Raw genomic sequence first — 288,358 nt, forward strand, 5'->3', positions numbered from 1 at the left:
TGAGGAAGGAGAAGGAGAAGAAGAAGAAAAGGAAGAAGCCATCTTTAATGGACTAAAAAGTTCGATTAAGAAAGAAAATGGGAAGAGAGGAAGGAAAAATGAGAATTTAAGATTTAATAAAACAACCAAGAAAAAGAAAAATAGGGTGAAAAGAAGGTACAATGTTAGAAAGCAATTGAAAAGAGAATTACAACAGAGAGGGGAAGTTTAAAAGAGGGAGGCTAGGGGGGGGGGGGGGCAAAAAGACAAGATTGGAGAAGAAAGGGAGGGAAAAAGAAAAAAAAAGCCACGGGCTAGAACAAGATTTCAAAAAGAAATTTTTTTTTTAGAGATGAAGGATAATGGATAGTGCATAATTAAAGAAGATTCTGCAAGAGTGCATAAGATAGTATTGTAGTATTTGCATTTGAAATAGTTTGTTGGAATATTTAATAAAATATTAATGTTTAATAATGATAGATGTTAATATTTAATAAAATATTAAGGAGAATGTGTAAAATGATTAATGCTTAGTTATAGTTTAATTTGTTATTGTCTTAATGTTATTATAACTTTAGTATTTTATTTTCTTATTCTAAAACAATGTACTTATCAGAATTAGAATTAGAATGGAAATTATACATTTAACTATACTATAAGTTTACTATTCTTTTATTTTAAGATTTAATATGTAGAATGTACTAAACAGAAACAGGATGGAAATTATGTATTATTTTAAGTTCTACTTTAGGGGAAGGCGTCATACTTTAAAAGTGATTACAGGGGAAATTTTTTGTTAAAGAGAAGAGATAAATAGATGATTGGTAAAGAATGGACAAAAGATATAAGCATAATGATTTTGAAATAAGATGAAATAAATAAAACATAATTAAAAGAGTGAAAAGATGGGAGAAGTTATATAGAAAATATAAAATGGTTAATAAGATATGAAGGGTATATAAGGTGAGCATGAATTTGATTTAGGTCTGTCAAAAAAGATGTAACCCGGGGCTAAGCCACTTTTCAAAAGAAGTTCTATGCTTTATGTTTTGTGTGTTGATTAGTTATGTTTGACTGTAAACTAATAAAACCTTGGAGGAATGAAACCAAAGGGAGAGAAATTGGGAAAAGACATATATAAATGACAACTAAGGAGTTTTTTTTTAAATGTTTTGCTTTAGGTTATGTATTTTGTGTGCTTATGACTGATTGAGAATTACTAAAACTTTGATAGAAAGAAATATAATTGAACAAAAGTGAAGGGAGAAATAATGAGAAATTTGGAAAAGATATATTTGTGTAAATGGAAATGTGATAATGTGGAACTATGTTTTAAAAAATAATGCTTTATTTGCCTGGTTAAAATTTATAAGTAATTCTTAGAAAGGAGGTTTTATACTTTTATGTGTTATGTTTTGTTTGTCTTCAAAAATCAATAAAACTTGTTCTTAAAAAAAAACCTAACTTCTCGCTAAAATCATTTTAAACACAAATCCCTTAGAAGTTATGATCTAAACTTAAAATATCCATGTACCTAGTATATACTCACCCATCCATTTTTCTAAATACCAGATTTATTGATATCAAGCACTAAGAAAGGCTTTAGGATTTATACTGGCCAACATCCCTCCATCAATCAGATTGGCAGCTTATTGTTCACTGACAATGTTCCCACTTGTCAATGAACTAATCCAATTCAGATTTATTGGGTTTTGTTAAAAATCAATAATCCAGTTTCAACAATCAGATGCTTAGATACATTTCAAAAAATTTAACTGACAGCTATCACTTCCATTTCCAAGCTTTTTCTTTCTGATATTCTTTCTAATCTTTTTAAAGGTCTTTAAAACCCCATCTATAATGCCAGAAATAATAATAAACAAATACTATCAAAAGAAACCCAAAAGGTCCCCTCAAAATATTTTGAAAAACAAGCTTCTTTTGGGATGTGGAAGAAATCAGAAGATACAGCACATTCACTTTTGAAAAAGATGTATAAAAAGATGGACCTCTCCCACAGGGTCCATCTTCATCTCTACTATAACCTGCTGAATTTACTGAATTTACTTTTTGACTAAAGCTAGTGAAGGACTAAAATAATAGGGTAGAATGGTTGCTTGAGGGTTTATTTTTCTTTTTAAAAAGGTCTTGATTGCTTTGCTTTTTCCTGTTCTAGTTTAGAATTGTGGTGGGACTGTTTTAACTGTTCCTTTCTTTTTTTAACTATTATGAGAATTTTCGTGAGGATGGAATATAAACAATGGTAAAAACAACTAAATGTGCTTTCAATCTATCTTTGCAACAAAAAAAAGAAGGGGCATTTTTGGGTGGAACAAATTTCATTCTATATTGTATCTTATATTTGTGAAAGAATACATTCTGATTTTAACATCTTTTTACTGAAGTAACTGATTTTACATTATTTTTAATGAACTTAACTTTCCAGAAAAGAGATTAATTCTATAGCTTCCACTTTATCCTGAAAGATACTGTACAGGGCTGTTCCTCATCACTGGGTTAATGTACATTCCTCTCATTCTTCAGCTGCCAAAAAGGTATGCTGGCATAATTTGTGTGGCCCCAGGGCCAAGTTTTATTCTGCCTCAGTAATAAGGCTGGTGGCTGGTTCTGTTCTTGTACTTTTCTTGAGACATACGTCAAAGACAAAGATTGGTGGATTCCCCTGGCTGTGTTCCCCCTGCCATGCAGTGTTACCTGAAGGCTAGAAAAACAGTCATCAATTGCTGTCATTAATGTATGGAAAGTCTAGTTTGAGTAAAAGAGACAGGTGCCTGGGACAGAAACTTTCAATCGCAGGGAAGCTGCCTAAATGACAGATTGCCAGCATGGAAATTATTCATGCCTATAACCTGTAACTCAGGCTATATATCTGAACAGAGATCCAGCAATTGTCTAAAAAACCAGCAAACCTGACTCCTGAATCCCAAACTAGGCCTGATTGACAAGGGACATACATAAGCACAGGGGGCATGCATAAACGCACCAACATGCCTTCTATCTCTGTCCTATTGTTAAATTTTTATTAAATTTTCTTCAACTTATCTATCCCAATAGACACAGCACAACTGATCCACAAACAACCCAATCAAATTTTAGCCTAGTGGGTTGTGCAAATGCAGCTGATGTGTTTACTTTTTACCTTCACAATGATCTCTAAACTCAGAACATTAGTTTTAAGTGTGAAAACCAAGCTTTTAAAAGAACCATGTTGTACTAACACAAGCCAAGACTTATATCTGAGATGAAATGCACCAGATCTCATAGCAGTGCTTTTAGGAGCAAGGAATCAGAAGTTGAAACCAATTTATCTGTAACCGAAAAGGAGGTTCTAAAAGTGATGGCAAGGCAGGAAAAAGGTCCTTTTCAGTTAGGTGCTCCTGCCCTATATGTATGTATGTATGTATGTATGTATGTATGTATGTATGTATTTATTTATTTATTTGATTTGTCAATCGCTTACAAGATAATAGGTATAAGTATAAACATAATTATGAATATATGAAATGGATACATATAAGAAAAATAAAAAAGAAACAATAGGGCAGGGACCGTAGGCAAGTTTGTGAGCTTATGCACACCCCCTACAGACCTCTTAGGAAAGGGGTGAGGTCAATAGTAGACAGTCTAAGGCTAGTTTTTGGGATTTGGGGAAGAAACCACAGAGTCAGGTAGAGTATTCCACTTTTGCAATCATCCTTTGAGAGCAAATTCTTTTTATTTTCTCAGGATTTTGGTTTTTTTTTTTAGCATTTTTATAACTTTTATTGGTATTTCAATTTTCTTGTTTATTATATTTTTATTGCCATTATTATAGCTGCTACTGCTTTTTCACTTATGCTCTTTAAAAATATTGCTTTGATAGCATGCAAACTTTATGTAGAGCAGGATACTAAGTAATAAATCATTTGCGTAATTGGTTTATTGGTATGCTGCCCAGCCATTTCTAGTGATATAGAAGGATAGATGATAAGATGATTGAGAGAGAGAGAGGCGGGGAAGCCAATGGATCTAAATGCTCTTTCTCCTTGTCTGTAAAATCCCAGGAGGTGGGCACCTCTCCACCCTAAAAACTGATCGGATTCAACCTTCGTGGTCTCGATCCCAACCGTTTGTTGACATCCTTAAAAAATGCAGACGAGCCAGCCTCGCTCGTCTAGTGAGCTCGTAAGGCGCCGCAGGAGGAGGCTCGCGGCCCCTTTTCTCCAGCCTGTCCCGTGAAGGGCCGGACCAGCCACACCCCGGGCAGAGAGACGCTGTTATTTTCTCTCCTGGAAATGAATCACCCTCGGCCAATTTGGCTCTGAATCCCCTCCGCTCGCCGGGGCTTCCTTGCAAAAGAGGAAGGCGGGAGGAGCGCTGCGCGATCAAGCTGCACCATGGCTGGGATTGCCGCTAAATTAGCAAAAGACAGGCAGATCGCGCAAGGGCTGGGCTCCAACTCCAAAGCCGTGAAGTACCTGAACCAGGACTTTCACGCGCTGAGGAACGAGTGTCTGGAGGCGGGCAAGCTCTTCCAAGACCCATCTTTTCCCGCCGCCGCGCCCTCTCTGGGCTATAAAGAACTAGGGCCAAACTCGCACAAAACAAAAGGCATCGTCTGGAAGAGGCCGACGGTAGGAGACCATCACGCAGATCTTGGAGGGAAAGAGAGGAGGGAGTCACCCGGAGAAGGGGGAGGGGAGGAAAGAAAAGGAAGGCCAATATGATTTTAACGTCGCGTTTCTCTCCTGTTCGGGAGGGCAGGAGGACGACAAAGGGGCCTGGATGACAAAGAGGGGTTTAATTTCTGGGAACGCCCCTTTTCTGTTCTTTCATCCAGACCCCCAAATGCGTGCACTAAGGTGTCTAAGGTCACCACTGAGCCCTAGCGGATCAGGTCAGGGCCGAATTTGCCGCGTGTCTGCATCGGGATTGCTTAGCTTCAGCCGGCGAGGAGGACAAACCGAGCAAAAAAAAAAAATCCCTCACCAGCCAAGACTGCCTTTGCAAATTCGACATTACTTTTTATTTATGAACAGTGCTCGTTTGGTGCCCGGTAATCAATCTCTTTGAGGGGCTTACAGCAATTCTACAAATATTTTAAAATGCCATCAAAACGAGCAAGAATATATGTGCCAATTTATCACGGATACAGAACGTTGAGGAATCTGCTAAAAGTTTTGTGTTTTTCAGTCGTTCCACTACTACTTGTGATGTAGGATTGTTACTATATTCCTGATTATTTGGATTGTGGGATGATCGTTACTCAGGTTTAAGTAAATTATAAGGAAGGATATCCAGCTGTTCTGGAGTTAAAACTATCTTTCCAGTGTCTGTCAGCACCTTTCAACTAATCAATTTTATTAAAAGGCATATGCTTTTAGTAAAATGTGTTAGTCAGAAACAGTGCTATTTATCAGATTTTTTGTTTTTGGCAGCACAAATACAATTCTCCTGTGACAAAATTCTTCCAGTATGACTCAGTCTGCCCCAAAACACATCAGAGTATGAAGCCCTTCTGCCCAGAAACATTTCTAACTCCTACAGCAAGAAACCAGCAGACCTTTACTGTATTATCTGAAAAAGCTATGTAAAACTAAAACTCAAAGTCCTGTTTATAGAATATTTGTGTAAGCCATTCCCAAATTTGTTAGAGACTATGCTAGGAGAGGATTATGAAAATCTTATGAGATCTGAGGATACTAGATTGGGGAAGAATGATTTGCATACGTGCTGTCATGATCTTCCATAGTCAGTAAAATGGGGACCTAGATTGTTGAGGGCAATATGCTGGCTCTTAAACCACTTAGAGAGGGCTGTAAAGCACTGTGAAACAGTATATAAGTCTAAGTGCTATTGCTTTTCTTCCCCAGTCTAGTATCCTCCAGATCTCAGATTCTCATAATTCACTTTCAGCATAGCTTCTAACAAATTTGGGAAAGGTTTACACAAAGTCTGCTCTAATCAAAATTTTGAGTTTTAGTTTTACATAACAGATAAGGCAGCAAAGGTCATCTATTCCAAATCATTTTAGGAATAACTATGCCCATATTGAGAGTTTCTGTGCCTTTACTGAATGCTTTCAAGCATTTAACCTTCCAATTCAGAGATTGTATTCATCATACATTGAATTTCACCCTACATTGATGCTTTCACCTATTCCTTGTTGGGCCTTCAGAAGTGAAGATATGTCATCATTTCTTAATCTGGTTCTCTCCAGATGTGCTAGACTGGAATTTTCATAGATCGCATGCTCCATGAAAATGTTAATTAAGTGGGTAATCCAATACACTTAAGAGTGCAGCCAATTAGACAAATTTCTCCTGATGTTCTGTACTGATGTTTCACATTCTACTTCTTTCCTTTTTTATTTATCAGAAAAATAGGAAACCCATCATGTTCTATTTATACATTGTGGTTATGAGAACTATAACCACAAACTATAATCCAAAAATATTCAAAGGGCTATACCTCACTGCACTTCTTCATTGCCTTGCATTGTTCTTTTTCGCCAGCCTTTATACCTTAATCTCCTGTAGATGAATTGATTGATGCATTTTCTTACATGAGTTAACTTTACATCAATTTATTTCGCAGAAGGAGCTGATTGCATGTTTGCATCCTTTACTTACTAAACAGAGGGAGCTTGTTTCCTTTGTGATATAAGTCTTTTTGAAATAAATGGAATATTTGGTTTAGAAATCTCAGTATGTTTCCCATTGCCAGGGATACATATTGGTATATGTAAATACATGTATACAGACCTGCATATATAAACATTCCTGAGTGGATGCTAGCCATAGCTCCAGAACTCACGCTTTGAGGATGAAGGGACAGTTGAAGAAAACAAACTGTTTATTCAAAGAGCTGAATTTACAGAGTCAGTACAAAGTTTTCTTTGCTGCAGGTTTACATCAGGTTATAGGTGTTCAAATTTCAGCTAATCCAGAATAATGTGGTTTTGTAAGAGCCAGCAAAATCAGAAGAAAACTACACAGATTATGTTAAATAATAAATTAAAATTGAGCCATGCCTGTCCATACTCCCTTCCAAAAACCTTGGGATCTCAAGATACTGGTTTTAATTACCCAAACCTTTAACAAACTCTCTCTTGTTACAAACCTGCTACATCTGCAGAAGAGACTCATCTGAGAACATTGATATTAACCAAAGCCACTTCTAGAATAACTTTTCAATGTATGTCACTTCCAAACTGGTATGCATATCTTTGCACAGTAGCCAATGGTCTCTATATCTTGTTTTTTTTTTGAAAAGGAGCATAAGGTGCATCTTTTTAATTTGGCAGTTACAACTGAATAACTGGAATACAAAATCAACAAACGAGAAAAAAGCCAAACAGTGCACCGCCAAAATTCAAGAATGGGCTGGAAAATGAGATCAGGATGCTTCTTGTCCTGCCTTCAGGTGTTTTGGATAATAGGTCAATCCCCTCTTATTTGTGACAGCCCCTCAAATATTGGAAGACTGCTATCCAGTTGCTCCTAGTCCTTATCCATAGACTAGACAAGCCCAGTTCCTGCAACCATTCATTATGTTTTAGCCTCCAATTCCCTAATCATTTTTGTTGCTCTTCTCTACAGTTTCTAGAGTCTCAACATCTTTTTTGTGTTGTCAAAATGACACAGTATTCCAAGTGTCTTACCAGTGCAGTATAAAGTAGTGCTAACACTTCACATGATGATAATATCTCTCTGTTGATGCAGCCTAGAACTGCATTGGCTTTTTTGGCAGTAGCAGCACACTGCTGGCTCATACATAAGTCATTGTCCACTAGGACTCTAAGATCCTTCTCACAATGATTGCTGTTGAGACAGGTATCACCTATTCTATACCTGTGATTTTTCTTTACCTATGTAAAATCTTAACTTTTCTCATCGCTAAATTGCATTTTGTTGGATAGGGCCTAGTGTTCCTTCTGTATTGTGAATATGGATATCTTCTAAAATGTTGGCAATTCTGCCTAGCTTGGTGTCATCTGCAAATTTCATGAGTTCCCCTTCTATCCCCTCATTTAAATTGTTTATGAAGATGTTAAAGAGTACTAGGCCTAAAACAAAATATTGTGGTACCCACTGCTTGCTTTCCTCCATGTAGATGTAGTTCAGATAACAGATAATCAGAATTGGAAGGGACCTTGTAGTTCATCTAGTCCAACACCCTGCCCAAGCAGAAGAGCCTACACCATTTCTGACAGATGAGAGCCCAATCTCATTTTGAAAGTCTCAAGTGATGGCGCTCCCACAAGTTCCAAGGGCAAGCTGTTCCATTGGTTGATGGTTCTCACTGTCAGAAAGTTTCTCCTTATTTCCAGGTTAAATCTCTCCTTGTTCAGTTTCCATACATTATTCCTTGTCTGGCCTACAGCTGCTTTAGAAAATAGCCTGACCTCTTCCTCTCTGTGGCAGCCCCTCAAATACTGGAACACTGCTATCATGTATCCCCTGGTCCTTCTCTTCACTAGACTAGCCATGCCCAGTTCCTGTAACCATTCTTCATATGTTTTAGTCTCAGTCCCCTAATCATCCTGGTTGCTCTTCTCTGTACTTTTTCTAGAGTCGCAACATCTTTTTTACAGTGTGGTGACCAAAACTGGATGTAGTACTCTAGGTGTGGTTTACTAAGGCTTTATAGATTGGTATTAGTACCTCACTTGATCTTGATTGTATCCCTCTGTTGATGCAACTTAGGATTGCATTCGCTTTTTTGGCTGCTGCTGCACACTGCTGGCTCATATTTAGCTGGTTGTCCACTAAGACTCCAAGATCCCTCTCACAGTTACTGCCATTGAGCCTGGTTTCACCCAGTCTATTATGTATACTTTTGGTTTTTTTAGTTATAATTGAGTTTGTAGTTCTCCATTGAGAACTACAAATGTATCTATACATTTAATATCATCAAACAACATTTCCCTATCCCGGGTCCTTGGGAAGAACTTAATAGGTGGATAAAAATGTTGAATCCTGTCTAAACATTTGACTGACTGTGCAGTGAATGTTAATAATAATGCCTTTCAGTAATGCTTGAATGGTCCTGTTTAGGTTACATAAACAATGGCAGCCATAGCCTAAACATTGAAAATAAAAGTGAATTATGTTTATCTCAATGGTTTGAAGAACTTCGCTTGCTGTTCAATTTCATTTGTTTAAACAGAGTACTTTGTCTTCTATGAGTTTTAGCTAAGTAAGCTGACTGAAACCTTTATGATTTATGTTGAGAAATATAATCTCAGCATCTCAGGGACATTGATTCCACAGCCGAGGAGGTTCATAAATAAAACACAAACTCACCTTTCAACCAAAGGCCGACTTCTGGTGATTGGATCCAAATAAGATTGTTGGCAATGTTGTGGAAGTTATGTCTTCTTTGAGATGTTTTTGTCAACTCTCCAGGCTAGCAATTGTTTGGAATTCCCAAACAATCCTCTATCTAATTATTAATCTTATCCTTAAAACATAGCTCTAAAAGTTTTCTTTTATTCTTTATTTTGCCAGGAATTGTGTTCCAAACCTCAGTTTATTATTGGAGGTGCCACCCGGACTGATATCTGCCAAGGGGCTTTAGGTGAGATGTGATTCTTACTTTCTTCTTCAAGTATCCTTAGCATTATGTCTGCATTGCTGAAAATGCCATTTCAGAACCTGATGTCTTCTTTTCTGTGCTGCATGCAATCCAAGTTCTTCAGTGCTTTTTTTAAAAAATAATTCTTATTAAAGTTTTACAAAATTAAAAAAAAAACACAAATCATGTTTATAATTTTTGCAATTTGTCGTAGCATCGGTTTTCCCCATCTTCCCTTATTCATATCTACATATCTACATTATTTATATTTATGGTATTCAGCTTTGTTCGGGTATTTTCCCACGTCATTATAGTTGTGCTTTTAAAGTTGTAGCAACGTTTTGGCAAAATCTCATCTGCCATCATCAGGCTTCTGTATAGTGTTCGTCAGACGAACACTATACTTTCTTTTTTTTCTTTCACTTGTAACTCCATTATAAGCATATTCTTTTCCACATAATCCATAATTTTTTTAATCAACATGGTATCCGTGGGATTATCCTCCAATTTCCAATTGTAATTTTTCTCTTCTTTCATACTTTCCCTAGCATTGTTTGCCAGTGTATGAATAATTTGTGTTATGTCTCACCTTTACAAAGGAGGTGAGAAGTCCAAACTCCAAACTGAATACAAACAGGCAAGCAAATCCAGTAATTATAGAGTTAATTCCTTGAGCCGATAATGTTCTTGGCAGTCTCACTCACGCTGTCTGCCAAGTCCGACAAGATAACAGGAATATAAATCACACAAGCTGTCACAACACAGAATACACCGGAGCTCCTCTGAATAAATCACACGTTGTCCCGAACGAAGTTCCTAGAGCAAACACACCCACTTTTATTCCCTGTGGGGCATGTCACTAATTCAACTCACTCTCTCATTCGTCCACGCCTCCTGCGCTGCAGCCTACACTTTTGCCTGCGACACTGCCTCACATCAAGCCAGCATTCATCTGCTTGATCCCCTGTCAAAGGCTGCTCCAACATGCCCTCCTCCTTCTCCTGATTAGCCTCAGGCTGTTCCTCTCGGTTATCTGCCGACACCTGAGGCACAATTAGGGAGGAAGGCATTGCCGAAGAGGAAGGTCCTGGGGAGGAAGGCATTCCCAATACCTCCTCATATTCCGAATCCTCTTCCTCTAAGAATGCAGGCTCAGGACTCGGAGCCACAACAGGTATGTATGTATGCGTAACATCTGCATAGTATTTAATTTGCAATTTAAAATATTCCCACAGGGCAGTTGCTGAGGGTAATATTTGTGAATGAGGAAAATTCAGTTAAGCCAACTTCTGGGATGACTGTTGCCTGATTTCCTCTTTTTGTTTTAGAAAGTTTTAACAAATATAGCAGGACTTCCACAACAAGCTGGATTGCAAACTATCCATCTTAGTTTAATTGAGGATATAAAAATCATATTATCCAATATGTTTACTTAAGAAATGTAAGATAAGGATTCTCTGTCTTAGAATCCATGAAAATTATAAGGATTTCCATATATATTTCTATATGTTAGAACTTAAAAAAATAATGATTTTAATCGCTGAAAACCTGCTTTGAGTATTCTGAATTAACAAATTCCTCAAAGATCCATCATCATCTCAATGGCTTCTTATTGAGGTGTGGAAATTCACTAGCTTCCTATTCCAGCCAAGTTTTCTAAGTTTGCAGTTGTGAGTCATCTGATGAAGTGAGCTGCAGTTCACAAAAGACTACCTTTTAATAAAACAGTCTATCTGAAAAAGGTGCTACCAGATTCCTTTTGATTTTTGAATAACATCAACTAATTGGACGTACTTCTATAAGAGGAAATTATGAAGATCAGTTCTGTCTTCAAGACCCAGGTGCTTAGGCACTATATAGGGATGCTGGATATGAAGCATTGTGCAGTATGCTACACAAACAAACATGCATATTATGCCAATCCTATCAAAGGCAATCTTTCTTTTTCTTATGGAAATGTCAAGATTGTGATGATGTAGGGTGCATCCACCGGTCCCAAGACAATGTGTTACCTGTCTTCTGTCCCCTTCCACACCATGATTTAGAGCGCAAGTGGCATACTCTAGATGTCAGAAGGGCTCTTAGAATTTACATCAAGCGCACTTCCCCTTTTAGAAAGACAGAAGCCATGTTTTTCTCCTTTTCACCTTCTCACTTGGGGAGCAAGGCTTCTTCCCCTACTATTAGCAGGTGGGTCAGGATGTGCATCGCACAAGCCTAGAAAGCGGTGGCTCTTCTGGTACCCCGTGGTCTAACGACACACTCTACCAGAAGTGCAGCCACTTCAGCCGCTTGGGTCACCCAGGCATCCTTGGAAGAGATTTGCAGAGTGGCCATGTGGACATCCCTGACTCCCTTCATCAGACACTATCGTCTGGATTCCTTTGCCTCGGCGACGGCGGCCTTCGGCAAATGGGTTTTTCAGTGAGTGGTTCCACCATCGGAGTGATTGGCCAGACAAGGACCCGCCTGTGGACATGCAAGCTTTGGTATGTCCCATCCTGGGCTCTTGCTGCAGCATGGAGGAGAATGGGCGTTGGTAAATTTACCTGTGAACGCCCTTTCTATCTTTGCTGCGAGAGAGCCCAGCTCCTCCCTTCGTTCGTCCAGAGATGGTAAGGCATGTTAATGTATTGGATTGTTTGCTTTCAGAAACACTTCTTCAGACTGTCAAATATCTTCGCCAAAGCTGGGGATTCTCCTGGGGGCTGGCTTTTTATATATACAAGTACAGACCCAACTTAATGATGTCATAAGAAGGAGTCTACCCATCCTGGGCTCTCTCGCAGCATAGATAGAAAGGGCGTTCACAGGTAAATTTACCAACGCCCATTCAACATCCAACCATAAGGTCTTTAGTCTTCCCCTTTCTCTCAACCAATTCACTCTTCTTATGTTTGTTTTGCAATTTGATTCTCATTTATTCTCTATATAATGAAATAGTCTTGATGTATTTGTTTTGTGCTATTTTTTAAAAAATTTTACTCAGTCCGCTTTCATTTAGCACACATTCATTCTTGATGTGATTTTTTCTTGGTTTACCACATATGTTTTTAGTACCTCATTTTCACTTGTATTTACACCCTCCACTTGTTCCATATAAGCATACTCAGCCATTTTTGCTTCTTCCAGCAGATTGTCCTGGCAACAAACCACATGCTCCTTACTGCCTGTCAGCATTTGCACATTGTGCACCAATTCCTCTATTTGCTGAAATTTTTTTTTACCATTTATATATAATTTGCAAACATTCACTCCATTTCCACTGTCAAACACCAGTTTTTGCGGATTAGATATATCAGTTTTCAGATACATGCTGCTTCTCATTACATCGTACAGTTGATCTGACAGTTGCTGCAAATCAGTGATAAATTCTCCTTTATTAATGATCTCCAAACCAATTCATCTGTCAGAGATGTTCTAATCACGGATCCTGTACTGCTCAAGAGGTTGGACTGTATGATCTCTGAGGTAACTCAGATATTTAACTTTATGATTCTAATATCTTTCATTATTTTTGCAGCAATACAGGTAATCCTCGACTTACGGCCCAAATTGAGTCAAACATTTCTGTTAAGTGAGAATTTGTTAAGTGAACTTTGCCCCATTTTATGACATTTCTTGTCACAGTTGTTAAGTGAGATACTGTAACTGATAAGTTAGTAACCTGGTTGTTAAGTGAATCTGGCTTCCTCATTGACTTTGTTTGGCAGAAGGGGGCAAAAGGTGATCACATGACCCTGGGGCACAGCAACTGTCATAAATATGATTCAGTTGCCAAGCATCTGAATTTTGATCACGTAATTGTGGGGATGCTGCAAAAGTTGTAACTGAAAAACAGTAAGATGTTACTTTTTTCATAGCACTTTTATAACTTTGAACAGTCACTAAATGGACTGTTATAAGTCAAGGACTTTTTCCCTCATCCACACTCTCTTTCAGTTCGTTATTCTGCCAAGCATCCTGTTTGATACATTCCATTAGCCTAACTGCATGCACTTCCGTAATATTTATTTGTTTGTTTGTTGTTTATTAAATTTGAATATTTAAATAATGGTGTGTGTTAGGCTGAGAGAAAGAGACTGTTCATCATGGTTTTAGTCAATTAAGGCTTCCACATGATGCTTTTAAGTAAGATGGAGAAAGGTTTATAGTCTGTAGATTAATAGTCTTAGTTGTTCCTATGTCCTGTGCAGCATTTCCTACTAATATTAAAGCCAGTTATTTTGGCAATAGAATAGATAAATCTGTGGAGACAGTTTAGAATATTTTTATTGCTTCAACTTGTTAAATTTCAAAGGCTATAGCAGAAAAAGAAAGAGAGAGAGGGAAAGAAACAGATACGTTCATTGCATACTATCATGATGCTATCAAATTGTCGTTTCCCCTCCCCGCCCCCACTAAAAATCCTACTCCCTCTACAGACAGTTTTAGTGAATAAAACAAAGAATCCTCACAGCATGGTGGCATGACACCATTACAGAAAAAAAATCTTTTTCTTATGCAAATATGCTTTTTAACGGAGGAGACACCTGCCCCCTCCCACTCAGAGGGAAACTATTTAAAGGTCATTGATGTGATGCCATGGCAACATCTTTTGAAAAATGTATAAATACTAAATATGGTTTCTCTATGAAAACACCATTAATTTCCTTCCTTTTTCTTCAGTGATTCATTATATCCAATGCACTAAACTTCATGATTATATGCAACTGTGCAGCAATAACATAGACATTTAGCTATATTATAGTTTTGAGACAAAACCCTTCTCAAATATACTAAGGAATAAATAGAGAATTCTTTAAAACCAAGCTGTATGAATCCTAAATCTTTACAGTGGGAGGAGACTAAGGTTTTGAGCAGTTCTCTTTGCAGACAGAGAGAGAGCGACTCTTTGGAAAGTGAAGGCCTACCACCAGTTTGCTCTGGTGGTATGGAACATCTGGAGTGTTCTGTGCACCTTTGGCGTATAGCCATTCTGGTCACATGACTACAAAAGATGTCTTCAGACAACACTGGTTTCCTTGGCAAAGAAATGGAGATGAGCACTTCAACCTAGAGTTTGACATGACTGGACAACGAAATCTTTACCAGTTTTCTAATGTCAAGAAGAGTTTAACGAAGCTGAATTGTAGGTGAGAAGATGCTTCTTCTACACTGACAAAGCTCAAAAGCTACTGGTTATTCTTACTGGGTTCTATCTCTCTCAGACCCATAAGGTTTTCTTTTGATTACCTACACTAGCTTACTTGGACATTCAACCTTGATTCCTATGATATTATAGCAGCCTGGGAGATACAAGCCATTGCTTCAGAGTGCTTGCTGCTAAAATAATGGTTGGAAAAAGAATCTTGTAGATGGACTAAAAGGCCTAGTTCTTTTTCATATAAATATCACCAAGAAAATGATGCTGAAATAAAAAAAATTCTTAGGCTAATTGACCTTTATCTTTTGGTTCTTTTCATTAGTACCAAAAGAAATATATGGACCTTGCAAAAAAAAATACAAACGTCATTTGATTGCAGCAGCAGAGGAGTCAAATAAATAAATAGTACCAATAATCTATATTATTGAGTTAAGGTATTCAAGTATTTCCCATTTCCCAAGTATCGCTGAATATTTTGTCCCAATTCCCTGTTATATCTTCCCAGAAAAATTGAATAGCTGACCAGAAGGCATGGCAAAGGAAGACAAAGCAGAAAGCACATCTAAGATAAATTGTGCTAATCTAGATCAAGTGCTTCCAGCCAAGAAATCAAATGAGAACACAAGGGAGTAGGGATAAACAGAAATATTGCACCAACAGCATACTGGCAGCAACATAGCCATTTATTTAGCTGCCCTTATTCTCCAAATGTTGCTGGAGTATCAGCAAGATCCTGAGCCAGAACACACGCTGATTCTTTTTTCCTTTTTTAAGGAGAGCTAAGCAATAGGAAGCTTGTGCTACTGTGAGAGACTATGGGAATTAGATGGAGGAGAATTTCAGTGGGTTCAGAAGGTAGGTCAGCGGGAAGGAAATGTTTCAAAGAGCCTCTGCCTTAATTGTCTTGTTTGCCTGGGAACTTACCAAGTCTTGAACAGTCTTTGAGGTTGTTTTTATCCCTAGTATTAAAGATATTAAAGCCAATCTCATTGTATACATGTTGTATGCTGACAATTAATGTAATAATAATACCTTTCTGAAATCTATATCATTCTTCGATTTTGAATTAGTCAGCTATTGGAGCTTGTCATCTAACAGTAGTGTGATACAACTTCTCTTTGGTCCTCATTTGGTCTCCCTACCAAAGAATTAGTGTTAAAAGGAAACTAGGCCATCAAAGAACACATGGGCTGACACTTTCAAAGCTGACATCAGGCAGAGCATAGAAAAAGGCAAAGAAATAGTGCAAGATCATAAGATATGGAGAGACTTGACCCATAGAATCACCAGGAGTCAAACTCAACTGAATGGATAACATCATCATCAAATGTGAGCAAGGAGATGAAACTTATACCAACAGTTTTTGAGAACAGAACCTATATTAAAGTACAGTTGATTAGTTATGTACCATCAAGTCAATGTTGACTCTTAGCAACCATTTAGATATACTTTCTCCAGGATGATCAGCCCCCAGCCCCTTTACATCATGGGTGTCAAACTCGCCGTGTCATGTTGCTGTCACTTGATGCAACATGACGTTTTTTCCCCTTCATGGAGTTGGGGTGGGCATGGCCTGTGCGTGATACATCCGGCCCAAAGGCCGCCAGTTTGACATCTGTGCTTTACATCTTCTAACAATGCATGTTGGTTAACCATTTGGCATAAAAGACATGACGTTCCAATTAAACTGATTTATTGCTCATGCAGGAATCTACTCACCGAACAATACTCTTTTGACTCCACCCCCAGGTTCTGCCACTCCTTTTCCTACGTTATCCTCTTTTTCTATTTACTTTTTCTGTTTGCACCTTTCTCAGGGTCTTTGCATAATATGTCCACATTTTAATTAGCACATTTGTGCTTGTGCAAAAACAATGAATTGATTTATTCTGTAATCCCAAAGTAATATTATATTCATTTTAACTCAATTGCTTACTGCCTGTACCCCAGGTGTGAGGCAAAATGTTATCCAAACTGGAACTTGAAAGTTGTTAGTTATTTCAGGCAAAATTGTTACGGTAGCTATTCTTAAAGATGTCTTTACCAGAGGAGAAAACAAATCAGTATTGTTACTTGTTTATTTCTGGATACAGACTATTCCAACCTCTGAAGCACAATCAACATTCAGTGCCTGCCATGATGATCAGCTTGCATTAAACATAAAATCAAAGACGTCTGTTATGTGTGACTGGTTGAACTGAAGAAGGCAAAGTGAACTGTCCAATCCCAAAAACATTTATGGGAAAGGAATGCATGTATAGGAGTAGCATGCTTATGATCAAAGCAGAATTGTATTGGGTGGGGTGGGGAACTAGAATGTTGCTGGTTTAGCTAGAAGGTTGTTGGTTTTCTTTGGGATTGTTGTTGCCTGCACAATCCCTATTAGGTAATTTTAGGAGTGAAGGGTGGGAGTGAGGTATCTGCTGTTTTCAGTAATTTGGGGAGATATTTCTGAAGCTTTTCCTATTCAGAGAGAGCATATTTGGATATAGTGTTTGTTCCCACACACATAGCAGTGGCAGTCTTTATCTAGCATTGGTAGAACAAGTCAGCTGGAAATCCCAATGTATTCCAATGGAGCCAAGGGCAAAAGACGTGGTACTGAAGCATTATTTGTTTTGACTACTGGAACTGAATGGGGCTCATTGTTCCTCTGAACAAAAATGTATTCAGAATCCTTTCAGACTTTGTGTAGTTCTGTTACACAATTTGGGCAGCTGATGTTGTCATACCCTGTTGATCTGCAAATCAATATATTCTATTTTGGTTTCTTCTTATTTTAAATGAAATGTTTAATCTGGATTGGCCCATGAGACTCAAATTTGCTAAAGTTTGTTCTCTGCCTTAAAGTAGCATTTGATTTGATTTTGTTTTTTTAGGAGACTGTTGGCTTCTAGCAGCCATTGCTTCTCTCACTTTGAATGAAGAAATTTTGGCCCGGGTGGTTCCCAGTGATCAAAGTTTCCAAGACAGTTATGCAGGAATCTTCCATTTCCAGGTATCAAGGAATCTTTTCTGCTGTCTCACTGGGGCAAAGTTTACTAGATATAATTTGTCCCCAGGAATGTCATGGTGCTTTCATAACACTTTCTCAGCAGTGCTTTTCAAGCAATTCCCCACTTACAAATACCAATGAAATATAAATTTTCTGGAAATGTTGAAGACATGAGGTGGAAGAAGAGGGTAAATTCTAAAAAAAAATGTTGTAAAAGTATACATCAATATAATGTTTTGCAAAATGTAGCCTAAATAGAACTAGCATGATAGATATGTATGTATAAATATTTAGTCAAGGCTTATGATACGAGCTGGAGCCATGATGTTGATCAGCAAAACTGGTTTGAAGTTTTGGAGTAGTATAACATAAATGAAATTAATTCAGATTTGATACAAAAATCACTATCTTAATATACACAACGAAATTATAGTAATAGCAAGCATAAAGAAAAACATACATGGTAGAATCTGTCAACAGTAGAATAATTATGAGAGAATGTGGGTTCTCCATCTAGAGGTTTTAAGAAAAGCATGGACAGCTACATCCCATGAATGACTTAACTAGATCATGCTTGTAGTTCTTTCCAGCTCCACAGTTCTATAATTATATATTCCAGTTGTTCTAGAGTAGAATAGAATAGAATTCTTTATTGGCCAAGTGTGGTTGGACACACAAGGAATTTGTCTTGGTGCAAATGCTCTCGGTATACATAAAAGAAAAGATACATTCATCAAGAATCATAAGGTACAACACTTAATGATAGTCACACCATGTTCCTTGCCAAAGGAATCTTCCCAGCCTCCAGAATTTCCAATCAGCATTGTTGATCTAGAGTATGGCTATAGCTCATGTCATTGGGCCTTGATTGGGTTGTTTTCTTTCCCCTTTCAGTTTTGGCAGTATGGAGAGTGGACAGATGTTGTTGTTGATGATCGATTGCCAACCAAAAATGGAGAACTACTTTTTGTTCACTCAGCAGAGAGAAATGAATTCTGGAGTGCCCTGCTGGAGAAGGCCTATGCTAAGTAAATGAAGATCAAGAACATTTTGCTGCTTTATGCAAACTTTAGAAGTCTTATTTTATACTGAGTTTGTTTCCCAAAAGTGAAACGCAAAGTTAGGGTATGATATGGTGGACAGGTGTATGACTCTGAAGAACTATTTAACAAGTTTGAACCCCATATCTAGTATCTTGAACCTAGCTGAAAATAACAAACTTAGAATGAAAAAATTCAGAGTCTAGAAATTTCTTCTAACAGAAATACTAAAAAGGGTTCATAATCCTTGCACACACAATTGTATTTCTAAACACTCCTCCCATATTTTTAATGTTTTGGTAGCTTTCTATTGTTTCTCCTAATAACATTTTGCAACTCTCCTATAGAATGATACTAATAACACATTTTAAGATAGTAATAAAAGCAATGTATCCATTCATCTTTTCCCTCGACTTATAGACGTATGTAAGTAAGAATGGCTGCATGAAAGAAAGAAAAAGAGAGAGAAAATTAAGTGCAGTATAGCAGCAATTCTTTTTCACAATGTGTTTTTCTGTTTTTTTTTTTTTTAATAATAGCTGCAAGAAGAGGATTAAGTTGGATAATTTTATTTATACAAAATTTATTTATTTTGTATGTTGCTTCTTTATATCTGTGACCTATCTAGCAAGCAAGCAAGAAAGAAAGGGAAGGAAGGAGTTAATTATCTCCCTGTTAATTTGTATTTTTTGGATTAATATATGAACCAAAATATGGTTCCCACTTCTCTATCATTTGTGCTACAATTATCAGCTCAGAAATTATTTGGAAGGGCTTATGTTTAGGAAAATTATAAAAAAGATATTTGCCCATATTCCTCATAAAACCTTCATTTCTAACTTTCACAAACCATGACATTTGTTTAGAGCCAAAACAAGAGTAATGTAAAGCCATAACCATAACATCAGGGCATAGTTTACATATGGATAGTTTACATAAGCATAAACTATATACATAGTTTAATATGGCATAATGATGGATAACAGGCCAAGGGAGAAATAACTCGTTGTGATAGAGTCATATGTTGATGTTTAATCTCTCTTGAATGAAAAAAGAGACAGTGTAGACATCTAAGAATGGAGTTCCATCTCTGTTAAGAATGGATTTCAAAGTTATTAAATATTAAAAGTTTGGGTTGTATCTTTCACAGGGTGAATGGCTCCTATGAAAGTCTTTCAGGGGGGAGCACTACTGAGGGCTTTGAAGACTTCACTGGTGGAATTGCAGAGTGGTATGAGCTCCAGAAAGCACCACCAAACCTGTTCAAAATAATCCAGAAAGCTCTCCAGAAAGGTTCTCTCCTTGGATGTTCTATTGATGTATGTTAATACTATATTCTTAAAGTTCTTGCAAAGGAATCATTTAGCTGATATAATTGATAATTGCATGATAGCGCAGAATTTTAAATTTCTTGCTAGAACAGAAATCATACTCAAAAGCTAGAAAATCCATAATTCTTCCTTTTTTTAAGAATGGAGGTACAGCTTTGAAGTGGACCAACTTTGTCTACTAAAAAGCAAGAAAAGGCCAAATGTGTTGGGCTAGAAGCATGAAAGTGCTGTATTTTCCCCTATCATTCCTATGCTGCTTAGCCTCTCTTGCAGCAAATACATATATGAGTTGATGAAGGTTACAGATGAGGAATTAGCTGCTGCTACTAGTGTCTAGCCATCTTTCTGCAGATCTGGAGATCCTCTTAAATAAACACTAAGCCTCAAACCTTCTAGTAGCTACAGTGATTGACCAGAACTAGGCAACATGCGTGGAAATCTTTACTGAAAAGTTTGAAAATAAAAAGTGTGAAATTTTAATTTCTAGGCAACCAGCTTAGCTGATAAGAAGCAGATAATACAGTAAAGTAAAGCAACCGACTCAGTAGCAGATTCTGAGCAAAGATTAAAATACTCCAAATAATCCCCTCCAAATAGGGAATATTGTTAGACTGTTCCTCTGCCAGTATTTAATCTTTCTGGTATGAACTTTCAGATTTTTTTTCCTCTTTTGAAAACACTCTGAATCCAAACAGATTAGAAAACCCTGATAGTGTGGCAGAAAATTATTTGAGGTAATGCAAAAGAGGTCTTTTGATGAGTTCCAAATATAACTGTGGTCTCTCCTGCCAATCCTGGCTCTTTGTAAGCTGTGAAGCATATATAGATATTCTCTGCAAGGTTTTCTTATATAGTAAAGTGGCAGTGATGACTCTTCATTTGGATTTCTCAGTATACAGTAATTGCCTCCAGAATCAGACCAAATGGTGAAGCTTCGACTACTAAGGAGACTTCCTCAATATTAAGGGCAAATTACCAAGGAATTATTTATTGTCTATGTATATTTCTCTAGTGTTGTCTCTAGTGTTATCCAATGAGCCTCTCACTACTCTCTAAATTTTATCTTAATTATAAAGTTATCTAAGAGAATCCATACAATTTGCTAAGCTCTAAATCATGGTTTACAAGCCACACTTGCTGGGTTCACCCAACATATTGCGATTATGTATGAACTCAGCCAGTGACTGCTTTAATTCAGCTGCCAACCTTTCCAGCTGTGATAATGTCAGATCTGAAAACCTGTCTCTAAATAGAGAGTTAGCCATCACAGGTAAATTCTACCAGAGTTTCATTTTAAAATGTAGGAGGAATACAAAAAATGAAAACAGTGCTGAATCCCCACCAACTCTGGGCCACATTTTCTACCCACATACTATTCGCAGCAGCTTTCCTACAAGGAAAGATAGTTTTTAGAACTGAAACCAAGTTTGGGAAAATAAACTAGGGTGTGAGCCAACTGTGACACAGGGAAAGAATTGGCTGGCTGATGAGAGCTTGTCTTTGCTGGATTGTTGTGGCCCTTCTGGCTGTCCATGTGATTAGAGCAGATATATATTAAAAACTTCTTGGAATAGAAATAGGAATAGAAACTGAGCTGGAAATTTCCCTTGCCCCAATTAAAACATCCTGTTCAGTATACTTTGTCTCAACAAATAGGAAAGAAAATAGGAATGTTGTTTTCTTGCTGCCAAAGTTAATGCTAATTGCATGAGTTTCAGCCTTGAACTTAATAGGCTGGCCCCTCTCCAATAAAGTTTTAATGAAATATACAGATGGCTCTAGTCCTGATAGGGTATTTTTTCAAACACATGACAAACATTCAGGGTGGCAGATGACAAAAAAGGCAGAGATGGGGGTGGGGAGGAAATAGATGGTGGGGGATAATGAATGGTTATTAAGACTACTTGTACCACCATGTCCAGTCTGATGCTGTGCTAAGCCATTTTAATTATGATTTACCAAATAAATCACAGCAGACTGAATATATATATGGCATGAATTTTCACCATGGTTTATAAAACTAAATAGTAAGTTCTGAGAGTATCTTAATCCAACTAACCAGTCAATCAAACTAACCATCCAACCAACAAACCACATTATGGATTAGCATGGTGTGGCAACCCATTTCTGCTTCTGACCCAGACATCTCCATCACTCATCAAGACTACTAGCTATTGTAAAGCTAAACCTTTTTCTAGTTGATTCTGTACCCATAGCATTACTCAGTTAAGATCTGTCCTATTGCTGTCTCAGTATTCAAGAGGTAAGCAAAACTTAATTTCTTCATGTTTCTAGATCACAAATGCTGCTGAGACTGAGGCAGTCACAACCCAGAAGCTGGTCAAAGGACATGCATACTCTGTCACAGGAGCTGAAGAGGTAACATCTTCATTTTGGAAAAGGGGAAAATGAGAGGTTGTATTACATACTTGATTCATACTTGAATCTCAGGAAGGGAACTATTCCAAATAATATGGTAGTTACAGAGGCCATGATATTATATTCCTAAGAACCAATTTTGTGCCTAGTTCTCTGATATTTCCTTCGTTGAAATTGTTGTTCTGTGAGATGGTTGAGTGTTCTTTTCTCTTGTCGCTACATCGTTTAACCTGAAGGTATTTTCGTATGATTTGTGTAATTTGCATCATGATGTCTCACACAGTCTTGTGTTATTTGTGTAATGACACTGATTCATGTATCATCCTTTCTTTCCTTGCCTATCCCCACGGATGCCTATACACACACTACCAATAAACAAGCCACTTCACATTTAGCTTCTTTGCCAATAATTGCATGAGAAATTATAATTGTCCCCTCTCCCACTAGAGAGCAATTTATTTCACTGTCATAAAAATATATATTGTATATAAATAAATTTATGTGCATGTATGTGGGTGTGTTTGTAGCCAAAAACATTTTAAGGTACATTGTTTCTTTTTTCAGTTACTCCATCTATTAGTAACCTGATTTTTTTCTTCTTCTGGCCCTACCAGGTGAATTTCCGAGGCAGCATTCAGAAACTGATCCGGATCCGAAATCCCTGGGGAGAAGTTGAATGGACTGGAAAATGGAATGATAAGTGAGTGTTAAACTTGAAGGCCAGAGCTATTTGCTGTCTAGTGTGAGCGAATGTTTCACATGACATTTTGCATCATGAATGATTAAACTTTAAATAGTTGGTTTCCTTGAAAGCATGTTGGAAACTAATGACCCAAATTCCTTGTGTTTTCTATAGCACTTTAATGAGATACCTTCTCTTTTGGTGAGGTACATAATCCTCATTCATAAAAAGTTGTGGGTTTCTTCAGCTTTTAATACCAGCCCCCTCCAGCTAGCTATGTGGGAAAGATGCTCTTTTACTTTCCTATCATAACTGCTGCTCCTACAGCTTTGGGCCTAAGCATGGTTGCATTATTTACTGCCTGTCTAGTTGCTCCTTCCATCACCTGCCAAAGTTATGGGAAATTTCTGTTGGCTTTAGTGAAGGGTGTGTGTGTGGGGGGGAATCTAGCAGGTACATTTGGTGCATCAGCACGTACATTAAATAAAGTATTGCACAGGTAGTTTTCGACATACGACCACAATTGAGCCCCAAATTTATGTTGCTAAGCAGGACATTTGTTAAGTGACTTTTGCCCCATTTTACAATATTTCTTCCCACAGTTGTTAAGTTAATCACTGCAGTTGTTAAATTAGCAACAGGGTTGTTAAGTGAATCTGGCTTCCCCATTCACTTTGCTTGTCCAAAGGTCACAAAAACTGAACACATGATCCCGGGACACTGCAACCGTCATAAATATGAGTTAAATATGAGTATATGATGAGTATATGAATATAAATATGAGTATAACATTGGTCACCTAACTAGTTTGGGTAAGATAATATATATATAAGCTATGATTCTTAGTTTAAAGTGTGTGTTACTTTAAATGCAAAGCATGTATTTTGGGTGTGGTGTAAAAACACCATAAGAGGGAGCAAGAGACGCTGATGAGATGCTGACGAGAAGCTGACGATTCCCTGACGCTTTGCTGGCAATTACTGGAGTTGCAGAAGGAAGAGAGGAGTTTCTGAGTTTGTTGCATATCTCTCTACTGCGAAGAGATAAATTACCGGACTGTTATTTTGTAAGTGTACTGACCTCTCATTTTGGACATTGGAATTTGCATATGAATACTCCCTGGACGGACTGAACTAAGTGTATGATATATGGACTGTTTTGACTATGCTTTAACTCTTGCTGGAATAAAACTACTTTAATTGGCACTGTGTCTGCTTTACTGAGTGTAAGCTACACAACACTTATCTCACATATTTTGCCTGCCTGCCTGACTGCCCTGCAGATCTTGCTAGGGTGTATCCCTATCACTGGTTATGGGCCCAGCTGCACAGTCAGTCTAACCAGGATATAACAGGCTTATATAAAGTGAGAGTTAGTGTAGTTACACAATACTGTAAACAGACAGCTGTGTTTAATTATAGTTTAATATCCAGAGAAAGATGGCAGAAGTCAATTTACCAAGTTTGTCTCTAATATCCAAACTGGATGGAACAAACTATGTTTCATAGTCTATGAAATGCAGCCTACTTCTACGCAGAGAAGGTTTGTGGAATATAATTCAAAACCCACCAGAGGTAGATGCTTGGGATCCAGAGGATGAAAATGATGCCCAGAAGTTACAAGAATGGAAACTGAAAAATGAACAAGCTCTCTGTATAATAGGACTGACACTCAGTGACCAGCAGCTTGTCCATATTCGTGGAGAAGAAACAGCTGCTAAGTGCTGGGAGAATTTAAAGAAGATTTATGTTCGAGACAGTGTAGGAGCTCATATAAATCTTACATGGAAGCTGTTCAGAACACATCTTCAAAAGAATGGAGACATGTTGACTCATATAAACACTATGAAGAGAATTTTTCAAGAGCTGCATGAAAAAGAGCTTATCTTCACTGAACTGCATCAGGTTTATATAATTTTGTCTTCATTGGATCAGAGTTATGACGATTATGTAACTTCATTGGAAGTGCTGCCAAAGGATAACCTCACATTAACTGACATTACTGGCAGATTAATTGAAGAAGCCAGGAGAAGGCTTGAAAGGGATCAACTCAGAAGGGAACAGCCACAAGAAGAGGAATTATCTTCGTCAGCCTACACAATTAGAAAATGTTTTAATTGTGGAAGAAAAGGACATTTGGCTAGATTCTGCAAGAAAGAAAAAAGCCAAAATGCCAGCAAGAATGCTAAAAGGCATCAAAAGGATAAAAAATGCTTAGAGTTAGCCATGTATAGCAACCAAACTGTGAACAATAATAATTTTTGGGTTGTAGATAGTGGAGCATCGCACTGCATAACAAAAGATAAGAAAAGATTTATTAAGATGTCCACGAGTTCACAGCAGATATCATTAGCGAATGGCTGGAGACTTAAAGCAAAAGCTGAAGGTACTGCATATTGTCCTTGCATAAAAGAAAATGTAAAAATGTTATATGTACCACAACTTAAGTTTAATTTGCTTTCAGTTAGAGTTTTGATTAAACTAGGTTATGTAGTTACCTTTAGGGGAGAAAACTGCATAATAGAAAAGGAAGGTAAAAAAGTGACTGCAACTTTAAAAGGTGAATTGTATGTGTTAAATGATAATCAATTAGAGGTGGCTAACACAGTGTATAATAACGTTAAGCCTCATGATGAATGCGTACATTTGTTACACAGACGTTTAGGGCATATAAATTTTAAAATGCTCAAGCAAACTGTTGAACTGTCTAAAGGTATAAAACTGAAGCCTTGCAGTAAGTATTTGCACTGCAATGCTTGCAGTCAAGAAAAAAGCAATGTAATACCAGCAAATAGAGTTAATGGATTTAAGACTAAGGAGCCTCTAGAGGTCGTATTTGCTGATATTATAGGTCCTAAAAAACCAAGTGTGGGAGGTGCTCGTTATATATTAAGTATAATGGATCATTATTCTAGATATGGTTTCTGTTATTTAATGAAGAGTAAAACGGAAACATATCAAAATTTCTTTAATTGGTTGAAGTTTGCAGAGAGAAAAACTAAAAGGAAACTAGTAACTCTTGTAACTGATAATGGTACGGAATTTATAAATAATAAATTCCAAAATAGACTGAAGATGGCAGGTGTAGAACATAAAAGGTCTGCACCATATAGGCCACAACATAATTCCTTTATAGAAAGGCGAGGCCAAACAATGCAGGCAATGGCTCGTACTATGTTGTCGGATTCAGGATTACCTGAGAATTTGTGGGGAGAAGCAACAATGTGTGGTAATCATATATTGAATAATGTTGTTAACTCAACAACAGGTGAATTACCATTCACACGGTGGCATGGTAGAAAACCTGACCTAAGTTATATGCACACATTTGGTGCACCAGCATGGGTGCATATTCCCACACAACTGAGACATAAGGGATAGCATAGGGCTAAACGATTATATTTTGTAGGTTACGAATCTAACCATAGATCTTACAGGTTCTGGGAAGAGGGCACAACTAAAATTTATTGTAGTGCTAGTGCTCAATTCCTGGAACATGTGGGATGGCACAAATTGGAACACGATTCGAATGGGAGTGTAATCATAGAAACCTACAAGGGCCTGAGCCACCATACTAGTGATGATAAAAGTCCAATTGAAGAGAAAGTAAAGGAAGTGAAAATAGAACCAATTAAAGAAGAAATAAGTGAAGAAGAAATAGATGACCAGGAACAGGTGATAGATAAGAGTCCACCTGTGAGTCCTGTTCTACCTAGAAGGTCAACACGAGTGAGTAGACCACCTGATAGGTATCAGGCAAGTGTGTGCCAGATTAGCAAAATTCCAACCACTGTGGAAGAATTGAAATTGTATCCTGCAAAGGATCAGGAGAACTGGCATACAGCAATTCAAAAGGAACTGAATTCATTAAAACAGATGGGAGTCTATGAGAATGCTAGATTACCTCCAGGTGAAAAGTCCATTGGCTGTAAATGGATATTTAAATTAAAAACAGGTACAAATGGGACTGTTACCCATAAGGCTAGGTTGGTAGCTCAAGGATTTAATCAAACTGCATGTGATTATGATGAAGTGTTTGCACCAAGTCTAAAAGCAACAACCTTGAGAGTAGCTTTAGTGTGGGCAGCTAAGAAAAACTATATCATAAATCATTTAGATGTAGAAACTGCCTATCTGCATGCACCATTGCAGCACACTATATACCTAAAGAAACCTGTAGGGATTAAGGATGATAAAACTAATAATGACTGTTGGAAACTTAAAAAGAGTCTCTATGGATTAAAACAATCTGGTTACGAATGGAACCAATATATTGTTAAGGAGTTAAACAATATAGGGTTTAAAGCAGGTTTAGCTGATCCATGTTTATTTAGAAGAGAGAAAAATGGAATAGTGTCATTATTATTGTTGTTTACAGATGATATTGCATTAATTACAAAAACTAATAATGAAGCAACTGAAATAATATCATTATTAGGTAAGAGGATAAAATTAAAGCAATTAGGAGAGATAAAACAGTATCTCGGATTGACAATTAATAAAACCAATAGTGGCTATAAGATATCTCAAGAGGATAAGATTTATCAATTACTAAAAACATATAAGATGGAACTTTGTAAACCAGCAAAAACTCCAATGAGTCAGGAATTTTGCCGGACTGATGCTCAGAGTTCAAAATTCGATAAGACTATCTATCAGTCGCTAATTGGTAGTCTATCATACATTAGTAATTGGTCAAGGCCAGATATTGCCTATAGCATTAATCAATTGGCTCGATTCAACACTGAACCCAATGAACGACACTGGCAAGCGGCAAAACATATCTTAAGATATCTTAAAAGGACAATGCACTATGCATTGTATTTGGAGCCAAAAGATGATTTGATTTTAAGTGCATATGCTGATGCAAGTTTTGCAACAGATATAAACACTAAGAAATCAACTTCAGGAATGGCTATACTATTAGGAAAAGCATTAATTGGTTGGAGGTCAATTAGACAGCAACACATAAGTATGTCCACAATGGAAGCAGAATTTTCATGTCTATCTTTATTATGTACTGATTTAATTCTGTATAAACAGTTGTTGTTGGATATGGGATTAACTGTTAATGATTCCATTGTTGTGTATGAGGACAATCAAGCAGCCATACAGATGGCTACAAATATTGCTGTAAAAACGAGATCTAAGCATACAGATCTTAGATATCTGAATGTAAGACAATCTGTAAAGGATGGTTTAATAAGATTGGAGTATTGTATGACTGAGCAAAATATTGCTGATCAATTCACAAAGGCCCAAGGTGCAGTGAAACACAAAGAGAGTTGTGATGACTATGGGTTAAGATTGTAAATAGCTATATATATTATTATATTACCCAAAAGGGGAGAATGTTAGGTATAACATTGGTCACCTAACTAGTTTGGGTAAGATAATATATATATAAGCTATGATTCTTAGTTTAAAGTGTGTGTTACTTTAAATGCAAAGCATGTATTTTGGGTGTGGTGTAAAAACACCATAAGAGGGAGCAAGAGAGGCTGATGAGATGCTGACGAGAAGCTGACGATTCCCTGACGCTTTGCTGGCAATTACTGGAGTTGCAGAAGGAAGAGAGGAGTTTCTGAGTTTGTTGCATATCTCTCTACTGCGAAGAGATAAATTACCGGACTGTTATTTTGTAAGTGTACTGACCTCTCATTTTGGACATTGGAATTTGCAAATGAATACTCCCTGGACGGACTGAACTAAGTGTATGATATATGGACTGTTTTGACTATGCTTTAACTCTTGCTGGAATAAAACTACTTTAATTGGCACTGTGTCTGCTTTACTGAGTGTAAGCTACACAACACTTATCTCACATATTTTGCCTGCCTGCCTGACTGCCCTGCAGATCTTGCTAGGGTGTATCCCTATCAGCCTGCTGTCTGAATTTTGATCACATGACCATGGGGAGACTGCAATGGTTATAAAATGGTCATAAGTTACTGTTTTTAGTAACGTTGTAACTTTGAACAGTCACTAAATGAACTGTTGTAAATCGAAGACTACCTGTATTGTGCAAAATGTGAATATTAAACTTTCTGAAGAGAGACAATGGCAAGACATCCCTTTGTCTTAGATGTCAAATAGGAGACACCTAGATGAGTTGAGTAAACTGGTCTTTACTAGATGTACTGTCTACAGTTCACTAGACTGAGGGAAACAGTATTCTTTAATAAATCCCTAGGTTGTTTTTACAGAAATAACCTCTGTCAGGTCAGTTTTCAAGCATGGTGTTTTTTCCATTTTCAGATTAATGTTATTCACTTTAAATAATCAGTTGAAATCTCAAGGCAAGATTGCCAAATAGAAGGACATCCCATCTAACTTTTCCATTGTGGACAAATTACTCTCTTACTGACTCAAAAACATTATTAAACAAAAGTTAAAAACTTTAATTTAACTTTTATTTTTAGCTTTTCTTGTTAGTGTTCCAAGATGGCCCTATGATAGCTTCCTATTTCTATTTCCCTATGTAGCTAAGGTTTTTTTTTCAAGCCATTGACATGTAATTTAAAATTCTCGTTTTCAGAAAAGTGGGTGAATTAAATGCTTCCTGTTCTCCTTTGGACAATATGCACCTTTTTTACTGCTAAATACACATCTTTTCTATAGCTTCCTTTTCTGTTTTATTTCTAAGCCTTTTATGTATTAGCTATTATATATAGCTTTTGTATTTTTCCAGATTGTGAATAATATACTTCTAGAACTGTACTACAGACATGTGCATTTTACTGCATGCATAATATTTCAGGTTTATTTGCACATGTCTTGTTACTGATCTCTAAGATTAATTTAACAAGTCAATTTTAGTTATATCTTTCAAAACAAAACAAAAAATATATAATGACCATTATGATCATCCAAAATTGTTCCTCTGATAAACCTAACTGGGCATATGTGGAGCTAATATGTCCTGAAAACCCAGTCAGCTGTTACTGAGAGCAATCTTTAAGTAAAGTATCCCTGAGTTATTTTGCATGAAATTAATCTCCCTCATCACCAATATCATCCAAAAATAGAAAGGTCTGGAAAATTCCTTTCTCTAATGATTTAATTTTTCATCCTCCTCTGACTGCATTGAGGACTGAAAAATATTAGATAAGTCTGTCTGTGGTGGCTTTTCTAAAGATAATAAAATAAGCACCATTGCTTCTTGTAAAAATGGCTGTTGTCTGAGGTATCCCTGGCCCAGGTCAACAACAACTCGCTGCAGTGAACTTGCCACAGCCAACTTGCCATGGCCAACTTGCTGCAGCCAACTCATCGTGGCCTACTCACTGTGGCCAACTTGCTTTAGGACAAGACCTACACTAATATCGAAGAAATAATCAAATAGAATCATTAAAGAAAGGATGCCAAAGGAGGGACAAAATAAAATGTGAATGACAAACATTAAAATAATTTTTAAATTATTTTAAAGAATTAAATTGTATTGTTGAATTGTCCCACAGTAGGTTGTCCTACAATGAGTTGAACATAGTGAGTTGTCCTGCAGTGAATTGGCCATGGTGAATTGGCCAGGACAAGTTGACACTCCACTCTGGCTACCTCTCACAGGTTGAAAGGGGTGAATATGTACCTTGGGGTAGAAACAGACTGTTCCAGCAAATGCAAACATTATGAGATTGGATTTTCTTGAGCCAAGTTGTTGAGGCCCTCCAAGATAATACCATCACTATCCATAATTCTGAGTCTAAAACTTCAAATAATGTTGGTTTCCTATATTTAGGTGTCCAAACTGGAATGGTATTGATCCAAAAGTGAGAGAGAGATTGACCCAACAGCAGGAAGATGGAGAATTTTGGTATGGCTGGTGACTTCCTGGGAATTGGGAAAGAAGGACAGTATATAATCTGTAATGCTTAAATTAGTTGTCATATTGCTAAATTTCATCAAACTGTAACAAGTATATATTAGACAGATGGAAATAAGCATATTAAGTTCTGGTCCATATCGCTATTTAGGGACCATAAAGGATCAGAATATATAGAAGAAATTTTGTGAAAGAAATACTACTAAACAGTAGTTTAGTTTTCCTCAATCTTTGGCCCTCTTGATAACTTTGGATTTCAGCTCTTAGAATTTGCAGTCAATGTGAATTAAAAGTAATATGAGAATCGAAATCTGACATATCCTGAGTCATGACGCTGTGACAAGTTAACTTGTCAAGGAGGCTTCTGTCACAGTGACCAATTATTGTTGAAGCTGCTATAGCAGAAGGGAAAAAGCTTGTCTGAAATGCCTTTTCTAAGTATGATATTTATGGCATTATTCCACAGGATGTCATTTAGTGATTTCTTGAGGCATTACTCTCGTCTTGAGATCTGTAATTTGACTCCAGACACTCTGGCCACTGACAAGTATAAAAAATGGAAGTTGAACTTGATGGATGGAAACTGGAGAAAAGGTTCCACGGCTGGTGGATGCCGAAATTATCCTGGTAAGTCATTTTTCAGCCTCTGCTTGCCTTCATATCCATATCTGTTCTGTAGTATCTTCCTAATAATCCATGAAGAATAGAATTGCCCACAGGTAATCTTTGACTTACAAGTGGTTGCCTAACTATTGTTTGAAATCATGACAGGCCCAGAATGAGTGCAATAAATCCCTCCCTAATTGTGAGTAGTTCTAATGTGATATCACATATGGGCACAGGTTGCTGAGATTGTTTTGTAAAAAAAGAAAACAAGTGCTGGGATTTACAGGAATTAGTGTATAATTACTTCTATTCAATCAGTCAATATTTATTTATAATCCACTACTAAACATGACTTCCATTTACAACTTCCATTGTAATTTAATGGTTTAAAAGAAGATACCACATCCCTGATTTGGGAGAAAATCATTCTAAAGCTTGCTTGTAGGTATACTTTTATAAACACTCTTAAAATGGGCACACCAATCTAAAATATGTAGAACTGCATCTTTCCAAGCCACAATTTCTTATGAAAATCAGTATAGCCTGGGCCTCCTTTCTTTTATTCAGATACATTTTGGATGAACCCACAATATTTGATTAAACTTGAGGAAGAAGATGAGGATCCAGATGACCCAGAAAGAGGTTGTACCTTCTTGGTTGGTTTGATTCAGAAACACCGTCGGAAGCAGAGGAAGATGGGAGAGGATATGCACACGATTGGCTTTGCAATCTATGAGGCAGGCTTTCTTTTTCTTTTTTCCTGTTAAACCAAATCTTGAAATAAAGATAATGGATCACTTCTTTCTAACTACAGAACTGACACATTCAGGAATATTTTATAAATGAATTGCAACAATAAAGATATGAAAGATACATGTAATCCTCACAAGTGAATTAAATGGCACCTCTTTTTTTTTTAACCATAAATGTTCATTAAACATGAAATGATGATTTATACAAGGGTGGAGAATCTTTTCTATTCTGAGAGCCAGATTGCTACTTGGGAAATCTCACAGGAGCTAACACAAATGAGATTAGGTGGGTTACTTTTTCTCTGAAACCTCATCTTGGGCCAGTTCCTTTCATTGAGCAGAGTATGGCTTAACTATGTCTGGCTTTTTCTGCTGATGGGGAGAATTATGGAGAGGAGGAAGAAGAAAATAGAGTGGAGTAATAAATCAAGGGTTGGAGGCTTGCATGCATGTGAGATACAGAGTAACAGAGATCTGGGAAACAGAAAGGGGAAAAATCTTATATGAGTTTGGACATTCTAGAATTTGGGATGAATCCATCTTTTCTTAGACTCAATCTTTTATATTTTTGCCTGTGTAAAATCAATGCATGTTATGCTTCATTAGATATTTTGGACTTACATCTCTCACAGTCATTTTTTATTTATTTTCTTCATTTTATTCTTTGCAATCAATCATAACTCTGCTTTTTATGATAGTATTTTTCAAAATTCCAAATGCATTTGTGGGCTCAAAGGATTTAGGGATCCCTATAGAATAGAACCCAGTAAGAAATAAATAAACTGTTCTAGTAAAATTTGAGTTTGAATTCCTTTCTTTATTCAAACTGTATGCCTCCAGATCAGTAAATAGACCAGTTTATTGTTATTTAGTAAAAAAAGACCTCACAACCAATAAAAATGTCTATGTTGAGTATAATTACAATCAAAATTGTAATCAGTATTAGACAATAAAAATACAACAGTTCAGTTGAAATTTAGAAATGGCGAGAAGTAATTAGTCACCAAATGCTGTGTGGAAGAGTTCTATCTGAAGTAACTTTTAGAGATTGAGAGCTATCTTAATTCTACAAGGAGGCTATTGCATAAGGTTAGAGAAGTGGCTAAGAAGCTATTTCCTGGGAAGGATCATTGTTCAGTATTATTAATAAAAAGTGTATGATTTGTTTTTCTTTTTGCTTTTCCACAGGTGCCTGAACAGGTATGTGATATATATTTTTTTTGTCAAACAGAAAAATTTACAAATATTTGCAGATATTTTTAACTAAACATTGTACTAAAAGGGGGATCCTTCAGTGTTCAAGCTATGGAATTGAATGTACTGTTTTAATTAAAAAATTGTTCTTCATAATCTTTTGTAAACAATTATCCATAACAGAAATTCAAACTGGACAAATGCCTATTGTTTGGGGGGGGGTGTTGTTGAGGCTTTTCATTTTTGAAAACCTGTGCATTGTTTTGAAAAGCTATCTGTGGTTAAAGTAAGAAGCAGGCATTTAAAACACTAGTTTTGCTTTGTAATGCACTTGTGGGAGTCTCTGTAAATTTACTGCCATCGCAATTTTTCCCACAGACAGAGCCATGGAGACTGCTATCTTGGCTTTTGAATTTTTATAGATGTAGATATTCTGGAGAACCTTCCTGTCACGCAAATTAACAGAACGTAGCTTTCATGCTACAGTAGCTTCATCTTCTGATGTGCTAATGTTACATTGCTCTACTAACACAGTCATCTGAATAGGAATCTGGTGGTTTAAGAATAATAATTTCTGTTTTGTCCTTTCCTTTCATGAAGTCATCTGCCCAAAAGAAGGTCCATCTGAACAAAAACTACTTTCTCACAAACCGAGCAAGGGAACGATCCAACACATTCATCAATCTTCGGGAGGTGTTAAATCGATTTAAGCTTCCCCCAGGAGAGTATATTATTGTGCCATCCACCTTTGAACCCAACAAGAGTGGGGACTTCTGCCTTAGGGTTTTCTCCGAAAAAAAAGCTGACTCACAGTACGTCATACTAATCTGTCTTTTATATCAGTGGAATCCATGAATATGAAAATACTGAGAAATAAGAGAACAGAGCAGACGTATTGAAAGCCATAGCTGAAGGTCTATAGGGGAAGCTAAAAGGAAAGATAACTATTCTTGAGGCCAGTGTCAGAAATGAACCATAGCCGTAAAGCTAACAATGAGCCTATATTTAACTTTACTTCCATAGGGCTCAGACTTTTTATAATTTCTTACGTTATCTTGTTTTTATATTGGTTGTGAATCGGAGACTAGGGGAATATCACCAGAGATCTCGAATGTAAAACTGATGAAGATTGCTGATAACGATGAGAAAAACAAAGTAAAAAAAAATGAATCAAGATCCACTATATCTTTGAAGTGAAATAACCCCTCTGCCTTTCTTCTCATTGAAATATATATATTTTTAAATGCTAAGCATTATTTTGTCCTTCCCCTTCATGAAAATCCCTGAATGAGTAAGAATGATATCACAAGTAGTAAAATATCATAAAATTAATTAAAGGCCTGTTAAGAGACAAAGAAATTAATCCACAAGCAACATCAGGTACAGCTATGTTCAATATAACAGACATTGAATACTCAATAATGCCTAGATATAAAAACAGGTGCCAAAATGCCAATGAAATGGGCACTTGATGCATTTCTGGAAGGAAGGTATTTCAAAATTAGAAAACATACCATCTTCTGCTGTCGTTTGATTATTTCTTTCATAACTAGAAATGTTGGACTTCCTTTTCTATTTTTAATAATATTTTCTATTTACTTGAAGCCTGGATCCCCATCAATGTTCACAATGCTCTTTGTTTTGCCAAATTTTATTTAACGTTATATTTTACATACATTTCCATATTTTAGTATGTTTTATTTTTTTAGCTTCAAAAGTATAGAAGCTACCATTCTTGAGAAAAAAATATTAGCATTGAGTTTGATCTGTATTCCAATGTTATTGGTCTAACAGAGATCCTAGAAGTAGTCAAATATGACATGGCGATAATTCAGTGATGCATTTTCTCAGGTCCACTTGCTCTGAAAAAGGCAAAAGTAATAGAAAGCATCCTGGGAAGCCAAGGAGGAGATGGGAAGGTGGTCAGTCTCACTAGTTCAACTTTTGGGACTTGGCATCCAACATTTGAGGGCACCTCTGGAGTATACTCTAGCCTTTTGAAGTAGACCAAGCCAAAAAACAGAGTCCATAAATTTGACTGGGTACAACATAGAGTCTTGAAGGCCTGACCGTTACACTGAACTTTTTTCTAGTGCTTTCTCTGTTCTCCAGGTTTAAGAGATGCTTTTGTTTTTGTAATCATTTCTGAACACTAGATTCTGTAACGTCTTCTGTATACAAATGCTTGTGTCCATGTTATGTGTGGCTACACATAACATGGCTGTGCATAAGAATATTCATCCATTCGTTTCTTTCTCTATTTTGTCATCTTATTTTTTTTAGTTGTTTTAGGATTTTTCTGTGTGATTGTTTAGATAACCAAAAATGTCAGTGTTACAAGTATGTGCCTTTTCTGTGGATAGTTTTCAAAATACTTTTCCACAGATGGCTTGGTGCATTCATAGCTTCATCCTGCCCCAGTTGTGTTCCTCTTCCTATCTGAAAGTGAATCATAATCTTTTTTGTGTTAACTTATCTAACTATGTTTATTTGTAGAGTTGTTGATGATGAAATTGAGGCCAATATTGAAGAGGTATGTTAGCTAATATGAATACTTGTTTTAACTGTAGTCAAGCTGCATAAGCCAGGATTCCCAGTTAGTCATACTGGCTGGGAATTCTGAAAGTTGTCTTACATCTCTTGTCTTGTCGACTTATATCTCAGTATATTTGGCATATCAGTATATCAGATGGGATGGGCAGCTTTGTGAACATTTTGTGTTCAAATTTGTTGTACCTCTAAACATTGGTCAAACTGCAGAAACACTTGCTTCTGATAGATGTTGATGGATTCAGAAAAACATTTGATTCATGGGGAAGAAGACCAAAAACACTCCACATTAGTCTCTGGCTTATAAAAGCTAATTCTGCAGTATTACACTGTGAAAGATTACTTATAAAACTTTCAACTTTCAAGAGGACATAGAAACCGCAATGTTAAAGGACAGGCATGCTCAGAGGCAAAATGAAAGATGTGCTAAATACATTTAGGGCACATTTTCTTCTTTATGAAATAGCAACTTCAATAAGCAGAAGCTTTTAAAATTTTCTTTCACTTTCCTTGGCAATTCTTTTCTCTCCTAGAAAGAACTTACTGAAGAAGAAATTGAACCCAATTTTAAGAAATTATTTAAACAATTAGCTGGAGAGGTAAGTAAATGAATGTTCCATTGGGAAAAATACACAGTTGTCTGGGCCATCTGGCTGAAGTAAGATTCTAAAATACCACTGCAGAATACAGCTTGATAAAAAAATAATTTAATTCATTTCAGAAACAATATTTAACTCACGTGTTCTTAATGCTATCTTTATCTCACCCTTTTCCAGGATGCTGAGATCTCAGCCTTTGAACTATGTAATATTCTGAAAAAAATCTTAGCAAAACGTAAGTAGTTTCTTCTTCCCTTCCTTGCTTTATTTTTTTCTGCCTGAGTGTTCTCCACAGAGTCTATGCTGTAATTCTTATTAACCCCTGTATTGGACTGAAACCCCAGAATTTGTTGGGGGGTGTGTGAATAAGCTGGAGAAAAATTAGTTTGTAAACATGCTGTTAGTGATCATGAACGGGTTCACAAGGTCAGAAACATTTTCTCCTTAGATACTTAAGAGCAAAGGAGATCCAGAGCATCCCAAAATGTGAACTGTGGGACTGATTAGATAATCCAATTCCTATGCCCTTGGATCAATTCTGTGAGAGGAAAAAAGGAGTCAATTATGAAGACATTTAATCTTCATAGGAAGCCAGCTAAATAAATTGGACAGGCTATGCATGGTTTTCCCAGTAATAATGTATGGCTGTGAGAGCTGGGCCATAAGGAAGGCTAAGTGCTGAATAATTGAAGCTTTCAAATTGTGGTGTTGAAGAGGACTCTTGAGAGTCCTTGGACTGCAAGGAGATCAAATCAGTCAATTTTAAGGAAATCAACCCTGACTGTTCTCTGGAAGGACAGTTACTGAAGCTGAAGCTCAAATACTTTGGCCACCAAATGAGAAGAGAGGACTCATTGGAAAAGACCCTGATGTTGGGAAATATTGAAGACAAAAAAAGAATGGGACTGCAGAGGATGAAATAGTTAGATAGTATCATCAACACAGTGGGCATGAATTTGGACAGACTCATGGAGAAAATGGAGGATGGGGGGCCTGGCATGCTATGCTCCATGGGGTCACTAAAAGTTGGGCATAACTTGGCTACTGAACAACAATGCCCCGTTGGTTCCTTCTGGATATACAAACTCAACATTTATTTGAAGCACTAAAGCATATCCAAAGTTCTGTATGTCCATGGGATTTGATTCAATAAATCAAAGCATTTCTTTTTCCCTTTGATTTTAATACTGGATGATTGTCAGACTTCCTGCTATTTGAGCCTCATATGTCTAATTGTCCTTTGTACAGCTTCACACAGAAGTAATTATAGCTGCGCCTGCCCTTTTTGCTGAGTATTTGACTTTTTTGGCTCATAGTTATAAGACATGAAAATCAGAAATGAGACTTCTTAGGTTTATCATATCTAAAAAGCAAACATCTGGATAATCATTAAATACAAGAGTAGAGTGCAAGATACTTTTTGCTGCCATCTTATCATTGTCCTCCCCGCCACCAGCCCAGATAATAGTAGACTTTAGAATTTCTCAGTCATGTTACTGATTATGAAGTACTCCTTAGAAGGAGATCATCTGACATTTTATGGTTGTTAGGCAAAAGCTTTTTTTCAGGCATTTTAAGTGATATTGTTAAAACATTCCTTCTCTTGGTGTGGCAACTTCATTAATTTTTTTCTTTGCTATTAATTGAATTGTTTACTCATATATTAAAAACCACCTTTCTGAGACCAAAGCCTTCAGTGGTAATGATACAAATATTAAAACGCTCCAGTAATAAAATATTGTAAGAAAAGATAAAATAATTCATTAAAGTTATAGCCTCATTAAAATGTAATTTAGCCAGTTTGAAAACAAAACATCACATGTAGACAAAAGCAATACAGTTAATAAAGTACAGCCATTAAACTTTATGAAAGAAAATCTTTTAAAATTTGCAAACAAAGGAGATGATTTGGGGCTTGAAAAAGCCTTATTTTTAATGGCTGTTAATTTATTAGTGCAATAAAAGACCAATAGAACCTGCCGTGTGGGTAAGGGAGGGAAGTTATCAGTGCTTAAAATTAGCTTTTAAAAAATGAAATAGAACTAGATGAATAGAATAATTGCAGGAGTAGCAAAAAAATTTAAAGGCTTAGGAAAATATTTCTATGTGTAACAAATGTGCTGTTTTTCTTTGCAGGTCAAGATATTAAATCCGACGGTTTTAGTATTGAAACTTGCAAAATCATGGTTGATCTATTAGATGTATCCTTCAGTGTATGCTGTACATTTTCTGTTTAAGATTCTAGTAGGGAAAAGTGGGGGCAGCAGAATTAAGGGTGGTCATTAAAGCACTTTGCTGAAGATGAACCTGGTAAGAGAATGGTCAACAGTTTATAGTGCGCCTTTTGAGTGTTTCAGTTAAGGAAATCCTTACAGAAGTTAAATTCTTCTGTATTTAATAGAAGTATGCTATATCTCATCTCTTGGGTAAATGGATGAGAACATGCTGATGAATGATGGGATTCAAAATTTTTTATTACCGGTTCTGTGGGCATGGCTTGGTGGGCGTGGCAGGAGAAGGATACTGCAAAATTTCCATTCCTTCCCCACCCCACTAACCTGTTTTCCAGCTCCCTTCTCCTGTGCAGGGCAACAAAAGAAGACCCAGCCGATCAGCTGGGACTCGGGAGGCAGAGAATAGATGGGGGCAGGGACGGTCAGAGGTGGCATTTGCCAGTTCTCCGAACTACACAAAATTTCCGCTACCGATTCTCCAGAACTGTTCAGAAACGGCTGAATACCACCTTTGGTGCCGATCATAGTTGCTTTATTTTACCAAATAGGGTCTGTCTGAAGAAGGCATACGCAGTAGCAGGATGTTCCATGTTTAATTGTCAAGATTCAGTTCAGTTTATGGCAGGATATAAATATAATAAGTATTTAAATTGAAGGGTGACATATCTATAGTTAGCATGTACATTTAAAAAAAACATTTGGTAGCAAGGCTGGAAGGGGATCTTAGGCTAAGAGCTTGGGGACTCACTTGCCAAACAAACAAAATAATAGTATTAAGCTATATGGAACAGGCATATGATCTTCATTCATTCTTTGTATGTTCATAAACAAAGAAGGCTGTAATTAGTTACTATACCTCTGCCTTTATTCACATGTGCAAACAATATTTTTGCCTATACCACATATAAAAGCTTAAATCATGCAAATTCTACCTAGGCTAAAAAGTGTATCACTAGATGGCAGTAACGAAATACAGAAATAGATGCCACCATCTATTAGTAGTCTGGACTTTTGAAGCCCAAATTTGGCATATCTAATAAAATCAAAGTTCTTTCTGGAATTCCATTATACTGTTCTCCCACACACCCCATCCTGCGGTTTTTAAGTCGTACAATTTTACCTCAGCTACCCAAAAACCTTTGATAACTCCACTTGCTTCATGACGTATTTGGAACATCTTCCCGAAACTAATGTATAAGCCTTCTTAACAACCAGGCTTATTTATTTATGCAGGATTTGGCTGTCCTTGTTGGAAATTCTTGAATTTGCAGTCTCAACAAATCTGGAAGTATCAAGTTAGGAAAAGCTGACTTAATTTTTCTTTTCTGAGTATAAATTCATACAAATTCTTTTTCTTGCATTTTTACCATATTATAATTGTCTTTTCTCCTCCCTGTTCTTCTACAATATGAAATGTTAGATTAATGCTCCTTGGAGAAGGATTTTTTAAATCATTGACATTTTGTAACATTATGAATATACATAGTGTTGGGTAAACATGCAGTGAAACAATAATATAAGACAACTAGATCATTTGCAACCTCCCACAGTTATATGATTGTAATTTACAATTTGTTGCAGGTTTCTGGCATTAACTTCCAGTTTCTGGTTAAAAAAAAAAGCCTATTGGGGAAAATGAATTTTCATAATGACTGTTGTAAAAAATAGTTCAAATCTTGATGCAAAAATACAATACAAAATTAAAAAATGCCAATGTACAAATACAAAAAGCACCCTAACTTATCCTTATCCACTTTGTACCGTCCACTCCTATCTCCTCCAAAGTTGCCCAACCCCTCAAATATAGAAAGTACCAAAAAGGTTACATAAAAAGAACAGGTGTCTATCCCATGTACAAGAATAGGTTTTTTTTCTACAAAACTAGCAAGAGTTTTGTAGAAGGTAGCAAAGGAACCTTGGAAGAACTAAGATTCTGCTCTGTAGATTGATGTGGGAGAAATATAGCCAAAGAAAGCTCCTACAGTGAGAGAAATTTGGATATATTTTTTTTCTGTTTAAATTGGAAATTTCTTTAACCAAAGCAGGCTGATGGAAGTGGTAAACTAGGGCTGAAAGAATTCCACATACTTTGGACAAAGATTCAGAAATACCAGGTAAAAGTGGACCTTTAAATAAATTAATATGGGTAATTTTGATTGCTTAAGATCTACTCTTGCAACTTAGACTGTGTAGCTTGGATGGGTTTCCTGGTACCAATAGTGTCATTGATATCAAGCAAGGTGCATTGTTGCTTTGAGACATGAAACTTAAGAAGCCTTGGCTTTTATAGGAGAAAGTGCAACTTGTTCATTTGTTCTTGTGTGCTGGGGAATTCTGGGAGTTGAAGTTCACACATCTTCAAACTGCCAGGGTTGAGAAATACTGACTTATTCCATCAAACTTATAAGGCCCAAGATTAATTCTCCAGAAGAAAAAGAATACTTATTTTAATTTTATCAAGAGAAGAAATGTGCATGAATAATGAAGAAATAAAAAGAACTGTCTGTATATGATTCTTTTCCATTAGATAATGCAGTATATTGAATAGGGAAAAAATGTCCTTTTTTCCTATATTTTGTAGAAAATTTATCGGGAAATGGATGTAGATCGTTCTGGCACCATGAACTCCTATGAGATGCGGAAAGCCTTGGAGGAAGCAGGTACTTTTTGATCAAAAGAAGAGATCACCAAAGACTAATGATTAAGGCCCAATACATTATAGGCTCCCTCATCATAGCTGCTTCCAGATGTGGTCCTGAAAAGTTGCAATACGTCATAGATAGAATAACGTAGCCCAGTTTTCCCCAACCGGATATCCTCCAGATTGTTCTTTTATCACTTCCACACCAGGGATGGGATCCGACTGGTATAACTACTGGTTCTGTTGCGAGTTGCGTGAGAGCAATTTACGACCTGCTGAGCTACCCGGACAGCTGAGCAGCGGTGCGTGTGGGTGCACAGTGGTTGGAAAAGCCCTTTTTTCCTGCTATTTCAACCACAGGTGTGCCCCACAAAGCAGCTGAGGTTGAAAAAGCAGGAAATAAAGGATAGGTAAGAGCCCGGGCGGGTGGGCCACAACAGTAGCAGACATAGAACCCGTTCTATGTCTGCTGCTCTTCAGAGCTACCGGTTCTACAGAGCTGGACAGAACCGGTAGAATCCCACCCGTTCCATACTTCCCACCAGGCCAGCGGGTGCCCTTTCTAAGAATGACAGGAAGCATAATCCACACAATTGGAGGACACCTAATTGGGTAAGGCTGGAAAAACCAATTCCAACACTTGGGTAAGGTTTGTAGCAATATCGAAGCTTCTCCTTATGTGATCAGAATGTTTATTTTAATATATTAAAATGTTTTAAAGCCTTTTACAAGCAGCTCCTTCTTGCTTTGTATTCAGCTGCACCAAGGATGCATCTGTAGCAATTAGACTTTTACTTGTATTTCAGGATTTAAGTTGGATTGCCAATTGCATCAAGTCATTGTGGCCCGTTTTGCTGATGAGCAGCTGATTATTGATTTTGATAACTTTGTTAGGTGCTTGATTCGACTGGAGACTTTGTTCAGTGAGTATCTTTAATTTAGGCTGGTGATCTTAAAATAATGCTTTTGTTTAGTTTTTAACTTTTACTGAATTCCAGATAGGCAATATGAACGGCTTCCTTGCAATAAGATTTGTAGCAATAAAGTGCTTGTGTGGATTATGCGCAATTCTTAAAATATAAAGGGCACTTTGTGAAAATAAATAAACTGACTTCCTAGCTTTAACTAAGAGGCTGTAATTATTTATGAAAGGGAACAATGCTTTACATTCCCATAATTACACGTCTTCATTTAAATTACAGACTTTTAGGGGCAGGTCTAATGGCTAAGGATAGTAATTTTCTCCCTTGTTTCTCTTGATGAAATAGCTTTTGCTGCTTTTTTCTTTCCTGGGAGAAACTGATGAACTTTATTAATTGAACTCGGGTTTTTTATCCCCTTGTAGAGATATTTAAGAAACTGGATACTGAGAAAACAGGAACAATACAGATGGATCTTGTCACTGTAAGTTAACAAGCCTGTCAAAATCTAATGGAACAAAGTCACTTTGGAGGAAAAGCTCCTTTTTGTGTTTGCTAGTTTAAAATGACCTTGTTTATATACCAGTCACTGGAAATCTTCTATTAACTAAACATCTAGTTGATAGATGTGCAGCCTTTCTTTATTTGCTCATTAAAGTTTCCAGAGACTAAAAACACAGAGCAGGAAAGATAGCAGTTTCCATGCAGCTGTGGCTGACATATGACAGGCTATGCCTCAGGAGAGCAGACTGCCATAATTAAGCCTTGTAGTAGGAGAAACTCGTTTTTTTCTGTGCTTGCCTACACAGACTCCATAAACAGATAATGCTTACAGCTTTTAATTAATTATATTAAGGAAATATTAATATACAACTCATTGTGTGTATAAAAATAATTCTGGACTACATAAATCCTCCATAAATCAAACTTGTTCATTAATATTTCACATAGTTGATAAAAAGAATGTTTTGGCAGATATAGAAGCCCCCCCAACCCCTCTGCAGCCCTAAAAGCGGAACCATGAATAAGTTTTAGTGGCTGCTATTTGTCTTGTTCATAAGTGCACCAGAGACAATGCAGCATTTTAGCAGACTTGGAGAAGGAAGGACAGCATTAGATAGCATGGATATATCTTGTGCAGTCTTAATTTAATTTGAAAATATGCATAACACAGCACATATCATTACCCTGAACACTGCAGATTTTTAAAAAATGCTATAATTCATTATGTAGCATCAAGATATGTATTCTATTTGAACACAAAAGAGTAATGACAAAGAATGAAACAGATAGTATAAATCAGCTGGAGAGCAACTTAATTGTGTAGCTATTAGCTGCATTCCTCAAACATTTTGTACCAGAAAGTTACTGCTCAGTCAAAAAATGTACTCAGGCTCCCTTCCAAGCCATGTTCAGAGTTTTCATAGATTAAGAAACTAACACTATGATGTTACTTAGCAAGGGATGCAACCTAGCATCCTCTTTATGTTTAAAACTTCAAGCCCATCTGTCGTTCTAGTCTAGCCAGGAAGAAAACATTATGAGATTGCTAACCTATGATATAAAATTAACAATCTGCAAAATATCAGCACTTGTAAGTATAAATCAGAGGAATTCATGTGTAGGATTTGGGGCGTTTATGAAACGTAGAGATTTTCTTACTGCTATATTGTCTATAAATCCAGGCAGAAAAGTACTTAATTCTTCCTGTAAAGCAGTGCTAATCAAATTTGTCCAGAATTTGTAAGCGTTAAATTTGCTTCGTTGACTCAAGCCTTTTTCTACAAAGAATTTTATTTTTGAAAAAAGACATAATTCAGATAAATTTTATCCGCTTGCCATAGATTTGTTTAAGGATGCTTATTGCTTATTGTTTAAGGATGCTTATTGCTTTTTTTTCCCTTCTCTTCCACAGTGGTTGTGCTTCACTACTATATGAGAAAGCAATGAAAAAAATGGTGAAAAGTTTTCTTGGGAATAAACATGGAACATGTTTTTAAAGGGCTTATTATACATTTTGTACTTATTGTGAAGCTGCTAAAGGAGAGACTATTGAAAAAAAACAAAGCAACTACCAAACAATTTCAATATATTAGCTGTAACTTTTTATGTAATACTATATTTGCTTTTCCATGTTTTTACTATTCAAACAAAAGATAGTTCATAAGCTCTCGGATCAAATTTTCTTTTTTCTTTTCTCTCTACTGTTCAAATAAATTCCTAATTTTGAGCTTTTTCAGGAAAAGGTTTTTTTTAAAAAAAAATCTAGCGGTGTAACTTGAATATAAGTTAGAAATGTTAACTTTATCATGTAACAAATCTGCAGTAAATCTTAGCTAATGCTTATTTGCAGTGCAATAAAACTTATGCAATCTGTTTCACTTATTTGCAGTGTAATGACATATTTATTTTCACTAATTACCTAATACCAATAGTTTCTCATCTTTTTTAAAAAAATGATTTTTGGTCTGTCATTTGAGCCAGTGACATTTTTAACCAATAAAATGGAATAATTGCTTGGAATTAAGAAATGCCAACTTCTCTGCCATTGTGTTATCCTGCCTCTACAGTATAGGTAGTCCTCAGTTAATGCCAGTAATTGGACTAGAATTTCAATTGCTAAGCAACATAGTTGTAAAATTGACATTATGTGACCATATCACTTAGCACCAGCAATCCTTTTGATATTAATTGAATTCCACTAGCTACCAATCACCCTGATCAAAGTCATTTCCAGGTCAGTCCCTCCCAGCCCTGAGCTTTGGTAAGGCAAAGGACTGCTTGCTCTTAAACTGCCCCACCCATCTCCCTACCATCTGTGCTGTTTTGACCACTCTGCACAGCAGCATTTCTTGTCAGCAGTGATGGGGCTGAAGTATGCCTGGGGCCTTCAGCAGTCCCAGCTAATCACCACTGCCCCACTCTACTTCATCCCCTGCTGTTGGGGGTGCTGCCTCAAGCTGTGGCCAGCCACCAGGGGCCAAAGTACAAAGCCCCAGCCATCCTGTGCCCTTGTGCTCTGCAGGCCCTGCTGACCTTTGGCCACCTTCCTCCTGCAGTTGATGAGGTATGTCTGGATTGACCCTATGCAAGAAAACTTCTGGGTGTGCTAGGCCTTTCTTTCTGGGCCTGTACACACTGTTCTGGAGGTGAATGGAACTGAAGCACCCCTGCTGTTGTAATAGGGGCAGGCTGCCAAGTGCCCAAATTTTGGTCATGTGACCATAGGGTGTTCCAAGTGCTGTAACTTCGGGTTCTGGACATCAATACCATTCACTCTTTGACGCTGTAACTTCAAATGACTGTGAAACGAGGACTACAACACACACTGTTTATTTAATTAACAGAATGATTAATCAGCAAGTGTAAGAATGCATTTTCTGGATCTGAATATTTCCATAAAGAGGCTTATCGTATGCATGTGTGTTTACACACGGTTGTCGTACAAACTTATCAGACTTCATCTTTGTCACTGTCAACACACATTTTTGTCTCTAAAGCTGAATGAAAAATTCAATGTCCAAAGGAGTGAGGGCCACAGGATGCTTGATACAGCTGGGAAGATTACCATAATTCAAGAAGGTATGATCTTGTCAATAATAGATATAAAGCAATTTTAAAACAAACCACTTCCTTTCAGATATCTTCCTTCTCTTATACCTCCACGTAACCCTCTATACAATCTAATTCATCAGGATAAAGTAATAGAACTTAAATGTCAAGAGCAATGTCATTTTTTAGTTTATGGGTCACAGAAAAATATCCCTGATAACCAAGAAATGCTGACAACATTGGGAGTCACAAATTTTAATCTTTATTGTGCTCACATCAGCACATGAGAACAGTTCAATGACAGGAACACTGTATTCAAAGAGTAAAAACAAACTGGTATTTTCTGAAGCAAAGGTTTAATCACAGTCAAGGAAAAGATAGTTGTAACAAAATTTGTGAGATGCAAAAACTGGCTTTTCTACATTTAATATTGTTTGTAAAGAAGAAAAAAACACCCCACATAAGCTACATCACATGTGACATATTTCAAATACTTTGGAATCCTAAAATGCTACTGCACTTAAAATTATTGCTCAAAGAACTGCTTTAGATTTCTTAATTCAACAGGTTTTAATTAAGATATTTCATCCCATTAGCTCTGCTACTAAGACATTTTAAAAGCACAATATTACTAGTTTCTATATGAAAAGGTTACCTGGCTTAACATTGCTCTGTTTCTACAGTATGGAATGAAAAAGGTTTAAGAGAGACTGTCTGGAGCAATCGTTGGGTTCTATCTTACTAGTAAGTTACAAAAGGGGGTGGAAAGAAAGCTACTGTAGAAGCAGAGAAGGCCTAATTTAGGCCTAATTTGCCTAAAGGGGAAACTAATTCATTGCTTGAGAAAATAGCATTGTAGAATTTCTTCTATAATTTTTATCCTTCATATGTTTTCAAGGTATATTCAGCCTTGCTTTTATATCACATTATTACCAAAGGAAGTCTCACAGATGCATTTCTGCAAATGAAAAGGAAAACATCCTGCAGTTAATACTTCATAAAATTGCTTCTCTTAACATTTTCATGCTAAGCTTCTTTGCCTTGGCTTGATCCTTGGGTATAGCTGGAAAAAGAGAAAAGAGGGGTTGTTATCTCAAGTACACAAGTCAAGACACACAGTAATTACTTTAAAAAATACCTAAGATGCTCTCCTTGAAGCTCTTTTTAAGAGGAGTATGTACTGCAAATACAGACACGCATAAAGGTAAATGTTTCCCCTATCTAGTTGTATCTGACTCTAGGAGGTAGTGCTCATTTCTGTTTCTTAGCCAAGGGAGCCAGCGTTGTCTAAAAATTTCCATGGTCCTGTGGCCAGTGTGCCTATACACCAAGGTGCACGGAATGCTGTTACCTTCCCACCTAGGTGGTACCTATTTTTCTACTTGCATTTGCATGCTTTGGAGTTGCTTTGTTGGCAGGAACTGAAACAAGTGACAGGAGCTCACCCCATTGTGCAGCACTCGGGTCTCAAACCTAGGCTGTCATCTTTACACTGACAAGCTCAGCATCTTTAATTCTTGAGCCATCATATAGACTACCAAAATCATGTGTGGAATTGCCATAAGTCAAGGCTAGAGGGGGAAGAGTGAACTAGAGAGACTCTACAATTATCTATTGGGTTTATTTTGAGGATTATTTAAGATCTCAGTGAATAGATTTGATTCAAGTCCTGCATTTCTGGATCAGGATTATTTTAAAAATACACTGTTTGTTCCTCTCATAGGGTCCCCAGTGCTTTAAAACACTATAGAGTAGTTCTGGAATCCATCCTACCTATATTCCAAGAAGCCAAATATACCATTAGCAAACTTCTTTATGAATGCTGACTTGAAATAGATCTTTATGAAATCAATTTCAGCTATAGAAGAGCAGCTTCATAAGGTAGAAATTGCTGGTTTTACAACATCGCTAAATATTGAACATCCATGACTTTAGACTAAATCATGCTTGCATTCTAATTTAACTTGCAGGAAACCCCAACAATTTAGAAAGTGAGGGAAGCCATTAACACATTCAAATCATTTGTGTAAAAGATATACTGATATCAACTTACACTAAGAAACAATTGCAACTATTTCAACCTACCCCAAGCAAGTTCCGTGGCACATAGCCTTCTCTGTCACTTAGCTGAGCCCACCACCATTCTATTTCTTCTTCATCTTCCCGGCGAAGGACTGTCATGCAATCCCCTCCTTTAATGGATAGCTCATCCTCATTCTGAGCCTCGTAATCCCAGAGAGCATAAACTACTCCTTTGTTCATTATACCCATTTTTTCTTGCACTCCTGCAATACACACACACAAAATCAGACCAAGTCATCATAAAAAAAATTTATTCTATCACATAAATTCTTAACAAAGTAAAAAAGCCAAAAGTCACAGAACTACAGCAAATATAGTTTGTGTAAGAATGTTCAAGCCATTATAGGAGCAGCATTAACATAAATTATGGAACTGTGGATGGATATAAAAGAGATATGAAGCAGATAAATCATTCTACCTGCAATGCACGTGAAGATGCTTTTTTTTTAAAAAAATGAGAATTTTAAAGTAAGCTAAAATCCAAAGAAAAACAAAACTAAAGTTATGAAATATAGCATGACTTTCAACCTTCTTTTCAACAGATTACCACCTTATAATCCTTCCTCTTATATTATACAATTCTCTTCAATCCCTTAGTCATCTTTTTCAATGCAATTTTCATAGCATTTTTTCTTTCAGCAAAAAATGTGTTCTTGTGTGCATGTGAAGATAATATCTGAAGCAATAACAAAACACAAATTGTGTTATTGCTTCTATCAAATATCCCCATCTTGTTATACATAAAAGTCCTACATATAATGCATAAGTATTTCAATGCTTTATGAAGTTCCCTTTATTCAAAAGAAAACTAGAAAAATAAAATGAATTTTCATATATAACAAAGCTACTAGAAATTACAGGATGACAAAATAGATAAGACTTTGTAAAGAGTTTAGAAAGCTAAATATTTCTGTGTGAATTATTCAAATTCAGTAAGATTTCCTGAAGAATGTGCAAAAGGTTTTGAATCAAGATAGTTTGAATTGTTTCAATCTCAAAACATTTCCAATTTGAAACACATACTCTTCCTATGTAAGCTCTTTGCAACCAAAATATTAGAAAATTATTGTCCAAGAGTATATTCTATTATTTCTCTGCTATCAAACAAAGTCTCTCTAGTTGTCTTTGTTTCTGTCAGATGTAAGTGAAAGTCAAGAAGGTCACTCCATTATTCAATTCATGAAGAAACAATAACAAATAGCATAAGCAACTGTAGACAGAAAAAAATCTAGTTCAATAATATGACAAAAGAATTACTCTGCAATTAATGAACACTCTCAATGAACATTAAAATCCAGGAGTAACTGAATCCAAGAACTGTATGATGCAGTAAATTAATCTCAGTTCAAGATTAAAAAAAGAAAATACTTTTCATGAAAAAAGGAGCAAGTGATCTCTACTACAAGAAAGGAAATTTCAGAGAAACATCAGCCTATAAGAGAGTCACCACTTCAAAGACGATGAGCATCAAGTCACCTATTAAGAACCCTAACCCTAACAGGTCTACAGTGAAATTTGGGATTGGGGAAGTAGAACCAAATAATGCTTCTCATTTAATGTCACAACATAAAACTTTCACAGAACTTCAGATGTAATGCTGTTTTCTAGAGCTTGAAAGGGTTTTCTAGACATAAAGGAAACTTGGGGGGAAAATACTACACTAAGGAACCCCATTTTGGGCACATACCATAAAGAAACTGGGAACACTGAGTATAGCCTTCTTCCATTTCTTCACACTTGTCTGCTGCAGTCTGCATGTCACTATATGTTGTGGCAAATACAGCAGCACCCGATTCCACTAGAAATTTGCATACCTGGACATTATTGCAAGATGCTGCACAATGCAGTGGAGTCCTGTACATCACAAAAGAAAAGAAAAAAGTAACATAATGTTTTGAATCACTTTCTACAAATACCCAGATTGATGGTTACTTGGTGCCTGCTCTTCGAAATGTTCTCTTCCTGGACATTAAAGCCACAATAATCTTTTGGATATGGCTATGCCCACTAGGTATGGAGATTGGAATATATGAGAATCCATGAGAAGGTTGTGTTGATGGCTGAGACTTTTTTTTTTTACACTGAATGCAAAGTGGTATTCATTGTGATTATTATTACTACTACTGTATGTTTTAATTGCTGTTCCCTTTTCATAAGTCACAAGGTTAAAATGAGTGCTATATAAATTTAAGTAAATCAGCTGATATGAAACATTAACATTAGCATTAAATGTTAATGGTTGTTATGGCTTCTGAAACCTGTATTACTAACAACTGCATTTTCCCAAAGTCGCTTTCTGAAAGCCATAGTTTCATCTCTACACCCAAATTTCTCTTTTACTGAAGACTGTACCGCTGTTGTTATCTTAACAAGTAGCTAAAATCTTTTGCTTTATATTTCAGAGAGGTTGAAATCACCAACTATTCTAATGAGCCAAGGGCAATTCCCACTCACCTATCCTCATTCCTAAGAAAGAGGAAGATAATTATTTCTTTTCTCAGGCAGAGATATTGAAATAGATATAGACTATCCATGTATTTACTAGATACCATAGCATGGTGGACAGTCCCACTAAGGTAACTTACTTATGCTAATTCAAAATGCCAAAGAGCATCCTTACCATCCATCACTATCTGCAGCATTTACGTTTACACCAAACTGTACCAAAAATTTCACAATCTCTGAGTGACCAGCACAGACAGCATTGTGAAGTGCTGTAATGCCTTCATCATTGGGCAAACTGGGATCTTCAACCTGTGCAGCAAAAAGAAAAGGTAATGCTAAATATGCTTTCCATTATGCCAAGTATCATATACAGTATTCTACAATTTCTTGGATTGAATAACATCTGAAACTCTTTAGGAGTACTGATTTCATATTCCATCCCTGAAAGTTGCTATAACACACTGCAGTACTAAATGTAGGTCAAGTCTAAGTTCTTAATAAGGGAACATGGAATTTGTACCTCATAAATAATCCGCTGTACAAGGTCAAATTCCCCCTCAAGGGATGAATCTAGAAGCAAAGCAAGTGGATTGAATTTTACTCGCATTCCGTGACCAATCCTGTCTGAGCCAATTTTGCGCAGGTTTGTCCGTTTACCCTAGAGAAAAGAAAACAATGGTACATAGGAGCTTTTTCACTAAAAATAAAAACAATTTTAGATAGAATAGAAGGGAAGGGAAGGGAAGGGAATTCTTCATTGGCAAAGTATGATTGGACACACAAGGAATTTGTCTTTGGTGCATATGCTCTCAATGTACATAAAGGAAAAAAAATACATTCATCAAGAATCATAAGATATAACACTTAGTGATAGTCATAGGTTACTAATAAGCAATCAAATCATACTAGGAAACAAATAAAACAATATAAATTGTAAAGATACAAGCAACACAGTTATAGTCATAAATGGGAAGAGATAGGTACGAGGAAGTGTTATTATAATCTAGTAGTAGAGAAATAATAATATTACAATCTTAGTAAATTAGTTAATTTCAATGTAATGGAAATTGAAAAAATGATTTAATGTGACCAATTATTGCATTATAATAAAAGTTACAATTTTTTAATTGATGTACTCAAATTAAAAAAAAACTGACTAGACTAAGCAATATATATTTCATTCTAGTAAGCCCTAAAAATAGATCATCTCAAAATCTGTCTCCTGTTGTCTTAAGACATGATTAATTTCAGGAAAGGATCAGGCGTTGCCTCCATAATATTTATTTAACCATTCAAACATTTTCCTGAGCCTATATGGCTACAAATGAGCCCAGGAACCACTGCAGCTTCTTTAAGGAACAGCTTAAGAGGAGTTAAAAAGAGGCTACTTCTTTGAAGCATGTTTGTAAATCATTAGAACTCAACAGTGCAGTCAGTGAAAAGTTTTTCAGGAAACTGCTTTGATTTTTAAATGCTACAATGGTAGCATTTAATGCTACAAATTGGCAGACTATAGACATATCAGTATTCTCAAGCCAACTTGTACAGTACTTCTTACTACATTTGTGTGCTTTCAAGACAGTGTTGACTCCTGGAGAAGTTCCTGTAGCATTCTTGGCAAGATTTCAGAAACAAGTTTGTCATTGCCTGCTTCCTAGGCTGAGAGAATGTGACTGGCCTGAAGTCACCAGCAGGTTTTATGCCTAAAGTGGGACTACAGTCTCCTCGTTTCTAGCCTGATGTCCTAACCACTATACCAAACTGGCTGTCCACTTCTTATTGTACAACATGAAGGCATATCATGTATATCATAAAGGCACCTGCTTATCACAAGCTTCATAAACATTTCAAAATGAGGTGTTGACCACATTACTTTTTACATCAGAGATATTTAACTGAAATCTATTCCACAGAATGCAGTACTGCAGACTACTTCTGCTGACTGCCAGCAGTTTGAATCTCACTAGGCTCAAGATTGACTCAGCCTTCCATCTTTCTGAGGTCTGTAAAAAGAGGACTCAGATTGTTGGGGGCAATAGGCTGACTCTGTAAACCACTTAGAGAGGGCTATAAAGCACTGTGAAGTATTATATAAGTCTAAGTGCTACTGCTATTGCAACTCTAGCATAATAGCCACTATCCACGACTTTACCAAAGACATTCATCTGTCATTTCAGTTTGAACAGGGCTTTCAATAAACGAAGTCTGAAGATATTGCACAGCAGCAAAGTATGTCTAGCAATCAATACAGCTGAATTACCTTAGAGTTATACACTGCAGAAGTGGCACAATAAATTATCTCACTTGATAAGTGTCAAAATTATTAAAGCAGTGTATTTTTACTTACAGGTGGTAAAGAAAATTGTCCCGTGATTTCAGGAGGTTGCATATTGAATGAATCCTCTCCCAAGTTCTCTGGTTCTCCTGAAGGATATGGGGGTGGTGGATAGGGAGGATACTCTTCCATGTATATGTCAATAGGCAAAGGCACATCTAAACTTGGTTCTTCCATTTCAGGCTGAATGAGAGTAGAGATGTCAGAGGTCCCCTCAAGAACACTATCTAGTCCTGATGAAGGCAGAGAATTCGTATTGGAATCAGAATTTGGACTTTCTGCTTCCTCTGAAATAGTTGGCTCAGGTGGAGTAGGAATCACTTCTTTAACCATTTCTGAGTTTAAGTAAGGATTTGGGATTTCTGTTGAGATTTCGGTAACTGTAGCTGAAGTTTGCTTTGGTGGATATGATGGGGCAGAAATGGTCTCCATAGCAGCCAGAGTTGTCCTCTGGTACAATAATTTCTGAATGTTGGGTCCATTAGGACCTTCTGGCTCAGTAATAGAACTACGTTTCTTCAGTGGCCTTGGTGCATTAGACAGCTTCTTCCGAAGGGCCTCCAGATCAGCATCACTTTGATTTCGGTACGGATTTGACAAGAAAGGCAAAAGCTTGGTTGGGCTGAGAGGGCGAGGAATACGTTCTGTTTCATTATTTTCATTGGCTGAAGTTGTAGATTCCATTTCAGGTTCTGGACTAGCTGACTTGCCTTGTGTATTTGAATAATTATTGTCTATCTGCTGCTGTTGGTTTGGGACACCAGCTGCAGCAATAACTGGCTTTCCATATACTAAGGAGCAATTCAGAAAGAAAACCATAAACACTTGGCAAAAGAACCCCAAACAAATGAACTATGCATACATTCAACCAATTCAATTTATATCAAAACTGCTAACATGACTGACTACTCCAATCAGCTATGCAGAGATCTCATTCATTATATCCTTAGGAAATATAATGGAGCATGAGGGATCTTTTTTTTACAGTTTATTTATTTTTAAGTTTAAGCACTGGCAGTGTAGAACACAACTGAAATAAAGGAAAAATGAGGTATGGAGATTTTTTTGACAATTCCACTACAACGTGACTTACAATTTAATACTGCCAATAAAAAACAATGTAAGCAGTGTAAGTACTTTCACTGGAAATGTCAACACATTGTGCGCATGGTTTAATTAGATAGTTGCCAAACAAAACCTGAAGCAACAGTCAGAATTAATAGTCTTCAATATTGGGCTTGGCCAAACTTATTTATGTTTAATGCAGCCCCACTGTAACTTCTGGAATGTAATTATGATTGATATAGCCTGCTGATTATAAGGGGTACTTAAGCACAATTAAATCCAGAGCCATAATATTTAATGTATTGCACTTAAGAAAATGTACATATTTCTCTAGAAAAAAGAGAAACTGCTGTAGCTTAAATTATACTATTCCAATTCAACATCTGAAGATCAAACTCAAAATCTGAATGAACTTCAATTAAAAATGTCAATATTGACGATTAACAAGCACATGTTCCACAAAAACACAGCTTAGACAGTTCTAGGTTAGAAGAGAATACATATTTTTCTAGTCTGCCTTAGTCCAGAAAAGGAGCAATTTAATAAAAGTTGCAGCTTCCTATTCCTTCATTGTCATTCTGAAGGAGTTTGAGGTTTGTGTATTTGATAGCACACCTAACTCTTCAGCCCTCCCCCTCCTCAGTTTGGGGTTAGTTATTTCTTCATACTTCATAGAGGTCACTGTATCTAAATAGAATCTATTTGGATTCAACTCGATATGTAAGTAATAATATATAAAAAGAGGTATCTTAAAATAGGGTAGATAAATTTGGAATTTGATCCCACAATTTCTTTTAATTACTGTGGCAGGCCCAAAATGATTGGAGGATTTTTTTACCTTCATATTCAAATATTTAAGGCAGCTGTTCTCAAACATAGAAATCATGAGCAGTTTGGAAGAGGGGAGTGTGGCTTATCGGTATTTTTTTTAAACTTAAGGTTACAAAAGCAAAGCAGAAGCATGGACAAAATCTACCCCAAATTTTGCCTATGCAAACTGCTGTGAGCAGCTGGGATACTGTCAAATCTGAGAATCTCTATGTAATATAGATGAACATGTAATTATTAAACGTAAGTGGCATTTTTATTTCTTGAGCAATCTTAATTCAAACAAAATAACTAGGCTTTTTTTTAATAACAGCTGACACAAATGTATTTGTAATTTTAGGGCTCATGTTACTACAAACCACTGACTTAATTTTTCTCTTTAAACGGCCTGCAAATAAAGGACCAGTCTTTTCAGCTCAAACTTCTCTAGGGAGAATGAGGTGACTGTAAGCAACTTGCACGTCATTAGCCCTTGCTTGAAACAGAGTAGCTCTTTGAATTCTCACCATAGTTCAACTGCTGTTCCCTTTAAAAACAGCCTTTAATAAAACAGAGCATGACATAGCAAAGCAAAAATATCTTTAAATGCTCACCACTTGGGAAATGAGGTCCTCTAGTTTGGGCTCTTGTCAGAGCACTCTGTACTGCCTGTTGAAAGTTCTTCCCAGGGGTTTGCTGCTTTGTATACATGCTGTAGATGGAACTTGTAGTCACAGTCTGTGGCTTTCGAAAAGGTGGTGGAGGGGCTTCTTTGGTTGGCTGAGGAGTGAAAGGCCTCACGGCTGCTGCAGGAGGACTCTCTTGTTTGGGAAGAGCTAGATCCAGACTAGGAGGAGGGCCACTTGGGGAAACGCATATTTTTTGCTGAGCATATTGAGATGCTGATGGTGTCAGTGTGGCTGGGGGCTTCTGCTTACTTCCTGCGCTGGCAATTGCCAGAGGCAGCTTCTGGACATTACATTCAGGCTTAGCATCTGATGAAGGAAGCTGACCAGTTTGGCCAAAATAAGGTAAGTTGATTTGTTTTGGCTTGGTAGGAACAGGTGGTGGTATTTTTGTGACACTTTTAGTGCCCATCTGTGAGTCAAAACAACCAAGAAAATAAGACATTCAAAAGAAATGTTATTTTACAAGTATAATAGCATAAGATAAATAGTACACAAGATAATGCTATTTATTTTACCTTGCTCATATACCGTATTAGGGTTGGGATTAGATGGTAGTCACCAATTTCCAAAACATAAAATACATAAATATTAAATCTCACAAGACAGTCAAATATTGCAAAATGCCGGTGTTCTCACAAGAATCCTCATATTTGGAACATGTTTAATCAAGAAGATAAACAAAAAAGAGTTCCTCTCCCATGTTTATACTTTTGGCATCTACAATATCTTGCAAAATCATGGCTCCCACTGCCTGAAAAATATTGCTGACCCCTTGCTTAGGAAATTACAGAGTATTATTATTCATTAGGTAGCATACAAAGAACTCCCGCCTTACAGAATTAATAGTTATGAAGTAACTTAGGCCAAGAGGAATTGTCTGACTCTAGGTAGTCCAAAATCTCAGAATATTATCTACTGAACTCTTTCAACAGAAGCTCAAACTTCTTTCCATCTGTGTAGTATTAAGCTGTCAAAAATCTCCAGGCTTTGGACAACTTAGTGATCCAATGGAAAGAGAATGGCTGAAAGGGACATCTGCACCAGGGAAAGGTGTATTGGTTATATAGGATAACAGAATACAACCAACAGAGTAAGAAAGGGCTATTTAAGCTACCAGGTTTCTGGGGAGGCCATAACAGGAACAAGAAGAAATAATTGTAAAACAGCGAGAAACCTTCAATTGACATACACAGTATTATAGAACATAGAATTAATAAGTAAATATACACTCCATAAAGAAACAAACAAAAGTTTGATCTTCAGAAATAAAAGAAATTGCATAGTATGTTGACTGGGACAGAAGACTGTTTATGAAGCTTTTAAAATTGACCACTTAATCTTGTAAGAATATATTGATAGAATATTTTGTTAAGTGCCTTGAACATCCTGCACAGAGCCAAGAAGATATGACAGGCAGAGCCCACTTGTCATCAAGGTGATGTGTTTGCACATTTGGATAAATTAATCCTAAACTTGGAATATTTATGTTCCAAGTTTAGGATTTATTTATCTAAATGTGCAAGCACGTCAAATAAGTATTTGTGAAGAAGAAAGTGAGGCTGCAAATCCACTGTCAAACTGAGACAATCAGCAACTGAAGCTTTCTTGACCACCACAGAATCACGAAAATATAAAGGTCCAACTATTACAAAGTTTTGCTTGGACCTGGTGATTCTCCATGACTTGAGATCATGGAGAAAGCAGAGAACCAAATTCCAAAGAACCCAAAGATGACCTCCACAACCTCCAAATTATGATATGTGACAATGCTGCTACAGCAGAGTTAACTGAGAGTTGGGCTGTTCACTGCCGTCTCTAGTTTTGCTTTTCCCTGGCAGTACACAGCCACTGAGAAGCAGTTGTAGAGGCATCAGTTCCAAATGTTTCATAGCAATGTGAAACATACTCCACAGACTCAAATCTAAATGCTTACTTCACTGGAAATAAGTTTCCAACTGTGAAAGTTGCAGAGTGCCTCTGGCATGACAGGTGGGAACAACATGGCAAAGAGACGCTGCAAGAGAAGAGACCCTTCCTAGTTTCTCAGGCTATAAAACGGGGAGGAGGACTGTACTTTCAGAATGTAAGAATCTGTCAATGTAAGTTTACAATAAAGTAGAATGAATTCATAGGGTTGTGGTTCCTATCTGGTTTATCCCACAAAGCTGATAACCACCTACCAGAGAACAAAATACACAATCAAATGAGAAAGAATATACCATTATGTAAAAGGTATTACAGCCATAATACCTTTAAATTGAGCAAATGCTGAATCTTTTCTGCCATAATTCCACCAGCATAAAAGAGGCAAGTGACAAATCCTATGCTAGTATCTGTGTGATCAGGAAAAATATGCATGTAGTCCTTGGCTTACGACCAGTCATTAAATGATTACTGGGAGTTAAGATGGCCTCGGAAATGCCCCCACTCCCACCCATATGACCGCATTTTAGGTATTGGGCAACCAGCTCACATTTACGACTGGTTGCAAAATTCTGGGGTCACGTGACTGCAATTTGCAATTTTTATCCCAGTTTCTGGTACTTTTAACTGCTCCTAGAGGTTCTCTTCCTCAACAGCATCTGATAGGACTATTCTTTATTATCCCTCCACCACTAAGAAATGTGATTAAAAAGAGAAGGAAAAACAAGATAAAGCATAGAATGTATATAAGAGCTCCTCTAGAGATGGAGAGTCCCTTTCTTCTGTGATGGTGAAAATCTGCCACTTGCATTTGGGCGCACACATCAGAGTAACCCCTGTTGTTTGCACAATTTTTCCAGGAATTGGAGCAATTTTCCTTTATGGTCATCTCAAATATTAATTAAAAGTCAATAGGATTTTTTTTATCAATGCCTATTGTATCAAATGGACTTGGATACTTCTCTTGGCATGTAGAGAAATCAAGATTTAAAAAAACAACTTAAAAATACCTGGCCATCACGCAGGAGGTCTTCACTACTCTGATTTTTTCTTAGTGTAGTTGTTGTAGGCACAGAAGTACTTCCATTTGATTCAACAGACTCAAACATGGAAAGGGGGCGCACTTTCTTTTCTCTTTCTCTAAAAGGAACATCTCCTTCACCAACTATAAAAAGACAGACGGAGTTAAATTAAATAGATATTTGATATCTACATTACAAACACAAACTAAGAAATTATCAGGATTTTTAGAGCTTTTAAACTAGATATAATATTCAGCTAAATTAATACAATTGGGCTTGTTTCATTTAAGAAAATCAGCATTAAACTTGTATTTCAAGGACAAACAAGACACAATGAAGTCATTCATTATTATCTGTAACATTTTTAGAAAACCCTTGCAAATATGAAATGTAGAACATACTTGTATTATAACACAGTCATAAGATCCTTTATGAAGAAATAAGCATTAGGTTTGAAAGAACAGAAGGGCTTCTTGCTGAAGAGGTTTGACAAATGTCAACAGTACCATGGAACATAAGCAGATATAAATAAAACATGCACTGTTAACCAAGAAAAATTATACTAGCTAAAACAGGACAATATTTGTAGCTCAGGGTTGAAATGCAGAGAGGGTGCTCTCTGAGTTTGGTTCTTTTCTTGCAGATGTTTCATTACCCAAACTAGGTAACATCATCAGTGCTAGTAGAAGTGTGCCTACAGGCAAATGTTTCCCATTTGCGTGCTTTCTGAAGCATTTGTCATCCATATGTGGTACCAATAAAGGAGGATTGAAATGCACTAATGATGTTGTCTAGTTTGGACAATGACATGTCTGCAAGAAAACAACCAAGCTCAAAAAGCACAAAGGGTCTCCCTTATACTGACCATTCCAGTATCTAAAGGAAGCTCAGTAAACATTTGTAGAAATGGGGCCTACCTAGTACTTTAGGAGTTTCTACATACATTAGTCTGTAAAAAAAATAATCACATATGTCTCATGACACTTGCTACATTTTTTTAAAAAATCACAATCTGGCACAAGTCTGAACATTTGTCTTTTATCCTTATTTTGGAAAGATTTGAAATACTAACTAAAAAAGTCTTAACAAACCATCAATGAAATAAATTACTGAAATCCCCACAGAGGTAATTTACCTTTCCCATCAATGTTGCTACTGACATTTATCACTGAGGAAGTTGAGCCTTGATTGATAAAGCTATCAGCACATAAGTTATTCCAATCACTGATAGCAAGTGGGGGTTTTGAAACAGCAGTTGTAGTTCCTGTAGTAGAGATGAAGAACAGAAAAATTAATGTTAAACTTGAAAAGCTTTCTTTTTATAGATGTATATATAAAAGTTTCCTGGGTAATGTATCAATTTTCACATACTACCTTGTTCATTAACCAATTTGTCCATTTTGGCCAAAACATTATCTTATTCTAATCAATATTAGTAGCTAATAAAAGAAAATATATATAATAATGGAATTAATGCTAGCTCCCAAATAGAAGATGCCCATTTATGGTCAACTCATATCTAAAAGGTAAGTTTGGCTGTTATAAATCAAGAAAATAAATTAGGCATATTCTTGTATTTATCAAATAGCTTGGTTTTTGTAGTATTTCCAATATGTGACTAGAAAAATGCAGAACACAAATTTCCTAACTATACATACCCCTGATTATAGGATTCATTTAGTATAGTACATGAATGTTAACCACAAATATCCTCGTAGAAATATTCAGACACAGCAAATTGAAATAAAACTGCTACCTGCTTTACATATTGACAATGGCAACAGACAGTTTATTTCAAAAAAACTGTACAAATAAAGATCATGAATGAATGCTGAACAAACCCTATAACAAATCTCTGTTCAATCTTTGTTTCTGAAGCAAAGATATAACTTTGTAAGACAATATTTTATATTCTTTACCTCCGTTGTAGCATCTGCAGAAAACATCTGTTTTTAATTTGCAGATTAAAATTCACTCACCCAGAGCTATTAGCTTAGTTCACATACAAACAAGGAGATGAATCAAACCTTTCTAACATTCACCCAGTTCCTTAAATAAGCTTTTACTTAATGATTTTTGACAATAAAATTTTCCAGATAAAGCAAATGTTAAATAAATTCACAAAACTATCAACAAAAATAAAGTATGAGCATTTTAAACTATGTTATAATAAGCACTTCTAAAGTGATATGGTATGAATTTTATAGTACATCTTTTTTCCACCCATATATTTTATCAGTAACAAAGCTGAAAGCACAATTAATTTTCCAATTATTAGGATCTTTTATGTTTCTAAATAAAACTATAGTTGTAATACTTTTACTTCCATGATTTTATGTCCACAATAATGTTAACATAACTTACAATATTTCCTAATAATGTTAATGGTATATAATTCAAGGGAAAAAAATAGATCATCAGGTTTTACACAATGAGAATTCTAAATAAATTACCTAGAAACAACTATCAATGTTTTGCATTTATATTATATAGTTATATATTATATGGATATATATATATAGTTGATATATTACTAATATATGGTTTGAAAATTCTAAATTTAGAAACAGAATTTCACCTAATTCAACTAATTGAACAAAACATATAGATATGTTATTCTTTAGACATCCTGTGGGATTAATTAGGCTAATTAGCAATCTGCATGACAAACTGATAGAACATAAGCTGAGAGGAGGAAATGTCAAAACATTTCATACAAGTAGAAAGCAAAGAGGGGGAAAATAGCATTTACCACTAGGAGCTTTTGTCTGTGAAAGAACAGCAGATCTCATGTTTGGCAATGTCTGAGTTTTTAATGGACCATCAGCAACTTGTAAGGTTGGAGTCCCATCTGGAAAGGCCGGTTTGACTAACAGTTCGTTCCTTGAGGCAATACGTGGCATGGTGGAAGACTGGATATAAGGACCAACAGCTGCCACTCGACTTGGAGCAGATACAACTGGTTGCGGCTGGTTCCCATCTGAAGATACCTAAACAAGATTAAAATTGCAGATTAAAAAAGAAATTAAATGCTGTATCTCAAAACTTGTCCAGGAAAAACTCAGTATAAAAAAACAAAGTATTCATTCTACAGAGAGCACGAAGGGGCCAAAGCATTCCTGATTTACCAACTAGGTAGATTAATGCCAACGTGTCATTTCAAATGTTTCCGTGATATAAGAAAAATGCTAGGAATACAGCAGAGAGACCCTCAACAAATGTCACATGCCCACTCATCCAGCTAAATAAGCTTCCATAGCAGAATGGGATTTTTGTTTTGTTTTTCTGGCACTCACTGGTACATTCTCTTTCTGCTGCAGCGCAGCTTTCTTTTTCCACAGCCGTTCCCTCAGCTCATTAACACGCTTATCCATAACTGCCACCTCCGAGTTGCGTTTGTTTAAAGAGTCCCTCTGTTGCTGCAGCTTGGCATTCTGCTCCTGGTTTAGCTTGTTCCTCAGCTGAATGCAAAAGAAACAACTTTTTCAGGATGATGCTAGAATGCAATTCTGACAATTAGCAGAACATTATGCAAAAGTTTTGGAGAAAGAAGTCTGGAAAAGTAGCTCTGACTTGATTTTATTTATTTCCACAAAATGGCCACTAATTATAATTATATACAAAAAATAATCTAGAAGATAACATAATTGTGTATATTTTTAGAGCTTATATAATTCTTGTTTACTAAGGTTTTTTTTCCCTGAGACAGTTGGAGATACATCTCATTTAGCCCTTCTTGCAGGTCTATAAGGTAGAATTCCAGTTACCTGAAGCTCTTTATACAGGCGGTCAAGTTCAGCCACAGCAGACTGGTTGTCATGGTAACCATCAACCCGGCCATTCTTCAGCATCTCCAATTGCCTAGTAAGTTCCTCTACCTTTGACACAGCCAGTACCAGTTCTCGTTGTTTTTGCTGGAACAAACTGTTCATCTGCTCAATCTCCTCCACTAAAGAGGAAAACAGAATACAATAGCAGTAGTGGAGAAATGACCAAATGTTGGCTGCTCCCAAGATAGCTATTAAAGGGACAGATACCCCGTATTGCTCTCCAACACAGAGCTGGGGGAAAAAAAAAACTAAGCATAAAGTTTTAAAGGAAAAATACATTTTTTATCAATCCTAAGCAAAACTGAAGTCAAGGAGTTATAAAATGAAAATGTACTGCCCTAAGAGGAATATAATTTGAAAATCTACAACATAGTAAGTAAATAAAGATGGTTTTACAGGATATTTTCCTAGAGGAAGCAGAAAACATTTTAATGAAATGTAACCCTGAAAAATATTCCAGCACAGCACTTATTATAAATATTTAAATATTAACTTTTCAACAAATCAGAATTTCAAAATTGAATTATAGCTCACCTAATTTCCCATTACTGAGCCGTTTCTGCTCTACATGGCCTTTAAGCGCTCTCACTTTTTTCAGCTTGGCTTCCTGATTCTCAGCAATTTCTTTTAATCTTTTGAGTTTCTCCTGCTCTGCAGCTTGTTGCTGCTGTCGTTGATCCTGCTGTTTCAGAAATTTTAAACGCTGCTCCTACAGGTATACAATGTAAGTATTAAGCCAACTTTAAATACATTACAGATAGTCTTTGACTTGACAACAATTTGTTTAGTGTCCATTCAAAGTTACAGTAGCCCTGAAAAAAGTAACTTATGCTTCCCTTGCACTTACAAATGTCACAGCATCCTAGCATCACATGATCACTATTTGTGACTTCTCAGCTGGCTTTTGACAAGCGAAGTTGATGTAGGAAAGCAGATTTGCTTAATGACCAAATGATTCACTTAAAAACTGCTGTGATTTGCTTAACAGCATGGCAAAAAAGATCGTAAAATTGGGCACAACTCACTTAACAACTCCCATTAATGGAAATTCTAGTCCCAATTGTGGGTGTAAGTCAAGGACTATTTGTAAACACTGATCTATTATTCTAAAATAAGCAAACTCTCTGCAGTACATCCAGCGAACATAATTCATTTGATTATTTCTGTTATTAAACACAAGCCAGCAGCAACATGTTACTCACCAAAGAAAGACAATCATATTAAATTAAACCTATAGTTTAGGTTACCCAAGGTCTCCCAATTATCAACATACCTGGAGAAGAGCTGTGTCAATTTTAATAATCAAAATTACATTCAAGGAAAGGGTTAAGTATACACAGGCACACTTTTGTAATTCTTACACACGTGGGGGAAGATTTCATTTCCTTATTAATGTTCCCAGCTGAAGAATCCTAGAGGATTCCAATACAACAGGACTGATTCTTGGATTATAAACATACTTTATCCATTGATATTCAATATCTTGTATATTGTCTGTTCAATTAATTTAAATGGATAGCATATTTGACATCAGTGGTGCCTGATTCTACATCCCAGCTTTGCTATCAACTTAATGGGTGTCCCTGTCGCAGTCTTAATTCACCTTAACATATTGTTTTATACACACAGTTTAGATTCTAAAGAATTCCAAACCACTTTTAAAGACATACATACATTACAATACTCAAAGAAAGTTACTTTGTTATGCTTTTTTAAAAAAGAAATTGTAAACTATACACACACACACAAAACAAAGATGCAAAACGTATTTCAACAAACCTTGTTCGCTAGCAATTGCTGCTGTGCTTCTATTTGCTGCTGTTGTCGCGCAGCCATTTCCTGCAGCTCTGCCAGCGTCATGTCCATCCGAGGAACAATGACCTTCATTTTTAAAAAATGATACGTAAATGATATTTTGTTGAAACTCACACAATAAATTTGCCACTAGGTTTCCAATGGAAAAGGCTGCTTTTATATTTGGGGTTTGTTGTAAAGAAGGAATTGAATGTGGAATGATAATTTCCTGATGAAAAAGACCATTAAGTTACTGATAGCTCTTTTATCCATGGACACAGAATAAAATAATGAAAGAGAAACTCTCCAGAAATTGCCATGTCTACTAGCATCCAGCTATCAACTATCTTGACTGACTGAATACCAGAAGCCCAGAGTAAATAAACCACCCAACATACAAATTATGGGAGAATCCAAGTGCACAGTGCAAACAGAGGCTCCTTGCCAATTTCACTAGAAGCTAAAAAATAATTATTCTCTCATCCCAAAGATAGCAAGTAGAAAACAAAACCAGGAAGAACATTTTACACACAGAGATTTATCCTCATCCTCAAAGATTAAAGAAGCCAGATTGCTGACACTTTTCTTAAAATTATTTTCCTCGGCTCTTCAAATTAAAGAAAAATAATGCCTATTTACTGTACTTCATCTTGCTATACTAATATTGGCATTTGTTCAGGGGTGTCAAACTCTGGCCAGTGGGCCAAATGCGTCATGCGCTGGCCATGCCCACCTCTGGTTTAGCGAAGGGAGAAAAAGTTATGATACGTCAGGTGACGACATGTCGTTGTGAGTTTGACACCCCTAATCTAGATCTAGTATGAAGGTATTTTTAGCATGAACTTAAACCTGCCAGTCTTTACAAAGATACTGAAGACCTAATTATCATTTTTCTTTATATTTGTAACCTTCATTTTATTTATTAAAGACTGCCTGATTCTGGGTGGCTTATACTTAAAAAAAGAAATATTAAAAGGAAAAAAACTAAAAAAAATCCAAAGAACTAAAAATCATGGGTGGACTAAAACATAAAAACAAAAAGTTTCAAAATATTGTTGTCCTAGAATCCCAAGCGCTGCACAGCACAACTTTCCTAAAGGTTATGGCACACTTGTCTGTAGAAGGAACTAATTACATAGTTATAATTGAAAGATCCATCTCTTTGTCTGCTGTAAGCAATTTTGGATTGCTTAATCTGGGTAAAATTAGACTCCTTTAAGGTAAGCAAAACTCCAAGGTGACAACATAGATACAGCCATGAAATTTTATTGGTAATAATATGGATATCATTTGCCATTATCTTTTTTTTTTCAAAATGCCAACCAATCTAGATTAAAAGTCCTAGGATTCTCTGTGAATTCCGTTCAACCTGCTTCAACAAAGTTGACCAGATGCTACCACCTGTTTGACTAATTGCCTTAAAATACTGTGTGAAATGTTCTGACAATAAGATATCTGTAAACTTACTAGAATGAATTATGTGCTTAGTTTTATTTGAGAGTGCTAACTGAAAATACTTACTCCATTTTCCATTCTCCTTTCACCTGGCATTTTAATGCCATTTCTCTTTAAACTTGGATCTTGCATCCATGACCCACTCCCTTTATTAGGTAAAACACAGAAAATATCACTTTTAAATAAGAAAATGTTTTTTATGAAAATTACAATATTCAAGCTACAGAATAAACAACCCAGCAATTATATATATAATAAAACAAAAGGACTGCTTATAAAAAATTGGGACACTCATGCCATTATAACATAACAATTTTGCAGCTGGGACAAGAATTCAAAGATATTTACTTATCAACCAAATTCCCCCCCCCCAAAAAAAACCTTCTCTGACTAATTCATTCATTTATTCAGTCAGTCAATTTAGAGGTCATTCAACTCCAAATGACTCAGTGCAGCTTACAATATTAAAACCAAGAAAACAATAAAGTAATGAGAATGAACAACCAGAAAAAAAAATACTTTATTGAGCCATATTCTAAACATTATTCTAGCTCTTTAATTTTATATATTCAATTACAGGTAGTCCTTGACTTACGACTACAATTGAGCCCAATTTTTTGTTGTTAAGTGAGACATTTGTTAAGTGAGTTTTGCCCCATTTTACCATCTTTCTTGCTATAGTTGTTAAGTGAATCTGGCTTCCCCATTGAATTTGCTTGTCAGAAGGTTGCAAAAGGGGATCACATGACACCCCCCTGCACACTGAAACTGCCATAAATATGAATCAGTTGCCAAACATCTGGATTTTGGTTACATGACCATGGGAATGCTGCAACAGTTGTAAGTTTGAAAAATGATCATAAGTCACTTTTCCCAGTATTGTAACTTTGAACAATCACTAAATGAACTGTTGTAAATCAAGGACTATCTGTAGTTGCTTGGTAAATAAAAGAATGAACATGAATTTTAAATTTTAACAACTGTAAATTCTGTTTATTTACTAATACGTTACTTCCCCTCCATTATATCTTTTCTTGTTTTCTTTTTGCTTGTGTAGTCATTTATTTTACTCTTTAAATATTTTAAAATAAATTTATTTTAAAGTAAATCACTTTATCCAAAGGCCTATGAGTATAAGCCAATGCACTTTTTGAAGATCATTAGGATGGGAAGCGGCATGGTTCTCTGGAGAATACTGCTCCAAAGGGCAGGCACTGTAACCAAGAAGTTATGCTTCCTAGCTCCAGACTGAAGGCACTGTTTGATCAAAAATATCTGGAGTGTACTCACTCTCTGTTCGATCTTTCAAGATAGGATAGTCTCCATCATTTTAGCTCTTACCTGTTTCTCGAGTAGGAGGTCGTTCATGGCGAAGAAAAAAGCGAACCTCATTTCTTTGGACTCCATAGCGCTGCAAAAGATCTAACATGCGCTCATTATCAGCTACAGGGCGTTCTGAAAAATAGAAATCAACTCTGACATATTTTCTCAATTCATGCTAAGCATGTATTTCCTGTTTCATCAACACATGTTCAGTCACCATTAATTATTTAACTGATTTATCAAAATGCATTCGCACATTGTCCATAACATTTTTATGTTTAAAATGTTCATCTGCAAAATGCTTCATCCTGCAAGTACAGATGCCAGAAGAATGTCCCTCAAAAGGATAGTAAAAAAGAATATGGGGAACAAACCTGAGCCATACACAGATCAAGTTCTACAGAAAGTTCTATAAAGCCCAACTGATGTTCCAAAGCCAAAGAAATAGGTAACATGGAGACATCTAACAGCTGTGACATATTTGTCAAATATAAACATTAACAGCATTATTATAAAAATCCAACATTTTATGAGTAATCTGTAAGTGAAAACATACTTCATTCCAGTCAGTCAAAGGCACAACAGAAGCCTTTCTATTACTGAAATTTAAGCAAGATATATCCCAATTAGAAAGACTAATGTAACTTTATAAGCATATCTATTAGGATCTACTATCTTCTTTTAATACTTTATTCTCTCCCCATTAACTCTTGTAAAATGCCAAAAATTGTCCCCAAAGCAATATTCATCATCAAATAATATTTTCTGGATTTATTTATTTATTTATTTATTTTGCGTGTGGCTATGGCATTTACAGAGGTCATACAATCACTAATATACATTTTTTTATTTAAATAAACATCAGCAAATATATATGTGTGTGTATGTTTGGACAATACAATATAAAAAATAAAATATTAAATTAAGATAAAACCATAATAAAATCATCATAATATGGAGCCATAAGAATTGAAATGGGGTGCTATAATTCAATATCTAAGGAATCTAACCATCTAAGTGCTCCTGGTGTGGGTGCAATGAAACCAGCCCAGCTGCCTTAAAATTTCCCGAGGACGCATTCTTGAATTATGTATGTTATAGTTTGTTCCAGAGTACCACAGTTGCATTGTGGGCTCTTGGCCATTCCCCACTTAAGGATGTAGAGAGTCTAATATTTTATGTATTGGAAGGATACAATGGCATGTTGACCTTATTTCACTCTTGGACTGTCTAGTTGATCAGAAGGGGCATTGTTAGAAAGAACATGGAACTATGAAAGTAGTGTGGATTTAAGGGTTTCAGATATTATTTTCATTGTGTCATTAAGTTGAACATCAATCTTGGTAGTATGACAACTTCTTCTCCATACAGGTGTGCCGTGTTCTGCAACAGAGTATACTAATGATTGTGCCACCATATACAATGCTTGTTTTTCCAATCTGTTCCCATGGTTTTCCTAATCAGGTTGTTCCTGGTTTTCAATTTTTGTCCGATTACTTTGAAGTGTTTTCCAAATGTAAGGAATTGGTCAAGGGTTATTCTGAAATATTTTAGATGGCAGTAGTGTTTTATCCTCTTTCTACAAAAAGATACATTTAACTCATTTTCTGCTTAGATAGAAAGTGCATTTTGCGGGGGGCTAGGGCATAGCCTCTATTTCTCATAATATTTGCTTAGTGACCTCAGCTTCTTAGTAAGAATGTATTCCACTTCCTCAAAATCCTTGGTTTGGATAGCTATTGCCATATCATAGCAAATTTTTTTCAAGAGTTGGTTTCACTAGTGTATAGATTAAATAGAACAGGACTAGAACTGATCCCTGAAGCATATTTTCTGAATGTAATATTTCTAGTAAACCAAAAAAGAAGAATAGAGTAGTAGAGTTAATTTTACTAGATAGATATTTAGAAATTTTAACTGGAAAGAAAAAAGTCTATTGTAAATCTTAAGACATAATGTTAGGTCTATAGCTCAAACAAGAATATATATTTCCATGGGGGCTTATAGTTCTTTGGTAAAGGGAAAGTTTAACTTATGGGACATTAAGTTTTAATATACTTTGTAAAATTAACTGAAGTTAAAGAATGCCTATATTCTAAAGATTCACTCTATATAACAGTCATGGTCACATCATGGCTTTCTACACTATCAAAAACCAATAGTCTAGCATGATTACAAATGACAATCAAGATACAAGGTTAGGCTTATTAAAGAACTGAATATTCTGCTGCTGATACTATTAATTTAAAATTTCATAACAACTAAGCCTGCTCCTATCGATTCTTGTACAATGAAATTGGTGTTTTGACAAGACAAACTAACCTGTTCTGCTGTGACAAGCTGAATAAGTCAGCATGCCCAGCACAACACTATGCTCAAATAGCCTTCATTCATTACCACACTACAATATAGTTTAAAAATTCTAGACTGGGAATGTACGCTAAATATTTTCTTCTGAGTTATTTTAAAGATTCGCGACAGATACAAAAAGTATGAAGTGATGTTTTCTCTACTTACTTCACATAAGATACATAGGTACTCCCCAAATTACGACCACAATTGAGCCCAGAATTGTGATTATAAATTGTTGAGGTCATTAAGTGATCACCTCGTTTGACAACCACAATCCCAGGACTTGAAATATTTGTTCACCATGCATTTGTCCAATCAATTTTTAAAGCTATCCAAATTAGTGGCCATCATTTTGCAGTTATTTCTGATTCCTGGTCCCAGCGTTTTGAAAGGTGGTGGGGGAAAAAAAATCTCTCTGCCCTTTTTCCATGTCATAGATGGTTGAATCCTTACCTTCCACCACCTGACTCTTTTTTTAAACTACAAACACCCAAATCTAATCTTTTCTCATAAAACAGGTGTTGAAGACCATTCTGGTTGTTCTCCTGTGCAATTTTTCCAGGTCTATTATAGCTTTTTCATATCTAGGACCAAAACTGTACATAGTATTCTACATATGGACATTATACAAGTAGTCCGAGACTTACAAGTCACTCATTTAGTGACTCTTCAGAATTGCAACAGCACTGAAAAGAGTGACATGACCATTTTTCGTGGTTATGACCTTTGCAGTATCCCCATCAACATGTGATCAAAGTTCAGATGCTTGGCAACTGGTTTATATTTATGACTGTTGCTGTGTCCCAAGGTCATGTGATCACCTTTGGTGACCTTTTAACAAGCAAAGTCAATGGGGAAGCCAGGTTCACCTAACAACTGTGGCAAGAAAGGTCGTAAAATGGGGCCAAACTCACTTAACAAATGTTTCACTTAACAACAGAAATGTGGGGCTCAATTGTGCTAGCAAGTAGAGGACTATCTGTAGATTTACATATATTACAAAAGTTTGCAATGTTTAGCAATAGCACTTAGACTTATATGCTACTTCACTGTGCTTTACAGCCTTCTCTAAGCAGTTTACAGAGTCAGCATACTGCCCCCCCAAAACTGGGTCCTCGTTTTACCCACCTCGGAAGGATGGGAGGCTGAGTCAACCTGGAGCCTGGTGAGATTTGAACTGCCAAATTGCAGGCAGCCGGCAATAAGCAGAAGTAGCCTGCAATACTGCACTCCAACCACTACACCACCACATTTATCTTTACTCTGAATCTTTCTTGCATCGTTTATGAACCTATCCATTGTCTACAGAAAACCTAGGCCCCATCAGCATATACTGTACAGTATATGAAATTAGAGGGGTGGATTTTTTGTCAAAATAGATATTACTCTGTACTTATCAATCAAATTGTATTTTCTATTTGATTTAGCATTCATCTGGATTAAAGGCAAGCTTTTCATCGTCACATTTGCATTGTAGCACCCTAATAATCTTTATTGGACATGAGCTTTATGGGTAGAGAAGGAAGTTTGTTTCGTAGTTATGGAATGATCTTCTTAGGGAGGTTGATGCATTTTACATCCATTTTGCTATCTTAAGATATATTAGGCAAAAAAACAACACCCTACCCTAGACATGTACCATTTATTTATTTCTAGAAAGAAAAAGTTCTCCAATATTACAAAACCTCAGAGTGAGGTGCTATGTGTACTGTAGTTTCTCTAGCTCTGTTTGTGAATAAGGATAAATGTTGCCAATGAGAAACAGAAAAACAGGAGAGAGTGCTTCATATTTGCATCAAAGATGCATAGAAACCTTATTAGGAGAAGAATGTAGAATGTAGGAGAAGAATGTAGAAGAATGTAGCTAAAATAGGATTTCAACTCAGACTGCTAATGGATCATCCAGACTACCATAATATGGAAACAGGCTATTCACAACCAAGAAAGCAATCTTTCTAAAAGTGTCACAAACATTGAACAGTTTATGATCCTATTTAATTAAAAGTGATTTCATAATAAAGATAATTCTATAAATGGCCACACAAATGAAAGCAACCATGATATACATACCTAACCCACACCATACTTCTGCCAGATGACATTCAGTCTCACCGGGCTCTTTGCATAAATCTACAACATCTTTGCAAGTAGTTTCTGGAGTGACTGGTACCTCTGTGAAGTGTTGTTCGTTGTTAGTGAGGTACACTGTAAGAAACATCTGGAAGAGAACAGTTGTGTTCAATGAGTAACATTTATAACCTAAATTATAGAAGTTCCAATGTTTTATTCATATATAAAACATTTCCCATTAAATATATATATTGCTGCACATTGATGATGTTGGAAAAATCAGTCACCTCATTTTACTAAATATTAATTTCTCTACCAAACTTTTAGAAAAAAATACAAATGTCATGTACACACAGCCCCTTGATTTCACTCCTCTTACTACCTTTTCAAGTGAGAGTACAAAACACAAATTCTATACAGTAATATTTTAAATATGTATTTTAAACTTTGAAATATATAGAAGATATCCTTTTGATATGCTGACCAAAGTTCTACAATATATATGGAGTATGGATACTGGTTCTAGTCTACAAAAATTCAGATAACCATTAGATTGTCAGCAAAGTGTTTGAATGCAAAATATGCCTCTTCAATCACCTAGTGTTCATTCAGTTTTATGCTGCCTATATCCAATAGCCCCGATCTACAAAGCACTAGGCTAGGGAAGATTACTCTAAGTAACACATGCATTCACAGTTTATTCCGTTAGAATCCATTAATTCAAGAAAGAGATAGAGAAAAAATGTTTCTTTTTAAACAAGCTACCATATTATTGGTAGCTAGACTAAGAGTCTTCTAAATAAATATGGGGAGTTCTTCACAGTAGCTTGTTTTTAACTGCAGCATGTTGAGTGAGTATATATCCATCTTATAATCATTTTCCTATCAACCATATCAGCATATCATGGGTTAGTTATAAAATCATGGATCTTTACAACTGCATCTCTCCATATAGTAATAATAATAACTATTCCTTAACTTATGCCAAGTCTTGTATCTTCTACTTTATTAGATTTGCCACTGATCAATAATATTTAGAGGGTAGGTGAACAGTAAATTTTTACATTTGAAAACAGCTAATTAATAGAAACTACATCTTGTTTTGATGTTTTAAAAAATTAAGACCAATTCTAGTCACAATGCTTAACTATTGACTTCAGTATCAGAGATAGCACACGTCAATAGTTGGGAATACACGATAGAGATGCTGTATTTATGTTCTGCTTGTAAGGTTCTATTAAATACATGCATCCACATTATGAAACCACTATTTTATTAGATTTGATCATATTCAGTGTGGCATTTATGTTCCTTCCCTAAATCTACATTATTGAAAATCCACTTTAAAAATGCTTGTTCTCACATTGCCTAAATACTTGCCTGTCCATGTGCCAATTGCATCACTGCTGAATACAGGTAGTCCTCAACTTACAATAGTTCACTTAGTGACTGATCAAAGGTACAACATTACTGAAAAAGTCACTTATGACTATTTTTCACATTTATGACCATTACAGCATCCCCATGGTCACGTGATTTACATGAAGATGCTTGGCAACTGACTCATATTTATGACAATTGCAAAGTCCCGGGGCAAAGTCAATGGGGAACCCAGATTCACTTAACCACCGTGCTACTAATTTAACAACTGCAGTGATTCACTTAACAAATGCTGCAAGAAAAGTCGTAAAATGAGACAAAATTCACTTAACAAATTTCTCATTTAGCAACATAAATTCTGGGCTAAATTGTGGCCATAAGTTGAAGACTACTTGTATAGACCTCAGTAAAGAGAAGTCTGTAGGACTTGAATAAAGAGTATAACAGGAAAAACAAGTGGCTATAGGAAAGTAGAAATTAAAATGGGAGACATCTACATTAAAGATATGTGAGCTAAAAAGGTAACTTTTCCTTCAAATCGAGGTCAAATCGAGGTCTTGCAGATTAATGTGATCTTCCTGCCAGCTGTAAAATTAGTTTGTAAGAGCTTTTTGCTGGGATATTTTTTTTTTCAGTTTTCTTGTTTACATTACAACTTTGATATTTGTTGGAAGTCTCGCTACTTCCATCTACTAACCAAGCTAACCCTGCTGAAGTTTCCAAATCAAGAAAAACACGCTAAGTGTTAACATATGTTGAGACTAAATATGCTATTCAATGCAAAAATTGTATTGCCAGTTTCCCTGACGTGTTATTTTGGTATATAATTTACTGCACTGTCCTAAAGAAATGAATGTCCTTCTAAATTCTTAAATTGAAACTCTTTAATTGAAGCTCTTCAACTCTGTGTAATTTTTTGCCTGAAACCTATTTAAAGTATTTCCTAATCGCAGCATAACCATAACTTTAATCCAATGTCAAATAATAGCAAAAAAAGTTCTCCCTGCTATCTTAAAAAATGCCACATGCATCCCTTGCTGAAGAGACCATCTCTTAGGTTTGTGGTCTTAGATAATTTTTGCCTATTCTCCAACCTCTCATTATTGGAAATGGAAAGCATGAGGCAGACAATCAAAATAGATCCACTTCACTGTTTGGTATAAGATGAGGCAGAGACAAACTCTGACAACTCTGTGTTGTGTTTCTTCACCAGGTTATACCAGGTTATATTATTATTGTAATTAATAATTATAATTTCAATCACATATAATTATAATTTAAATAATTATAATTTCAACTCATACGCTGCCCAACTTGAAGGACTGACATAACAATACTGTTTCTAATATGTGGAATAGGATCATAGTATTGTGTGTCATCACAAATAACATGTATAGATAAGCCCCAGGCTGAATTATAAGAGATTATGTCCCAAGAAGAATGGAACCTGCACCTGCCAATATCAAGATGACTCTCCATATAGGCATGCTCAGCCCATAAGTTGCAATGGCTTATGATTGCAATCATTACGTATACCAGGTAAAATATTATTTGGTGCCTCCCAGTAAAACTAATGTCACTTGTAGTCCATAACCTAGCAAATAAAAATAATGGTCACCCATAGGGAAAGCGCTCATTATGTTCCTACTGTGGTCTCTGTATTAATAACTGGTCATATCTCTCCCTTTCAGCAGTGGATTTAATAGCTTGTACGGGTAGTCCTACAACACTTCACTTAGTGACCATTTGAAGTTACAATGGCACCTGAAAAAAGTGACTTATGACACACTTACGACCACTGCAGAATCCCCATGGTCACATGACTTACATTCTGATGCTTAACAACAGACTCACATGTATGACAGTTGCAGTGTCATGTGATAACCTTTTGCAACCTTCTGATAATCAAAGTCAATTAGGAAACCAGATTCACTTAACAGCCATGTTACTAATTTAGTGACTTCAGTGATTCACTTAACAAATATGGCAAGAAAAGTCGTAAAATGGGGCAATACTCTCTTAACAAAGGTTGTTGGCATCAAAAATCCCACTGAATGCCTTTGCTATCCTTCTTTTCTTCTGGATCACTATGTTCTACAGAATTTAGATTAATCTTCTATGCATCTTTGATTTCTTAACACTATAGGAAGATATTGAAATCTGTAAAAGTGTTCTGACCCAAGCCTTGTTCAAATTAAACAAACACAAACTGTGTATAAAAACAAACCTTTTTTAAATTGGTGCTGGGAATTAGTGCATTCCCAGCCAAAAGACATTTAAACCTAATTGTCCGAGATAAAAGCAAGCCTTTTCAAGGTTGTGAAAGGCTACCAAGAACAGAAGTCTAATTGCTGATAAATATCCAACGATGGAAGTTTTAAAAACAAATCGGAGTAAGCAGGGCTTCAACGAGGACTCTGAATCTAAAGAACTTCTTTGATTCCTGCAAAGAACACATCCCCGAGGGCTGGTTTATATCCCTTATGGGAGTGGCCATTACCTTCCAGCCTTACTCGCGAGTCGCCCTTGCTGCTTCAGCTGCTCTGTCCTTCGAGCAGCCCTGCACACACGCGCACTGGGAACAGGCTCCCCGGGGCCCTCTGCATCACTGCTGCTAGATTCCAAAAGCTCTGAAGGCACCACCCCACTCCCACTCCTCATCTGAGTCCTCACCAGCCTCCCTGACTGGTTGCCTTTCGTCCTCGCTGTCAGAGACCTTTGCCATCCACACCTGCTGCCGGCAAACCACAACAAAAAGGTAGCTTGAACTACTTTATTCAAGTTTGTTATTAAGGTCCTGAGAGAATAGTCAGCATGGAAATCAATGATTGAGAATAGAAACAAACATTAAAACTAGGCAAGAGATATCCATACCTCAGCACCAAAAAAAGGCATCATGTTGTATCATTAACATTAAGGTCCAAACAGAAGCTTATTGTAACATTCTGGAGCCAATTTAGGACATAGCAAAAGATTCGATGGTAAATTTCTAGCAATATTATCAGTGTCCTTTAATATCTGCTCCAGTAGTAGTATCTGAAAAAATAGTAACTAATTCCATTGAGCCTGTTTGGTGAAAACATGTTGAGCGGAGATTACTCCCATGAATCAGACACTTGTGAAAAAGAACCAGAGAAGGGTCTCACAACTCAGAGAGATATTATCAAAGGAAAGGAAAACAAAATAAAATAAGATCAAGTCCTACTGAATCTGGTAAGTAAGAAAGAAATTTAAGGGATATAGGGCAGGGGTCTCCAACCTTGGCAACTTTAAGACTTGTGGACTTCAACTCCCAGAGTTCCTCAGCCAGCAAGTTGGCTGAGGAACTCTGGGAGTTGAAGTCCACAAGTCTTAAAGTTGCCAAGATTGGAGACCCCTGATATAGGGAATACTCCCAGGCAATGTTGCTGTCAAGGAACTCTATAGCAAGGGTCCCCAATCTCTGGGCTGTGATCCGTTACTGGGGCATGGCCCAGAAATTGGGGACCCTTACTATAGAGTGGCGGACAAGCACACAATTTGCTTGTAGATGATTTAGGTTGTGCAATGTGAAACCATTTCCCACTGCCACCAAAATAACCAAAGCTATCACTAGTCCACGGAACCAAAAAGGTTGAGATCCTTGTTTATAGGATGAGTAAATTTCTATACTTTAAAGACAGTGGGAACACACAAAGATTAAAATGCTTCTTAGTTCTACAAAGTTCTAAGTTCTTTGCAAACACAAAACCTACTCAAGATTCCAATTCAAAATAGACATTTCAGATACAAACAATAGCTAACTCTGAAATGCAGCATTACAATGACATCTCTGGTATCCTATATTTAAAATATCATAGAAACTAATATTTAGAAAAAGAAGATTTTGGGTTTTTTTCTTTTCGTGGCACAGAATATTAAAAAAAAACATGAACAGCAGAAGGTAATATAAAGAAAATATTTTCAAAAACATCTTTAATTAATGTCCATTTAACTATAAAAAGGCCTTATCACAAAATGTTTTTCTACTCCCTTCATAAGCTAAGGAAACATTGCCTTTTTGTCATGCACTCCCCTATATTAACATTTTTTTCTATGCAAAAAGGATATCAAAACAGTGCTTTTCAGGACTGCTATTAGGAACTAAAGAAATACCTGGATACTGTCACAACTGCTGTGGGCTATCTTGGAAGAATGGCCTAATTATATTATCAAATTCTATTTCAACATTATTCCTCTCATGAGTTACAGTACAGTACAGTACAGAACAGAACAGAATTCTTTATTGGCCCAGTGTGATTGGACAGACTGTTATAAATTGAGCTAGTGCTATATAAAATATCGAAAAATTTCAATGCTATAGAATACACTTTTTGATTAATATGTTTATAAAGTATATATAATAGCAATGTTTTGTAATAGTTCCTAAAGATTATCCTACTATACAAAATTTGCTTCTCTCATAGCAAGATATGTAAAACAGGGGTAATATCAGGGGTGGGATGCTACCGGTTCTGCCTGGCTCCATAGAACTGGTAGCTCTGAAGAACAGCAGACACGGAACCGGTTCTATGTCTGCTGCTGTTTGGCCCACCTGCCCGCCCTCTTACCTGATGTTTATTTCCTGGTTTTTCAACCTCAGCTGCTTTGTGCAGCACAGCTGAGGTTAAAAAAGCAGTAAAAAGGGGTTTTTTCAAACGCTACGCACCTGCGCACAGTGCTTATCAGCTGTCCAGGCGGCACAGCTTTAGCTGTATTACATGCACGCGTAGAAAAATGTAATCACCGAATTGGTAATAACACCAGTTGAATCCTACCCTTGGTTAATATTATACAAAACAACTATATGTTCTACATTACCATCAACATGTTTATAGCTGTTCTTCTTCATAGGATAACTATCAAGTGAGAAATGTTTTTATATATCTTTTAGTACTCCTTATTATTCAATGTTGGTAATTTGCTTAGATACCAAGGTATAGTACACAATATTAAAACTAACCTAAGCTACCAAAAGAAAAATGCATCTTCACATTCCGTAAGATTGCACAGGATTTTATTTCTCTGCATTTAAAGTAAACCTTAAGAGAATGACAAACTTAATATTTCTCTGTCAACATCTGTGGGTCTGTGTATATTTTTGTTTCCTCAGTTACTACAAAACAGTTGATGTTGATTTGGCATCTAGCCACAATTGTAAGAAAGGAAACTGATATAAATTAGGTGGAGCACCAGAGGAAATTCACTATAACTGTTTAAATTATTCTGTTACTGAGTAAGATGAGGGATTTTTCCCCTTTATTTCTTAAGTAAGCATAAAGCCCTTAACTCTTACCCTCTGCCATTCACAGTAATCTCCATGAGCGATAGAACTCACATACAAATTGTAATTAAAATTTTCTGCTGTTCAAGAACAGAAGGAATATTTTTGATATTCCATAGAGATTTATCAACACACTGATTTTTGTTTATAACATAATCCTGTCTGTGTCTTCTATAAAGAAGCAGAGTTCATTTCACAGTACACATGTTTAGGACTGCACTGAAAGATGCTCACCTCCGGAAAGTTTTTAAAAAGTGTTAATTTATCAAAGCACAAATTATATTTATATTATCTCCCCAGCAATCTCCATTCAAAGTGAGATGACAAAGCACCAACATTTATCACACTTCACAATCACAGCTTTCAGAACAAAAAATATCCTCAGATATCTTAAGGAATAGCTGTCCAATGTTCAAGCTGATATTTAAAAAGGCTGAAGAACAAGGGACTTTATATTCTAAATAAATGAAGAAGCTAATAGATGCCAAAAATAAATCAATATGTAATATTGATTATAGAAAGGCTTTCAATTGTGCCAATAATATAAGGCTGTGGAATGAGAATCCCAGAATTTCACTCTCCCACAGAATAAAGTAAAACAGGGAGGATCCAGGTCAGCAAAGTGAGGCAAGGGTATACCTTCCCTCTTATTTATTCAAACAATATACTGAAAATATATATTATGGAAAGCTGGATTATAAGATTATGAGTGTAGCTTTAAAACTGGAAGAAGAAACATCAATAATCTGCACTGTTCTGTGGACATTGCTCTGATATAGGTGAAAATGAAAATGACTTTTAAGCACTAGTGATAAAAATCAAGGAACACAATGAAAAAAAGCATAAGACTACAATTTAATATAAAGAATGACAACAACCATAAAACTGACAATGAAAACTCTGAAGTGGTAGTTAAATTTTGCCTCTCAGGACAAACTATCAACAATAAAGGAACCAGCAGTAAAGAAATACACCACAGATCAGCACTTGGTAGGGAAACAGTAAAGTCCAGGAACAAATATTGAGATACTTACAAAGGTCAGAATTATGCAAGCAATGATTTTTGCTGTGGAACTGAAAGCTGGACTTTGAAAAAGCAGGACAGGAAGAATAGTGACATTTTTAAACTTTGGTGTCAGAGATCACTCTTGAGAATACCATGAAAAGCCGGGGGGAATGAACACAGAACAAACTGATCTAGACTTCTCTAGACTGGTCTCATAAATGACCAGTTCAAACTGCCATATTTTATACATATTATGCAAAGACCCAGTCCCTTGGTAGAAGAAAATAAAAGGGGGCAATCAGCAACAAAGCAGATGAACTCAATTACAATTGAAGTGGGAGCACCATTGGGAGACCTCAAGACCCATAGTCATAACTGGACATCTTGAAAGAGGTCTACCTATATAACAGTAGCAACAGCATTTAGACTTGTATACTGCCCCATAGTGCTTAATGGCACTCAATGGATGGCTTTTTACGGATCTCAGAAGGATGGAAGGCTGAGTCAACCTTGAGCCTCATCAGGATTGAACTCCAGGCTGTGGGCAGCTTGCCTGCAATACTGCATTTAACCACTGCGCCACCAAGGCTCCTCCTCTATACGGTCATTAATGTTTAACACTAACTTGATGGCACATAATTAATCAATACTAATATTAATCAACATGAACATGCTTTTAGAAAGTGAGCATTAAGGAAGGATACTTCTATATCTTAATTTGCTATTTCCTATTGCTGCTTGCCTCCACCAACTATGCCTCAAATTCAACTGATTGCAAAGGGGGGATAAGGAAAAATAATTTCCATTGACAGAACAAAAGTATTGAATAAAACCAAGTGTCACTGTGATCAAATGTTAAGGTTATTAATTATTATTAACAGTAAATTATTACACTGCTCTTGATTAATTATAATTCATTTATTAACATGTCTCATGCTCCAGATCAAAGTTTGAAACAGAATTAATAGCACCTTTAAAAAGAGTTTTAAAATACGTAATTTTCAAGTACAGCCTGACACAACAATTGCATGTTTTAAGAGAGAAAATTGGTCATGAAGATGCCATTTCACATTTTCTGGTATAATCATGTTGTCGTCTTCAGAAGTTCCATATAAGGTAACTAAATTTCTTTTGCAGAAAATTTCAAAGAATTGTGTGGCAATTGGGTAAGTTTACCATCCCGAGAAAGAATAATTCTAAATTTCAATCCAAATGGCAATATAATTACATTAATGTCCTGTTCGCTGTAGCCACTGACCATAACCAGGAATTTTAAAGTGACTATAGCCAATATAAAATTACTCAAGCCTACAAATAAAGTTGTGCACATATATCCCAAACAAGTCTATATATTGTTTGCAAAAAAACATAAATCACCTTGGCCTTCATCTAGCCTAATATTGACTAATGATCTATTTGAAACATCCAGTTTCATGTGGGTTCAAAGAAAAGGAGAAAGCAAATGTATGACATCTTATGACAGATGTGCATATAACATCCCTCAAAAGACTCAACAATAGACTGCTGAACAGCATATGCAGAGCACATACACTGGAACTTGATTCTACCACATAAATGCCATAGAGTGAAATCTCATCTTTAGATCTATTTTTTGGAGAGGAAAAAAAGTAAGTAGCAGCAAGGGCCCTGGGAAGCAGTTTAATGCCCGAGAACTTCCAATCCAGTCTTTCATTTCCAGAGGCATCCAATATTCCATTTTATAGAAGCATCATATTTACCTTCTGAAAAATGCAATCTATAGCTCTGAGTACTGAATAATATATAGAACAGAATAGAATAAACTGGAAGGGACCTTGGAGGTCTTCTAGTCCAGCCCCCTGCTCAAGCAGGAGAACCTATACCATTTTAGATAAGTGACTGTCTAGATCAGGGGTTGCCAACTTTTGGACCTCAGGGACCACCAAACTCATAATTTTAAATCTCGGGGACCACTAACACGAATTTTGACTGATGGTGGCTTGATGACGTTGGTGATCTGATCTAACCTCTCTCTCTCCCTCTCTCTCTTTCACACACATACACAAACACACAGAGGCAGGGGTGGGATTCAAATTTCTTAACAACCAGTTCTGTGGGCGTGGCCTAATTTGTGGGTGTAGCTTGGTGGTCATGTGACTGGCTGGGCATGCCTTGTATGTAAATATTATAAATATTTATGTAAATATTTAATTTTTTATTAAAAAAGCAACTTTTACCCAAAATCAGGCAAAGCAGGCAGGCAGATTGAGTTGCTCACAGAATCATAGATTCACTCAGAAATCTATCATTCTGAAATTGGCTATCTGAGTCTGTACTAAATAGTAGAAGCTTCAGTCCTAAAGAAGGTTCAGTTCTGCTTAAAAGCAGAGCCAGAGATCTAAAGATTAGCTAGAAAACAAGAAATCCAATGGTTTTCTGCTTTCTAGCTAATCTAAATCTCCTGGCACAGCATAACAGCTGATGGTTGGGGGGGGGGGATGGAAAAATAGCAACTTACCAGGCAAGTTTGCCAGGTAAGGAGTGAGTGGGTGGGGAGGGTTCCCGCAGGCCATGTGGGTGGAACAGCCTTGTGTTCCCACGCAGCCTGGATTAATTGCTTAGAGGGGTGCTCTGGGGGGTGACATTTCTCTGCAGACTACCAAAATTTTCTTGCGGACCACCATTGGCCATGGCCCACCGGTTGGCAACCATTGGTCTAGACTCTTCTTAAAAACATCCAGTGATGGAGCACCCATGATTTCTGCAGGCAAGCTGTTTCACTGGTTAATTGTCCTCACTGTTAGGAAGTTTCTCTTAGAAGGTTGCTTGAAGAAAAATTCTGACTGAACAAGAAAAATGTATTTTCAATAAAACTATGTTTTTGGCTAGTAAAGATATTGCAATTTAATTCTTTAAATGGTTATCTTGTTCAATGATTTAAATAATTAAACTGATTTTATTTAAATGGGTGTTACATAAAAATTAAAATTGTCAGTAGAATGTGTATTATATAATTTACATCTCATTTCAAACTTAATATACCAGAATTAAAACTATACTTCAGATGGCTACCTTCATGTCTTATACTTAAAAACACAGTCAGCATTAAAAAAAAATCAATACTGTCAAATAGAATAAGGTCAAATAAGCAAAATTTTGCAATAAATACAAACTTCTGAGGAGTCATCAACATGGTGAAGGAGACATAAGTCACTCCACTACACTGGAGCGGGGATGCCTAAATTTAAACATGGTTTGTCAATCAAAATGATATTTTGATTATCAACCAGCGTTGTACTTTAAGTTTACTTTTAAAAGGTTCCATATTCCATTGCACTGCCCCTCGGAAAGCAGGACATGCTGGCTTTCTAGGCAAATGAATGACTTAACTAGTAAAACTATATTCATAGAGGGTTTAATGCATGCTATTAAGAGAACCTCAAATGTTCAATCCAAAAGAAGAAAAAATGGTGTTGGTTCAAATGTTATTATTCCAGCAGCTATTATCAAATCTGTATAAAGATGCTCACTATAGAAACCACTATTTGCAAATATCCTAAGTCACAGGTGTCAAACTTGTGGCATCATGTTGCTGTTTCATGATGTTTTTCCCCTTAGTGGAGCTGAGGTAGGCGTGGCCTGCATGTGACGCATCCAGCCCACAGGCTGCCCTGCCCTAAGTGTATGTGTCATGGTCATTCAATACTAGCACAGGTAGTCCTTCCTTAACAACCATTAATTCAGTGGCCTTTCAAAGTTATGGTGACACTGAATGAATTTTAGTTATGTCTGGTCCCTATAATTAAGACTACTGCAGCGCCTCCAGCGCCACATGATCAAAATGAGGGCACTTGACAGCTCACTTGCACTTACCATCATCGGGTACTTCAATTCCCCATACTCCTTAGCTCTCTCTCATCTCTGCCCTTTTGGCTTTCTTGCACTCCATTGTCCCTGCTGCCCTTCCAAAGCTGCACAAGAAAGCAGCACATAATTTGGACAAAGCTACATGTAGCCTTGGGAAGAAGGCCTGGCTCAGCAAGCAGCTGCCTTGCAAAGAGCCAGGCTGGTCCACCTCTGTGGCAGTAGAACTAAGGAGATGGCAAAGGTCAGCTGGGGGTTCAGGGCTGACAGGGCAAGCAGAGCCCATGATCTGCAGAGACAGCAGAGCGCAGGGCTACCAAAAGGACAGTGATGAGAGGAGACAGGCGGTGCAGAGGAGGTAGTCCCTTACTTTCACTGATGTTTGGGTTTAGGAGGGACCAAGCCAGGAATAGCTTGGATCGGAATGGGTCCTCCCCATAACAACCAGTAGGATTCAGTTAATGACCGCTTTAGGGAGTGCTGAGATTGCCATTGCTAAGCAAGGCAGGCACATGATGTCACAATTTTATTACTTTTCAATTTATTAGCCAGACTACTGAAAGGAGTATTGCTTCATTTTGAGGTCTTGGACATAATAAAACACATTTATTCTTTTCTCTCTGTAAAAGAGAGAAAAAGGCCATGTACTGTAATCCTATAGCACTTCCCTTTCTCTTTTTGTCAGGCAATGAAAAATCAAACTAGTTGTGTGGGTCATTGGGAGGAAAAGTACTTTTATATAAATATGTAATGTATTGCTAAACTAAAGTCACTGGTACAAAATCCATGATTTACAGAAAAGGGGCGTTGGTTCTTACCTGATACGCCTCTTCTCGTGGAGCTGCGTAGAGCATCCAGAGTGGGAGGTGCTCCAGTCTTGGCTCTCACAGGCTGAGCTTGAATTGAGGAACGCTCCTCCCCCATCACGTGGTCCACCGTAGCGTTCCCCAGTTTTGCGAAGACGAGAAGGAAAAGGCCTTGTTCTCATCCTAACTAATAACTAGTCCATTGGCCGAAACAAGATTCCCCACCAGACAGTGACAATAGGGTGGGGCTGGATGCTCTACGCAGCTCCACGAGAAGAGGCGTATCAGGTAAGAACCAATGCCCCTTCTCATAGAGCTGCTGCGAGCATCCAGAGTGGGACATACCAAAGCTTGGCCAGTCCTACGGGAGGGACTCCGTCTGGTTCGGAATCTCCTCTGGATCCTCAAGGACCCGCTGTAGGACCCGTCTACCAAAAGAGGCCTCCGCCGAGGCAAAAACATCGATTTTGTAATGCCTGATGAAGAGGGATGGGGATGCCCAGGTGGCAGCCCGGCATATGTCGGTTATTGATGCTTGCGTGGCCCAAGCAGCCAAGGTAGCCGTGCTCCTGGTGGAGTGGGCAGTTATGCCAGAGGGGATAGGTAGGGCTTGTGCTTGGTAAGATCTCGATACAGCAGCTCTGATCCAACGGCCTATGGTGGCCGGGGATACTTTGTGTCCGAGTGATTTGGGTTGGAACGACAGGAATAATGCCTCCGACTTCCGGAAGGGCTAGATGTGCTTGATGGAAATCCGTAAGGCGCGCCTCACATCAAGGGTATGCCACTGTCTCTCCCTTTCCCGAGAGGGTCTGGGACAAAAGTTCAGGAGGATGAGTTCATGCGTTCTGTGGAATGCCGAGTTAATCTTGGGTAAGAAAGTGGGGTCGGGCCGGAGAACGACCTGATCGGAATGGAACACGCATAGATGCTTTCTGATAGACAGGGCTGCTATCTCCGAAATCCGGTGGGCGGATGTGATAGCTACGAGAAACACCACCTTGAACGTCAGAAATTGGAGGAATGACTCCCTAATGGGCTCGAAGGGGGGCTTGGTGAGTGAAACAAGGACCTTATTGAGGTCCCAGGTTGGGTAACGGTGAACAGCAGGGGGGTGTAAGTTGGTGGCTCCCCTGAGAAACGCCCGAATACGGGAGTGATGAGAGAGGGGACCCTCGTTACCGATAGAGATAACGGTTGCTAGGGCCGCAACCTGCCGTTTCAAGGTGTTAGGGGATAATCCTTTGTTAAGTCCCTCCTGGAGGAAGTCCAGAACTTGCGCAACAGAGGGAGTGAGGGGGGTGCTTTGGAATTTGTGGGACCAGTTACAGAAGGTGACCCACGTGGCGTTGTAGATGCGGGTGGTTGAGGGCCGTCTGGCAGCTAGAATGGTGTCTATGACTTGGCTGGAAAACTTTTCCCTCTTTAAACGGTCCCGCTCAACCTCCAGACGGCCAATTGGAGCCATTGAGGTTCCGGGTGTAGAAGTGGGCCTTGAGACTGTGAAATCCTGTCCGGAGGGATCCTCCGGGGGGGGGCACTGAAAGGTTGCGGAGGTCTGCAAACCACGGACGCCTGGGCCAATAGGGGGCAACCAGAAGGAGTTCCGCCTGTTCCAGGATTAGCTTGTGGATGACCCTGGGAATGAGGGCCAGCGGGGGGAAGGCGTAAAGAAGTCCTGGGGGCCAGGGGCAACGCAGAGCGTTGTGGTTCTCCGCTCCGTGAGAGGGGTACCTGGAGAAGAACCTTGGGAGCTGGGCATTGAGGGGGTTGCAAAAAGGTCCAATTTCGGAAGTCCGAAGATTGAGGACGCCTCCCTGAACAGAGATGGGTGGAGACGCCACTCTGCCTGGTCTATCGTGGCCCTGCTGAGCCAATCTGCTCAGGTGTTTAACGCCCCCGAGATATGGTCTGCTTTGATGGATATGAGATTTGCTTCCGCCCAGCGACATAGGCGTTCGGCTTCCCTCATGAGCCGAATCGATTGAGTGCTCCCCTGTGTTGATATGGGCCTTGGCCGTCACGTTGTCCATGAGGACCAGGACGTGTCACACACGTACCTGAGGGAGGAAACTGCGAAGTGCCAGGTATACGGCGTGGAGCTCCAACCAATTTATGCTGCAGAGTCGTTCTGTTGTCGACCATCTGCCCTGGGATGTGAGAGAATGGACATGTGCACCCCATCCGAACAGGCTGGCGTCTTTTGTGAGGATAAGCCTGTGGGGCTCCTTGAAGTAGTGACCCTTGTTGATGGCCGGTCTGGTCTACCAGAGGAGGGACATGAGGACTCTTGGAGATACCCTGACCATGAGCCTTGAGTTGCTCCTTCCGGATCGCTGGTACGGAAGCAGGAACCATTGAAGGGATCTGGTATGAAAACGGGCCCAGGGATCAATAGAGATGCATGAAACCATTTTGCCTAGTAACTTTGACAAGTCTAATAAAGAAACCTTTTTTGACCGCCTAATTTGATGAACGGATTTTTGAATGCTAAGGAGTCTTTCCGGGGATAGGAAAACCAACTCTTGAACAGTGTCAATCACCGCCCCCAAATGGGTTAGCCGGATAGATGGGGATAGGTGACTTTTTTTTCCAGTTTATCAGGAACCCATGGTCCTGGAGAGCAGAGAGAGTGATTCTGGTGTCTCTTTCTGCTTGAGTTTTGGAGGGGGACAGGATGAGAATGTCATCCAGATAGCAGTGGAGGCAGACTGGGAGGTTCCTAAGATGGGCTGCCAGGGCCGCTAGGACCTTGGTGAAGGCTCTCGGGGCCGAGGCTAATCCAAAGGGAAGGGCAACGTACTGGAAGTGTTGTTATAGGAGAAACGTAAGAATTTGTAGTGAGAGGGCCAACTGCGATGTGCAAGTACGCCTCTGAGGTCAATTGAAGTGAGCCAGTCCCCTCGTCTGGTTCCCAAAAGAATGGATTGTAATGTGTGCATTTTAAATTTGCAGGGAGACAAGTAGCGATTGAGTCGTTTTAAATCTAATATCGCCCTCCAGCCCCCCGAGTGCTTTGGGACCACAAACAAATGAGAATAGAAGCCCCGTCCTCGTTGAGCGGTGGGAACGGGTTGAATAGCCTTTATGTCGAGGAGGTGCCGAATGGCGGCCTCCATGAGGGTGCGCTTGGTACGGTCTCTGGAAAGGGGGGAAGTCATAAAGAAGTCGGGAGGAGGGGGACTGAAATTCGAAGGCAAGACCAAAGCAAACAGTGTCTCTGACCCAGGCATCGGATGTGGAGGCCTCCCATCGGCTGGCGAAATGCTTGAGACGTCCGCCAATGGGAAGGGAGTGGATTGAGTTATCTGGAGCGCCAAAAAGGCCTGCTCCCTGATCCCCGGAAGGGTCTTTTGTAGGAGCCGCCCCTTCTATTCCTATTGGTGGAGTCGGTTCGATCCTGGGAAGGGGGCGGCCAGTAGGAGGAAGACCTCTGGTATCTGGGGGGGAAAGAGGTCTGGAAGGAGGAACAAAAGGATCCTCGTCGAAAAGGCAAGGGGGCCCTGGAATCGGACCTCCGAAAAAGGGAGGGGAGATATTTTCTCTTATTTCAACTCTCGACCAATAAGGGATCAAGGGCCGAATCGAATAATTTACCTCCCAAAATGGGAGCCGATGCCAATTTTATTTTGTTCTTAATGTCCGCTTGCCAATGGCGGAGCCAGAACAAGCGGTGAGCTGTGACATGCGATGTTATGGCCCTGGTGGAAAACTTCACAGACTGGTAGGTGGCATCGGCTGAGAACTCGGCCGCGGCCGTGAGCTTTGCAATGTCCTGGTGCGCCCTAACGTTGGACGCGGGAACATGTTGTTTTAGCTGGCGGAGCCACCGGATTGAAGATCTGGTGAAGAAGGATGCGGCTGTGGCCGATCTAATGGCCCAGGCATCAGATTGATGAGCCCGATGTAAGGCCAGCTCGGCCCGTTTGTCCTCTGGCTTTAGGCCTCCAGGGCATTGCTCGGGGTCGAGGAAGACGCCAGGCCCACTATGGGCTCATCGACCACGGGAGTGTCTAACAGGAGAGAGAAGCCTGTATCAAGGTTGAAAAACCTCTTGTCCTGGCAGGAGGGGGCTGTGGGCGCCCCTGTGGAGGCCAACTGCTTAGAGACCAGATTGGAAAAAATAGGTGGGGCTGGGATGACCTCGGCCTCCACTACCGACTGCCTAAAGATGGAGTCATCGGGACCCCCTGAGGCTGCGGGGAGGGACTCAGAGGGAGGCTGGGTGGTCAGGCCTGAGATATTTTTGGCCTTGAAAAGGATGGATTTGAAAAGATGCGGTTTGAACAACCCTACGAAGGCGGGTTGGTCAGGGGTGAGGCCTTCATCCTCTGACATCTCTCCCTCCAATGGGTCCGCCCCCGAGAGGGGTTCGCTATAGATCATGGACCCCAACTCAAAGTCTTCTTCATCCCCGAATTGAATCGGGTCCCTTTGTTCCTGCTCCTCCTCCTCCTCCACCCCATGAGAAAGAGGGAGGTCTCTCTGAGAGAGTACCTGACCATGGGAAAGATCCGATCTGGGGAGAGATCTGACAGATGGAGACTGGGGTTCAGGGGCCATAGGCTGGAAGGCCGGTCTGGCCATCTGCTGGAGACCTTCTGCAATTCCCTGGCGGATGGCTAACTCCATCCAGGATCTCATTTTCTCAGGAATTTCGACCATGGGATCCTCCTCTGGTTCCTCTTGGCGTAAGCCAGCAGCTGTAGGGGTGAAGGTAGCTTCGGGAACTTGTCTAGTCGTTGAACCCGAAGACTGAGCAGGCGGGCTGCGTCTAGGTGAGGGATAATCTGGAGGAGGAGGGGGGGTTGGGTAGAGGTAGAGGGAGTGGCGGGAGGGAGGGCCAGAGGCACTGAACATGACTCTCTAGATCGCCTGTCAATTTCCCTCTCCAATGCCTTATGGCGTCTGAGTGCATCCTTCTGGGAGGCTTTGGAGGTCTCCTTTGCCTGTCTGCACAGATAGTGGGTTTTGGATTTGGCCTTCAGAGAAGGTCCTCTTGAAGAATTGTCATCTGCCATCTGAACAATGCTGGAAAAAAATTGTTTAAAATTAGTAAGAGACGGTTGGCTCGTCTAGTTTTGTGACCTGCACCAAGGCCAGGTGTCTTAGCGGTTGTTTCACGCCCCCCCTTTTGGTAAAAAAATGTTTTGTTTTGTTTTTTAAATTATTATTATTATAATGTATATATATAATTTTTCTATTATTATTATTATTATTATTATTATTATTATTATTATTATTATTATTATTATTATTATTATTTTAGTCCAGCGGGAAAAATGAGGTTCTGCCCCAGAAAGGGAAGGGGGAACAGCAAATTGCAAAGGAAAACAACACAGGGTTTGACCAATTAGCCGAATGAACGCCTGAGGCCTAGGAGTAAAACGAGGGTGGGCCTCCAGCAGCTGCCTCCCCAGACGAAGACTGGGGGGTTTGGGGTGCTGCTACTTCGCCAGCTGAGGGGCTGCGGGATAGCCAACGGATAGTTTATTTTTGAGGTGGCTCAGGGAGCCTCGAAAACAGAAGGAACAGACAACTGGCTTTAAACAGTCCCTGGGGATCTGCTTAGTGAGCTTGCAATAGCAACGCAGCCTGACGAGCGGCCAAGATGGCGTCTGGCCACGAGGCGGTGACCAAAATGGCGGCCGCGAGCCAACGCTGGGGATCCGAGGCTTTCAGAGGCGGAAAAAAAAAACTCTCCCAATACAGAAATGGCCCTGCGAGGGCAAGAAAACGGGAGGAGAAGGGGGGAGGTTAGCTCTCCCCTGGTAGAGCGGTGTTCAGTGGGGGGGAAACAACCATTCGGGAGGCAGGAATGCAAACCGCTAATAAAAATAGTGACACGGAGGAACGGCTTGATACGATGGCGGGGGGGCAACAGCGTGAAAGCGCTGGGATTCCGCCCAATTATTACCCCCCAAGGTGGGGAAAAGAACGCTCCCCTAGGGAGGCTATAGACCCCAAGGAAACACCCAGTTGCACAGTTAAAGAAAAAGAAACGGTCCAACCTGAAGAGAAGAGAATCCTGAGTCGGCCAAGAGCTCAAAGAAAAACAGCCTGACTCACACGAGGCTGAGCTAAAACTGGGGAACGCTACGGTGGACCACGTGATGGGGGAGGAGCGTTCCTCAATTCAAGCTCAGCCTGTGAGAGCCGAGACTGGAGCACCTCCCACTCTGGATGCTCGCAGCAGCTCTATGGAGAAATAAAACATGCATCCCATAATTCATAATTTTAAAATAAGTTGTACAAGATGGCTGGTGTCCATTTATTTAAAATTATTTACAGGTTAGCATAAGCCAGTTAAATTCTGAAGCTTCTGAAGTGTTTTTTAAGCAATGGTAATTAATGTACTCATCTTCTTGTTTTTACAAATTATGCTAAGAATACTCATTTTTCTTTTATGAAAATGTCATATCTAGGAAATGAAGTAAAATGGTAATTAACCTAATTTTTAATATTGCTTTATTTACAGGTCAGTATAAAGAACACCTCTCCACTTATGATGGGGCTACTGTAGAACTGAGGAAACTGTAGAAGGTTGCTAGTTCTACAGGTTAAGTGTCAAAAGATCAAAAGATTCTAAAATAGAAATTATGGTAAAGGAACATCATAATGTTATAAAATTATAACTTGTATATATAAAATAACAAATAGCAAATAAAATGTGGGCTTCTTACAATTAAATCCCGTAGATTATGGGCATATAGAAAATAGTGTATAAAATTGCTAAATTTGCTCTAAGCAGTTTAAATGGCTTCTGGAAGAAATTGGACCAGCAAAAAATAGTAGGCCTAACAATAATAGTTATAGGGAATATTCATGTTCAGAATCAATGACAAAGTGCAAAGACTGCAATAAGCCATAATATCATTTGTTATTCTTGATAAAGTTAACAAACACAGCTTATTTAACAAAAATTATTAGCAAAGCATGCCTTAAATTATGAGCTTGATTGAAATATATTTTATTGGAGCAACAGTACTCATTAGAAATGTGCTTTTCTATCTTCAAGGAGATATAATCCTGTGATCATACCTATCCTAGGATATCCAGTACGTTCAAGGTTCCTGTTGGTTCAGACCTAATTCAATTTACTCCACCATCCTGCAACCCATGGCAATCATTTTTCAATATTATATGTATTACTTCTAACTATTTTCAGCTTTCTTACTCACTAAACAAATTTTTCAAGACAGCCGCAGTTTAACATACACAGTTTTATTCATTTCTTAATACTAATGGAAGCATTCTGTTCTGGAAAAAAAAAAAAGAACAACCCCTCTCAAGCCTGTAAGTATAAATGCAGAAATAATTCTTATATTCAACACCTGTACTCAAATAATCAAAAAATATGAAAACTCAAAACTTCAGCCTGTTAAAGCTCAGTCTCAAAATAACAATAACAGTAACACTTAACGTCTGCCCCATGCCTCAAAAAAGAACAGTGATCTAAATTTAGATGATAATTATTTGCTGATTTACCAGCCTTGCAAATGTAAAGCTTTAAGACAATGCTTCAATATGCATCTACTTATACAGCAGACTATATTCTAGCTATTTTTTTTAACATTTTTTTTCAGAATTGCTTTTCTGTTCACAGATGCTTGACAATAAATAAATGGATGAAAAAATAATAATTTCATAATAAAAAGGCATTTAAGGTTGGGATCCTATATCTACTGAACCAGGCAGACACATGAATCATTACTGCAAAGCTCACTTCCCCCAAATCAATGTCAAATCATACCATAGAATTATAGAAGGCATATCATTATCAAATCCAATCTCTTCCGCGGTACAAGAATTTAAAGCTAAAGCATTTTCCAAACACCGCTGTGTAATCTCTGCATTAACACATTCAGTAAACAGTAAGCTACTACCTCACTGGGAAATCGTTCTCATTTTCACAGTGTTCTTACTGCTAATAATTCTTTTACAGTATTCAACCAGAATTTCCCTTTTGTAATTGAAATCCTTTATTCTGTTGTCTGTCCAATGGAAGGATAGAAAACAAGAGTTTGCAGGTGTCTGAAAAGTGCTATCTTATTTCTCCTTCGGATCTTCGCAAAGCTAAACATTAGCAATTTCTTCAATCTTTCTTTAGGTGATTACATTTCTAAAATCTTGATAATCTTTTTTATCCTTCTCCAAATCTGTTCCATATTCTCTGATTGTTCTTTAAGTATAGTGTCTAGAACTTGATACAATATCAGAAGTGGGATCAATGACAAAGTGCAAAGAATAGAATAAAATAAATCTATTACTTCCAGGGAATAAAATAGAATAAAATGAATCTATTACTTCCAGGGATCTGGATACTATGCACTTGTCAATGCAACTTATAATTGTACTTTCTTTATATACAGTAGCTATGTCAAATCTTTGGATTTCGCATTCAATTTGATTCACATTCAACTTTTTTATAATAATGTTTATCAACAGGTAATCCTATTTTATACCTGTGCATTTTGTGCCATTTCCCCCCAAAATAAGACCCAATAGGAAAATAAGCCCTAGCATGATTTTTTAGGATGCTTGTAATATAACTATCAGCCAGACACACATTTAGTATTGCATTTCCCCGAAACTAAGACCTAACCGGAAAATAAGCCTAAATCATCTTTTGGAGCAAAAATTTATATTTGACCTGATCTTATTTTTGGGGAAGCACAGGATATTAAATTTCATTCTTTTTTTTCCAAGCCATTCATCTATCCTACCAAACACTTTTAATTTTATTTATTTTCTAGACTGTTAACTATCTCATCCAATTTTGTGCCATCTGCAAAGTGTAAATCATTCCCATCATTTCTTAATGCAAGCCAGTAATAAAAATGCTGAATAGAGCCCACAAAGAAATCTGTGCTACTGAACTCTGTGCTTCACTCCATTTTTATGAGGAGGCACTGATGAACACTCAGTGACCATAAAGTTCAAACAAGCTATATGCGTGTACCTAATTGTCATGTCATTCAGTCTAACATATTACTTAGAATGTTATGAGGTCTTTGAACTGAGGGTCTAACTCTCCCCAGTTAGATCTCTTTGTCCCATTAGATTTAACAAGGGAGGCATACTGTGGGTCCCATCTAATAGTGAGTGCCATCTTGTGGGCCTTAGAAAAAGAGCCTATTCTGTTGTGGCACCCAACCTTCAGAATATTATCTCAAACTGGTCAAACTGGTCCTGACCTACTGACTTTTTGTAAACAAATGGCTTTGCCACTGAGCTTGGGAATCCAGATGGGCAGGACAGTCTGTGGAGTGGCTATGTGAAATGTTTTTGATTGTTTTTATACCTTGGGTGCCAATTATATGATTTTTAATGTTTTATATACTTTTATATTGCATACTTTTGCACTGAACTTAAGCTACCCAGAGCCATGTATTTGAGATGTGCGGCTTTATAAATTGAATCAATAGCCATAATCAACATATACTAATTCTACAGTTTAACTAATTTATGTCAATTAGTTTGATTACATGCCTTCAAATAGGGTCAACTCTTAATGACCAGGATGATCTGTCCCTAATCTGCTCTATCAAGCCTCCCATGAGTGCTGCTACTGTTATTAACTCCATCCACCTTGCTACTTATCACCCCAATCTTAATATTCTCTTCCCATCTTTTCCAGTATTATGGTTTATCTAGAGAACTGGGTGATTGCATAATATATTCAAATGTGACAAGTTGAGCTGAGTCATTTGCACCTCAAGTGATAATTCTGGATTTACTGTATATGTTCTATAATCTGATTCTGTTCTTGGCTCATGATATTCTCTAGAGTCTTCTCCAACACTGACATTCAAAGCATCATTAGTCTTTTTATTCTGTTTCTTCAAACTCAAACTTTCAGTTCTTTAGTGTCAAAAGAAAAACTACTGCCTGCCCGCTTACTGGGAATAAATTCTGCATTCTGCTTTTCATAACTGCTTGATGGAATATCTTGGTTGGAGATGAATAAAACCTATAACACTTGGGTAATCCTGTTTTCTCTTTGTAATTGTGAGTTTTTTGTTGCCTTCACTGAACACATAATAGATTGACTCATCTCTTTTTGCTGTGGATATGTATCTTAAATAAGTGTGGCTCTTGGTATCTCAGCAATAAAATCTCATTTTGAACTTTTGCTTTCCAGGCACTATTTCCAGAGTTCCAAACTATTTGTGTTCTTATTTTGTTGATTTAGCTGTCTTTCTACTTCTACACATAATTTTTTTTATTTTTGGCATTTCATGAAGATTGTTTTGTGTGGCTACACTGGCTTCTATTGCTGCTTTATATTGCTTTTCCTTCTTGAAATTGTTAGCAACTCCTTTTATTAAGAATTTCTACACATCCTGAAGTTTTTTGACCCACTAGCTTCATTTTTCATGGAATATTACTCATCAGTGGCTATTATTAAAATCCAATTTTGTGAAGTTCAGATAGAAGCTTCACTATATCCAGTTCTCTAAAGTACCAAGTTGCATAGTATATACATTTATTTCATATAAAATTGCAACAATTCATATCAGCGCGATATCACCTCTAATATAAGCACTCTTTGTCAAGATCTGTTTTGATATCTTTGTGGCCATGGCACACAATACAAATTGTTTTATTACATATTCATCTATATTAGTCAGCAGGAAGTTGATTGTTTTCTTTTAAACTGGACTAATTCAACTAGGTTAACAAAGTAGATGGAAATCACAAAGTGTCCACCAGGGCTGCATATTGGCTCCTACCCTTTTAATTTTGATATAAGAAGTGGTTAATAATACTTCCATTTATATTCTGTCAACTGGAAGTAGAAAGGTCCCTATATTATCATACAACTATACATGGTACTTATGTCTACATTAATTGGAATGACAATTCTGACAGTATTTGTCACATTCTAGTAAAGAGTATTCACAGGTAATTTATTCCAAAACCAAGATAATAGTATTTGCTAAAAGGCCATAAAGACTAGATGGACACTAGATGGTAAGGAGAGAGATCTAGCAAAGTATTTGAGTAAGCAGTTTATTGAAACAATATCATGGAAAAAATATAGTATCAGCAAGAACAATGGCTGAGATTAGTACAGCCTACTCTCAAAATCTTCCAGGGCAAAACAATTAACCTATAGGATCCCAATTTGAGGTATCAGTAAACTAGAAGAATTAGAAGTGGTTCAGAATAAATTCATGAGATCAATGTTAGCCTCTTCCTCAAGTACACCAGTAGCAATTTTGAATTTAGAAATAGGCCTCCCAGCAATTAATATAAGGGTAAAGAAAGCAAAAGAAAGAAAGCCGGAAACGACTAGCACATATGTGTGTGAGGAACCTTTACCTTAAAGAAAGTAATTATCTTATAGAAAATTATAAATCATGCCCAATATTTATTCAAAAAAACAATATCTTCGCTAATAATGTAACATTAACAGATGAATGAATATGTATCTAAAACTCTTACAATTTTCTCTACACCAGGAACTGTTAAACAACATAAATTATCATACTCTATTGAAGTACTATTCATTTTTAAAGAGTTTAGATGGGATAAAGAGTAAACATGTAAATTTAAGTTGGTGAAGTAGTATCAATGTTTTAAAGTTTATTCATTTGCCTCCCTAAGCAGGAATATTTTTTTACATTTTAAATAGTAAGGTGTACTCCACAAAGCCCCTTGGAATAATCAATTTCATAAATCATAGTTTAGAATAAATCCAAGAGGAAAAAATGAATTTTAGAACAAATTACTTAAACAAGATTTGTCAGCTCTACTGCAAATACATCAACTGGGCCCCCACAACCTTTTTTAGTTAAGAGGATGCATGTACAGCTCCATTTGCACACGCACAGGACTGCATGTGTACCTGGCGCTCACTTAGATGGAACACGTGCTCACTTGCTACTCATGCAAGTGAAGATGTGCCTGTGTGTGCTCGCCAGCCATTTCCCTAGCCCAGTTGCAAACCCTTCACAGCCCACAGGTTGGGGACCCCTGCTACCTTTAGACTACCTTTAATTTATATTTAATTGTATTTAATTTAAATATCGGTTGTTGTGTGTCTGTGAGAGAGAAGCATAAACCAAACATTCTCTATGGTACAGATTCTTTGTACAGTAGCCATTTTCAACACAAGTTACTTCCAAACAGATGTATTTAGAGTAGATCTGCCAGAACTTTTATCATGAACACATCACAGTCTACAAACAGCATAGCTTCCATTCAGCAGCATACGGCTTTTTCCCAAGGGTCCCATTTTCAGAGAGTGCATGAGACTGCAGTATAAAAATCTACAATTGGGACAGAGAGATATTGCCAAAACAAGGATAAAAGCAACAGCAAGGAAAAGATTACCAGAAGCTGCCTTGATCCAGCTTTGGCAATTATACCCTCCAACTGAAAACATAAATATCAGCAATACTGAACAAGGTCCTCCAAATTTCCATGTACTTTTTCATGATATATAAATTGCAGAAGAGAATTATAAAGTCCAGTTGTGTATATTTAATGCTCAAGATATTCAGCATCCATTGCCTAACATAGTGGCAGTACTTAAGAGATCTTGATGCATTAAATAAACAAACAATCATATGATTAAGTACAATGAGGAGTACCAAAAAATCTCAGCAATAGGCTAGACTGAAAAGTCAAAAGCAGAGTAACAGATAATAAAGGCAAATCACTTTTGCATTGCTTTTAAGAAAATTACATATCCATGTTATCAGTAGGAATCAAGCTCAACTTGATAGAGTCTTCACTTTTATTCTATTATTTTAAATAATTATTTTACAAATTTTACAATTTACAAATGTGGCTGTTCTACTAATTCTCAGTCTAGGGTTAAATCCCATGTTGGCTATTCACATATTCCACCGGTATGTAGGAGTGACTTTGGGAGACAGGAGGAACACTTGCAGTCTATACCACAGTCTGATAATTGAAATTTGAGTAGAAAGAAGGCGAGTGAAAGCCTCTCAGAAAGGACCCTCCCAAGTTTAGGGGAAAGTAAAAGTGAGATACAGGAGGGGTATAGTCAGACTTGCAAGATTGATGTTAGCCTGGTGATGCAGTCCATACAAGAAGTACAATCAGGAATTATAGCTCTTGTATTGTAAAAGTGCATTAAGAGAATCTTGCAAGTCTGAAAGTACCATTATCTAAGCTGAGGCTCTTTCTCCTGTCTCCCAGTATCATTCCCACATACTATTACATCTACAAAAGATAAGACACCTGACTTCATCTCCTTCCTACTGACTCCCCCCACCCACCCAAAGTTTCTTCTGAAGGTTGGGGATATTGCTTGTGTTGCAGGGGGTGTAGCATGGAAGAGCATTTACTATCACCAACCAACACAATGTATCAACCTTAAGGAACCATGTACCACAAATCAGCCTAATTGATGAATAAATAAAAAAAGCTGGCAGAAACTATTTAAATCCCAATTTTATTTACAAGTAAATCTTTGGGTTTCATTTCAGGAGATTGTATACAAGTAGTTTTCTAGGCTATGTTACACAAGTGGTTTGCCACTGAAATGTTTTTACTTCAGCTAGACGTTTTGAAATAGGACCACAGATTTAATTTCATGAAACAAATATCTGCCCACAGTACAAATATAGACAAAGAAAACTACAAATGGTTAACAAATTGATTAACAAGCTGTAAACTGGTTTCTCTCGTTATTGTTTTATATCTGGAAGAAAAGAATAGTAAATAATAGAATATTTTCCATTTGAGAAAAATGTTAGCTTTGGCAAACTTAAAATGTCTTGACAACAAACCTTCTAATATTTCTATCACAGGTTTCAACAACCTGGGGCAATTTAGAAGTTTTTAGTTCCAATTCTCATAAACCTATGCCAAGTTAACTAAAGATCATGGATTAAGCATGAATCCAACTGAAGGGCATTACACTGGCTACCCCTGATTTAAATTATAGCCACTTTACACTGTATATTGGAAGTTACCTCCAATAATCTGATCCATAAGTGGAATGGCATCTGCTAGCAAAATGGATCCATGTTACCCTTTGCAATACTTCCCCTAACTCCAAATTCCATCTGGAAATTTGGGAGAAACTTGATAACATATTATCATCATCATCATCATGCATAGGCCATAACTTGATTATGTTTCAGTTACAAAACACTATGTTGTTTGTGTTATTCAAGATCTATAACAACAATAAATAATAAGCATGCAAAATTTAGTTGCTGAAATAGTCATGACATATCTGGAAATGCATTGTCTTTCACATTTTTCCTTTTGCAATTACATACTGTGGTATGTTATCAAATGTTAAAATCTAATACTGTATTTTTGCTATCAAGGCAAAAATATTCAGAGGTAGAGAAACCAGATTTTTTTAATGTATTTTAGCCCATCACCGCTATTATGCTACATCTAATGCACACATATGAAAGAGTGAGAATTTTTGATCACTCCATATCTTCACAGCTGTATTACACTATGCCGTCCCTCTTATATGATTTACCATGTTTGTTAGAGCAGGATTGTAGGACTAGTTTGGTTTCTACTACTGCACAATACTTGTTTGCCTTTCTCTATTTGCTTTTGTTTCAAGGAGGTTAAAAATCACTTAAGCTTGAAAACGCTTCCTTAACATCATTAATCAGAATATATTTCCACACCAACACTTTAAATGTCAATTCTCTGTAAATCTATTTGACTGCCTGTTTGACCTTCCATGTAAGCATTCCTGTTTTTTTAATTGCACAGATTTCCTTAAGTTTGTCACAGAAAAACATCTTTTGTATTAGAAGACAGTGCCACAGAATGTCTGACTTGTCCAGAGTTTTAGGATCAAATAACTCCTAAGCTATAAAGGCAATCAGTGACCTTGGGCTAACCATTATCTTTTATTGGTGAAGAAAATAGTCCCCATAGAAAATAGTCCCAATAGTCCAAGGTCAGTGTGAAAAAATATACACGTATATATGCACTCTCTCTATCTCTCTCTCTCACACACACACACACGCACACAGCATAAAAGCCCCTTGGAGGATGGCATATAAATAAGTAATCACGAAATTGATTATCCAGTAATTAATAGGTTAGCAACCTCCTTTTATTAACAATTTTATAGCAATTGATGCAACCAATTACAAAACATAATCTGGAAATGTAAGACTATTATAATTTCTTAAAAAATTAAAATACAATTTGTCCAAATATATTACCTCTAATCTTAATTAAGACTAAACTAGTTAAGAATTATATTCTTACTTTCTTATTTACCAGTTAGCATATCTACTATATATCTACTATATATGTATTCTACTATAACCATCTGAAAAGTTCAAGATATAAGGATAATGCTATAAACATATTCTTCTTGAAATGTATTATTTTTTTACTATCTGACAATTATGCAATTAGATGCTGATAATGCAATTAGAAGCTAATGAAAAATCAGCAAAAGCTCAAACAAAAAACTGTCAAGCATAGTCTATGGAGTATTAACAAATGTAAATGTATGACAGAATTATATCAGAAGATACACTGGCCCAGAGACAACCCATGGAAAATAAATTAAAATAATTAATTAGTAGTTCAGTGTATAACGTAAACATAACCATGAACAGAGTTCATTATTCTTGTAAACCTAAAATTATCATGATGATTCTTTTTACTCTTATATTTGAACAGCACAAAAACAAAACTATTACTGAAACCAAGATGAAATTTGATTAAAAAAACAAAAATATTACTGAAACACACTTACAGTATGGTTCTTTACCATTCACAGCAACTTTATATGGCATTAGATTGGTACTGATAAATAACATCAGATTAAAAACAACTGGGCCTATTCTTAAGGGCAAACTCTGGATCCAACTTATTATTTAAAAATGAGGAAAATCTAGATTTTAATAATCATGACTGTATATAGAAATATATGTTAATATGAACTAATGTGAAATTATTTGAGGAAATCTCCCTGAAAAATAAAAGGTTACTTAATAAGAAAGGCCTTTTAAGGCAACAGAACCACTTGCTTACTTTAATTATGATACTGTACTCTTTTAAAACAAACATTATTACGTTTATTCATTTTTCCAAGGGCCATATCTGTAATATTACTCTATTATTAGATACTTCAATAATATATATGCTTCTTGATGTTTTCTTGTAAAGTATTAATTATAATGATTACCACAATCATCAAAAGAAGCATTTATCTCCTTTCAATAGTTAATCTTTAGCCTCTCTAAAAATGAAATATTCAGTTAAGATGTTTAAAAATATGAAATATAAAAGAATAACCAAGAGCACTTAAAAATCTGTTTCCAATTATAAAATTGATCTATTAATCAGTATAAAATTATGTCCCACAACAACCTACTGAATACTGAAAGTCTCCTAATGTGGTTATTTCATTAATGCAAACTTTTCAATAGTATTGTAATACAGTTTGCTAAGAGAAATCAGATGCTAGCCCAACATAATATATCCTATTCTACTCAATGGAAGGGTTGATAGCATTTGCAGAAACTACTTTTTATTTTTTTTAAAAATGTATAAACATTCTAGCCCTAAGGAAACAGAATATAATAAACACAAGACAGGAAAGCAACTTTGCTGGAGTTTACAGCTAGAAGACATGCAGGATTAGCCTTGGTTACAATTTGGACAGAACTCCAAGGAAACTAAGGATTTTATATCAAAATGTAAAACAAAAAATTTCCCTGAAGAAAGCAGTGATAAGCCATTTACAGATTTTTCCAGTGGGGTTCATATATTGTGCTAAGCCATTATTGGTTTTACTGAATAAATGACAAATTGCTACAATATATTTATTTAAAAAATTAACTTAAAATAATAGTTTACAAAGCACAAGGGTGTGATTCACAGCATAGCTTAAAATCAAGAGTCTGATACCATTCTCAAGTTAGATATAATTATGGTGAACCAAGCACTGGAAGACAGGGAGGCAGTGAGAAGTGTCATGCTAGGACATCAGTAGAAGCAGCAGGTGAAAGAGGAGAAGGAAACAGACAAGGAAGTTGGGAGATAGTTGAGCTGCCAGCAAAGGACTTATGATCTGCCATAAATTCAGAAGTACCACAGCATTCTATGTTTGACTTCTGTTGACCTGTAGTTAATTCCAAAATTGTTCCATAGAACCTCTGTATCTATGGAGATTCTCTGTCATCAAGGTCATGGTTGTTCCAAAGGTGCTTTTTCAGTCCAGTTGCCTCTTGAAAAAAGCATCTTTGGGACAATAGAACTCTAAAATATGAAACCTATTTTCCATGTCATGCACACTCCTTAAAACATACAAGACTAAAATAATTGATTAATTAGTCATTCAGTGTATAACGTAAATATAACCATGAACAGGGTTCATTATTCTTATAAACCTAAAATTATCATGGTGATTCTTTTGACTCTTATATTTGAACACAAAAATAAAACTATGTACCAAAAAACATGGCAAAACTTTTAGAAAACAAACTATGTAATTGTTCATATTACAGTAGGCACATATTATGGAATCATACAGATGCAATAAAATATTGAAGTCACTAGTCAACTGTCTGCTTAGTACAGGATTTCGAATTTAAACATAATTAATGATTATATAAGTTCTACCTGAACCCAGTCAAAGAATGGCAACTGCTCACCTCTTTGGTAATTAATCTTACTGCTAAATATTGTTAATGTTTTATTGTTAATGTTTAAGGTGTTTTCTAATATCAAGTTGAATTACTCCTGTAACTTTATTTCATGTCCCTTACGCTGAAAGATAAAGAATGGGTGCCAGTCTTATTTTTGTCAGTGTTTATATATTTTCTACATAAACATCTTTAATTGCCTTTTCTCAAAGCTAAGCTTCCACCATTCCCTTAATCTCTCTTAACAGGCTATATAGCTTCTAGTCCTTTCATCATCCAAACTGCCTTTCTTTGAACTTTTTTTAAGCGGGGTCTGAATCATCCCTAAAATGTGCCCAGAACTGAACACAATAAACAAGATGTGGTCTGAAAAATATAACCATTACTTCCCGTGATTTGGAAAACATTGCTTCTGCTAATGTAACCTAAAATTGCACTTGCCTCTTCTGCAGCTACATCAGATTCAACAGCTGTAAACCAGTCGTTACAAATCTTGCTTACAAGAAACATCTCTGACTTTCTCTTTAAATGCTAGGAAGCTATTTCTTTGGAACAAGACTTGTACAAATCGGAATACTATGTGGAGTCGGCAGATTAGTAAAAGTGTTCTTGAGGGTCTTCGAAGCCCGGAATGGCTCTTTTTCTCCATTTTCTCACAGGTTGCGAGAAGCAGGAACAGCCGCTCCATTTGCAGATTCTCTCGTTCTCCCAGGTCTCCCCACCTTAAATCATCTGAGACGATCGACCTTCTTTCTCAGGCGGCAACTGCTGCCCATAAGAGGCACTTACAAAGAATCCGGCGTCTGTAATACACGTTTCCACACTAACCTCTCGTTGTCGAACTCCCTCTCCCTCCTCCCCCCCCCAATATCCCCACTGCATGAAGTTGCTGAAGAAAAAGGAAGAGGAGGAGCGGCAGCAGTAAGCCTGATCCGCGTTCCCATCTCGAGCCGAAACTACGGCGACCTGGGGGTCGGGCTAACCCTCTACTTTGGATCAGGAAAGGGGTGCCTTCTTCCACCCTCCCCCCCACCCTACACAGGTTCATGTACACTTACCGGCATCATCTTGGCTCCGAACCGCATTGAGGCGGGTGTGCAGGTTCCGGGACCGGGACCAATGACTGGGGCCTGGGGAGGCGGAGCGGCCTGCCGTCTTTCCCTAGGAACCTGTTGCAAGAGGCGGTCCGAATCGCGACGCTTTCCAACCAGCCGAGCGCTTCCTGGCCTGCGATTCCCACAAAACCTCCGCCGCTCTCGCAGCTCCGGGCTTTGTCTCGTCGAAGCCCCTCCGCGGTCTGCTTCAGCCCAGGCGGCCGCAGCCCTCGAGCCCACTCCGAAACTATTCCCCGCTGGCTCGGCGAGGCGGAGAAGTTGGAGCCCCGCCTGAGTCCCACCCCCAAATTGGGCTGGGCACATCCTCGGAAAACTCCGCGCTTCTCTCCTCGCTCAGGGTGGAGGAGAATTAGTGCCCTGGGGCCTAAAGCGAAATTCCCGCCATTACCTTCGGAACAGCATCGCTTTTCACCTTCTCCGAAACGTTTCCTGGAGTAGGTTCAGGAATACACTTTACCTGGCTCTCCAGGGCTGCACGAAGGGGTAGCTCACAAGTAATCTATCGCGGCTGAAGTATTTTATCTTTGTTTGATCCTTGTGCGGGCAATTCCACGCTTCCTTTTGCATTAAATGGAGCAATTTTTGTTTTGGCTAGTGTAGCAGTTTATTTTTCGAGATAGAGATTTGTTAAATTCTAAAGAACCATATGTTTCCCCAAGGCAGCTAAAGTTTTAAAACAAATTCATATTGCAAAAGGAAGTTTGTTATAAAAGTAAAATATTTGCCTGTATTCAAAGATTGTAAATTGAGTCCATTGAAAGAATCCTATTTTTCAATACTTCAAATGTTTCAGAAACACTGATATACAGTATAACCTCCCATCACTATTAAATGATCATCATTATGAAGTGATCATGGTTCAAATGGAATTTTCTTCTTTATTTTAGTAGTTAATGAGAAACTACTATACAGATTGTTAAAATTAATCACATTTCTATTATAATACCTTCACTTAATACATGTCCATTTACAAAACTCAAATTACACTTATATATATGTTTCCCTGGAAAAAAGTTTAATCCAGTAAAGTAGGATTCAGTTCCAAGTAAACTTTATTAATTTTGGCATTTTCATGTAACAAGATTATACTTTATAAATTTAATGCCCCAGTTCTCAATAGCCTTCAATCAATTTGATAAAAGAGATAAATATAATACACTAGTAAACTTTTGGTGAATTGTGTTTTGGGTTTGTATTTTTATTGAGTTTTGGTAACCACCCAAAATCACTTTGAGATGGGCAGCCATATAAATGCTATAAAGATATTGAACTAACCTGAGAAACCAATTAAATTAAAATACCAGTGAAAGATGATTTTTTTCTATATAGATTTGTAGTATTATAATTGTTGATATGAATTTGTTTTTTCCTTTACATTGTCACTCTTTTTGGTTATGAAATAAACCCTGCTAGTCTACAGGATAATTCCCTTGTTTTCAGTGTCATCTAAACTTAGTAAACGCAATTACATCATAACAAGGCACTGAAACTGAATCACTACTATAATAGATTCAGTGACTCATAATATATGAAAGAAGTACAAAACCAGTTACAAGTAACAAGTAGAAGCTTCTCAGATCAGAGATCTGATTCATTTTTACCATTGTATATTATTTCTGAATATCTTTTCATATTCATACTTTTCATACTTAAACAGTATGGTTCTTGTAAAAAATCAGTTATATTGAATTCAGTGGATTTTCCTTCAAAAGACTGGCTGCACTTTTACTTATTTTTCAAAAATCCATTGTGATATTAAGCATCAAACCATTTAGAATTTGTATCCTATTCATATTCAAGTAACATAGTCTGCCAAGGAAGTTTTAAAGAAATAAAATCATACTGGAAATTTTAAAATTCATTTAAAATATGAAGTGCTTGTCTAAATCAACAACTTACAAAGTATAAATAGAGATGAGCAAATGAGGATGTGGGGGAAGGCTGAAGACAATTTATAGCATTTAAAAGACATGCTGCACCCACACTCCAGAAAGTAGCTGAGCTAGGACAAAGTGGTAGGTGTGGCAAAGGCAAAATGAAAGTTGATTTAATTAAATATTAAGCTTAGTTAACATGTTAAATGCTGTTGATATTACTATTGCCAGTATGTCTACTTCCATCAAATTGAAAATGTGAAAATTTTGAGATAAAACCTGGACTGTTCTAAGAGTTTTCAGGAACTATTTATAGAATTGGAGCCTTAGGTTGTATACTTTTAGCATATAGTGTACTGCCCAATTCATACTAAAACTATCACTTAAATGTTAGTTAATTAATATTGCATTTAAGATACGTAAAACCAAAATAGATAAGAGCATGTGTGATGGATTTTTTTTTAAATATATAGGATATTTTGAGTCAGACAAGCTATAATTTTTGTTTCTCTTCATCTTTCTCCCCCAAGCTCCTAATACTCTGAGGGTTTAATAGAACTTTTTAATTTTTATTAACTGCAAATGAAACAATTATGTTGCAGGATCAGAGTCAGGTGTATGATAGTCAAAAATCAGGAAAAGTCTAGTACAATCTTTTCAAACTAACACATTTTATTAAAAAGCATAACCTTTGTGAACTGTATAAGACAGCTGTAATTCACTAAAATTTAGAACTTTTCATAAAAGTCGTATTTGCTTGAGAAAAATGCTTACAATTGTATTAAAAAGCAATCTTAGGCTAGTTGGTCCATGGAAAAATTGTTTAAAATAACAGATCAGAGCTTGTCCCACTTTTTTCAGATTAATTTGGCATTGCCAGCTGTGAATTTTGAATTAGTTGTTTTAGTAATCTCATTTGTTGCTCTAGTAATCATATCTTAATACTCAAGTTGCTATTTTTAAGTGTTTTCTTTAGTCATTACCATGACTGAGAAGGGGAAAAATATAGTTGTAATTCTAAAGTAAACCTGAAGTGAAGCTTATATAATAAGTGTGAAAGAGTTAATTGTACTGTTTGCTGTTCCAACATGTTGCTAAGAGACACTGTTGAGCTTAGTTAGCCAATGAAAAACACCACCGATGACATAATAGTGTTGCTATACTTTTAACAGTCTACATCAAAAATTCAGTGAGAATTTGATAGATTACATTAATCGGGAAAACTAAATTTTCATTGCCAATAAAAGCTGAAATGTGTCCTTTTAAAAAATTTCTGCTTTCCACTAGAAATCTCACACTTCAGGAGTGTGCAGCAAATACAAATCTCATTATGGGCGTCAGTTCAGCCATGTACTCTTGATTGCTTTTTTATGTTGCCAGAATTGTTTCAGTGTGGAAAAGGATCAAATAATATTCTTCTTGCTGGGAACTTAAAACCAGCAGATCTAAAATGTTACAACTAACCATTTCATTTTCTGTGCAATGCACACTAAAATTGTTATGGATAGAGATTACCGGTGTTATTAGTTTTATAATAATATATAAACTCTATAGCATTCTTTAAAAAATATTACCAAGAATGTTAATTTAGGCTTTATTTTGGGCTATAATTCTAATTATAATTCTATAATTATTTTGCCATGTCCTATTAATAGTGTGAGTAATAATGGTTAATTACTTTAAGTTTGGGTGTTGCAATAATTATTGTTTGGTTATTGGGGTTTTTAAAGAAAATGGAAGATTTACTTTTAAGATACTAAAGATTATTATGTTACATTTATATGGTTCTTAACAGTCTCAATAATCCGTTATCAAGCATACAGTATGTGTTATTGTGAAATCATTAGCAACAATGTGAGAGAGATTGGATGTACTGATTAGAAACAATTACTTGTATGTTCCTTTTACACTGAATATTTGTATATTGTTGCTTAGGTTATTTTTTAATTAAGCGTCTAATATAGTGGTGAATACAAACAGTAACTATTAGGTTAAACAGGGAATAGTCAGTAAGACAGACAAAAAAGTTTGGGTAGTGGACATGGCAGTATTTGGAGACAGTAGAAGAGAAGAGAAAGAACTGGAAAAGATAACAAAATACCAAGACCTGCAAATAAAAATAGAATGACTGTGGCAAAATAAAGCAAAGGTAGTATCAATAGCAATATAGTGCCTTGGGTGCAATCTCGAAACAGCTGGAGCACCACTTGAACATAATTGGAATTGACAAAATCACCACCTGTCAATTGCAAAAGGCAGCTTTACTCAGAACATCTTACATCCTGTGACAATACCTTTAATCCCATGAAACATCAACATATTCTATCTGACGTCCTTGGGAAGAACTTGACTGGTTGATAAAAATGCCAAATCTAGTGTAAACCATCATAATTCAATGTGTATACCATTCAACTCCCAACATCACTGGGCAGTTCACAAAAAGCTATAAAAATTACAAAACAATATAGCTGTATATTCGTTATAGCTATAAAGAACCAGCAAAGAATGGCAAAATCAGGCAAACAAACACACACCTGCTCCTTGGAAAGAGACTACACTCATCCTAGCCAAAGGCCTGGGCAAACAGCTAAATCTTCAAAAATGTCCTTAGGATGTAGGCTACCTAGATCTTGAGTAGACTTCATTCCGCTCCTTCAACAGAGAAGGTGTGTGCTTCTGAGCTCCTGGTAGATAACATTGTTTAATTGAAGGATCCCAGAGCATGCCAACCCTGTCAGATCAAGTGGTGGGCAGGTACTAAGGGAAACAGGCAGTCCTACAAGCAACTGGATCCTATGCCATGTAGGGCTTTATAGGCAGTGACCAGCATCTTTCAGAGGAGGGGTATTGCATTGCTATACATTGCCATATTCAGAACCAGTTGAGTCTTTCCATGAGTCTTCAAGGATGACCCCATATGGAACACATTGCAGTAATCAAGTTGGACGATCACCATGAGTGACTGAAAAGCCTCCCAGGTAGGAACAGCCACAACTGACACATGAGCTAAAGTTATGCAAAGGTCTTCTTGGCCACAGTTGCTATCTGCTTATCAAGCAGGAGCTCACCTAGATTGAATTCCATTCTTGTATTGGGAAGTGGTACCATATCCATTAAAGACAGAATATAAGATACTATGAAACTTGGCACTTAATCAAATCATACCACTAACAATATATAAATCTAACACAGGAAAACCACAATTAAAATCACAGAAATTTAGGCTTTGTTTTATTAGTCTTCCTTATTAAAATTTTACAATGAGAAGGATAAGTCCTATTGACTAACATTTCTGATACTCCTGCCTTAAAATTCCAGTTATGACCATTCAAACAGATTCTCAACAACACTCTCACCCAGAAGAGTAAAATAAAATAAGGGGGGGGGATATATACCGTGCTATATAATGTTTATGAATATTTTTTGTATTTCCCCTTTCTACTCCATTTCCATGAAGACATCCAAAATATCCAAATGAACTAAATTACAATACCTTAAGTGTCATTTTTCACTACCTTTCTCAGATGGATGTCCACATACACTCCATTTACAAATTGCACCAAGCTATAAGTTTGATTTAGTATGCTATGTGAAAAAAACCCATGGTTTTTTTTTAATGAAGTATGCTTTATCATACCTTATTCTTTTTCGTCTCAGTCTTTCTGATTTTATACATCTAAACAATACACATTGTCTTCATACAACCACAGATTGCCTCCTAATGGATTTTAGAAATATTTAGAGAGCACTTTAAAGTAGCATGGACTAGGATGAACACATCTCAGTGATGTTTTGATTATGTGTTTTTTATAATAGGATTTTAAAATATTTGTGTTCTGCTATTCAATTATGACTTTGAAAACATAACACAGCATAGATTTACAGTAGATAACTTGTTAATATAAACAAAAGTCTCTGCATTTTTCAGCCTGATATCTCTCAAAAAGCGAGCAGGAAAGAGATAAAATCTCTGTGCACGCCACATGCACTTCAGGTACTGGGAGCTTACAGCATGCTTCTGATGCTTATGTAAATAGAGAGAGCGATATCATCCTTGAGATAGCTTCCTTATAGGCCAGGAGTCCCAAACCACCGGTCCGTGGACCAGTACCGGTCCGTGGAACATTTCCTACCAGGCCGCCAGTTTGCTGGGCGCCGCCATCTTGTTTGATGAGAAAGTGCTTCCGGGTGAGCTTTTCCGGTTGGAAAGCTGCGTTTGGGTGCTGAAAGAATCCTTGCGCCTTAGTTTCATCGAAGGGGGGGCTTCAAATGAAACTAAGGCACGAGGATTCTTTTAGCACCCAAGGTATGGCGAGCCGAGCGACCATCCCGAAGCCGTCCCGAAGCGAAGCCCATCAACAAAGGTACAAAGGAGGAGTTGAAGGTGGCAGGGAGAAGTGGGGGACGGCTGGCTGGCCGGTCACTCAGCTCGCCTTGCCTTGTCATGCGTGCTGATGCCAATACCGGGCTGCGGATCATTTTGTGATGCCGGTACCGGGCCTGGCACAAAAAAGGTTGGGGGCCACTGTTATAGGCCATTTAGGTTTTAAAAAGGCAAATCAATATACTGGGAAGGAAAAATAAAATCTGTTCAGTTATTGGTCATATCAGACCTCATTAGAAAAACTGTAATCCCTGCTTATATTACAAGGAGAGCTTACTATGCTAAAGCTTGCCTGAAGTCATTCTATAGTTTAACTGATCATCCTCAGAATTTGCATGAAAATCTAAACAGTCAATTATGGGCTTGAGTAAGCTAGGAGTTAACTTGAAGGAAAGAATAAAAAAGGATCAAAGTCATAGGTGCAGTAAAGGATTTACATTCATTAGTATGACTACAGTGATTTCTCAGATACATTTCTGATAGTGATGACTCTCAATTTAAATAGAATTAGCCAATTAACTTACAAAATACTTGTAGCTGAATTAATGACAACTCTTTGGGGTTGATTACAAGGGTCCTGGAGAAATGTACCCATAACAAGCTAAAAAAAATTCAAGAGACCCATTTATTAATCTTTTCCCATGCTGGCCCTTAGATATCCTCTTCTTCCTCTTCCTTTCCACTCAGATTTTTTCTTACATACCATGATTTTTTCTTGTAAGATGCCATACACACCCTTCATGTGGTTTAAAAGGCTCTAATTACAATTATTAGCATAATGGTAACTCCAATCATTATTTTAAACTGCAGATGTGTCAAAACCACAAATTACCCTAGGACTGCCTTAGTAATAAAAGTTTGAGTCAGTATCTTTGGCAAGCTCTCAGGGATGCCCTATTAATCTACTGCTTCAAGCAATGCCAGGTTCTGTGTCCAGCCCCTTACTTAAAATTTCCCAGAATGCTTTAGATCAGTGTTTCTCAACTGTGGCACCTTGAAGATGTGTTGCTGGGGAATTCTAGAAGTTAAAGTTCAGTCACACTTCAGCTGCCAAACTTGAGAAACACTGTCTCAGAGCATCTTAGGGAATCATAATCGCAGCTATATTATCCAGGTAGAACTGTTGTCTGTCCCTATTGAAGGAGATTGCAAGGAATACTGGAGGTCACTTTACTGAGGCTTTTGTCCTCTTTTAGCCTAAAGAAACTATATAAATCAGATGCAGCACATCTAAATTATGTGGACAATGGAATAGAATTTAATATCCCAGGATTTATTTATATCCTTAGTTTTTTTTAAAAACGTTCATTGTGTTGGACTCAACTGTGGGTTATTTACTGATTATGCTGTCCTGAGTCATATTCCAAGGCAGCTATTTAAATTGAAGTAATAAAAATAAGTTTCTTTAAAAAAACGACTACAGCCATAGTATTTCCTAGTGGTCTACTATCCAACTACTAGTACTGTTTAGTTTTTTGGGATTAGCCAGTTACAGATAACTCATTTCAAGGTACTAAAAAGTAATGATGAACAATTGGATTCACAAACATGTTAGTGCTTTACGTCCCTAGGCAACAACAGAATTGCAAATGTCACCCATGCATTTGACATCAAATAAAATAGGTGATGCAAGTATAATTTTCATGCTTGCATAACCTATTATGATGACACTATGCAATGGCTGCTTATATAATTTGTATTATTGTGTGTGCATTGTCATTATTGCACTTTGCTGATTTTAAAATCTGGTTCCGTTCAACTTCTGCCTGATATATATTAAGCAATGTCACATATTTAGAATTTAACATATATACAATAACCCCAAGAAAGAAATCACAAATGAAAGCAGAAATCTGTCCATTGTGAGAAGTCAAAATTATATTTTTGATTTAATATGATTCAAGAACTGAAATGTTCTATCAAATTTATCTTTCATTATCCAGAGAGCTGTAAAATAATATCAACTGAAATTTTAAGAGTCTGATTGGAATGTGTTCCTTATTTTTTAATGTGAGCTGTCTTGAGAACTTGGCAGGACAAAAAACTCACTAACTACACATTGTATTGCAAATCTACATGGGGCTGCCCTTGAAGAGCATCCAGAAGCTCCAGTTGGTGCAAAATGCAATGACCCGCATGGTTTTGTGCAGACCTCGGTGTGCATGTGTATCATCTCTCCTGCGGGAGCTGCATTGGTCACCAATTTGCTTCCAGGTACAATTCAAAGTGCGGTTGTCAACTTTAAAGCCTTTCATGGCTTGAACCAGGTTATCTGAGGGACTGTCTCTTGTCAGTCACATCTACCTGAGCCACTAGAGCAGAGAGGCAAGGAATGTTGCAGGTCTCACCCCCTAGGGAGATACACTTAGTGGGATCCAGAAGAAGGGTTTCTCCATGGCTTCCTTTCTCTGGAACATCATTCCTCCAGGGATTAGAATGGTCCCCACACTAACACTCTTCTGGGAGTTGCTGAAGACCTGGTTCTGCCAGCAGGCCTGGGGAATCCAGAGCAGGGAATCCATTAAATGGATGGTGTGATCTGCTGTCGCTGGGGTGAGGGGCTATTATATTAATTTATGAATTTATTATTTGATTATTTTCTTTTATTAGCTTTATTTTGATATGTTTTTATACCCCTGTAAGCTGCCTTGAGTCGCTATGGGCGAATAGGCGGCAATATAAATTTTCTAATCAATAAATAAAATAAATGATATGTGACTAATTTAAAGTAATACTTGCTTTTGAAATGGAAGCACACAGGGACACCCTATTGTTTTTCATTTATTGGTGCCTAGTGTTGGTGAGTATTTACATTGCAAATGTAAATTAGTAACATTTGTAAACCAGCAATACCAGTACCATAGTTCTTGTTGCTACTTCACCAACTAGGCTACAGTTTATCCCTCTCACTGCAACCCATCTGAGATTCAGACATATATTCAGAGAGGGAAGAATGGAATAAACACCTGTTTTACTTGAAAATTAAAGGGAAGAATAATTATAGATACAAGGTCAGAAAAGTATTTGAATAAGTACATATTTGACAGAACTGCCATGTCAGAAATTCATCTGGACAAGCCAGTATCTGTGAGCAAGATATTTGAATTTGCTTTGTTTCCTCAAAAATTAGGCTTATAATATAAACCAGTTTAATAACATTTTACAAAACACGCTGCAACTGATTAGATTGTCATTGCACTATGCCATAAACATAATTAAAATCAGATTTGGTTCACCCACATTAAATAAAACCAAATCCACTATTGTTTAGAGTGATGCGTGAATCCAACCCCAAATGTAAAGAGTTATATTAAATTCCCATAAAGTACCTTTTGCCAAATCAATAGAACAGTGAGAGAAGGTATATACATCTTTAATCCATTAGGACTTATAAACCCTGTAAACTATTTCTAATTTATAGCTAAAATTAATACTTTTTCATATTGAGTTTTTCTTCCTGGCGTTTTAATAGCACGTTTTACTTTTACAGGTACAGCTGTGCATCCATTTGTCTAAGTAATACAGTACTATAATTAGCCACACAGTGATTATATATCCAAAGAATGCAGTCATTCAGGAGTATCTATCACACAGTTTCCTAAGAACTATGACATACCTAGGGCATTCTGCTTGCAAAGTCTTGTAATTTGACTTGCAAACCAGTTCAACCAGAAAAGTTGAAGACCTCTCAGTGACAACCAAGCAAAAGATTATTCACAGAACGGAGAAGGCATCGGTGAAGAGGTTTTGTTTTTTCAACTCGGACTGAACTGCTCCCTTACTGTCTGACATTCTCGTGCTCACTCGCCCACATACATGAGGGAATCTCTACAGGGTTTTGCAAGGTTTGGTAACCGTAAAAGGAGTGCATTCCAAACCGAGAGAATTAGACTTCAATGATGTTACTGTAGTAAGTTCTTTACGTCGGGGGTCACATTTTTAGAACCCGGATTGCGTTGCATTTTACGGGTCGTCCTGCCCAATTCGGCTGACTTTGGGCAAGTGAACAGAAGAGAAGAGAAATTGTGCTGGCATATATTCCTGCAAATTTGAATACTTCGACAACCACTAGTAGCCGAAAACTAACTGGAACGGGCTTGCAGAGAAGTCTCTAGGAGCTTAAACCTGAGACTGCGGAATTCGAAAGACTGACACTGAACGTACAATTTGTCCCCGAAGCTGCAGGAGAGAGCGGGGGCCTCCTGTCTCTTTAACTGTCTCGCCGAAGAAGGAGGCGGTAACGTTGCCACAGGAAGTGCCCCCTCCCGGAGCCGAGGAAGGGAATAGGCCCCAAGATGGCGGCAGTTTTAGCGGCTGAGGGGCTCCTGTCGGAAGGGGAAGGAGGCGCCATGGATTCGGCGCGGCTCTCCCCACCTCCACTGCCACAGCCCCGGGGGGAAGCACCGGCCCTGGAGCAGCTCCTGCAGAGCAACACGCTGGTGGGGCTGCCCATTGTGGCCATCGAGAGCATCTTCGGCTTCCTGTCCTACGACGAGACCAGCCAGCTCCGCTTGGTGAGGAGCTAAATTGCGGTGGGATCGAAAGGGGGGCTCGCGAAGAGGAGGCGCTTGGTCTCGGCTGGGTGGAGATTTGGGGACCCATGGGGGCGGCTTTCTGTCTCCCACCTTCCCGACCCCTGTTGCGTGTCGCTAAGTATTTCCTCTAAGGCAAAACCGAATCGAAGTGTATATCTTCCTTTCCCCCAATCTCCAAAATTAGCTCCTTGGAAATGCCCCGGAGTTAATGGGGGCGGGGGGGGGCGGGAGGCAGTGTGGCCGAAGTTGGAGTCGGAGTGGATGACCTCTAGGGCCTCTTTCCTTGAAGCATTGCTTGGGATGAAAAGGTCTAGTGTACTTTTTAGGAGAAGGGATCCCCGGTTTGAGGATCCCATGATGGTACCTCTTTATGACGGAAAGGAACCCCTCAGGTTCTCCATCTTATTTGGATTCCTGTCGTGCCGGCATTCCTCATCTTCTCCACCCACTTATTATCTTTCGACTTGCTTGAAAATGCTTCTTCCTCAGGTCTTTACTACAACTGCTTCTCTCTGCCCGGATTAGATTTCCTCATACAGAACTCGTTTTCTCTTTAGGGTATCTACAGGAAACATATGGGTAAATACACTGTATATTTGGAACCTATAGGAGGATGATATTAATACTTTTTAAGTAATAAGCATATGCTTTACAAGCATTAGAAACACGATAAAGACCCATATTCTGAAGAACTCACATTGGTCCAGATGCAGAAAATGTCTGGAATTAATGAAAAGGGAGAGAAATGTGTAGAAGTGTCTTTGTTGTATCTTTTAAAGTATTTTGGTAGGAGAACAAGAATTAAGATAAAATAAAAGGTGCTTGAATATAATTAAGTGGGAAAATAATCTAATAGTCATGTGTATATAACATTCTTGTTAAATTATTGTGCTTGTATGTCGTTATATATCATTATTTATCCCATCTTTATTTTTTATATTTATTATTTTTCTAAATAACTCAGGGCAACAAATAGTCAAAAAAAAGCACTGCTGAAAATGATTGTAGTTTGCTCTTCCTATAAATATTTTCTGAAAAAAAAAAAATCTCATTACTAATTTAGCATGGTCATAATAACTTTCAATAAGTATGGGGCAGCAAGCTCCATCATCCTACAGAGTGTGGCTGGGACTGATGGAGGTTATTGTCTAAAACTTGCAGGCCTCTATATGGGAAAGACTAGAGTCAGTTGCCTTATTTTTGTATGTACTGACAGATTCAAAAAATACAGAATATTTTTTCTTGATATTACTGTAGAGAATATGGTTTTGTTCTTGCAATCAAAGAACCAACTGTCTAATCCTATGTATAATATAAGTTAAAAGTCAAATATGCAGACAAATTAGTGCCAAAATATTTGAGAGTAGGGTTGCTTTACCTGTAAATGTATGTAAGATACTTCTATGTGAAGAATCATGTAGTTGAGTTTTAAAATAAATCATAATTGCTTTTGCTATCAAGGCTATTCAGTATTATGTGACAGTTGTATTATTAACCACAGAATTTTGTCTGTTTTGTTAGAACAGTATGGCATGTGCTCAGAAGAATAAGGAGTTAGGCAGTGTTAGAGCTGAGAAAATGTATCCAATTATAAACTCAATTTTTACCTTGCAGTTTTCATTGTCTCTTACCTCTGCATCAAGCAGACTGCAGCTCTTTAAAAATAGACACATGTTTAGATATCTGAGGAACCTCACAAAATGTCTCCTGGTTAGAACAATGGCTTATAAAATAGAATGTGCAGCATTGCTTTTGTGCTGCATCCCTCTGATCAGTACTGAAATCCAGACTTATTATAGCTCAGTCTTATGCATTTTTCTCTCAGAAACAAGTTTAGCTGCATTTATTGGGGTTTCCTTTCAGTTAATTAACTTTAGGATTGCAGACTTGATGTTATTAGAATTGATGTAGCTTGATCCTTGCTTTGAAAAAATTCTAAGTATTATTGTGTTTCATTGATAATTATGATATTTAAAATTAGGCTATGAACACTATGAAAGCATTATAAGGAAGTTAAATTGGGTCTCTAGGTGATTGTAAAATAAAAAGTCAATCCTTTTGATTTGCCAAAGTAAGTATTTATGTATTACAGACATCAAACAGATGTAGCTAAGCAACCAAACACACTCAACCTATTTTCTTTGTACCTAGCAATTTGCATGAAAATTCTGGGTTAGGTTTTTTCTGAGCTTCAATATCTGGAAGAGAAAGTAATCAAACATAGCAATGGTGCATTTTGAAAATTGTTACCACCGGTTCAGTGGGTGTGGCTTGGGCACACTTTGCACGCACGCGTACACTTTGCACAGGCGCAGAAGCGTTTTGACTCACCTCCTGCAATCCTGCACTCTTCCTGTCGCTTCAGCAGCTGGTCTGTGGCAATTGTTGTGCCGCAGAAAGCAGCTGTGCTCCAAAAGCAGGACATAAAGGTTAGTATGGGAGCTTTGGTGGACCCAACACGGAGCGTCGGAGAGAACTGGTTCGGTCTCCACTGCTCATTGCCACTACTGGCTCGGCAGAACCAGGCAGAACCGGTAGAATAACACCACTGTTACATAGTAATAATGTAGCATGATAAATTAATGCAGTACAAGATATATAACATATGAAATATATTTTCAGAATAGACCATAATTTGATTTAGGATAACAGTGGCTAGAGCTATAATTTGCACTAAGCCTTACTGGGGTTTGCTTGGTTTTGGCTAAAATAATCTCTGAACTGAGTCTTTGGTTTATAAATCATGATTTATGGTTTAATAATGTACAAATCGCTATTACAATGTAGCCAAAGCATGATTAAAATCATAGTTTAATGGTATACCTGAACCTGGCTAATACTGAGATAAATTATTTTGGAATCTATCTTCTATCAAACTTTAAACAGATCTATTGCATAAAGGTGTTTAAAATTTTATCGGTCTCCTTAAGAAAACAAAGCTGGAATAAAGCAGTTCTTGATTTATGTGTCAACTCATAAAACATTTTGTATACATGTTTTATAGTTGTCAACAGAAAGGGTGGGGGGGTTCAAAGAGCAGGAAACAGTGTGGAATTGAAAGTACATTCCATTCATATTTTCTTCAAAGACTGATTAGATGACTGAAGCTTATGTTGCACAAAAATCTAATTGGAGAGCAGAATTGATGACTCTTGGCTATGGATGTGTTTCATTGGATGATACACCCAGAGGGGTGAGGGGAAAAGCAGGATCAAGGGTGACAGTGAATTACGTATCTCGGAGTTGGCTATGCTCAGACTAATGCCGGCATGTTAACTTCTAATAAATTCTTTCAAGTTTTGGGAGTGTGGCTCGAGGCTCATGATTTAATTGAAATAACTGCCAGAATCCTGACAGAAAGCCAACTCTGAGATACGTAATTCACTGTCACCCTTGATTCTGGCGCCACCTGCTGGAAGGGCGGCAGAGACCATTTGAAGTCTGGATCAACCATAAAAACCTGGAAGCCCTTAGGACCCCGGGAAAACTATCACCCAAACAAGTCTAATGGGCTCAATACTTCAACCGATTTGACTTCATGCTAAAACATGAAGGGAGCTTTTTGGCTGACACCCTCTCCCACATGCCACAGTACAAATGCAAAAGGGAGGAGGTCGTAAACACCATCATCCCCCCCTACCCAAATAGCTGCTCAAGTAACCACCAGACAACAAAGCTGTGATCAGCAAGACCAACCCACAGATGATCTAACTATGAAACTCAAAACCAAACTGCTAGCAGACCTGGGGCAATCAACACACCTTGACAAAAAGAGATAACCTGGCATGGAAGGGGACAAAACTCCATGTCCTGGAATCCCTACGCACCCTAGTTCTTCAGAGGAGCCACGACACCAAACTAGCAGGCCACTTTGGGTTCTTAAAGACTTTATACTTGGCTCGGAGGCAGTTCTGGTGGCCTGGCATAAAGAAAGACGTGGACAGTTATGTGAAAAATTGCACCATCTGCACCACGATGAAAAAAATGACCAGGAAAATCCCCCAGAGTGCTACAAATGGCAGCGGAGTCGCCGAGGCCATGGGAGGAGATTGCAATGGACTTCATGGTGGAATTGCTGAAAAGTGGAGGAAACAGTGATCTGGACTGTAATAGACTTATTTTCCAAACAGGCACATTTCATACCTTGCAAAGGACTACCCTCAGCCCGCCAGTTAGTCAAGCTGTTCGTGAAGCACATCTATCGTCTGTATGGAGTACCACGGAGAATTATCTCAGAGGTGTCCAATTCACGGCCAAATTTGGGAGGGAGTTCCTGCGATCAATTAGGTCATCCCAGAGTCTTAGCTTGGCCTTTCATCCAAGCACCAATGGGGGGGGGGGGCAGAGAGATTGAACGCCATGGTAGAGCAGTATCTGAGGTGCTACGTGAATTATCAGCAGTCCAGTTGGGTGGACCTCCTGCCTTTCGCAGAGGTTGCGTACAATAATGCTGTTAACAGTAGCATGAGATTACCCCCTTCAAGGTAGTTAGTGGCATGGACTTCATCCCAATGCCTGAGTATACAAGGGACACCCCCCCCCCCCCAGTCAGTCTGACCAATTGGATGTCCTTTCAAGTTTTGGGAGCGTAGCTCAAGGCTCATGATTTAATTAGAGTAGCTGCCGGAGTCCTGACAATATGATTCTTAATCTTACCAAATGTTTAGGAGAGATTGATTGCCTTAAATTGGTTACTATGTATTTCTTTTCATTTTCCAAGTAACACAGTATGCTAAATATTGAAAGGAGGGATCCTTGGTGTTCTCTGACCTTGGTTGTTTTCTTGCCAATGTTTCATTAGCCAAACCAGATAGCAGATAGCCAAACCAGATAGCATCATCAGTGCTAGAATGATATTGAAAGACAAAATATCCCATTTCTGGGGAAGCAATGGCTGACTAAGACAGCTTCACTATTAACATAGGCAATAATCATGGTGGAAAGTGGAACCAGTGGAGGAAACAGCTTTCCAAATTCTTCTCTGGATGAAGGAAAGAAACTTGGGATCACTTGTTGTGGGAGCGCCATCACTTGAGACTTTCAAGAAGAGATTGGACTGCCAATGGTGTAGGGTCTCCCTCTTGGGCAGGGGGTTGGACTAGATGACCTACAAGGTCCCTTCCAACTCTGATTATCTGTTAAACTTGGGTGTCCTTACAGATAGTTCCATAATCTCCAACAGATTTTAGAGTTGGGAGGGACAGCAATGCCCAAGCCGTGGTTTGCCTTTCAAAAAGACAGTTTGCTCACTTCCCTTCTTAATCATTTTTATTAGAAGTAGCTTATAAATTGCTTTTTGGACATTAAGAATGTCCAGTCATATTAAACTGAGTGATTTTCCTCCAACTGGAAGTGAAAGATTTAGGTAAGTTTAACATTAAAAAAAAATGTTAAACCCCTTTTAAAACTTGAAAGAAGTTACAAAAGAGTGGTTTTGTAAAGTTTTAAAATGCACTAGAGCAGTGGTTCCCAACCTTTTTTTCACCCTGCACCCCTAAAGAAATTTCACTCGAACCTCGCACCCCCTGAAATAAATAATAAATAAAAATGCCAACATATAGCCAATAACCTATTATTTACCTGGACTTTTCTCGCACCCCCTGGAATATCGTCTCGCACCCCAGGTTGGGAACCCCTGCACTAGAGGGCTAGATTGACTGGAAACAAGATTTTGAAAAAGTTGTAAGAATATTTCCAGTAATTTATTTAAAATCTTATTAAAATAAATGACAATTGAGTGTAAGTTTAAGAAATCTCTTCCAGGGGAAGAAGTTCTGAATAAGAGGAGAGTTTGAAGGTTGGTTACTAGAGGCAGCCAGAAATAATTAAAATTATAATTAAAGGAGAATTTCCATGAATAGAGAATGGAGAAATATATTTTAACTCTGGAAGAATTTAAGGATATTTGGCAACAGTGTACCCAGAACTTACTCTTTAGACTGTCTGACATAATAAAAGTGGGCTTAAAAGAAAAAATAGAAGCGGATGTAACAAAATGAAGTTGTTTTGAAATAAATTTAAAATTGGCAGGATACAAACACGTTAAGCAGGACCTACAAATGAAACTGACTGACATTTTAATAGTTAAAAGGGTCACACACATAATATTTACAAAATAACAGAGTTTGAAGGGTTTGAAGGTCTTCTAGTCTATCTTCCTTCTCAAACATAGAACCCTATACCATTCAAGACAAATGCCTGTCCAATCTCTTCTTAAAAACCTTCAGTGATGAAGCATCCATAACTTCAGGAAGAAAGCCATTGGCTAGTTGTTCTCACTGTCAGAAAATTTCTCTTTAGTTCTATGTTGGATCTTTCCTTGATAAGTTTCCATCTGTTACTTCTTGTCCTGCCCTCAGGTGCTTTAGATAATAGTTTTGACTCCTCTGTGTCAGCCCATCAAATATTGGAAGACTGCTATCACAGGGGTCCCCAACCACCGGGCCGCGGACCGGTACCGGTCCGTGGATCATTTGGTACTGGGCCGCAAAGAAAATAAAAATAAAATAAAAATGGTGGCTTTCTTCCCCTTCGGTGAATGCTGCTGGGATCAGGGATCAAGGGCACAAATGAAAGAAGGGGAGGGAGGAAGCAACCAAAGCCTGTCCTGCTCTCCGGCTCAGCGGCTTCGGTTTCCTCCCGCCTCGTTCCTCTCTCAGTCGCTCTCTCGCTCCTCCACCAGCCCAGGAAGAAACTGCTTCAAAGAAGCCAGCAGGGTGGCTTTTCCTGTCGGCGCAGCTCCTCCGAAGTGCCCATTCACCCCCACCCCGCCGCCCGTGGTTCAATCCAGTGCTCCGTTCTGCCTGCCTGCCTTTGTTTCTGGTTGTTTCGGAGCAGCTTCGGCTGAGTAAAAGAGGTGAATAGTTATTATTCTCAGCCAAAGCTGCTCCGAAACAACCAGAAACAAAGGCAGGCAGGCAGAACGGAGCACTGGATTGAACCGTGGGCGGCGGGGTGGGGGTGAACGGGCGCTTTGAGGCAGTTTCTTCCTGGGCTGGTGGAGGAGCGAGAAAGTGACTGAGAGAGGAACGAGGCAGACACCTGAGGGATAAGGCTGAGGGAGGGAGGGAGACACCTGAGGGATGAGGCTGAGGGAGGCAGGGCTGAGAGGCGGGGCTTCTCAGCCATCCTGCAGGGACTTGTCCTGAGCCTCCCTGAACTTGGTGGTTTGCTGGCAGACGTTTTATTACCCGACTAGGTAACAACTTCAGATGTTATCTAGTCAGGTAATGAAACGTCTGCAAGCAAACCACCAAACTTGGACTCCTCCCCCTCCCCCCCTCCTTGAAAAAGTGTCCCCCCCGTCCTTGAAAAAGTGTTTCTGGGTGAAACTGGTCCCTGGTACAAAAAAGGTTGGGGACCACTGTGCTATCATATCACCCTTAGGGCTTCCCTTTGTTAGATAACACATATCACCCACTTCCTACAACCATTCATTGTATGCAGTAGTGTCTAATTCCCTCCTAATCATCTTTATTGCTCTTCTCTACACTGTTTCTAGAGTCTCAACATCTAGATGATTTTGTAAGGTCTATCTCAAGGTGGTGGCAGCAACATGTGCCATGCACACTTTATCTACAAATTGGATTATTAATTAATATAGTACTTAAGATATCAGGCTGAAACTAGGAGACTATTGAGTTCTAGTCCTCTTTTAGACATAAAGCCAGCTGGGTGACCACTCACTCTCAGCCCTAGGAAAGAAGCAGTGGCAAACCACTTCTGAAAAATCTTGCCAAGGAAATTGCAGGGATTTGTCTGGCAGATGCCAGTAGTAAAAACTGACTCAAAGAAACAAAAATAATACATTAGATATTATCCAAAAATCTAAAAAAAGCTATTTTTTCTTTGAAATTACAGTATTATCACTTTAAGCATACAAGAAAGGAAGATGGAAGGTCATGGGGAAGATTGTGAAAAGCTAAAATAAAAAGATAATTATATATAATGGAAAGAAAGATCCAAGTGCCGTAATAGTATAAAATTTGTTTTATAGCATCAGATCCACAGTTTGTCTTTATTTATTTGTTCATAGCTCTGGAGATATTCATCTATTAATCAGAAGGCCACTGCCATTTAACTTCCATTTATAGGTAACCAGTGTCCTTTATAAATTCAGTCCTTAAAAGATAATCTTCGCATCTGCCACTATAACATCAAACAGTAATAACCTCTTTAAGGTCTGTTGAATTTTATTATTTTATAAATACTGTATTGTATTTTTATGCTGCTATTTATTTCATTATATTTCCTCTAATAAATGATACACCTTAGCTTCAGATAATTTTGTAATTTGTTCTGATATCCAAAATATATATATAAAACAGGACCTTGCCTGGGGCATTCACATTGCAGTGCTGGTCAAAAGGGCAAAGAATATACTACCTCTGAGACAACATCTCAGGAAACAACATCTGAATGAAGAACTGCTGGTGACCACCTACTGCTGCACCGTAGAGAGTATTTTAACTTACTGCACCTCTGTATGGTTTGCCAATTGCACAGTGGCAGATTAGAAAGCACTCCAGAGGGTTAACATCATTTCCTAGAGGATCATTGGTTGCCCTCTCCCCTCTTTGGAAGAGCTGTATAGCTTCTGCTGCCCTAAGAAAGTTCAAAACATTCTTAAAGATCCATCTCATCCTGGGCACCCTTTTTTTGAACTATTACCATCTGGCAGACGGTACAGGATACTAAAAACAAGGATAAATAGGCTGAAAAACAGCTTTTCTCCCAGAGCAGTAACTATATTGAATTCCACTGTATATCAGGAGTTTTCAGCTGTATAGAATGTGAAGTATGTGTGTTTGTGTTTTATTTTTATTGTTATAATGTACACTGAAGATGGCATTTAATTTTGTTGTAGGAGGTGCAATGACAATAAAGTAAACTAAACTACACTTCTTTAGTCCAGTAAATGCTGGCAATAAAGTAATTCTATCAAAGTGTCTTTAAAAAGAGTAAACAAATAAAGGCCATAGTTTGATGACATTATTTGATAATCTCTATTAGGGCTAAACAAATTCTTTAAAAGAGATCCTCTGGAACACATTGGAGTATGTACCAGCAGTCCTCAACTTGCAACCATTCATTGTTTACTGTCCAAAGTTTCAACAACACTGAAAAAAGTGACTTATAGTTGCAATTTTCACCCGATTGTTGCTGCATCCCCATGGTCATGTGATCAAAATTCAAGCTCTTGGCAACTGGGATGAATTTATGACAGTTTTACTGTCGCGAATCAGGTGATCACCATTTGTAACCTGCCTGGCCAGCTCCAACAAGCAAAGTCAATGGAAGAAACCAGATTTGCTTAATGATGGCATGATTCATTTAAGAACTGCAGTGATTCGCTTAACAAATGAGGCAAAACAAGTCATAAAATGCAGCAAAACTCACTTAACTGCTTTGCTTAACAACAGAAATTTTGGATTCAGTTGTGATTGTTAGTCGAGGACTACCTGTATCCAAGAAATGACCTGTCTATGCAAACATAGCAGAGACAGTGAAGCATTCTGAAAAGCCTGGAAAATGTTGCAGCTGCTTTAATCAATCCAAAAAGGATTTATTTGAATATGTTACTATGCTTTTTGTAATATCTTTCCAAAAGAATTTTTATAGCATTTGTCTATTTTGTTATTTTTGAATGCTGAAATACAATTATCAAAGTAGGTAAAACATTCCAGGAAAACAACTTGGTATTAAAGTTGCAGGTGATGTGGGTAGAATATAGTGACATCTAGTCAGAAATGCTCATGAATTTAATAAAAAGCCAAGGAATGTTTGATGTGTGGGAGCATAATAGAAAGCAATTAAGCTTTATGGATTGTAATTCACTCAGCATGTAGTAAATTGGTTCATGCATTAAGCATTTTGATAGAAATTATAAGAAGTGGAATGGTAATGCTATGGTATATCTGCTGACAAAAGACTGCAGCAGAATTCTTTAGTTTTTGCAACATTACAGATCTCTCTATCTGATGTGCAAAGTTCTGGTCAACATGAAAGATAGTAAATGTCAAATTATAATAATGAAAAATAAAGCCTCATTTAAAGCATTTTTCTACATTGACATGAGTAATATGTAGTACAACAAACAATAGAAATTTTGTGATAGTATTTACTATTCTGAATAGTTTAACGTCATCAACAAACCTAACCTCTCTCATCCTCTAGAAACAGTTGATTAAATTTACTAGCCATTTATACACCTGATATTTAGATATAAAGCATAAAATAATATAAACTGTTTATTGACAGTAAGAAGAAGTACTTTTTGTAGATCCACTTCCCTGGTTCCAGACTACAGATTTTAATGCAGAGTATTTTTCTGGAGTGGAATTACGGCTAGAATATATTTTTGGTCAAGTCTAGCATATACTCTCTTGGATTACTTTGCCAATATTTCTGTTAATCTTCTTTTGCCTTCCTTCAAAGAACCATTTTATGAATGTTTAATTATTTTAATCATTTTAATGTATAAATTAAATAGAATTGATCTTTCTCAATCCATTTTGTTTCTATCCAAGCTCCAGCTGAGGTTGGTCTATGGCTGCATAGTTCTGTTTTACCACTAGATGTCAGTGTAATACTATAATTTTGTGCATAGACTTATCAAAAAACCTCTTAAATATTGTTACTCTATATTCAATTTTGCCATAAAAGGATGGCTATCCTCTGTTATGTTTGCTAAAACACATTAATTTGGATTTTTTTGTATTAGGAAGTTTTTGTATTGGGTATATCTAGCTGCATTATTACCTCAAAAATGATTGTAAATACCAGTAGTAGATGATTTTATTTTATTTCTATCAGTATTAATACCTGTATTTGTAAGTGGAGCAGTACTGGAAAATGTTTTATATTCATGGGTATTAACATCAAACTTGGAAAACTTTGTACATTGTATTTAGGTGCTGATATAAAAAAAATATGTGACATGTTTGTAGAATCAATCACATCGTGTTTTTAGAATTCTAAGTTGTTTCAGAACATCATAAAAGTAGAATCCTAAGGAAGAAGCAGGATTCTATTTAGAATACAATAACTGCCTTATATTTATTTTTATGTATATCTGTATTCCACCTTAATTATTTTTACAAATAATCAAAGCGATGACCATATCCAATATACCTTCTTCCTCCTATTTTCCCCACAACAGCAACCCTGTGAGGGGTGTTGGGTTGAGATCGAATGACTGGCCCAAAGTCATCCTGCTGGCTTTCATGTCTAAGGTGGGACTTGAACTTTCTCCCCTTTTCTAGTCTGATGCTTTAACCACTAGACCAAACTGACTCTCTTTTGCTTTCCATTTACCTCTGTGGTCATTGCAAAAAAAAAAAAAAAAATGAGGAAGGTACAATACTGTGGATTTGTACTTGAGCACATATTTCAGAAGGGTTGAAATCCCAGTAGTTTGAGTCCTGGTTTCTAGGTTTCAGAAAAATAATATTTGCAAAACTGTTTTATAGTTGTAAATCAAAAGCTGTATTTTTTCAGCAAAGTGAGGAAAGGGTTACAAAAGAATTTTTTTACTTCAGGATTTGCTCCAATATTTGAATTGCATTTAGTGAGATGTATGGGTGCTACTTAAGTGGACAGAACAGCTATCGATTAGTTGTAGTGTATACTTTTCCAGAATCTTGCTTTGCTTTGAGACTGATTTGATTTTCTAACTAAAAACTTGCTATTAATGTTAACCAATTTTTTCAGATCTGATTTGAAGACACTACAAGCTGATTGGACACTTTATTTGCTTTGAAAGGACAGCTGTCCTATAATCTGTTTCTGCTTAGTGAAACATGACTGAGATCAAAGAGCCAGGGACTTTGCTCTCCTTTCCTTTTCTTAATACAAAAAACTTGCTTGTTTTCTCTATTCTTCCTTAAATCCCCTCATGGCTTTTGTTTGTTTTTGTTATTTACATTAAAACCAGTCATTTTAGTATTGCCTACTGTGTATGGTATTATAAACTTTTTAGCATCTGTGCCTTCTTTGTAATCTGTTGGGGATTTTTGCATTCTTCTAAAAGTCCACTGAAAATAAGTTCTGCTTTTCCCTTATTAGTATAAAAATATTGATTAACAGCTATGTGTAACTGATACCTTGTAGATTCTGAACTTGTTTGATTCTTAAGGAATAGTTTGAATGCCATAATATGTGTGGCTTTCAGGTTGAAGCATATTTGGTTCTTTTGTGAGATGATGGGTTCTATTTCCTCACAGAAGACCTATAGAGTTTCAGTATCTGCTACAAACAGAGTAACTGCAAGAGCTGCCATCCCTCCTTTATTGGCAAAAACCTTCATCAAACTAGTACAGTGTAGTGATTTGTGTTAAACTGGAAAGATCCAGGCTCAAGTCCCATTCCCATCTCAATCCCCCCATGAAAACTCATTGGGTGACAGTAGACCAATCAACCTCTCTCAACTCAGCCTATATATGGTTGTTGGAATGGAAAAATAGGAGGAGTCAATGCTGTACTATATATGCCAATGATGGTGAACCTTTTTGTTGTGTGCCAAATGTGTGCGCACATGGGATAGTGCATGTCCATGCCGGCACCCACAATGCAATGTGTCTCACCCTGCATGCGTACGTAACACCCCACCCCTTTACCTGCACTGCACATGCGCATGCCTCCCAGTTGATTTTCGGCCCATTTGAGGCCGTTTTCACCCTCCTGAGGCTCGAGGTAAGCCTCTGCAGCCTTGAGAGGCCGAAAAACAGGCCTTCCAGAAATAGACTCAGAAGGCCAAAAAATCGGCCCTTTTCGGCACTTCCGGTATTTCCAGAAGGCCCATTTTTCAGTCTCCTGAGGCTGCAGAGGCTTCCCTTAAGCCTCCGGAAGGGCGAAAATAGCCCCCGCAAGCTCCAGAGACTCTCCGGAGGCTGAAAACAGGCACTTCCAGTATTTTGGAAGACCCAGTTTTTGGCCTCCCGAGACTGCAAAGGCTTTTCTCAAGCCTCGGAAGGGCAAAAACAGCTTCAAACGGGCCGAAAATAAGCTGGGAGGCGCGTGCATGCACAGTGCAGGTAAGTTTGTCTGAGGCTTGCGTGCCCACACAAATGGCTCTGTGGGCCAACTGTGGCACGCGTGCCATAGTTTCACCATCACGGGTATATCCCATCTTGAGCTCTTAAATAAAAGACAGGATATAACTCAAACATATTTAACTGTGCCTTGCAAACAATTGGCAACCATTGCCAATATTAACACAAATGTCATCTTGAATTGCTTAAAAGTATATAATGAGGCAACTTTAACATTTTTCTCTAGACGTCTATTTTTATTTTTCTATTTGTCTTTCTTTGTTAGATAGGTTTGCATTTAAACTGTAAGCTTTAAAGCAGAGCTTGTCTTATCTTTTTGTAGATGGTAAGCTTTTAAGCACATAAAACATCTATTTAATTTTCTTGGCAACAATATGGAAATATTTTGCCATTGTTTGTGGTGGTCTCTCATGAAAAGAAGACACTTCACAAAGTTGTCTTGGGATGAGAGCGCAGAGAGAACTCCGAAACCCTCTTTTATTAGAAGCAATCTTTGTTAACATAGCAATTTTGTTAACGTCCTATCACAAACGCATTACATCACACAACATGCACTGATTATTTGCATAAAGCATACAAAGCTGCAGAGTTTAAGTTTGCTACAGTTCTGGTTAAGAAATGGCAACAATTTGTCCTTGCTCCTTGCTCCGTGTTCCAGCCAACTACCAGAAGGCTCCGTTGTCCTGGCACGTACACAAAGAACAAAGAATCATAGTTCCCACAATTGTTTTCTTCCAGGATATTTTTTCAACTTTCCTGTCTATTATATAACCATAGGATTTCCTGATTATGTCCCATACAAGTACTTAATCAAGTTTAAACCTTACTTAGCTTTTCAAATTCAGTCAAGGTATAATAACATAGATGGCATAAACAGTATTTATCCCCATAAACCTGATCATCTAGACCTCTTTCTGAAAATTAAATATGTCCTTTTCTTTGATAAAATAAAAGTAGGTATTCAGAACCAGGATTTAAAAGCCCCAGAAATTATTTTTACATCTCTCAAAGAAATCAACTCCTGTTGCTTTCTTCCATAGAGAAATTCTTATTTACAATTTTTTTTTATTTGTTTGCTTTTAGTTTGTTCATCAGTCTGCATAACTGGCTGGTTCTGAAAATCTGCAATAAATATTTGGAAGGAATAGATTTTCATGGTATGAAACATAGAAATTGATTCCTTCCCTCATATCTTTTCAGACTGCAGTGAGGTTTAAAAAAAAGATAAATATGGAAGAAGAAAAGGATGATATTGAAAACCTAACCTCCAAATTTTGCCACATCTAGTTTATAGTAAGAGGAAACGATGATTTGCTGCTATTATTGAAATTAAAAGTGTTAATAGAAACAATGTGAGGATGGGGGGGGGACTTCCGGTTGGGCGCTGTGTCGGTGCGGAGCTGAGGAGCGGATCGCCGCTCTGAAAGATTCCGATTTTCGCTAGTTAGTGGCTTTTTGGAGCATGTCGGACCCCAGAGGGATAGGCAAAAGAAAGGGGAAGACATGGAGGTCTTGGGAAGGTGCCATGATCCTGGAGACTGGAAGAAGCTTGTCATATTCGAGGCTGGTCCCAGGGAGCCCTGATAGAAGCTTTTAAAGATGGGTTGAATGAAGATGTATATCAAAGCTGTATTGCCAGAAGAGACCCCAGTGAGCTGCAGCTGTGGTACGTGCTGGCAGCAGAGGTGGAAATTGATCTGACCCAAAACAGACACCGGAGGGGGGTTGGTTGGAGCAAGTCCTCCCCCACCAGCCCTCGAGAAGCCTTAAAACCTCAAAAGGGAGGAATGGTGGCAAAACCCAAGATCACTGCTTGCTTCTGATGTGGGAAGGAAGGTCACCAGGCTGCAGATTGCCATGCCAAGCTAGAGCCAAAGGGGGCGCCAGGAGGAGGGAGAAAACCTGAAAAAAACCCAGCAAAGCCTCACAAAATGGCGCTTAAAGCAGAGGAGGTTGTAGAGATCGCCCCTCCGAAAGGAGAGGACCTGGGAACTCCAACCTCTTCTGAAGAGAGTGAATCTGAATCGGAAGACGACTCACTGGTAAGTCCAAACAAGGGCCCTATGACTGTTTCAGTGAGATTAAGGGTACCCACGTTGGGAGCGAAAGGGGAAATGCTGGCCTTGTTAGACTCTGGATGCACAAGGTGCGTAGTCAGCTCGGAGGTAGTGGAGAAAATGGGCTTAAGGCTAAAGACTTTAATAACGCCCATAGCCTTTTGCCAATTGGATGGATCGGTAGCTGGGGGCGGCCCTGCACATTTCATAACGGAACCAATAGAAATGACGATGGGGAAGCATAGAGAGACTTTGTGTTTTATTGTGGCTCCTAGGATGGAGTGGCCCCTAATGCTGGGGTTGCCCTGGCTTCAGAAATGGAACCCCCAAGTTGATTGGAGGAGAGGGTCATTGCGCATACGTACTGACCAGAGCCCAGAAGGGGGGGGCAATCTCAACCGAAACTCAAGAATCCCACTGAACTGGCCTCCACTGGCACTGAGAACCTGAAGGGGGAGGAGAAAATTCCGGAGGAATATTGGGACTTGAAGTATTCAGTGAAAAGGCCTCGGATGAGCTTTCACCCCATCGTTCAACAGATTGTAGTATTGAAATTTTACCTGGGGTGAAACTCCCCAAACCGAAACTGTACTTGGTGACACCACGGGAGCTAGAAGAGCTGCGGTCATTTATCAATAAAAATTTGGAACATGGTTTCATCCAACCCGCTAGACCCCGGGTAGCAGCCCCAATATTTTTCTGTGAAAAGAAAGATGGCTCCCTTCATTTATCTGTTGACTATAGAAAACTGAATGCTATTTCAGTGGAGAACGTGTACCCCCTCCCCTTGATGAAGAACATGTTGGCCCACTTGGCCAAAGGGAAATTTTTTACAAAGCTCGACTTGAGCGAAGTGTACTACCGGGTTCGAATTAAGGAAGGGGATGAATGGAAAACCACTTTTAACTGTCCAATGGGTTGTTTCCAATTCAATGTTCTTCCATTTGGCCTACAGCGGGCCCCTGCAGTATTCATGTAAATGATCAATCAGGTGTTGCATGAACCATACAAAGGGGTGTTGGTTTATCTTGATGATACCCTTATCTGCACGGAGACTCGTGATGAACATGTGAAACTAGTGCGGTCAGTTTCGGAAAAACTTTGAGCTGCTAAGCTGTATGCAAAGTTGTCTAAGTGTGAATTCCACCAGGAAAAAATTGACTATTTAGGTTATCGTATCTGACATGAGGGCATAGAAATGGATCCAGGGAAGGTTCGTGCTATGTTGGAATGGGTCCCTCCCCACACCAGGAAACAACTTCAAAGTTTCTTGGGATTCGCCAATTTTTACCGTCAATTTATCCCTGCTTTTGCGAAGATAGCAATGCCTATCACAAATCTCCTAAAAACCAAAGGGGAGGTGAAACCAAAGCCTAGTAAACCACTGGAATGGTCCATGGAATGTCAAGCTGCTTTTGAGAAGCTGAAACGACTGTTTGCTGCTGAACCAGTACTCAAGCACCCGGACATGGACGCTCCTTTTGTAATCCAAGCCGATGCGAGTGACGTAGCAGTTGGAGTGGTGTTACTACAAGCAAACGAGACAGGGACTCTGCAACCGTGTGCATATACTTCCCGTAAACTAACTGAAACCGAAAGAAGATAGGCCATCTGGGAAAAAGAAGCTTTTGCAGTTCCCTGGGCGCTGTTAACCTGGAGGCATTTCTTAGAAGGGGCAAAACACCCATTTGAGGTGTGGACGGATCATAAAAACTTGGAGGCTTTGAAAACGCCCCGGAAGCTGTCTCCCAAGCAAATTCGCTGGGGCAGTACTTTAAACGCTTTAATTTTTCATTGAAGTACATTCCAGGGGGGAGGAACTTCATGGCGGATGGTTTATCTAGATTACCTCAATATAATAGTGCTTGCCAAGAAGTGGTACAGCCGATTGTCCCAACCAAACAGTTGGCAGCTCCAGTGGTTACCAGAGCCCAGAAAAAGAAGGAGGTTGATTTATCAAATGATTCGACTGCACAATTAAGAAATGCTCTAAAACTTGATGATTGGTTCCTTGCTCACTCAAATAACTGTATGGTTAGAGATGGATTGGCATGGGTGGGGGCCACATTATTTGTGCCAGTGAAGCTGAGAAACCAAATATTACAGCAAGCTCATGACTCTAAAGCCACTGGTCATTTTGGATTCGTGAAAACCTTACACTTGGTTTAAAAGGCAATGTCCTTTTGACATTGAAACATATGTAGCTAGTTGTTCTATCTGTGCCTCAGTCAAATGTCAGATATGGATGGACCCAGGCTTAATGGAAAACATCCAAAATATAGAGATCTTGCCAAATGTATGGGCTGATCATAACCCTATTCAAATCAAGTGGAAAGGAAAGAGAATGATAGGAAGATGGACATTTAATAATAGTATACTAAAAGATAACGAATATATTGAAGTGGTGAAAAAAGAATTGAAAATATTTCTTGAAATAAATAAGAGAGAACATATGTCCCTTCAAAACCTCTGGGATACAACAAAAGCTTACATGAGAGCTTTAGCTATCGGCTATAGTATTAAAAAGAATAAAGAAAAAAGGCAACAACAAAATGTATGGAGAGAGAAACTTAAAGATTTATAAGTAAGTGGACAAATTGATCTGAATAATCAAAATATTAGTAAAGAAATAGATTTGGTAAAACATAAGATAAATTTAAGTATGCAGAAAGACCTGGCCCGAAAAGTTAGATTAGTAAAACAAAATTATTTTGAAAATGCAAATAAGCGAGGGAGGTGGTTAGCCCATAAAATAAAAAAAGAACAAGGAAAAAGAACAATTGTAGCTCCCCAAGACCAAGAAGGGAAAGGATGTACTCAGGCAAAGGAAAAGAAAGATACTGCCAAGGAGTTTTTTACAAATCTATACAATCAAGAAGAAGTACCAGAAGAATTTATTAATATCTGAAGGAAAAAATTTTTACCGGAAATTATGGATGAAGAGAAATGTATTTTAAATAAAATATCAATAGAAGAAATTAGAAAGGCATTTGGAGCCCAAAAACCAAATAAAACTCAGGCCTGGATGGAATTCCATCTGAATTCTATAAGGAGTTTCAAGACTTATTGGAGGAGTTAATGACAGACTTATATAATGAAGCCTTGTGCTAATATACCAAAGTCACAGACAGAAGCGTATATAACCCTTATTCACAAAGAGCAATCAGACCCACAAAAAATTCAAAATTACAGGCCAATATCACTTTTAAATGTAGATTACAAGATTTTGGCCACAATATTGGTGGAAAGATTAAAGAAAATATTAAGTAAGATTATTCATACTGACCAGAATGGGTTCCTGACATATAGACAAATGAAGACAAATACAAGAATAATTACGGATGTTTTAGAATTCTATGAAGTACACACAACTAAAACAATGGCACTGATGTTTTTAGATGCTCAGAAGGCTTTTGACAATTTGAATTGGAATTTTCTTATTAAACAATTGACAGGCATGAAATTTGGTGAAAATTTTTTAGGATTTATTAAAGCAATATATAATACCCAAACTGCAAAACTATTAATAAATGGGGAAAATACAGATCATATAAGGATAAATGAGGGTGTAAGACAAGGATTCCCCTTGGCTCCCCTACTTTATATATTAGTAGAAGAGACGCTACTGGTACAAATCCAACAAAATCAAGAGATCAGGGGGTTAAAAGTTAAAAAAGAGTACAAACTTCAAGCATTTGCTGACGATATGGCATTTATACTGGAAGATCCCCTGGAAACGACACCCATTTTGATGAATGAACTAGAACAATATGGAAGGTGGCAGGATTAAAAATTAAAAAACAAAAGTGATAACAAAAAAACTGTACAAATGAACAAAAAAGGAAGAACTAATAAAGAGATTAGGAATACAGGTGGTAAATAAAGTAAAATAAAATATTTGGGGACATGGCTGACAGCTAGGTGCTCGTCAATTAAAAAAGATTACAATAAATTAACAATTCATATATTTAAAGATTTAGATAATTTGGCTAAATTACAAATATCTCTATTAGGCCGTATTGCAATAGTCAAAATGAATATTTTGCCAAAATTGTTGTTTTTATTTCAGACGGTGCCAGTCAAGTTGAAAAAAAGCTTTTTCAAAGAACTAAATAAACATATATCCAAATTTATATGGCAGGGGAAAAAAACCCAGAATAAAATATAAATTATTACAGGACGACAGAAAAAAAGGAGGCTTTGGTCTTCCAGATTTCGAAACATATTACTATGCTACGATAGCAACCTGGCTCAAAGATTGGGTTAATTTGATAAATAAAAGGATCTTAACATTAGAGGGCTTTGATCTCCAACTTGGATAGCACGCATTTATGTGGGATGGAAAGAGTAAACACCACTTGTACTTTCAAAGGCACTATATAAGGAGTGTGTTATTAACTATTTGGGAAAAGATAAAAAAGTACATTACTGTAAGATCCCACTGTGTTTATCTACAATGGAGGCAGTTACACATCCAAATGTTCTAGATTTTGATAATATCGCAAGATATAAAGATCTATTACATGAAACCGGAGAGTTAAAGGGTAGGAATCAAATATAAATTCAAGGAAAAGAGATAGCATGGTGGCTCTATGCGCAGATACAAATGCATTACAAAAAAGATAAAACACCATTTGGTTTTAATATGACCTACCAAGAATTAGATAAGATTTGGCATGGAGAGGAAAGGAAATTGATTAGTAAAATATATAAATATCTATTGCATTATAAATTAAAAGAAGAAACAGTCAAGGAGAGTATGATAATTTAGGCAAAAAATGTGGGCCACAGTATTGAATTAGACAAGTTGGGAACATATTTGGGAAATAAATTAACAAACTAACTATGTCAGCCTTGTACAAAGAGAATCTCTATAAAATGGCTTATCGTTGGCACTTGCCACCCACGAGACTGGCTATGATGTTCCCAAACTTCCCCCCCAAACTGTTAGAAGTGTAACTGTCTCCAGGGAACATACTTTCATATGTGGTGGACATGTCCATATGCCCAGAAGTTTTGGAAAAATATCAAAAATTGGATTCTAAATATAACTAAACAAGATGTAAAACTGGAACCCGAAACCTTTTTGCTGGGTATGATAGACTCAAAAATAGAAAAAAATATCAATATTTAATCTTGCACATTATAACGGCAGCCAGAGTAAGCTACGCTCAAAATTGGAAACTGTCTATTGTCCCTTCAGAGGAGATGGTCATTAAAAAAATTCACTAGTGTGCAAAGATGGACAGCCTAACTAAATTACTAAAAAACAACAAAGATAGTTGATACTACAAAGTTTGGAACTGTTGGTATGAATGGTTAAAGAAAAAGCAACATTTGACAACTGAATAAGTTTTGAAACTATGAAGGACGTGCATTTAATCATAAAGTCTTCTGTGAAAATAAAACATTAAAAGAATGAGGAAGGTATTATAACAAGATAGACCACATCAATGTTATGGGGTAAAAGAAAAAAAAGAAAAGTGTAACCAATGCTCAATACCTGCTGCAAAATGTATATATGTATATATATTTGTTTATATGTTTGTTTCTTTTTAAATGTTTTAAACATATGAAACTTAAATAAACTTTATTTAAAAAAAAAACAATGTGAGGATGCATTCAGATTCATATTCCATGTCATAAACATAGTTTTCAAAAACTATTCTCAGCCAAATCATTTTGTGTATGAACAATGCCCAGTTTTGGATTATGGCTTAGTTTTCTAATTAGAGATTAAAAAACAAACATAATATTTCAAGATGCCGGTCTCTTCTATGATGACCAACTTACAAATAGGGATGGGATTAGCTGCAGAATGATACAAATAAGTGACTTGGATTATCTCTTTTTTATTTCACAAAGAAGCCATAACATTATATAACAATCTTTTAGATGTTTACTTCTGCTTAAACTGCTTCATGTCAACCCTGAGCTACAAATACTATCCTTTATTAGTTATTTCCAACTTTTATATTATGCCTGTCTCCACTAGAAAAAAAAATAGAAACATTAGATATATATGAGTGTTGTAAATTGGCATAAAAGGATTGTTGGAACTATAAAAATCATGTTCAAAATTATGAATATGAAAAGAACTCTTTATTTACTAGGCAGTTGGGATGATGATTAAAATAAAGATTACTAATTGCATATAAAAACTGTTTGCATGATTTGGTTTTCTTTAAGGGTTCTTTGTATGTGATCTATTTCTTCAGAATTTCAAATCACCATTTTCTGTTGCTAAGAATCACATCATTTTTATGGAAAATGTCAAGTTTAAAATAGAGCATTAAAGATTAATTATGGAGTAAGGATTGTAAAAGAGATGTGTGAAAGATTGTTTGGGAAGTTATCTAATTCAAATCCTGCTCTTAACAACATGAAAACCAGCTTGGTGACTTTAGGCCAGTTATTCTCGCTCAGCCCAACTCACCTCAGAAGTTGTTATTGTGGGGAAAATAGGCAGGAGTATTAGGACGTTACTACTTTATTACACATATGCATACAAGGGTAAAAAAGTATAATAATAAAGAAACCTGTACCATATTCACTACCTCAGATATCTTAAATTTTGTCTTTGTATTTCCCATCTAGGTTTGTAAAAGAATGGATTTAGTCTGTCAGAGAATGCTAAACCAGGGATTTCTGAAAGTGGAAAGATACCATAACTTGTGTCAGAAACAGGTTAAAGCACAACTTCCAAGGTATGTGATCAACAAAACTGAAGGTCAGAGATAATGCAATCTAAAAATTTGTATGTATACATGATATTCAAGAAAAACATCCATACGCAATCATATATAGACAAATATTTAACGGATGAAATTATTCCCATTATGTGGCAGAACCATTGTTACTGCATGTAAACAGAACAGCAGGGAGAGGTACCACTTGTCTCCTTTGTGTGTGCCCAATGATTTGATGCTTGGCATTCTAAGCTTGGAATGTTTTGAAAGTGAACGTTATTTCTCTTGGTTTCAGCCAAGATTGCTGCATTCCCTTTCAGAGTCAGTTCTGCAGTGATGACATGCACATGAGAAGCTATAATACTATTTGTAGGTGGTCCTGATTTTGAATGTCTAAAGAGATCCAGATTTCGTCATTCTCAGAGTTATTGGTTCATTATTTCATTAACCACGGTTCATTATTTCATTAATGAAGGCTTTCTGAGAAAAGAAAATGACAAACATTTTGAAAAAAGATAAGCAGTATAAATGCACTTCTTAAATAAATAGTATAGAAAAGATATACAATGTAAAATTAATACATCCCAGAATAGAATAGACATTTAAACTAAGCATAAATTGTAGCAATGGCCAGATGAAACTAATGTAACTTCCTAGTGCCAAAAGGTTGTTATTATGGGCACTAGGCATGCCATCCAGAAGAATAATGGTATCGTGCTATCCTCGCTCAGAAAGAGGCATCATACCAAGCTGATGAAAAGTGCTCCTAAGTACAAGCAAATTGAGGACCATGTGTCCAGACAGATTATTTCTATTTTGCCTTGATCCGGTTTTAGCTATGATAATGTACTCATTCTCTCCATTACTATGCTTAGGCATCATCAAATCTGATCCCAAAGGACACTGTGTTAGATTACACAACTATGTATAATAATAGCTTCCTTTCAGTATAAGAAACTTCCGCTATGCCACAACATTTCCTTTTAGAATATGCTGACCAATTTGATTTGCTTGCAGAGGCCTGATGCTGCAATGTTTTGCTTGCATGTCGAGTTACCAGTCTCATGTCTGCTTTTTCAGTTTTCTCCCTTTCTTGATATATTGTTGTCAGGATCTATCAAAAGCTCTTCCAGTATATGTCTTCCCTTATTCATTTGAATGTAATAATCCATATTCTACTCAGTCTCCACGAAGCAATGTATGATGTAACAAATCTAAAAGAAATTTTAAACAGCATCATTAAAATATCCTAACACTAGAAATACAGTTAGTTCTTGACTTACAACCACAATAGAGCTCAAAATTTTGGTTGCTAAGCAAGACAGTTAAGTGAGTTTAGCCTCATTTTACGATCTTTTTTTGCCACAGTTAAGAGAATTACTGCAGTTGTTAAGTGAATCATGTTGTTAAGCCAATCTGGCTTCCTCCATTGACTTCACTTGTTGAAAGCTGGTTGTGAAGATTACAAATGGTGATCACATGATCCCAGGACAATTCAACTGTCATAAATATATGCCAGTTGCTAAGCTCCCAAATTTTGATCAGTGACCATGGGATGCTGCAACAGTTGTTATTTTGAAAACTGAGCATAAGTCATTTTTTTCAATGTCACTATAACTTTGAACAGTCACTAAACAAATTTTACCAGCAGACAAAGGCCGCTCAACGGTGATGATGAACCACACAGATTATGAAACAAAGGCATTTTCCCTGTTCAATGTTTCATCAGCATACAGACCAGTAAAGACATCAGAAATGAGAACAATGGTCACCAAACTGAATGTGTATCTCAGTCAACTCAAACAAAACAACTGTATAAGGAGAAATAATGTTGGAAAATGAGAAGAACAGAGGTGGCCCCAGTGAGATTCTACAGACTCCCCAAGATACACAAAATAGAAGTCCACCTCAGACCTATTGTAATGTTATGAGACACCCCTACGTATAACCTGGCTAAATGGCTGTCACAGTGCTTAAGCTTTCTGACACAGTCCTCAAACAGCATAGTCACATCATCCACACAATGTGGCTCCTGATGAGATAATGGTCTCCTTTGATGGAGTGTACCTATTTACATCCCTCCCTCCCCACTTAGCATATGAATTAATAGATAGAAAACTAGAAGAGTACAACACAGAACAACCTAACCAGGACACAAACCAGAGCTGGTATTCAGCAGGTTCTGACCAGTTCTGGAGAACTGGTAGCAGAAATTTTGAGTAGTTCGGAGAACCGGCAAATACTGGAGATTTTACAGTATCCTTCCCCTGCCACGACCACCAAGCCACGCCCACAGAACTGGTAGTAAAAAATATGAATCCCACCACTGACACAAACCATGAAGCTGCTTCATTACCGTCAACACACTTTCTTTGCATTCAAAAGCGAAATGTTCGAACAAATTAAAGGGACAACCATGGGACCCCCAATATCAAGAATCATTGCAGGAACAGTCCTGCATGAACTAGAACATCGTGCACTTGAGAACTACACACCTAAATTATGATGCTGCTGCATGGATGACATGTTTGTCATCATCAAGAGAAATGCACTTAAAGAAGAAATGCATCTAAAGGTTTTCATACAATTCCCTGACATATATTTCACAATGGAGGAAGAAACAGCTAGGCAGTTACCATTTTCAGATGTACTTATCAACAGACAAGAAGCTGGAAGCCTAGAAAGCACTGTTTATCGCAAGGCCACCAACTTACCATGTGTTCTGAATTTCAGTAGCAACCATCAACCGTAGTACCCAGCAAGCCAAACAGCTAGAGAACAGGTACCTACATGAACAATTCAAGCGGTATCCATAATCATTTGTTACAAATATCTGCCCAACACGATGGGAAGAGAAAGGAGGGTACAAGATCAACCACATGGCATACTCTGCCATACATTAAAAAAAATATTTCAGAAGCTATAGAATGCAGCTGCTGAGATCTACAAGTGGGCATCACACACTGCCCAGAGGCTACCATATAAGGACAAGTGGGCTTCGCACACTGCCCAGAGGCTACTAAATAATGCATTGTAAAGATTGCTTGGAGGTGGAAGATACTTCCAATGTAATCTACTGAATCCCCTGCATAGATTGCCCCTGTGACTATGTTGACAGACTGAGAGGAAGCTAACTACCAGATTGCAAGAACACAAACGAGTGGTCAGATGAGGAGACCTGAACTCATTGGTAGCCTCACACAACAATGTACACGGACAGACATTCAACTTTGCAACTACTAAGATTGTTGAACAAGCAGGCACAAAAACAGCCAGGGAAGTGATTGAAACCTGGGAAACAGGCCCCTCGTCAGTCAACAGGAGTGCTCATTTACCAGAAGCCTATCAAGTACTTAGAAGGCAAGGGCTGGGCAGCACAAACAATTTTAAGCTAATGATTTAAAAGCCACATCCCAATCAACATCTAAAAAAAAACCCACTTATAACAAGCACTATAAAGACCACTCACAGAACAGCACACTCTCTGTTAAGAGAAGTTCCCTGAAAAATGGGCTCTAGCATGAGTCCAAAAGCTCGGAAGACAAAACTGGTCCCAGTGACCAACCCAGATTGTATCCTACAACTAAATGAAATGTAAGTTGAAGTCTACTTGTACATGGCACCTAGAAAAGCATCAGGGTTGCATCTTAAAATATTTAGAACATCTTTCGTGTGTGTGTGTGTGTGTATGTCTGTGTGTCTGTGTGTGTCTGTGCTAGGCGTGTTAATAGAGGCATGTTGATATGTGTCAGTTGGGTACTGAGGGGACAGGATATGCGTTTCAGAAATATAGGGTAGAATTAATGTGTGGATGTTAGGAGCAAGCAATATTTTTGTAACTATGTGCATTATATGCATTATAATTATAAAAATTAAAAAATATTTTAGATATTAACAGCATTGAGTTCTTGGAAAAAAGAAACTAATAAGTAAATAAATAAAACAAGTGTACAAAAAATGCATATATGGTGGTTCACCACCTTTTCTTTCAGGTTTACACCACTTATATCTGCCTTAGAATTCTTCACGGCTGTATTTAGATCCAGAATTTTTTTTTTTTATATGTATGTGTGTGTGTCTGTGTGTGTGTCTGTGTGATACATGGATATATAGATATAGATATAGTCTATAGATATATAGTCCACCATTCTGTAGGTTTTAGATAGGTTTTAACTTTGTGTTATAGCAAGAAATAAAACAATCTGTAACGTTTGTGACAGAAAATTATGAAATGTTAAATTGTGTAGATAATTCAACAAAGCACTTTACTTAAATCTCCCCCCTGGACCCACTCATGGAAGCGACTGTACCAAGTCTTTGGGAGTTTTATTGCTTCATTGCTCTGAGGAGCAAAAGCCACAGGACAGTTCCTTCATGAGAAAAGCACTCTGAATGATTTCCATAAACCTAATCAGCATCTGAAATTTGAAGTTAAGGTCCACACATAAAAAAGAGATGTTCAGTATTTCTGAGCATACGTTAAGTAAGTAATGTCTTCTTATTTTTAAGAGCTTATGGGTTGGCACATTAAAATCATTTATTGTATTAGCTATATATAACTTTTAATGCATTGTACTCAGCAGTATGGTTTATTATTTATGAAGTGCTATTGATCATAGTTAATATTTAGGGGCCTCAAGAAAAAATTATAAGTTGATCACGAATCCCAACTGATTGATTCGTTAGATGCAAATGCATGATGAAGTAAATCATTCTATTCGGGGGAAAATGATGCAGTAATATGTTACCATTTTTCATGCAAGAATAATTCTTTTTCTTATGATATTTATTGTTGAAAATTAGGAATTTTTTGTTTTGTAACGTTTTGCATTTTATCCATTCCTGAAAAGTATTTAAAAAAAGAATACAGTTGGATCAAAATGGAAGGTTTTTTAAATTCAACTTTAAATTCTTAACAAAATTAAATGAATAGAATTGGGAATGTTAGACAGGTCTGATAATGTATGAATTCTGATGTCACATTTTCTTTCACATTTTCTAACTCTGTAATTTTTTGTTCATAGCTATCAATAAATGATAGACCTGAATTTCTCTTTTAGACGGGAATCAGAAAGAAGAAATCATTCACTAGCTCGCCATGCAGATATTCTTGCTGCAGTAGAAACAAGGTTATCACTGCTAAACATGACATTTATGAAGTATGTGGATTCCAACCTCTGCTGCTTCATACCTGGAAAGGTAATGTTTAAAAGGGGCTATATTAAAGTTAAGGAAATATATCTTAGCACTAATTTTTTTTGTGGACATCAGTAATGAAGTTTAAGGATCTCCTGTACATATATTGTGGTGTTTGCTATTTATTATCTATTCTTGTATAAGACTTCTTTTTCCTTTCTTATAATAAATGGGCTTACCTGGCTGGAAAGTCTTTAATGATATAGTGTATAAAGACATATATAAAATATTGATTAAAATTAGTTTGTTTTTCAGATTTATTATGATTTACTGTCCTCAGATTTACTATGCCTGGAAGTCAGATTAACATGCATGACTTTAAGTTGTTTTACAAGCTATTTCTAGTACTTCTTAATTTGTTCTTAAATAATTAAAAAGTCATTATAGAAAACCATGTCCCTGTTGGAAAGTATGTTTAGTGGATCTTACTGTAGCCAAGTCTCTTATTTTTTCCATTTATTACTAGGTAATAGATGAAATTTACCGTGTGTTAAGGTATGTAAACTCCACTAAAGCTCCTCAAAGAGCCCATGAAGTCCTTCAGGAGTTAAGGGACATTTCATCTATGGCAATGGAATATTTTGATGAGAAGATTGTTCCAATTCTAAAAAGAAAATTGCCTGGTTCAGATGTATCAGGACGTCTTATGGCAGCAGCTCCAGGTACTGCTTTGAGTGTCTTATTCTGTTCAGCCAATAGGAAACTATCTTAGTTTCATTGTTGAGTGATTTGTTTATTCAGTATAAAAATTGGCTTACTGCAGAGAATTTATGGCAAGAATGAAATATATTTTCAAATGATCTTAAGATGATTTCCTCTTGCGTATACGCAAATGTTCTATAAAAGTGACAGAAGCGCTTTTTAATGAATTTATGGAAAACATACCTATACTGGTATTTTCCAATCTCTTTAATAAGCACCTGTCCAGCATACACAATTAATAATTCTGGGGAAGCAAAAATATAACCAATGTTAATTAATTAATAAAAATAAGTTCCCCATACAGAGAGTTAATTAAATGAGTTTGAAGAATAAATGCAAGCAGCCAAAGAGAGCTTTAAAAATATGGCTTGACTTGATTTAAAGGGGCTTGCTTGGATTAAGTATTGTTCAGGGCTTTTAATTAATTTAGCATGACTAGGCTTCCAGTTAGAATAAATAATACAGATTAGGTTTAGATTCCCAGAATTCTGGGAATTGAAATATATCTTAAAGTTGCCAGGTTTCAAAAATGCTGCTTTAGACAAATTGGAAACTCAGTGTATTTGTAAATTGGAGTAGAGTGAAGAATCCATTTAAGCATATCTTATAATACCCCTTTTCAACCACCAATCTTTCTATCTAACTATTGCTTCGTATAAAGGTGTGTATTTTTATTTCTACCCCTATTCAAAGCTGGGGAGTTGACAGCCCTGGTCTAAAAGAATGATCTGGGAAAAGATGTTGCACCAAATATACAAAAGAAATTGGCTAACAGTTTAATAATGAACAAAGAAACTAGCTGTTAATAATTGAAGGGATATACAAGAAATCAGAAGAATGGCTTGGATAATTTTCCTATATAGGATTTACAAATGAGACCAATTAAACCTGTTGAAAGATTTGGAGAGAAGATTTTGTTAAAAAGTTTGTTATAAAGTTGATTTATTTGATCAAAGTTAAACTCAATGTTGCTATTTCTGATCACTCTTAATATACTTCTGCTGACCAGGACTGAATGATAAAATTTTAAATTTGCTTACAGATAAAAGAGGTATAGAATGAATAGCTTGTTATCTTTTTAGGGAAGGGGATAAGTTGTTTAAATTGTTTATACTTGTGATGAAGGTGGAAGTTACTTCTTTATATATTTCTTTTTTTCTTTCTTTGCTTTTCTCTGTTTTCTTTTCTTTCCTGTAGTTTCTTTTTTTAATCTTTTGTTTTTTTATTTATTGTAGTTTTCCATCTCTTTATGCTTAGTACACATTGTTTTTAAAAATGAAATTAAGATTTGGCCAGGCTGCGTTCCATGGCTGATTTCCCTTTATTCAAAATTAAACACAGTAAAATGCTCAAGCACATGCTTTAAGAAAAATATTAGAGTTGAAAATAAGGGGGTGAGACAAAAATCCTCCTGAAAAATATAGAGAGGACTCCATCTTCTCTTTAGAGCTGTTGAGATGTAAGGCAAAAAAAAAAAAAGGTAGTACCCTGACAAAGACATTTTTGAGCAATAAAAAGTGATTTTTAAAACAGGGAGCAATGCCACATCAAGCATAGCAAAAATTCTCTTTGCCCTTCATTTCTTAAATAGCCAAAACAAGACTTTAGAATCAATCTGGGTTGGTCACTGTGATGACCCAGGGCACGGTACAAAGATCACACAACAGCTGGCAGTTCAAACTGCCCCCTTATTGCTCCAAAGTTTCCCAAACACTCCCATGTTTCTGGCAAGTCTCAAGCAAAACCCCACACAAACCTCAAGCAGCTTCTGGCTGCAATTAGTCCAGCCCAGCGCTGTCTGCACCAAGGCTGCTCAGCAATAAATCCAAAGATACTTGGCAAATCAAGGAGTTCAAGGAACAAAAGATCCAGGTAATTAGTCTAGAACTGCCCACAGGAATGCCAGGACTCATGGCCAGTTCAAACATGCATGCTTCAGAAACTCAGCATTTGTTCCCGACAAACGCCCCTCCCCACTTTGTCTCCTTAAGTCTCATTCCCCTGGTATGCCTTGTGAAGATGGGCAGGGCACTCTCCTTGCACGTAGACTGCTCCATCTCCACTGATCACGCCTCCTCTCCACTCCCAAACCCTTGGATCAGGAGGGGGTGGTCCTGGCTCCTGGCTCCTCGTTCCTCCTGCCTCTGTTCCTCCTTGCCTGCAGGCCTTACTACTTCAGAAAAACCTTGCATGGACTTCCCCAGTTTCCTCCAAGGCCAAGGGAGCCACCCTCTCAACGACTGGCATTTCTTGTTCCAGTTCATCTTCCCCCGCAGATTCAGACTCCGATTGGGGCATGACAGTCACCAGGAGCAGAGGTTTAGTCTCCTGAGTTTTCAGAGTCATGCTGGAGCCCATCCTCAGGGAACTTCTCTCTCACCAGAATGTGTGGGTGGTGATGATATGTTCACTTTGTGAATTTGATGTACAGTTTTTGAGTTATGTGATTGAAAACAGCAAATAAAGCAGAAAACAATCTCTCTCCCCCTTTAGTTCCAGGTCCTTCTGCAGCTTTAACTACAATGCAACTCTTCTCCAAGCAAAACCCATCAAGGCAAGAGGTCACCAAACTTCAACAACAAATTAAAACTAATGGTGCAGGTGTGACTGTATTACGACGTGAAATTTCAGAGCTTCGCACCAAAGTGCAAGAGCAGCAGAAACAACTCCAAGACCAAGATCAGAAACTGCTTGAGCAAACCCAAATCATAGGTGAGCAGAATGCCCGACTGGCAGAGCTTGAACGCAAATTGAGAGAAGTTATGGAAAGTGCGGTAGGAAATTCTTCTGGGTCAACACCAACTGAGGAGGCTCCTAGGAAACGGAAGAAGGCTACTGATTCTATAGGTTCACCTAGAAAGTCAAAACGCCTTCGAAATAATAAATAACTTTGGGATAACCGGCACTTCCAGGAGAACACACTGCTTTAATAGCTGAAGCTGGTTGTCTGGTCTGGATTCTGCAGTTTACAGCATATATCACCTAGGCTGCTGGTTTTTCAGAATATCATAGCCTCGAACAACTTTCTCTCATTGCCGAGACATTACTTCACAACCCACCCCAACAATCCCATTTCAGTTTGAGTGGGTCTGTTGCACAGGACAATTATACTTTGTCACAAATTTGTACCTGCCAGACCTAGTATATCATGTCCTAAAAAGTTTGCTTTCATTTTCTATGCAGAAAATGAGTACTCAAATGAAACCTATGTTTTTTCATCAATTTCCATAAATTAGTATTTCAAAATAATTTCAGGCTCAGTCATTGATAAAGTTAGAAATGGTTAAACAACAGATGTCCTGTTGTCTTGAAAATACCCACTTTTAAACAATTGTGGAGAGGGGGAGGCTGACTTTTTGTTGCAAGTGACCTTGTTTAGAACATTTGAAAAGTAGTTTATATGTGTGAGAGTCTACATAACAAGTAAGCTTACAGTATTGGCTATATATATTTTTGTAAATTTAACCAGCAAGGGATATCTCAGTCTAGTTTCCACAAATGCATACCCTACTTCTAAGCATTAGGAGCCATATTTTTTATCTTGCATGGAGAGATGCATGCATTGCTTAGTCAGCTTGGTAAAAGCATTTGCCTGGAATCACTGTTGAATAGTTGGCCTCTCCTATCTTTTAAAGAACATGTGTTGGTTCCTCACCCATGACTTTGCATATATTTTGAACACATCTTTTCTTATCTTTGGAGCCAGTTTGCCTGAATGCTACAAGGGAATATATAAGCCAAGCTATTTTGCTGCTTCTGCTTGCTTGTTGACTTAAAGCAGACTGCACGGTTTGGCTCCTTTTGCTCATGGGTTTCTGATTATACACTACTGGTCCTGATTCAGTGATTGAAAGATCATTAAACTGGACAGAATATATTTATTGATAGAGTATACAGACTTGCTGAGTCATCATCCAAGTTTTATGTGTGTTGAGAAAAAGATCTTACTGTTATGTGGAAAGAACTCTCTGTAATCCTGTGTTCTAGCTGTCATTATCCTAAAAAATACCTTGTTCAGATTTAAAAATAATTTGTTTTTCACCCTGTTTTGAAATTGAACTGGAAAAGCATGTTTTGCACTGTACAGTCTCTGGATTTGTCACTTTTAACAGCTTCCAAGTTATAATGTACAGTTGATTCCCAGTTATGTTTCTTTCTAAACCTGCAACAAATATTGTTTTCCATGTTTTAATTTAATATTGCTAAGTAATGTAATTCTATTGCTTGACTGTTACATTTTTCCCTCAACCTGCTATGATTAATTCAGCTTTTTGAGAATGTTGAAATTTGAAATGGGAATGGAAAAATGGATCTGATTTGGTTATTCAAAAAGCTCTTATGTGATAATATTCTTAAAGTACATGGGTTTAAAACAGATGGATTACTCATTTTCATTAGTTAATTAGACAAAAAATGTTTTGCCAAGGATTTTTCTTGGCTTTTTCTTTTAAAAAATATCTTAATTTTAAATTTGGAATATGTATTCCCCAAAACAAAGTACTGCAAATTGTTGTCAAGCGTTCATAGTATTTAATTTTTTTTTAAAAAAATATTGTTTTGCTACCTTAAGACCATTTTGCAATGTGTATTTGTTTAATTTTAAATGGGAGCAGGCTATGTATCTTACCAGTGGGCATACACTGAATTATTTCAGATAATATAATAATTTTGAAACATTCGCTTGAGCATTTCTTAATTGATATATCTTAGTATATCACGAATCAGCATTGGTATATTTAATTTATAATTTATAAAGAATAATACAGATACAGTATTTTTAAAGTGAATATGTTCCTCTATATACCAACTATTCCTGCGTTTTGATATTTATTTTTGTATCATGGACTAGTCACATCTCGCAAGATACAGCTATGGCCTTCAGCCTATCTTAAGAGAGCCATATTCATTGAGGAGGGAGTTATCAGTAACAACGCATTATCTCCTGAATTATAGACAGTATGTCTCTCAATAACAGTTGCTGGGGAATGTCAATGGGAAGATGCTGGTGGGTTTGTTTTCTGTTTGTGGGTTACCCTGCATGTCTTTGAATACACTGGAAATAGAATGCTAGACCAAATGGACATCTGGACTAATGTATCAGGGTTGTGCTTTCACTTTCCATATTAGTGGTTCCGTATCAGTGGTTCTTCTCTGCCTTTTTCCACAGAATAAACAATATTTGCTACAATGCGACATGCTAGTATTAGGGCATAAAAAGGTAGTTGTTTCCCACTTTCTGTAAGAGTAAGATCAAGTTCATGAGTTCTTACTGGAAAATACAGTATGTGTTTGTATTTGAATACATACTTGCAGATATTACTTTCCTGTGTATGGAATTTATTCGCAAGCTTTAAAGTATTATAGTTGTTCACTGAATTTAATTTCTGCATCACTGATTGGATCCACATAATTTTTACATAGATACTATTAAAAGCAATTTGAGTCCCAGTTGTCTCATGCAAACTATTGATTGCAAGATACACATGAATTAGCCACGAGTAAGTACAGAGTATAGTACAGAGCCTGTTCAGAAAGAGAATAACAAATATGTTCATTCAGATACAGGAAAAATACTTTCACTAGATTTCTATTAGTTTCCCCTATTTTAGGCTTTACTATTCATATAGGGGATTAAGAATTAGAGGTTGACAAACAAGGATAAAATCTGTCAAGAGACAATATGAATTGTAACAGTTTTACAGTTTTAAAATCTACAAATTGTACTTACCTTGTATTGCCAAAGGAAAGGATACCCCTTCTAATTTTAATGGCCTTAAGTGAAAGTTGGCTGTCTAAGAAGGAATCTACATCATGTGAATTTTATATATACAAAGTAGCATAAAGTAGTAAAATAATAATGTGCGCTTAAGAAGTAAAAGCGTGGAGAGCATAAGCTTTGTCAGCAAAACCAGGAAAATCTGTTCACTCGTTTGAGATACAACTAGCAAAAGACAGCGAGCAGAAACCATTTACAAAATGCTGTAGCGGTAGAAATGTTTAGGTATCTAGATCTCAGATTTCCATGCACAGTGGATAGTGTTCTTTCTGATGGACTGCCATCAAGTTGAAATTGATTTTTAGTAACAACATAGATCAGAGGTCTCCAACCTTTCCGGCTTGCAGACCAGCAGGGGTGGCAGGGATGAGATGGGGGGACAGGATAGTTTTGTATGCCATTTTCCACAAATGCAGCTTCACACACACACACACTTTCCCATCACTTTTGCAGCCTGGTTTCAAACAGGCTGCAGCACAACACTGGGCTGTGGAGTTGGGGTTGGGGAATTCTGACATAACTTTTCTCTTAAGATCTTCATAATTTAAACTCTGATTTGTCTACTTTTTCCAAAATCCTCTAAAGAAATGTTTTAAAACAGCCCAACCCAAATGAACGTGATGGGAGGTGCCCAGCAACCAGAGGGAAAGGGCACGCTCATAGTAGCCAAAAGAGCCAAAGGGAAACCTGCCAGATCCCATCTCCTAACTTCATCATTGCCAATGTTATCAATGAAGCATCATATAACATTTATATGACAAGACTTGTAAACATGTAAAAAACGCAACAGCTTTGGAGTGATGCCTCCTCTCACATAGCCTGGGGATGAGAAAAGGGAAATTTTATGACTGGGCATGGTTAGTGGGATGAGTCTTCACACAATCAAGCATTTGTGTCTGAAATTTCTGTAGAAAAAGGCAAACATGGAGAGTGGCTCAGTAATCATTACTGAATATGAAATGTAGCAAATCCAGTATAATAAGTGGTGAAGGCTCCTTGATCCCATTATCTTCTGGAAGATCTGAATCATTTAGAAAAAAATGTGGAATACACTTTTCAAAGAAGAGATTTTCTTTAATAAAATGGTCTTCCAATATGATGCAACTTATGTATTTATCATATGGCACATTGACCTATTTCAGTAAAAAGGAACACGGGGGGGGATACAAAACAAAATATATAAAGCCTGACATTTTAACAAGAAGATTACAAATAATTTTTACATCATTTGTTGCAGCCAGGGTATCAATGAAATGTCCATTATGGGCTCTGTTTTGACACTCTCAGTATGTATTGGATAATTTGTTTTTGGCCCTATGATCACAATTCAGCAATAGTATTTTGCCCCAATTATAGGGGGCATCTGCATATCTACCATGACCAGTGTGAATTCAGTTCAGTGTTGTCCATATCGCATAGGGCTAGTCAAATCCAGGTAGTTTTTCCAAGATGCAGGAAATCTTCGACATTGTTGGGAGCAGTTTTCAATTCAGTGTTATTTCCACAAGTTGTGAGTGTGGAAATCATCTTTTACAAATGCTTTAGCAGTAAAGATGCATCTAGATCACAATCTATTTTACTCCAAGCAGGCTATGCCATTGGCAGTGGGGAATTATCAATAATCTTCAGGTATTCTTGAAGGAGGGCCTTGTTTTCATCTTACTTCTGACTGGTGGTATATGACTCAGAACAGGCAACCAATATATGGGATTAGATCATCCCACTAATGAGGTGCATTGATTCATACAATTGTGAGTCAATGTGATGCATTAATGCCAAAGCATGTTTTCCACACTGGAAAGAGGATGGCTGTAAATGCTTCATATCTCACTATGATACTGATAATAATGTATATTATTGCTGCATATTATTTTACATCAGAGCTTGTCCTCAAAAACTTCATTTGAGTGACACCATCTTAAATAAATTCCCTCTTTTCTTAGTGATAGGAATGCCTCTTTTGAAGTATTGCAACAGACTTATGAATCACAGGCAGGAGAGTCTTCTAGGGAAGTTAAAAAAAAAAAAAGCCATAACGGCAGGCAAAAGTGTCAACCTTCCCGCACTGACCCGAGACTGACATGACTTCCACCCTACAAGAATTCTGCAAATCTTTGAAAACATGGCTATCTTTCCAAGCTTGGAATTCCAAGCTCTGCCTCTCTCCCTCCTCCCTTCCCTCCCTCTCTGTCACATCTTTGTCATTGCAGTCAGTCAGTATGCATTGTTTTGTGTAAAATCATAAGCACAGCCGTTGTCCCATGATTTTTCATGTAGTGACTGCTTTGCTTAATGACCAAGTTGCCAGTTTCAATTGTAATTGCTAAATGGGGGCTACCTGTAGAAGCAAAAGTAAAAACCTGTAATGTTTTTCTTTCTTATCTTTACTTTTTAAAATTATCCTGCCATTGCACATAAGAGAGAAAATCAGAGTCCATTTAGTATAATGGTTAAAGTGTTGGTCTAGAAAGCAGGAGACTGTGAGTTCTAGTCCATCTTAAGATGTGAAAGCCAGCTAGGTGACCTTGGGCCAGTTTCTGTCTCTTAGCCCAACCCACTGCACCTGATCGCTGGTGGGGAAAATAGGTGGAGGAAGGAGCATTATGTATGTTCCTTGCCTTGAAATATTTCTAAATAAAGATGGGATGACAAAAAATAATAAATAAAATAAAGCATGTTGTGGTGATAGTGGCTGAAAGTTATCTAGATACAAATATTATGCCCTTTGTATGGGGTTGGGAGTAATATTTTGTGTAGTGTTGGGATTCTTTTGCTTTAGCACTATATATTGTGAAATATATCTGTAGTGCTGCAATTTGTCAAGAATTTAAGAGGTTTCTACTTGTGAATATACTATCAAGAAAATGAATTTTCCTTCTGCTTCCTAGATGAATTTGTTGATGCGAATGGCATTCAAGTGGTGTGCTGCTTGTTTTGGGATTGCACCCAAAGCACCCATTGGTAGATGCTTAGCATCACCTTTGATTTCCCTTGCCTTAGTCATTCTATTTTTATTCGCAGGTCTTTGTGTTTTGTTACCTTCTCCAATTCTTTCTCTTCTATTCTGCTATCTCCAGGTACTGCCGGTATCTAGACTTTTTTGTTTTTCTTATTGACAGTTGTTAGGTCTGGGGTGTAATGTGGCAGATTTGAATGCTAAAGTCCCAGAGCACTTTAGCTTCATTTTCTATTACTTTTTCTAGTTGATGGTCCCACCACTTCTTGCTTGCAGCCAAATGGTATTTCTTGCCGATCTTCCAAAAAACAGTTGTTGCTATTTTGTCATGCCATTAATTATAATCAATTTGTGCGATCTTCTTGCAACAACTAACCAGTTGATCCACTGTTTCTTCAGCTTCCTTGTAGAGGTGGCACTTGCTATCCCTAGCCATCTTCTCAATTGTGACTTCGTATGCATTTGTTCTTAAATTATCATTGTGGCTTGTCACACAGTCGGGTGTTTAGACTGGATTTGGCATTTTTATCCACCTATTGAGTCCTTCCCAAGGACCTGGGATAGTACAGGTAGTATTGATTTACAGTATTTTACATCATTTGGTGACTGTTCAAAGTTACAACGGCACTGACAAAAGTGACTTAACACCAGTTAATTTAGTGACTTTTCAAAGTTACTATGGCACTGGAAAAAAAAAACTTATGACCATTTTTCAGTTATGACTTGCAGCATCTCCATGGTCACATGATCAAAATTTGGATGCTTGGCAACTGGTTCATATTTATGACAGTTGCAGTGTCCTGGGGTCATGTAATCAGCTTTTGCAACCTTCTGACAAGCAAAATCAATGGGGAAGCCAGATTCACTTAAGAACCATGTTTCCAACTTAAATTCACTGAACAGCTGTGGCAAGAAAAGTCGTCAAATGGGGCAAGCTCATATAACAAATGTTTCACTTAGCAACATAAATTTTGGGGTCAATTGTAATCATAACTCAAGGACTATCTGTACTAGCACTATTTGACTTTTCTACTCAGTCTGGCCCAAAGAAAACATTGATATCTCTACCAGTTTTGCATTTTTATATTTTATACACATTTTAGGAAGAGAGCCAACAGTGGTTAAGGGATCAGGCTAGAAACCAGGAGACTTTGCATTCTGGCTTGCCTTGAGCACAAAGCCAGCTGGATGACCTTGATCCTAGAAAGGAAGCAATGGCAAAGCACTTCTGAAAAACCTTGCCAAGAAAACTGCAGGCACTTGCCCAGGCAATTTCTGAGAATCAGATAGGTTCAGGTTGATCAGGTTCCCTGCACGCAGGTGCCACATTTGAAGGGATGCCAGTGAAGCACAGAAAGTCAACAACAGCATCTCTCTATTTCAGCCAATCAACAAGCTGCAATTGGCAAATATAGGCGCAGTCAGGCTTGCTGCTGAGGAGTTTGCTTGTTCAGCAAATAGAGTGGGAGATGCAGTGATATGGGCATGTGTTCCCCACTTCCTCTATTCCAAGAGTACATTTTCTAAATTCTTATACTGAGTCACACATTCCACTTTTTCAATTATAGCTTTGCCATAAATTTTCAAGTTACATCTCTTTCTTTTTTCGAGTACGCTGTGTGCTTAAGGATCAGGGAATTTACAGTCTATGCTATTTCTTTACAATAGCCAATTGTAAAACTAATTGAAAAAGGTCTAAACTGATTATCTAAGGTTTGATTAGTGATTACAGAATTACACCCCAAATTTGGTACTGATAACAAAATTCAATCTTCTACTTTGAGAAAAAGAAGGGAATAAAAGGGGAAAGAATGAAGTGGAGAGGGAATCTCTTAAGAGCCTTGATGATCTGAGCGTCAGCTGGGTTCTGTTTTCCTGGTGGGAGTGGCCAATAAGTCACACTGGAACTCTTTGTTTCTTTCTGCAGAAATAGCCTCAGGCTTTGGACAGAGATTCAAATCAAATGCCCCAAGTAAACGTTAATGACTTAAACTTTGTATAAGACCTTTATACAAAACTTTTCTTTATTTACAACATGCCAATCTAGGATTTATTTCACAAGGTTAGTGTTTACATTTGGTTTATTACATTTGTCCTTTTTGTTACAAGGTTCCATTTGTTGTATTTAGTTCAAAACAAAAAAATCTTCCTAATTCTATCATTGTCAGGCGTTTCCTGCTGCATGTAGTGTGCTGCATGAACGGTTACAGGAACTGGACATGGCTAGTCTAGTGAAGAGAAGGACCATGGGAGACATGATAGCAGTCTTCCAATATTTGAGGGGCTGCCACAGAGAGGAGGGGGTCAAGCTATTTTTTAAAGTGTTTGTAGGCCAGACAAGGAATAATGGATGGAAACTGAAGGAGATACTTAATCTGGAAATAGGGAGAAACTTTCTGACAGTGAGAACAATCAACCAATGGAACCTAAGAAGTTGTGGGAGTACCATCACTTGAGACTTTCAAGAAGAGCTTGGACTGCCATTTGTCAGAAATGGTATAGGGTCTCCTGCTTGAGCGGGGGGTTGGACTAGATGACCTATAAGATCCCTTCCACCTTGGATTATCTCTTATCTGTGTCAGTTTTGCAAGCAAGCTGGGAAAAGAGAAGGGAAACCCCATGAGTAATTTAATCATTTTTAACTTTTGGTAGCTTGTTTCTACATAATTTGATCAATTCCTGCTGTCTTGATGTTGAAAAAGGTTATGTGTGATCTTTTCTTCTGAATGGGATTTTCTTAATAGAAATTATAACTTTTGCTCTCTCTAGGTTTTTAAAAGGGACTTTCTGTGTTTGAAGGATTCTATTTTATATTTATACTCTTCAGCTATCATCAAGCTACCAGCCTGCCTTTTTCTTTAATGCATTGTGTGTAAAAAAGGGGAGGAGGGGAAGGCTTTAATTGCATAGATCCAGCTGCCATTTTGACTGTCACAAGTCACCTCTCTGCAGAAATCTAACAAAGTAGTACAAAAATAGTTTTGGTATTTACAGGAAATATATTTTTCTTGACTGAAGGGTTATGTGGCATGAAACATGGAAAATCTTTTCTCAATATTCGGGTCCCTGATATTGAAGGAGTAAAACAAATTCTTGAACCAAACCCTCCAAACTTACAAGTCCATTAAGCTCAAGTGAGCCTCCTTAATAATTTGCTTAAACATTTGCAGATTCTGTCCCATAGATTATCTTAAACCATAACTTCTGCATTGAAATGGAAATTAGAAAGCAATTTACCACAACTGACTACTGCCACTTTATTGCTGCATATCTCACTATAAGCAGGAAATTTAACCTTTGTATAGATGACATCACTGCTGGTCAACAATTATTTTAAGACTAAGTTTGCTTGTTCCCTCCACTGGGTAGATCTATTCTCAGTACTGTACAAATAAACTTTCCTCAAACAGATTGTTTGGTTTCCACTTGTAAATTGGATCATGGAGAACCAATAGCCACTATTTTAAAACATTAACAAATATACATTGCAAGAACTGGACGTTGACCTGTTAAATTGGTTTGTTCTGACAGTTTCGACCATAGAAACAATTGTCTCAAACTAGCATGAGAAGTTGAATCAGCAAAACCCCCATCCCTGTCTCTTTATATTTAATCATTCACTCCTAGGCCCAGTTGTGCAAAGAATCAAGGGTGACATGATTTTGCTTCCCTTCCTGAGTGCTGCCTAATCATTTTGTGCTTTGTTCTGAATTTGCCTTTTCTTATTGACCATGATCTCAGCCAATACTGTTCCCATACGTTTACAATACTTTCAATATTATTGAATTTGAATTGCACCACTGATACCAAACCTTTTTTTTTTCCTGAGTAGATAATTGACTTGTACATGTAGAAAAAAAGCTGTATTTTTTTCCTCCATAAAGACAATAAGAAGTTTGTTAGTTCCCTGGCCAATCAGAAAGGATAGTTTAAAGTAGGGGAATCAAACTGGCGGCCTGCAGGCCAGATGCGTCATGCACAGGCCACACCTACCTCAGCTCTGCAAAGGGGAAAACATCACAAAATGTCACATGACAGCAATATGACACAGCGTGTTTAACAACCTGGGCCTAGAGTCATTTGTACTAGCAGAAAACTATACTATTTATAGTACATAAAAGCTATTAGAGCTCAACACCAAGTGATATTAGGGGCATAAAGGAACAGTAGTAATACAAATAAATATAATCCAGTCTGAACATTTGACTATGTGACAGCCATATTTTATTTTAATTTATATACCTTTGTTGTTTTAAAAAACAAGGTGATCCAACACACTTCCTATTTTCCCCACAACAACCTGTGAAATGCCCTGGGCTGTGAGCAACAGGCTCAGCTGGTTTTCAGGCTAAGGTAGAACTTGAAATCATAGTCTCCCACTTTCTAGACTGATGCCTTAACTACTAGATCAAACAGGGGAGCCAGTTTGTATTATCTATTATGCAATTATATTATGCAGGATTATATCATATTATAGTACAACATAGCTTGTAATAAGTGGTAATATTACATGCATGCATCATTATTTATTAAACTTGTCCTCTGCCCAACTTTAAATTCATACAGTCCATCTATATCTTGCTGTTGCTTTATTCCAGGATATATATTTTTTGGCTTCAGAGTTGAGCTTTACATCTTTGGGTTTCCTAGTAGTCTGTCCAATACTGATCTTAGCTATTTATGGGTCAGACAATTTTGTCTTTGCCCTGCCAACTGCAATGGGAACCCTATTTTTCCATAATTGCTAATAAGTTGGTTCAGAAGAAGTGCTCTAGTCTAGATTTAATTTCTGCTATTCAGTAAAAATGCTTTTTTTTTCAACCTGAAAAAGAATCACTCAGTCTTAAAGCAGTAATTCTTTCCTTCAGACTCCTATAGCTTTAATAACTAGCAGCTACATTTGTGTTTTATCATTTCTTCCAAATAATTTCTGAAACATGCAAAGGGTGGCTTGTTAATTCTTTTTATTCAAATAAATTTCATTCTTTTTGTGTGAATGTTTTTTTCATGTATTCTTACTTTTTATTTGAAAAAGTATGATCATGGTTAGATGTTTTTAAAACCTGGAAGTAACCTGATCCTTGGGATCACCAATTCTCCTTTGCCTACTGGCAAATATCTCTTCAGTGTAGCATCTTTGGGACAACCATGACCTGGATGACAGAGAATCCCAATAGAAATTTAGCTATGCAATTTTGGATAAACACCCTTCGAATGCTGCAAGAGTTATGAACGGATTTCCAAAAAAATTGCAGACTAATAAGGAATCATTTGCACTTCAGTCTGAGATGCAGACAACATAGGCTCATCCCCAACAGCCTGTGCCTGTCTTCAACAGTGAAGGGACACAGGGTAGAAAACATCCTGCAGCCAATAAGTCTCCACACGCATTTGTAGGGTGACCCCGAGTGGCCTCAACAACTCAACAAGAATGCAGATGACCAGCTCTCTGCAAGGAATATAAATTCTTTCATTTCCCACCATCCAGTTAGAGCTGAAGAAGCTTCTTGGATGAGAAGTGAAACATCTTCAAAGAAAAAATCCGGTTCCTCCCTAAAGGAAAAGCACCTTTGGGGACTATCTTTTCCAGGAATATTCCCTTTTGGACTTAGTGTGGATCCTCCTCCTTTGATCCACTTGGCTCAATATTTTTTCCTGGCTTCACTGCATGAATACCCTCAGATGAGAAAGCAATTTTATTTGTAATATGTAATATTCATTTATTGTCATAAGTTCTTCTCAACCAGATTCTGTATCTCATATTTCTTTTTTTCTCCTCATCCCCTACTTGTTATATAAAACAAAGTAATAAAGTTATATCAATTCTTTTATATTTTAATTCCCCCCTTTTCCTATTCGGTATTTTGTTTAGTTGTTACTTCCCCCACCTTTTTCCTATTCTGGAATTTATGTTTACTTGTTACTAACAGGCAGAAAGATATTTACTAGATAGAACCATTGCCTTGTTATTGAAAATGCTCTTTCTCTTTGTGGCATCTATTTCTGAGCCTGCAGGTACAAAATAGAGAAGTTGAAAGATGTGCTGCTAATCTACTTTGGCTCTCTCTACAAAAAAACAAAAATTATTAAGAGGTGTATAAAATGAAGAAAAATGAAGAATGATTTCCACCTTTCTTCGATATATAGTTATAAAACACATTAACCTTTTGATCAGCCATAAGTCCAAAACTGCTTCGATACAAAGTTGGACTTTAATATCCGTCTACACGTTCATCTCTCCTTCCTCTCCGCCCTCTTTTTACCGCCATTCCCACGTTCGCAATCTAGGATCCGCAATTTGGGCATCCTTCGAGTCCTGCGCACCCTTCTTGGGAGAGTCCAGTTGATATAAGGGGGGAGAGGCGACGTCACAGTATCAACATCCCACAAGGGGCGGGTCAGTTTTTAAAGCGCCGCTCCTGTTGTCAAAATTTTCCCCAAAATGCGGCTGTTAAATTGCGGGGGGGAGGAGCACGTCCGGCAGAAGGCCCGACCGGAGCCTCGGTTTTCTGCTTTCAGTCAGTTACATGGGGCGAGTTGAGGCGTCGAGAGCCTCGCCGAAGCGAAAGTAGTTCTGAGGCTGGGCTCCCACTGAAGACTCTGGAAGGCGCGAGGAAGCATTTAAAGCATTTACATCTTGAAATTTATTTATTTTTATTTTATTTGGTTTGTCAATTGCTTACAAGATAATAGGTATAAACATAGTTATGAATACATGGATACATATAAGAAAAATAAAATAGGGCAGGGACCGGTAGGCACGTTGGCACCACCCGCTTATGCTCCCAACCAACCAATACAAAAAAAAAAAAAAACCCACCCACCCCCTCAGCAACCCAATATACATGTTAAAAACCACAGACCGGAAACGCCTTCCGTTTTCACGGTCCCAGCCACCGCTGCAATCTTCCTTCTTTTTTTTAGAACTTGAGTGGGTATATTTATCCGCAGCAGCATCACCTGTCGCAAGCCGCCCAGAGAGAATGTTCTGTGGCAAGATGCACCTACGCGCGTAAGCGATTATTTACAAAGCTTGCAAAGGCAAACGTTATGCATTACATGAAGGCATCCGAAATATCATTAAAAAGAGAGACAGAGAGAGAGAGAGACAGAGACAGAGACGTTATTAATATAGCCCTGAACGTCAGCCGGATCTTGGGCAGCGAAAGAGCGGCGTCTTCGTTGCCTCCCCGAATTGCAAAAGAAGTCGAGGCAGCTTTTCCAAGCGAAGGGGGCAACGTCAGAACAAGCCCACTTCCGTGCCTCCGCCGCCCTAACTTCCAATGAAGAGGAAGCTCCCAGCATCATTTCCTTGGATGAAGACACCGGGTGAGCGCAGTCTGTAGAAATCCCGGCACTCAATGGTAGGGTAACATTATTAACCACAAGATTTGGCAATGTCGAAAACAAACACGCCCAACGCGCGAACCCTCTCCAAATGTGTGAGGCGGGGGGGGGGGGCAACTTTGAATTTTAGGCCCTCCGGCCTCTCTGAAGAGGCGCTGATTCCGTGACGTCGCCGCCCGCGGAAGCCAATGGGGCCGCGACGAAGAGGCGGCCGTCGGCGGAGGCCCTCCTTCTCTTCAATCTGAGAGGGAGAGGCAGCTAAATAGCGGTCTTGATACGCCGCCAATTGCAGTTTTCGTGGGGATCGGTAGAAAGAGCCTCCGGTGAGCCACGGCCTGGTGGCGGCTTTTCCTCTGGCATGGGAAACTTCGTGGCCCGAGAAGATTTCGAGTGGGTCTACACCGACCAGCCGCACGCGGACCGCCGCAAAGAGATTTTGAGTGAGTTCTGGCGGCGGCGGGGAGGGATATCCTCACCACCTCTCCCGATTCCGGGGCTTTCCTCTTGTGTGGCAGGCGCCGCCGCGTTGCGCCAATGCCTTATGAGGAGAAGTGAGCGCGTCCTGTCCGGATGGCGAGGAGGGGCGTCGTCGTCTTCTCCGAGGCCTTTCGGGGTGGGAGAGGCTGAAGCGATAGCGGGGAAGTAGGAGGGCGAACAAAAGCATCTGTGGGCTCAGTGAATCACCTCAGAAGGAGACCTATTACTACAACAGGCGTGGCGGGCTTTTTTCGACTTTATCCGTCTCTGGGTTGATACCCACCCCCACCCCCCCTTTGATCCAAATCGGTTAAATGCTAGTTTCTTCTTGGCGGTCATGTAGGACTCACTTCACGTGACATCTCAACTGTGGGTTTTACCATGAACTCCCCAAAGAAAAGGTTGGAACTCAAGTTCAACTCGGGCTTTGCCTTCTTATGAGGCACGTGTATTTGCTGATGTATTAGGCTGATACCCTGTCTGTCTTTTAGGAATTCATTTAGCTCATCCCATTCGCCTCCCCCCCGCCCCCTCAACAGCACTCTTCTGAAGGAGGATCAGCCTAAAGGGGGTGATGGTCACTCAGGAAGCTTCCATGGTTGAGTGTCAACTGGAACCCGGGTGTCCGGGATCCCAATTAACACTCATATTTTTTCCCAGCCTTCTCTTAGATTGCATTCATTTTGCCCTTGGGCATTCTCACAGCAAGTCCAACACCTTAATCACTATTTTATGCTGGGTCTCCACCTACTGCTTTTTAAAAAGTCCCTATGTGTGTAGATGTGTAATTTAGGATTGTGTTTTTAATATAAGATATGGGTAATTTGCATCTAGGCAGTTAAGTAATTTCTAGTGTTATGTCTGGTTGTGAAAGCTGAACACTGATGAGTAACCAGAACAGTGGGCCAAGTAAAGGCTGCCTGCTTTATTTTTTATTATACATTTTCCTTTATTATACATTAAGTTTCCATTTCTGCAATGACAGTGTGCTCTCTGTATCAAGTCTCTTTTGAATATACATATTATACACCATAATTATAACCATTATTCTCAGAATTATATAATATGTTCACCTCTAATCATTCTGTACACTTTAATCTATAGCCAAGTGTAGTCCAGTGGTAATATTGCTTATAGAGTTATCCTTATATATATATTTATATATGTGTTTTTCTATTTTGTTAATCATCTTTATAAAGTTACTAACTTCTGCTTCTGTTTTCTAGCTGTTCATACAGTAAATCCTATGTTAAACAATACTCTGTTTCTTCTTTATCCTTAATTTTCATCGTTGACCTGTCCATTTTGGCACAGTCTAAGTATTGTTTTTATTACCTTTTCATCTGTAGGTATACTTTCATTTTCCCAGTTTTGTGCATACATAATTCTTGCTGTCGTTATTACATGTAACATTAAATATATAATTCTTTTGTTGTATTTCCCCAGTAGTATACCTAGTAAGAACAATCCTGGTTTTAAATCTATTTGTTGTGCTGTCATTTCTTCTAACCACCTTTTAATCTTTAACCAATTTTTTTTTTTGCCATTGGACAAGTCCACCATATATGGTAATAGGACCCCAGTATCTGCTTACAGTTCCAGCACTCTGGCGACATGTTTTGGAATATTTTTGCCATTCTTGCTGATGGCAAATGCTATCTGTAGAACATTTTGTAAAGGTTTTCATTGTATGCTGTTGACATCTTTAGTTTGTAATTTCTCCCAAATTTTTGCCAATTGTCTAGTTCTATGTTATATCCAAAATTTTTGGCCCATACTATCATGGTTTCTTTTACATGTTCTTCTTCCATTTTAAAATTCAATAAGTAATTATAAATTTTCTTTAATTTGTCATCTGTCCCTAGAAATATCTGAACTAATTCTAGGGGTTCCTTATAAAATCCATATATTTCTGCATCTTTATGTCTCATTTGTATTTGAATATGTGGCCATCAGGCCAGGTCGATTCCCTGACCTTTTAGTTCCTGTTTTGATTTTAAGTCCCCTTGTTTGTTTAGGATATCTTTGTACCTCTCGATTTTTTCCAATTTTAAACATTAGGATATATTAGCGCTTCCATTGTGGATAGCCAGACGGGTATTTTCATGCAATGATTCTGCTTAATTTTCTCCCATACTGACAGCAGAGCATTCCTGAATGCCTTTGGAAGAATCTATGTATTTTACTTTTTCCATACCATACAAATGCATGCCACCCCAGTAGTAAGTCATGCCCTTCTAACATCAATATTATTTTGTTCTTCTAATTCACTCCTTTATCCACTCCTTTATCCATATGAGCACTGAGGCCTGGTAATACAGCTCCCAGTCTGGTAGCCCAAACCCCGCTATTTTTGGTGTCTTGCAGCTTTTTCAACTTGATTCTTGGTTTTTTGCCTTGCCAGACAAACTTTAAAATCAATTTATTTAAGTCCTCAAAAAACTTTTTTCCTAGTTTTATCGGGGTTGCTTGAAATAAGAATAGCAATTTTGGTAGAATATTCATTTTTGTTGTGGTATCCTTCTGACCAACTGTAGGTTTCTCCATTTTTCCAAGTCTATCTTTATTTGATGTATTAATTCAGTATAGTTGTCTTCTTTAATAGATGTACATCTTGCTGTTAGTCAAATTCCCAAGTATTTAACTTTTTTAGTTATCTGTATATCCATCTTTTCCGTCAGTTCATTTTTCTATTTCTTTGTAAGATTCTTTGTCAATATGTTGGTCTTTTCCTTGTTTATTTTTAGTCCTGCCACCTCACCAAACTCTTCAATTTTCTTTATTAATTTGAGTCCTGTTGCTAAGGGTTCCTCCAAAATAAATACTAAGTGGTCTGCAAATGCTTGTAAATGCTTTTTTTATTTCCAAATCTTTTATTTCTGGATCTTGTCTGATCTGTCTAAGCAAGGCTTCCAAGGTTAGTATGAATAAAAGAGGAGACAGTGGATATCCTTGTCTTGTGTCCTTGGTTATGTTAAAGTTTTCTGTTATTTCCCAATTTACTATCACTTTCACCATTTGATTGGAGTATATTGCGTGGGTCATATTTACAAAGTTTTCACCAAAGTCCACACCTTTCAATTGTAGTGTCATAAACTTCCAGCTCATATTATCAAAGGCTTTTTGTGCATCCAGGAAGATTAACGCTAGCTGTTTTTCAGAATGGGCTTTGTAATATTCCAATATATTCAAGATAATCCTCATACTATTTTTCAATTGTCTTTTAGGTAGGAAACAATTCTGGTCAGGATATATAAATTTGTTTAAAAATCTTTTTAATCTTTCTGAAATTATAGAGGCATATATTTTATAATCTACGTTTAATAATGATATTGGTCTGTAGGTTTTTATCTGTAGAGGATCTCTGTCTTGTAATATATGCTTCTGTCCATGTTTTGGGGAGCTTGGCCTTTAATAGCGCTTCATTATAGACCTCCAACATTGACAATCCTAGTGCCTCTTGTAGACTTTTATAAAGTTCTGCTGGAAGCCTATCTAGTCCAGGTGTTTTATTGTTTTTTTGTCTTTTAATTGCTTCTGTTATTTCCACTGTTGTTATTCCTGCGTATCACATTGCTCTCACTGTGTCTGGTATTTTACACCAGCGTCAGAAATGAGAACAGATGTCCAAGAGGTAGACATAGAAATGAACATGTAGGCAGATCACAACTCCACATGGAAGGGACAAAAGAAGAAACCGAGATGGACCATGAATCAAACTATTTTAAAAGACAAGGAGTTCACACAAAAGATGGAAAAAGAAATGGAATTTTTCTTTAAAGAAAACAAAAAAGAAGAAACATCACTGCAAAATGTTTGGGATATGGCAAAAGCATACATTCAAGGGTTAGCGGTAATATAGCACGAAAAAGTAATAAAAGGAAACAACAGCAAAAAACACTACAAGAAGAGCTTAAGAAATTGGAGATAGAAGTGCAGAATGAGCCACAAAAAATAAGATAAAAGAGAAAATTGATCAAATAAAACATAAACTGATAGTGCAAGATGAAATGGCACAAAAAAATAAAATGGCGAAACAAAACTTTTTTGAACATGCACATGAGCACATAAAATGGTTAGTGTACAAGTTGAAGAAAGAGAAGAAAATGATACACCAACTGATAGACGAGAAGGGGATCCTCCATCATTAGAATGAAGATAAAAAGAAAATAATCCAGGAATTTTTTAGGAAACTTTACAGTCAAGAAAAAATGTCAGAAGATAACAACAAAACTATATTTGGAAAAGGCAGGTCTAATCTTCAGATATTTAAGATTCTTTCAAAGTAGTTGATCTGGACTTTCCTTTAACTCAAACTCTGTTCCTTTATAGTCATTTCTGCCATTCTTTTCTAGATCTGTCAATGGCTCTGAAAACTTAGTTGCCACTATTTTGGGGGAGCAGAGATCCTGCTCTACCTTTTTTTTTTTTGAGTCCCCCTTTTCAAAAAGTTTTTACTATTAAATCAGGATAGATTCATTTGCAGAAAGTTAAAAAGTTCTCACCCAGTACAGCCACATTACTCTTTTGTTTTTTCCTTCCTGTCTTTCACCAAGCTGTCAAAGTTTCTGGTCATCTATGTTGACTGTCTTCTCTACTGTCGGCTTCAAGGGGTTTCCCCTCATTTTAGCAGAAGATTGCCTTTCTCCACACAGTCTTCAGGGCTTCCCTTCTACCTTAGTCAACCCCTCCGGGGGTTAACTTTGACCATTGAAGGTCTCCAGACAGGCGAAATCAGATGGGAATAACAGAGCCTTGTTCCCCCTCTGTCCTCTTAGCTGTGATGTCACTACCAGAAGTCAAGGCTGTCTGCTTTCTTGATGTGCTGAGCAGCTAGTAGACTTTCACATTCATTATGCAAAGATGTAAGGAGAATAAACATTTGTGTTTAGCACATAAACTTGCTGAGGGAAATGGAAGATGGATATATAATGTTAAAGAGAATGTTGAATTTATTCTTAAATAACATGTAGAACATGTAGATTGAAAATAGTTGGAATTAAATATTTACTCAGGTTGCCATCGAGAATTGAATACAATTTGATGGTGTCCAATATGCAGACTGACAGGTCATTTTTAACATTGCACAATATTTCATGAAGCATTGAAAAATAAACGTCTACTTAAACAGTTTAAATTTGCCTTCCTTATGTCTTGGAGTTTAAGTATTAATTTTTATGATGTATTTACATTAGTAAAAGACAAATATAGAAATATAAGAGCTGCAGTGGTGCAATAGTTAGTGTGGTTCTGCAGGCTACTTCTACTGACAGCCAGCTGCCTGCAATTTGGCAGTTCAGATCATTAGGCTCAAGGTTGATGCAGACTTCCATCCTTCTGAGGTCGGTAAAATGAGGACCCAAATTGTTGGGGGCAGTATGCTGACTCTATAAACCTGTTAGAAAGGGCTGTAAAGCCCTGTGAAGCAGCATAAGTCTAAATGCTACTGCTATTATATAAAGGAAAGATGCAGAAAAAAAAGTTAAAAGGGAAAGAAGCAACTTCCATTCTTCTTTACAAACTCATTGTTCCTCTGCTCTCCTTAATATTACAATAATACCTTCATCCCCTTATTCAATCTTTTTTCAATAATCAAGTTTAGAAATCAGTATAACACACAAACCAACCAAAACCTTTCAAAACATCCTTGGTAAACCAAAAGACCCAGCAGCCCTAGAAAACAAACAAATAAAAATTTACAACATACAGGGTAAAGATTGCAAACAGCCACTATGTAGGACAAACAGGCAGAAGACTAGCAAAACATGAACACCAACTAGCAATCAGAAGACATGATGAAAACTCTTTAATTTCACAACATATGGACAACTTAACCAGTTTCCATCTTAGACCAAGCCAAGACCATCCTAGAGCAAGCCAAGTAAAGTACCTGGAAGCCTGGCACTTTGACAAGATGGTCATCAATAGACATGTAGACATGCCCATCAAGGCAAGGGGCTGCAAGAAACCTGAGGCACAGACCAAAGCCACATCCACCCTGGGAAATCCAGCCACCCAAGCCCACTCCAGTACCACATCGCTAAACTGTAGCTGCTGTAGTCCCAACACTGGTGTGAACCACAGCCATTCCCAACATGACATGAGGTCACAACCACCTCAGGAAACCCCAGCTCAGCCCACCTCAGAAGTCCTCTTCTGCCCTATATTCCATCTCCTTAGCTGATCTTTGCCATCTTCTCCCTTCCCACTTCTGATGGGGGCATGCCCAGTGTAGCCCTTTGTGTGGCAGTTGCTGGCCAAGCAAGGTCTTCCCTAGGTCTTGCAAGGAAACTGCTGCATATGATGTTTGGAGGAAAGCCTTGTGTGGCCAGCAGTTGGCTTGCAAAGGTAAGAAAAAAGAAAGGCCATAGATAGTGGAGTACAGAAGGTCAAAAGGGTTGAGATGGAGGGGACATAGACAGGTAGAGAGAGTTGAAGTATCTCTGCAGTCATAAATGTGGGCAGGCTGCTGAGCATCCAAACTTAGATCACATGACCACCAGGATACTACAATGGCCATAACTTTGGGAACTAGTATAAGTGCCATTGATTCAGTGCCACTGTAAATTCAAACCGTTGTTGAATGAATGGTTGTAACTTGAGGACTACCTGTAGTCTGTACATTTGTGTTAACTCAGCCATTATTTAATGCAATCTTCTAACTTTTAAATGAGTTTTTATTGAAATTTCAATTGTCAGTTGATATCTATTCTCTTCTTTCAACAGGCAAACATCCAGAGATAAAAACCTTGATGAAACCAGACTACAATGTGATCTGGTTGGTTCTACTTATGGTATTTGCACAACTTGTTGCTCTTTATCTGGTTAAAGATTTGGACTGGAAATGGGTTGTGTTTTGGGCATATGTATTTGGCAGCTGTCTCAACCATTCCATGACTTTGGCAATTCATGAGATTGCTCACAACAGTGCCTTTGGCAACTCTAGATCTTCCTGGAATCGATGGTTTGGAATGTTTGCCAATCTCCCACTTGGTGTACCATACTCCATATCATTCAAGAGATACCACATGGATCATCATCGTTATCTTGGTGCAGATGGAATTGATGTGGATATACCTGCCAACTTTGAAGGATGGTTTTTCTGTACCCGTTTTCGAAAACTCATGTGGATTATTCTCCAGCCGCTTTTTTATGCTGTTCGACCACTCTGTATTAATCCCAAGCCAATATCTCGATTAGAAATCATTAATTTATCAATTCAATTTGTCTTTGATGTTCTTGTATACTATTTCCTAGGAATAAAATCATTGTTCTATCTTCTGGCAGGAGTAATACTGGGGCTGGGCTTGCATCCTATTTCAGGACATTTCATAGCTGAACATTATATGTTTTTAAAGGGGTATGAAACATACTCATATTATGGTCCACTGAATAAACTTACCTTCAATGTTGGCTATCACAATGAACATCATGATTTTCCTAATGTTCCTGGAACAAGTCTTCCACTGGTAAGTAAATATTAGTACATTTATTTTGTTTTTACAGCTAAATGCTTAAAAGCCCATTTCATGAATATGCTCAGATTCCTGCTGCAATTTAATATGTAGCATAGTTATAATACTTTGAAATTAATGTAGGATGTTTGTACTTTAATTACGATTACTTAGATACTACTAACCTACCATTACAACTACCTAAATGTTTAGAAAGAAATTGTAAAAATAAATATTTAATAAACTGAACATAGTCACTTGTTTCAAGTATAATGCTTATTCAGAGCAGTAGCATATATTTAGTTAAGATTCTTTAATAGAGGACAAGGAATGATATCATATATCATCATTTGATAAAGTTCAAGTATTTTGGCAAAGTAGATTCTTGACAATCATTGATGTAAGAAAGGGATTTATAATTACTACAGGCCTTAACTGAAAATATATACGCGTAGTCTTCCAAGTTTGTACAAAAAATGCTCTGTAAAGTTAGCTAATATTTCAAATTTAACAATTTCTAACACAGTGTTAATAAGTTGCCTTGTGTCAAGTCAGAATAATCAAGTTTAGTCAATAATTATTACACTGCTTGCTGCTTCTGTGGCTTCAACAGACGTGTTTCAGATTTAAGACCTGTTAGATTTTCAGCAAACATACCATTGGAGTAAGAAGCAAACATAGGCTGTTGCTGGCCCTTCAGAAAAGTTTCAAAATCCAAAAAGAACCGGATTGTTCTTAAAGTCAAATCACATCTTTATCCAACATTAAAATGGGGACAAGAGAACAAGAGTGTTTTTAGTTTTTGTTAGTTTTGTGGTTTTATTTGAGAGCATTTTTCCTGTTGATGGCCTTAACAGTTTTGTTAGAAATTAGATTGAGGAGCTAGAGGAAATAAGTTTATAGTTTGCCTTACTGATTTTGAAAGAACAATTCATGGGATAGAAGAACATATTGATGGAGCAGTGTCAAAATTTATAGGGCATAAATAAGGATATCTTGCCCAGATACTGGGACTGTTCAGAGTTGCCACGGGTTGAGCAGCCATACAAGTCAAGTAAATAAACCCAAACTGAATAAACATCTGTAGGAATGAGCATTTCATTACAGAAAATATTAGGACATGGAATATTTTATCGAGGAATAAATTGCTAAGATGCTTCTTTTGGAAGAATTAGTGAAAATTATTTTGAATTAATCAATTGAGGGTCCACAACCCCAATTCTGTTAGCAAAAAATGTAAGAAAGCATTTAAGGAGTTTTTATCCATTCAGTTTCTATAGCTGTCCATCTTAAACAAGCAACTCTGCTGGAAAGGATGTAACCAAATTAGAACACACTGGTGCATTGGTGGAACTCCCTAAACATTCAGCAGTGTTGGAAATCAGTTTTTAGGAAGATAAATAATCTGCATACCACCAGTTCTAGCAAAACCTGAATTATGTCTTTTAGGTTTACACTGGTAATAACAAAGATACCTCAGAAATAGGTGATTATTCCAGTGTTAGTCTTTGGTACTCCAAAATTACTAGAAATGATTTCAATAACATGAAAATTATGTAATATGCATAACTGAGGTATAAATGATATTAGGTACATCTCTCTTAATCTAATATTTTTGCCTTACAATCCCGAATCAGTTAAGAGACATTTGTTTCTAGTGCTGATACAGGTTTTATAGAATAAACAATCATGGGAAATTTAAAGGTGTCTCAAACTAGCTATGTTTAGGACTTAAGTGATAGAGAAGTTCTTAATTTGTTCCCAGATGGGATACTCTTGCAAGTTTTTCTTAATGGCTAGTTCAGTTTGGAACTGGAATAGTTATGTTGTCTGTTGATGTGTATTCTCTCAACTTGTAAAGCATTCCTATGCCTGTTATAGAGTTGCTATAAATGAAGGGGGGGGGGTTGGAATCTGAAGGAGCAGTGCGGCAGTTTAAAACCAGAAATACATTCCAACACTTATCTTACAAAGGTTGTAGCTAAGCTACCAGGTCTTCTGCCCAGCGAAAATCCATTTATGAAACACCCGGGGGGAGGGAGGAAAAAGGGTCACAGGTGACTATAAAATTACGTATGCCAGAGTTGGCTTCATACAGGTTAATTTTGGACATGTTGCTCCTAATATTTTTTGGTTTCTTTTGAAGCTTGGCTTGTGGCTCATATTTTAATTAGGGCAATCGCAAGAATCCTGACATATTCAGCATCATGCTTTTAAAGCTTTGAAAATGAGGTTTTTTGCATTTTTTTTAAATTAAAGATGGAATATTGGATTAATACATGTATGCATATCCTTTCAATTTTAGCTAAAGAAAATGGCTCCTGAATACTATGACCACTTACCACAATATAACTCTTGGATTAAAGTGCTTTATGACTTTGTGATGGATGACACTGTTAGCCCATATTCACGTATAAAAAGACCTGTAAAAGGTGATGAGAAACAAGAGTAATCTTTCAGACAAAAAGTTTCTTCACAAATTCCAGAGGCGTTCTTCATGGTGGCTGGAGCAAGATGTTACTTGATAAATATTTGATGGCTTGTTATCTTGACCAAGGCTAGAATATTGATATATTGTTATATTTTTAAAAAGGTCTCTGAAAAATTAAAAACATTGATAGAATTTGTTTTTCCTTTTCAATTTTTTCTGATGTTTTGTGCATGTTATTAATATAGTGACTTGATTCTTTAAACTTGTTTAAATTTATACAATTTGTTTCAAGTATCTGCTGAATACAACTCCTGCATATTTCTTATTTTATTAACAAAGTATAATTATTAAACTTCTAGTTAACATTAATTTTGATTTACATGGTATATTAAAATGTCTGGCTTTAATCTCTTCCAAATACATGTATGTTATGGATTAGCATATGTAATGCTAATATAGCAGATAGACAGTATTGCATTATTTAAAATGTACAAGCTCCTTGAAATATCAGTACTCTCTGACTCAATAAATGTTAGCTATTTGGAAACAATTGTATTAATTAAAACCGGCATACATCCATCAGAAAATTGTCTAGAAAACCATTTTTTCTGTGGAATAAATTCAACAATATGATAGCATATTTGTCATTTATGAAAAAAAGTGTATTTCTTCTCCTCTTCTACTTGAAGCCCCAGACAGAACATGTTATCTGATCTTATTTGGAGGATATCCAGAACTTGCAGAACAAAAATTTTGTTGTACAAGGGTAAGATGAACTCACAGATAGTGGAGTTTGGTAGCACAGTCATTTAGTAGGACATTATTTTGAAAATATTGGTATGTTGCTACTCTATACTATTTTGCTTCAGATTAAGTATTGGATTAATCTGCCTTGGTAACCCTCCATAGTCTTACAATTTACTGAAACCCAGATTTGTATGTGCTTTTTTGGTTTTTGCCAGCATGAGAGCCGTATCAACTATATGTGTAGAATATGAAGTGTGCAAATATAACATATCTTATGAAAAAGGGATTAAACTGATGTAAGAAAAAATTGTGAGTACTTGTAAGCAGTATATGCTAAATTTTACAAATACAACTATACACAATCTTCTAGAAAGCATAGTAAAAATAAATATGGTGAAGCTTAATTTTTTAATAGTTTATAAAATCTTATTATGGTGCTTCAGTATGTTCGGGAAGGGAGTGGCATAAAATCTTTTTACTATTACACTGAACCTTGAAATATATTGAAAGAAGCTAGATAGGCTAGAAATGCTGCCAAAAGTTATCTATTTAACACAGGCATATCAACCTTTTGAATTGCAATTCAAAGTGTGTGTATACTGTACCCCACCTTATGCAAACATTATTATTATTAGCGACAGGCATGACATAACACTTTTGGTTTGATCCCATTTTAAAGGAAAGATAAGCTGTAAATTATATTTTGATTTTTGAACACTGGTGACATAGGTAATATAACAAATTGATTAGGAAAGCTATTTTAGGGTCAACATGTTTCCTTTCCCAAGAACAGCAATACTGGATAAAGCCAAAGCCTACTATAGGCCAATATTCTGCATCTCATTAATTACAAGTTAATGAAGAACTGCTTTTTATCTGTTTTTAAACTCTTTCTAGTTAGCTTCATTAAATGACCCATGATCCTAGTATCATAAGAATGATTCCTGTTCACTTTTCAGTGTCATGAATTATTTATTCACCTTTTCCATGTTCTTATTCACTTTTGTTATATTCAGGTTTTTTCTCCCCCTAAAGTGCACCAAACATTCCAGCCTTTCCCTGACACAATGTGGCTCCCTTCTGCACTTTACCTATTTTCATTATGTCTTAAGGACCATAAATGGAGCGTTTTTTGCAGAAGTGGGCACATCATAGATATGTATAATGGCAGTATAATGTTGATATTTCCATACTCAATCCATTTCCTAATGATGTCTAGCATGGAATTTCCTTTTTCACAGATGCTTCGTCTCGCTCACATTTTCACAGTTATCCACTACAACCCCAAGAACTTTTCTTACTTATGAGTAGTACAGACCACATCACATAGTTGGCAAAAGCAACTTCTAGCTGTTTAGCATTATATTATTAACAACGGCTTAAATTTTATTATGTTTTGTTTTATTTTAAAATTGACCTCTTTAGGATTATTTAAATTTAGTTACATTGCCCTGCATCACAATATATAAAAGAAAACTCATGTTGAGAATTGAAGTAAAAGGATTTGCTTTGTGCCCACTCACTCACACGTGGCCCTTGGCAAGCTTCAAAGGATAGTATGTCTCAGTCACCAACACTGTTCCATGATCTACAAAGGATAGTATGTCTTCAATATCCTCTTTAGAAAGTGAATAATCAAGAAATTTAAAATAAAAATATTTTATGCTTGCACTTTTACATTAAAGGAATTTTTTTTTAAGTGATAAAGATACTTGTGCTGAGTGTGGTTTATTATATCATCTTACAATACATACAAGCACGTATGCTCTCCTTACAGGGGGGAGGCTATTAATGCCTGACTACTTTGTATTGTCTTTTACTTGAAATATGGGGACTTGCATAGTTTATAGCAAATCAGTGATTCATTTACTAAGTATACTGTGCTGTATACACTAAGTGTACTGTGCAACAGATTCCCAGGCATTCAAATAGTCTTTTCGGACTTGGATCAGCTGATATCAGGCAGAGCACTCTTATCACAGAGATGGTTTTTGAAAGAGCCTTGCTGCTAAAGGAAGAGCTAGGTTACAGGTCAGGGGTCTCCAAACTTGGCAAGTTGACTTGTGGACTTCAACTCCCAATTCTGGGAGTTGAAGTCCACAAATCTTCAACTTGCCAAGTTTGGAGGCTTCTGTTATAGGTTAACAACATATAAATCCTTTAAAAGAAGTTCAACAATTCCGAAATTATAGGCATACAAAACTGAGATGATGTTCATATCATAAAGGGCCTTCTGGAAAACAGGATGAGGAGAATGCATGACAAACAGGAGTCTTCTGTGTCATCCAAGTGTCACCGGTTCAATGATTGGCGCAGTTCTTCATACATTATTTGGTCCTAATAATGACAATAATGGAGGAAAAATTGAAAATTACTTTAATAATACAATACTTAAAATTATTTTAACTTTGCTCCAGGAAGAAATGTATAAACATGTATTGGCTAGTGGTTTGGCTATCCCCATTTGGAAGGTGGAGCAAAGGGAAAGGTAACCATTTTTGGAGTATAATTTGTTTTTGTTTTTTCTTTTATAAACTGGTATTACACTGTTAGTAGATTAAAATGTGCAGATTGCTGTCTCAGCAGTTCCTATTGTCAGCATGCTCTGCTTCTCTACTTCAAGACAAGCTCTATAATATATTTTGCATTGTTCTGTTAAAAAGCTGCTTAAAAGAAACTAGGCAAAGTAGAACTGTAATCACAATGTAGAAGACTTCTACAAATTAATTCAGAAGTTAATATTAAGAGAACTAAGTGTCAGAAGCTAAAAGTTGAGATCAGCTATCTTGTGCAAATTCATGTCGTGAGGAACTGAAGGGTTTTTTTTTTAAAAAAAGAAAAATCACATCAGGCTTTCCTAACACCATGTCTTGCGGTGACTTATGTATTTGGTTGCAATTTTATATTTAGTATTTTTATACATTGTTTATTGTTAGGTGGATTTTGTTCTTTATTGTTTGTTTTTAAACTGTACACTACCCAGACTGACACTAGTTGAATTGGATGCCTTATAAATATTATAAATAAACAAAACTTATCACATTAACACCCTCTTGCCCGCATACACACATGAGAGTTTCTAATGAAATCTGATTCTAATTCAAAATTCAATTGCTCCAGTCAGTCTGAGTTACTAACACATATACCATATTTTTCAGAGTATAAGAGGCTCCAAAGAATAAGGCGCACCTAGCTTTTGGGAAGGAAAACGAGAAAAAAATCTGCCTCTCCCTCTGCCTCCCAGCAATTAGCCTACTTGCAGCAAACAGACTGGTCAGCTTCAGCACAGCCTGATTAGCACAAGCAGCTGATTATCGGTTGGATTGGCCTCCTGACAATCAGCTGTTTCAGGCTGCAGGGATCACCATCGCCTATTGCCACCTCCTACTGAGGTAAATGCTAGTTCTGTTTATTAACATTGAGGAATGAGAGGCAACAGCTGGATGGAATAGAAAAATAGTTCTAGAAGATTTGCTGAAGAAAAGGCTGCAAGAATGTCTAATTATTAACAGGTGCAAAAGCATCATAAAACTCAAACTCATAAATGGAATAACTTACAAAATATTACAAAAATATTACCTGCTAATGTTCAGGCCAGACATTTTGAAACAGTTCTGGAGAACATTTTCCATTGACAGAACGTGATATTCTTGAAAGAGCCCTCATTTGCTATTGTTATATTTTGTTGAGATTACTCATTAAGCGATCGTTTGAAGTTGCAATGGTACTGAACAAGCAGTACTTATAACCTGGTCTTCAGAGTTTTATCTGTCACAGTGTCCTTGATTCACATGATTGTGAATGTTGCAGCATCCCACAGTCATCATTTGTGACCTTTGTTGGCTTCCAACAAGCAAAGTCAATGGGGAAGCCAGTAGACATAGTGTCTCTGTTTAAGGACCTCTGGTGAGTTGCTTAATTCTAACTGAGCATGTTAGAATTATTGCTAAGTGGTGCAGTCGTGTGATGTGGCATTTTACAATTGCGTTGCCTAGCAATGCAATTCCAGTCCCAATTATTAAGAACTGAAGACTACCTGTATTGGGAATGTAGCATAATAATAATCCTTCCCAAAAGTACACCTTCCATCCTATAACATATAGCTGGGGGAAAAAAGATGTGGCATTGGATGGAAGACTTAAGTGAATAAAGGCATCATACTTCGAATAATTAAGATACTTAGTGCATTTTACATTTCACCCAAGGTTGGTTTATGGCATATTACAAGACATTTTAAAGTAGTATGAAGCTCTGGGCCATGCATATTTCTTTACAATGTTCTATGAACTATCTGGGTCACCAACTGAAAATTTAAAAGTATTTCTTACCTTTGGAGTTATAGAGGATTTCACTTTCTTAAAAGCTTCTTCAAAATGTGTTTTGCCAACTTTAATTTCCCCTGTGAAGACTATAGTACAAGAAACATTTACTATAATTGCAAAAGTGATAACTTTGATAAAATAAAATGCATAATCAACAAAACATTAAGAATGGAAGGAGAAACAAGAAGTTTTTTATTAATAAGACAATTTGCCACAGAACTATTTTTTCACTCCACTTATTTTTCATGCAGTTCCATGCTGATTTGCTAGAGTTATGTGTCCTCAGGTCTAATTCAATGGGGAAACATCCCCTAATCAATTCTGTTTATAAGATCTATCAAGAGAGGGCAAAAAATCAAGATTTTTTGAAAAATTCACATACAATTAATTCAGTAACCATTCTTCTACAGTCTTCTGCTTAAAGAGGTGAGAAGCTTGAATTCTACAATTATTTCAAGCACTCTGCAAGAGCTGAGTTACACTATGCAATGAATATAGGAACTGGAAAGAAACAGCATCCATGTTCAGAAATGACTGTTTTCCACAACAAGAAACCTTCTTCCTTAAGGTTTGCCTACAAAAAATGAAATGTAGCAAGGAAACCAGAGGCACAAGTGCAACTTGGAAAACACTGTTTTTGATACGAACATACCCACAAAAACATCCGAAGATGTTCATTAGATCAAACCCAATTAAAACTGTCATAACAAAACAGTACAGTCAACATTTTCTATTAATTAATTTAAAACCTAGCCTTTAAAGGCATTGCATTACTATAGAATGTTAATTGTGGAAATAAATACTTGATCTGTTGACATTAATGAAAAGTAAAGAATTAGCTAATCCTCTTCATTTCATGATTTGTTTTGAGTCTTAAATCTGAAAACAGATGTCCTATTGTTTGGAACTGAATCCAAGTTACTTATTAGTAGATCATACTGAGAGGAAACTGCTTGAAATATTTAGGGGAGAGTAATTTAGTTTCTATAACCTCCTGGTTCTTCCTTGCTCTACAGTGTCTACAAACAAAAGAGGCAATTATACTGGTGGTCATGGATCATCAGAATTATCTCACAAAGCTTCTAGTAAACATTACCATAGATTTGTTTATTAATGATTGGTAGAAAAGAGACAGAAGTGGAAAAGTTTGCTGGAATTATACTGCTTCCTCAAGTTTCTATGTAGCAAGAACAACTCTTGCATGCCAGCTTGAAATTTCAGCTGCATTTCTGCATTTTTTCTTGTACCAAAGAGGGTTCTATTTAAGTGTATTTTATTCTAAAACATATCCCTAGTTCAGTTAAGTTCCAAACTGTCTAGAGGTAGTTCTCAATTTACAATAGTTTGTTTAGTGACCGTTCAAAGTTATAATAGCACTGAAAAAAGTGACTTATGACAATTTTTCACACTTATGACCATTGTAGCATCCCCATGGTCACATGGTTTACATTCAGATGCTTGACAACTGACTCACATTTATAATGGTTGCATATCCTGGGGTCATGTGACCCCCTTTTGAGATCTTCTGACAAGCAAAGTCAAAGGGGAAGCCAGACCCATTTAACAACCGTGTCATTGCATAACTGCAGTGATTCACTTAACAAATGTGGCAAGAAAAGTTGAAAAATGGGGCAAAACTCACTTAATAAATTTCTCACTTAACAACATACATTTTGGGCTCAATTGTGGTCATAAATTGAGGACTACCTGTACTGTTTTGACCACTGAAGGCTGTCCAATATTTCACGCTCAACTCTTTTCTAGACTGCCTCTAACACTAGCTTCTTAGTCATGCAAAAGCATCCTATCACCTTTTACAGAGGGTCAGTGCTGTCAGCCAATGCACATTTTAGTATTTTGGATATTTTGCCCTCTTTTTAAAAAATATATTATAATGCTAGACAGTTCAGTGTAGATAAAAATGTTATCATTTTCATGCCTACCAAACCTTTAGTTAACAACTTTCTTTCACTGTTTTTAATGTATCTTTAGCTTAAAACAATCATATATCAATTCAGCAGTTTTTTGTTAGAACTCTGAAAGAAAATAATGAAAACATCCAAAAGGTTCCTTAATATCTGGTCACTAGGAAAATCTGCCTTGTTATAATATGCCATTTCCCCCTCCTTACTGTTCTTATTTGCAGGACTGAACATTGTCATTTGCTGTTTTAGGGCACAAACAGAAGCTTCTCGCACTAGAGCTGAAAGATCTGCTCCCCTATAAAGAAAAAAAACAATTATACTAAGATAAAAATCATGCAATACACAAAAACATAACCAAAAATTGCTAGTGTTCAATAAGTTGTTTGACAGACATATTTAAAATCTGTTACTGCATTCCAAGATAGGCAGATACATTTAAAATTGAATTATTCATTTGGAAATGTATATGGAATTTCAGTCAAAAGTTGTGGTGGTCATAAATTGAAGTACCATGTGACATGACTCAATTTTACAATGGTGATTGAGCCATTCACCATGGCAATTGAGCAAATCACATGGCTAAATGAACCATACTGCAAAAGTCAAAAAAGGGCTGTGAAAATATTTACAGATCCCAATGTCAGCTGGTGCTCCATTCAAAATCCAAGAAAGAAATACTTAGACTCCATTAATCAGAGAAAAGATATCTTTTACTCGAAATCAAGTGGTAGCAACAAAAGAATTCTGAACCTGAGAAAATGGGCACATAAATCACGTATACAAAGTAATGGCAACATTCCCACCCCCAATAGTTCAACTGGCTCATCCAATTAAAAGTTGTGTATATCATCATGTGGCCATCTCCAGGTGGTGATGAGCCTCTGTCCATTGACCTTGACATATTTTGATAAAGAGTTGCAGCTGTGCATAGCATAGGATAGAAACCTAAGCAAGAATCTACCCCCCTCAGCTTATACAGTTCTGGTTTGTAACACCTCCATCTAACTTCCCATAACCATATTCCCCCTCCTCCCCCCGTTACTTATGACAGCCGAAAGATGCAAAGCAAAGGGAGAAAATCTTGAAGGCTGAAATTCGGCCCTCCTACAAAGGAGACGTTAGTCCTAAAAAGATAAAATAGAAGGTAATAGAAAATATACATGTAACACCATCGTACTAATTTTTAGGGTTTATCAGGATATTTAGTACGAAATGCCTTGGTAAGTGTAGGAGCTCTAATATCCTTCTCATTCACCCACTCAGCCTGGGAAGAAGGAAAATGTTTCCAAACAATCAAATATTGGAGTCGACCTCTTCGTTTCGAGAATTCCAAAATTTCTTTAACTTCAAAATGTTGTTCACTTTCAATTAGCAATGGTACAGGGGGATCAACCTGAGTTGGTCTCAAGTCGGAGGTATGTTCAGGTTTTAACAGACTAACATGGAAGACAGGTTGGATCCGTCGGAGAGTTTTAGGTAATTTCAGTTGGACTGCCACAGGGTTCACAATTCGTTCAATTGAGAAAGATCCAACATACTTAGGTCCAAGCTTTTTTGACTTTTGTGTGGTCTGCAAATATCTGGTAGATAAAAAGACCTTGTCACCCACTTGATATGGTTTTTGTGGAGTTCTCTTTGTATCTGCAAATTTTTTATGAGCTTGATGAGCATCATCTAATGCTTTACGGGTAATCGGCCAGATAAGCTGGAGCTGTGTTATCCATTCATCTAATGACTGAAAGTTAGGTTTCTCCTGTGGAAGCTTGGGCATGGGTACAAAGTCTTGTCCCGAAGCCACTTTAAACGGAGTAAACCCAGTACTACTATGTACCAAATTGTTATATGCCACCTCAGCGAATGGCAATAGGTCAGCCCAATTATCTTGCTGATAATTTATATAACATCGAAGATATTGTTCCAATACCGAGTTAGTCCTCTCACAAGCCCCATTGGTTTGTGGGTGATGGGTGGAGCTTAAACCCTGGGCGGAGCCCAATAACTTCAGGAACTCCTTCCAAAAGTTTGAGGTAAACTGGACACCCCTGTCTGAGATTATGTGTTCAGGAACCCCATGTAACCTGTAGATATGTAAACTAAACAGTTTAGCCAATGTTTTCGCAGATGGGATTTTCAGACAAGGTATGAAGTGTACCTGTTTGGAAAACAAATTGGTTACTACCCAAATAACTGTATTCTCCCCACTTTCAGGTAATTCCACTATAAAATCCATAGAAATTTCCTTCCATGGAGCCGTTGGTCTAGCCACATTTTGTAGTAAGCCTGCTGGTTTACCAGGAGGCTGTTTGGCTGAGGCACAGATAGGACAGCTAGCCACATAAGTCTCAATGTCCTTTTTCAAGGTAGGCCACCAAAATTGCCTTTTAACCAAGTGTAAGGTTTTCACGAATCCAAAATGTCCAGCGGCTTTCAAGTCATGAGCTTGCTGTAATATTTGGTTTCTCAGCTTCGCTGGCACAAATAATTTGGCCCCCACCCATGCCAATCCATCTCTAGCTGTACAGTTATTTGAGTGAGCAAGGAACCAATCATCAAATGTTAGAGTGTCTCTTAACTGTGCAGTCAAATCTTTTGATAAATCAGTCTCCTTCTTTTTCTGGGCTCTGGTAACCACTGGAGCTGCCAACTGTTTGGTTGGGACAATCGGCTGTACCACTTCTTGGCAAGCACTATTATATTGAGGTAATCTAGATAAACCATCCGCCATGAAGTTCCTCCCCCCTGGAATGTACTTCAATGAAAAATTAAAGCGTTTAAAGTACTGCCCCAGCGAATTTGCTTGGGAGACAGCTTCCGGGGCGTTTTCAAAGCCTCCAAGTTTTTATGATCCGTCCACACCTCAAATGGGTGTTTTGCCCCTTCTAAGAAATGCCTCCAGGTTAACAGAGCCCAGGGAACTGCAAAAGCTTCTTTTTCCCAGATGGCCTATCTTCTTTCGGTTTCAGTTAATTTACGGGAAGTATATGCACACAGTTGCAGAGTCCTTGTCTCGTTTGCTTGTAGTAACACTGCCCGACTGCTACGTCACTCACATCAGCTTGGATTACAAAAGAAGCATCCTAGTCTGGGTGCTTGAGTACTGGTTCAGCAGCAAACAGTCGTTTCAGCTTCTCAAAAGCGGCTTGACATTCCATGGACCATTCCAGTGGTTTACTAGGCCTTGGTTTCACCTCCCCCTTGGATTTTAGGAGATTTGTGATAGGCATTGCTATCTTCGCAAACGCAGGGATAAACTGACGGTAAAAATTAGCAAATCCCAAGAAACTTTGAAGTTGCTTCCTGGTGTGGGGAGGGACCCATTCCAAAACAGCACGAACCTTCCCTGGATCTATTTCTATGCCATCATGTGAGATGCGATAGCCTAAATAGTCAATTGTTTCCTGGTGGAATTCACACTTGGACAACTTTGCATACAGCTCAGCAGCTTGAAGTTTTTCCAAAACTGACCGCACTGATTTCACAAGTTCATCACGAGTCTCCGTATAGATGTTCATGCAACACCTGATTGATCATTTGCATGAATACTGCAGGGGGCCCCTGTAGGCCAAATGGAAGAACGTTGAATTGGAAACAACCCATTGGGCAGTTAAAAGCAGTTTTCCATTCATCCCCTTCCTCAATTCGAACTCGGTAGTATGCCTCTCTCAGGTCAACTTTTGTAAAAATTTTCCCTTTGGCAAAGTGGACCAACATATCCTTCATCAAGGGGTGGGGGTACATGTTCTCCACTGAAATAGCGTTGAGGTTTCTGTAGTCAACACATAAACAAAGGGAGCCATCTTTCTTTTCACGGAACAATACCGGGGCTGCTACCCGGGGTCTAGTGGGTTGGATGAAACCACGTTCCAAATTCTTATCGATAAATGATTGCAGCTCTTCTAGCTCCCGCGGTGTCACTGAGTACAGTTTTGGTTTTGGGAGCTTCACCCCGGGTAAAATTTCAATGCTACAATCTGTTGAACGATGGGGTGGAAGCTCATCCGAGGCCTTTTCACTGAATACTTCCTTTAAGTCCCAATATTCCTCCGGAATTTTCTCCTCCCCCTTCAGGTTCTCAGTGCCAGTGGAGGCCAGTTCAGTGGGATTCTTGAGTTTTGGTTGAGATTGCCCCTCCCCTTCTGGGCGCTGGTCAGTACATATGCGCAATGACCCTCTCCTCCAATCAATGTGGGGGTTCCATTCCCAGAGCCAGGGCAACCCCAGTATTAGGGGCTGCACCATCCCAGGAGCCATAATAAAACACAAAGTCTCTCTATGCTTCCCCATCGTCATTTCTATTGGTTCTGTTATGAAATGTGCAAGGCCGCCCCCAGCTACCGATCCATCCAATTGGCAAAAGGCTATGGGCATTATTAAAGTCTTTAGCCTTAAGCCCATTTTCTCCACTACCTCCAAGCTGATTACGCACCTTGTGCACCCAGAGTCTAACAAGGCCAGCATTTCCCCTTTCGCTCCCAACGTGGGTACCCTTAATCTCACTGGAACGGTCATAGGGCCCTTGTTTGGACTTACCAGTGAGTCGTCTTCCGATTCGGATTCACTCTCTTCAGAAGAGATTGGAGTTCCCAGCTCCTCTCCTTTCAGAGGGGCGATCTCTACAACCTCCTCTGCTTTAAGCGCTGTTTTGCGAGGCTTTGCTGGGTTTTTTTCAGATTTTCTCCCTCCTCCTGGCACCCCCTTTGGCTCTAGCTTGGCATGGCAATCTGCAGCCCGGTGACCTTCCTTCCCACATTAGAAGCAAGCAGTGATCTTGGGTTTTGCCGCCATTCCTCCGTTTTGAGGTTTTAAGGCTTCTCGAGGGCTGGTGGGGGAGGACTTGCTCCAACCAACCCCCCCCCCCCGGGAGTCTGTTTCGGGTCAGATCAATTTCCATCTCTGCTGCCAGCACGTACCACAGCTGCAGCTCACTGGGGTCTCTTCTGGCAATACAGCTTTGATATACATCTTCATTCAACCCATCTTTAAAAGCTTCTATCAGGGCTCCCTGGGACCAGCCTCGAATATGACACACCAGCTCTCTAAATTCCTGGGTGTAGTTGGCCACTGATCTCCGCCCCATTTATGGTCTTCATCCTAATTCTGGCCTTACGTTCAGCAAGTGGGTCTTCAAACCTGGCCTCCAGCGCAATCATGAACAGGTCATAATTCATCAGCTGAGGGGTATTATCATTATGCAAAGTCACCATCCACTTTGCAGCTGTTCCCTCCAGAGCCCTGGAAACACATCTAACTTTGGCTGCTTCTGAGGAAAAATCCCCTCCATATTCCTCTATACGGCTCCAGACTTGTGCCAGGAAGAATCCTAACTCCTTGGGATCCCCCCATATTTTACTTCCAACAGAGGCACCTTTGGAGTTCTACGTCTTCTGGCAATTACTCCCTCCACTGGGGGCTCCTGGGCTGCTGCTGCCTGTTGCGCTAGCCTAGGTTGATTTATGGGGGTGGCTGTTCTGATTCTTCTGGCTGGGGCTGCCTCCCCCTCCTCTCCCTCATACCTTTGATCAATTTGAGGTTCTCCGATAGCTTCATTTAGACGATGCATGGCTTGAGTTAGTAGAAAATTCTTTCTTTCCTTCTCTTGCCATGGCTCAGGATCCTTCCAGACGACTCCCAGGGACCATTTGGGTTTTACAGATGGTTTTTCACCATTTCACTTAATTCTGCTCACAAGTCGGCTTCCCCTGCTGCCTCTAACAGCAGAGAATCTTGTCCTCCAGTTTCTCCCAGGTCTTCTTGGTCGCTGGCTGGATTTGCAATTGTGTTCAAACCCCCTCGGAAGAAAATTTATTAATTCTCCGGGTGGGCTGGTAATGTGGAGATTCAGAATAATGTCAGCTGGTGCTCCATTCAAAATCCAAGAAAGAAATACTTAGACTCCTTTAATCAGAGAAAAGATATCTTTTACTGGAAATCAAGTGGTAGGAACAAAAGAATTCTGAGTCTGAGAAAATGGGTGCGTAAATCACATATACAAAGTAATGGCAACCCCCAATAGTTCAATTGGCTCGTCCAGTTAAAAGTTGTGAATATCATCATGTGGGCATCTCCAGGTGGTGATGAGGCCTCTTTCCCTTGACATATTTTGATAAAGAGTTGCAGCTGTGCATAGCATAGGATAGAAACCTAAGCAAGAATCTACCCCCCTCAGCTTATACAGTTCTGGTTTGTAACACCTCCAGCTCACTTCCCATAACCATATCCCCCCTCCTCCCCCCATTACTTATGACAGCCGAAAGATGCAAAGCAAAGGGAGAAAATCTTGAAGGCTGACACCCTCACATTCTGGACATAAATTGTTTCAACCCCTACCCTCAAAACGACGCTATAGAGCACTGCATGCCAGAACAACTAGACACAAGGACAGTTTTTTCCTGAATGCCATCACTCTGCTAAACAAATACTGTAATTCCCTCAACATTGTCCAACTATTTATTAAGTCTGCATTACTATTACTATTAATCTTCTCATCGCTCCTGTCACCCATCCCCTCCCACTTATGACTGTATGACTGTAACTTCGTTGCTTGTATCCTTATGATTTATGTTGACTGTTTCCTAGTATGACAGACATAGTATGATTTAATCGTTTATTTGTACCCTATGACTATATTAAGTGCTGTACTTTATGATTCTTGATGAATGTATCTTTTCTTTTTATGTACACTTGAGCATATGCACCAAGACAAATTCCTCACACTTGGCCAATAAAGAATGAATTCATTCATTCATTCATCCATCCATCCATCCACATGGTTGTTACGTGAATCCAATACATCCAATGGGATTGAATTCTGTATTGCATTGAGATAACCTTGCAGACATTGTAAATGGTTGTAGCACAGATAAAATGCTATTTTTCCACAGACCAATATGCCAGCTATGTTCTGTAGTAACTGAAATATCTGAGTCACTGTAGATCCAAAATAAAAAGCAAACCCAGATAAACACATTAGATTATCAAGGGGGCTGATTGCTATAGGGCCATATCATACATCGTGTGCTGTTTAACATTTTTATCAGCAACTTGAAAGAGTTCAGACTTTGCAGATGACAGAAAACTTGAAGGGGTGGATAATACTTTAAATGAGGGAAAGGAGATTCAAAAAGACCTAGATAGACTGGAATGGGCTGAAATAAATAGAATGGAACTTAATACAACATGAATAGTTCAGCATTGACCTGGCAATAGCACATGTGAAAGAGAACTGAAGTCCTTGGCAAAGACATACTAAACATGAGGTAGCAGAGTGATACTGATGCAATAAAGTAAACACTATTGGGAAGTGCATTAATCAGAGCACAGAGTCCACATGAGTAGAAGCAAATGTTCTACTTTATTCTATCCTGATCAGATCCTATTTGGGACACTGAGGCCGGTTCTAGACGCCACCATTGAAAAAGGACAGTGACAAATAGAAGTCAGTTCATAGAAGTGCTAGCAAGATGGTAAAGGTTCTGGAAATCAAGCTCCATAAAAACAGTTAAAGAATTTGGTATATTTAGCTTACAAAAAAAGACATCAGAGAAAGATAACACAGCAATCTTCGAATCAGTAGAATCATACAATATCCAGATAAAGATCAGGCTCACAGAGCCATTTTATAGTATGGTAGTTATGGTGTTGGTCTACAAACTAGGAGTTTTAATCTTGTTTTAGTCACAGAAGCCAGCTGGATAACTTTGGGCCAATTAGTCTGACTCAGCTTAATCTATCTTGTAGAATGGTTTAGTTACAGATGTCAACTCATAAAATATTTCTATGGTCTTTTAAGAGTTGCCAACAGAAAGGGAGGGGGGGGGGCAGTGCGGCAGCTTGGAAATTGCAAGTGCATTCCATAGTTTTCAAAGATAGTAACTAGGTGACTGAAGTTTCTGCTGTGCACAATTCTAACTGGAGAGTATGATTGATGACTCTTGGCTATGGATGTGTCCTATTGGAGAATATAAATTAGGATACACCCAGAGGGTGGGGGAAAACCAGGGTCAAGGGTGACAATGAATTATATGTCTCAGAGTCAGCTACATTCAGGCAGTACTGGACATTTTAACATGCAATAAATTCTTTTGAAGTTTTGGAAGTTTGGCTTGAGACTCATGATTTAAATGGGGATAATGTCAGAATCCTGACAACAGAGTTGCAGAAAATAAAGGGTTATCAATCTACCGTAGTAAAGAAATGCATTAAAGCTCTGAAATGAGTCAAGATAATCTCTATTCTCCAGAACTGTTTCCAATGGAGAAGTGATAACCTTATCATGTGATCCTTATGGTTGCTGATATCTGAGAGATCCAGTGCTGAAGTTTTAAGTAGAGGTCTAATAATTTAATTGCCTCCTTTAAAGAAAGAGACCTTCTGTCCCACTTAAAAGGTATTAATGATAACCAACACACTTTTGTCTAAAGCTGACATGCCAATAGATTAACCTGTAAAATAAAAATAATGCAATTTAAAAATGCAATGTCTTTACTGATTTTTTTTTTTGCCTCAAAACAGTATGGAGAGCAAGCTAAATCTGATTTAATAAATTCTTCTGATATAGCTTGATACTGACATAATAAAATAAATATACATAGAATTATATGATGGAAGTAAGAGAATATCACCTCCTAAAGGCCAGGCTACCTTCAAGGATTTTATTTCATTTTTTGAAAAAGGTCTAGGATCCAAGAACTGAAAAGCTAAGAAAGCTCTGCATCTGTATTTGCAGTTATATGTCAGGTTTCTAAGTGATGAAATCCGTTTAAAGAGAAAAAAATGAAGTCGATCTTCCAAGACAATTTCTTGTATTTAGGAAAGCATCAAATTGGCAAAGTCCATGGTAATTTTGGATCTGACACAACCCGGAATTACCCCACAATATTGGAAGTTAGAAACAATCCCAAAAGTCACATTCTCCAGTAGAAGTAATTCAATGTTGCTTGATGTCATAAATCTACACCTCAAGTGACCTGAGCACAGTCAGCTTGTTTTCCCACAGGAAGAAGAATCACCTGGCATAAACAACTCTATCTCCACTCCTCCCCACTTAGGAATGTAGCAAACCTGAAACCCTTCCCCCGTGACCACCAAAGAAAAAGTAAGAAAAAGTATATATAATCTATAGTAAACCTAACCAAAATGGCTATACATATGTCAATTTCGGGACATTATATTTACTTCTAATTTTGAGCACTAAATGTTTATAATGTAAGCAAACATCTACAACCATGTTGAAAGTTTCAGTATAAGTGTAAGGAGAGTGCAGATTCTACTAATGCAGCCTTGTACATGAATAATATATATTCCACCCCGTGACTCACATGTTTTATGCTGGAAATGATCCTTCTTCCCTGCAATTAACCCAACTATTAATTCTGAACAAGTCTGTTCCAGAGCATACACGTTCCTTTATCTACTCTCAAAACTGATTTCATGTAGGATACTACTCACGTAAAGCAATCACAGGAGGGATTGTAAGCAATTTCTTCCAGGTGCACATCAATATCAAATGGGGGTACAGTTCCATCCTGTAACCATTAAAAAAACATTCAATGACTTTGATACATATGAGAAATCACATTATTTAATTTGTATATAAAATTTCTGAGTTACATTTTGAAAGTGAAAGCTTCTCAAACAGACCAATAATTCAAGGTAATAAGTTAAGTTTGTAGATATTAAACTATCACAGAGAGCAAGTTTTAAAGCCAGAGAAAAACACCATTCTATTTTGAAAATAAGCATTGGAAAAAAAATGTCATCATACAACAGTGAAGTTGAACAAAACAACTAGTCTCAATATAAACAGAAGAGAGAACTATATTCCCCTGAGAGACCGTTTCACAGCTGGTGTACTTCACTCAAAGGCCCTGTTCCATCAGGAGCACCAGTGGAGGTGGGGTGGGAGACAAATTAATGAAAGCAGTGCTGTGCTGTTGTGATGAAGCCCCACCCCTTGTGTACACATGGCACTGCATGTGTGTCCCCCATTTTTACTTTTTAAAAATAAAATAAACCTAATGATTTCCCAAGAAATTACCCATTGGGACAACCTAGTTGTACCATTAATGTTACAATAAATTATTTATGAAAGCAGGAAATGCCACTGATGGAGATTGATTGTTAATAAAATGGTATTACGACTTTTATGGAAACGGAATACATATCTACTTATGTTCAAGTCAGTGCTGACTCCTGGAAACTGCCCGGACTTTGTTCCTGTGGTTTACTTCGCAAGATGTTTCAGAAATTGTTTGTCACTGCTTCCTTCTTAAGGCTGAGAGAGCCCAAGGCTGCCAAATTAGTTTCATGCCCAAGGATTCAAAGTATCACAATTTCTAGCCTAATGCCTTAGCCACTGTATTAAACTGGCTCTTTCATGTTGCTGGTGACATATATTTAGTGAGGCTTGCATGAAACATAAATTTCCCTCCTTGTTTTAGGAGGTTTATAGTGAAACTGAACAAAGTTCCAACTAGTTGTACTAGTCATCGTTCAATATCTTTCTTAGTTGCAGATAATAAAAATGCAATTATATAACCTTAATACAGGTGTTATTTTCTTCTTTAGGTTACCTTGCATAATCCAGTGTTATTAAAGATTCTAACATCTTGTAGTAGTAGACGGTAAATATTTTTACAGTTCAATCTGAGAAAATTGATCTAGTTTTTTGGCATCTAGCAGCAGAAAAGGCTTTGGATATTTTTTGAACATGTTTAAGAAAAATGGATTTACTTTTGTTTTTATTAACCAGTTTAGAACGCAGCATTTAAATACCCTGGCTAAGTTTATTATGAATGATATAATTTTTCACTTATTCACCATGGAACTCATGAAGGCAGTCATTTATTGTTAATATTTAATTTGGTACAGGAACTATTGGCCTCCATAATTCCTCACAGAAATATGAAATTTCTATGGGAGCCAAAGTCATAGCTTCCAAGTCTCATTAGATAGGTTTTCATATGAGAGGAGGCTGTAACTTTCCAGACTTTCAATTACATCACTGGATTTATAATTTGACTTCAATTTTTGAATGAAACGAGAATAATTTAAGAAGGAATAAAGATTAATAGGGGCACAAATTGAATGCTATTACTTGGCTTCTGAAAATCTGTTAAATACTTGGTTCAACTTTTATTTTTTTAAATTCATTTTATTTACTAAGGAGATTTATATGGCCATCCAACTCATTCATTTAATCAGCATGCCACCATTTTTCCTGCTTTAAAAAGCAGCAAAATAATTTGGAAGACACTAGAGGAGTGTTAAGCTTAGTTTTGGGTCTTATGAAGAACTAACTCTTCGGGATAATCATAATTTTAACATGAAAGCTCTTTGTTTATTTACATAGGCAGAAAAAATATTTAGATGAATTGATCTTTAAAGGTTTTTTTTTTAAAAAAAGCATTGACTCACTACAAAAAGAATTTGGATTGCCTGAAATAGCTTAGCTGTAATATACCCAAATTAAAATGTTTGTTGATTACTGAATCTGGGTTTGGTACATTGGCAGCCTTCTAAATTATAAAGTGTATGGAAAATATCTCAGAAGAACTTAAAACCATAGTGCATTTATTCAAATTGTTGAAGCGGGTTTCAAAGATAAACATTGATAATTTACAAGAAATCTGGAACTAAGAATTGGAATATCCTATTTCATTTTTTTACAACCTGAGATTCTAAGAAATAGCATTCTAAGGTCTTATAAATTTAGAGTAGGATTCTAATTGAAATTTAGAATAGAATTCTAGGGAGTTATAACATTAAAATGGAACCAATTTTCATGTTTACTGGATATCCCTGTGGTTGTTGAAGAAACAACATTGGCTATCGGATTTTTTTTTTATGCTGGAGTTGTTTAAAAGAACTAACACATATAATTTGGGCTCACTCTTTATTTTGGTTTAAAAATGAGGATGTAGCGTTACATTATACCAAAAGCATTTTGTAAAAGCAATGTCTGATCTTGTGGAAGAAGTAAAGGGAATCCTCATTTAATGACTACTAGTTCAATGACTGTTCAATTTTATGATGGCACTGTATTAGTGATGATTCAGAATTCTGGCTGTTGCAGCATCTCTACAGTCAAATGATCCCAATTTCCAGAATGTTTCCTGCCAGTTTTTCATAAACAAAATCAACGGGAAGTCAGCAGAAAGTCAGTAATTAGGGCTCTTCTCTCTTCAGATCTTTGTAGTTCTAAACAGCATGCATAGAGGATTTCTCTAACTGAAATATTACATCTGACTTTCTAATTAAAAGATTTAAATTAAAAGATTATTCCATGTAGCTGATGAGACTTGTTTTAGATAGATTGCATAATGAATGCCACAAGGAAAACTCTGACTCTGCAGGTTTTCCTAGAAATATAATAAATCATGCTGAACTTCTGGTCCACAGACTGAATTTGGTTGGCCAACCCTTCCCATCTCATTTTGCAAAACAACAAGTGAACAGTTGCTTTAAGATACTGTCTTCATGCAAAGAATCCCTGTTATTTAATTATTCCTCTTTTTACCTACAGAAGGCGGCTTCCTGCTATGCTGTGAGAGGAATAGTGTTGAGGGACAATTTCCAGGGATTTTGGAGAAGAAAAGCTCCTCCTCCTTATGTCATAGAGAACTGAAAATGATATTTTAATATAAAGAATAATTTTAATCCAAATAAATAATCAAGTTACTCCTTGCATGATTAGACACAACAATATCTACATTCATTTAAAGAAAGAGACCATATAGAAAGGGGAAAGTAATTCTAGTACACTTACTGGGTTTCGATTTGCAAAGCAGAAAACAATTCTTATAAAAATGCTTACCACTTAGGCATAGGTCATAAGGAAGCCTGAGAAATTATATTAGTGTGAAAAATGAAAAAAAATACTTTCACAGGTTCAAATATGAGCTTGCTTGTCCAAACTAAACTTGTCAGTCAAAATAAGGATCAGAGTCCTCCCAAAGTTTAAAGGTCAGTTGGCCAATCCAGGTTGAATGAGGAGATATTACATCACCTGGGGAAAACATGGAATTGAGCTAGGTGACTAATATCTTCTAATTCAAGGGTAGTCAACCTTTTTATACCTACCGCCCACTTTTGTATCTCTGTTAACAGTAAAATTTTCTAACTGCCCACCGGTTCCACAGTAATGGTGATTTATAAAGTAGGGGACAAAACCCCTACCACCCACCATGAAAGCTGGAACGCCCACTAGTGGGCAGTAGGGACCAGGTTGACTACCACTGTTCTAATTCAACCAGGATTAGGCAACTGTTCCTTAACTTCTGGGAAATGTGATTTGGATTCTTTTGTTAATTTATATTATGGTTAGATCTGTTCTTTATATCTCTGCTACTGCTTTTTCCGACCTCTCTCTCTCTCTCTCTCTCTCTCTCTCTCTCTCTCTCTCTCTCTCTGTGTGTGTATGGGCATGTGTGTGCATGCACATGCATATGTGTGCATGCTGCTGCTGGCAGAAATCCTGATTTTCTTTTTTCCTTTTCCAATTGTCCTTTTAATGCTTATCCAATTCATTTCAGCAACAATACGCATAACAGAAGATCCACATAAATGTTTTGTTTCACTATACTGTACACTGATTCTTCCAAAGAAGTAGTCTAATATGCCACATATTTCAGATGCCACAGAAGATTTTTAGACTCTCTTCTTCTGAAGCACCCGGGCTGGGGATAGAAGAGTCTGTTCCTGAGTAAAAGTGGCAGCAAATAGAGTCCCAGTCACATACAGCAGAAAGCTGTCATGGTAGGGATTGTGGAGTAGAGCTTTGGACCTCTAACCAATAAATGGTATGAATATAAATTTAAATTATAGTAGTAATTTTAAATATAAATTATTTGACCTTTCACAGGCAGACTAATTAACATAACAATATCCACCATTCAAAAATTTATTTTGTGGTGCTAGTCTGGCATGGGACAATGCATCCGCAGAATTATGCTCTATTTAAAATTAATCAATCCAAACTACAGCAAATTATTCCAGAAAATGATAGGAAACATTTGTTTGACATTCTTCAGACGTATACACTGTCATAGAAAAGGTATTTCTTACAATTTAATTAAGAAACACTGAACTTACATTAAATGATTGCTTTGTCAACACATTAATAGTATTATTTGTGTATCATAAGAATCAGTAAACCAATATCAAGTCATGATTACAAAATATAGTTAATTGTTCAGGGTCAGGGATGTGAAACTCACATTGTCACGGCAGCGTCACGTGACTTATCAGGACTTTCCCCCCTTCATAAAATTGGCCGTGGGTGTGGCCAGCATGCCTGGCCACTGGGCTGCTTCTTTCTTCTTCTGCTTTTGGCTGCACGCAAGGAAAGCAGCAAAACTCTTTCTTTCTTTCCCCCAAACTCCACCAGAAATGAGTCTTTGGGACCCTGAAAGGCATCCTGCTCCAAGAGGCTGTGCCGACATGACAAATCTTACAAAGACTCATTTCTGGCAGAGTTTGCGGGAGAGAAAGAAAGACTTCTGCTGCTTTCCTTGCATGAAGCCAAAAGTCTCTCTCTCCCTCTCCCTGAGAATGGAGCTGGAGACAATATCCTGCAATCCCAAATAAAGAATGCTCGATCAGTAGGAAAACAGGGTGGTGAATTTTTCTGCAGACTTTTTTGGGGATTTTCCCAGGGTCTCTGGTCTACGGGATTTAGAATTATGAGTTTGGTTGTCCCTGAGGTCCAAAAGGTTGGCGACCCTTGCTCTAGGTAGTTTTGTTTAACAATCATAATTAGAATCAGCAACTCAATCATTACATGAATCCACATCTGTGTTTATGATCTTCAGCTTGTGAGGATTGGTCATAAAACTATTTTTCACCACTGTTATGGTGAATGGCCGCTAAACAAGGCAGTTGCTAAATAAAGATAATGCTATAAGCACTGACTCCCATTTACACTCAAAACAAATGAACCATATTGGCTGGATTCTCTCCTCCTGCTTAGCCATATATCATACGCATCCTTTTAGTTGCTAAGGGTTGCAATTTACATGCCCTTTCTAGCAGCTGCTAAGTACAGGTGGCCCTCGACTTATAACAGTTCATTTAATGACCATTCAAAGTTACAATGGCACTGAAAACATGACTTATGACTGTTTTTCAGTTATGACCTTTCCAGCATCTCCATGATCATGTGATCAAATTCAGTTGCTTGGCAACTGGTTCATGTTTATGACAGTTGCTGTGTCCCAAGGTCATGTGATCACCATTTGCTACCTTCTGCCAAACAAAGTCAACGGGAAAGCCAGATTCACTTAACAACCAGGTTACTAACTTATCAATTGCCATATTTATTTTCTACCTCAAAAGGACCAAGAAATTGTATTATTAATTTTCATCAGTCATGATCAGATAAGGTTCCAGGAAGAGGGCTGGGAGCAGGGGTGGGATTCAATTTTTTTAACAACTGGTTCTGTGGGCATGGCTTAATTGGTGGGTGTGGCTTGCTGATCATGTGACTGGGTAGTCATGGCCAACTTGACATCACTCACATCAAGGGGCGCTTCTCCTTGCCTGACCCCTCATGACAGTGGAGATGCTGCAACGTTCGTATGTGTGAAAAATGGTCATAAGTCACTTTTTTCAGTGCCATTGTAACTTTGAATGATCACCAGTTTTAGACCAAAACTCAGAAAGGGTATGTAAACTCACATTTGAATGTCAACCTTTCTAGCTAGCCAAGAAGCCTTGCTAAATGTCACTCATCTTGGTTCCTTGTCATTAAAAGCTTCTTTCTGGCAACTCTGCTTCATTACTCAACTATTTTTTCAAAGTGCTAACCCAACAGGGGAGCATTTCCTCCCAACAGCAGTGTAAAAAGCTTAAAACAATCCTTCCCCTTTAAGAAAGTACCAGCAAAGAAAAAAAAAGTCCTTTGGAGACAGTAAGTCTAGGCATACTACCAAGAATGCAAGAAGGGTGGAAAAAAACAAAAGGAGATTTCTTCCAACAACTGGTTCTCCGAACCGCTTAGAAAGTTAACAACTGGTTCTAGTGAATAGGTGAGAACCTGTAGAATCTCACCCCTGGCTGGGAGTCCTGAGGCCACAGGCTGTTGCCACACCACAATGTAAAAATCAAGTTTTTTACAGTACAATGTAAAAATCAAGTTTGTTTTTCCTTCAGCTCTGTTCCATCTGGCACGAAGAAGTATTTATGATGACCAACATGAGATTTATATTATTCTTGCAATATGAGATATATATAATTCTTGTTCCCATCAGAAGACAGAATCCACATTCAATAGGCAATGCCATAATTTATGAAGAATCTATTTGCCTTTCGCCATACGTGTCGTAAGTTGCAGAGTGACAAATCTATTGAATTAAAAACAAGTAGTACGAATGTGAAGTGCTGCCTGTTTGTGACATTTATACTTCAATGCTGACATATGCCCTCAAAAGTTAACTTATTATAACTTTGGTTTCATCCTCCCATCAGCGCCAGCAATCATTAACAATGTAATCTGAAGAATCCTCCTGTCCTTTTCAACATGAGGGGATGGTGTGATTGCCTAAATTAAGTGTGAATGATTTCTAGACAGATGGTTTCAAACATAAATTTATGCTCACATTGAGGAATACAAAGTCATATTTGGAATAGGTTTTCAGAAAGTCAGGTTTGTTCAGCCGAGAAAAAAAATCACCTTGCAGTCTTGAACCTATTAGTGGCAGGATTAGTACATGGCAATACAATGGGGGAGTGCAATCTCTGGATTGCAGTCTCTTAAGATCCCTGGTCCCATTTGTACTCCGAGAGTCCCTCTACACTTGGGATCAACTCTCATGCACTCCTGAAATCACTGAACAAGCAGGATGTAAAAGCAATAAACAAATGACATTTAGTAAATATGTTTGTGGAATATTTGCAGTAAATACACAATAATATTGAATATAAAAACATCCCAGGATTGACCATGGAGATTCTCAGTCATCCAGGTCACGGTTGTCAATCGACAAGCATGATGTGGATGGCTAAGAATCTCCGTAGACATTTAGCCATCCCAGGGTTGAATACAGGAAATTGCACCATCCATCTGATCTTTCAATCTAGAGATTAAAACACACCCACCCATTTAGATCCTCAACCAAAACTTTAGTATATGTTGCCCTTTGAATGCTATCTAGGTAGATACTATATTGGTAGTTTGCAGAGGCTGCTTGAAAACCAGGTCAAGGCAACTCTAAACTTACAAATGCTTTACCCTGTTAAAATATGACCATATCACAAGATTCAGTTATTTAATATAAAATATTGAAGCTGAAAGCCTATATACAATGAATTCAGTGGGATTTAGTAATTTAAAATCAACAAGGTAGAGTACTCTATTTCAAACTAGTCTAAAGAGGTCTAAATACAGCTAATTATGATCCACAAATTCTGGCTTAGACATACGAAAATGAGAATTTGAGCAAGCAAATGTAGAATTTGTTTAAAGTTGGCAGAAATGATGTAGTCAGTAGATCTGTACACAGCAACAAGATTGGATCAGAATGGGCCACTGATTTCCCTTCTTTTCCAAAAGTGAGGAAAAGATGGTTCGTGAAGGTATGAGAAGACTACTCCAGGAAAAGCATCCCTGAATTTTCACTTATCTGTTTCCCCAACTATCTATTTTACTTGTCTGCTGGAATTCAATCTAGTCTAGTTGTCTTTCTCTTTAACCAAATGAAGCAGTCAGTAGTACATGTATCTCTCTGCTCCTCCCCATTTATTTCTTAAAACTGCTTTAGTTTCCCAGATACTCCTTTCTCTTGTTGAAAAAGTTACAATTACATTCCTTGCACATTACTTTGGAAAAAGTTGCAGAGCGAAGGGAAAGGCTTATTCTTAGGCAAATATGCAAATACATGCAATCTTAACATTGTGTTTCATGAATAAAGTTCTTATTCCTGTTTTATCTTTCTTCCTTCTTCAACTTACCCTGCTGTGGCTATTTACAAATTCTTTCTTTCATTCTTTTTTTGTTTGGCTTAATTCCCAATCTCTTATCCCTCTCATCTTGTTTTCCCTTTTTAACTCTACACAGCTTTACTCAGAAATATATCCTTTTGAATTTGCTAGGGTTTTAACTGGACAAAGATCTTTTATTTAGCTTTTTAAGGTCTAAATAAAAGCTCTCTATACCTTTTGTCTAAAATATGGTGTAATGTTAATGTGTTGATTAGGGAAGATAGGCTCTGCACTATCTTCAGCTATGAAAGCTTAATGGGTAACTTTTGGCCAATTACTCTTGCTCAGAGCAACATACCTCGCCAAGTTTTTGTTGTAAAAAAAATTAGTGAGAGGAATATTATCTGCACTACATTGAGTACAAAAAATGTGACATAAATCAAATAAATATTATGACAGCATCTCTTTTTTCTTGCAGTCTAATATTGCTGTTAGGTAGTGAAAGATACAAATCTCTCACAACTGACAAAAAATACTAGTACTATAGAATTTGATACATCCAATTCAATGTTTGTTGATTAATCTCTCATATTTGTACAGTGTTATTAATGACTTATTTTTAAAAGTCTAGTCTGCAGTAAGTACATTTTGTCCTTTGTTCTAAAACTACATAACTAGAGAAGAAGTAATTATAATCTTTCCCTTCTTTTTTATTAAATATATATTTCACTCACCTCTCTAACAAGATGTTTGGAATCATTCTAATTGGACAAAGTAGAAAATATATTTGAATAAATGTAGGTGTTTTTTAGTTTCACAATATGAGCTTATCTATGGAGATGGTGAGGTTCACTTTTACCTTGGATTTGGTGTAATTTACCAAAAGTTGTATTAACATTAGAAGAACACTATAAAACTCTGTCACAAAAAGTGACCAGAAAATGCTATGAAATCTAGTTCTTAACAGTCAGAACAAATAAGAAGGATTCCTTTCCCTTGTATTATTTCCTTTCTCTTGCAAAATTGTTTTGGCAGCAATGTTACTTGCATCCTGCTGCATTTGCATGAAACAATGGACCAATATTTTGCATTTCTTCTCAGGTGAGAGAAGCTATGTCGAAATTGAAACTAAATTTGCGAGAAAAATATTTAGTCACCCATTTCTCTCCAATCTTGCTAGTTTCACAATTCTCAAGGAAAATAAAAGAATATAGAATATTACTATATATATTAGACACATGGTTAAGAACAATACAATGTTGCTTTTTAAAATAAAAACTTACTTTAGTAATAGTCTTTAAAATTGCAAGGCGATCCAAAGGTGGTGGCAAACCAACATAAAGTGTTTTATCCAACCTTCCTGGACGCAAAATAGCTGGGTCTATAATATCTAATGAGAAAATGGGAAGATAATATTAGATGGGTGCAAAACTTAAAAAAAATAACCATAACACGACCACAAGAAGAATTATGGACCAAATGCATTTTTTCCCCCTAACTTGCAACTAAAAGAAAATTGGTACAAAATGTCTTACAGATGGTTCACAACTACACAAATAATCTCCAAGATAAAAAAGATCATACAGAAACAAATGTTGGAAATGCCAAAAAACAGAAGGAACATTTAGCACATGGGATGGAGGTGTACAAAAAACATAAAAGTACTGGAAAGAAAATTTTTGAAAATTAAATTCAGAAGAAAATTACAACTTATTCCTTTACTAAGTATCAGAATATATCAATGAGAAATATAATAACTTTTTGAGATATATGCTCATAGCAGAATCAATTTTGCCCAACATTGGAGAAAAATATAATTACAACAATGCTTGGTTAGAAACTTAAACTTAGAAAATATATAGCAATGGCAAAACTAACAGCATACATTCAAAATAGAAGTTTAATCAAATTCAAGCAAGAATGGTCCCCATATATACAATATATTATACAACTGACAAATAAAAACACGGATGGTATGGGTGGGCTACATTCTCCTCCAAAAAAAGGCAAATTGATAGAAGCACAAAAAAAAAAGGGAAAATTAGAAACAGAAGGTTTTTTTTTAAACAGTGCTTCCCTTTGTTGCTGTAATTTTATTTTGTCTAGTTTTTCTTTTTTAAGAAAAAGAATGCAATATATAAATAATAAAAATAAGAACAATGAAACAACACAATGGAGACCTTAAGCATTCACTTCATCTCATCTCATTCATTCAATTTCTGTAGCCACCCCTCCCTCCATCTCAATAAATGACTCTGGGTGGCTTACAATTCTGAAAGTATAAAAACAATTTTAAAAAAAGCATTTTAAAACAATAAGAAAATCCAAAATAAATATACATTGCAGTCATGATACTTAAAGCCAAGAAATGGAACGCTAAACACATATAACTCTTTAGCATTTACACCAGTGGTTCCCAAAGTGGGTGGTACCTCTCCCTGGGGGAGGTGGGATGCCTTAGGGGGCGCTAAGAGGCAAGGGGGCTGGCAGGGGGGCGCTAAGAGGTGGCAGGGGGGCTCTGGAGGAGTCCAGCCGCACCGAAAAAAACACGTGGCGGCTGGAGGTTTTTTGCAGGCACAGGGGATCAGCGCAGAGCTGCAGGTGGGATTCACCCTTTCCATCCTGGAAGCACCAAGCCACGACAGATCCCCTGGTCAAGCTGGATCAAGCCGGCTGCGAGGAAGGTCTCCCAGTGGCTAGCAGGATGGACCCGCAGCGGGGCAGTTCTCCTGGCCTGGTCCGCCGCTGCCTCCGAGTCACTCAGGAAGCTCAATGCATGATCCCAGAGCCACGGAATGAAACAGACGGAAAGCAGGGCTTCTTCCCCGGTGCTACCCAAAGCCCTCTGGCAGCAGCCAGAGACGAAGCCTCCTCCGTGGGCAGGTGAAGGGGGTTCTCTTGGGGGGCAGTGGTGTGGTGCGAGGAAGGCAAGACATACGCGCACCCCCTCATTACACCAAGATTTCCAGCAAAAAGGCAGCCAGGTTTTGAAAAGCAAAGGAAAACCTCTGGCTTTCATGCTAAATCATGGTTAGTTGAAGCACAGCGTAAGTTAAACTAATTATCTGGGTTAGGTTAACGTTAACCTATTAACCATCCTGATGGTTTAGGTTTGCATTGTAAAATTACACCAAATTGTAAGTCGTTAACCACATCTTCAGTATCTCCAGTTTACACTGGGATAGATTTCAAGATGCATGGTGTAGAATGGCACTGAGAGCTGGGCAGCAGTCAAAGTTCATAAATTATTATCAATCATAGAAAGAAAGGGGTATATAAGGAATATCTTCTAAGGGTGGTGACATTTGTACTGTACAGTATAGTATTTTCACATACTCCTTCCATCTTTTTTGATCTTCTTTGAACTGGTTACTATCTGTCCATTAGCATCCTTTACTACCCAATTTGTGGCCATAACCTCCTTCTCAGTTCAGAGAACTTTTGGATAACTTTCCTTGGTTTTCCATGTCTGTTTCTTCAGTGTCTTTACAGATATTGTTCTAATACTGCTTGTCTCTGCTAACAGCTCTCTGAAATTCTGTGGTCTTTGTATTTAATTTTTGTTAGGGATACACCCCTAGCAAGATCTGCAGGGCAGTCAGGCAGGCAGGCAAAATATGTGAGATATCGTTTTTTTAGTAGCTTACACTCAGTAAACAGAGGCACAGTGTTAATTAAATAGTTTTTATTCCAGCAAGAGTTAAAGCATAGTCAAAACAGTCCATATATCATTCACTTAGTTCAGTCCGTCCAGGGATTATTCATTTGCAAATTCCAGTGTCGAAAAAGAGAGGTCAGTACACTTACAAATATCAGTCCGGTGATATATCTCCTCGCAGTAGAGAGATATGAAGAACTCAAAACTCCTCTCTTCCTTCAGCAACTCTTCAGTAGGGGAAAAGACGCAGCTAACAAACCATCAAGCATCCAATCAATCCAGTAAATTGTCAGTAATTGCCAGCAAAGCGTCAGGGAATCGTCAGCAATCAATCAGGTCCTCTTGCTGCCTCTTATGGTGGTTTCACACCACACCCAAAATTACATGCTTTGCAGTTAAAGTGACACACACTTAAACCAATAATCATAGCTTATATATATTATTTTACCCAAACTACGTTAGGCGACCTATGTTATACCTAACATTCTCCCCTTTTGGGTAATATAATAATATATATATCTATTTACAACCTTAACCCATAGTCATCACAACTCTCTTTGTGTTTGACTGCACCTTGGGCTTTGGTAAACTGATCAGCAATATTTTGCTCAGTCATAAAATATTCCAATCTTATTAAACCATTTTTTACAGATTGCCTTACATTCAGATATCTAAGATCTGTATGCTTAGATCTCGTTTTTACAGCAATATTTGTAGCCATCTGTATGGCTGCTTGATTGTCCTCATACACAATGGAATCATTAACAGTTAATCCCATATCCAACAACAACTGTTTATACAGAATTAAATCAGTACATAATAAAGATAGACATGAAAATTCTGCTTCCATTGTGGACATACTTATGTGTTGCTGTCTAATTGACCTCCAACCAATTAATGCTTTTCCTAATAGTATAGCCATTCCTGAAGTTGATTTCCTAGTGTTTATATCTGTTGCAAAACTTGCATCAGCATATGCACTTAAAATCAAATCATCTTTTGGCTCCAAATACAATGCATAGTGCATTGTCCTTTTAAGATATCTTAAGATACGTTTTGCTGCTTGCCAATGTCGTTCATCGGGTTCAGCGTTGAATCGAGCCAATTGATTAATGCTATAGGCAATATCTGGCCTTGACCAATTACTAATGTACGATAGACTGCCAATTAGTGATTGATAAATAGTCTTATCGAATTTTGAACTCTGAGCATCAGTCCGGCAAAATTCCTGACTCATTGGAGTTTTTGCTGGTTTACAAAGTTCCATCTTATATGTTTTTAGTAATTGATAAATCTTATCCTCTTGAGATATCTTATAGCCATCATTGGTTTTATTTATTGTCAATCCGAGATACTGTTTTATCTCTCCTAATTGCTTTAATTTTATCCTCTTTCCTAATAATGATATTATTTCAGTAGCTTCATTATTAGTTTTTGTAATTAATGCAATATCATCTGTAAACAACAATAATAATGACACTATTCCATTTGTCTCTCTTTTAAATAAACATGGATCAGCTAAACCTGCTTTAAACCCTATATTGTTTAACTCTTTAACAATATATTGGTTCCATTCGTAACCAGATTGTTTTAATCCATAGAGACTCTTTTTAAGTTTCCAACAGTCATTATTAGTTTTATCATCCTTAATCCCTACAGGTTTCTTTAGATATATAGTGTGCTGCAACGGCGCATGCAGATAGGCAGTTTCTACATCTAAATGATTTATGATACAGTTTTTCTTAGCTGCCCACACTAAAGCTGCTCTCAAGGTTGTTGCTTTTAGACTTGGTGCAAACACTTCATCATAATCACATGCAGTTTGATTAAATCCTTGAGCTACCAATCTAGCCTTATGGGTAACAGTCCCATTTGTACCTGTTTTTAATTTAAATATCCATTTACAGCCAAAGGACTTTTCCCCTGGAGGTAATCTAGCATTCTCATAGACTCCCATCTGTTTTAATGAATTCAGTTCCTTTTGCATTGCTGTATGCCAGTTCTCCTGATCCTTCGCAGGATACAATTTTAGTTCTTCCACAGTGGTTGGAATTTTACTAATCTGGCACACCACACTTGCCTGATACCTATCAGGTGGTCTACTCTCTCGTGTTGACCGTCTCGGTAGTACAGGACTTACAGGTGGACTCTTATCTATCACCTGTTCCTGGTCATCTATTTCCTCTTCACTTATTTCTTCCTTAATTGGTCCTATTTTCTCCCCCTTTACTTCCTCTTTAATTGGACTTTCCTCATCACTAGTATGGTGGCTCGGGCCCCTGTAGGTTTCTATAACTACACTTTTATTCGAATCTTGTTCCAGTTTGTGCCATCCTACATGTTCCAGGAATTGAGCACTAGCACTACAATAAATTCTAGTTGTGCCCTCTTCCCAGAACCTGTAAGATCTATGGTTTGATTCGTAACCTACAAAATATAATCTTTTAGCCCTATGCTGTCCCTTATGTCTCAGTTGTGTGGGAATATGCACCCACGCTGGTGCTCCAAATGTGTGCATATAGCTTAGGTCAGGTTTTCTACCATGCCACCGTGTGAATGGTAATTCACCTGTTGTTGAGTTAACAACATTATTCAATATATGATTACCACACATTGTTGCTTCTCCCCACAAATTCTCAGGTAATCCTGAATCTGACAACATAGTACGAGCCATTGCCTGCAGTGCTTGGCCTCGCCTTTCTATAAAGGAATTGTGTTGTGGCCTATATGGTGCAGACTTTTTATGTTCTACACCTGCCATCTTCAGTCTATTTTGGAATTTATTATTTATAAATTCCATACCATTATCAGTTACAAGAGTTACTAGTTTCCTTTTAGTTTTCTCTCTGCAAACTTCAACCAATTAAAGAAATTTTGATATGTTTCCGTTTTACTCTTCATTAAATAACAGAAACCATATCTAGAATAATGATCCATTATACTTAATATATAACGAGCACCTCCCACACTTGGTTTTTTAGGACCTATAATATCAGCAAATACGACCTCTAGAGGCTCCTTAGTTTTAAATCCATTAATTCTATTCGCTGGTATTACCTTGCTTTTTTCTTGACTGCAAGCATTGCAGTGCAAATACTTACTGCAAGGCTTCAGTTTTATACCTTTAGACAGTTCAACCGTTTGCTTGAGCATTTTAAAATTTATATGCCCTAAACATCTGTGTAACAAATGTATGCATTCATCATGAGGTTTAACATTATACACTGTGTTAGCCACCTCTAATTGATTATCATTTAACACATACAATTCACCTTTTAAAGTTGCAGTCACTTTTTTACCTTCCTTTTCTATTATGCAGTTTTCTCCCCTAAAGGTAACTACATAACCTAGTTTAATCAAAACTCTAACTGAAAGCAAATTAAACTTAGGTTGTGGTACATATAACATTTTTACATTTTCTTTTATGCAAGAACAATATGCTGTACCTTGACCTCTTGCTTTCAGTTTCCAACCATTAGGTAATGATATCTGCTGTGAACTCGTGGACATCTTAATAAATCTTTTCTTATCTTTTGTTATGCAGTGCGATGCTCCACTATCTACAACCCAAAAATTATTATTGTTCACAGTTTGGTTGCTATACATGGCTAACCCTAAGCATTTTCTATCCTTTTGATGCCTTTTAACATTCTGGCTGGCATTTTGGCGTTTTTTTTTCTTGCAGAATCTAGCCAAATGTCCTTTTCTTCCACAATTAAAACATTTTCTAATTGTGTAGGCTGACGAAGATAATTCCTCTTCTTGTGGTTGTTCCCTTCTGAGTTGATCCCTTTCAAGCCTTCTCCTGGCTTCTTCAATTAATCTGCCAGTAATATCAGTTAATGTGATGTTATCCTTTGGCAGCACTTCCAATGAAGTTACATAGTCGTCATAGCTCTGATCTAATGAAGACAAAATTATATAAACCTGATGTAGTTCAGTGAAGATAAGCTCTTTTTCATGCAGCCCCTGAAAAATCCTCTTCATAGTGTTTATATGAGACAACATGTCTCCATTCTTTTGAAGATGTGTTCTGAACAGCTTCCGTGTAAGATTTATATGAGCTCCTACACTGTCTCGAACATAAATCTTCTTTAAATTCTCCCAGCACTTAGCAGCTGTTTCTTCTCCACGAATATGGACAAGCTGCTGGTCACAGAGTGTCAGTCCTATTATACAGAGAGCTTGTTCATTTTTCAGTTTATATTCTTGTATTTTGTGGGCATCATCTTGATCCTCTGGATCCCAAGCATCTACCTCTGGTGGGTTTTGAATTATATTCCACAAACCTTCTCTGCGTAGAAGTAGGCTGCATTTCATAGACCATGAAACATAGTTTGTTCCATCCAGTTTGGATATTAGAGACAAACTTGGTAAATTGACTTCTGCCATCTTTCTCTGGATATTAAACTATAATTAATAAAACACAGCTGTCTGTTTACAGTATTGTGTAACTACACTAACTCTCACTTTATATAAGCCTGTTATATCCTGGTTAGTCTGACTGTGCAGCTGGGTCCATAACCAGTGTTAGGGATACACCCCTAGCAAGATCTGCAGGGCAGTCAGGCAGGCAGGCAAAATATGTGAGATATCGTTTTTTAGTAGCTTACACTCAGTAAACAGAGGCACAGTGTTAATTAAATAGTTTTTATTCCAGCAAGAGTTAAAGCATAGTCAAAACAGTCCATATATCATTCACTTAGTTCAGTCCGTCCAGGGATTATTCATTTGCAAATTCCAGTGTCGAAAAAGAGAGGTCAGTACACTTACAAATATCAGTCCGGTGATATATCTCCTCGCAGTAGAGAGATATGAAGAACTCAAAACTCCTCTCTTCCTTCAGCAACTCTTCAGTAGGGGAAAAGACGCAGCTAACAAACCAACAAGCATCCAATCAATCCAGTAAATTGCCAGTAATTGCCAGCAAAGCGTCAGGGAATCGTCAGCAATCAATCAGGTCCTCTTGCTGCCTCTTATGGTGGTTTCACACCACACCCAAAATTACATGCTTTGCAGTTAAAGTGACACACACTTAAACCAATAATCATAGCTTATATATATTATTTTACCCAAACTACGTTAGGTGACCTATGTTATACCTAACAATTTTGACTTAGAAATTGGGAAACCATGAATTGTTCAATTGGGGATTAAAGCTGCCTGGGTCACTCTTTCTTAGGCCAACCTACCTAACAAGATTGTTGTGGGGAAGAAAGGAAAGAGAACACAGCTTTCAGTAATATACAGTTATGGTGTGCTGTAAATATACGAAATAAATAAAATTGATTTCATTCCACAGTGTCTCTGGTTTTCTATCAATGAGGTTCAGCAATTGAACCAGTGTAAATACCCTTTCCTATTTGCTACAGCAAATAATATCACAGATAATCCTCAACTTATGCCCACAATTGCTCCCAGAATTCTATTGCTAAACAAAATGATTAAGTGAGCCATGCCTAATTTATGCAGTCTAGTGGCACCGAAAAAACCACGCGGCAGCTGCAGGCATTCATGACAAGGGTGACGTGGGCTGGCGAGGAGCTCAGCGACAACAATGGCTCAGCCCTGGCTTGCCTTCCCTGGCAGCCAGCTGCAGAAGGAAGGTAAGGTCATGGCCATGGGATGATGAAAGAGGCAGTTGTGGGGGTGGAAATGGGGAGATTAAGGGCCGGGGCCTCTGAAAGAGAAACAGGGTGATGCAGGATTAGCCCAGGCCTTTGATAGATTAGACCACGCCTGCCTGGGCAGAAAATAGGTAGATAGGTTAAGGAAGGGATATAGAGAGAGGGGGAAAGAGAGAGGGAATGAGTGAAAGAGAGAAAGAGCGAGAGAAAAGAAAGATAGAGGGAAAGAGATAGAGATAAGGAACAGACAAAAAAGTAAAGAAAGAAAAAGGGAGGGAGAAAGGAAGAGAAAGGAAGAAAAGGGATAGACAAGAAAGAGGGGGGGTGGAAGGGACAGAAAGAAAAATAGAGAGAGTGGGAAAGAGAAAGAGAGAAAAATTAGAAAGAAAGGGAATGAGAAAGAAAAATGGAGGGAGGAGAAAGTGAATGGGATATGGAGGGAGAGAGAAAGAGAAAGAGAGAGAGAGAGAAGAGACAAGAAAGAAAAAGAAAAGGGGAAGAAAAAGGGAGAGAGAAAGGAAGAAAAAGGATAGACAAAGAAAGGGGGGATGGAAGGGACAGAAAGAGAAAGAAAGAAAAAAAAGAAAGAAAGGGAGTGAAGAGAAAGTGAATGAGATATCTAGTCCAACCACCTGTTACAGCAGGGTTAGAAGGGTGTGTGAATGTGTGTGTGGGGGGGGTGCATGGCTGTCAAAACTCCAAAAATAGGTCAAGTAGCTCTGGGGAGGTCAGTCATAAATTAGAACACTTACTAAGCAACCAGCCATTAAGCGAGGACCACTTATATTTGGTTTTCCAGTCACATGGCCATTTCCACCCAGTCACATGACCACCAAATCATGCCCACCCAGTCACGTGACCAAGCCACGCCCACCCAGCAAGCCACGCCCACCCCGTCACATGACCACCAAGCCACATCCACAGAACCAATTGTTAAGAAATTTGAATCCCACCCCTGGTCATCACTGAGGATGAGTTTGTAGCACCAAGGGGGCAGTGGACTGAAAAAGTTTGGGAACCACTGATTTAGACTCATATATTGCTTCACAGTGCTTTATAGCCCTCTCTAAGTGGTTTTACAGAGTCAGCATCTTGCTCTCAACAATCTGGGTCCTCATTTTAGTGACCTTTGAAGGATGGAAGGCTGAGTTAACCTTGAGCCTGGTGAAATCTGAACTGCCAAATTGCAGGAAGTCAGCAGAAGTAGAAGGCATTCTAACCACTGCGCCACCGCAGCTCATATAACAAATATGTTGATGTAATTTGTAGTTGTTTACTAATGACATATTTAGTTCTGGATGTAAAAATCAAACAAACTTTGCTTATTAACACTGACATTTCAAAAATCATAGTTAACATTGATATTTTTTTTTTCTTTATGTGGGTTCCTTGCACTTTGAACTTGGTTGTTTCCTTGCAAACGTTTCATTACCAATCCAAACAACATCATTAATGCTTCTTTTTTATTTTTAAAGGTTTAAGTTATTCAAACATTAAGAGAGTTAATTATCTCTAGTCAATATTTTATAAACAACACCATACTCAAATAATATACTGTCCTGCTTATGTCTTAAAATAATATAATAAAACAAATAAAAATATTATCCATCCTTTAAATACAAAATAGATGGCATATGAGAAACATTACCCAGAAGCCCCAAATAAAATACTGCTGTGAATGTGTGTGAGGAGGTGTGCACATCTCTTGCTTCATTATTAGTGCAACTGCTATTTTAAGCTGGTAATACTAAAAGGACGGGCTATGACAAGTCTCTGCTAGGGAAATGCTGTTTTGGTCCAAAGCCAAGGCAGTACTTTGGAACAAGGATGTTCCGGAACACAGAGAACTGTGGCACCTCCTTAAAAAGCTCTTCCTTTTCCTGGACTTGTGGGTAGCTTTGGGATCCCAGAAAAATATGCATGGAATGTACCTGTGGGAAGCCACTTAATTATCTGATTAACCAGTCTTCAATTAGTTGTCCACCCTAATATACCCCAAAAGTCTAGTTTTTCCAATTAAATTTAAATCATATGATTGAAAAGCTAGGTTGACTAATTCCAGGTGGATAATTTCAAGATATCACAGGTCCAACAATTTTCTAATTTGTTGTTATTTGCAGCTCTAAAATGGAAATGAAGTGATGTATTTCTATTACTGAATCCTGCAGTTCTGATTATTTAAACATTTGGCTGGACCATATAGAAGTTAAGCACAAGGACAATTTGCAGACATATAAAGATATGTATTGCAACAGCTTTATTTGATCTGGAAAATTAAAAAGATGGCATAAAGATTGAAGTTAATATAAAGTAAGGTAAATTCAGATCACCCTTCCATGCAGCTCCAGTGTTTTTACTCTCCTCTACATATTTTGAAATTCTTTCATCTGGATGAACAGCAGAATTCAGAACAAGAAAAGCCCAGATTATGCCGGTTCCCTGCAAGTGGTATTATAAAATAATACTACACATATCTCTCTCTCTCTTTCTTTTCCTTGCTCCTGCCTCTCTTTGGATATTATGCAATAATTAACATGCATTTAGAAGCCAAGTTGAATTACAACAAAGATTGGTTTAGATGATGCAAAGTAAAAGAGAAAAACTGTTTATTCGTTTGATTTATACACTATTCTACTTTTTCGTACAACTCTATATACATAGTGCTTTCTCGTCATATTTTCTCCACAACCAAGAGATTACATCTGATCGTTTGATGATCTATACCTGGTCTATTTGTGGCTGCCATAATGAAGACTTGACGACGTGATTCCAGGCCATCCATCTCAGTAAGCAATTGGTTCACTACTCGGACACTGGCGCCTGACTGTAAGAATAAGAATGTGAGGTAAGATAAAAATGACAACCATGGATTTAAGATAACCCTTAGAACATTCATCATTTTCATATCCTTGGTTCTCTTTCCTCTTGACTTTTGATCCGTCAACAACAACAACAAAAAACCCCCAGCATTTCTGTTTTATTATACCATGAAATCCTAAAAAAGAAATGGGTTATATAGCAGAATTAATTGATTTGGATCAATATTAATTGATTTGGATATGCAGGGTTACATTTTCCAAGTGGAAAAGCAATTTATGAAATTTATTATAGCTACCCATCTCACAAAACAAGTGAATTTTTAATGCTTTGGATTTGTTGACATGGTAATATAAGGCGTGTCTGCAAAGATGGGTTGAAATTCTATTGCAGCATACAACATTTAGTAATCCCTTTCTTTCCATCTAGATGTGGCATTTGTACGTCAATTTTAATTTACATCACAGAGCTGCTCTGAAAACATGCAGAATAATAAATTTATACGTACAATGCAACCTCTACCTCATCTTAGTTAAATATCTCTGGGGGAATGTTTTTAGAGACTCACTTCACGGTCTGATCTCCGAGGGCATAAAGCATCAACTTCATCAAAGAATATGACACAAGGCGCTGAATTTCTTGCACGCTGGAAAACCTGACGAACAGCACGTTCACTTTCTCCCACGTACTAGAAGCAGGAAGGAAAAGGAAATTTCTGTGAAATTGTGTGGAATCTTATTTTTGCCATCTTATTTAATAAGAAGTTGGATTGTTTACAGGAATTCATGTAGGTCACAAATTAATTCATGCTGAGGATTCTGCCAAGTTTTCAAATTGTACAGTTCTCTAGCCACAATTACCACCCGCCAATAAATTTATGGAACCGAGGCAAAATAAAATGACCAAATTCAATTTGTCAGGTCCTTCTCTTATAAATATACTAAGCAAGCCATCTTTAAAAAGATTTTCTTTCATTTTCTCTTATTGCCTTATTGTCTTTGACTTCTCTGGCTTGCTAGGTCTATTATTTTCCTGTACTTTCCATAATTCTGCTTACAGGCAGTTCTCACTTAGTGACAAGTCACTTAGCAACCATTTGAATTATGACAAGCCTCCCAAGAGTTACTGACAACCAGATTTCAAAGTTCCAACATCTGCAACACCACCACCACTCTTGCGGTGATGTGATCGCATTTTGGGTGCTTAGCTTTGTGTGTTTATGGCCATTTACAAGTGTCCTGAAGTCATATGAGCATGATTTTCAGCATTTTTTTGCCAGTTTCCAGTGTTTACTTTCGATTTCTGACAAAAAGCACCCATTGGGGAAAATGGGTTCACCACCATCTTTGCTTAATGACCGCTGCAAAAAACACTGTAACATAGAGCATGGTTATATGGTGACCTATTTAACATATTTAACAACTGCCAAGACTTATGAACCTGTATTTGTTCAGTGACTGTTTGAAGTTATGTTGGTGCTGAATGAAGGGACTGAGCACTGGTCTCTGTGGAGTTATGGCCAGGACATGGGCTCGCAGTCATGTGAACAAAAGTTGAGTGGCTGGTAACCAGCTTGAATTTACAACCAACGGTAGTGTCCTGCGATCACGTAATTCCTACTTATGGGCTTCCCTGGCTGCTTCCTACAAGTAAAATCTATAGGGAAGGTGGCAAGGAAGGTGACAAGTTACTTGGATAAGTTTTCCCCCAACCTGCCCTCTCTTTGCTCACATGCACCATGCCTTCCTTTCCTTCCTTCCTTCCTTCACATGCACCCCACATCCTCTTTCCTCGGCCTTTCTATGCTCACCCACACCCACACACCCTGAGCACTCTTTTCCAGTCTTCCCAAGTTAGAGCCACACCACAGCACAAGCAGTCTCAGATCATGCATGGCCTATGCTTCCATGTGGCAACCTGCACTCTTTCCTGGGATCCTTCCATTTTCTGATTAATGACCTGCACATCTGGAGTTACGACAATGCTTGGATTGCACTCATTAAGTAGTGCAGTCATGTGACCACTTAGTGATGGCAATTCCAGCCCCAATGGCTGTTGAAATTTGAGGACTACCTGTATGTAAAAGGAAATGTGTGTTCAATATATATGTATATACTCATTTTCACTATATGTATACAGCTAAATTACATAGTTCAGTCAAACAATTCTTTGTATCAGCAAAAACTTAAAAGACAGCGGTCACCAAACAGACTCAGATAAAAAACTCACCATATTCAATAGTTCAGGGCCTTTCACTGAAATGAAGTTCAGTCCAGATTCATTTGCTACGGCCTAGTAAAAAATAATTTAATCACTATTTAATTACTATTTTTTCATTTTATATCATCATCATTATCACCATCATCATCATCCCAGCATTGGCCTTTTATCTATGAAAATACATACAATATCAAAACTTTATACTACTACCATGATGCAACACTGGTTTTCTCAAGCACTTTTTAAAAATTTATAGTACAGAAATACAAATCCAGGGAATTAGAAAAACATACTCAAAATAACTGAGTATCACAGTGAATGTGACTGATTTGTATAAAGACAGAAAAGACTAAAGTGCAATATTTTTAACGCAGAAAAATCTATTGATAATTCTTTAAGCAGTCTATGTAAGCCACCTTAGTTAAATCTTAAATGTGGATTTTGATGTGGCTCCTAAACAAAAAATGGTCGATTTTTTTAAAAATTTCATTTTATCCTATAAAATACTACAAAAGGATATCCTTTTGTTCCTTTGATACATTTTTAGAACATTCAACCTGTGCTGTTAGATAGAATCATAATATCTGCAGTTTTTTCCTCATAAACCATTAGAATATAATTTAGTATATGTTGATGACATTTTATTGCCTATTTCTGAACTTCAGAGAGTACTTTGATTCTGGATTTGATGCATTTGCTTAACGCATTTGGGTAAGTTGTAGAGTATTCTATGAGTCTAAGTTAGAAATAATACTGACAAAGAAAGAATTATATACTAATGCATTAAGTAATTATAAGGTTCATATATGCCCTGAATTTAATTATTTAGATATTTTTATTGTATGTGCTACTTTTCCAGTAATTACATTTAATTTGAATAAAGACATAGAGGGAGGTTTCTTTAGATGTTGATAGATGCTTTGATTTTGCGGATAAAATAAACACAGTCAAGATGAATGCAAATTGAAGGATTGGTTAATCAGGTTAAGCACTGGGGAGAAATTTCTTAATGAATTGGAGTCCAAGATCCTAAGCGTCAGCAACCAGAAGCTATCAGATTGATGGGAAAAGTGATCCTTAAGTGTGGGAATTCTCTGAGCAAATAAGCAGCCAAAATTACCTTCGCAAGCAGTGTTTTGCCACATCCAGGAGGACCAGCAAGCAGCACACCAGCTGGAGCTAGAAGTCCAAGGGCTTGGAATTGTTCAGGATTCCTCACAGGTGCCTGTTTAAAAAAGCACCCTGCATACATTAGTTTTCTTCTGCTATTATCATATAGTCAGTCCTCAAATTACAGTAGCAATTGAGACCAGGATTGCTGTTGTTAAGTGATGCAGTTGAAAAATGCAATGTCACATGATCACACCAGTTCAGTGATGACAATCCCAGCACCCCTGGTTGCTGTTGTAATCGCCGGACACATAGGTTGTTAAGGGAAAAGAGACAGAAATGTTAGGCAAAAAGCATGGGGGAGAGAAAGGCTCAAGGAAGCTGTATGCAGGTCTGAGGAGACATTGGAGGGCCAATGGAAGCCAAGCACAGATTTGAGGAGCCCCTAGCAGGACTAGTGAAGGCCACACAAGGGCGGGAGGGGTGCTGTGGGTGGGAAAAGAAGCACCAGGAGTGACATATTTGAAATAACTTGCAACCTTCCCTGCCAGCTTCCCCATTGACTTTGCTTGTTGGAAGCTGGCAGGGAAGGTTGCAAATGGTGTTCATGTGACCACAAGGGCGCTGTGAACATTGAGGATTAGTTATATATCCATTTCTCCTGCACCACTATAACTCTGAATACTCACTGAACAAGTGAACATTACACAAGGACTACTTGTAATTGGAATGAACTCAATTTTTCAAACCATCAAAGTATTTCCTAAATTGTAAAAAATGAAAATCCTGCTTAAATTACCAAATTGATTTCAGAAGATAACTTGGTTGTAACATTTCCTGTAATTAAGGTATAATATTAAATAGAAAGGTGGGAGAAGGAAAACCAGTCTAATTCAAGACTAATATGTTGTTCTCAATTCCTATGGGAAAAATGACTGAAGACATCATTCTCTTTAAAAAGCCTACCTAAAGTAGGTACACACAGTATGCACAACTATTCTTATGATGTGGGAAGGCAAGTCAATTGTAATTAAGGTAAGAGTGGGGAACTACCTTGTTAAAAACCAGAAAGTAATGAATCCTGAGATATTATCTGGCTTTTACTGTGAGTGGAACACATATTGTTCATTATTTATGACAATTATACATATACTGTACATACAAAACTATCTGGCTAAGAAGCGAGTAGAATTTTCTGCGTATTTTTGTCTGTAAGCTGCTACAAAGGCACAACAGGCAAGATACATAGCTCAGTGCCTCTCTTTGGTTTCCATTTATTAGTAAAGACCAAGATACTCATTAACAAGGAAGTCGTACATCTAGCTTTGTGGCATCTGGAATTCTGATGGGACAAAGAATAGTTTCTGTGATTCATACCCTAATTGGATTACTGCAGAAAAAAATATGTAGGTAAACTCTTGAAAATGGTTTAGAAGCTACACCTCATGCAGAATGTATCTCCCCAATTGTTAAAAAGGGGAGATAAATGAGACCACATATCACCACTTCTGTAAGCCCTCTACTGGACCAATTCAATGTACTGACATTTAAGTATTTACAAGATCTTTAAAAAAATTTCTCCTGATACCATCCAACCTGAGTTCAGCTTATGGTGCCACAGTCAGGTATAGGATCTTTCTGATGGCAACACCACCATTATTACACACAATTTTACACAATTCCTAGGTTTTCTTTACCTAGGAATTTGAAGTGTAAACATTATTTCAGGGCCAAACTTTCAGACTATCTATTACATGACTATTTTTAACCACGAACCTTTAGTCAAAATTGAGCTCCTTTTGGGTTACCATCCTCACCATCACTTATGCCATCATTTTAGACATTATTTACTTTCCTTGGATTAATAGCCTTCATTATACCAACCTTTGGCCAAAAGTCCTCTGCTACTAAATATTAAAACAAACAGGAACAATTGTTCTTTTCAAAATGGAGCAATGATAAGCAATTTAGTCTACTGTTAACTTTTGTAAATCAAAGCAGAGCTGATCTCCTTGCACATGTTTTTAGGCAAAAAGTACCACATGCCTTTAATTCAGAGTGGCTGGCGGACTTACATCGTTAATTTCAGAAAGTGAGGATCATCTTATATAGAGTACATCAACATTTGGTGAAAGCATCTGCCCATACCAGTATAGCCATGGTCAGCTCCTCCCGAACCTCTTCCAGGGCTCCAATATCTGCCCACGTCACATCAGGAACAGTGACAAAGCCTTCTCTCTTTGCAGAGGGTTGCACCGAAGAGAGAGCAACAGTGAAATCCTTCAGCTCAATGCACAGCTTCTGCAGCTGAGCCTCCTCCAGTGGATCTGGCTCCTTCAGCAACTGGAGCAATCTTTGCAATTCATCCTAAAGAAGGGAGATTAGAGGAGGAGGAAAATAAAATAAAAATGGATTAGACTGGGGTAAAAGAAGTACACCTTTAGGTTTACCGATAGAAAACTGGAATCCAATGGCAAGGTATTTTAAAATGCTTACAGTAATGACAGCTAGTATGGCTTTTTCAAGATAATCTTTGTTTTTCATTGATTTATCAGATCAACAGATTGTAGGGATATTGTGAAGTTTTTAAAAACATAAAACACTGGCAAGTTATTGCCTTTCGTGGAATAGGAACATTTTTCTCCCTCTATAGAATAATAGTCATTAATGCCCTTAAAAAAATTTTTTCTGGGGATTTTTCACAAATATAATGTGACAGGGACATTTAAACTTCTTTCATACCAGTATTGGTCACAACTAGTGCACTAGATGAAGTGGCCTTTGTTAACTGTACCTTGAGCAGTAGCTGGGAGTCCAAGAGAACTCTGAAAGCTTCAAGATCACTCAGCACAGGGACTGTGACCCCATCCTGAACTAAATATAGAATCTCTCTGGAATCATATGGTTTTATCTGTCTAGAATGATTGTGTTTTACTAGGATTATGCTTTAGCTAGTTCTTTGTCATCTACACCAACTGAATCCAGGCCCTTGATGGCATTACTTGCTTGGCCTGACATTGAGGTAGAACTTTCTCTATTACCATTAATGATTGATTGATTGAATTTATATTGCTGTCCGTTCGCCCATTATGCTGATGATGATTCTCATCTTTCGTTGACAGATAATTTTCATAGAACTTATTCACCAAGAGTCGGGATAACATCAAGCCTTGTGGTATTCTATAACTGAGGAGTCTACAGCATACACTCTCCACCATTATTGCCAATGACTGGAAGTAACTTTTCAGAGAGGAGAACCGTTGCATTCATTGCTCCCCATCCTTAAGTCAGGAGGAGGCAGTCATAAATCAAGGGTGAGCAACTACGGGAACCTTATATGTGGATTTCCATGCTGGCTCAGAAATTCTGGGAGTTGAAGTCTGTTAGTCATAATGTTACCATAGTTGGCCATCCCTCCATAACATGATCAATAGTACTGAAAGCCAGAGAAAGATTATTAAAAGCATCATATTCCTATTTCATGGCTTCTGTCCTGTATTCTTCAGACTAGAATTATAGACAGACAGACAGATGCTTTCAAGTTGGTGGCTGAGTCCTGGCAACTACCTGGACTAGTCCCTGAAGTCTTCTTGGCAAGATTTTGGAAATAGTTTGCCATTGTCTCCTTCCTAGGGCTGAGAGAGAGTGACTGGCTCAAGGTCACCCAGGTGGTTTTGCACCCAATTTTCCCATTTTCTGGCCTGTTACCTTAACTACTGCTCTAAACTGGTTCAAATGCTATATTTAATTATTCATTGTTATTTTCCTTTTTTAATGTATCTGCAGTTAATATATATGATTTTCTTCCAGGAAAAAACCCCTTTTATATACCCAGACATGGAACAAATGGATACAGTAAGCTACACATGAAATATATACATTAGTGAGAAGATCTGGTTCTTCGGCATCTTTTTTCACATTTTCTTCTGGTGTCCTTTGCATGTCTTGTCCAGGTGTTACTTCTTCATTTTTCGTGACTTCCCCTTTCTTCCCATTTAGTTTAACAAGAACTCTGTTCACTGTGCACATTGCTGCCTCACGGCAAAGGGCCAGAAGATCAGCACCAACGTAGCCTGGAGTCATATGAGCCAAATGTCTAAAATCAAAAGATTCTTGAATTCGAAGCTTTCGACACAATGTCTTCAGAATTCTGGTAAAAAGAAAATAAAGATGGTTTTTGCAGCTGAACTTACATCCCCAAACCCCAAATTATTTAATTATTTAAATGTATTTGATAGTGTTTAATAATTTATTTTTATCACCTTCGAAAAGATAGAACTTGATGAAATCATTTGTTTAGCCCACCCACCCACCCACAAACATCATAATCAGTGAAAAGATTAAGAAATGGAGTGTTCAAAATATTAGAAATATTTCTATTTCTATGCTGAGACCATATTTACAAAACATGAGAAGCATTTAAACATCTATGCTGAAACAATTGTGATTACTGGTTGTCCTTAATGTATGACCAGAATTGAGCCCAAAATTTCCATTGCTAAGCAAGGCAGTGGTTAAGTGAGCTTTGCCCCATTTTATGACCTTTTTTTTGCCATAGCTGTTAAGCGAATCTGACTTTTGCTTGTTGGAAGCCATTGGGGAAGGCTACAATTGGTGATCACATGACCCTGAGAGATTGTAACCGATATAAATACATGGCAGTTGCCAAGCACCTGAATTTTGATCACATGACCAAAACCGGTGTGAAAACTGCTCCAAAGCCCCTTTTTTCAGTGCTCTGGTAACTTCAAACAGTCACTAAACGAATGGTTGTAAGTCAAGGACTATCTGTATATGACAGCCAATACATAAAGCTTCATTTCCTTCAAATTTATTTTCATTACTTGCTTAGATAATGATGCTTTATCATGCAGTCTCTTTTATTTATACTTTAACAAATTCTGACTAACTGATAATCAGAATTGAGTGCCTTCGTCTTGTGAAAAAACCTATTTTTTAAGGTGACAGATACGGAAACTTCATATCCCAAACAGGCAATAGAAAGCTTTTTCCCCTATACATTATTGCAACTACTGGATGACAAAAGAACACATTCTGGGAAGGAGAGGGCTAACCAAGTTCAAAATCTTTTCACTTTTTGGAATATAAAAGAAATACGCTCTTAAGATAGATAAAGGGACTCACATAGACCTACCTAATGTAAATGAAATCTTTCATTTTCTATTTCTGCTCTGTCTGTCCATTTATTGAAGATTTTGCTGCTGGCTATACAAACGCCAGTTATGACTTTCAAATCTATATAACCGGCAGCTAGTTTCCATGAGCTTTTAATACTGCAACAATATTTACTACACAAGCAATAGTTAAGACCTCTAATCTTCCCTTGTTAAAAATCTATCCAAGAGAATCCTAGGACTTCAAACGACTGTATTAAATAAAAAGAAGGCTGACAGACTTTTCTCTGGCTGCTTCATCTGGAATCCCCAAACAAATTTCTCGGTCAAATCTTCCCGCCCGTCTCAGGGCTGGGTCCAGTGCATCGGGCCTGTTGGTTGCTCCAATTACAAGGACCTGAGCTGCAGTGGTCAACGTATTCAAATCTGAAAGAGGAAGCAAAGAAGCAAACAGCTATTAATGAAAGAGCTGGTGTTGTGCTATCAAAACTATAGTAATAGTAAAACTATTCACATGGCATACCCAGGAGGATAGACATTTTAATATGGATGTTAATTCTGAGTAGTGCATGTACTATTGCTCTCCAATGTGTAAAAATAAATGAACATAATTTTGGACACAATGTAAAATACAGAGACATTTGCAGGATTCAATCTATCACAGCGTGCCTGCATATGGGACCTTGGCCTCAGGGACCTTGATTTCAATGGACAGTGCAAATTTATTTATTTGGAAATTTATATGGCTGCCTTTTTTCACATGGCGACTCAAGGCAGCTTACAAGAATATAAAACCTCATATAAAAACAATAAAACTAATAAAAGAGAGAATCATATAATTGATTAATAAAATAATGAAATAACCCACCCACCCCACTCCTCACCCTGGTGACAATACATCACACGAGCCATTTAATCCCCTCCATCCCACTTTGGGTTCCCCAGGCCTGCTGGCAAAACCAGGTCTTCATTTTTATTTTTTACACATCTCTTCAAGTGAGCAACGTGGTTCCAGTTTACAACGTTCATACATAGTCATAATTACATTTCCAACTTTCTTATCTAAATTCATATCAAGGGCTCTTTCCTTCTGTTTCTCGGGATTGTTGAAAAAAAATCCAAAATCCTTTGCCTGGTTGCATGCCGCTTACCGCTTCACCACTCCAGCACACACTTAAGTCCCGGAAGCTTCCCGTCTTCAGGGCAGCCATTAAGATTGCCGCTACCTCCTGTCTTCAAGGGGAGTATACCTAGCCAAGGAGGGGAGATGCAGCTCCCCTCAACGCTCTTCCCTCACCCCTCCGACCTGGGCCCGAGATGGATCCGGTCCTGTTTGGACCCTCCAGCAGGATAAGCATGGATCAAAGCCACGCACAATCATGGTCTTCGGTCCAACTTCAACGGAAGTGCCACCAGCAGCCTCAGCAGAACCATATAATTAATACCCCCCCCCAATCCTCACCCTGGCGACAATACATCACACGAACCATTTAATGAGCTCCATCCTGCTCTGGGTTCCCCAGGCCTTCTGGCAGAACCTGGTCTTCAGTACTTTCTGAAAGAGTGTTAGAGTGAGGGCCATTCTAATCTCTGGGGAAATGATGTTCCAGAGAGAGGGAGCCACCATGGAGAAGGCCTTTCTTCTGGGTCCCACCAGGTATATCTCCCTAGGGGATGGAACCCACAACATTCCTTGCCTGACCCCTCTGGTGGGTCAGGTAGATATGACTAGCAAGAGACCGTCTCTCAGATAACGTGGTCCCAAGTCATGAAGGGCATTAAAGATGACAACCAACACCTTGAATTGCACCTGGAAGCAAACTGGCAACCAATGCCTCCTGCAGGAGAGGTCATACATTTGTACACTGAGGTCTGTACAGAACCATGTGGGCCGCTGCTTTTTGCACCAACTGGAGCTTCCAGATGTTTTTCAAAGGCAGTCCCATGTAGAGCGCATTGCATTAAGCAAAACGGGAAGTGACTAGAGCATGAGTGACCATGAGTAGGGATGTTGGTCCAGGAAAGGGAATAACTGGTGCACAACCCGCAGTTGCGCAAAGACCCTCCTGGCCACGACTGCCACCTGCTCTTCAAGCATGAGTCTCAAGTCCAGGATCGAAGAGAACCTCCAGATTAACCTCCTTTTGAAACAGCATTTTTGGGACAACCATGACCTGGATGACTGAAAAAGCTGATCTAACAAGAGCTGGCTCATTTTAAGGATAATTCAAGAAGAGATAACTAAACAGGAAGACCAATTACAAGTTCACAAGGCCATAACTCAAACCAGTCATAATATTTTGGATAAACAAATTACTTACTTAGCATCACAACTGAGGAGAAAACAATTACATATTATTAGTATTGAAAACCCCCCTAATCAACTAAACCTGGCTGAATTTATGATTATTTTCAGAAAGCTCCTCTCTTGACCTTCCAGTCAAGATTGAATTTGTGTTAAAATTCCCCTAAAAAGGTGAAAAACTGGAATTAATTCCAACACCATTACTACGCAATTCCTTCATGTTAGTAGAAGTTATGAAATTTCACATATATTTAACCAGGAATCAATCAAATCTCCACTGAAGTGGAATTCTAGACAAATTATGATATCAATCTATCCCAATTTCACTAAGGGAGTGTCAGATAAAAGAAGTTTCATAAAAAGCCAGGAGTCTCAACAGATCAGCATAACTCCAATATTTTATGAGCTTCCCAGCAATCGATCAGATTCAGTGTTGATAATGTTGTGAATACAGGGGCCTTTATCTTATTATTGAAATCAGTTGATGGATAAGTTTAATTGTATCTCAATCAAGAATCATAGCAATGGTTAAAGGAGAAATTTGTGTTTCCCCCAAGGGGAGAAGGAAAGAAATATAGCCTTTCCCCCCCCTTTTCTTTGTACTCTTACCAACTTTACAATAATGAGTCTGGCCATATTGCCAATTTAAGTCTTTATCTAAATACTTGAATCTGTTTTGTATATTTACTTGCAATAAGAAAGTTGAATTACAGTTATCTCAACAAGAAATCATTAAGTTCCTTCTATTTCTTTGGGTTTTTACGGTACTTTTCAGTTTTTATAAGAATATTACTAGTTTGATATTTTCTTATACATAATCAGGTTTTGCATTCATTCTTTTAAGTACAGAGTCTACATACATGCAATACAATCCTATTAATCATTAATTTAAGTTCCTACGGAGTTTCTGCATCTGTAAACAATATTATAAAATATGATAAATATTTAAATATTTGTTAAATGATACAAGTTATAAAATTATGGGAAAACATTCATAGACCAAAGTAAAATTAATGCTGTGAAGAAGATTGGAAGCTACTTTGTATCTTTTTTCTTTCTGTTCTATTTCCCTTTTCTTTCCCCCTTCTTTCTTGCACTGTTAGCTTTCTCTGTGATTTCTTTTTTCCACCATCCTTTATATTTGTTTGTATTTGTTTTTAGCAGTTTTTAAAAATATTATTTTCCTTGTAATACATAAACAGTTGTATGCAAGAATGAGTACAGATAAATAGCATAAGTGCACAAATGTTTGCTTCTGTGAAGAATGTTGGATAAACAAACTACATTAAAGCTTCCAATGCAATAAATTAATGTTTTGGTGCTATTAAACCTTTGTACCATTATCTGTGTCATCAGTGTCACTTGAGTGGTGCAAATGGGTGTGGAGCTTTCTTGGAACTGTTACATTGGGGAAACAAAACAACCACTTCATAAATGCATGACACAACATAGGAGAAAAAAATCTATCAGGACTAGATTCAGCAGTCCATTTGCATTTAAAAGACAAAAGCCACTCTTTCAAAGACAGCAAAGTCCACATTTTCGACAGAGAGGACTGCTGGTTGAAAGAGGGGTCAAAGAGGCTATTTATGTCAAAATTGAATATCCCTCTCTCAGCGGGGGGGGAGGAGATAAGGCAACATCTATCTCCAATCTACAACACAGTCCTTTCAACAGTTCCAAAAAGGTTTCACACTCGTCCAGTTAGAGCTGAACAAGCTTCTTGGATGAGAAGCGAAGCGTCTTCAAAGAAAAACCAGAAAGTCCAATTGCCTCTTGAAAAAAAAAGCACCTTTGGGACAACCAAGACTTGGAGGACTGACAATCTCTACAGACATTCTGGCAAAATTTTCAAATGGAAGTGTCAATTAAAAGCAGATTAATCTAAAGGGGGAGCATAAATATTTTCAAAATAAAATAAAACCTGACTGAAGTCTCCCCCCCACCCCAAATAACCATTTACTTTAAAGAATTAAAAAACATACCATCCATGCAAGTCAGAAGCTGGGCTACAATTCTCCGCTCCATGTCCTTTGAAGCCATTTCTCTTTTTGGTGTGATAGCATCAATTTCATCTATGAAAAGGATGCATGGTGCATTGGTCTAGAAATATAATACAAATACTCCATCAGTATAAGCCCCGAAATTATATAAATTGAAGCATGCAATGGTTTTCATTTCATTTTATAATTTTAAAATATGCATTCATTGAGACATTGACTTTTAGAAACTGAACTAAGATTTTCGCTTCATCATGTATGTATTGGACATGAAACCTCAATTATTTCCCCAAGCTGGAGAAAGAGATCTGCATAATGTTTCTATATGATACCTATTTGAAATATGTGGAAAATGAGATTCTGCACATGAAAGAGAATATTTTACTGTGCTCCTTTCTTCCTTCTATTCTTACCCTATCCTAGTTCATGCCAGGCTCCCCCGAATTCTTCTTTATACTTAATTTTTATAAATCATCCAGTAAGTAGTTTTAACATGAGCAGAGAATAATATAATTGAAAACAAGATGAAATATTTGAAATAATAGAGTTAGCAATTACCTTTTTGACAGAAATGCTTGACACCTATCAATGATTTAGCAGTCTAGCATAATTAAAATATGAGTCTCTGCACTTTGGAAAATATTTTTCTGTATTTTTTTGTATTACTTTACAAGGCATATTGCCATTTGTATACATGACATATTATAAAAAATATTCTCAACAGTGCAACAACTGTGCCACCTAGCTAGCCTGATCAAGAGTAAATCTTTTATAGGAAAGTACCTATAGGTTACATTTGGTTAACTAACTACAATATAAATTTTTTTTTCACTAATAAACAAAATTACTTATAAAGAAAGGCAAGAACTTTTTATATATTTATTAAGTGATATAGAGATGGTTATCAAAAATAGTTTTCTTAAATGAACACAATCCTGAATGGTTAATTGCTTTGACTATCCTGCACCCAAATGGGATAAAAGAGGGTTCAATCTTGGATCTCCTTTGTTGACCAAAAGAGAAAAAAAGAAGGAAAAAGAAAAAAATCCACAGAAAAACAAAAATGCCATTTTGGTTAAAGGAAAAGAAAGAAAAAAGTGACAAAAGGAAATGCCGTATTTCAGCCTCTCACAAGTAGTTAGATTGAAACTCATTCCAGCCAACAGAACTCCGAGGATATGAGTTGTCGCTTAGCATACATCTGAAGCACAAGGTGCAGGAAAGTCTATGTGTAGACAGACCCAATTCACTAGGCATTTATTATATTTTTGCATTCATCCAATAAATGTTTTCTGGGAGGATTATACAATGTGGGGGGGGGGGGGAAGCATAATTTGACTTGTGTACAGAACAGCAAGCTGAATGAAATGAAATAGTGACCTCTATCTAAGAGTAATTAAAAAAAATATTCAAAACTGAAATCCAAAACTGTGACTGTGAAGTTACATCCATTGATGATGACAGCCATTTTGAACCCAGTTTTATGTTGAATTTAAAAATAATGACAATATACTTCTGCAGTGATATCCTTATTCAAGAAAGATTCACTACTCAAGGAACAAAATAGTGAAACAGGGAAGGAATAAAAATGAGTTGAAATTTTATGACAGTGATGATGTAAAGTTAGTAATTTGCTTAGTAATTTCTTCTCTCATACTCATATTTGCCCATACTCATAACGCAGATTCCAGAAGACAGATGAAATAATAAAATACTTTTTTTAGGGTCTTACCACAGCTTGATCAAAGAGTTCCCTTAATTTCTGTTCAGAATCACCAGACACTCCAGATACAATTTCAGTTGCAGCAACTTTGAGTATTGGTAATTCAAGTTCCTAGAATAAAAAGAAAAGACGAATACAAACAAGATTTAAGTAACAACATTTAGCAAGATTCGGCCCTAAACAGAGGAAAATTGAATAGTGGAAAAAAAGGGATCACAGTCTGTTCCAGCAGGTAATGATCAAAAAGGCAAACATTTATCTTGCAGGTACTGCTTTGTTCAATAAGATACCACTGAGAAGAGCCCTCAGATTGTAACCTTGTGACTTTCTAGCGGGCCTGACATGCAGGCAAGAAGACAGAATTTGTCCCTGGAAGAAGCAGCATTTTAAAAAGACAAACATGTCTGAAGTTTAACATTTTAAATAATGAACACAGTTTACAACAGAGAAAGGAAAAATAATTGCTCTAACAACCTCACCCCGGCAATTGCTTGTGCTAGTAATGTCTTCCCACACCCTGGTGGTCCGTGCAAAAGAAATCCTCGAGGAGGAACAGCTCCTAAATGAGTGTAGACTTCAGGATGACGGATATGTATCAGCATCTTACATATCTCCTACAATAAAAATGGCAACGTTGAAGTCAAATTAATTCCAAATCAGGATATGTAGGGAAATAGTTACAGGGATCTGATTACACTGGATCTCCTCTGTCATTGTCAATGTCCTTTTAATCTCAACTTCTGTCCCTGTTTTGCATAAGGGTAAGTTGTAAGACAGTTGTAGCTCTAATGATCCTGGAGAGAATGTGAAATTCAGCCCTAGCAATTTCAAAGATAAGGACTGCAATGTGAACAGGGATCAGGTTAATGAAGGAATGTTTGTAGTTTTACTGAATAGATGCTAACTGCTACAAATGCTTTTTCTTTCTTTTAGCAATCTTGTAAACCCTCGCATCAGGGTGGAGACAGGGTGATTGAATGGAGTCCTTTCTGACGCTTATGCAGAGCTTGGAGCAGATACTTTCTCTTTGCTGCTACCTTGGATTGAATTCACAATCTCCTGATTGTGAGGCGAGAGCTCCGCCTCTAGGCCAGCATGCCGCTCTTAATTGCCACAAGTATATTTATCTTTATTGATGAAGGCAGGCACATTCAGAATGAGAAACACTGAGTATCTTCTCTTATTCATGTACTCAATAATACATATTGAGCTTTGTAAATTGTACCTAAGAGTTTCACTCAACAAAGTTAACCGATTTTACTTTTTTTCAAATAATCATACTGTTGATACACAAATGAAGTCTGGCAAAGGAATGTCAGCAAAAGGACACGGGTGCTTTCACCAGAGTTGGTGTGAAAGCAAAACTGTAATCCTAAAACTTGCCTACAACTTGTTGAAAACTGTAGCTTTCATTTTGAAATTAAGCAGGTTTCTAGTTCTTAAGGCTACAAAAATATGCTTGAAATATACCATTTATGAATGATGTATAATGCAATATTAACATCAAGAAAGATGCCCAATTAAGGAATAAATGTTTCAATGCCCCTTCCAATTGGTAAAAACAGGAATATGCAATTAAACAGGCTTGTTAAGAAAACTAAATTTATTTAACAAAGAATCAAACAGTAATTGTTTCCAACATAGCACATTCAGCATTCAGCATTTTAAATTAGATTTATGGTTAAGGCCTTTTATACTTCATTGTGTTTCAGCTGAAAATTTTAAAAAAGAGATTAGTTAAATCTAACCTTCAAAATCTCATCATTGCCTCCCATATCCTCAAATGTCACTGAGGAAGTCTGCAGCTCTATTTCTCTTGATTTAACTGCAGAAAAACAAGAAAACATTAAAACAACAATCACAGCTGATCGCAGTTTTAAAAAGTAGGAAAACACCCACAAACTTCATAAAGATTAAGCTGAAAAATTTTTATATTGACAAACAGTGAAATATCCCTTTGCATTTTTCCCATATAATCACAAACAGTCACTCCGGGATGGGATTCTACCAGTTCGCACCTATTCGCTAGAACCGGTTGTTAACATTCTAAGCAGTTCAGAGAACCGGTTGTTAGAAGAAATTACTGGCCTAAATCCTGTAAGGAAGGCAGGAAGGAAACATTCTGGTGTTGCTTACAGAAACTGCCTCCCCGTTAACCCTTATTACATTCTTGGCAGGACTAGACTTCCTGTCTCAGGAACTTCTCTGGAGTTTTTCCCCCTCCTTTTCTGGTACTTTGCTTGTGTGGAATGAACATTCAAAGTTACAATGGCACTGAGAAAAGTGACTTATGACCATTTTTCACACTTACGACTGTTTTAGCATCCTCACAGTCATGAGGCCAGGCGAGGAGATGTGTGCCTCGATGTGAGTGATATTGAGTTGGCCACACCCACCCAGTCACATGACCACCAAGCCATGCCCACCACCTAAGCCACGCTCACAGAACCAGTTGTTAAAAATTTGCATCCCACCCCTGAGGTCACTCCTTACCTTTCTGCTGCTTCAAAACTGACTCTATTTCTTCATCTACATTAGGAAATTCAACTTTTCTCCGTTTATATTTTTTGTCCTTGGACTTCTTTCTTGTGGTCTCCAAAATAGAAATGTTTCCAGCATTCTACATCACAAAGAAAAGCTTCTTGATATACTTTATCCAGCAAGATACAATGCAAAGACTAAGCAATATAAATGGGCTTTTAAACTAAGATACAAGGAACTTCTGCTGCTGCCCTAGCACTTCAAAACTTTTTATGGCATGCATCCCCCTTTTTATTCATTTGACTTTTAAAAATATAGATATCTTTAAACCTCTGCGCAAATAGCTCACATTATGTGATCATAGTTAAAACTATCTGATAATCCATTTTTAAATAAAATGGCCTCTCAGACTTTTATTTTTTTTTGGATTAAGTCAGTTTCTTAAAATGAAGCCAACCTTAAAAATCTTGTAAAACTTAAAAATCGAATTTTATTTCTTTCAGAGAGACCTTCTTAAGCCATTTTCTTTAACTTAAGCTTTTGTTACGTGGGTTATTAGATCCTGGCGCTACTGTTGCTTCAGTAGTTTTACATTTATTGGAGGAGTTAATTGCGTCACCAAAGCCAACATTCCATTTTTACGAAAAACTGAAATAACGTAGTAACTTTAGTATATTTAGAGCAGATCTGAACATCGTGTTTTTGTAAATTAGTGGAACATACAAAACGAAGCAGTCTCCTTTCATCTTATGAAATTAACACACAGAAAGTTTTATGAACCTTGCTAAGACCTCAGAAAATACATGAGAAGGAATACTTATTAGATGGCATCATTTAGCTGATGGATAAAATCCATGAGCTAGAAATGAAATGGATTGAATTTATCCTATTTCTCACATTTTGAGTTACTAATATAGTTGTACAGCATTTGCTTCATGTTAAAAATATTTTTCTGGCTATTATCACCAATACCCCAAATTTATTAAGGCATCAATATGATACTTTTCCTAAGATGATCCTGGTGAAAAAAAGAATTGTTACAGAATATTTGAAAGATATATTTTCATTTTATTTCAAACTCTAGATTCTTGATGTGTGTGTTTTAACATACATATTGACCTTTTTTGACACAGGGGAAACAAAGGATTTTCAAGCAATTTCATCAAATATTATTAAGCTTTGTATTCCTCCCTATATTTTAATTTTAATGTTTCAATACCATGTTTTAAATATATTAGTCGATATGTATAGCAATATTTTTTTCATATTCTCCTCTTTATTTCTATGGTACCAAAATATTTTTAATACTTATGGTTGATCTTGAGGTTTTTTAGGATGGCATAATGAGAAAAGGCTCAGAGAAATTAAGAAAAATACCTTAGCTTTCTGCTTAATGTTATCACATTCTTCTTCTGCACAAAGATCAATAAAAAAGTTTTCCTCCTTTGGGCCTGGTGTCTTATCAATAAACCATCCACCTTCTGAAATTTTGGTCACTGATGGAGCTTGAGGAGAAACAGTATCTGATCTAGGCACTGTTTGTGAAGTAGTGGTAGACATCATTAAATCATTTTTAGGAGATGATGGTAAAGAATCTGGATTTCCTTTCCGATATAAGGTTAACAAAGAGGTATTCATGTGATTTGATTGCTGAAAGAGAAATTATGTACAGATGTCAACACGAGACTGAAAGAGAAATTATGTACAGATGTCAATACGAGACTGACCTTTTCAAACATAAATATCCTCAAAATCATGTTGAACATAAACATAATATGAATTATAGATACAACAAATACTGTTGTATATTTTAAAAGCCATTTAATCACAATTGTTTCTAAAATGTATTATTTAAAATTCAAAGACAGTCAAAGGTATTTAAAAACAAAAATAGGAACAAAATAGAGGCAGACAGCATTTAAAATATCCTAGAAACATGTGAATTATGAAAAGCCCAACTAGAAAAAAAGTTGGAGCTTTCTTGGGATGCTCATTCCCAATACTGAAAGTCACCACTAATAGGGTATGTATAATTCTCCTCGCTCCACTATTTAGTACAGATTTTGCTTAAAAGTAGTCTCAGAATCATTTGACTGCAATATAATACTATACTGGCTGCAAACTCTGGAGCATTAACTTTCTGCCGATTCTTACAAAACTTGGCATACTCCTTAGTTTCCAGAGTCTGCAGAAACTGTACAAAATCAGGCTCCAAAGCCGCTTTCATAACAAAGGGCTTGTACAACCTGGAGCTGCGCTTGAAGGTAAGCAGTATTCCCCAAGGAGAATTTGTGAATGTCAAAGTACTTATACTACTAGGGATGACCTCTGCTTCAGGCCTTAGCGCTGCCACTGAGTACTGTTATACAGGGGGTGCCTGAGGGTGGATTCCTTGGGAGGCCTGGTGCAGGTCACATGCAAATTGGGGGGAGGCGCCCGGGGTGGGATTTTGCAGGTTCACACCTATTCACTAGAACCAGTTGTTAACATTTTAAGCAGTTCGGAGAACCGGTTGTTAGAAGAAATTACTGGCCTAATCCTGTAAGGAAGGCAGGAAGGAAACATTCTGGTGTTGCTTACAGAAACTGCCTTTCCGTTAACCCTTTTTACATTCTTGGCAGGACTAGACTTCCTGTTTCTGGAACTTCTCTGGAGTTTTTCCCCCCTCCTTTGCTGGTACTCTGCTTGTATGGAGTGACCATTCAAAGTTACAATGGCACTGCAAAAAGTGACTTATAATCATTTTTCACACTTACGACTATTTCAGCATCTCCACAGTCACAAGAGGCCAGGCGAGGAGATGCGTGCCTCAATGTGAGTGATGTTGAGTTAGCCACGCCCAGCCAGTCACGTGTCCACCAAGCCATGCCCATCAACTAAGCCACACCCACAGAACCGGTTCTTAAAAAAATTGAATCCTACCCCTGGAGGCACCACATTGTAGGCTGGGCCTAAAGCATTATTTTATTTTATTTTAATTTATAGGATTTATGAGGCCGCTCGCTTACTCTCAGCAACTCTGGGTGGCTTACAAGCAATAAAAAAATATTGGTACCACCTTGAGGCATCCCATGTTCCACTTAATGACCCATGGGATCTTAATGACTACAGCCGGGAGAGCTAGAATCATGACTCTTGAGCAAAATGATAACATGGATGGCTCGCTTAACAACCACTATGACTTATGCCCCAAATCTGGGCTCAATTGTGGTTTTGAGGTCTATCTGTAGTTATGTAAGTCCCACAATTGGCTTGACCAACATTAAAAAAACAAAGAACCTCCCAGTTCATACATTTGTCTTCAGAATTATAAATACATATTTTAAACACTGTTACTACTAATAGCTCATGTAAGCAATGATACTTACAGGGTGTTCAGTATCGGTATCAGAAGTATCCAAGCTGGTCTCTGAATCACTTTTGGAGAGAGAGAATTAAAAATAAAGCTTCTCATATACAGTCTTTTTTTTTAAAAAAAGCAGAACCATTTGCATGAAATTTTCCTTAAATCAACTCATATTGTGAATGAAGAATGCACTGTTTTTTAAAATGGTCTATTCAAAAAGTTGCAATTTATTTTCCCCATCATACTATTGACAGTATATTACTGTAGTATGTAATCCTTCTCTTTCAGGGATCAGCTGCAGTAGTTCCTAGTTTTTTGTGCCTAAGGAAGGAATACTAAGTAGTACACAGCAAATATTAAAACTTTTACTAAGATGTAGTGCTGTGTAAATTTTCTATAATTAAGCTGGATTCATCCTTTCCCCCTCTTTTACCAAATATCAGCCTTCAATTCTATATATGTCTATTCTATATTAACTTTTTTGCTATGAATTTTTGCTAATTCATATACTGTGTTACTATAGCTAGAAGCAAATCAGGATTTCCTTTAACTGAATGTAGGAATAGAAAGAACACAAGTGCATATACTAAAAAGTAATTATATCAATGCTTACATAAAAATAAAGAAGGGAGGGTATGTATTTCTAATTGCCTAATATTTGCTTGCAAAGTATATGGGACTATATTTGCACTAGATTAATTACTAAAAACTCTTTGGAAGGTCACTATGCATTTGATGAAGTAAACTGTGTCTAATGAGATGTACACAATAATAAATTTGTTAATCGTTAAAGTGACATAAAGCTATTTGGATTTTTTTTATTGTGGTGATTGCAACTTACTTTTCATCCCTTTTTGCTTTCTTTGTGAAATATTCATCTTCTAGAGTGGCTAAATCTGTAGATTTTATCTCATCTTTGATTATCCCAATAACTAGAAAGAAAAATACAGATAAACTTGCTCATGTGTGAAACAAGAATCAAATTATATTTTGCACAGAATGCAATCAAAAGCCAGAAATGCCAGACAGATTGGAGTGTTCAAAGTTATTGGTCTTAAATTAAGACCACAATCTAAAATATTAAACCTAGCTGATTCATGACCAAGTACCTTTGTTAGGAATAACATAGGTTACCTAACGTAGTTTGGGTAAAATAATATATATAAACTATGATTGTAAGTTTAAGTGTGTGTCACTTTAAAACTGCAAAGCATGTAATTTTGGGTGCAGTGTGAAACCACCATAAGAGGGAGCAAGAGAACCTGACGATTCCCTGACAATTACTGGATTGCATGGATTGATGGTTTGTTAACTGCGTGTTTCCCCTACTGCTGAGTTGCTGAAGGAAGAAAGGAGTTTTTGACTTCTTCATATCTCTACTGCAAGGAGATATATTACTGGACTGATATTTGTAAGTTTACTGACCTCTCTTTTTCGACACTGGAATTTGCAACTGAATAATCCCTGGACGGACTGGACTAGTGAATGATATATGGACTGTTTGACTATGCTATAACTCTTACTGGAATAAACTATTTAATTAGCACTGTGTATCTGTTTTACTGAGTGTAAGCTACAAAAACGTTTATCTCACATATTTTGCCTGCCTGCCTGACTGCTGTGCAGATTCTGCTAGGGTGTATCCCTAACAACCTTCTCTCTTTGATCTAAAATACTTTAGATTACTTACATAAGGTAGCTTTCATGGCATAATTTAACTTCAAAGACAATATTAACAGACATACCTTTCTCAACCTGTATTCTAAAGGCATTTCTTTTTCTTCGTCCATAATCAGCACTGAAAATCAATTTTAAAAACCTCAATGAATATTTCTTTGGTATACCTCATATTCAATGTAGAAGCCTAGTGCAAGCATCCTAGGGAAAAGTAGTGTAATGCATAATTACCAATGTTAAAGTAAAAAAAGACCAATAAACAAATTCAAATATATATGTTCTATATTAGAATAAATATTATATTACACTGTGTAAATTATTCAGATTTGGTAATTTGCAGCTTCCGCATGAATAAATTAGACCAATCCTAACCTAATCCTATGTTGAAAGAAAGGTGTCAAGAACAAAAGATAATGCACAAATCAGTATATAAGCATGGTATAGCAAGAATGGTTTTAAAGGTGCAAAGAGATTAGGGTTAGAATTTTTGTTGTATTTCCTTTCTTTTTAATTTATGCTTCTAATTTGTTTTACTATTTCTTTTATGTGCTTTGTATACTTGTGTTTACCTCCATGTTTATATCTCTGTATTGATTTCATTCTTGCAGACACACAATGTAATAGAGAAGATAATGTTAAGCCCTGAGACTCAAATACATACTATTACAAGTTTAATTATTATGCCATTTATTATTATACATGCACTACTCCACTGTCCCTTTCATAGAAAATCTAAAGTACTAAATCTCTTACTACTCACCTATACATTTTCTGTAGTTCTGCTGCTAGAATCTCAGTGTTAACATACTGGCCACATTTATTACTGCTTAGATACTGTAATAAATATAGGTAGGTTAGTACAATATGCAAAAATAGTATTAGCAGAAAATTGTATATGAACAATTTAAAATAGGCACAGCTTTTTCTTCATCACTGCAGTTATCTATGTTGGTTTTTAAAAGCAAAGAGATTGAAGTAGAATCTTAATTTATCAGATTCTCTATTCAGCAGATTTTGATCGCAACAGATCAATTTTTGTCCAGATATCATTCCATAGAAATGGATAATTAAGTGTATATTAATTTTGCAGCATCATGAAATTTAAATTATGCAAATGATTTCAAATTGCAATATCACTAATTGCAATATCAAAAATTGGCCACTTCTGCATGTAATGGAATTCAAGAATAACCAACAAATATTTCTTTACAAGTTTTCAAAAACAAACCAGAATATTTAATTGTAAATAGTTAGTCCATGACTTACAACAGTTCATTTAATGACCATTCAAAGTTACAACATCACTGCAAAAAGTGACGTATGACCCGACCATCGCAACATTTCCATGGTCACATGATCAAAATTCAGATGCTTGGCAACTGATTCATGTTTATGAGGGTTGCAGTGTCCAGGGGTCATGTGATCCTTTTTTGTGAACCTTTAAAAGCAAAATCAATTCGGATGCCAGATTCACTTAACAACTCTTGCAAAGTTACAAAATGGGGTAAAAAAAGTTTCATTTACCAACATACATTTTGGGATCAATTGTGGTCATAAGTCGAAGATTACCTGTATAGCATAGGGCTCACTTACTTAAGAAATTCTCTCCTCTAAGCTTCCTACCAGTAGGGTTGGCTTCAAGTTCTTAATCTTTGTCATGTATTGCGAACCCAGAAATACACCTCTATCCCAATGTTTGCCCTCTGGAATGACTCTCTCTCTCTTATATAAGCCCGCTATAAAAAAGACGATGGGGTTCAACCTAGGGGCGGCTACTCATCATGACAGAGCCAAATAGGAACGGAAGAATAACGGCGAAATCACCTGTTTAACTCGCTGTTTCAGCCTGGGATCCCCTCCAAAAGGATGATTTCCTCCCCGATTCCGCATCGCGCTGTTTCCCACGTGCAAATTCCTCCCTTCTTTCAGGTAAAGTTTTTCCGGACTAGACTAGGACCCCAGCTAAGGCTGTCTTTAAAAAGCCTAAATGTACTGGCACAGCCAGATTTTCCAGGCCGTCCCACCAAACGCTGGACTATCTAGGAGATACACTGTTAAGTTTCAGTACGGGGGAGGGGCGGGGGAATAGGCAGAAGGCAGTTCATTCGTATTTCTACACAGGCACTTTCTTAGACGCCTAAAACAGAGTCTAAGTCACGGAAGTCCATATTTTGTAGTTCTCTCGGATGTACTTGTCAATTTTACCCGAGATTTCTTTGGGTTTTCGAGAGAACGGGCGCTTCCTTTTAGACGCCTAAAGAGGGACTTCAAGTCCCAGTGTGCTGTGCGAAGAAATCTTTTCCAAATAAATGTATATATAATAGGGGCAAATCATAGGGACTCGAAAGAAGAGGCGGAAGCGCTGCTCCGACAGCCGCGAACAGACTTAGAGAGGCGGGGCGCTGTACGGTGGCCGAGAGGACAGCTGTTTCCGCCGCACGATGGAGTCGATGGTGTTCATTTTTTCGCTCATTGATTGCTGCGCCCTGATTTTCCTTTCCGTTTACTTTGTATCCTCTTCGTTTGTTTAGGCGGGAAGGGGGGCGGGGTCCCAGAGCCGGAGAGCGTTGGCGACCGTCTCTTTCCTCTGGTCTGCGGATGAGAGGACCGGCCGAGGCGGGGGCGCGTTAATGGCGGTCTGGCTGGGGCAGGGGCGGCGGCAGCAACAAGCGCTGGTTGGAGAAAGCGAGGGAGAAGCGGCTTTTCGAATAGCCTGAGCCTCAGGGAGGCGCGATTGGAAGAAAGGCTGGGCGTCTCGCGGGGTGGGTGGGCGAGTGAGAGGAATTGAAGGCGTGGTGGCCAAGTGAAGGTGAGGCAAGGATCCATCGCCAAGCCAAGACGGACTCGAAAGCGTGTTTGCGCCATGTCCGGAACCTGCACAGGTCGGGCGTGTCGTGTCGTGTCTCTTACTTAGCTAGATATATTGTCAAAAACACAACTTGCACCGGTCTTTTACAAATCCCCATCTCCTACCTGTGTTTTTGCAGAGTGCTGGTTATATGTTGTCGGGGTCTTGTAGGAGCAGATTGGGACGCCTTGTATTCTGCATTGATTTGCAGTGGCCAAGAAGAGCAGGAAGGGCAGTTTTTAGATTGGCTGCAGAAGAAAGATACAATTGCTTCATTCTCTTTTGATAAGTTGTTCACTAGATTGTTTGATCTACCATTCAACTTTCTGGTTATGTTCTGCTTGGTTATGGTAAAAGGCCTGGCTCCTGCTTCAATGTAAGACTTATTTTCAATATACTGTATATAATTTATACCCTCCCGTCTTAAAGTTTGCATAAAGCTCCTATGATTCTTGTATTGCATAATGCATTCTTCGGAGTATAAAGCTTACTGCTTGTTGTCCCTTCTATTGAATGATGATACTTTTGGTTTTCCATTTGAAACAACATATTTCTAAAAATTGGCATCTGTTGTTCTGATTGTGGCAGATTAATGTGGATTAAGATATGTAGAATTGCAATGAAGTTTCACAATACTGGTAGATATGTTTGCTTAGAATTAAATCTGTACATTATGATCTTTATCATTTTGACTATTGTATGTACATTTCAGTGGTTATTTCATACAAGATATAAAGGACAGTTTTTTAAACATGTAGTTTAGATACCTTTTCAACCACTTAAGTTATCCTGAAAAGTATAAACTTTTTAATGTTGTCATCATTACTTTTATAATAGCTCTTCATCAATTTTAATTTCATGAATAAAATTTTGCCACAGTTTAGGAATTAGATTTTGTAAAAATTTTACTTTAAAAAGCAACAAAAGTTTGTGCCTGTTTGTGCGTGTGTATACACACACACACACACACACACACACGTAGTCCTCAACTTAGAACTGCAATTGAGCCCAAAATTTGTGTTGCTAAGTGAGAAATTTGTTAAGTGAGTTTTGTTCCATCTTATGACTTTTCTTGCTACATTTGTTAAGTGAATCACTGCAGTTAAATTAGTAACATGGTTGTTAAGTGAATCTGGTTTCCTCATTGACTTTGCTTATCAGAAGATTGCAAAAGGGAATCACATGACCCCAGGACATTACAACTGTCATAAATGGGAGTCAGTTATCAAGCATCCAAATCACATGACCATGGGGATGCTCTAACGTTGTAAGTTTGAAAAATGGTCATAAGTCACTTTTTTCAGTGCTGTTGTAACTTCGGTCACTACATTAAGTAAACTGTTGTAAATTGAGGACTACCTGTGTATCATATATATCAATATACTGTATATGTAGCAAAATTTGATCTGTCAAAATATAGTGCGCATTTCATATGTGAGGCGTAATACTATAAATACTATATTATAGTATTTTTAATACTATAAATGCAGTCCTAAGATGCATTAACAGAAGGATAAAATAAAGATCACATGAAATGTTAGAAGTAATTTAGTAGTAAAGAAAAAGTGGAACAACTTGCTTCCAGATTTTTATTTTTGTGTGTGTGTGTGTGTGTAAACCAGTTTCTTGTGCAATTGGATGATAAGCCTATCTGCATATTACGACACAATTTTTTATGACTGTCCAGTCCACATTTTGCTCTGAAGATTAAACCTGGGGAATTTACTTTCAACAGATGTTGAAACAGATGTTCAAATTCTCAAAATTCAGACATTAGAAAACTCTTGGTTTAAAACTTGAAGCAAATGTTTTAACTTTTTATTGTACAGCCAGGTGGCAATGTTTTAACTTTTTATTGTACAGCCAGGTGGCAATGGGCTCCCCAGTGCAATTCAAAATATGGTTACCTATAAACCCCTGTATGCCATAGAGCCTGGATATCTGAGGAACCACTTATTGTCAGTTGTTTCTGCCCATAAAGTATGTTCTGGCAGAGTGGGTGCACTTCAGCTCCCTTTAGTAAGGGGATGGAGGAAGTGTGCCTTCTCTGTTGCAACTCCCACGCTCTGAAACAGCAGCCTCTCTATGGTAAGGACGGCATCCTCTCTTAAAGTTCTGTCTGGAAAGCTCTTAAAATCTGGCTTTGGTCTCATGCCTGGGATGAATGTGTTGTATTAGATGTTGGTCCTTTGATTTATGTCACTTTTAGATTGTTTTAGTTCAGGCTGTTCGGTGGTTTTAGAACCCTCTCCCCGTTTTTATGAGGGGGGTTGGTTTTGTACCCTGTCCAGAGTCCATAGGAGTTGGATGATTATAATAAACTAAAATAAATACATGATAAAAAGGAGAGAGGAGAATGAACTCAAATATTCCTATTGATAATAGGAAACTCTCTTAGTGTGGAGGGGCAACATCTGAATCAAATCAGTAAGGACTGTGCTTATGCACCAGGAGATGTTCTACCTTACTCAAATTTTAATGTGCTTGCTTATAAAGAACCAAACTCACAAAACAAACTAACTTCTTTGGAAACTAATGAGTGATCAGTATGTCCCAGCTGCATCTATATTGTATGTGTTATACTTTGGAGTTTGGGTGGCATTGACAAAAGTCACTAACAGAGATAAAAGGGATATGGATTCTGCTGTTGTCTATATCTTGCAAAATGCTTTCCTTCTTCTGGAAGTCCTAAGCTGGAGGCCTGCTTGCTGAGTTTTATATAAAACTCCTTAGGGTGCTATTTACAATTTGCCCAAATAGTTTAATTCTTACCTAGAAGGGACAGGCAGGGATACAGCTGACATAATAGTTGTTCTTATCTTGATCATCAGATAATTACATTATCAGATTTGGAATGTGACTACATTAATGCCAGATCTTGCTGCTCAAAACTAAATAAAGTAAGTTTTTTTCCTCTTTAATTTTTTAAAATGTTAATACAATAATGTAGTAAATGTTTACAAATGTATTATTAGCCTCAATTCTACGATGAAATGTTGCCAGAGAACAGCTTCTTTGTTGGTTACTTATGTGAGGAATATTTTAGTTTTCTCCAGGGGGCTCTGTTTCATTTAATAAATAAAATATGCAAACCCAACATCGCCCAATCATAGTTTTTGGGGGGCAATCCCTATTTCTAGGCATATAAGATTATATATAAACTGCAGTTATATTACCATCCGAGAGTAGCTACTGTTACACTCAGTAGGAGCGGAAGGTTTAGGACTACCCTGATAGTTGTAAAGTATATTGTGATTATATGTAATTCATAAACACACTAAAGAGCGCTTTGGACTGATGTCTTTCTAGAGCAGTAGTAGTTAACTTAGGTTCTTCAGAGATTTTGAATTAATCCGTCAGCCTCATTATCAAAATATTGTGGAACTTGCTGTTCAAAATTGCATCATTTGTTTGTACTGTTTACAAGTTTTCAAAAATCATCTTTTCTACAAGTGGTCCTTGACTGACAACCATTCATTTAGTGGCTGTTCTAAATTATAATGGCACTAAAAAAAGTGACTTGCAACCTGTCCTTCTACTTCTGATCATTGCATTATTATTAAAATCTGGGCACTTGGCAACTGGCATGTACTTACAACAGTTGCAGAGTCCTGGAGTAATGTGATCGCCATTTGCAACATTCCCAGCTAGATTCTGACAAAGTCAATGGGGGAAACCAGATTTGCTTCACAACTGCACAATTTGTTTAACAACCATGGCAAAAAGTCCTAAAAGTGAGTATCACTTACTGAACTGCTTTGCTTGCCCTTGAATCAAGGACTACCTGTATCATTAATTCAGAGAGGAACCACAGTAAACCTAGAATTGCATCCTTAGCAGTTTTCTTATTACAAAAATCAAAAATTACTGTTGTGGGGAAGATAATCTTGGGGGCCTAATGCTAGAATCTGGATTGCCTACAGGATAGTGTCTCAGACACTTGCATTTATTCCACTTATTTTTCCCTCAGTGTTCCATACACATTTCCCTTTCTTTGATGAATGTTGACTATATGTAGTCTTCTCTTGCAGCATCCAAGTGTTTTATGTGTAGCTTGCTTGTAGAAGATATATTTTTGTGCTTGCCTTTCCCTATTCTTATTTACTAGTTATTGTAAGTCACATTTGAGTTATCTAGAATAAGTAATCTTTATAAACTATTTTACTTAACAACCTGCCATGTATTAGAATCCATTGCTAACCATGTCAAATGTATACTCACCCTTTTTATAATACCATCTCGATGCAAGAATTCAGATTGATGGGCAGCAAATTCTTAATCATGAAAAATAAAACTGATTTGAAAATTAGGTTAAATATATAAACCTGGTACTAGCATTTCAGTTTACCCAGTTGAATATATAGGATTTAACTTGAGACTGTTGCTTACTGGTATTCCTTATTGATCATATTAGAAATGCTGATCAAGTTCTCGTAAATAGTATTTCAAATATTCTGATGGTATCCTAATTTGTAAATTGCTGCTTTGTAAATTACACTTACAATTTATATCTGAACCATCCGATAGAGATCAATTACTGATTCTTTTTAATGAAATAAGTTTTGTAGCCTTGTCAGCTTGCAGGTAGAAGATTCCTGCAGAATCTTTATAATAGTTTCTATTTTTTAAATTGTTTTGAATATCTTTCTAGTGGGTGATCCCTGAATTGATTGGCCACACCATTGTCACTGTATTAATGCTTATTTCACTGCACTGGTTCATCTTCCTCCTCAATTTTCCTGTGGCAACGTGGAACATATACAGGTAAGATCGTTGCTTTGGTGGCTGATGTTCCTCGTATTTTTTTTCTCTTAATGAACAAGCAATTTTATAAACTGCTTTGTTCCATAATTTATTAGTCCAGCAATGTCAGCAGGAAGTGATAGAAATGTAATATTACTTTTCTCATTGGATTTTAGCATGGATTTTGGATAACACCAACAATAGATGTATCAGACTTTCCTTTTCCCAAGGAGTGTATGTACATATATAACTTCTGTATTGTTAAAGTTTAAAATTTGAGCATGATCATGTGAAAATCTACTGCATCATTTATCTTACTCAAAGATCCACTTTTCACCCCATCCTGAGATGAAAACAGTATAAAGTCACTTTTGTACTTTCCAGGAATAAGTACCGTATTTGCTGGGGGTGCAAAAAATACCTAGTAATGTGGTAATTAGTAGTTAAGCAAAAAATACCTAGTAATGTGGTAATTAGTAGTTAAGCATTGAACCAGGACTGGGAACACTTAGATTCAGCTCTACTCTTAGCTGTAAAAGTTACTAGAAGATTGTGGACTAGTCTTTCTCAGCTCAACCTTGTTCATAGGGTGGTTTTGGATGGTAAAACAAAGGGCTTCTGGAAGGCAGGATATAAATCTAAGAAAATACATATCTTGAATGTTCACAGGGCACGAAGCACTACTTTTGGAGTTTTATCAATTTTGCTTTCACCTAAAGGAAAAACAAAGAAAGTTGAATTCCCTTTTAAGATTTCTGTTTGCAAAGTACAGCCCAGGCTTAAATTTTGCCTCTAATAAACTTATTTTTATTTTTCAATTTTGGCAATACTTCTAATTTAGGGTGCATATAACATTAAAATCTCATATACATAGCTATATAATAATGCTTGAGATTATATCTTTTTAAGCAAATCAAGGTATTAATAATTTCTTTGGATGTGGATTTCTTAGAAGAAAAAGAATGCAATTTTCTGCTTTGAATTTGGCTGAGTCATTTTATATTTAGTAAACAAATAAAAAAGCATAGAATATTGTTTTAAGTATCTCAAAAGTTTTCATGGATATATTTATTTCTAATGCAATACACTGAATAGAAAAAGTCAATGATTTAAGTGTAGAATTTTAAAGTTTAATAAGTCAAATATTTTAATAAATTATGTGCTAATGAGCTCACTATTTCTAAACAGTGTCCAAGCTTTAAAAGATGACTTAAGATTGATTGAAAACTGCACGCAAATTTTAACATGGAAAATTCAGATTCATTTATTGGGAAAAAAAAACGTGAGCTGGCATCCGATTTGAAAGGTCTTTTGATTAATGACAGAAATGCATCTCCACAGCACAAGGGAATTTGTCTGTCCTGCTATTTACAACTTCAGAGGCTTGACAGATGGTTATCGAAGAGTTTGGGTGTATTTGAGTGATGCTGGATGGAGCTCAAAACGATCTATTTTATTCCACTCTTCTGAAACCCATATGCAACACTTCAACATTATGTATCGTTTGAAAGAACTCAGGCACCAATTCAGTTCACTTTGTTTTGCATGTTTTGTCTTTTTTTGATATGGAGATCATTAATCTATTGGGCTGGAGCAGTTGGTACTGAAACAATTTTCCTGAAACCATTTCAGGTATATCATGGTTCCCAGTGGGAACATGGGAGTATTTGACCCTACAGAAATCCACAACAGAGGGCAGCTAAAATCACACATGAAGGAGGCAATGATAAAGCTTGGTTTTCATCTCCTTTGTTTCTTCATGTATCTTTACAGGTAAGTCTCAATGCTTGCATCTTGAGGTTAGTAAAGCTATTCTTATCATTCCCATTAGAATAGTTTGTTATAATTTTAATGTGTTTAACTTTGGAAGAGCTTTAGTGGAAGCAATACTATTTATTATCGCAGTGTAGTATAAGATATCCCAAACAGTTCTACACTTGGTTTATGCCACATTTTCTGCCTCTGATAGGGATACTATGTTAAACTATGGAATTGATTATATGCCACTTTACTTCAAATAGGAGGTCTAGTGTCATAAATCTTGGATTTGTCAAAAATACTCTATTCTGTCCCCTCAGAAGCATTGAGAGTTTTGCTGACATAAATTGCATAGAGCAATCAAGTTTATTTCAAGCTCTACACCTTTTGACATCATCTTTATTTTTACTCTTTATAGTATGATCCTGTCTTTAATAAATGACTGAAAATGAAGTGGCCAAATGAAGTATTATGGTTGCCAAATTGATGTTTACTCCATTGAAATACTATGAAGCCACAGGCAATTCTCCAGAAAATCCAGACCAGTGATGTCATGCAGTATATTTTTTCTTCTTTGAACAAAACATATTTTTGCTGTATTTTTAACATATATTTTAGAAACTACAATACTATGTTTTTGCAACTATTGTTTTGTTCCTACTCAAATCCATTTTCTTACTGTATTTAATTCTTATGTAATGTTAAGATTTTGCAAGAATATTGGTTACCCAATGGAGCAAATTCACTTATTAGAGTGAAGCAGCAGCTATAACCGTTTCATTGAAGATGATTTTATCATATAAAAGGAAGCTTACCAGAGTCGAATGACCAATGTTTTCTTTCCTAGAGGCAACATTTTCAATATTGTTCATTTACATAGGTTTAAACTGAAGGCTGAAATATGTTCAGTGGCCAAGCATTTGTCCGTTCAGTGTTACCTTCCACATATGCAACTAGTTTCCTTCAATTTAAACTGTTGCAGCTCACTTCTAACATTCAGGTCACACACAGCCGCTACAGTACTTTGTGAAGTGCTTTTTCAAATACCTCTTTTTAATATTTTTTCAAGACCGTGTGTGTGTGTGTGTGTGTGTGTGTGTGTGTGTGTGTGTGTGTGTGTGTGTGTTCATAGTTTGCCTGTATTATAATGGCAGTAAGCCACATCCAAATTGAAGTTGTGCAGTATATCTGCAATCCCATTTGCTGTTGGACACTTGGTACTATAAACAGTTCAATACAGGTGCAATCTTCTAAGCTGAAGGCAACACCTAAAGCCACTGGTTCAGTAAACAGCCTGATGTTGCTTGCCCTTAAGACAGCTGTTGTGTAGCTTTTGAAGCCTAAGATTTATGGCGATGGCTTTGTGCTCCAAGTGAGTAACTTGGCTAAAACCTGAACAGTATAGGTTCCATTTTCACAAGAAATCTTGCTGAATAGTCACAGATTAAGAAGTTGCATGATCATATGTGAATACGTCTTAGAAAGGAAAGGAATTTCTATTCCTTTCTAGAATAAAATAGAAGTCAAAGCTTATAAAGCTAAGAACTAATCAAATCCAGTTATTTATTTTGTTTATTGAACTGGAAAGAGGGAATACAAATATTTGTCAAGTGCTGTGCACCAACATGGAAAAGTTTCATTAAAAAAACTCCAATAGACAATCAGGAATTAATGTAGCTTGAATTGAACGATTTAAGATATGTTTAAGATATATACTACATATTTATAAAATAAAAAATTAATATGCCCCATAAATTAGTAAAATCAGTGAAAATAAATACGGAGCCCCAAAATTCATGTTTTAATGTCAGAAAAGAAATTTAAACTACTTAATATAATTCAAGAGGAAAATAACAAAATCCAGAAAATTTAATAACGCAATCCTTTGAAACATTTAATATCAGTCCATAGCAAATAGTCATTACATACCAAAAGCTCTAAGTGTTAACTAGTTCCACCACAACTCCATATAAATCTTGACAATTTAGAAATTTGAGAACAGTAAAAGTTCTTTTCTTGATCTCTACAGCTTGGTTTGTAAATACACATACACTTTGAGAATGTTTCTTCCTCTCACATTTTTGGAGCCAATAGCTTTTTCCATCTGTGCCAGTAAGTGTTAAGAATCAAATCTAGTACACTTATTTTTTACAATGAAACACTTTAAAATGGGGCACACTGTACTTCAAATTTATAAAAATATATTTGTATTAACCAAATTTTAATGTTAGAGGACAAGACAAATACACACAACATGACTTAAAATTATTCAGTAAAACATGACATGTACCTAGTTGGTTCCATGACTGATTCTGTTTTACACACACATTCATACCATACACACTTTGCTGAATTCTTCTATATGAAGTCAGCAAATAGCAAACAGGTTTCTAGTTTGTGTTCCAGCAACAAGAGCAGCTATTGCAGACAACACTGCACATATCAATTAAGTCCTCCCTATTCAAATGTTTCCAAAATTATCTGTCATACGAGTGGTTTGTTGTATGGCAGCTGAAAATGGATGCAAGCCAATGCAAGATATAGATATATATATACAGATATATCTACATATATGGAGTATTAACGATACATGGTTAGTAATTTATCTGAAATGCATCAATCCGAGGCAACTTGTGTGCTTTGGGGTACAGATAAGGGGCACCAAATCTTACTGAAAATTGGTTCATTTTCCCTTTCTGCCCCAAATTATAAATTAAGACATTCTTCTGCTGTTAAAAAGGTTACTAACTCTCCTTTCCCTAATATATCTATTGCCAGCATAAAATTAGTATGAGAAATAATTTTAAGCTATTTTAAAAGGTTGGGAGATTTTTGTAGTTAACATGGCACTAAACATCTAGCATTATTTAAATGTCATTCAACAATACCAATTTGGAAGTCAGAATGAAATTATTAGGGGAAAAATGGGTAATTTTCCACCTGTGACTCCATATTAACTTTTTCTTGTGGGTTCCCCCTCATTTCAAAACTGAGGAAAGCTAGCTACACATTTACAAGGCTATTTACGGGTTACATAAAAATTAAATTCCTTTTTCTCTTTTGTGCTATTTTTAAAGTGACTTACCTGATAAAGATGAGAAGCATTGTGGCAAGATAATTTATGGTTGGTGTGCCTAGTTTGGAATTGATGGTCAAAATGCTAACATGTTTTCATAGATCATCTCTGTTGTATGAACAATTAATGATTGCTCTAGAATTTAAGCTGAGATTGAGAAATAGCTACTGTATGCAAATGAGAATATTGCAGATACGCCTCTTCCATATCTTTTTACAATGGTGAATTTAGTTTTTAGTTTATATGGAAAGTGACAATGCTTTCCAATCCACATGCCAGAAAACACTGGTGTACTTTGTCCACCCACAAAAAGTCCTGGCAGTGTTAACACTGTGAGACAACTGGACAAATTAAGTCTCACAATGTAGTCATAGGAAGTTGAGCCTGGCAACAGAAGTTAATTCTACATCTGGAGCTGTTACTTAAGAACTGCATAGCTTATATTATGCAGTGACGTTTAGAAGTGGAACTTTCAAAATATAACTCTTAATCAGTTCCATTCTGAAATGCTTTTATATGTATTTTTTGAATTGGAAGAAAGCTCATAAGTAATATGCTCACTTCAGTGCTTTTAATTTAATTTCCCCTTAGTATTATATTTCAAAGAAGGGTAAACTATAGGTTCAAACGTGTTCATTAAAGTCTATGCATAAAATTTTACTTGCAAGCACCAGATTGCTTTGAAAATAACCTGAAGAAATTAAATTATGCAAACTCTTAAAAATTCAGTCACTTTTGATTTTTGCTCTAATGTCCTAAAATAGTTTTGAGTTAATAAGCAATTTTAGTGCCAGTACCATGTTGGTTATAGAGATGTAAAGCATTTCAAGATGCTGAATGGGAGTATCTGCAAGTATCTGTAATAAATAAGAATTACACAAGCTCAAAAATAACTATTAAGCAATTTCAAATAAAAGAACATAATGTCAAATGAACAGAATATATATATGAATTGACTATAGCAAACATAAAGGAACATTACTCCATAAAATGACTTGAAATAAAATGAGCCACATATAGTTAAATCTATTAGAAAACATAAAAGGAAAGCACTGTTACTTTTTAAAAAGACTTCTGTAACCCTTGTCTTCTAAAACATTTTTTGTCATTTGAGTTATAAAAACTAAGTTACTACATTAAGTAATTGGAGTACCAGCTTTCCTAATTTGATAGTGTTTAAAGAAATTTTGTGAGACATAACTAATTAAATCAAATGCTATGAAGATAAGCATGTGCTAAATCTTGAGTTAAGAAATACACTGAAGTTCACTGACTGATTGCTTATCACAGAATCTGAATATTAAAGACCATGCTTAAGTTCAAGCAATGTACGTTCTCTTCCAAATATGGGACTTTCCTCAAAATTAAAGAGCTTTCCATTTATTTTAGCTTGATTGGGCTTGATTTTTTCCATATGAATTGTTATTTCATTGTTACACAGAGGTATGTCCTTCCATCTTTTAATTTAGAACAGGTCAAATACCAGGCCTTTTTTTGGGGGGGGGGAGGTGGGGTTGCATGTAAAAACTAAAGATAGCAACCCATTCCTAACATCAAACTATTAACAAGCATCCCCTGAGAAAACAATTATGGGGTGAACATTATATGGAACACTTGTATAATGTACATATTTAAATTCACAAAGTCAATCTACTAATTTTGGAAAATGATCCTAAAATATCCCATTCCCATTTTAGTTTTTATGTTTCAAATAAGAATCACTGCACAAGTTTTAGCCAATCTGGAATTTTCATTTTATTAACTTCAGAAATTACATTGTAATAGTTTTGTTGGTGATTCTGAAAGCTTTCAAATTATGATGTTGGTAAACAAAGGTTTTTTTTAATAATACTTCATATAATTTGTGTAAAACTCCTGCTAGCCAAATGGTCTTACACAACACTCAGAAGGAGCACCAATTATACTGCATTTAACTTGTAGATGACACTTTTTAAGCTGGTTTATTTTCCAAACGTATACAAATCAAAGTCATTTTAATGCTATAAATAATTTATTCTTAAAAAAATTTGTGCTGTTCACCCATTTATAGGGTTACAAGCTACGTGAAAAGTACAAAACCTTTTGTCAAGTGTGATACTGAGAGTGCTTTTCATGTCATTCACTAGTTTTACATCTGGATTTGGATATACTGCGCAACGGGCAAGGCTAGAATCCATGAACCAAGCTGCAAAGATCTCAAGCTAAATAAGGCAGACTCAGAGAAACAAGAGAAGGAAATACTTTCCTATCCAACATGTACTCTTCAGACTAAAGCACTCTTTCTATCAAACTTTCTAAACTGTTAAATAAAAGGTTTTCCAAACAAGCATTTAAACTTCATTACACAGAAGAGCAACAAGAACAGTAGTCTGCCTGACAAAATGGCAGAAGGGGAAAATGTATATACGGAGTTCAATGGTTAGCCTGAATGTAGCACAGTTCTTCACAACCGATGGGGGGTTACTTCAACATGGTGTCCAACAACGTTCTAACGACGTGCTTCATCTCAACTGTTTACTATGAAGCAAGGTGGTAAAATGTTTGGCCCCAGTCGGGCTTAAAAAATGGTTCATTTTCATGATGAGCATGTCTGTCCAGCTATCAATCATGTTTGTTTGCACCAAATCCCAAGCCATTTAAAATACGACTAAATTTAAGTTAAACAGAAGTCGTCTGCTCCGAATTCACCATCAACTATCCATGCTACTGCATTCCTCTAAGGGGAAGAGATAAAATGTAAACAAAAATATATTAAGAACGTCCATATTGTCTTGTATATTTCAGTCATGATATATGCACATTTTATTCACACAAAAAGAGAATTAATCACTGGAAATTCACTGTAAACTAACTGAACAGCAACATTAAGTATTGCATTCTTTGTGGCTACCCAGCAAGAGCTTTTATAAGTTTCTTGTGCAAAACAATACTTCACTGTTTGGAAATTATGTGGATTATGATAATGTTCAAAATAATATAAAATTTATGATACAAATGCCAATACAGAAAAAAAGAGAAAGCTTTAATTACTCATTACAAAGGTTGGCTCAGCCTCTGCCAAACTTTTCTAAGTGACACTGTCAAGGCTTCTTTTTAATTCAGCTCAATAAAGGACAAGGAAGGATGCAGAAGCAGTGCCAGTGGAGCAATGAAGCCTAAGAGATTGGCCTCTGGCCAAGAACTGAAAGCCCATTTAAATTTCAACTCAAACAGCTGGAAACGCTAACCTTAAACAAGTTTTCATCCAGTTTGAGGACCCCTGCAATATAAACTATCACTGTTCTATCCACAAACAGCCAGTATCTACTTCTCTGCACCACACGTGTACCAGTACTTCATCAACAATAGAGTACAACCAGTCTAGCAGCTGTTAAAAATATACTTCTTTTCCTGAACTTTTACCATTTTTAAAAGGAGCTTGCAATTCTTTAAAATGTGGTCTTACACATGATTGCTTAAGCTACTGGATTTCACTGACTCCTATTTCTAATGCAGCTTCCTAAGCCTTTGCTACCTTCATAATATAGTAGTGGCAAAATCCAAACCTAGTCCTAACCTTAGTAGTTTATACTGACTTAACACCAAGGAGACAAGACTCAAATCTCCACAGCACTTAATCTGACTTGGAAATCTTTATGTTCTTGTAAACTATCCAGTGTCACTTGGGTAAAATGGGGGCAGAGAAATTTAATAAATAACATTTAAGCTGTGACATTTTCATCTAGTTTGATGTGGCAGGTAAATCCGATGATTGCTAACCCCCAATGTTGAAGGATCATACAGTAAAAGTAGCAAGATTTCTTTCTACTTTAATTATACAGAACACGTCCCAGGAAGTTTGTTTAAAAAGGTCTTTATCAATTTAGAACACCCCAAATTGTGGCTCAATGTTAACCACAACTAGGTTTGGACCGAATGAGTAATGCGTAATCTAAAATCTTTGTGTGATTTGTCTATCACAACAACCCAGAACAATCAATCATATTCCATGTTCAACATTTCCTTGATGTCTGAGATCATCCGGCAATGATATGTGAAAGCTACAGAGAAAAATAAAAAGTAATGAATTCTGCAAAGTAAGAGAAATGTGCTTTAGCATTTTTTTAAAAGTGCTTCTGCTTCGACAAATGTAGTCAGTCTCCAAAGTTTAGTAAATACATAAATATATGAGATTGTAGCCTTGCCTGTCACTACATAAAGTGCATCATTGCAAAAGGTATTGAATATAGTCATTGCTTAGTGATATGAATTGCAATATTAAATGATTTAGTCAAATATTGCTATACATGGTCTCTGTAAATCTAAATCCATCTGGCTCTTGCAGTGGTTACATCCATTCCTCCAAGAAGGAACAAGGGGAAAAAAGATAAGTATTAAAGTCCTGAATATCCAATGTAAGTCCCAACCATTCAGCCAGAGAATGTTTCCTCAAAGGCATGAGAAGGCTGAGAAAAACGTAATTAGGTTTGTGAGACTGTGCTTTACTTCAATATCCATTAGAATCACTTAGTATCAGCCCTCTACATAGTAATGTTCATTCATTGTTTAGGTATGGATGAGATGTAAGCCATGTAGGTACAAACTCTGAATGGACTGAAGAAATCCAAATTGTATGATTCTTCTTTGTCTGGGTAATGGACTTAACCTACCATTTTATTCCTCCTTTCCAGGCCTTACATTTTATGATACTAGCAAAATGCTTTGCTGGAGGCATATTAATCAAGTTTGAGTGGCCATTTATTTTTTGGGTTGGTAGTGGTATTGTAAGAGTGAATTCTATAGTGGCCAGAAGGTTGGACTAGAAGATACCTAAGGCTATTCAAACCTTTCACTGTATGATTAAATTATGCATACACCATGAACATTGCAAATCACAGTATTTAAATGCAATAAGGAAAATTAAACATAAAATAATTGAATCTTAAAATCTTTCCCTCTCATAAAATTAGTTTTGTTTTTTTTTACCTTCAATATCCTGGCTGTCTACAAAAGGTGATGGTCCCCATATTCTAACAGTGCCATCATCAGAGGCGCTGGCCATCATGGATGGAATTTGTGGATTCCAGCTCACGCAGTTGACTGTACGTGTGTGCCCCGTCAGTTCCGCAATTGGCAGCTCACTACGTTTGTGCCAAATATATACTTTATGATCTAAGACAGATAGGTTTGAAAAAACATGAGATCCTAAAATTTAAAATATACTCTGTAATCAACATGACAATTCATGTTTACATTTTAAAAATTCCATGCATATCCCAAAACAAACGCTTAATGCTACATCCAGCAGTTTCAAGAAAGCCTTTAAAATTCCATGTTTTAAACTAACAGCATGTACTGCTTTTCTTTACAAAATGCAGATATTTGTAGAAAATTAAATATAAAGGAAGGATTTATATAATCTAATTAGGAATCTGTTTATATGCTAATTTGTATTAATAATAAATTTACATACAAGATTGAAATTGAAAAATTGAAAAGCTCTGGATTCTAATTCCTATATTTTTTAATTTGACCATTTTAATGACAGGTAGGGGGATTTCCCCAGAAAACCTTCTGCCTTTTGAATAAAGGACTTCATTTGTGATTGGAAAATAAAATGTTTTTAAACATGAAACTTTATGACTATAGTGAGCCATCCTACACTAAATTAACTGTGCGATACCCTATTCATGGTACTGTTGCATGAAAAAGATAGTGGGGAAACCAGGCAATGCCAGCCCACATGCAGAATAAGAGGAAGTTACATTCAGATAGCTCATGTTTGCCTTTAAGTATAATGCCCAATAAAAACACTTTTTGTCAGTATACTTTAGCCAATAAGCAATCCATTTCACAGTTTGTTCATGATACAGCCAAGTTGTAATTTATAGCTATAACTGTGTTGGTGCGTTCCATTACATTCACATAAAACATTTACTAAGCTGAACATATGAATGGAAAATTCTATGCCACTGCTAATCCTGAGACACAAGTCGAATGATCATAGCAAGGGTAGATGAAATCTCAAATAAGCAAGTGTCTACACTGAAAGAACCACATATCAAAGTAGTTGCCAGAAATTATATTTTTTGCTAAGTACTAGAATAACTTTGTGGCTTTACTTAAATATCTGATTAAATAAGCACCATAAGAAAAACTTTTAAGATGTACAAAAGTGTTAAAATCATTTGCTTTAACAATAAATTCAAATAATAAAGGATCCGAAGCATTTTAGTCTCTTCCCAGGTTACAACTCCTTCTACTTACATGCCACATTATTTAACAGAAATACTTACTAGCTAAATCAGCTCATATAAGATTTTTAAAAATAAGTGCCACAACATTTAAATTACATCAAACACCCTTGTTTATATTTACTCTCCCAATTTTAATCTGATTAAAAAATTTGATTACACATTATCTCACAACTTCAAGGATTGTTATTCATCTTAAGGCAACAACACTCAGTACTTACTCCCACGAGAGTTTTTTTTATGGTACCTTAATGCTTCTTTACATAATTAGACGTGAACTTTACTCCCAGGGCAGACCATTTGATGTTTGGGGCTGGTAGGTGAAATGCCTACCTAGCTGAAAACATACCTTTACATTTAAGAGGTTATGACATTTAAATCTGTTACTTTTTTTGTACATAGAGACTTTCACAGCAGCCATATTTGCAACAATTCAGTGCAAAGAGGCAACAGCCTCAGGCAGTCCGAATCTAAATAAGGTGCCATCAGCTTCAACTACAGCTGGGTAGTTTTTAGACACTGAAAATGAAAAAAATAAAAAGCTGTTCTAAGTTGACCTGGATAAGTTAATTGGCATATTCATGTCAAACAAACAGTAGGCTGTAGCTAAGTGATTTGTCCATGCTGCCCTAAGTGGTGTATGAATTATTCGATACACCAAAAAGTCAATAGGCGGACAGTTATTTCTGGGCCAGAGACTGTTTGGAAGGGGAAGGGAGTTAAAAATGCATGCATATAAGGACTGACAAATATTTACAATGACAAGATATTAATATGCGGTCCAATAAAGAGGTGCTATTCTCAGTTAAGCATTTCACCCATTAAGATACTATTTTTGTTGACTCAATCTATGACTCCACTCCTGCTCAGACCAAAACCCCATCTTCCTGAAGTTTTGGGAGTACAGGAGTATTGTTGCCCACTCTGCATTACAATTATATTAGCAATACAGAGCAAGAACCCGAGAGTGGATCAGCACCCTGAATGCCAAGAACATCTGATAAACTGGCTTCTCACACAATTGACAAGGGAACCTGCTAAAAGACAACAATGATTGTTTCAAGCTCATGATGGAAGATACTGAATACAGAAGATCCTGCTGCAGTACAGGAGACCATACTTCTCTTACCACAATTGATTATAATCGAAATGACAGATGAATTGACATACTCTACACCTACCTTCAGAAAACATATCTATTGCAAATAAAAGTTAATACCTCAGAGAACTATTAGAGCAACAGTACTAAATACTATACAAATCATATCAAAATTACAGCCATTACTATCAAAAAGATAGAACCCATTTCACTTGTGGATCCCACTGTTCTCCGAAGTAGAATCCTTTTTTTCAATGAGTATTTATCACCACTTACGGAAATGTAAGGGGCACCTACTCTGCTTATTAAAACTCAGAGAGTGAGAAGACTATAATATTTACTAATGCAGAGAGTTTATGATTGAATGAGAGAGAGAAAGAAAGAGAGAAGATAGAGAAACAGAGACAGAGGGAGAGAGATATTTTTTTAAAAAAAAATTACCTTCACTGCCACTAGCGATGAAGTCTTCGTTATGGCCTCCAAAACATGAATGAATTGTGTAAAACCCTTGCGTAACACCTTGGTACTTTCTCACTAAAACTCTGTCTTGCAAATCCCATAAATGAACTCCCTAAGGACAAAAAGCATGATAGAAACAGTTTACTGTAAGAAACAGTTTCCTCTCCATTATTTGGCTTCACTATTTAATAAAATAATTTAATCTGAATAAGATTCAATGCATCAGTATAAAATTTTAAAAAGGACTATTTTTGTTCACAAGCAAAAAGCATATGAGCATTTGTCTTTTATCCAGCAGAACTTTTCTTCTTACTTCTCCCCAAAGAACCCATTTATATTTCCTGAATGCTTCTATCTGGAAACTTTCAGGAAAGAGAAATAAGTGGTGCAGGGGCTGCAGTATGAAAACAAAATCACCAGTAAAATGTGAGCAGATGCTGGTTCCCACTTACACCAGCTGCTATAAAATTTTCTCCAATTCTCCCCACTCACTATACCATGTATCACATCTTAAGGCTTCTAATAGATGTTTTTGCATGTGGGAAGGTGAAGTAGAATGTAGGAAACCATCAACAGTTTCACAACATCACACCAAATCATAAAAGCTTTACCAGCTTTCAGTAAGATTTCCTTCTTGCTCTAAGAGATGTCAGGGACTGAACAAGGGATCTTTCTCAAGAAAAATACATATTCTATTGCTCTGGTCTTTTCCTAAATTATAGAGGGCACAAAAGATATCGCATGAATTGCCTTTTACTTGATGTTTGGATATAAACTTTGCAAAGTCCTCTTGCATTTGCCAACCACTTTATCTTTTCAAGGTTAAGCAAGTTCCATTGCCTTTTACAATTTTTTTAAATAATTTAACTACTTGAATATAGTTAACTTGTTTTGGGAAAACTGCTAAAGTCTGACTTTTTAAGAGAGCCCTAAGAGAAGACCACATAATATAAACTAGAACATCCACCAAGGATTGTAATTGGAAGTTTTGTCTTCATCATTTTAGACACTATTTTCATATTTTAACACTAACCGTAGGAATAGAATGTAAACTGCTTACATTCCTCTTGGACTGGAACGGTATACAGGAAGGCCTTGACCTAGGACGTGACATCTAGGGGAAAACAGCTTTGTGCCATCGTCTAGAACAGGGATTCCTAATCCCCAGGCCACAGCTGGTTCAAAACTGGGCCACACAAGCAGCGGGTGAGTACGCACAGTTCCACTTGCATAAGCAATTGGCACGGAACCCTCCCCCTCCGCCAGTCCACAAAGCTGGAAAGGTTGAGGACTGCTGATCTAGAACTGTGGAGATTTTCCAAACATAAGTGAGTGATCGGTGATGGGGTGGGGAGAAGGCAGAAGCAGTTGGGGGACTCCAAGGGGTGGGAAGAAGCGCATGGGATATCTCAGTGGGTGGAGCTTTTGGTCACCAGAGGCAGTGGTCTTGTCCTTGCACTAGCCTCCCATGGTCTTCCCTATTCCTGAGGTACCTCATGCGCTCTTAATGACCCACACATTTGATTCACAAACGCATTGGGAAGAAGCAGCATGGGGCTCATTCATTTAACGTGATTCAATTAACATTACAACTGTAATGGGCAGCTGCCATTACATTTGTAACTCAAGATTGTAGCTATTGTACTAACTTAAGAACTAACAATTGTGGCAAGAAAGGTCATAAAATGGGGCAAAACAAACATCTTATAGAGCAATAGAAATTTTGGCCTCAACTGTAGTCCTAAGTCGAAGATCACTTGTATGCCATTTCATTTCAAAACAGCATACATTCCAATCCCAATGGATAACAATATAACAATATTATAGCAATGCAATATAACAATGGTCTAGTTCAGGGCTCCCCAAACTTGGAAACTCTAAGACTTGTAGACTTCAATTCTCCAGCCAACATAAGAGTTGAAGTCCACAAGTCTTAAAGTTGCCAAGTTTGGAGACCTCTGATCTAGTGATTAAGGCACTAGGCTAGAAACCAGGAGGTTGAATTCTAATCCTGCCTCAACCTAACTCATTCTCTCTCAGTCAAATCCACCTCACAGGATTGTTGTGAGGAAAACAGGATGAGGGAGGATTATATATGTTCACTGCCTTGAGTTATTTATAAAAATAATAGAGGCAGGATAAAAATCTAATAAAATAAAAATAACTATCATAAATAAAAATATAACATAGTAACAATAAATATAAATCAATCTTATCATACAAAGGCAAATAAGCAAAAACAACAAATTTAGGGAGTTAAAGATGAAAATGAGAATTATACATCTGTTCTCATTCCTACTCTTTTTAGTTTTTTTTAAATTGCACTGCAAAAAAAATTATCAGTTTGAAACTGAATTTTGATATGGCAGTCACCAGACATACAGTGATTCCAAATACGTTCCTCTGAATTAGAAGAAAAAGAATCAATGTAGGTTCATACATAATTATCCACAGTAATTTAATGAAGAGGGTTTTTTTTTTCATTCAGCTTTCCAGAAAGGAACGCTGGCTATATGCGCTATTGTGTTGGCCACTATCCGAAATAAAAAAAATTCTGACCTCTTTCTCACCCTGACAAGAAAGAATCATAGCTAGAGTTCTATTGACAAGACAGGAGGTAGAGCATATATGCCACAAGCAAGTTGTTTTTTTTTGTGCAACCTGTAAATATTTCTCAAAAGAATCTGCCCATTTAAAACAACAATATCCCCGTACCTGAGTTGCGACATTTAACAAAGCTAGCCGGCCATTTTTTGAAATAGTAAAAGACATAATTGGATGATCTTCTTGTACTCTGAAAATATAAACAATTGTATTAGAATTATGATTCAAAATTATCAATAGTACAAAAATGTAAACATTGTTTCAATATTCTTTATTACAGGGGTCTTACAATGAGCCCAATTATGACTGCACTAGTAGTTCACCCTTCAAGGTTTATTTATTATTTATTTACTTCTCACATTTACATTATTTATATAGGATTTTTTTTTAAAGCCCAATTTAGAATTAATATATGATCCAGAAGTCATGTGGAATATTATTTTCATTAGCTCAGTTTAAATGCTTAGCCAACCATAGGATTAATTTATCTAGTGCAATAGAAAAACAATGTAGTTACATATTTCTGTCTGTAAGGTCCTCAAAGTTATAGCCCCGAATTCGCTGGTGTGTGTCCGATGCCAGCACAGTCTTCCCATCAGTCAAACACCACAGGCACTGCACTCTTACTCCTTCCCAGGAGTCTAAGAGATTACCATCTAAATCCTAGACAGGGAATAGATAAAGCAAAATTCTTATTTAAAAAAGCTACCAAAAACATGAAACCTATTATTTTATCTCCATTATGAAATGGTGGGGGGCTGTATTGTAAAAACAGATTCTATGGGTATCACCCAAAATTTAAAAAGCAGATTTTGTTCTGTGAAATTTACTTTGTTGCCTCCATGGTTCACAATCTTGAGGCATGTGCGTCTATGTGCGGATGCATGCGTGTGAGGAATGGTGTCATTCTAACATATACTGTTTTGTTTCAGGAATACAACTTTTGGTTTGCTTAGAAAATGTAGAAAGGAATGCAGGATGTAGATGGTTTATCTTGTATTCAAAGGGGGGGGGTGTTTGGACCTACCAATTTTGTTTATATACATGTGAATATTTACCAGCTAAAGATGGTAATAATAATGACTAGAGTCCTTATTACACATACTGATTATATGCCAACATAAGCTTTAGTACATGAACATGTATGTCATGTTGAATATATTATTTGACTGGCATCATGGAATTCCTTTTTTGTAAGAACAGCAACATACACAATTTCATATATATTTCAGGTAATAAGTCCATCAATGCTAATACGGATATATATATATATATATATATATATATATATATATATATATATATATATATATGTGTGTGTGTGTGTGTGTGTGTGTGTGTGTGTGTGTGTGTGTGTGTGTGTGTATATGTATGTATGTATGTATGTATGTATGTATGTATGTATATATATATATAGGCACAACACAAACATATTAGCACAAGGGCCCCTATATCAGGGATGGATGCATTTTGGTATAGTAAAAGACTCACTTCTTTATAGCAGGAATGGGCAATCTGTGTAGATAGATAACCTGAACTCCCCAAATGTACCCTTTTTGTTTATACAAAATAGGTGTTGAGCCTTTTCTAGCTTTAACAAATCTGTTTTCCAGTGGGAACCCCCGCCCACAGCATTCATGGAAAGCCCCCCCAAACAGAATGAAAATTCTATTTCCACCCACTCCAGTGGCTTCAACAAGCACACCCCATGTGGTTCTTTGTAAACAATTAAATATGAATAACAATTTAGCCAATGGCCGCAAAAAGGTTGTCCACTCCAACTTACACACTGGTAAAATTGCCCACGCTGCCCTCCTGTTACAAAACGTTTTCCATCTGGATTCCAGGCCACACTGGTTAAGCTATCCTCATGGGATTGACTCATCTTTGTCCTTAGCTCCCCCGTCTGCAGATGAAGTTAGATAGTTAAGGTTCTTTGAAATTGTAGTATACATGGGCATCAGTCTAGTTGAAACAAACACCATGTCCAATTAATGTTTACAAAACTGGTGATAAAATCCAAAAGTGATTTCAACTATATGATAAAGTAGCTATTTAGTACCTAGCATAAATCAAACTTCCTTAATGTCTTCAGGCAATTTTAATTTCAGTACACCTGGGAAGGGGCAAGGAAGGCTGTGAGATTCATTCATTCACACACTCACACACTCTCATTCTAAAGTAATAACATGGATCACTGTAAAAAATAATCCAGCTTCTAATAACTAGGCTATGTAAGCCTGTAAGCCTTTGATTATCATATCAGAACTCAGAATTACGCTAATTAACAAATATAGTGCTAATATAATCTACCACCAATGTGGTAGGCTTATTTCAGCTCATTCCCAAAATTATAGGAGCAGTTCCCAATTTAATAAAGTTCTAAACCAAAATACTATTACAAAGAACATTTTACAAAGTTATCTTAGTAATTTGCAATAACCAACTGAAAGTTATTACAGTACATAACCCAGACTATTCTTACTTTAAGTTCATCTTTAATCAAGAGGACCAATTTAAAAATGCTACAAAACTGTTTTGGCTATTGCTGGTACATGCAAGTCTAGCAATTTATGTTCTAGGAAAATACAATTCTTGTCTAGAAGAAAGGAGACATCAATTTCAAATCTTCCCACCATTAGTATCTCACTCAGTCTGAATTTATCTTCATTTATTCTCAACCTATTACTTTAAACTGGAATATAAATATCAAGTATGTCCAGCACACTACAATTAACTCACATCTATGAATAAAATATATTCTAAAGTAATGTTTTCCAACAAGCGCCTCCCCAACAGTAGAATGTGTGTGGCCAATTCTTCTGCATGTTGGATGGAAGAAAGTAGCTACTACTTTCTCTCATGGCCTTAATGTGAAAGCCAAGAAAATAAATGGCTTACCCCATGGCTTCCAATAAACAAAACACTAAAAATATTCCAAATGTTGCTCCATTCTAAGTTTTGTCAAATGTCAACATTTGGAATTTTCCATATGGAACTATCTAACGTCCAGAACAGCCAATGATTTCCTCCAAAAGTATCAAATAACCTGAGTATGGTCATATATCTATGCTATTTACTCTTACCATACTAGACAAAACAGTATCAACAGTAGAGACCTTTAAGTTTCTAGGTTCTATCATGTCTCAAGACTTAAAATGGACACCTAACATCAAAAATGTCATCAAAAAAACCACAACAAATAATGTTCTTTCTCAGAAAGCTTAAATTGCCCAAGGAGCTGCTGATTCAGTTCTACAGAGGAATTATTGAGTCTGTCATCTGCACCTCTATAACTGTCTGGTTTGGCTCTGCAATCAAACAAGAGAGACACAGACTTCAACAGATAATTAGAATTGCAGAAAAAACAATTGCTACCAACCTGCCTTCCACTAAAGACCTGTATACTGCAAGGGTCAAAAAGAGGGCTGTGAAAATATCTACAGACCCTTCACATCCTGGACATAAATTGTTTCATGTTTTACTCTAAAAATGACATTATAGAGCATTGCACACTAGAACAACTAGACACAAGGACAGTGTTTCCCCGTATGCCACCACTTCTAAACAACTAATTCCCACAACACTTGCAAAATATTTACTAAGACTGTATTATTATTATTATTCTCATCCTTCCTATTTATTACCTATCTCCTTTTACTTATGACTATAATCTTGTTGCCTATATCTTTATGATTATATTGTTTATTTAGTTTCCTAGTATGATTTTGATTGTTTATTTAGTATCCTATGGCTATCACTTTGTTGTATCTTATGATCTTGATGAATGTTTTTTTATGTACACTGAGAGCTTATGCACCAAAGACAAATTCCTTGTGTGTCCAATCACACTTGGCCAATAAAGAATTCTATTTAATAAGGCATGCTAACACTCCACATTTATCATTCTTACTTGTACATTCCAGAGCCAAAGCTCAGAGCAGTCATCTGGGCCACAAGCAACCAGGTAGTTGTCGTCAGGACTCCAAGCGATATAGGAGACACCATATGCATGGCCTTCCAAAGTCTTGAGCAGTTTTAGTTGATGTGTATCCTTTAAAAGCAGAAAATATAAAATTCCAGTAATTTAATTGGTTGGCAAGCCTTTTATATAGTTTAAGTAGCTAACCTAAAAGAGTAATTTATTCTCACAATCCTAGAAACAGGGGTGAGTTTCTACCGGTTCTGTCCACCTTTGTAGAACCGGTAGCTCTGAAGAGCAGCAGACATAGAACCGGTTCTATGTCTGCTGATGTTTTTGCCCACCCGCCCACCTGGGCTCTTACCTGATTTTTATTTCCTGATTTTTCAACTTCAGCCACCAAACAAGGCACAGCTGCAGTTAAAAAAGCAGGAAAAAAGGGCTGTGTCAAAGGCTGCTTCTCTGCACGCAGCCTGCTGATGATGATTTACAGGTGCGAGGCTCACAGCGTGCAGGGAAGCACATCATAAATCACCAAACCTTGTAAATCCCGAACCGGTAGTTAACCCTGTTGTATCCCACCCTTGCCTACAAACTATTTAGCAAAGCAACATATTAGGAACCAGAATTCTGAATTTTTGTTTTTAATATTCACTTATCAAAAAAAAAAGAGTTGACACACACTAATTTTTCCTATCTAGATGAATAGATGTTTGGAAAGGCTACACAAGGTAACCATAACACTCTTAAAAAATATCAGTGGCTTTTCTTGATACTAACTCATGCAAAGCAAAATATTCTCAACAAGATTAAAATAGTACTATGATGGAAAAGAAGCATTAAAGAAAATAAACCAAACACAAACAAACACTCTGCTGTAACAAAAAGGGAAAATTCTATTTATGTCTAATCTGCATAAGTACAATAGAAAAAGTAATAGTTTGAGAAACATGTTTAATACATTTTGCTTTCTCTGGGGTCCCACTTGTACATACACGAATATGTAATTTGGTATCATTTTCCTTACTAAATAAATAATAAGTATGTTTGACTCATTTGGTTAACTGGTTCTCTTTATCTAGTTTCAGGACTTGTGTGGAAAACAGTAAACATTTAGGTTCATATTAATGCAGAAATGTTGAAAATTCAAAAGCATTCACAAACTTTTAAGCACCACTGTATATTTAAATTTCAAGCTTTTTTAATTTTAAAATGTTAAATTTCTTCATATATTATTAATGGAGCATATTTACTGTAACTATACTAAATGAACATGCACACATAAAATGAAAAGGAGTAAACACAGCTTTGAAATATTGACAAAAGAACTAGAGGAAAATAAGACAAACAGAAGATTACCTTATTTTCTACAACACATAAATCCAATGTAAGCCTAACAAATACTTTTCAGGACATTTTAAACTGCTACGGATTGCACATGTTAATTGTCTATTCTAATGAATTTAGTCAACAGAAATTGGGGTGCATTTTTTTGCAAATTACAATATTGGAATCATTTTTTAGTATAGAACTGAAGTTATTATATTTGGATATACCTGGCTACCACAAGTCCTTATTTCAATAATTTAGTGGGAATAATATTATTGCAACTATTAAATAATTGGAAGGCTACTGCAAAGTATCTAGTGAAAAATTGGAAAACAACTATTTTTCTCCTATGTTTTTTGGCTTCTGAAATGGCCACCAAATCATAAAGAATGCTCATATTCTTGTTTTATACAAGAAACCAAGACAGAATATTGCAGTTATTCAAATTTTTGGCTTCTGAAATGGCCACCAAATCATAAAGAATGCTCATATTCTTGTTTTATACAAGAAACCGAGACAGAATATTGCAGTTATTCAAATTGTAGCTAGTTTGCATACCTTTTATTGGACTTTATTTTCCATATAAAAGAACAAATAAATTAAACAAGTGATATAAGACTTAAGCCAAAAATGCATGCAAACAGAACTATACCAAGGTATTTACAAATGACATACTAAATAGAAATCAAACTGAGGAAAAAAGCATTTAATTTTATGGAAACAGTTTGCCATGTAGAATACTTACAGGGTCAACCTGCCATATAATAACAGTTGTATCCTTGGATCCTGTTGCTAGTTTAGTGCCATCATTGGAAAATTTACAGAACCATACTTCATTACAGTGCTCTGTAAGTATCTGCTGAGTATAACATGGAAAATGTTTCCTAAAAAACAAACATGTAGAAAAAGTATCAGTTTTATGTGAACAATAGAATCCAAAAGTTTGTGAACTTTTAGAACAATCCATCATCTTGTACCCTGACCTACAGTTTCTTATTCATCAATAAAGAGTTTAATTAAACAATGCATAAGAAAGCATAGAGTATCATGTCTCCACTGAACATATTGAACCAACTTCATCTTCTTGAAAAAAAAGTATGCAATGCATCAGATTTAATAATTGATGGCATTTCCTGACTTCCGGTTTGAGCTCCTTTGGTGATGGACCGAAATCCGCGATCGTGCACGGTTTTGATCCATGCTTGCTGCCGGAGCACCCAGTGCCGGCTGGTTTCGGGGCTAAGCCACCCCGTAGAGGTGAAGAGGGGGGAGACTGCCAGCAGGGTCGAGGAGAGCCACATCTCTCCTCCCCAGCTGGCCCAACTCCCTTTCCCAAAGGCAGTTGCAGCAGTGGTCAGAAATGGCCACCTCAAAGAAGAACTCAACCGGAAAAGAAAGTGCAGGAGGAAGATAAGAAGAGAAAGTTTTGGCTGACCGGCTTAAACCGCAAAAGCAACAACGTAAGGTACCCTGGAATTTAAAATATAAAAATAACATTGTTCCCAAAGAAGATTTTGAAAAGGAGAGAGGAGAGGGAAAGGATTTGGGTTTTTTTTTTCTTCCTCCCTTCCTTATACTGACAACTAAGAGACTTAATTAAGAGATTGAGAAAAATCCACACTGACATTAATGGGCATTTAAGCTGAAAATAAAATGTCAAAGGGATAATAAAGCTTTTTGGATATTTAAAAACTTTTAAAAGCAGGAAGGGAGAGAAAAAGAATAAAAGGGCAGGATCTGGAAAAATGGAGGAGACTGCCTGGAACTAAAAGGAATTTACAGTGAAATCTTAAGAAGATTCCTAAAAGATACACTTCAACTGAAACTTTGTAACAAAATAATAGAACCCCAGGAAGAGAAAGTGGAAAAAAGAAGCAAGAAGAAACAGCTTTGGATTATTTGGTGATTTATGGATTTTGGGCTATTGCATTTAAATGACTAAAATCAATCGGGTGGTTGTTTACTGAATAAATGAAAGTGAATGAGAGAATGAAATTAGGAAAGGATGGGAACATTTTAATTATTATTAATGATTTATAAAAATAGAAGTGAAGAGAAATATGAAAAAAAAAAGAATTATGGAAAGTTTATAAGTGTTCACAAGGAAGTATGATATTCAATTGAAAAGAAAAAGATGTTAAGATTTTAATGAATATTAATGATAGAATTGATTTGGAATGGAATGAGTGTTTTATTTACATATATATAATTTTTTTTAAGAATATAGCGTGTACTTTAAGAATGTACCAAGCAGAATTCAATTGGAAGTTATGTATTATATTGATTGCTATAATTTTAAAGGTATAAATTGAAGTTCAAATAAGAGTTGAATGGATAAAATTAAAAGATATAAAGATGTCATACTCAAATTAGTAACTACAGGGGAAAATTTGTTTAATGAGAAAAGATAATATGAAATTGAAACAGGACAGACAAAAAGTACAAATATAATTATTTGAATTGAGATATGAGATAATTAAAAAAAAAATTGAGAAAATCAAGGGAGGGGAAAAACTACGTAGAAAATGTTAAATAGTAATAAGACATGGAATAGAATACAAAGATGAACATGAAATTGAGTTTGTGTCTGTATGAAGAAGTGATAACCCTTGATCAGGCTATTCTCAAAGAAAGATGTTTTATTTGTTTTTGTTTTTTTGTGAAAACCCAAATAAAATTTATATTAAAAAAAATAATTGATGGCATTTCCTTTAGCAATAATGACTTCAGCCCAATGCTTCTTGTACCAACTAATCAATCTTGAACATCATTTTGGAAATATATTTTGGTGTTTTTAAAATGTTTTTTATTGTTTTGTTTTTATAGTTTTGGAATTGTAAGACACCTAGAATTATGGATTGAGATGGAGCAGCTATAGAAACTATACATAAATATATAATTATATTGCTCAGTCCTTATTTACATTTTAAGCTATCTTGCATAAACTGCCCACTTAAGGTAAGGCCAGAATAATTTTGTGAGTGTGTGTGTTTGTGTGCGTTTAATGGGGAAACTTTCAAAATCACATCTGATAATCTCGCTGATTAGAAGTTTTGTTGTATCCTGCCCAGTCGCATTGTTCAAGTTAGATGGCCCTATAAATCTAATCAATCAATAACAATCGGACTCCACTGATCCATTTAAGAGAGCTGATTATATTAGTGTTTTACATGTTTTTCCCATAATAGTGAATATCAGTTCAATGTGTACAATGGAGATATGAGACCATACATTATTTTATCCTATATCTGTTTAATTAACAGATGTAGACTTAGATGAAGATTTAATTATACTCCAGGCCAAATACTTCAGGATTGCAGATAGTACTAAAGGTTCACAAATATGCTTTCACCACTATAAATATCCATATTAGCATCAGGCAAATGATTACTATTGCATGCACAATAGAAAAAACACACATTATAAATGTTTCTTATCAAATGTCCTGTTTTCCTATCTCCTATCTTATTTTTTTTCCTACTTGCCATACTATCTCTTTATGCAGAGATAGATATGGGGAATGCCAAATATGACCAGGATCCAAGGGCCATGAAACTGTAGTTGTTTCAAAGACAGCCTCTCAGGATGCAAGATAAATTAGTTTAAAAATATAATCAACTTTCAAAATCGGTTGTTGAAAATGCATGAGTATGTTATTATAAACCTTCCTATCCTCACCTCAAGTCATGACTCTTAACATGAGCTCTGAATCAACATCCTGAAAATATGAAAACAAGTATGACCTCGATTTGGAGCAGTAGGATTGTCCAATGCATTTGAAAGAACACTTTGCAAACCATGTTGCATGAGTAAAACACTCCTCTTTGAAGCAGCTGCATGCTCCAGACACTAAAACAACAACTTTGTGGCCCTTCTCAGATTATCTGTGCATGTCTGTCAATGCAACTGCTGAGACTGCAAAATAAAGTAATTAGGCATGCAGATATGACCAGAGAAAGATCTGAGGTTTTGGTGTGTTGCCTACACTTTGCAGAGTGGTCTTTCAAATGTTTTGCATTTCTCTATTGACCAGACTCAACCCTCACTGCAAAACTAGCCTCACAGATTTATTTTTATGATTTTTCAGATTTATAGAAAGAATTCTTAAATATATTTTGAAAATTGAGAATTTCTGAAATAAAGCCTTGTCCTCCAAGCTTCATTTCTAACTTACCACTTTAAAGTCTGATAGAGGAATCTATTCTTGCAATCCTGCATACAGCAAGGCTGCCTGGATCTTCCTGAGTTCAATAGGATTTAACATAATGCATATTAAATGTGTGAAGAACTGCCATTCATGTTACCATTCTCCTTTTTAAAAAATTGAAATCTTTTTCTGAAGTTTTTGTCATATTGTTTGATGGAAGTCAGCTCCATTAAGTGAAACTCACTTCTAACTTAGTATTACAGGAGACCATTATTAGCTCTAAGTGAAAATCACAACTTTCTGCAATAGGCAGAATTCAGACATTCTTAATATTTCAGATAAATGTGGTTAACAAATATCTTATGGTCAGTGAATCAGGATATCAAACCTATGTAATTCTACAACTTTATTATTGTGCTTGCAAGCTGAACCTAAGTACATTTGTAAAAATGCAATATTCTTCAAGAAGTAAACTGTGTCGGTAAAATGTTTTCCCTCCATTTACTACATACTCAAACAAAAATATACAATGTTTAATTTTTAAACTGAATATAAATTAAAACACTAAATTTTTATATTCTTGTTAGCCACCCTGAATACTTACTTGCGTAGAACCAAAAATAAATCAACCATCACAAGTTAATTACTTTTAATTGTTTAAAATTAAAAGTAATTTTATTGCATTAAAAGGTATTACCATTGCTCTTAAAATTAAAAAAAAAAATCTCTCACCTATTGCAAACATGGTCTATGAGTAGTGATACAGATTCTAGATTGTTATCAAGTTTAGTATTGTGATAGAGGCACCGGTCCCGTTGTAGCTCTACAGCCTGACGTAGCAGATTCTGCAGACGCCTTGGTGGGAGCATCACTGATGGGGGTAGGTAAGCTTAAATAAATAAAAAAGCAATTTCAGTATAATCAATTCATTTTTTAAAAAAATGAATTTGTGAAGTACATTTTCCACATACATGTTTACCTTATTTAAGCCAAAAACGGCTAGATAACAAATTAAACATTATCATTCTGTGAGTAAGATTCTCTTCACATAATGGCATTTTCTTCTTCACTGCACCCTTTAGTCTCTAATACATCCCAATCTGCCCAAGAATCTCCCAACTCTCCAAAACAGATATACTACTATACTACTCTCATCTCACATATATATTTTGAGAGATTTTAAGGAGTGGCTATCCTAATTCTCTTCCTCCGATCCAGTTCTAGACTGCATTGCCTCTTGTCTTGTTCCTCTCCCCGCTTGGAATATGCTCCCTCCTTCTGGGGAAACTATCACTTCATTGTAGTCTATCACACCACCACCCCCTTCACGGGTACAAATCATCTCATGAATTTGTACTTTCAGATCAACATTTGTCTGTTCAGAATGAAATATGCTGGAAATCTAGACAGGGATACATGTGTCCTTTTGAAACTATTTTTTCTTACTTTGGAGCTTGTCCAAAAGTTTAGATCTAGAAGTTGTTCCTTTTCCTTCCCATTCTGCTTTAGTACGCAAGTCTTCTGGATGACTACACATCAGATATCTGTTTATTGAACAGAAACACAAGGATTAAGCATTCTGGAACTATATACTGAATTGATATTAATCAATGCTGAGGGTACAGCTTCTATTTCGTCAGAAACAAGAGACTGATTTACTTAAGGAGCTGTTTAACACAGGCCTGAATCTTAATCATGCTTTAATATATGAGGAAAAAGTTTAATGTGCAATGTTTAAATACATTTATCATCTAAGTAGTTTAAAGTAGTATAAAAAAACCTAAAAAACTGAAAAGGGAATTCAAGTATGTAATCAATGTGAATGATTGAAACAAGTACTTCCTGGTCCAGAGAGGGGCATAACTGGTGCACAACATGAAGCTGAGCAAAGCCTACCCACCCACTTCAGCCACAACTGCCACCTACACATCAAGCAAGAATCATGAATCCCGGAGGACCCCAAGATTGTTCACAGTGTAACCTCATCCAAGATCAAACATGATAAACCCCTGAATATTGAGGAGCCCCCTACCCATAGCCATTCTGTTTTTCCAAGGTTGTGAAAGTCTGTTCTTCCCCATCCAGCCTTATAGTCTCTACGCACCGCAAAAGAACACCCACAGCATTACTTAATTCACCTGGGATGAAGATATATAATTGAGTACTATCAACATACTGATGATACCTCATTCTGTCATGAGAGTTGATCTCTCCCAGTGGTTTCAAGTACATGGAAATGGAAAGAGCACAGAGTCCTGCAGAATCCCACAAAAAAGAAGCTGTGGGAAGTCTGGACCTCTCGCTCTCAATCAATACACCTGGTACTGGCCTCAAAAGGAGATGAACAAGCACAAAATTGTGCCCCTCCACTTCCAACTTCCTAAGTTGGACCAAGGATATCATGGTTTATGGTATCAAAATCTGTCAAGAATAACAAGGATGGATGCACAACCCCCATGCCAGAAATCAACCAAAACTTTAACCAAAGTTGTTTCAGTTCCATATCCCGGCCTGAAACTCAATTGCAAGAGATTCAGGTAATCAAGGATTCTCTGCATTTGCAAGGCTACCAACTTTCTGGGATAAAAATTGTCCAGAATGGTAGAGTCCACTGATGGCTTCTTGCGAAGAAGGTACATCAGTACCTCTTTAAAAGAAGCTGGAAACACCACCTCCATCAAGGATGAATTCACCATCACTTGAAAACTGTGACCTCCCAAGCTGTTTCGGCCAGCCAAGAGGGACATGTATCTAATTCACTAGGGGCACTACAGTCCAAAAGTCTCTGCCCCTTTTCTTGGGTCCAACGGGATCAAATTGTTCCCCGACAAGCTCACTCCCTAGCATCTCCATAGGCTTGCCCTATGCTTGGCATCCAGCTATAAAGGTCTAAATTCAAGTATGCATAAATTTTCAGTCTAAAACACTTACCCGCTAAGGATGTGAATGCGCTCAGTGTTGTACTTCAGCGGTGTCAACTCACCACGCAGAACTTGAAGTGCCTCCAAAACTTTACCATCCTCCAGATATTCTAGATATTTTTGTTGCAGCAGCAAAAACTTCATCTTCTGACATGACAGAAAGCAGCAGATCAGGTGGGGAGAAAAGGCTGACTGAAATTTCAGAAAACATTTGAAGCTAAACAAGATATATACACCTTTTTACTTGCCCTTTAGAATTGAAATAGGTACACTTTCATAACAAATGGGTGGTTTGAAAAGCCTCAATACTGAAAAGATGCACTGATTTACATTTGTTAGAGGTCAAATTAAAGAGTGATAGGAGCCTGAATTATCTTTGTCCAATTTCTAAGTATCCATGACCGATAATATTTAAATATTGCATGTTCCTCGGAAAACTAATCTTAATATAAGCTCATTTTATAATATTATCACCAATAAACATAAAATCAAACTGGTAAACTGAAGCTTTCGCAGAGCAAACAACCATAGCAAAGACCAAAGAACTGATGAATAAATTGACTCCTTGGAATCTCTCTCAATAAGGACAGGACAAGAGAGGTGAATATTCCATGCAAAAAATGAAAAGGAAAATGACTATTCAAAACTGTAACATAAAACAGAATTTAAATGGAAAACTAGAAAATAATGAATTAATGACCTGTTTTTCAAAGCTATCCAATTGGTGAACATGTGTCCCATTACAAATAGGAAACAAAACTTATCTTCAGTAATATTAGTTTCAGATTGGTCACACTTTGGCAGAATAAGATCCCAAAATGCTTTCAAGCATTTCAGCGATGGAATACAGTGAGATTCAGAACAAGCCTTTAAGGTTACACAAATGTATATAACCACTAGCAAAGACACAAAAGACTACAATCGTTTGCAGCTTTCTAGCTACTGTCTGGACATTTTTCAGCCCTAGTAGTCAACTTAGCTTTCTGAAATTTAGAGCAATAACCTTCCCTGAAAGTATAAGCATTTTTATTGAAAGGAACGACACAGAAAGATAAGCTAACTGACCTGATCAAAACATATTGACACTTACTTGGGTCTGAACTTAAGAATGGTAGTGCTTGTAAGCACACACAACTTTATTGTTACCTCCAGAATCCCACCTGCTTTTTTTTAAAATCATCCATAAGAAATCCAGCTTTCTCACATGTTTTTTTTTTTTTTTTATAAAAATCAACCATAGCTTACACTCCAGGCACTCAAGCACTAGCCTAGTAATTATGAAAACATACTCTTTTTCTTCCATCTGGGCAATGAAATCTATTGACACAGTATTATCTCCAGGCTGCACATATGGACACTATGAGTCCATGGGGCCTCTGAGCCAGTTCACTATTAGTAGTCCTCAACTTGCAACCACATTTGAGCCCAAAATGTCAGTTATTAAGCAAAACAATTGTGAGTTTTGTCCCATTTTGTGACTTTCCTTGCCAGGGTTAAGTGAATCACTTGCAGTTACTGTAAGTTAATAACATGGTTGTTAAGTGAATATGGCTTCCTCACTGACTTTACTTGTCAGAAGGTTGCAAAAGATGATTACATGACCCTGGGACACTTTAACCATCATAAATACATGCCAGTTCCTAAGTATACAAATTTTGATCATTTGACCATGCTGCAATAGTCGTGTGAAACAGTCACATCACTTTTTTCAATGCCACTGTAATTTTGATCACTAAATGTTCGTAAATTGAGGACTACCTCTTTGTTGGACCAAACAGGCCATTACAGTTCAGTATCAATGCTAACAAGTGGGTCATATCAATAGCATTGAGGGAGAGTGGGCAAGGTAGAGAAGGTGGATCAATCCCTTGAAACTCAGATAGTGCAAGGACCAAGTTAGTTGAATGAATACAACTGATGTCAAACAACTATTCCTGATAAACCACTACGTTAGACCTATTTTCCATGTCCATTCTCATCCCACTCCTACTAGTACACAAAGAGAAGTTAAAATGTATACATAATCTCAGCTAGACTGGGTTAAAGAAGACTAAATGTCTAGACTTACTGCTTGCGGCAGTTCTGACCTTTCTCCCCCACTACACTTACTTAAAAAGGGTATCACCCACTGCTGAAATAGTTGCTTAAGGGAATCTGATAATCACAGTAAATCAAATGGAATTGGTTCTGGAATCTAGCATCCTCCACCATGTTGAACAGCTGGCCGTACAGAGACATTATCTGCGCAATAGCACATACCACACAGGATGCCTTCAGACTAGCTTCAAGTTGGCTTCCTTGTCACTAGCTGGCAACATAAGTTGCTTGGTGTTTCAGAAGAGAAAGAACAACTGGACTGTATCTAAAGAGATGCTCTAAACTTCTAACATCAATCCAATGTCTTTTCCCCTGAAGATCCAGGCCTCAAAGTAGTGCTATGTTCTTCAAGTACAATCCTGAAGTAATATACAATATGCTATCCTTTGGCCTATAGTATGCTGCTGACTTTGAGAGATAATCTACAGCAGCATTGATTCCATATTAACATCATGTGTCACTGATTCAGATTCAGAAGAGGTACCTTCTTCTCCTCCACATCTTGACCTCCAGATCCCAGCTCACAAGAGTTGATTGGCAGAAATGTTACTACCATTTCTTTTCTGAATTTTTAGGATAATCACCTCTGCTTATCTAGAGAGAAGAGATCCTCCTACAGCACTAGTTTCTTTTTCACCATTACCCACCACAATACCACTGGTGGTACCATATTTTCCTGAAAAGCAGATGGTGTTAAACTCAAGCCTTTTTAGAGCTGTCATCCTTCCTTTAAAACTAAAATAAAATGGGACTAGGGCTGTGAAGATTACTTCAGATACTTGTAACTTGTACTGTCAGACTTCATAGTTGTAACTATTCCTGAAAGTCAACTCCACATTCAGCTAACAGCAGTAGTGTCACAGGCTTAATTTTTAAATACAAAAGAAATGAGGACAGCTTCAAGCATCCGTATGTATTAGTAATCGTAACCTTATTACTACTACTTTGTAATGTTCAGGGAAACATACAGCACAAACTGAAGCCTTGGGACTCTGGCAATGATTACTCTGACTTTTGATAATGAAAGTAACTAAATCAATAAAACAAATCTCCAGGTCCTGCCTCACTGTTGCATTGTTCAAGAGAATCCTCTTAGCTGTTAGGAAGCCCAGAAAGACAACAGCAACTCATCACTTCATCATAACTTTCTCCTGTTTCGTGATGCAATTGCTTTATGAATGAAATAAGGATAATGGATATCCGCATCCATTTTGTTACAAAAGCCATAACTGAGGGGGTAAAACTTTTCATCCACCTTTCATATCTTAGTATTCATAAAGAACCTCTGCTTTTAAATGTGCATAAGACGTATTTCTCCCTTCTCCAAACACGAATACATGTGCAAAAGAAAGTTTCTATGTGATGAGAAATAATATTCCTTCCAAAGTTAAGTTTCTCTTATTTCAATCACATTACATTGCATTTTTATAATGGAAACATACATGGCTTTTGCCCAAACTTATGCAAATTTGTATGAAAGGCCTATACAGTGCTTTGAATTCCAAATGAAACTTTTAAAAACCAAAAAAAACCAATAAGTTGTAGACAAGTGCTATATTCATATTCCCACATGTTCCAAAACAGTCATCTGGAATTGAATACAAAGTGTTACATCGTCCTAATAATAATGCAACATTATCTGCATCTAAATACATGCAGTTGAACACACCAAAATCTTGTAGTTCAACCGCCAGGTATATATCTCTTTTATTAAATGAAAAGGAATTATGATACACAAAGAAGCAGCTTTATTCTGAAACAGGGTTCATATCAGGAATATTAGATCCTGTATGAAAATCTTGGAAATATAAATGATCTCTGAACACAAATCTAAGTTACTGCTGAGTAATCATAAGCAGACTATGTCAAAGCAACTGTGTGCTATGTTCGGAAAAGGCATGTTATTCTAATATGCAGAAATTTATAGGATCAGGAACTTTTCTTTTTCTGAATGTCTGTTAATAAACACTAATTGATGAGTAACTCAAAAGAAAATTAGCATTTTACATTCCATACCTGAGAAACCATAATCACTCTAGCTCACTGTATGAGAATGTTGATACAACATGAAACAGTATTAACTTCTACACATTTTCACCCCCACCCATATTTCATCCAATTTCTACTAAGTACAGCTATACAAGCCATGTGTCATAATTGCAGAATTTTTCCATTTTTTACTGCTCTCCCTGTCTCAATTTTTGCTTTGTTCACCATCTTGCCATCTAACCACTTTCCAAGTCCAATAAATAATTTTGCTTAGCATGCTTGTATACTTTCATAGCACGAAGAAGTTCGTGTTTTACAAATGCTGTAGCTTCAAGTAGGTATCACATTAACCATGGGACAAGTAGTTTACCATATGCCCCTAGGCAGTATTAAAGCTTTTAATTATTTGTAAGTAAAGTTTTAATTGTTAATGCAATCACTTTGTACATTTGTTTAGGAAGAACATGAATTATAAACAGGAAACAATATTATGGCTTGAAATCCACTAATTCCAGACCTATATGGGAGAAACCTGCATAACAACATTCCAAGGAGATACAGCAGGAGTAGTAGTTAATAAAAGATGTCTCCATATGACTCATACTAAACTCTTTTCTTTCGCATGAAGGCAAGAAGTTTAAATGATTTTTAAAAATTAAAATTAAATAAATTATACAAATGACTTTAACTATATCATTTATTATATCACAGTACAGCGGTACCTCAATATTCGTCAGTAATTCGTTCCGGAAGATGTGATGAATACTAAAAAAATTAACAGGTACTGAGAAAACCACAACTTACCATCTGACTATTTCGGCCAGAAGAAATAGTGAGTCACGAGGCAGCCTATGTCAGGAAGTTCTTCCTTACGTGTAGAATACTGGGAGAAATATGAGTACTGGGACAAGATTTCTGCTTCAAAATGCATTGAATACCAAATTTGAAGAGTTTTGAAGTAGTTGAGTGTCAAGATATGACTGCATTATAATGGTTCTGAGATGCTATTCTAAAATAGTAAAATGTCTCACTATTAGAAAGGGGATGAAACTGCTTGTGGAAGTCAGTGACTTGTGTGCTTTCCACAAGGAATTAAGACTATACAATACTATGATTTTCATACAAATATTTGCCTGAAGCTACAGGTGGGTATTCCACTTCACAGCCATTTATTTTGCAACCATTCAAATTTATGAGAGTGCTGAATGTCATAGTTACAAGCGGTCATCATACTTACATAAGCTGCAGTATCCCCACAGTTACATGATCATGATCTGAATGCATTGCAACTACAATGTTGCAATATCCTGCAGTCATGTGACCGCCATTAATGATTTTTGCTGGTTTCCTACAAGCTAAGTCAATCAGGAAGCCAGCAGGTTGCATACGGCAACTGCATTATGTTCTCAATTAATGACCGCAGTGGTCACTTAACTTCAGCAACTGGAAGTGCCAGTATTTCTGTTGTTAATCCATGACATCATGTTTTACGACCATATAGCTTGGTGACAGAAATAGTCCCAATTTACCATTGTTAAATGAGGATTATCTATATATAGTACATGGTTTATATTTCAATGGAATTCCTGCTCTACAATTTGTATAGAAATCTACACTAAGAATTTTCAGAGTTTCTATAAAAAGCATGGTTTCATGAAATCTTTGGCTGTACTGTATTTGCCATCTAGCTTTTCTACTTTGGATAATTATTTACACCTTTTTAATGAAAGACACACAAATAAAAATATGTGTTTGACTGTAAGTTTTGTATTTTACGATAAATTCAGTGTCATTTAGAAACCATGCTTGCTTTTTATTGTCCTAACACAGAGTACCATGTTTGATCCAATATGAATATAATTTAAAAATTATCTACTGCATCATAATGTACCTTTACAATTAATAGTGATACAAAAACATGACCTCCACCAGGAAACCAAATAATTAGAAAAGCAGTGCTAAAAACTGTCAGGCTGGACGAATTTCATTCTAAAAGTGGTTAAGGTAAGCAGACTAGAAACTGGGAGACCTGATTTCTGGTACTGTACTGCCTTTGTCATACAGCCAGCTGGGAGATCTTGGACCAGTCACCTTCTCTTAGCCTTAGGAAGGAGGCAATGGTCAAACATTCCTGAAAAATGTTGCCAAGAAAATTGCAGTGTCTTGTCCAGACAGTCTCTGAGACAATATGATTAAATTGGGGACGGGGGGGGACGGGGACGGGGGAGGGACTAATTCACACAGCAACTAGAAAAGACTTGTCCCAAATCATTTATAAAACTTGCTTCTATTTAAGGAAACAAGGTAAAGTAGCATTCTACAGCTAGGTCACAAAGATGAAAAAAAAATGGATTGGTTCATACACTATATCAGTTGACAATACAATGCAAGATGAAGAAGCTAACAGATTTTATTATTGCCCATGTTAAAATACTATTTGAAACATTTTTTTAGTACAAACCACCAGGATAAGATATTAAAAAGTAGTAAAATCACAACCCAAATTAAAGCAGAAGTGAAAAATCTATTTCATACAATGGTTTCATCTGGGCTTTGAGTACCACTTTCAATTACAACTTGGTGACAAATTTTGGGAGGATTCCAATCACAACTAGGATTTTTTGGAAAGTTCAAATTCTGAATTAAGAAAAATAGCATATATTTACTGTAAAACTGCAAAAATTACATACCTCTGGAGGCAGGTAAAATAAAATAATTTGCCCCAAATATGAAAGATCAAAAAATCTCAACCTGGAAAATTCCATATTGTTTATGTGGAAACAATGAAATCTGGCAAGACTTCTTGAGGCTCTATTTACTTTGAAACTTTTAAAATGTACTTTTCATTTTATCTGGAGAATATGTGGACTTTTTCTATAGATGTTACAGTTGCCATGTTGTCTACAGGCATCACGATATGCCAGAGAAAATTTTATTATATTGCTTGGGAAAAGACAAGATTTATTTAATGAGATTCCTAAAATGGTACTCAGAAGTGCCAATGTAAATACAGACAACTTGATTGGTACCTGTCAAGCCCTTTGCCTTGCCTATTTTACCAGTTAAAACAAATATTATTAAAATTGAGAAGCTGCTATGCTGCACAGCCCCAGTGTCCAACATCATCATTTTTAAAGAGACAGTCTTTGGGTGCCAAATGATACCCATTCACTTTTTTTAGAAAATAAAATAATGATGGCTATATATGGCTTTGCTTGGAAATGTGCTCGTCAGCCTAGAGAAAGGACAAAAATAAGCAAATATATAAAAATATTGGGGGGGAGTCCTAATGAGAAATAGGGGCCTATGAGGAAGAGATATCATTATAGAAATGCTTTTTTAGCTGGCTGTTATCTCCCACAACAGTTCTGTGAACAGGACAGCCATCCAGAAGTCTTTTCTAATAGTACTCATACCATTATCTCAAATTTCCAAACAAAACACTGAAAAATCTTGACGTAAAAAATATGGTAGTATTGTGTGTGTGCCATTTTTTCATTCTGTAGGCTCCCTATATTCTTCTATCACCTATTTTTAAACTTAAACTTCAGAAAAGATGCCATTCACTTAAATTTGCATTCATGTAAATTATAGCTTTTTTTCAACTTTCATTTATATTATCAGACTATTAAACGAAATCTAAAGTAAATGTTTATTTTAAAGTTAATTCTTTTGATACCACTAATCCAGAATGTTTTTGTTGAAAAAGTTATAGTAAACTGATATGTACATCATGCTAAACAATAGTAAGTTAGTTCACATGTTATTCTAAGCCAAAAGCAAACAAAAAACATCATGCTGTTGTGCAAAAGTAGGCCAGCATATTTGTTTATTTAAATTGTGAACACCACCCTTCATAACAAAGCCTTTCCAAGGCAGCTTACGAGATATTTTAAAATCACAATTAAATATATTACTCATAGTTTCACAAACATTTACATAATGAAACATCTACACTGATATTCTCTGTCTCATAAATAATGGAAAAGATGACATTAATTGTTCCATTTCAGAATCTGCTAATTATTTGAGATTGCAGACCTCACTAATATATATCTTACAACCACTATATATAAAGAGAGGGAAAATAAATTTTCACTTACAAATCTTTTTCACAATGTAACCCTTTCATCTATCTATTTAAAATGGATAAAGTATCTAGAAGAAGTAGGCTCTTTCCAACAATCTCTCCAGTGCTTCCTAATGAAGCACACTCCACAAGTGAAAATGCTATTATGGAATATAAAAAGCAACAGCACATGTGATGCACATGTGAATGAACAACTAGAACAAATTATATTTGACAAGGGACTTCTGCCCTGCTTCTCTCACAACTATACCAGACCCTGAACATATTTGCACCGTATTTATTTATAAGTCATTTCTCTCCCTACTACATTTTATAGAATAGTGTCCTAAAACATAAATGCTTTTAAAAATTATTTCAATTGTTCAAATTACTACTTTAGCTCAGATTAATAGTAAGTTTAGAATAATGTATGGAATTATAACGACGTTTCCATATTCTACTTGCTAATAATAAAAGTTAACGGATCTGGTAACTGATCATACTTTAAAAGTACAAAAATAAATGAATAATTTACAGAATGAGGTGACAAAAGAGATTTGTGTAAGAAAGATATATTTAAGCAAGAAGGGTTTCCATATAAACAAGATGTGAGCAGAACACTGACCCACAATTCTGATGATTTGAGGAATATTTTCTAATCCTGAGAATACTTTTTATTTGGCTAAAATCTAATCATAAAAGTAAGCATTAAAGGATCCCCAATGTTAATATTTGTATTTCATTATTTATAAAATTTATAATTTTGTAAGTATAAAAGTCCTATGATTGACATTAGGTTTGTATTTTGTATGCTTGCCTTGCTTTCAAAGCTTAGATGAACTGAAGCTTCATTATTAGAACTGTTCCTGCTTTAAAGATGCTGAAGGTAGTATGTATATATTTTAGATTAGCATGTCATCATGCTTTTTTCTGTCACAGGGTAGTCATGTGACTTTGGAATTTGCATAGCTGAACAAACATATTTTTGTAGTTTAACACAGATATTATTCTTACTGTTCTATTTTTATAAGTGCACATATTCAGTACTGCTAAAAAACAGTTGGTAAACTAACTGCATTAACTTGTCTGATCAACTGGTTCCATTCTCAAAATACAGTATTCTGACAGAGGTCCACCTGCACCATTTTTAATATTATGATCACTATCTACTATTTCAGAGCTTTCTGCTAGTATTGTTTCAACATCACATATGCTACAAGATCTAGCATATCACATACAGCCACAAAAATAAACTCCCATCACACAGAAAAAGGCATAAATAATTCTGTAATAAAAACAGCAATAAACAACTAATACAAAACATATTGAACCCTTTCCACATAACTGATAATGTATGTTTCATTAATATAGTTCAATAACTTCAACCAGGGGACACTCAATCCATTACAGCATTTACAGGAAATAAATGTACGAATATGTTAGGCAATACTCACAATAATTCTTTAATATGGGATTTGTGTACTCATAGAGCAATCTTCCCTATGAAATATTTGATATCTCAGAAATTGCAAATACTACTATATATATTTACAAAATCAGCATTAAGAATAATTTCTAATGCTTACCAGCCTTACTATCATTCATAGTGCAAATGCATCCAAGATAAAAAAACTTAAAAGGATCTCAACATACAATGAAGAACTGATTTTACATACTTCTTGGCAAAAGACTTCAATATTCCAAAAATCAAGAAAAATGCATTGTAAAACATGTTCAGAACAATAATTTTGCAGCAGCTGCTCTAAAGAATGCAAGAGAACCAAATCAACTCTCCCACAAGAAGTCCAAGTGGCAGATATTAAAGGACCGTTTGAAGTGTTATATTAAGAAATAGCTTATGTTGATGGCAATTTGTGAATAAAATTGCGAAGAGCTGCTAGCTGGATATATTTACAAAATACACCTAACCATTAAAGGCAGGCATGTGTGGAAGCTCTCATTTTCTCTAGAAGCATACATATTTATGTATATTTATGACGTCCAAATTACAGATGTGCCCCTTACTAATGAGTTGTGTTTAAAAATCGCTAAGGAAAACCAAATCTTATTGATCTTGCTAGACTTTTGTGTGGCATGGCAATGTTGTTCTGTGCCTCCTCTTCAGTGTTGCTTGCTTTGTCTTAAAAGAAAATAATATAAAACATAGTAACAATGCTACAAGTGGACCCCTTAAGAAACCTCCTTGGCAAGCTCCAGCAGGTCTCATCAAAGCAGATGGATAAAAGAATAGAGACATATCACTGAAGTTCATCATTGTGCTCTACTTCATTCATCCAACGTAAGTTCTGCAGTCCTAAAAGTGCTCTTGTTGTTAGATCACAATTAAAAATACTGACATGGCAATAAACTAAATATTAGATATAAATAATAGATACCAAGCAATGTCAGAGTAATAATGATGATTGCATACTTTACTTGTGAATTGCCTTGAGGAATCCAGGTTGTCAATGTTATTAGCATGATGACTTGTGGTTTTATCTGGCCGTTTCTTAAAAATATGTAAAAGATTTCAATTTGAATTATTTCAAATTCAAAATACCATTTTGGATGGAAAATTGGGTTGTTTAACTGCTTAAGAAACATCCTATGTCTATAACAGGGGTTTAAACTCAGAACATTTCTATTACAGCTTGTTCTATATTCACAATAGCTGTTTCACACTTGAAATGTGACTTTGTGAATTCAAAACGGTTCAACTTTGAAGCATTTTGCACGTCTCAAGTAACTGCATGGGATACCTTAACTCAAACTTCTATGAGTATTGGTTGTCTTGACAATTAAATGTCCACCTTCAATTCTATACCATTGTTTGAAATGAAATGAGAAGAAAAAAGAGTGACGATCCTAGTAAAATTGATAAAATTCAGAATTAATCAGAATTAATTCAGAATTAATTATAAACCTTTAATTTTGTTTGGTAATAAGCCTCCTAGGAACAGCAAGTCTTGCTTCTAAATACTTAGATTAGGATATGCAACATCAAATAATCCAAGTTCAGCACAGCTTATCTGGAAATTCTTATAACGATCCAAAATATCAACAGATTACAGCTATTACAGCTTTATATAGTCCACAACTTAGAACCATTTATTTATTGACCATTTAAAATTACAACAGCACTGAAAAAAGTGACTTATGACCAGTTTTCACACTTATGACCAGCGCAGCATTCCTTTGGTATGTGATCACAATTCAGATGCTTGGAAACTGGCATGTATTTATAATGGCTGCAGTATGATTACCTTTTGGCAATCTTCTGATAAACTAAGTCAATGGGGAAGCCAGATTTACCTAATGATTCTGTTGCTAACTTAATAACTGCAGTGATTCACTTAACAACTATGATAGAAAGGTGATAAAATGGGGCAAACCTCATTAAACCACTTCTTGCTGAGCAACACAAATTTTGGGAATATGGATGCATATGTAAGAGATTTTGGAAATAACTGGCCGATGTGCAGAATTTTTTCCTGACAATCCATCAAAATTCAGATGTAAACATCTTTCAAAATTATTATGAATTTTTTTTCAAGAGAATATTATCTTACAATTAGCAGATACAAAAGTTTTTTTAGACTGGCCATAATGTAATCCAATATAAACAATATCAAAAATTTCAATTTTACTCGGCCACCACACATCAAGAAAATCTTCCATCACTTTATTTCCATCTCTTAAATCAATGGTCTTCAAACTTGGAAGCTTTTAAGACTTGTGGACTTCAAATCCCAGAATTCCTCCTCCAGTCATGTTAGTTCAGAAATTCTGGGAATTGAAGTCTACAAGTCTTAAACTTGCCAAGTTTGAAGACCTTTATTATAAGTTATACAGGGTCTCCAGAAATTAGTTCCAAGGTTAACTTAAAGAATCAACTGTTCTCCTAATAAATACTTGCCTAAACCAACATTTAGAATTGCCCAATCAAGGATTCTTATAATTTTTTTTTTTTAAAAACCCAGTTCATTGAATTCCTTTAACAAAACAGGTTATCACTTCCCATTAAGCAGTAATTCACCGAGCTGCAACATGTTTCAGAGTATAACATGAATATAAGCAAAATAAATCAAATTAATAAATTCAGGAAAATAATTAAAGGGACATGTTTTTGAGTCTTTCCATCTCACACAATACGGGTATGAAGATGATATAACTGTTCCAAGTAATATTGCTGTTTCCATTATTATAAATCAACTGAAGAGCACTGAAGAAAGATTCTAAAGGTACCTCCAGATTTCAATTTTAATAACTTATGAATTGAACAATTTTACACACCAATATCATATAGAATGATTTTTTCTTAAATCATTGTTCTTAAATCATTGTGAACAGTGTTCTACAAAAGGTATATCTTGCAATTTTTTTCTTATTAGGCCTTAAATGACCTCTTTATTTTTTAGTACAGTACTTATGCTTTTTACACTTACTTTATCATCTATCTATTCATAGGAAAACATATACAAAAGTATTTGCTTGCAAGGAAAGATTTAACGATTAGCCTTCAGACAGAGTAATATATACTTTCAGTGAATAAATGTAGCAAAACATCTGTTTTGCACACCACTTCCTTTGTGAAAGGGGAGGGTGCAAAGAACAGAAAAGTATCCTTTTGATAACAGAGAAACCTCAAGAAAGCTAAGCAGACATCAGTAAACTGAATCAGATGAAAATTCGCTACACTTTTATCAAATGTAAACCAAAAACAAAAAACATACCAAGAAATTAGGAGTGGTAGAAATATTTTTAGTGTCTCTTTAGTATGTTAATTTTATAATTGAGACATAATTCCATATTACAGACCTCAGTTATCACTAAAATTATCACTTTGTTGTAAGTGAAAAGCAAAATGACATTCTAGGTAACTGCAAATATGCCAACCCCATACAATAACCATCCCTCTAAACTTCACAAACCAATGATTTCACTAGAAAATAAAAAGTAAAAACTGTATTTATTACTTAGCTGCAAGTTAAGCAATATCCCAAAGATATATGTATTTTAGCTACATTATTACATCACAATGTTCAAAGTTTACATACTAAGCATAAGCTTTTTCATTTTTAATTGAAAACTGAAAATATTATTTCTCTTTACATACATATATAACTAAGCATGCAAATCTCAACTTAAACTATTAAAATATATTATTTATATCTAGAGTTTGTTGAAGAGCCTCTCTTACCACAATTGCATTGGAAGAGTGCACCAATGGCTTCAGTTCATTCAAGTCGTTCTCAGCCTACAAAATGCAATGTTAAAAACAATTAAGAAAAATAAAAAAGGTAAACCAAAGGGTGAAATATACTGTAATATTTATAAATTAATAACTTAAGATTTATTTTTGTTTACTCAGAATTAAGCCTCATTGTAATGAACAAATTGGATTTACTTTTAAGATACTATGCATAAGGTTGCAGTTATTGTTACAATTAGGCAACCTTATGCCTCTTTTATTACCTTATCCCATTCTCCTTCCATGACATGATTGCGGAATTTGGTGGCAGAAGGGTGTTCTAAACGACATCCTGACTCTTGCATGAGAAGATCAACAGTCTGACTGTGAGAGAGAGGCATAGTGTTTTTAAAAAGTTGACCAGTCTTTATTCTTATCCATATAGATAAGACATCCAGTGTAGCCTTAGTACAACATGTTTTTAAAAAATATAACAAAAACTACCCATAATTTTTATAAATTCTAGGAAATATGACATATATTTCTACTATTTTCATGATAAATATTTTCTGTCAGGAAATACCTTAATAATCCATAAACCTATATTCTTACTTTCCCAATGATTTAAAATGAAAAATACTGTTTTCCTTGTGTTAAAACTCTAACAGTCAAAAGGTTTGCCTCTTGCTATAAACTTGACTTCTGTCAATCATATGTTTACTGTGTTCTAAGTTAAATATCAACCTATTCCTGCAGTGGTTCAAGTTCTCACCTTATAAAGACCTTCATTTTCCAAGGATATACTTATGCATAAATTCTCAAAATTAAACTAGCTACTACTATAATACATTCCTCTCAAGTTTGTTTTACTAATCTAAATTACTGATGTACCATGTTTGCTTTTCACCCTCCCCCATTCCAGTGCATGCCTATTACTCAGCTCAAAGTACTGCAGTGCTGCAAGCTACATAAGAGTCAACATATCTGACATTAATTTTAAGTACATTCCAAGTGGATCAGACACAGGTATGTTCACGTTCAATTTTTAATACTATCAATCTACAGTTTAAAATATTAGTTTAAACTTATAGAATATCTATATGGGTAGGCTGTTTTGCTGTAATACTTCTGTATTAGATCCATCTGAATTTTTGTTCATACACTGCTGTATTCAAAATGCTGGTCTCCCAATATAATCTCTGTAATTTATTTGTCTCTAAATAATGTGCTGTTGGGCCTCACAAAAATTCTACATGTTTTCTTAAAACGAAGTTCCCATTGGACTAGGCCTGAAAAATAGGCCCTATCTCTCACTGCCTTCAACTCATACACTGTTTTTATTTATCCCTCACATTTTTGTCTTTGGTATTAAACCATAACTTACTAATGTTGAACAAAACAAATATCTCCCGATTGTACTACAGATCAACATTCAAAATGTTGGCCTTTTTCCCCTTAGGTATATAATTGATCTTTAAAATAAACAAGTCTGTCAGAGTTATTGTTCTCATCAACACAAACCTAGATCCATATTCTCGCCAAACAATCATCCGATGTTGCTTCCTACAAAAACAGATATTAGCAAGAGAAATATCACCCATCTACTCTCAAAATCTCCCTCTCCCTCCCCAAAAAGGCCAGCCGAGGAAGGGGGCTGGAAGTACAACATGGTGGGCAAAAGTCATCCTCCGGACGATCTCCCCCCACCCCCACATTCCTCAGGTTTAAAGCCTACGCATTATTTGGGAGGTGGGATGGATCGCAACACCTATTCGCCCCACTTACTTGAGGCCCAAACCGTGGAGGTGCTGCCCGATGAGCCGGATCACGTCCTCATCAGATTGCGAAAGCCGCTTCTTCTTTTTCAGGGCACTGCTGCCGACGCCGACACCACTGCCTCCCCCCATCTCGAGCGCGGAGCCGGCGGGGGCCGAGACCCCATTATTGACACTCGGGCCGCCACCGCCGTCGCCGTTGTTGGCCGACGGCAGCAACCCATTGGCGTGAGCTAACTGCTCTCCAGTGGTCAATCCCGACGAGGCCTCGCCGTTTTGGGCGTTGAGGCAGCCCATATCCGGACCCTGTGACGACGATGACGGCGGCGGCGGCGGCTGTTGCTGCTGACCCCCTCCTGCTCCGTTGGCCTGCATGGTGCTGCCGCTGGCTCTGAGGGGGGTGGCAGCCGGGGGGGCAAGCCCGCAGGAGAGCGAGGGGGATGAAGACGAGGTGAGGCCTGCTCTGCCCGCGGAAGCCCCGGGCTCTCCTGCTCCCTCCGCCGCCGCCGCCGGGGAAGCCCGCGCTTTCTTCCGCGGTGGCGGGGAGGCTCCGCCGGTGTCCGAGTCGGAGGAGGAGGAAGCGGAGGCCAGAGTTTCCTCGCCGAGAGCGGCCGTGGTGGGAAGCCGGGGGGGTGGGGAGTGAGGAAGGGGAGGAGGGGTAGGGTGGGATGGGGGAGGTGGCGGGGTAAGGAACGGGGAGCTGTTCCTCTCCCCGCGGCTCTTTGACAGCAGCAGCTGCTGCTACCCTTTCTACGGTCCCGCCAGAGAACGCGGCCCGAAACAACCCCCGCCTGGCAGCCCCAGGCACACAGCCCGCTCCTCTCTACTAGCTGGTCGGTTTGAGCCTCTTCTGCCTAGCTGCAGCCTAATGGAGTCTGGGCCGGGACGTCACAGGAAATTCCTATACTGCCCCTTCACTCACTTCCGCCGCCGCCGCCTGGGGTAGACTTCGGGTTATGGCTGCGGAGGAGCTCGGGACGGTCTCGACAGCACCACCCCCTGGGCGGGCGCAGACCCCCCCCCCCGACTCAGGGGGCTTTTGTCATAACACCTGCCGGGGGGGGGGAGGGGACTTCTGGTGATGAGTCGCTTCAGATGTCCATATAGGGAGTAGGGAAAGGCTGCAGGTAGAAATACCAATAAACGGTACGTTCACTTGGACGTCTTTCTAAAACAAAAACATTCTTTTTCCGTGGCTCTGCGGTTTCAAATTTTGTACGTCCTTCTGTATTATCCAGGTCCGATTTGAAATCTCTTTCCTAAATAAGAAAAAAGCCTTGTGGCTTCGTAGCCTTAATTATATTTCCTTTTAAGATACCAACTCCTTTGTTTTTAACTATCCCAGACTGACAAGGCACCTCTTTTAAAAATGACCTCAGTGCCTTCTTTTTGTACTTTGTCAATAAATATCAAGATGTTGTGCGGTGATATTTGTAAAAGAATGTGAGTTATATAGTTTTCCCGAAGTAGCCGAAGAAAAACTTTTTCTCCTTTATTACCATCCGCAGTTCAAAACAGAACTATTCATTTGGTAGGTTAGATGTGGCAAGCTCGCCTGGCATAGCTGTAGAAAACTTTTTCCATTTATTTTCAAAAGTGAAAAAAATCAGGGTGTGGTATTGGAGGAAAATTATAACATTGAAAGAAGAAAATACAGTATTTAAAACACATTGGTAAAAGCTTCATATGGACTTTTCTGTAGGGCAGATAGGTAGCCTCAGCTATGTTTACTTTCTCTTTAAAAATTACATAGTTCTATAATAGGACAGTTTACATGACATACTAAAGCATAATATAGTACCATATTCCATCCCCCAAAACTACCGTATTTGTTATACTGTCACCCCCTACTACCTCACTCTGTTCATTAAAGAGGGTAGAAAGCTTCCTAACACTGTGTTGTGTAAATTCAAAAGTTGCCAGTTGTGGAACATTTGGCCTTGAGTTCCTAGGGGAAAGACAGGATGTAAATTCAATAAATATAAATGAAACCCACATTTCCTTAATATAATCAACCTAAGGTATGCTTTTTAACCACAGTGGGGAATAAAAAACTGCATGTATGTTTTTATTCATCAGGCTGACTTGCTCAGTTTGTCCTGTTAGCCATAGTAGGACAAGCAGTGCTAGATCATATTATGATATTAAGGAACCAGCCTTTCTGTCTTCCATGTTCTGGGATTTCATTTCAAGCCAGGCTGATCCAGGTTGGTTTGATTGTAGACACTGAGAGGCTTAGTGCATGGGAATGTTTACTCTTTTTAAGTATACAGGCCACACTAAAAATTAAAGCTAGTTAGCACTTCCCTTTTCAGGTCTGTAACTCAGCACCAAGAACTATGAGCCAATCGGTACTCACTTAACTGCCAATTACTCAGAATATCAACCTGTTCTTGAGTATTGCACCTAAAAAATACATCCCTTCTTAAACACAAACATACACAGAGAAAATTGCTAGCATTTATGTGACAAAACCTCATTTTCCTTTCAAGCTCCTTAGGCTGATTTAAATACTATTCTTTATGTTCGCCCCATGCCATCCCACCACAGTAAAATTACAGGAGGCCCTGGGGAAAAAATATAAAATTAAGTGTCCCTTATAATACAGTTATAAAAATTAGGATCATTCTGGTAACCAACCTCCAGTGAGAATACAAACCACTCCTTAAAATCAGTATAGCCCTGTGCTATAGCTTTTGTAGAGGCAATTTCTGCTTAAAATGTTACTTCCTCATCAGTGAATAGAACACCATGGATACAGGAATAATTCATTAATCATCACAATCATCTATGACTTATTGTGGGCACCCATTATTAGGTTTGTACCCCTGTCTGGAAGAATCTGTAGTCAATCTAGCATTCTTTCCTTGCTGAGATTGACTGAATGCCTTTGGAAGTTTACAGTAGATCATGAATATATACACAGCCTCTTACGTATTTCCTTACAACTGGTATTGAGAGGCATACATTTTCCAATACTGGACATATAAAAACTCAGTTAATGAATGATCCTTATGAAGTTGCCATTGATAGCTTCTTTATTAATTTATATTTTTAAAAGAACCACTATGCCTGAAAAATGCAGTAAAATATTAAATAATTTCATATGTGATACAATAGTGTACACAAGAATAATTAGACATGATTATAACATTCCAGGCATTATTCCATTCATGGTCATTGTCCACACAAAACATGTCATATCTGACAAAGAATTAATGATTTGCTGACTGTTATATTGAGTGAAAAATAAGAATATAAAAGATGTCAATATGTAAATTCCACAGAAAATATAGTAAATGTGTTGTGCTATATGAGCTGCTAAATGATGCTTGAACTACCGTGCCTGGCCAAAAATTCAAAATTGTACAGGATGTGTAGACAAGAATGCCTCCTATTTGTAACTCTTTTGTATTTTCCTACCACATTCCCATTCTTTCTCCATTCCAGAAATGATCTATTAAAAAAGAATAAAAAAGGAACACTGACAAAATGCCTTTAAATTCTTGTGTAATGCTAGTTGTTCTAATTGCCAAAATGCTGCAAGTACTGCCACATCACCAGCATTTCCACATTTTAATTCCCTACAAAGCAATTTGAAACTATATGAAAGGAAATTAATCCGATCAGTCTCCTGCTCCAGTGTCACTTTTATGCCATAGAAAAAGGGAAAACAAAACAAATCAGGACTGGGACACTCTCCTTTCAGGCTTTCCAGTATATGCATGAATTTGGTGAATGAGAAGGGCTACAATGAGAAGTTATGCAAGGAAAGTATTTATAACAAATACCAGTAAAAGCTTATCTTTTCCAAAGGCTTCCAAGCTGCTTTGCTTTCAATGTTTCTCTATGTTTAAGAGCCCAGGTAAATTGTGAAGGTAAAAAAGGTTAAAAAAATTAATATATCAGCATTTTTGTCATCAGCTAGTTTCCTGAATACCTGTATCCAATACTGTTGTTGTAATGGCTGTGGGATGTGTGTTGGGTGAATCAACAAATTATCAGTTCTAACCAATATTAAGATAGGAATATAATGCTGAACTCCTGGGGCGGGGTGAAGGAGAAAGAGGCACTAATGAATATCTTAAGCTCCAAAAGGTGACACAAGGCAAGGATGTCCACCAAGAGAGAAATTAATTGTCTGCAGCATTTCCTAGGAAAGTAGAGCAAAGTCAGAATTAAACTGATCCAGCTTCTCAAACAGACGTTGGGATTGGTCTAGTTTGGATTGATCTCACAAAGTAGAACAAACCACTAGTGAATAAATGCCTATGACTAAACAAGATATAGCTAAAATTAGCCGGTCTGGATCATACATCATTTCAAGATTGGTTTGCTTTAATCTTGATAAATATTTTACTAATATTTAGTATTTTAAATATTAAATACTTTCCGATTTCTAGAATATGCACAAATTCAAATAATACTAGACACATACAGTAACTTGGTTCACTTATCATGTTAAGGCAGAATGTTGCTTGCTTAATTTTAACTTAGAATATGGTATGTACCCTGTGATAGAAACAAAACCTAAAAACCCTGTTATATAGCTGGGATGAGCAAAATGTTTTTAACAGGAAATGCACTTATTTTGGGGGAAAAGTGAATATTTGTGGTATTCATTGATAAACTCGCAATCATAATATTTTTCTGTTGCATATTTTGTATAGTCTTTCCTTATATCTCTTCCTATTGTTTTTTCACATATAATAAATATGGGCCCTTTGAAGAGATTTTAAAATGGGATTATATTATTTCTCTTCGGCAAAAAGTGTAATACATTTTTATAAGATATAGGTGTTATTCACCGTGCTTTGTCTAATTCCACTTTATAAAATGTGATTACTTGCAGTCTCCTTAAATAATAGAACTTCAGGGACTAGTCCAGGCAGTTGCCAGGAATCAAAAACTTACTCAAAGGCACACAAACTTACATAATACTTTGAATCTCAACGGAGTGCAATTGTGTTTCTTATTTCCACCAATCTATTATTGTGGGTAGCAATCACAGCCATTATGTGTTGTATACAGTACATTATAAAAGAGATTTGTCTTCAGATTTGGAACATTACAAATTTAAGACTGTCTTATATCACATTGGCTGATGCAATGAGCTTTATCTGTACTCTAGTCACAATAATATATATAAGCATTTTACAACAACTTTCTATAGATATATAACAAATAGTGCATCCATTACTGTTTAAAAAAATATTCCATCTATTGTTGGATATGTCATTAATTCTCCCCAAATTAGCTTTCTATTTAATTATTTGTGCTACTTTATTTTTTTAATTTAATGTTGTTTATTTCGTATCAGCAAGATACTAGGTATTACCTCTACTATAATATAAGAGATTGTGAGTTATGATGTCACTGATATCATAAACACAAATTAATGCTGTGTGTATCACTAGTCACATTGTACTATATTTGCACCATGTCACTAAAAGAATTTTGGACATTTTAGCTCTCTAGACAGCATTTTTCCTCTCAGTCACGCTGTGTCTGTATCTACAAAAATCAGTGTCATATAGGCAACAGTATTGACAATTTTCTGGAAACGATATATAAACTTGAAGGAGCAAGGATAGGAATACTAAACATTCTTTTAACTTTGAGGTTGGAGAAGATTCCTCAGAATACTGGAAAAACAGAGATGGAAGGGACTTGAACGTATTCTAATCCAATCTGCTGATCATGACTAGACAAGAACAAATTCATGTGGAATAAATCAAATGTTTTCACTCAAGGCACAAATGACCAGATTCAAATTATTACATTTCCTTGAGAAGTCTATAAAAGTGAGAAAGATGGAAGGAGAAAGAAAAGACCACGAGCAAAATGGATGAATTTGGATATACTGCACTATTGAAAGGTCTGAAGGACTGGGTTGGGACAGTTTATCCTGGAGAAAATCTGTCTAAGTGGTTGCTCAGGCATTGATTTGATAGTGCATATTCATCAGGCAGAATTGTTTGTTTGTATGGTTTATTTTTTATTTAAATCACAAAATATTATAAATTAATCATTGAAGTCCCATTTTTTATATTTTGAAAGCTAATTTCAGTTTTGTTCAGCTAAAACTTAAAAAAATATTGTTAAAATGTATTTGAAACTTGAAAGGTATATTTTCAAAGAAAAGGAAGTATACCTAATTCTTTAGTATGATATGTAAACTAGTTGTGATGCTGCATCATCTAAAAGCATCAATTAAATTTAATTATCACAACCTGACTTGTTTGTCCTGGTTTTATAATGCTTCCTTGCACACTCTTATTTATTTATGTATTTAGAACCTCTGGTTTTGAATAATTTTGTTTTTTTTAGCTTCATAAAGAAGATATCTAATCTCCAAGTATCTCCAATATTTAAAAAGATAATAAAAAAATAAAGAACTAAAACAATATGTAGGCTTTGTTTTAAATTCACATATAGCTATAAGTGGGAATAATATCATGAAAATCAAGGAAAGGAACTTTCTCCTAGCCGTTACATAATTGGGTCTATGAAGTGGCTAGATTAGGAACTAGTCTGTATATGAAGAAGCGGGGGGGGTGGGGGGAAGCAGGTGCTCAAAGTATTGTCCTGGATTTAAGACGATTAATACTATTTACCTATCTCCTAAATCAGAAGCAAAGAATTGACAACACTCTTCCCTTCTTTTCTCATAGATCTGCTGTTCATGCACACATATTCCCTCTCGCCTCCTCTTTGTCACAGTCTTATTCATACAATTAGAATTTTCTTTAATTTAATTTATTTTTTTCTAAGATTAACAAGGGAACTGCTTTGTATAAAGGTTCTTTGCTTTCCAAGGACTGGACAACACCACAGCATAGAAAATCTATATACAGTGCTTTATTGCAGCACACAACTTTTCCAATAACAGGCTGTTGCCCTAGGTCAGCTCCACCCTTTTAGGTTTGGCAAAGTGATGTTACCACATAAACATGTTTTTAATGTCAGTCCTTTATACTCAGTATTTCAGTATTCAGTTCAGACAAGTCTCAAAGTCTATATACAACCTTTATCTTTCCAAATGTTCTTACACTAGTTAGAATGAGATACAGTCTGTAGGGTTGTTCTTTTTCCAGTTCCTATGGAGCTCTTGGCAAAGCTCCAAGCTTTAGGTAAGACTCCCATCAGAACATGCAGCTCGCCATAATTTGTGATTCTTGCAGTTGAATGATAGTCCCCTGGCCTACTTGTGATAGCTGTCAATCTCCAGAGATCGCCTTTATTTCCACATCTGTATGCCGTTTGTTTGTCACCTTTCTTCCCTTTCCCCACTCTGTCTTAGCATATGTTTTTGTAAACTAAGGGCCTTGGTGAGGCGAAGATGCCTCTGGACACCTGCATGTCCTTGAAAACTCCAGGCTGTGGCTCAGTCATCAAAGGCAGCTGCAAAGCCAGCCTGGATGCCTGTGAGCGTAAATGTAGGAATGTATGTATGAGAGAAGTGGAGATAGCCAAAAATCAGCACTTACTTCTGATTTTCTGCAAAACCACACAGTAATGAATGATGGGTTTGCAGCTTTTACTTAAAGACTGCCATAAAAACCTTCATAAAATACAACTGCTCAATTACAGTTGTAACTCAAGGACCAGCTGTATTTTTAACCATTGTTCTTCTTTCTTTAAAAATATTTGTGAAATACTCAGGAAAAGAAAGGAGGATGCAAGAAGGCATATGTATATATGTAGAGCCATCATAAACAAGTTAGAAAAAGAAACTGCTGAGAAAGATGATACACTCTAACCAGATTTCATAATTCACTGACCACCTTTAAAAAAAATGTGTTCCTACGTTGAATATGCCTGACATACAATTGTGCATGGAATAGTAATAGCATTATATCACCTGGTCATATGCAATGAAAATAATATTTTTCTATGAAAGTAATTGTATTTATCTACATTTATACTATGAAAATTGAAAAGTAACAATGTAAAAATTTTCAATTAATGTAAGGCTTGTTAAATGGACACTGTGGAAGTCAGGTAATCTTTAGGGACTGTTGATATTTACATATTTTTTCTGAAACTGAAAAAATATTCACAAAACTTTATATATTAGTATATTCTTTTGGTTTATTAAACATTGAGGTAATTCTCTAAGAGTAACATTGCTCTCAACAGGAGACTAACATGATCTGTATAATTAAATATTTTGAGTGGTAAGCAAAACCTATTTTCCTAGGCTTTTAAAAAGTTTTAATACTTGTAATATTTTTGTTCAGATAACACTATTAGGATTTTAAGGGATGAAACATAAAAATAAATAAATAAAACAAATTAGACACTATTTATATTACATCAATATTTGGTTTGTCAAGATTGGAGATGAGTAGGAGGGCTGCCATGGTAAGCCTTGAAGCCCTGGGCACAGGCCCTGGAGGAGTCACCCAGGCACAGATTTTAGTAATAGTAGCAAATATTCAAATGAGAACTTTGAAGAATGAAGTAGAGAAGGGTTCCATGTGAACAGCAGCTGAACATGGGTCATTCCACACTTCAAAAATAATCTTACTGTCTTCTAGGAACTGCCTCCAAGTCAGCAATGCCCATCGAACAGCATACCCTTCCTTTTCCCACTCTGCCCAACATTTTTAAGTGTTGGTCAATTTCCGGGAAGTATAGGTACAGGGTTGCACTGTCCCTTTTGCATTTCTTTGGAGCAGGACAGCCCGCACTGCCACATCATTAGCATTGGCTTGTATTAGAAACAATTCTTGCAGGTTCGGGCAATTAAGGGTTGGCTCCACTGCAAAAAGTCATTTAAGCTTTTCAAAAGTCGCTTGGCATTCCATAGTCCTGAGTTGCTATACCTTACTTCCTATATTTTCTATGCTGGGTTAAGTAACACAATTTGGCCAAAACAAAGCCAAGCACAAGAAAATATATAGTTGTATTCAAAACACAGGCAATATGAAAAATAAATTCACTTGCAAGCAAGGCCTTATTCAAGAATGCAGGACAAATAAGGATAAATTCCTTTTGCTGCGTCTAAATGGTTGATAGTTGGAACTCATGTGAGGTCTTAAAACATAATTTTTGTTGTGTGCCCATTGTGCCCCCTTTTGGATCAAGAGGCCCTCTCATTTAATCATGCCCTGTCATCACCCTTATGGATTGTATAATGAGGTCTACATGGGACTATCCTTGAAGAGTATCCAGAAGCTGCAGCTGGTGCAAAATATGCCTGCACAAGCAGGTTTCAATGCTCTGAGGACTATGCATGTAACATCTCTGCTGTGTGAGTTGTAGTGGGTCTCAGTTATCTTCTGTGTCAAATTCAGGATGTTGGGTGTTATCTTTAAAACCCTATATGGAATGGGACTGGCTTACTTGAACTGTTTTGTCCCAATTATCTCAACCTGTCCCACCAGTCAGGAAAAGAGGGTATGTTATGGACCCTGTCAGTTAAAGAATTTTGTCTGGCAGGGTCTAGGAAAAGAGCCTTCTCTGATGTTGTTTCTTCCCCTACAGAATATGTTGCCCCTGAGGTGAAGTTGGCCCCCACCGTTTGGCCTTTTGGAAGAGTATGAAGACCTGGCTTTGGTAACTGGCATGGGGCTGAAGAGTGGCACATAACCCTGGAGTTGGTTGGTGACTTGAGAATGCTCCCTTTATCTTTTAACTTGCGTGTTAAACTCTTATTTATTTCACACTTTAATTCTGGGTTTTTTTTAAATATATTTTTATAGTTTGTGATTATCCAGAATCGCTTACTTAGTGACATGGGCGGTGTCCATCAATCTTCAACTCCAAATTCATGTAAAACATTCTATAATTCAAAATTATTCATTTGTCACATCCTTTTTCTGAATCAATGAACACACAATTAGTTTTCTTTTACATTCTAATACATTTCTCAGTGTCTGCCAAGAGACCGAGTACACTGCACACACTCTGCTTGGTATAAACTTGCACATTTTGCTCTTTGTCAAGTCTTGTATCCTTTCAATCACAGTTCTGGGCAGAAATGCAGTCTTCACAAACCTGTTAAACAAGTTCAACAACCATTCCAATAAGCAAGCCACATCCATGTTTTAATGCCTAAAGATCATTTACACCCTCTTCCCAACAGCCTTATCATTTTTTCCACATTCTCATATTATTTATGAGTATTTCCATCAGTCTTTTCTTGGACACTAATATTTATCACATTTATTTAAATTCCATTCTTCACATCCTCAAATCTTTAAAACACCCCTAGTATTGTGAACTTCAGTTTCACCCCACGTGATTTATTCATTTTTATTTTTATTTTCATGCACTCCACTGGATCCTACCAATTTAGCCCCCAGTGATGGGCATTTTGAATTGTGATAGCATCATAAGTCTCATTGATTAATTAAAATCCAATGTATAGAGGATAAAATGGTGTCATGCACATATTCATGTAATGTTTTAACAATATGTCCTGAAAAAATAGCTGGGAAGCATTAAGGCAAGAACATTTTTTTTGGTTAATCCTTTTTTAAAAATTCATTATGTTGTTTCAGGATTTTTTTAACTGATAAGTAGAATTAAAATACCATAAACAAACCAAACTCTTCTCTCTCAATATCTATCTATCTATCTATCTATCTATCTATCTATCTATCTATCTATCTATCTATCTATCTATCTATCTATCTTCCTTTCAGTAAGGTATTTATATAACATACTGCATTTAAGTAAGATATGGCCTGCTTTATAACAGCTTAAATATTAAATGAAACCATCCTCTGTTGTTTTAGCTCTGTGTGTTGTATAAACTTGCCAATTATATTAATAAATATGGTAATGTTATATGAGCAAAGAAAGAAAATATTAAGAAAAACCCTGATAACAGTCTTATATATTTATAATTTATTTCATTAAATTTAAGTGAACTGTTAATTGTCCAGAGTTGCTGGTTAGAACTTAATATGGAATGTGCTAAAGAAAATTATGACACCTAGTGGCTTCGTACAGAAATACCTAATGTCCATCGTTGAGAGTACTATTAAAACATGGCACACCTTTTAGTATTAAGCTTGCTTAAAAAGTTATATTGAAAGAAATTATAGGAAAATAAAACAACGCTTTGATTCTGTAATAGTGAAATATTAATATGTTTTATGATATTAGAATTGTCCATCTCTATTTCTCTTTTTGGAAAAACTCATGAGATAATAAGGTATTTTCATTCAAGTACTACAGAAGGAGACTTTTTTCTTGACCTTTGGGAACCTTTGCCAAAATATACTCTGATGGGCTTCTTCCTGCGCTGGGTGGCCCTCCTCGCACTTTGACTTCCCCAGTAATCACTCCATCTTCACCTAGTTGTTATTTTTAATAATTTAATAATGATTTGTAGTTCATCTTTCTATTCAGATGAACGCATAGCTATCAAGAGTTTAAAAAACAAAATCCAAAATATAAAATATCACTTTTTTAATGCTAATGTACAACAGTGATACCCTAGTTTTTTCAAATGACACACTTAGCCATAATGCTTGGCAATAAACATATCTGACTCACTACCTGCCTGTCCCACTTGCTCCTCCTTAGGAGTGGTGAAGTGGATGCATGGTTTCCAAACTCAATTCAGGAGTCAGATGCAAGCTGGGCACTGGGAGGATCCTTTTTCTGCTAATCCACATGAAAATTTAGGGTGTCATGTACTCACTTCCTGTGTCCCGTGGGGAATAGAAAATAGTGGCTGCAAACTAAAATACATGATATATGGAAGAGGCATGAGTTCTATTGGTTCTAGGGAACTGTCTGAAACTGAGTGCCTGGCCCATTTCCAAAGAAAAGCCTATGGGTATAAATTTTGGGAAGAAATATTTAGCACAACATTTACATTACAAAGATGGTATCATGAGAACATAGTTGTTAATGGCATCATCATC

The 288,358-nt window shown here is 37.0% G+C and overlaps 7 protein-coding genes across 12 annotated transcripts; 4 read left to right on the plus strand and 3 right to left on the minus strand.

Annotated features, from left to right (window-relative positions):
- The first annotated feature begins 4,151 nt into the window (after positions 1-4,151).
- Positions 4,152-44,833, plus strand: LOC113433240 (calpain-2 catalytic subunit). Its single transcript, XM_026695692.2, has 21 exons — positions 4,152-4,613; positions 9,492-9,561; positions 17,584-17,702; positions 18,594-18,727; positions 19,890-20,058; positions 22,366-22,449; positions 23,064-23,149; positions 30,869-30,943; positions 31,419-31,579; positions 32,126-32,295; positions 33,499-33,510; positions 34,105-34,316; positions 36,001-36,037; positions 36,588-36,653; positions 36,831-36,888; positions 38,790-38,854; positions 40,933-41,001; positions 41,469-41,547; positions 42,335-42,451; positions 42,874-42,932; positions 44,364-44,833. The coding sequence occupies exons 1-21, from the start codon at positions 4,377-4,379 to the stop codon at positions 44,385-44,387; spliced, it is 2,103 nt and encodes a 700-aa protein (XP_026551477.1). The 5' UTR covers positions 4,152-4,376; the 3' UTR covers positions 44,388-44,833.
- A 932-nt stretch (positions 44,834-45,765) lies between these two features.
- Positions 45,766-111,498, minus strand: TP53BP2 (tumor protein p53 binding protein 2). 3 transcript variants are annotated; one of them, XM_087934095.1, is made up of 18 exons: positions 111,389-111,498; positions 71,193-71,340; positions 66,789-66,902; positions 65,514-65,593; positions 63,978-64,079; positions 62,733-62,907; positions 62,136-62,317; positions 61,665-61,829; positions 61,121-61,358; positions 59,504-59,632; positions 58,357-58,511; positions 55,349-55,832; positions 52,875-53,653; positions 51,048-51,185; positions 50,703-50,836; positions 49,770-49,936; positions 48,086-48,285; positions 45,766-47,063 (listed from the first exon to the last, which is right to left on the minus strand). In XM_087934095.1, the coding sequence occupies exons 1-18, from the start codon at positions 111,389-111,391 to the stop codon at positions 47,022-47,024; spliced, it is 3,435 nt and encodes a 1,144-aa protein (XP_087790221.1). In that variant the 5' UTR covers positions 111,392-111,498; the 3' UTR covers positions 45,766-47,021. The 3 variants fall into 3 exon arrangements, with proteins under 3 accessions (XP_087790221.1, XP_087790202.1, XP_087790210.1); XM_087934076.1 differs by lacking the exon at positions 111,389-111,498 and adding an exon at positions 102,215-102,543; XM_087934084.1 differs by lacking the exon at positions 111,389-111,498 and adding an exon at positions 101,598-102,149.
- A 1,298-nt stretch (positions 111,499-112,796) lies between these two features.
- FBXO28 (F-box protein 28) lies at positions 112,797-145,438 on the plus strand. Its single transcript, XM_087934143.1, has 5 exons — positions 112,797-113,043; positions 134,771-134,880; positions 139,923-140,061; positions 140,525-140,720; positions 143,254-145,438. Exons 1-5 carry the CDS (start codon positions 112,825-112,827, stop codon positions 143,646-143,648), a joined length of 1,059 nt encoding a protein of 352 aa, XP_087790269.1. The 5' UTR covers positions 112,797-112,824; the 3' UTR covers positions 143,649-145,438.
- Positions 145,439-157,127: 11,689 nt separating this feature from the next.
- On the plus strand, positions 157,128-167,836 carry DEGS1 (delta 4-desaturase, sphingolipid 1). The gene is made up of 3 exons (XM_026695688.2): positions 157,128-157,279; positions 164,043-164,785; positions 167,076-167,836. Exons 1-3 carry the CDS (start codon positions 157,198-157,200, stop codon positions 167,220-167,222), a joined length of 972 nt encoding a protein of 323 aa, XP_026551473.1. The 5' UTR covers positions 157,128-157,197; the 3' UTR covers positions 167,223-167,836.
- Positions 167,837-169,664: 1,828 nt separating this feature from the next.
- NVL (nuclear VCP like) lies at positions 169,665-228,370 on the minus strand. 2 transcript variants are annotated; one of them, XM_026695684.2, is made up of 23 exons: positions 228,035-228,370; positions 226,971-227,044; positions 226,279-226,331; positions 225,375-225,465; positions 224,556-224,604; positions 222,565-222,837; positions 221,200-221,326; positions 220,455-220,531; positions 219,186-219,320; positions 218,716-218,817; positions 216,969-217,086; positions 212,960-213,104; positions 211,423-211,693; positions 209,692-209,910; positions 207,554-207,658; positions 206,443-206,505; positions 204,782-204,901; positions 204,121-204,220; positions 193,395-193,501; positions 183,643-183,719; positions 174,402-174,490; positions 172,277-172,356; positions 169,665-170,285 (listed from the first exon to the last, which is right to left on the minus strand). In XM_026695684.2, the coding sequence occupies exons 1-23, from the start codon at positions 228,098-228,100 to the stop codon at positions 170,241-170,243; spliced, it is 2,586 nt and encodes an 861-aa protein (XP_026551469.1). In that variant the 5' UTR covers positions 228,101-228,370; the 3' UTR covers positions 169,665-170,240. The 2 variants fall into 2 exon arrangements, with proteins under 2 accessions (XP_026551469.1, XP_087790234.1); XM_087934108.1 differs by lacking the exon at positions 226,971-227,044.
- Positions 228,371-228,591: 221 nt separating this feature from the next.
- Positions 228,592-236,378, plus strand: CNIH4 (cornichon family member 4). The gene is made up of 5 exons (XM_026695689.2): positions 228,592-228,720; positions 231,890-231,958; positions 233,710-233,822; positions 235,434-235,574; positions 235,978-236,378. The coding sequence occupies exons 1-5, from the start codon at positions 228,652-228,654 to the stop codon at positions 236,003-236,005; spliced, it is 420 nt and encodes a 139-aa protein (XP_026551474.1). The 5' UTR covers positions 228,592-228,651; the 3' UTR covers positions 236,006-236,378.
- A 735-nt stretch (positions 236,379-237,113) lies between these two features.
- Positions 237,114-277,427, minus strand: WDR26 (WD repeat domain 26). 3 transcript variants are annotated; one of them, XM_087934122.1, is made up of 14 exons: positions 276,481-277,373; positions 274,980-275,079; positions 274,705-274,761; positions 261,360-261,496; positions 259,875-259,972; positions 259,161-259,317; positions 255,027-255,165; positions 252,944-253,084; positions 250,817-250,936; positions 249,548-249,693; positions 249,142-249,220; positions 246,409-246,538; positions 243,601-243,786; positions 237,114-239,492 (listed from the first exon to the last, which is right to left on the minus strand). In XM_087934122.1, exons 1-14 carry the CDS (start codon positions 276,843-276,845, stop codon positions 239,461-239,463), a joined length of 1,887 nt encoding a protein of 628 aa, XP_087790248.1. In that variant the 5' UTR covers positions 276,846-277,373; the 3' UTR covers positions 237,114-239,460. The 3 variants fall into 3 exon arrangements, with proteins under 3 accessions (XP_087790248.1, XP_026551472.1, XP_087790258.1); XM_026695687.2 differs by lacking the exon at positions 237,114-239,492 and adding an exon at positions 240,366-241,351 and having other exon boundaries at positions 276,481-277,427; XM_087934132.1 differs by lacking the exons at positions 237,114-239,492; positions 243,601-243,786 and adding an exon at positions 244,087-245,387.
- Between the last annotated feature and the right edge of the window lie 10,931 nt (positions 277,428-288,358).

The sequence above is a fragment of the Pseudonaja textilis genome, chromosome 1, assembly GCF_049901715.1.
Source record: "Pseudonaja textilis isolate UNSWEBS1 chromosome 1, rPseTex1.2, whole genome shotgun sequence".
In the NCBI taxonomy this organism is placed as follows: Eukaryota; Metazoa; Chordata; class Lepidosauria; order Squamata; family Elapidae; genus Pseudonaja; species Pseudonaja textilis.

Coding starts and splice junctions, on each gene's coding strand:
- LOC113433240 (XM_026695692.2), top strand. CDS start 4,377: ATGGCTGGGATTGCCGCTAAATTAGCAAAAGACAGGCAGATCGCGCAA. Junction 4,614..9,491: donor TCGTCTGGAAGAGGCCGACG/GTAGGAGACCAT, acceptor TTATTTTGCCAG/GAATTGTGTTCCAAACCTCA. Junction 9,562..17,583: donor TATCTGCCAAGGGGCTTTAG/GTGAGATGTGAT, acceptor TTGTTTTTTTAG/GAGACTGTTGGCTTCTAGCA.
- NVL (XM_026695684.2), bottom strand. CDS start 228,100: ATGCGGAATCGGGGAGGAAATCATCCTTTTGGAGGGGATCCCAGGCTG. Junction 226,332..226,970: donor GAACTACAGAAAATGTATAG/GTGAGTAGTAAG, acceptor ATTGATTTTCAG/TGCTGATTATGGACGAAGAA. Junction 219,321..220,454: donor GCAATGATGAGATTTTGAAG/GTTAGATTTAAC, acceptor TTTTTATTGTAG/GAGATATGTAAGATGCTGAT.
- FBXO28 (XM_087934143.1), top strand. CDS start 112,825: ATGGCGGCAGTTTTAGCGGCTGAGGGGCTCCTGTCGGAAGGGGAAGGA. Junction 134,881..139,922: donor GTTAAAGCACAACTTCCAAG/GTATGTGATCAA, acceptor TTTCTCTTTTAG/ACGGGAATCAGAAAGAAGAA. Junction 140,721..143,253: donor TCTTATGGCAGCAGCTCCAG/GTACTGCTTTGA, acceptor CTCCCCCTTTAG/TTCCAGGTCCTTCTGCAGCT.
- WDR26 (XM_087934122.1), bottom strand. CDS start 276,845: ATGCAGGCCAACGGAGCAGGAGGGGGTCAGCAGCAACAGCCGCCGCCG. Junction 259,973..261,359: donor CGCATTCACATCCTTAGCGG/GTAAGTGTTTTA, acceptor TTCAATAAACAG/ATATCTGATGTGTAGTCATC. Junction 255,166..259,160: donor ATAGACCATGTTTGCAATAG/GTGAGAGATTTT, acceptor TTTGTTTTTTAG/GAAACATTTTCCATGTTATA.
- CNIH4 (XM_026695689.2), top strand. CDS start 228,652: ATGGAGTCGATGGTGTTCATTTTTTCGCTCATTGATTGCTGCGCCCTG. Junction 231,959..233,709: donor GCTGCTCAAAACTAAATAAA/GTAAGTTTTTTT, acceptor ATATCTTTCTAG/TGGGTGATCCCTGAATTGAT. Junction 235,575..235,977: donor TTCTTCATGTATCTTTACAG/GTAAGTCTCAAT, acceptor TACTCTTTATAG/TATGATCCTGTCTTTAATAA.
- DEGS1 (XM_026695688.2), top strand. CDS start 157,198: ATGGGAAACTTCGTGGCCCGAGAAGATTTCGAGTGGGTCTACACCGAC. Junction 157,280..164,042: donor CCGCCGCAAAGAGATTTTGA/GTGAGTTCTGGC, acceptor TTCTTTCAACAG/GCAAACATCCAGAGATAAAA. Junction 164,786..167,075: donor CTGGAACAAGTCTTCCACTG/GTAAGTAAATAT, acceptor TTTCAATTTTAG/CTAAAGAAAATGGCTCCTGA.
- TP53BP2 (XM_087934084.1), bottom strand. CDS start 101,666: ATGTTTCTTGTAAGCAAGATTTGTAACGACTGGTTTACAGCTGTTGAA. Junction 51,186..52,874: donor GACAATTTTCTTTACCACCT/GTAAGTAAAAAT, acceptor TCTTTTCTCTAG/GGTAAACGGACAAACCTGCG. Junction 49,937..50,702: donor GCTGCAGATAGTGATGGATG/GTAAGGATGCTC, acceptor TGTGATGTACAG/GACTCCACTGCATTGTGCAG.